The sequence below is a fragment of the Neolamprologus multifasciatus genome, chromosome 17, assembly GCF_963576455.1.
Source record: "Neolamprologus multifasciatus chromosome 17, fNeoMul1.2, whole genome shotgun sequence".
Taxonomy (NCBI): Eukaryota; Metazoa; Chordata; class Actinopteri; order Cichliformes; family Cichlidae; genus Neolamprologus; species Neolamprologus multifasciatus.
The window spans coordinates 6,277,617-6,565,974 of record NC_140455.1 but is presented as its reverse complement, the minus strand read 5'-3'; the positions used below and the strand labels follow the sequence as shown (position 1 = coordinate 6,565,974).

The following is a 288,358-nucleotide window of genomic DNA, read 5'->3' as shown; positions in this document are numbered from 1 at the left end:
CGGTAAAAGAAGTGAGAGAACTCGAGGGGGAGAGATGAGTCGGTGCAGGGACATGGCTGACTGACTGAAAAGAAATGGAGATGTTATAGAAGTATAGAAGCAGGATAAATCCAGAGAAGGAATTGTTGTTTGCTTGCTGACGAGTGTAGAGTCACAATAGAGTGCATCAATCAATAAAACTAATCTGGGTGTATTTATTGAGGTGGGAGTGAATCGGTACGTTAGGGCCCATCAAGCATAGATGATGGTGTGGAAGGTGGAAAACAACTGGAGGAGGGAGGAGAGAGCAAGGATGAAGGTGGGGAAAGTGGTTGGTGAAAATGTGATCAGTAAGTAGTGTTTGCTCCATTCCCCTCTTTGCTGCACACACTGTGTGTGATGATGGGAAAGCAAAGGGAAGAAGGGACATCCATCATGCCCAGCTGAGAGCGCGTGAGTGTGTGCGCGTCTGTGTGTTTGCGTGCAAAAGAGAGAAAGAAAACCGATGTTTCGAGCAGCAGTGAAAGTTCACCCCAGGAGATTAATAGCTCTCGGCTCTTCTGGTCTTTCTTCTGCTCTGGTTATGATATAGACCAAATTAAAAACTTTTAGCAGCACAGGAGGATGTCACGGTGCCTACAGACCGATAATGGAAAGTTTGTTACTTTTAGAATTGCCTCGTTCAAATTTTGAACTAAAACACTGAACGTTTTTGATCATTCTGGCTTTAAGGAAATGCTCTAACAAGTAAGGCACTTACTTAAGGTGATACTTCATAAAGATAGGATAAAAGAGCTACTGTTCTAGGCTACTGAACAGAAACAGAAACACGCTTGCAGCATCAGTAAGGAGGGACAGGATGGGGCATACTACCAATAACAGAAGGCACAGTGCCCGTCCTGCAGATGTGATACAAGGTAAGCCTGCAGCATAGACCTGAACAGGACAAGCACACTTACTGCACAGTGCAGAAAATATGGAGTGCAGTGTACTGATATGCACTGATTTAATGGAGAGAGACAGAATAAAGTCCTATAGAAAAGTTCCCAAGAAGCCTAAAGACTTTAGAGAGTTTCTGGCCAAAATCCCTCCTGAGATGTGTGCAAACCAACTCCATGAAACAACAAGACAGGAACTAAGTCATGTTTTGCTTGGGGATCAAATACTCAATTACATACTAATCAGTTTAGAACTTTTATGTGATGTGTTTTTTCTGTATTTTTGGTTGATGTTACGTCGCTCTCTTTAAAATGAATCTACCATTTGTAGACAATTGTAGATGGATAGCAAAGGCAAGTCTATACCCAAGTTTACACAGACTCCTAGATGCTTTGCAGGGACAACATTTTCTCCAGCCAAAACATAGCAATTTCAAACACAAGTTTTTGTAGAATGAAAAAAGTGAAAGCTGTGGCCTGTGTGTCCTGCCTCAAATTCAGCAGAACAGATGGAGTATTTTAAGGTGGACTGTGGAGCAAGAAAAACAACACCTCCAGCAAAGAGCACCTGCAAAGAATCATCTGCGTCGAGAATGGCAGAACACATTTCCACAGAGTCACTCATGCAAAATATTTAAAACTGGTGTCATCCATGCCCAGGAAGTTTGAGTTTTATTAAAGGTAAAACCAGAGAGAGTAAAAAATATTACAGCATGCACGAGTTGCACGGTGTTGCTGTGGTAGGACTGTCGCCTCGCTTTAGTTGGTCTTGGGTTTAAATCTAGGCTGAGGCCTTTCTGTGTGGAGTTTGCACGATCTACCTGTGGCTGTTCTCTGCCCATAGAGTCTGAGTGCCACTTTCTTCCACAGTGCCTGAGTGGAAGAAAGTGGACTGGTGAATCAAATATTGGAGCCACGCTAACAAGAGTGCACTTACTTGTGTTGCAGTCGATTCTTAAATAGTATAAATTAAGTTAATTTAACTGCTCCTATTCTTTAGTTGAAAACAAAGTAACTGTAAAATGTTCACATTTAGCTCATACACTGTTCGGTTAGTTTCAGTTAAGACAAATCCACAATAATAAGACCTGAGGGATCACATGTAAAACTTTGTGAAAACTGTAGAAACTTATTGTGAACGGGAATTGTTGTGGGGACTGTGTAACCCCAAATCAGTCATCCTCACATGTTTTCTCGCATGCAGAGAAAATGTTTCTGACATTTAGCCACATTTGATTATGCACAAGCATAAAAAAACCACAAGCCAACAGCTTTTAAGCATCCATTTCTTTCACATGCACATCCATATAGCTGCTCTTCTGAGCATGTGAGATATGAGTTGTCAACTCATGTGCGGCGTACGGTTTATTCCAGCTCCTCATATTCCTGAGCGATACAGTGAACGCTACAAGTCATTACACTCGAGCGTGTCATCTGCAGACTTCGTTTTGATGCTGATGCGCGAACGGGTTTTCAGCACTGCAGAGAAAGATGCAGGGCCTCGGTATCAAACCCTGAACAGACACACGCATGTAAACTCTACCAGTTAGTGCCGACCTTCCTATATGCCAAGCCCCGAGGAGATGTAGATCGCAGAAGCTTGCAGAGAGTAATGTTGTCTCTTTTCAAGCTCTTGACAGGAAGGGGATAGAAGAGAAGGTGGGATGGGTTTGAGAAGAGAAGTGGTGGTTGAAAGAAATAAAAACTGGAGTAATATGTAAAGATTAAAATTTTAAAGGCTCTATGTGAAAACAGGGCCAGTCAAATGACATGTGATCAAAGCTTTATTTTCAAAAACCTGACAAAGACGTCCGTCGGGCCCTCTCTGTCCACATCTACAGCCCAAATAAGAAAACTAGTCAGCTCACATAACTAGAGACACATTGTAACGTGCACATGAGAGAGATTAAAATTCTCTTTTGCAGCTTATTGGAGATTAAATGATTTACCGAAAAAGCCCCACATTATTATTTCAGAACTTGGCTAATTATGCCAAAGAATACAGATCAAACCCATAAAAAAAAAATCAAATCAAATCCTCAACAGGCGAGTGGGTTGGCTTTGTTTGAGCTTTCATTTGTAGTTTTCATGCATAACATCCAGGTATCCAGTAGGCACCTGAAGCACATCAGACAGATGTGTCAGACAGCCCCGACGCATATTCCTCTGGGATAGAATCGCAGCAAAATCATAAAGGGCTGCTTTCCCTCGACTCAAAAATGGCTCCACATCAATTTAGACGTGCTCTCGCTCCCACCGAGTTGCAGCTCCATCTGATGTGACGTGGCGCCATGTGTTCATGGGAGCAAGTCTGCGTGCGCTTTGTGTATAACTTCTGGCCTATCCTTCAAACATAAAAGATGTACCTTGATCCTACAATTGAAGAGCACTGCCCTTCTCAGCTTTTGTGCTGCTGTTTGAAGCTTCAAGGTCACAAGCGGCGCGCGGAAAGATTGACAGTGGAGAAAGTAGAAAGGGGAAAACAATGTCAGAGACTGACTGCTGAGGTGGAAATCAAGACAGAGAGCGAGAGAAGCAAAAAAAAGAGATGGAATAATAGATTTGAGCAGTGTTTTATCAGCGTGGCTGATATTTGTCTTTCATTGTTTCAGAACTTCTGTCATATGAGTAAAGGTTATCAGAACCTAAGTGAGGGAGAGATTGAGTGATAGAGAGCTCACTGAAAGATGGGGGGAAAAGGGGGAAGGTGAGAGAGAGGTCAAGTCCACTGATAATACGGCACAAAAAGCATGGATGGCTGCTGTGACTAAGCCCCACACACGGACATACACATACCGGCACACCATACAAGTCTTGCAGGTCTTTGCCTTTAAAAAGATGATAAAAATACATCCTCCCTGTAACGACGAAAAAACCTGCAGACACTCTCCCTGATTGGTCTCTCCGTCTCACACTCACCTCCTAAATCGTCTCTTCGTTGTTTTATCGAGCTTTCCATGATATCAGCCTGTCTGTGTTTTCTCGTGCTGTCATTTGCTGCATTTTTCTGTTCTTTCTTAATTGATGTGTGCTCGCAAAGACAAAGCCGTCTGGGTTGCTGTGGAAACCAAGTGCCGTGAGCACTTGTGCGATTATATCGTGTAGTATCATTAAAGAGAATAATGAGCAGGTGTGAAAGAGCGGAAGGGAAATTGAGAAGGAAGCTGAGCTAGGACTACAAAGACACCGTACGCTCCGCCAAAGCAGTCACTACCTTCTGCTTTGGCACAAAGCTTAAACAGAGAGTCAAAGGTACAGACGTTTTTCCAATAAAACACCGGGGCTTTTTTTTTTCTTATCAAGCATGCAACTTCCTTACAGACTTAAAACTGTGTTTTTACTGTTTTCTTGGGTTTTTTAAAGTAAACACTGCTCCCCTTTTCACCCACCGAGCACAGAGTAGGTGGCTTATTTTAACTAAACCGTCTCCACAAGATGCCACGCCTCCTCTGTGTCCTTGCATTTGTTAAGTAGCTGTTATAATTAGGGTGGTTAAAAATAGAAATTAGCAAAGAGTGCCACCTGGGCTTTCTTCTCTGGCAAATTGGAGTAATGTGACTCTGTTTTTAAGTTTATTTGGGGCTGATTATTTTTTACCAGAGAAGAGAGAGACTGGCTATAATCTTAAATACCTGGAGTGCTGGAGGGTAAAGATGGTAGAATGGGGGCTGAATGGCATGTTTTGGGGGGTTTTTTATTGCATTTTTGAAAAATTAACCAGTTACCTTGGATATAAAACACCTCTCTATTCAAGTAAACCACAACACATCCTCAGATGTAATCGTAAATTTAATCAAATAGCCATTGTTGGGATGAGGACATTTCTTTGCTGCAGACTCTTTTTTTCTTCCTTTTTTCTTAAATTAACGGTAACTACAATGAATATCAGTGCACAGCTTCTAAGCAGAGACAAATGGTGTTTATGAAAAGCCATTTATTCTAAAGTTGTATGCAGATTATGCTCATTTGCAGCATGGTTGCTCCATAGTTGAGGTCTCACGGTTCTGAATTACAGAATCACTGGACTGTGTTCTGTTACTAAAATATGAAATATATATCGTCATCACTGCCATTTGATTAGGAAAGTGTCCGATCTCAAGTGGCACAGAGCAAGCAGTTCTGGATCTGCAACATGCATGTGGCTTCATAATAGTATCTGTGGCATTAGCTGAGTTATCTTTCATTTATTCTTTTTTTTAAATAGGTTGATCGTTAATCATCAAGGCTGGTTTAGGGCTTTTTATTTATTTGTGTATTTAAGCTGACTTTCCTTTATTTTAACCCAGGATCGCGTGTATTGGACAGACTTGGAAGATGAAGCGATATACAGCGCCAACCGACTGACGGGACACGATGTGGCCAAGGTCGCAGAGGACCTTAACAACCCCCTGGACCTGGTGGTGTTTCATGAACAGAGGCAGCCCAAGGGTAAGAAAAAGAAACGCATAGAAGCTTAGCACAGGTGATCTAAGTGGGGCTGTCCCAGATTACCTTCTCAAATAAGTCAAAATGTCCGTTTAGTTTTCAGTCTGTCATACTGTCCAGTCTCTGTCTAGGTGCTGTTTGCCACTCGTTAGCGTGCATGATCTTGTTCGGTATAATGAGCAGGATTTTGGGGCGTATGTGCACACAGGATACACAAAATCTAACCTCCTACCTGAGTATAAAGCCTTGCATTATCAGCACGTAGACACGAGGATCCACTTAGTGAAACGGTCTGAAACAATAAACAGATAATCTGATGAGTGTGATTAGACCGGTGGATGTGACAGGCACGTCAAAACGATGTGTTTGTCTTTTTTTTTTTTTTTGCACTCTCGATGTGTGTGACTGCACGCACGCGTGTGTGCCTGTCAACACCTCTGCTTGTGAATACCTGGGTGTGTTTGACACTGCGTGCCAGAAATGTGTTTGTGCGAGTGTTTTCATGCTTTGTTTTCTCTCCTCACTCACTGAGCGCTCAGAAGCAATCTTGTCTGTGTGCCAGTAGGCAGCTAATTGCATTCCCTCATTAATAAATCAAGAGTCCTGGTTAAAAAAAGAAATCACAGAATTGGAAAATGTTTTCTCCCAAATGCCAACAAAAGCAAGACAAAACACTGCAAGGCTAAGTGAAGGTGTACCGAGTAGCATTGATAAGCAAAGTATTTGATAAAATGTGACCTCGACTGCAACGCTTGGTGAGTTCAGACTCCTCTCTGCCCTGTCGTTTACCAATTTCTCTTTGTTCCTCTTGCATTTTGTATCATTTCTTATTTGTTAGTGTACTGCGCCGAAGGAAAACCCCAGTGAGGAATATTATCTGTAAGTGTGGTTTGGTACAGTACTGCGCGTCTCCACATATTTCGAGACGCTCAGATGTCTTTCATGTTTACCGACACACTTCCTTAAAAGAGGCTTTCGTCCGATCCCTCCCAAGTTGTGTGTGTTTTATTATTAATTTTGTGTGCGCTCAGTGGGTCTTTGAAGCCTAAGTTCACTCTTCTTAGTTGGAGACCAAAGAGAGGCAGCGCAGGAGGAGAAAGTGACGCTTTTATGGCTTAAAAACAACATAATTTTGTCGGCCCTTCTTTTTTTCCTTCTTCATCCTCATCATTTTCGTTCACTTTTCTGTTGCCTCCCTCTCTCTCCTCCTCTGTTTTCTTCTTTCCTTCCTACACTCTTCCTTAACCTTTTTTTCCCATCCTCCCCAGTTTGATGACTCCTTCCAAACCTTTTACCACATTTGGAGCTTTGAGAACTTAGACAGCTGTTCTCATTACATAGTCATTATGCTGAGATACTGTACATCAAGTATAAATGTATTCCCAGCTTATTAAAATCTCACTCTGTGTAGCAAGTGATATTGCTGCTTTTCCTGACAGCTGATGGCGTGCTGCTCTCTAAAGCTACATAAGAAATCAGGAAAGATTGCGACCTGACCTAATTCTCGCGCTTCCCCACATGACACAAAACTGCAGTGTTTTTCCATGAGTCTGCAACTATGCTTAAGAAACTACATGTAAATTTTTTATTTGGGTTACAGAGATTAAAAGCAGTTGAGACTCTCCTGCATTCACCTACGCATCTCTAAAGTCAGCAAGAGGAAGTGTGTGGAATAAAGATTAGATTTTCTAAATCTAGCATCAAACTAGTTAATAGTTTGATGGCAGCAGAAACTTTTTACTGGTGAGATACCGGCGCCTACAAATTTGATGCTGGTTTTTCTTTTTCTTAGGTTCATCCAGTTTTTCATGTGTTTTTTTCTGCAGATTGATGAACCTCAGCATCTGCGAGATGATATAATATAAGATGATTATTCCCAGTCGTGTTACTGACATGTTTCCAGTTAACATAATTAGTTGCAAAATGTTTCTCCAGCTGGTTCTTTTTCATTAGCACTTACTTTTGCAACCTTTTCTTACCCGTGTCCCAACTTTTTTTAAGACTAGTTATTGCCATCAAATTCAAAGTGGCCTTATTTTTATGTTACAATTGTACATTCTGTAATTTTAAACCTTTGATATATTTTCTTTGTTCTAATTTGAATTAAATTTGGGCTGCTGAGATTTGGGCTTTGTGCAAGTTTTTTTTTTTTTCCTTTTCCAGTACAGATCGTTAATAAAACATTTGGGGTTTTATTGTTTACCAAGAGATAAATGTGTTGCCAAAAGTCTTTTTTAATATTTTTACATTTCTGCCTGTGTTCCCAAAGGTCCTGATACCTGTAATATGGGCACACTGCCTAATGGTGGCTGCGAGTACCTCTGCCTGAAGGCGCCTCAGATCACAGACCACTCCCCCAAGTACACCTGCGCCTGTCCTGACGGCATGGAGCTAGGACCAGACATGAGACGCTGCGCGATCAGTAAGTCTACATTCCACAGGCACACCTGAATGAGTGATTCGTGTGGATAAATGTCACATGAGATTCACGCTGCTAGGATCACAGTGAAATTCAGGAGCATTGTTGCCATTCTCAGGTTAGTCGTTGGCTAACAGTGATCAATCCAATAGTAAGGCCTGAATTTTCTCCGGTTCTTCTCAGCTACTCCATCAGTACAACATAGAACAGCAGTGGTGCACAGCAAGGCTGCAAGAACGAAGCACACAACTCATTCTATGTATAAGTAAAATTATTTGGAACGAGCTTGTTTCCAAGTCAAACTTAATCTGACAGAAATATTTTGGAAAGACCTGAAGTTCATTTGAATAAACTGACAAACATGCAAGCCGTGGAATACTGGATTAAATTACCAAAAATATTTTTGTCTCATTTATTTATTTGAGTTATGTTCGTCTGTGTGACTAGTGTTAAAGTCTGATCATCTTTTAGGTCATATTTAAGCACAAATATTTAAAATTCTAAATATAAAGCGTTTCTATTTATACTGTTTCTATTTGTTTTAAGTCATATTACTTTGGATACTCCAAACACAGTATTTTTCAATGTCTGCAATTTAACAGTACAATGTTTACAAAGCTAAAAGTGCCCTGGATCCTTCAGAGAATCTGAACCTTAAGTGTTGTGTAAAACTATTATGGGAACTAGTTCAGGGACTCTTCCCTGCACTTCTAACCTACCTCGCTTATTTTGCTGACCTTATTTCATCAGTTAGCTTGTCCCTCTGCCCTTATAGAGTCACTACATTTGTAAAGTTGCTATTTTTACTAGACCTACACCTAATGTCTATATAGGTGAGCTAGGAGGAGCTGACACAGAGAAACGGGGGGAAAGAGATGATGAAGATGTATTGAGGCAATATTTCACAGAATCCCTGTGGGAGCGGCTGGGAGTAGGTGCAGGGGCAGTGAGTGCATTTGTACCAAAGCTTTTTGGATTCTTACTGTAACACAAACATTTCTGGTGGAAAAACTCACTGGTTTAATTGTGACTGTATTGGATCAAAATTTCAGTTTTACAACCACAAAGAAACGCATATCACTTATATTAAAAATAATGTTTAGAAAACACAAAACCGAATGTTATATCAGCAGCAGTGTGTGCACTGGGATTTGTGTAAATCTGATACACCAAAAAAAAAAAACAGTGATCAGAGGAAGAGCCCGGGGTGACATGTGATGTAATTTAGCTTCAGCTAAAATCCCTGACTTGAATACTTCTTTTAGTACATGTAGTACACTATGAACCAAACATACTGGTGTAGTACATCTGCTTTAACAACGTAGTGTTCTCTCAGATCATTTCTTGTGATGTGATATGATGTTTGCAACAACTGACTGCAACGCTTGCACTAAATACTGCTTATTATGCGCTTGTGCAACTTATCCATCTGGCAACTTGTTACTTGTGAATGTGTGAATGCACTTTAGCACAGTGTGTACATAGAAATATCACAGTACCTGTCACGGTACCTATGTGGTGCTGTACAGGACTTTAAAGTGTCACACTTCTGATTAGCAGTAACACAGGTGTTATACCTGCTGTGGTGCACGGGGAAAGCTGAAAGGTGAAGCTTTTCATTTACTGATCCATCTATGTGTCAATCCAAACCTGTGGTGTGATGTAAGATCTACAGACTTCAGTTCAAAGCCTATAAATAAATAATTATGAAATTATGGTCATAAAATCTGAGTAAGATCATGAATACAAGCAGCTAAAATGAGTTTCCTCTATAAGGTGGTTGGGCTCAGCTTTAGAGATGAGACACTGAGGAGCTTGGACATCTGGAGGGACCTTAGAGTAGAGCCGCTGCTCCTGCGTATCAAACACACCAGCTGAGCATCTATTTAGGATGCCTCATGGATGCCTCCTTTTGGAGGATTTGCAGGTGCGCTCCAACTGGTAGGAGACCCCATGGTAGACCCAGAACCCTCAGAAGAGATTATAGATCTCATCTTATAAGACAATGGAGGCATTGCTGTTGACTGCAGTCGTATGCTGAATATTGATGCAACAGCCGAGCAGTCTGCAGTGAAATCTCAAATCCTACTGGTTGTTTTTCTGTTGCGCAGTTCGACCCCGAACAACCACGACAGCTGCCCCCACCACAACCACAACTTCCACGACGACCACCACAACAAGCACAACAACAACAACTCCCACAACCGTTGCCACGACCACAGCGCCCACTACCACCACCACCAGCACCACCTCTGCTACTACCACATTACCACCCACAGCCAGGACTACAACACCAGCCCCTCCTCAGACCACCAGGAGCGGCAGAATCACAGAGCACCCTCGGACTCCCGCCGCTACCAGTACAGAGACGACCAGTTTGAGCAGCACTAGTCAGAAGTCCACGTCCACGCACACACCCTTATTGGCTGCCGTGGCTCCCAACAGCATTCAGAAAGAGAGCAATGCCAACCTCTCCCACAGAGGTAAGTGACATGATGACAGGAATGTGGATGTGTGTAAAGCGAGTGTACTGCGTGTTTTCTTCTGCTCTGCTACCATCACTGCTGTTACCACCCAACATTAAATCAGCAGGAAGCTAAAAACCAATACTTTTATCCCTCCTTTCTCTAGCTTCTCCTCCCCTCCACTTTTTCCTCTGATCATTTGCTTTACTGGCCCTACGACCTCCTCCTCTATTCCTTTTCTCATCTGCTCACACACCCGTCCGAACGCTCCACAGGCCTGCACAATGTCTCGGTCTGCTTACTGTTGATCCCTCGCGACCAGCGTCTTAACAGAGGTGTCAGAGCTAAGAAATGACAGTCCCCTCCATTCTCGCATAAAACTACTCATCACTCATCCTCACTTTCTGACAGCCTCTCTCTTACTCTCTTTGTCTTTATCTCTGTCTTGGTCTCTCCCTCTGTACCTCTCTCCCCTTCTCGCTTTAGCTCTCGCTCGCTCTCTTTCTATAACTGGCAGTGTTCTTCCCTCTCGCGCCAATCACGCTTCACTGGCTCGCAAGAAAAATACCACTTTGCAGCCCAGACAAACAGTGACAGCAGACTAACAGCCGTAACAATGGTTTACAAAGCCACGGTAAGACTTAAATTGTACTTGGAAGCGGACGAGAATCCTTGATAGCACCACGCAGCAAAATTGATGAAGCCACCAAATTGTGTGTGTGCTTGTTTTCAGAGATCAGTATTTTCCAGCAGTTGTTTTGAAAGTCTTCTTAGCTTTTTTACTGCATGGCGATATTAAATTGAGACAGTCAACCTGCCGAGGCAGCTTTTTATTATGTCTTTTGTTTCTAAGAAAATGAAAAAGGTTGCCTTTTTAATACTGACTCTTTAGATGACTATATATTTATGTCAGATAATGGGTCTGTGCACTATTTAAATGCCCTAAAAGGAAGATTAACACTAAAACACTTATTGTAATACTTGTATATCTTTATGTCATTCTAACAAATAATTTAGAGGAGAGAAAAAAAGAATTAAAAGAGCAGGTGTTGAGGATGAAAAAAAGATGTACAGATGGAGAGAAGCAGGGAAAGATGATGAAAGTTTTAAGTGGGAGTTGGAGGACAGGGAAATGAATGAGAAACGGAGCAAGGAGTAAAAGGAAGGAATGTTAAATGAAAAAGACAAAACGTGCAGTGTGAGACAGTAAAGGGGCCACAGAGAACGAAGAGTGAACAGAGAGCGAAAAAGAACATGACAGTCCAGCACTTTAACGGGGAGGATGGGAGTTGTAGATGACACACTGTTGGGAGGAAAGGCGGCATTTACATGGATATGAAACGACGGGATGGAAAAAGAGGCAGGAGAGAAAGTGATTTTCTGGGAATTAAAGAGGTTGCCTGCTGTATTACTTTAGGGGTCGCGGTACTTCAGAGTTACTAAGAGGCAAGAGGCACGTTTCTTCCGGTCTCTGAAGTTGTCAGCCCTCCTCAGCACACCACAAGTGCTCCAGATGAGAGGTGGAGCAGACACGGATGAGAAAAATGGGGCATGAACAAGACGAGTCTCCAAACCCACGGGCCATGTGTTATAATTTTCAACTCGGTGCACACTGTCAAGTTTGCCGGCATCAGCTGTTACACATGTGCGCTGCTGTGGGGAGGGAGGGAGGGAGGGCATGGTGGGGCGAGGGAGAACCAGGAGTCTGATTGGGGAGGGCAACGATTAAACACAGCTGGTAACCAATGTTTTCTTTTGATATCGGTAGTAATTTTGCACATCTTTCAGCGACATTAAAGAAAATTAATTTCAAGATTTTGGAAAAAAGAAAAGAAAAAACAGACGTGTGACAGATACGAAAGAGTCTGTAGAAGCCATGATGCTGCCCGTAACATCGTCCAGCATGACAGGTTTGGTGGCGGGTCAGTGGTCTGGGGGGCACAGACCTCTACAGGCTAGGCAATGGCACCCTGACTGCTATTAGCTCCCAGGATGAAATCCTTGGACCCAATGTCAGACCCTACACTGGTGCACTTGTTCCTGGGTTCCTTCTGGTGTGCAACAATGCCTGACCTCATGTGATAAAAGTGTGCAGGCAGTTCCAAATCCACTAAAAGACCTCTGGGATGTTATGTTTCGGTTCATCCGATCCTGTATGGTCACACCTCAGACTGTCCAGGAGTTCAGTGAAGCCCTGGTTCAGATCTCCCAGGACACCATCCGTCGTCCTGTTACGAGTGTGCCCCATCTTGGTCAGGGATATGTACATGCACATACCATTTTGAGATGCTGCAATGAAATTTCCACAAAACAGACTAGCATGCTGCATCATTTTTCACTTTGATTTTCAGGGTCTCTTCGAATTCAGCCGTCTGTGGGTTGATCGTTTTCATTTCGATGTGGCATCTTCTCATTCCTAACACATTACCCAGTCCATATCAGTACAGATATTCAGCTCCCCCCCCCCCCCCCCCCCCCATTGAGATCTGATGTGTTTTTAAAGCATATTTTTGAGCAGTATATTTAAGATATACTGGGCAGGGCACTTTGTCACGCTTGCAATTAGTGCAAAATGCTGCGGCACGATTTTTAACTGGCAGAAGAAAATTTGATCACATCACTCCGATTTTGGCCTCTTTACACTGGCTTCCAATTGAATTCAGGATCCGTTTTAAAGTCCTTTTATTGGTTTTTAAATCTCTAAATGGTCTGGCACCTGTTTATTTGTCTGATTTGTTGAAGCCCCACGTCCCCACTCGTTCCCTTCGGTCAGCTGAGCAGTTGCTGCTTTCGGTCCCAAAGTCACGGCTGAAACTTAGAGGAGACCGAGCGTTCTCTGTTGCTGCGCCGATGCTTTGGAATAACCTTCCTCTCCATATTAGACAGGCTACATCAGTGCCAGTTTTTAAGTCTTTATTAAAAACCTATTTTTATTCCCTGGCTTTTAACTCTGTGGGTAACTGATATTTTTATTTTATTTTTTTTGGTTGCCTGGTTTTATTACTATGTACATATTAGTATTGTACAGCACTTTGGTCTACCAGGTGTGTTTTTAAAGTGCTATATAAATAAATAAATGATGATGATGAAGATATACTGTTTTATTAATCATTGTGAATTGTACTGGATATAGCATTCTAACCCTGACAGTTATAATTAAATAATAAGTTGCAGTAAACGTTTTGATATTAAAATCTCTCCAGTAAGAATGACCCTCATGAAATTGAGACTTTTGTCCCCTTTTCTTCTTCTTCTCCCTTTCTCAGTGCCCTCCCTTTCCAGAACAGCCTTCTTCCAGAGCAGTTTCTTTAATGAGATTCAGTTAATCTGCCTTTTTGAGTCTTACTGTAGGACCCATTGGACGTCACTCACACTTAAGAAAAGCCAAAATTCGCTTCTGCTGACTCAGAACTCGCTGTCTGAAGTCGCTTCACCTTTTGTGGCTCTCGCGTGTGCGCACGTGTGTGCATTTCTCTGCATTTCATTCACTATATGATTTCATTTATGAAGAATAATGTGCGTCTGCATTGTCTGTCACATCCATCACATGCCATCTGTCTCTTTTTGCCAGCCATAGAACTGGAACAGTCACTTTGTCGAATGAGCCAATCAGTATGCAGGGCCAGCACTGTGCTCTCTTGTGTTAATCTTCCTTACCAGACTTCATTATAGCCATCTGATCACACTTTTGGCTAACAGCTAGCCTGCTGCTAATACTAGGGTTGGGGGCGAGATTAATGTCAAAAGCTCCCCCGCCGACCTGTTGGGGTGAGAGCTGAAGGGGAGTAAGGATGCAAAGCATGTCCAGAATAAATGTCTTCTGCATTGCATTGTGACACAGTTTTGAAACGTCTCGTAGAAAAAGAATGGAGTAATGCGAGATCATGTGCTCGTTGCTTATATTCATACAAATTCTGATGCATTGGTTTCTGGAAAGGCATTTGTTCCTTCGTGTATTAAAAGGCATCTCACTGCATTTTTATGCCATCCCTGTGTGATTCATTGGCTTTTTCATTTACACATGCTGCTGGGGAAGACAAAGTCAGCAGTCCAAACTGAAATCAGATGGATTCTCTGCCCTTATATTATGCAAATATCCTTTTCCAGCCTTTCTTTTGATGCTCCCATGTTGAAATCTCTCTTTCTCTCTAGGAGGGCACTTGGTGGGGGTTGAAGCAAAACTTTTTCTTGGTTTGATTCTCTTTTTTTTCTCTCTCTGTCTTCCTTCTTTCTGTTCGTCTCAGCTGCGAGTGATCACTACCTCATAGGTAACAACATCACAGTAGCTGTTCTGGGGATAGTCATTCCTATCGGTGAGTACTGTTGACTTCCCTCACTGTGTTGTCTTTGCTTTCTGCTTGCCTGCCTCTCCCTCCTCGCTCCTTCAAGTCTGCTTAACTGCATGTTGCGTGCGTTTTGTTTTTAATGTGTGTGCGTGTGAGTATGAGGTTATGTGTTTGTGTGCGTGTGCTGGGAGGGATGTTTGCGTTTCCACCTGGCAGATTAAATCTAAAACATTCTCATTAAAATAATAACAATTCAACACATTATATCTGGTTCAATGGTGAGATTCGGGCATAAAATTGTATCGCATCTATTGAGAAAATGTACTGAGGTATGGTATTATCCAGCAATATCCTCGTGGCCTATGGCTAGAAAAAGCCATTACATGGAAGTGAGCCCCTCTGTCAGTAAACGGCCAGCCCGCTGTAATATGCACATTATGTCATTATTAATGACATTTGAGCGAATGTGAAATTCAATTCAGGTTTTGTCATCACACGACCAGCTGTTAGTACATTTTGCTCATGTTCACCGCTCTGATCAGATCGTATCAATCAGGCCAACGTTCTGACCTATTTCTGTGACCGAGCGGACTAAGAGTGGGTTATACGGCTTTACGGGAGACGAGGGGAGAGAAAAGTGGATTAATGCCATGAAATTGTGTTTTTGGCCTGGAGCAGGAAGCTAATGACCTCAGACATAATGCTGTTGTCTGTTTAGGCAATGAAACATAAAGAGAAAACCATCTACAAAGGCAGAAAAAGGCAATTGTAGTTCTTTCAATCAAACCGGCTTAGAAAAGTTAATCTACTCTATTAGCTCCGATTAAAATGAAAGTCTAATTTTATGGAAATATTTCATACTTTCATGCCCAACTTGACTGGGAAATCAGCTGAATGTGCAAATGGCCTTATAGTGGCAGCATATGCCACTAATTGAGATCTCTTTCATCCCTAATATTAACAAGTTTGATAATTCAGGGGAGCGCTAAAAGATTGTAAAGCTATTTTTTTTTTCTCTTTTCAGTCTCTATAGTTGAAATATCAGCTCATTAAAATAACCCCGGAGACTATTAACCCTTTCCGCTTTATCCTTTTTTTGTCCTTCTCCCATTTATTGCGGCCACAAATCTTTTTTTTTTAGCAGCTTTGAAACGTTAATGTTGGAGGTCCACACGGGCTGGATTTCTGCACCCCAGCTCTCCGCTCATACCCAGTAATGCATGGCACCCACCCACAGCTCCGTAAGGGGAAGCAGCCCAGCAATGATTATCAGTTTTAGCCAAAGACAGGCTGTTTTGCCACTCGCTCATTGGAGATAAATTTTCTAAATGAGAGGAAAGCTGATGGGTTTTTTTGGTTTTTTTCCCTTTAAACCATTGAGCATTTAGAGAAGAACAAAGGAGGAGCTGGGGTTTCCAACCCAGCCACGAAGGAATCTCAAATGTCTATCTAATAAAGTCGCAATTAGACAGGCGTACTGTAGCGTAGGAAAACACATCTATGAATGCAGGCACACATATCCAAACCTCCTTGACTTACCTCTGGTTTGGGTGTTTGCGCTTTCATTATACAAAAACTCTAAAGCATGCACTGTATACACACACACACACACACAGGTCCTTGCAGGGCAGTTATGCTGATATGGTAATGAAAGAGGAGAGACGGCACTTATCTCAAATCCTCCAAATCCCAACCCTTTCCCCGTCTTCTCTCCTCCTCTTACCCTCTTCTTATTCTCCTCCCATAACCCCATCCGGACACTCCAGATATTAATTTTTTGGTGCAATAAAATACAAAATTATAAATCATTGCCCAAAAATCTGTTTTTTGAGCAATGCGCACCAGGATTATATGCTGATGACAATTAAGCGACCTTGTGGGGCTTTTATTCAAAAACAAGGTCGTAATCAGTGTCTTCAGGGCTTGAATGGTTACAGATTTAATATAAAATGCCAGTTTGGTTCAGTGTGCCCACGTGTGTGTGTTGGAATGATGTTTATGTGCATGTGTACCATGCAGACATTTATGTTGCATATTGTGTGTGCATGTTTTTGATGGTTTCGTGACACTGAGGGGGGGATATAATGCAATGAATGATTAGTTCCTCTTTGAAGGCTCATTGTTTCTCTAATAAATGCTTAGATTTTTTTAAATGCAGATACAGAAGACATATGGGGGATGAAACATAAAAAGCTCAGCCCACTAAATTTATAGAAACAGATGCATAAAGTGCCACCAGTTTTTCTAACAGTTTCAGAAAAGTAGACTGCTTCCCCTTCGGGTTCATCTCCTTGTGCACCTCTGGACGTTTTCCAGGAGGCGAATATTTCCATGTTTTTTTTGTTGTTGTTTGTTTTGTTTTGTTTTTAAAATTTTTGAGAAGCTGTTATGCAAACAACATTTTACATCTTTCAAAAACCAAAACTGAAAAATAATGAGCCTTCAGGTGAACAGTGCAACGTGTGTTTTGTGCGTGAGTGCTTAAAGCGCCGCTCTGTGTCCCCCGGGCTGTGTTAACGCTCCCGCCGTGTGTTGTTGTTGTGTGTGTGTTAAACACATGCAGTCCCTATCCTTGCCACAGTGGTCATCGGATTGCTCTGCACCGGCGGATACCTGGTCTGGCGCAACTGGCGGCGCAAGAACACCAAGAGCATGAACTTCGACAACCCGGTGTACCGCAAAACCACAGAGGATGACGATGACGAGATCCACATCGGGCGTCAGAGCGAGTCCATCGGTCACGTCTACCCAGCAGTGAGTGGCAGCCACAGTCAGCCATTCATAGCGCTTCCTCTAGGGGGCGGCGTCACAGACAACAACTCTCACTGGTATTCGGGGGCGCCGATGCTCTCGAACGCTAAGTGAGAGGTACAGCGGAGGAAAGGAAGAGGTGTGAAATATTTGGAAAATGGGAGTTGGCACGAGGGTTTGGAAAAGCCCGTTTTCTTGTACATGTCAGCCTGGTGGAAAGAAAGAACAGGCTCGCACACGTTCACATATCATTTTGTTTCTTTATGTTTTTGAAGTAATTACCGAACACACCTGTCACGCGTACATGTAAACCCTCGACACACATTTCGTTCACCTTCAGCGACCATATTCATGCGATACATCCCTGCTGCCGACCCGCCATCCCATTTATTTGTGCATCGTGTTAGTGTTTTTGGTTGTTGAAGTGAGTGATCCCCATTTCCTGACAAAACCGTTGTGCACAGGCAAAGCATTATTCCTTTGCTTCAGAAACATTCAGCAGCCAAGAAATCATGATTAGTGCAGATGAGATGCAAAAAAGAGGTGAAAGAGGAGTCGCACTGCTCACGAATAAATTGGACATGTAGAGTAGATAGTTGCATCATAGCATTGAACTAATGCGATTTTGTTTTGAGGTCACCCAAAATTTGAAAAAGGGAGCACAAATCAGGATGAAGGACTCTCTCGAAATACAATTTATCTTGCAGAAACCATAAATCTCAGCAACGCAATCTCAGGATTACCCTGATGACTTCCCACTGATGTATATGCAGTTTTAAAAGTCACTGGAAGCGGCATTTTCTACAAACCCTGGACACAGCGGCAGCTGCAACACGTAGCAGTAAAGTAAAATGCCCTTATATCCAGTCATTAGGAGTTTATGACATTTACCGAATGTGCTTCTTGTTTTGGGTGTCAGAGAGCAAGTGGCGAAGGGCAGCCAAAAAGGATAAAGGAGGGAGGGCGAGACGGGAGTCTAGCGCTTTGATCTGTTGGCATGGTAACACAGATTTCTTTGTGTCACCCCGGAGAGAAAGAAGGCAAAGAATTCTGGGTATCACTGGCATGATGACAGGCGGGAAGCACGCTCAGACAGACACTGAAACAGGTGCACGACTGAGTCATATTAAGATTCAAGGTCGAAGTAACAACCTACCCTCGCCGAACGAGAGAGGGGACTTTACTCCTTCTCTCTCGTTTTCCCAGTTTTATTACAAACATTTGTACAAATCTTATGTATTGCCTTTTATCTCTTTAGTGGTTTTCTTCCTCTTCTTTTCTCTTCCTAACTTTTTCTTGCCCTTTGTCTCAGTGTGGCTGCTCAGGCAGCCAGAGGAATCAGGCTTGCATTATGTGGGCCAGACTTTCCCAACCGTAGGCAGGCAGCCTGCATTCCTCGCCACAAGCAGCCAGGGAAGGAGGGGACAAACAAGGCGTTGGGGGGGCTGAATTGGAAAGAAACGAAGACGAAGGTCGGGGAGAGGAGGCAGAATAGTGAGAGGGCATCACATAACAAAGCTGCCATTTTTCTTCTGGGTTCCACCTAGACTGGAATCTTGTCTCCCTTTCTCCTCTTTTTCCACTGAGCCTCTCTGTTTTCATTCCCCGCTGTTCTATCTCACTTCTTTCTCCTTAACCAGCCTGCTGTGGTAACGGTCTTTTTATCTGCTGTTTGCAGCGCGTGGCACTCAGTCTGGAGGATGATGGCTATCCCTGAGGGAGGAGGGGGATGCAGCCTGCACCCCTGCGCTCCCATCCTGGCCCCCTCCTCTCACCACAGCCTCTAGACCACTACAATGAGGCCAGTACAACGCAGAGGAGAAAAGAAAAGGAGACCTCATTTTGCCTCCCCGTTTTTAAAGAGCAGGGATGACATGTACACCTGTTAAATCCCACCTCCATCTCCTACCGTCTCCACTGGAGTAACACTACTACCATTATTAGCTACTACTACTACTAGTTTAGTAGCCTCTGCTCCACTCCTCTCTTCTCTCTGCCTCTTGTTAGCACCAGTGCTGCTCAAAATGCTGCTTGATGATGATATTGTCCATACTAACCTCATTCAGCTGTCTCAGTGCACTTTGTAAATAAACGGATTTCTGGCTGCCGTGCAAGCAGGAGAAGGCGGCATGCATCATTTAAAATTCCTCGTGCTTTCACTGTATTTATTTCTGTTGCGTTTGCTGTTGTAAATATGTGACCAGCACCTCTCAGTGCACAGCACGAAAGACAAGTTTGGAAGGATGGTGCAGTACAGTGGCAAGCAAGGACGCTGTATTTCTTCATTGTCATGTAAGGAGACCTTTTTTAAGGGGTTTGTTGCAGGGAGGGTGTCATCATTTTTCACACCTAGTCCCTCAGATTTGCCCTTTCACTTACTGTAAAGCTAAATATAGCCAAGGAGAGGAAAACTGATGGGGTCGTCTGTACATTTAGAGGTGATTTTGGGGATAAAGGAGACTTTCTTTCTTTTTTTTTCCTTTGCAATTGGAGGGTTTGTGCTACCAGAGGGTAGTGCCTCAAGGCTTAAAGCAGCAGGGTAGAAAGGCAAAGGATTATGGGTAATCCCCTCTCCTCTGCCATCAGAGGTATGCATACAGTCAATAATGAACTTGGGATTGTTTTCCTGTTTGCACTGAGTAGCAAGAATCCCACATGTGTTTCTGAGTCTTCATTTGCGTCTGCCAGCGTCAATATTCTAGCAGCGAGAACATATTCTTTTGAATTGATGCAGGGAATTGGATGTTAAATAGTTGCTTAGTGATCGGATTTAAAAACATGTAAGTGCATGCTGCCCTTGCTGTATAGGAATCCTGGAGGAAATGAAGAGCGAGATGACAAGCAAGAAAACACAGAGGTGTTTGACTTTGAGTGACCCCATAAACATCAGTCCCAGCTGGGTTTTTTTTGTTTGTTTGTTTTTTGGGATGAGGTGGGGTGGGGGGGGGTGGGGGGGGCGCTACCTTTACTCCCCCTTTTTAACAATGCAGCTGTGTGTTTTCTGGATGTGATGCTGTATTTCTTATGTCTGTCACTGTCTCTGTGCGGTGCACAGATGAGTAACACACCGAGGCCAACTGAGCTGAGCGGCGATTTGAAAAATGGGACCTGATCTTCCTTGGCTTGCTTCGAACCAGCTTCCAGCCTATTGAATCAGTTGCGATTCATGCCAATGAATATTGTAATAATTGCTCATCTTGTGCTGGAATAGGGAATCACTAGAGGCCGCGATGACAGAATAGTAGAACTGTTACAAGTAGTCGAGGCAAATTGCCAGCGTTCTTATTCAGGACATCATTTAGTGTCCTAATTGAAAATTTGACAGTTTTAAGCACAGTTAAAACACATTATATACTCTGTAAGGCAGTTTTGGATGGTCTAAACTATAAGTACATGAAACACTCGTCTTCTTGCCTAATGAATCTGATCAATGCTGCATTTAAGATCCTACATATTGGACTAGTAAATCCAATATGACTAAATAACACACACACACACACACAAAGGTTCCCAATGCAAATGTTAAAGTCTTCCATCCTAGACTCAGTACGGTCTCAGATTATGTATTCATGCAACAGTTGATTAATGACGGTTATTATTCATGGATTTCACTATTTCTTGGAAGGCTTAGCTTCAGCGTAAGAAGCTCAGATAACCACGAGGGAGGAACAGAAAGGCAAGGAAAACAAAGATGAAAGGTGGTGTAGGGCTTGACTGCCAGAATTTATACACCGCCATATGTGAGCAGGTTTGTACTTGGAAGATGAACGGTGGGTCGTTTGTTTTCCCGGATTTCTGCCAGTGTTGGCATCGCCGTATTCTGACAGTCAGCTCCTCTCGCCTCCCTCGAAAGGATGGCACTCTCTCCTCTCAGTTTATGAAGCACAGTGGGTGATTTGTATGAACTGTGTGTGACAAGTAGCAAGCCAGACAGGTAAATTGTAGTCCTCTCCAGCAGCGCGCTCCCCCTACACCCATCTAACGGAGGAGGATTGAGCGCTAGGGGGAGGCCATCTCCCTTCATCTTCACCTTGTACAGATGAAGCAAAATGTAATGCACTGCACAGTGGGGAAGATTGGGACTCCACTCAGCATGACGTTAGACTGGTTTGTTAGTTTCCACCAGTGACTGCTTTTTAGGCCTTTAAGAATTGACATATATTGAACAGATTTGATGAAACACTGAAAACGATGTAGATTAGCCACTGGAGTTTTTATGCGTATAGGATCCAGTTCCCAAAGGAGAGATTAGGTAGTGATGGAAAAAATCTGGATGTAAGATATCTTTGTGAATTTAAAATTAAATAAATCACAGCTCCCTGAGCTGAGTCAGCTCTGCGTGCCAACACTTTCCTTCATGTCCATGTTTGCTTCAGGTCTAATCGAGTTCCATGCTGGAGGTGGGGGGTGGGGGGGTGGGGGGGGGGTGCAGGTAGGAGAATAAATTGCTTATTTATTGAGGTGTAGGAAACTTATTATGGCTACAGTGTGAAGACAGATTGGCTGGTCCACTGTGTGGTCACCTCAAGAGCATTCGTCTATTCTGAAGGACATTGAAAGAAGCCCAGAACGGTTCTTTGTCTGTAACTATTCAAGGTAGTAATTGTAGTGGCAATGGAGGGCTTACTGTGACCATAGGCTCTCTAGACATCTGCTTCACTGTTGTTCAATATTTACAAGACTATTAAGGGACTAACCACTGGTGTGATGTCAGCTATATCAGCTTTTTTCCTCTAGGTCAGATAAGCTTAGAGTGCACTGGGTCACTATTTGTTTTTTAGTTCAGTGTTGATCTAGTAATCACTGCTTTAGAGAACAAAGTGCAACATTATAAACAATACTGTGAGTTCTTTAACACTTAATGGGGAAATATACTGCACTAAAATGAACTTTTTCCTTGTAGACTGTGTTTACTCAATTGAAAATGTTGATGTACGTCTAAAAATGTCTCGCTAGTAAACTTGAAATCTTTGAGAAAAATGAGTTAATTAAATGAGTTGGTCTTGGCATTGTTGTGTTGTATGGATTTCTGAGTTACTGGAACTCACTACCTTTTGTTGAAGGAAGAAAACAGGGTACATTTGTTCTGGTGAAGTGAACGCTTTGCTATTTTACTTTTAACACAGAATCAATGCTGTCACCTAGAAATGACATTTATATGGTACTTAATTGACCCTGTGCACGAGAAAATGCTAACTTCCTGGTTTGAGACCGGATGTGGGGTTGTACATTTCCGGTAGCTTTACTTTGCGGTCAATCGCTACTGCGAAGATATACTCCAAAATTGATGTCCAAAACTCGAAAACGGAACGATCGCGTTAAGTTACAAAGAGGAGAAGGTGGGAACACTCACCACTGTTGTGTCATAAAAATCTAATGATCAATTTTGACGTTTAAAGAGTTTAGATCGATCAGTTGTTTACATCATTAAACACAAGCAGAACTGCATCACCCCATGCAGAAGACACATCGTCCACATTCAGAAGCACATCTCTGTATAGTGACTGGTCTTATGATTTAAACAGGCAAATGTTCAGCATTCAAACTACAGGTGAACAATAGTCAAACCAGATGTTTCCCCGTTATGTCGATATCAGCTAGTCAAGTACACACCTACACAGCATGTTAACAAACCGTGAAAAAAAGCCACACAAAAAATTAATGATTGCTGGTAACGGTTTCTATACATTAGTATTTACGAAGGGTATGTTGTGACTTACCCTCAAAATTACAGCGGTCCCTCGCTATAACGCGGTTCACCTTTCACCTCGCTGTTTCGCAGATTTTTTAGTGCAAGTTTGCATGCTTTTTTACGTCCTGCGTCCTGATCGCTGCAGACGATCTCCTCCGTCTCTCCTGTACAGTACAGAATCGCTGCATCTATCGCTAGCAGTGTGACTCTGAAGTGCAGTGCTGTATGTCCACGATGTACACGAAACGTTTTGCACCGTCAAAAAATAAAATTGGCTACTTGATTTCACCTATCGCTGGTTATTTTTAGAACATAACACCCGCATAAACGAGGGACAGCTGAGAAATATAACATTTGAATCCATTTTCTCTTTTCCCCTGAGGCGTGGGGGAAAAATATCGACAAGTCGATGAACATCATTTACAGATATATTGGGTAAATGCCCGAGACATCTATAGAAATGTAAATCGCCGCTTTATTTATTTATTTGCTTAACTTGTTTTGGACCGTAAACAGGGCGCGAATAGGACACCGGAAACAAAGCTCCCCACAGGAGTTTCCGCACCGGAAGTAGCATATGCTAACGTGCACATAGTCAATACTAAAATGTTATCTGAAAGGCCGATTTTATTGGTTGATGTTGCATAGTTTGTCCACTAGAGGGCGCGTCGCAACTTCTCTGTTGGCGGTAACAACCAGCAGATCCAAACAACATCAGGCAGTGTGTAAATGAGTAAACAACTACATATCAGCTGATATGAGTTTATCAAATTTAAATCAGCAATTTTGACTATTGGTTTTAAGAATTCTATATCGTTCAGACGCTTGTAGATGCTAGCTTGTTTTGTCTTTTTGTTTTGTTTGTCTTTGAAGGAGAATACATTATGCTTATATACCACGCCCAACCAGAATTGGCAATCAGATGTTGAAGGTGAACAGATGGCATACAAAACAACAGAAGAGCTATTTTCCTTTCTGTTTTAGAGCTTGACTGCTGCTCAAACAGCTCTCACCTACAGTCCAAATAGAAACCAGAGCTAATATTTACATATATCATATCAGAACTATATAAAAGGACTAATATGGTCCCTTTATATGTATAGACGCCTACAGCTGTTACATATAAAATGTGTTGCTAGAGACTGTGTTTTGCTTCAGTGTAGTTTCTAGGTGACAGGATTGAAATGAATATAAGTTGTTATTTTAACTATGTAGAATGCATACTGTTTACACCAGCAAAAGCATATCTATAGGCATATTTATAATATTTAACTCCTTGATATTTAACTCTATTTAACTCGTTCACTGATTGAGAAAACAAATATTCAGAACAATCCTAATGGACACCTTAAGTGCATAAACTGTGCAAATTGTTACTAAATCGAGGGAGGAAGTTGTTGCTTGTTATCAGCGTAAATAGTAAATACTAACAGTCCTGATAACCCCGATACAGTCTTCCTGATCTGTGCTCTCCATTTTGCTTGTCTTTTCCTTTTCTGAGCAGAGACCTTACGTTGCTTTAACCACAATGCTCTTCTCACATCGCTCCACCACTTCATCTCCTCGAGCACTGTATCAAATGTAATTCCAACTGTGAGTTTTAAAGTGTTTCTTTGGCTGTCGCACTGTTGAATTTTAGCTTCGAGGGCAAAGTCCACGCTGTTGTTTCTGTGCACTCTCATTCGCTTGCAACCCTCTCATCTTCATCTCGCCCATGAACATCTTTCCTTTGGCAAGGGCTCTCAGTCTTTGGGTAGACAGGCACACAGCGGAGGAATTAAAGAAAAAGAAAACACTGGAGGAAATAACCTGAAACAACAACAAAAATAATAAGGAAATCCCCAGAGATAGAAAGAAAAATGTGAACCAGCAAACCGGTGAACAATCACACTCAGCTTGGAGAAGCGGCCTCCCCCTTGAGCTACAGTTTTGGACTGTGGAAGGAACCCTCAGTGACTCTACTTGGATGGCACTTAGCTTTTGTTGACCCAGTGACTTTCCTCGATACACTGACTCCTCTTTTTGTTATGTGGGGAGGTTTTTTTTGGACTGTGTAAGTGAGTTGTAGTTGTTGCTCTCCTCCTTTCTCTGTCTCTCCCTCTCTATCTCCTCACCAGACTATTTCTAGTTTCATGTGTAATCTACTTGATGTTTGATTACTTGAAGGGGCAGCGTTCAGTTGCCTAGATTTTTTGAGCACTCTGTGTAAAATGAAGGCTTTCGGGAAAGAAGGTGATCTTTGTGTAAATCTTTTCATGGCTCGGGATGATGATGATGATGATGATATGTACAGGGGGAACGTTTTGATACGTTTTTATGGTCCTTCCACAGTCAAACATGATGAAGAAATTGAAAGAAAATCTAAGGCTCCAGATTTTTTTTTTTTTTTTGCAAAACTGTCCACCTACATTTTCTCAGAAATCTTGCTAATATGTCTTTGTCTGCAAGGAAAGATAAAAAAAAGAAAAGGAAAAATACCATTCGGGCCTCTAACCATTCCTCAGCCATTTTTTTCTTTATGCTGTTTGTTGCACAAAACTTTTCAAAAAGCCTTCTGCACTGTGTAAAGAAATAACGTTCTTTGTAAGGGAGGAAATAAAAGTGTGGTGGGGTTGGGGCTCGAGGGGGGTGTCCAGTGGTACAGTCCAGTGGTTTTGAATCCTGACTTGTAAATAATACGTTTTCATACTGCAGAAATCTTTTGATAATGTTTTAAATGTATCTGTAAAAACAACAACAGCGGCAAAAAAAAAACGGAGAAAAAAGATGTACATAAACTTCTGGGGTAAAAGGAGTGTAGACGATATATGAATTTATTTGTACACACGAGCACTGGATTTCTTTACTACTTGATTGTAACTAAAATTTAATAATCTGCCAAAGTGTTCCTATTTTACTTTCGCTTCCATTTGTTCGTTTCTGTTTTACTTTCCTGCTTTTTAACAGCAATGCGGATTTTTAGAGTTTCTACTGTATTTAATTCTGTTTAAATTTAATTCGTCTTCTGTTAGGTTTTTTTTTGGGGGGGGTGTAGTTGTTGGGTTTTTTTGTTGTTGTTTTTTTTAAGTGGGGCTGGGGAAAAAAAGGAGGAGGAATCATTTTAATTTATTGGTGCCTTGTTTTGTGCTCCTGTACACTTCTACTCTGTTTTTCTGTCTTCTGTGTCTGTTTGAGGGAGGGAGGGGGGGGGGTGCAGGGTGGTTAACTGGGGCGGGTTGTTGAGGGGGGGAGTGTTGACAACTTAGCAACTTCTGTACTTACATTGAATATCTGTACTGTATGCCAAAATGGTCTCACTCACGTTTCTATGAAATCAAGCTGTTGATAAATATCTCTATATATTGATATATTAAATTTATAAAAACTGTCCAACCCTTTAGTGTGAATACTGTTTTCATTTGTATTTGTTTCTTTGTTTGTTTGTCCTTCTGTATGGGCTGACAACTTGTCCAGGCTGTGACAGCTACTGTAGGTTGCAGCACAATGTATTAATCAAATGTAATACTCTCGCTCTTCTTTGCAACTTTTCCTAACACTAGTTTCATCCATCCATCCATTCGCGTCCGCTTATCCTTTTCAGGATCGCGGGGGGCGCTGGAGCCTATCCCAGCTGTCATAGGGCGAGAGGCGGAGTACTCCCTGGACAGGTCACCGGTCTGTCGCAGGACTAACACACAGAAACAGGCAACCATTCGCACTCACATTCACTCATTCAAAAGTAAATGTCTTAAAGCATCTTGACTCTAGGATTAGAAAACTTTACTGAGGATTAATGTGCATCTCCAAAAAGTAAACAAAACATCAGATCATACTGGATGTCTATACTGACGTGAACTGCGTAATGCGTTAGGAATCGAAGGATGCCACGTGGTTTAATGGCATCCCAGGTGATTCTTTTTTGGTTTTTGGGGTTTTTTTTGGCTTTCACATGCAATGCTGGTGTCCTGGAGGATCTCCTCCCAGATCGTGACCAGGGTATCGCCAACCTCTTGGACAGTCTGCAGTGCAACCTGGAAATGTCGGATGGATCAAAACATCCCAGTTAGTGGTATTAATACCCATCTTGCAGTAACTGCATGCATGCTCTCGCCACACGCGGATGGGTATTGTTGTACAGGAGGAATCACCTGGAACAGAGTAGTGTTTGAATAGTACAGGGCGTCAGTGGTAGACCTGACAATTCTGCACGGGGCCTCCTAAAACTTTTTTTTTCACACCAGTGACCTGCTGGAGGTCATTTTGTCACACTGGTAGTGCTCATTTTGTTCCTCCGTGAACAAAGGACCAGATAGCACTCCTGCTAAGGGGTTAAGGATCTTCTGAAGCCTGTTCCACCTCTCCTAGAGTAACCATCTGTCTCCTGGAATCTCCTCCATGCTCTTGAGACTATGTTGGGAGACACAGCAAACCTTTTGGCCATATGCCACCCTGGAGTCAAACTACGTGTGCAACCTCAGCAGGGTTCAGATATTGCCTCATCCTACCAACAGAGACAGTGACCCTAGCCAAATGCAAATCTTGTGAAAAAACAGCCAGAAACAATGATTAGGGACAAAATCTCAGTGACCTCCACCTGTAAAACAATTCCTGTTTTGGGGGTTGTCTCATTGTTGCTCCTCTAGTGCACCTGTTTTTAATTTCAATAACACCAAAGCAACTGAAACTAATTTTAAAACGACCCTGTGGTTTTAGGACAATAAATCATCTTTCCGCAAAAACAGCACTTGCCAGAAAATTTAAGTGCTTATAATCAAAGATGTTTTTCTAACCACCAGGTATAGTAGGACTGTGACTGCGAGAGTATATAGACAGACATTACAGTAAATTCACATACACAGGTCATTTGGATGTACTCTGTTGATTATACAGTACGGGTGTAGTAAAGAAGTTACAGCTTTGAGTCATGGCAGAACTCCCCAACCCGCCCACCCAAAATGTGTTTCTGGCTCCTGCCAGCTTGTTCGGGAAAATGGAGTATTTCTAGTGAGGTTTTTTAACTGTGCTAAGTAACATTTATTCTTCATTCACATAAAGAGTGTACAGTGTACACCAGGAGTTGTATAAGTCAAAGACAGAAATTTGGTCGACTGAATTGAATAAAATTGAATGCAATTCTGAGCTAAATAAGCAGATTCTTTAGAAAGGGTTTACATCAGTGTCCTCAGGGTGTGCTTTTATGGCTTCTATTAAGTTTTATTGTCCAGAACAGAAAATAATGCACTGTGATTAACAGTTATGTGCAGACCTTTATTGTCAAAACATGTCCTCTCAAACTGAGCCAAAAGCAATGAGACGTTTTGTGTTTTTGGCGTTTTCTTTTAGGGCATTGAGTTCACTCAGTGCAGATGTTTTGCATTTGATATGATTACTTTGAAAACTCATTTGAGAAATGAACTCCATGCTCTTTCACTTCACTTCTTTTGTTGTCTAACCAGCACTCTCATCATCCGAAGCACACTTTCTGTGTACTCACTACCTAATTTATAGTATTCACTCACTGTCTCTGTACTGTTTCGCTAGCTTAGCTCGTAGCCGACCCGTTAGCACCATGGCTACTTCACCTGTCCCTTCTGCACTTTCTTGCTCATTGTGTCAGATGTTTAGTTACTCCTCGGCCTCCTTTAGCAGTAATGATATCTGTAACAAATGTAGCATATTTGCAGCTCTGGAGGCCAGGATTACTGAATTGGAGACTCGGCTTTGCACCCTGCTCTCACCCTTAGCTAGCCAGGCCCCTGTAGCTGGTGCAGCCGAAGATAGCGTAGGCCCCGCTAGCTGTTCCCCGGCAGACCCCAAGCAGCTGGGGAAAGGCTGGGTAACGGTGAGGAGGAAGCGTAGTCCTAAACAGAAGCCCCAGGTACACCACCAACCCGTTCATGTGTCTAACCGTTTTTCCCCACTCGGTGACACACCCGCCGGGGGTCAAACTCTGGTAATTGGTGATTCTGTTCTCAGACATGTGAAGCTAGAGACACCGGCAACCATAGTCAATTGTCTTCCAGGGGCCAGAGCAGGCGACATTGAAGGAAATTTAAAACTGCTGGCTAAGGGTAAACGTAAATTCAATAAAATCATAATTCACGTCGGCAGTAATGACACCCGGTTACGCCAATCGGAGGTCACTAAAATCAATATTGAATCGGTGTGTAACTTTGCCAAAACAATGTCGGACTCTGTAGTTTTCTCTGGTCCCCTCCCCAATCAGACCAGGAGTGACATGTTTAGCCGCATGTTCTCCTTAAATTGCTGGCTGTCTGAGTGGTGTCCCAGAAACGATGTGGGCTTCATAGATAATTGGCAAACCTTCTGGAGGAAACCTGGTCTTGTTAGGAGAGATGGCATCCATCCCACTTTGGATGGAGCAGCTCTCATTTCTAGAAATATCGACAAATTTATTAAACCCCTCAAAACATGACTATCCAGAGTTGGGACCAGGAAGCAGAGTTGCAGTCTTACACGCCTCTCTGCAGCTTCTCTCCTCCTGCTACCCCCCCAAAAACCCATCTCCATAGAGACTGTGTCAGCTTCCAAAAAGACAAAAAACAAACTAAAAACCAGCAACAAACAACTTAAACAATCACAAAGAAAGAACAATACAGTATCCACATCTGAACCAAAGAGTAAAACAGTGAAATGTGGATTATTAAATATTAGGTCTCTCTCCTCCAAGTCTCTGTTAGTACATGACTTAATAATTGATCAACAAATTGATTTACTCTGCCTTACAGAAACCTGGTTGCAGCAGGATGATTATGTTAGTTTAAATGAATCAACACCCCCGAGTCATTCTAACTACCAGAAATCTCGAAGCACAGGTCGAGGGGGCGGTGTGGCAGCAATTTTTCACACCAGTCTATTAATTAATGAAAGACCAAGACAGACTTTTAATTCATTTGAAAGCCTGATGCTTAACATTGTCCACCCCAGCTGTGAAACTCAGAAACCAGTCTTACTTGTTATCATCTATCGTCCACCTGGGCCTTACACAGAGTTTCTGTCTGATTTCTCAGACTTTATATCTAATTTAGTTCTGAGCTCAGATAAAATAATTATTGTGGGTGATTTTAACATCCATGTAGATGCTAAAAATGACAGCCTCAACATGGCATTTAATCTGTTGTTAGACTCAATTGGTTTCTCTCAAAATGTAAAAGAACCCACCCACCACTTTAATCACACTCTAGATCTTGTTTTAACATATGGCATAGAAACTGAACATTTAACAGTGTTTCCTGAAAACCCTCTCCTGTCTGATCATTTCTTGATAACATTTACATTTACAATAATTGATTACGCAGCAGTGGAGAGTGGACTTTATCAAAGTAGATGTCTTTCTGAAAGCGCTGTAACTAAGTTTAAGAATATAATCCAGCCACTGTTATCATCGTCAATGCTCTGTACCAACACAGAGCAGAGCAGCTATCTGAACGCTACCCCAACAGAGGTCGATTATCTTGTTAATAATTTCACCTCCTCACTACGTACGACTCTGGATACTGTAGCTCCAGTGAAAACTAAGGTCTCTAATCAGAAGTACCTGACCCCGTGGTATAATTCTCAAACACGTACCCTAAAGCAGATGACTCGTAATCTGGAGAGGAAATGGCGTGTCACAAATTTAGAGGATCATCATTTAGCCTGGAGAAATAGTTTGTTGCTTTATAAGAAAGCCCTCCGCAAAGCCAGAACAGCTTACTACTCATCACTGATTGAAGAAAATAAGAACAACCCCAGGTTTCTCTTCAGCACTGTAGCCAGGCTGACAAAAAGTCAGAGCTCTGTTGAGCCAACCATCCCTTTAACGTTAACTAGTGATGACTTCATGAACTTCTTCACAAATAAAATTTTTATCATTAGAGAAAAAATTACCAATAATCATCCCACAGATCTAATATTATCTACAGCTACTCTTAGTTCCATTGATGTTAAGTTAGACTCTTTTTTTCCAATCGATCTTTCTGAGTTAACTTCAATAATTACTTCCTTCAAACCATCAACGTGTCTTTTAGACCCCATTCCTACAAAACTGCTCAAAGAAGTCCTGCCATTGATTAATTCTTCGATCTTATATATGATCAACCTATCTCTAATAATCGGCTATGTACCACAGGCCTTCAAGGTGGCTGCAGTTAAACCTTTACTCAAAAAGCCATCTCTAGACCCAGCAGTCTTAGCTAATTATAGGCCAATCTCCAACCTTCCTTTCATATCAAAAATCCTTGAAAGAGTAGTTGTCAAACAGCTAACAGATCATCTGCAGAGGAATGGTTTATTTGAAGAGTTTCAGTCAGGTTTCAGAGTTCATCACAGCACAGAAACAGCTTTATTGAAGGTTACAAATGATCTTCTTATGGCCTCTGACAGTGGACTCATCTCTGTGCTTGTCCTTCTTGACCTTAGTGCAGCATTCGATACTGTTGACCATAATATTCTATTAGAGCGATTAGAACATGCTGTAGGTATTACAGGTATTGCACTGCAGTGGTTTGTATCATATCTATCTAATAGACTCCAATTTGTGCATGTAAATGGAGAGTCCTCTTCACACACTGAGGTTAATTATGGAGTTCCACAGGGTTCGGTGCTAGGACCAATTCTGTTTACATTATACATGCTTCCCCTAGGCAGCATCATTAGAAGACATAGCATACATTTTCACTGCTATGCAGATGACACCCAGCTCTATCTGTCCATGAAGCCAGATAACACACACCAATTAGTTAAACTGCAGGAATGTCTTAAAGACATAAAGACTTGGATGGCCACTAACTTTCTGCTTCTTAACTCAGATAAAACTGAGGTCATTGTACTCGGCGCTGAAAAGCTTAGAAATATGGTATCTAACCAGATTCTTACTCTGGATGGCATTACCTTGGCCTCCAGTAACACTGTGAGGAACCTTGGAGTCATTTTTGACCAGGATATGTCCTTCAACGCACATATTAAACAAATATGTAAGACTGCGTTCTTCCATTTGCGCAACATCTCTAAAATTAGAAATATCCTGTCTCAGAGTGACGCTGAAAAACTAGTTCATGCATTTATTACTTCCAGGCTAGACTACTGCAATTCATTATTATCAGGATGTCCAAAAAACTCACTGAAAAGCCTTCAGTTAATCCAAAATGCTGCAGCAAGAGTACTGACAGGGACTAGAAGGAGAGAGCATATTTCTCCTGTTTTGGCTTCCCTTCATTGGCTTCCTGTTAAATCCAGAATTGAATTCAAAATCCTGCTCCTCACATACAAGGTCTTAAATAATCAGGCCCCATCTTATCTTAATGACCTTGTAGTACCATATTACCCTATTAGAGCACTTCGCTCTCGCTCTGCAGGCCTACTTGTTGTTCCTAGAGTATTTAAAAGTAGAATGGGAGGGAGAGCCTTCAGTTTTCAGGCCCCTCTTCTGTGGAACCAGCTTCCAGTTTGGATTCAGGAGACAGACACTATCTCTACTTTTAAGATTAGGCTTAAAACCTTCCTTTTTGCTAAAGCATATAGTTAGGGCTGGACCAGGTGACCCTGAATCCTCCCTTAGTTATGCTGCAATAGATGTAGGCTGCCGGGGGATTCCCATGATGCATTGAGTTTTTCCTTTCCAGTCACCTTTCTCACTCACTATGTATTAACAGACCTCTCTGTATTGAATCGTATCTGTTATTAATCTCTGTCTCTCTTCCACAGCATGTCTTTATCCTGTCTTCCTTCTCTCACCCCAACCGGTCGCAGCAGATGGCCGCCCCTCCCTGAGCCTGGTTCTGCCGGAGGTTTCTTCCTGTTAAAAGGGAGTTTTTCCTTCCCACTGTCGCCAAAGTGCTTGCTCATAGGGGGTCATATGATTGTTGGGCTTTTCTCTGTATCTATGAAGCGCCTTGAGGCGACATTTGTTGTGATTTGGCGCTATATAAATAAAATTGAATTGAATTGAATTGAATCATCAGAAAAACCCAACAATCATATGACCGCCTATGAGCAAGCACTTTGGCGACAGTGGGAAGGAAAAACTCCCTTTTAATAGGAAGAAACCTCCAGCAGAACCAGGCTCAGGGAGGGGCGGGGCCATCTGCTGTGACCTGATGGGGTGAGAAAAGGAAGACAGGATAAAGACATGCTGTGGAAGAGAGACAGAGATTCATAACAAGTATGATTCAATGCAGAGTGGTCTATTAACACATAGTGAGTGAGAAAGGTGAATGAAGAAGAAACACTCAGTGCATCATGGGAATCCCCCCGGCAGTCTACACCTATTGCAGCATAACTAAGAGAGGATTCAGAGTCTCCTGATCCAGCACTAACTATATGCTTTAGCAAAAAGGAAAGTTTAGAGATAAATAGTATTGCATATTCCCACCTAAAATAAAATAAAATGAAATAAGCTTGAAAGAAGGGGTTTTGTGTGTCCTAAAGGGTGATAAAACCTGCAAAGATCTTTTTTCTCCTTTCTTTTCTATGTGCTAAAATATATATGATACATGGACACTGGAGATACTTGCTCTTTGTCCATGTTATCGGGCTCACAGAGAAAAGAAAAAGACAAGTTTTTCTAAAGGTTAGCAGGAATGATCGGGTAAAATGGACTTGACTGTGTAATGGGGGGAAGGAAAGGAGAAAGGGGACTTTTCTACTCTATGGAGACATTTCTACTCAAAAAGCCATCTCTAGACCCAGCAGTCTTAGCTAATTATAGGCCAATCTCCAACCTTCCTTTCATATCAAAAATCCTTGAAAGAGTAGTTGTCAAACAGCTAACAGATCATCTGCAGAGGAATGGTTTATTTGAAGAGTTTCAGTCAGGTTTCAGAGTTCATCACAGCACAGAAACAGCTTTATTGAAGGTTACAAATGATCTTCTTATGGCCTCTGACAGTGGACTCATCTCTGTGCTTGTCCTTCTTGACCTTAGTGCAGCATTCGATACTGTTGACCATAATATCCTGTTAGAGCGATTAGAACATGCTGTAGGTATTACAGGTATTGCACTGCAGTGGTTTGTATCATATCTATCTAATAGACTCCAATTTGTGCATGTAAATGGAGAGTCCTCTTCACACACTGAGGTTAATTATGGAGTTCCACAGGGTTCAGTGCTAGGACCAATTCTGTTTACATTATACATGCTTCCCCTAGGCAGCATCATTAGAAGACATAGCATACATTTTCACTGCTATGCAGATGACACCCAGCTCTATCTGTCCATGAAGCCAGATAACACACACCAATTAGTTAAACTGCAGGAATGTCTTAAAGACATAAAGACTTGGATGGCCACTAACTTTCTGCTTCTTAACTCAGATAAAACTGAGGTCATTGTACTCGGCGCTGAAAAGCTTAGAAATATGGTATCTAACCAGATTCTTACTCTGGATGGCATTACCTTGGCCTCCAGTAACACTGTGAGGAACCTTGGAGTCATTTTTGACCAGGATATGTCCTTCAACGCACATATTAAACAAATATGTAAGACTGCGTTCTTCCATTTGCGCAACATCTCTAAAATTAGAAATATCCTGTCTCAGAGTGACGCTGAAAAACTAGTTCATGCATTTATTACTTCCAGGCTGGACTACTGCAATTCATTATTATCAGGATGTCCAAAAAAACTCACTGAAAAGCCTTCAGTTAATCCAAAATGCTGCAGCAAGAGTACTGACAGGGACTAGAAAGAAAGAGCATATTTCTCCTGTTTTGGCTTCCCTTCATTGGCTTCCTGTTAAATCCAGAATTGAATTCAAAATCCTGCTCCTCACATACAAGGTCTTAAATAATCAGGCCCCATCTTATCTTAATGACCTTGTAGTACCATATCACCCTATTAGAGCACTTCGCTCCCGCTCTGCAGGCCTACTTGTTGTTCCTAGAGTATTTAAAAGTAGAATGGGAGGGAGAGCCTTCAGTTTTCAGGCCCCTCTTCTGTGGAACCAGCTTCCAGTTTGGATTCGGGAGACAGACACTATCTCTACTTTTAAGATTAGGCTTAAAACTTTCCTTTTTGCTAAAGCATATAGTTAGGGCTGGACCAGGTGACCCTGAATCCTCCCTTAGTTATGCTGCAATAGATGTAGGCTGCCGGGGGATTCCCATGATGCATTGAGTTTTTCCTTTCCAGTCACCTTTCTCACTCACTATGTGTTAATAGACTTCTCTGTGTTGAATCATATCTGTTATTAATCTCTGTCTCTCTTCCACAGCATGTCTTTTATCCTGTCTTCCTTCTCTCACCCCAACCGGTCGCAGCAGATGGCCGCCCCTCCCTGAGCCTGGTTCTGCCGGAGGTTTCTTCCTGTTAAAAGGGAGTTTTTCCTTCCCACTGTCGCCAAAGTGCTTGCTCATAGGGGGTCATATGATTGTTGGGCTTTTCTCTGTATCTATGAAGCGCCTTGAGGCGACATTTGTTGTGATTTGGCGCTATATAAATAAAATTGAATTGAATTGAATTGAATTGAATTTGTGGAGTGACATTTCACTCGGAGTTTGATGGATGAGCCAGCAAAAAGAGTTGGCACTATTTGGCCTGAGAGTTGTTCCGGCGTTGCTGTTGCTCTTCATTGAGGATTCAACCTGTGTTTGAAATGTGTGTTTTAAATCAGCTCTTGGCCTCGAGAAGACTTTGATTCAAAAGCAAGTGTCCTTGGCATAATGTTAGTCAGGATTGTTGACCGCCACCTTGAAAACCACAACATGCTGAGACCTTTCATGGCTAGATATCAATTTGGCAGAAAACAGTAACATTATGACTTTCCTGCTTTCCCTTCTTTGGGTTTTGTGATTACTCCCCTTGCTGGAGTGGGCGCTGTCTTAGCTTCTCATTAGTTTTTCTCAAAATTCTCACACTCTTAAATAAAGAGAGAAGAGGCCACGCAAAACCGATCCAGGAACACAAACTGGATTTTTCCATTGATTTTTTTGTTACTAATGCAACTGGTGTCTCTAAGGCCTTTATTTTATTATATAAAATTCCAGAGGCGCATTGCTAAGATAAAACAATCATTACACAGCTAAAGCTTTCTGTGGTCGCCTGGGGATTGGCGCTGATTCCAGTAAGGGGCAGAAAGTGGGAAGAAGCGTCAAACAATTAGCCAGTCTGTCACAAATTGAGCACTGACTGACACATTAATGCATGCGGGAAATTTAAACCTTTTATATTCATCCACCTAAAAGCAGTTCATCTACTTTCATGGTGGAAAGAGGTAGAAAATCCAGATTTTTCAACACTATCCACACTACTATAGAACATATTAATTGTCTCTGTTTGACCTGCTAGAATCCCTCGAGCAGTCGACTTTCACAGTGCTGTGGTGGCAATCCAGCCTCACTCCACACCTGCAAGCTACCGCTCTCATTTTCCCTCTCTCTCTTCAACTATTTCCCTCTCGTCTGCTAAATGGAGCTCATGTCGGACTCTATTAGCTACCATTCGGAGTTAGTAGGGCATCCAGGTGTCTGAGTGCAAAAATCTCCTCTCTCCACCTGTCACTTAAAATGAATAAAATATTTGGGGTGCCTGGAGTGACACCTGTACTTATGAAAATGAAGTAGCACAGCTGACCTCAGCGTCTACCCTCCCTCGCTCTCTCTGGAAAACTGTTTTGTCTGAAATTTTGGCAAAATTTTAGGTACAGATTTCCTGAAGTATCTTTTCAAAATATATTTTGGGGCTTTGCATCATTTTAAAACTGAATTCTTCAACATTAAATCATTATGTAGTTGTGCTAGTACTCTGTGTGCCTGCACAGTACATTTAAAATGAAACAATGATGATATTTTTTAAATGTTCCACCTTAATTTCATTGCTAACTGGTGAGGAATTACAGCCATGTTTCCACACTGAGGACAGTTCAGTCAAAAGATGCTTTTATGAACGGGAGTGCCCCACTTAGTGACTGTTTATGAATTATTGCTGATAAATACACTGAATCTGATTGTGGAGTCAATTCCAGATTTGAAACTGCAGCTGTTAAACCATATGAGGCAGTCAAAGGACCTGTTAATGTAAATGACAAAGATATACTGCGAAAACAACACATCAGAGAGACAGTGGAAACATTTGGAGTGTCTGAATCAGCACATACGCAACAAAATGAAACGCACACCTTGGCATAAAGACCTAGACATCCATGGAAGATGCAAAGGAAATCCTTTTTCTCTCCAGCAGTTAGTCATAGCATTATCTATATCAGCAATGAAGAGAAGACTCAGTGAAGAAGTGCAAATAAAGAGGGTTCACAACTAGGGATGGGTACCGGTGTCCGGTGCCATGATGGCACCGGTTCTGACATAAACGGTAGTAACCAGACCGAAAAGCAGCGCACATTTCGGTGCTTTTTTTTCCTGAGCTGTGATACACTTTAGATTCTAGCCAATCATTTTACGTTTCCGAGGATAGTAGGCGGGCCCAGGTACGTATGTTCTTTTAGAGCAGAGCTACAGATTAAAAATGCCCAAGGCAATGCGGTCAAAAGTCTGGCTGTACTTCACAGCAAAATATGCAAACTCAGCAGCCTGCAACAAGTGCTGTAAAGGTGACTGTTACTGTGATACTGTCAAAGGAGGTAACACCTCAAATCCGATGACACACCTGGCGACGCATAGCGTTTTTTTAAAAAGCCGAGAAATGCGCTGGATTTGATAGCTTGCTGCGAGACCTCACACCGAGCGCATCTACTGCGGGTGTGGTGCCTGTTATCGGACCCGGAGCCCTGCCAGTGTAGCAGAAATGATGAGGATGATGATGGCAGCAGCAGCCGTTCTTCTCTGCGTGAGTAGCTTAATGTTGTTCGTGTGTAATTTACGTTGAGTAGGCTAACCACGTTATTACATTAATGCATGTAAGGTGAAGTAGCAAACACCGTCATAGTTACATGCGGCTGTCTTCTTGTTTGATGGCAGATACTCCCTTCACCTTGGCCAAAAAGGCTAAAATGACCAAAGAAAAAGTGGAAAACAGCTAAACATGAGAGGTTTTTGGACAAAGTTTGTGTTTTTTCCCATTGTTTAAGCACTGCTTCCAGCCAAGAGTGATACCATATATGCCCTATAGCTGCAGAAAAGGCTAACATTGTTATGTTTTTACAAAAAACCAGCTGAACATGAGAGGTTTTTGGACCAATTTTGTGTTCTCCATTCTTTAAGCACCGGTTAGAGCACCGTTTAAGCACCGGCACCGTTTCAAAAGTACCGGTTTGGCACCGGTATCGGATAAAACCTAAACGATACCCATCCCTATTCACAACAGACTACCAAGTCTTCAAAGGCTTCACGAATCAAAATCCCAGAAACATCTTTAAAACCCAGGACCTGCTTTCTTTGGATAGACAAAACAACCTGTATAAGTATGACAGCAAGAAAAAGCATGTTTATGAGCTTAAGTTAGGCAGGCTGTATGCTTTGCTGCCCCTACTGGCAGCAGGTCCCCACTCTGCTAATGTCTGACCCCAAAAGGTACCCTGTGCATACTTTGGCTAAGGTTTTGACTCAACAGCAGCATCTGGCACAGATGGCAGGAACACAACAAGACCCAGGCTGCTAATCTGATTGCCTCTTTCCAACCAAAGACCAACTAATCTGCCCTTTTATTTTCAGATCACACACTTGGAAACATAGTGACACACTGCTGGATCTGTGTGCTTACATTTCACTATAGTAACTCTCTTTTGATTATTCTACGTTACTGCCTGCTCTTGCTCAGCTCCCTTATTTCTTCTCCTCTCATTATCATCCTGTCTTCCATTGTTTCTGCCACTGAGAAGCAGGTTTATGGTGCTCCTGCGTGAGAATAATTTCACAGGATTAACAATTGAAGTGTTTCACAGCCGTCGCATTAAAACTTAATTGTAAAGAATCATGCTTTTCAGCCCTTTCAATTTGCTTCAGTTTATCCCCTCATATCCTTCCCCGTGCTTTCCCTCTTGTGCCGTCTTTCACCCCGGTCTCTCTTGGTCCATTTCATTTTACCTCCATCAGCGTTTTTGCTGCTTCCTACTTTCCCGCCGTGGCATCATTTGTTGCAGTGGTAAGGTGTTTCTGCTTTGGGAAGCTTGCTTTTAATATGCCACATCTGGCCTCATAAAGTTATTGCGATGAAGTCTGTCTCTGTTTAAAAATGCAGTGAACACACAGCCGCCCCTCTGCCACTGTCTCCCTCCTCCCTCTGCCTCATGGATGACAGTTTCTATTATCTCCCGGATAATAAGTTGCACAGATTAGCCATGCGGGCAGACAGGGGAGCGGGGATATGGCATGGCACGTGTGTGCATTTGTGTGTGTGTTTTTTGTGATTGTATTTGTGGATTTCTGATTAACCGCTTGTGCAGCTCTCAGTATTTGTCTTTTCCATCTCTGTGTTCATGGATGTCTTCCCAGCTGGATGTGTACATGTGTCTCTCTGTCTAACTACGTGCAAGTATGTGTGTTTCTGTCTCAGTGTGAATGTGAGTGTGCATGTGTGTGTGTGTGAGAGAGAGAGAGACAAGAGAGAGCTACCGTGCCTGCAGTGGGACACGCGAGAGGAGGAGTTGATGGGCTAAGTGCCATTACCAGATAATTACAGCTAAAAGTCTCTAACGAGGACGGCTCATCATTATGGTGCTGGCAGACAGAGAGGCCACAAAAAACATCTGCAATTCAGATTAGGATCACTTGCATGTTTGCTTTATGTGTGTGCATTCACTATGTGCCTCCCCTGTTGTTCCTCTCTTCCTCTTGTCCTGTCCATGCGACAGATTCACATTTGAAATTTAAAAAAGAAAGGAAAAAAAAAACAGCCTCTTAGAGAGCATTTGCATGTGTGAGGGTGCACACACACACAAATATGAACATTGTACATCAGTTTAATTGGCTGGTAAGGGGCCTCTGTGTGAGTTGAGTTTGAGGGCATCCTTACTCTACACAGCGATGTCTGTAATGGGCTCACTCTTCTCTCTCTGTGAGGGGCTTATCCTCCTCCTAAATGTGATCTGTGGTGCACACCCGCAGTCAGCAGCAGGAACAAGCGCATGTGTAAGATGGGGGGTACATAAAAAGAACAAAGCAAATATTTTACCCTTTTGTCCTACAGATATTATATTTTGCATAATTGTGAAAAATTAATCTGATTATTATAATTTGCCCGCTGGGAAAGGCGAGAAGGTTCAGATCCTGATAACAAAGGTTTTTCTCTTAAGCCTTATCTTTGCAATCCACAGACCTCCAAATAGTTGCTGATGATCGTTTTTATTCATTATCCTTTATTATCCTTTATTACTAATCCAGTGGTTCACAAACTGTGGTACGCGTACCACTGGTGGTACTTGGGCTCCTTCTAGTGGTACGCAGGAAGTCTCCAGATTAAATAATATACCACGTTCTGACTGAGGGATTTATGAAAAATGCTCTGCTATCACTTCCAACATAAATGAAGACAGAAAACTAAACAGCAGTGACGTTTGTAGGGTTACTGAAGTTGGGCTAGCTAGTATATAATGATGTGCTACGTGGTGGCTAGCTACACAGCTATGTTAGCATAACATAAACACAGTGAAGCTGGAGGATGAACACTAACTTTTCCACTCAGTAAACATTAACGTGAGGGTTCCCAAGGCTTAGGGACAAATGCAATCGCAGGATGCTCTAAACAGACCAAACTTCAGTCAGGAGAACAACTGAGATAATCCATCCACAATATGAGGTTAGTCATTAATTTACTGCTGCATGGGCTGGGCTGTAGTTACATCATTATGTTTGAAAAACTGAGTTTTAAAATGAAAAGTGGTAATAAAAACCGAGAGAGGGCGACAGTGATCAATGCCTTTTTTATTTGCTTGTTTAGATTAACTAGAACAAGATACAAAGCATTAAAACATGTTAAAAACACAACAGCCTTAATAAACACAGAGTAGTTTGTTCATACGTCACCACTTAAAGACCAGATTTCCCACCTGCTGTGAATGTTTTAGTGCAGTACAATTGTTATTATTATAACTTGTCACATCCTGTTTATGACAGTTAAAATAGATAACATTCATATAAGAAATACAATTGCCTCATATAAACTGTATATGTTGTTAAACAGGCCTATACTAATGTACTTTAATGTCGGTCATAAGGGTGGTACATTAAGAGCCATATATTTTATGAGGTGGTACTCGTCGTGAAAAGTTTGAGAACCACTGATCTAATCTTTAGCAGGTGTCAAAATATGGACATATGGCACAATGCAGTATGTCCCCTAGAGATAGGGTGATGAGTTCAGTCATTCAACGGTGGCTTAGATTAGAGCCACTGCTCCTCCACATCAAAAGAAGCCACTTGAGGTAGTTTGGGCATCTGACTAGGATGCCTCCTAGGCACCTCCTGGGTGAGATGTTCTGGGCATGTCCCACCAGGAGGAGGCTCCAGGGCAGACCTAGGACATGCTGGAGAGATTACGTCGCTCCGTTGGCCTGGGGAAAGGAAGGTCTGGGCTTCTCTGCTTAGGCTGCTAGTCTAAGACCAGGTCCCAGACAACCAGAAGAGGATGGATGGACGGATTGATGTATGGGAACAGGATTAAGGGTGATGTTATGGTTATGCTAGGGTTAGGGTTAGAATAAGTCACCAGGAAATGAAACTAAATTAATATAATGTTCTTTAAAATCGTGGACTACTGTGCGTATATTTGTGCACACGGGCAAAAGATGTTTGTGTAAAATGATTGCAAGGGGAACAATAAACACAACAGTACAACATCATCCACTACAGCTAAAAGCTTCATCACTCCCCGCCTCTCTGTTTGTAAAACAGCCATTTGTCTCCTGTAAAAACCAATCATCAGCCTGATGTAATCAAATCAACCCAACTAAGTATTTTTATTGATGTGATTTTTTTTCATGTGTCAATTGTTGGTATGATAAGAAAACTAACAGCAATAGATTTGATGTAATTTTTACACTAGCATATAATAGTCGGTCCAGCTCAGCTTTATTCACTTGCTGTCTCATTGTTTGTTTACTGCAGCTGTATCTGGGTGAATGTGAAAGGTAAAGAAGATGAAATAAAGAGCTTTTAGGGTTTGAAAGTCAGAGTCTTTAATTTATTATGTAGCTGCCTTGTTTTAATGTCAACATTAAGCCATCGAAGGGAAATGCACTTTAAATGAGTTTATCACTTGTTTGATTTTCATTTCTTTTAATATCCATGAAACCGACACTTTAAAAGAGCACACTGCTTCCTCCATTAGTACAAATTAGATCATTTTCTGTACTGTGCCCTCACTTGTGATATAGAGTGATTATAATAGCTGTATTTTTCATAAAAATGTTTTGCCTAGAGTGACTTGATAATCTAACGAATCAATAAGGGAGAACATTTACAGCATTAATGGAATCAAAGACGAGGGAAAACAGAGTCCACAGTAATCTCAGGCAACAGCTCGAACAAAGGAATTTTTTTTTAAAAAAAGAAAGAAGGATAAAATGCTGATTGATAGCAGGTGTTTTCACACAGGCGTTGCCCCTGAGGAAATCAAGCGGTTAACATGGCTTATCATCAAGGTTATCCGATGATTGGCACTCCTAATTGTTCATTATGTTTGCTTCCACAAGTGGAAGAAAAGAATTCGGCTCTTCAGAGGAGACTGATTGCTGTGGAATATCTTGAAGCATTTGACATTTTGTCCCATCAAAATCATCAGCTGATCTTACTCTGCCGGATGCACAGGATTAATATCGGAAATTTGTGTTGCCTGTTATAAACAGTGCATCTAGTGCACTGTTGCTGTGCTGTAATAATGCTGGAGCTGAAGTTCTGATGTGAATATTAGTTTTAACAGTCATGGCTATTCCTTTATTTATTTCTAGACTCTATTAAAGTAGCTTTGCATCATTCACAGTTAAAACATATTCGTTATTTAGCTTCTTCCAATCCTTTGTGAAGCCCCTGATGTTGTCCACTGTCTAAAACCACCCAACATTTTCCTCTGATTGGCTGCACCTCACAAACATAAGGTTTGGGCAGCAGGTAGTAATAATACTATGCTAACACTAAAACTGCAAGGGAAATATGAAGTCATTTTCAATCATGAAGGTCATAAGAAAGCTAAAGTCAAAGACAGCTCACCTGATTAACTAATTCAGACATCGAACAACAAACAAATATTCTCAAAACAAATCTAAATAAACACATTAAAAAAGCCAATCATATTTTTGAAAAATGAGATGCAAATTATCTTTAAGAGATCAATAAGAAAAACTGTTTGATGAAACACTGGGAAATGAATGCCTCAGCTTGCTCTTCTTCATCCTGTGTGAGTGTACCGTGGGGTTATACCGCCATCTGCGGGCCGCTGCTTTTATTTCACCCTCCACCGCTGTTGGTGCTGAGCCCCTACATCGAAAAACAAACGGGAATATGAGCAGATTGTGTTTCGGGGAAAAGGGGAAAAAATAATGGGTGTACCACTAAAATATGCATATCTTAAAAATCTTATCTTAAAGTTTTTATGCACTGTTCAATTATTATTATTATTAAATCACGAGCAGATACATATTTTAGTTAAATAGCAACCAAAGTGTTGGAGCTGTTTTCTCAGTTGATTGAAAATATTTTTTCTGCCCATAAAAAGTTAAATGGGCTGAAAAACCAAATCATGGGATGAGTAAATAGTTTACCCAGTAATACTACTCATCAATCTTATTCAATTTATTCAATTAGAATGATGACACACAGATCATCAGATTAATCCTGAATGGCTGACTGTAATTATAATAATTTCAAGACACCTCCACAGGTAAGTCATCTAGACCAGATAATTAGATTATCTTCATAGTTGCCCTGTGTCTCTTTCAGGTGACTGGGAGTAGCTGCAGCACACCTGAGCAGGCCAGGCTCAGGTGCAATATATAGCATTCAGTCATGGCTGAATACTGATATGCTGACAACAGTTTATACTATTTGGGTTTCTTTATTTTATTTTATTTAAATGCAGCCTTCTACGCCTGTGTGTAGTGATGGCCAAATGAAGCTTTCTGAAGCACTGAAGCTTGTATTGAAAAACGGTTCATTACTTGGAGCTTTTCAACACAATCCTCTCTGGTGACATCTGGTGGCCAAAAATATAAAGAGCAGCTTGAATCCACAAAAGAAAACCAACTGCTTCGTAATGATTGCCCACTCTACAGAGTGGAATTCTGTCTGATATTGGGCCACCGTTGTGTTGTTTTAAACGTGTATTTGTATGCTTCTGCTGTGAGGTCCCGCCTCCATGTACTTATGCAGTTAATCGCTAGACGGATGTATTTATAAATAATATTACATTAGGGAAATTTTCCTATACATATTTTTGACCTGGGGGTAGATTGTGAAAATGCTTATAAACTTGCAAATTAAAAACATGATGCATTTATACACCCTTTACATTTGTATTTAAGAAGAAAATTTGTTCCACTGTGCGATGGCCGAACCTGTTCCTTTTCGTGGAGATAATTTCTCCTGCCTTAAGGAAAATCCCTTCACATGGAACAGAGGAGGCTGGAGTGCAGAGAAACTGGTAGAGATGCAGTTATACATTCTAACTGGGCCCCACCAACTATCACCTAAAGAGAATAAATAAATTAAATTGCTGCACATTTTGCAGACTAACAGTTTAAAATTATTTAAAACTAGGGATGGGTACCGGTGACATAAACGGTAGTAACCAGACCGAAAAGCAGCGCACATTTCAGTGCTTTATTTCGGTGCTTTTTTTTCCTGAGCTGTGATACACTTTAGATTCTAGCCAATCATTTTACGTTTCCGAGGATAGTAGGCGGGCCCAGGTACGTATGTTCTTTTAGAGCAGAGCTACAGATTAAAAATGCCCAAGGCAATGCGGTCAAAAGTCTGGCTGTACTTCACAGCAAAATATGCAAACTCAGCAGCCTGCAACAAGTGCTTTAAGGTGACTGTTACTGTAATACTGTCAAAGGAGGTAACACCTCAAATCCGATGACACACCTGGCGACGCATAGCGTTTTTTTTAAAAGCCGAGAAATGCGCCGGATTTGATAGCTTGCTGCGAGACCTCGCACCGAGCACATCTACTGCGGGTGTGGTGCCTGTTATCGTACCCGGAGTTAGCAACATGAACCCGAAGAGGAGAGTCCTGGCCCCTAGCCCTGCCAGTGTAGCAGAAATGATGAGGATGATGATGGCAGCAGCAGCCGTTCTTCTCTGCGTGAGTAGCTTAATGTTGTTCGTGTGTAATTTACGTTGAGTAGGCTAACCACGTTATTACATTAATGCATGTAAGGTGAACTAGCAAACACCGTCATAGTTACATGCGGCTGTCTTCTTGTTTGATGGCAGATACTCCCTTCACCCTGGCCAAAAAGGCTAAAATGACCAAAGAAAGAGTGGAAAACAGCTAAACATGAGAGGTTTTTGGACAAAGTTTGTGTTTTTTCCCATTGCTTAAGCCAGTGGTTCCCAAACTTTTTTTGCTGGGCCCCCCTTGTTTTACAAGAAAAATGTTCGCCCCCCCCCCCCTCGCGCGCGCACGCACGCACGCACGCAAGAACACGTCCTCCAAAGGCAGAGGCGTCACGGTGTAATTATTTTACATGTAGTTGTTTTTTTTTTTCCTGTGTAATAATATTTAACATTGCTATCAATACATTTTTCAAAAAGTCCCTCTGCAAAATGGGTTCAAAAACATAAACAACTGTTGGATGCTGTTTGTCCGTGATTTGAACCGGGGGAACAAATTGTGGCAGGATCAGCCTGATATTATTTGTATCCCACTGTAACTTTACTGTATAAAGAGCTAGCATCTCCAAAATGTCAGGAGTAGTTAGTCATTACAACAAGTGTTTGTGAACTACAAATCAAGAATGTGGGATACTGTTTGTCCGTGATTTAAACAGCCCAGCGCTGCTCCGGACGAAGGGAAAACCAATCCTGTAGGGAGACCTACCTCGGCACTTGTGCAGGTAAAACCAAAGGGAAGATGTGCTTCACCATATTTTCTAGTCTTTGGCTTAGAATGAAGTTGGTTTGGAAACATATTCAGCTATGCTTCATCTCCTGCTTTGCGTTTGTGTGGGCGCCCCGTGCTAGCAGTGTCCAAGCGTTGTTTTTTTTTTTTGTTTTTTTTTTCCCTTTTCATGCCGCGCCCCCCCTGCAATGGCTCTGCGCCCCCCCTAGGGGGCGGGCCCCACACTTTGGGAACGTCTGGCTTAAGCACTGCTTCCAGCCAAGAGTGATACCATATATGCCCTATAGCTGCAGAAAAGGCTAACATTGTTATCTTTTTACAAAAAACCAACTGAACATGAGAGGTTTTTGGACCAATTTTGTGTTCTTCATTCTTTAAGCACCGGTTAGAGCACCGTTTAAGCACCGGCACCGTTTCAAAAGTACAGGTTTGGCACCGGTATAGGATAAAACCTAAACGATACCCATCCCTATTTAAAACATAAAATATATATTTTTTATAACATTAAATGTAAAGAGTAAAATAGAAGTCTTTCTAAAGTTATTTAATGATATTTATATTATGAAAAGCAGATTTTTGACATTTGAAGTTTTTCCCGTTGTCAGATAAAATAAACACACACAAAACAAAAGCAAACAACAAGAACACAAAGCTGGCAAACCCAGCCGATTGACCAAAATCAACTAAAAATACTCCCACACAACAGAAACTCCTCTATTCCTCGCTGGCTCCAAATCTCTCAATAGAAATATCAGTGGTTTGCTATCTGTAACCATCAAAACACTCCACAAATCCCGCGAATGGTTCACTTCCTTATAAACCATTGAATCAGATACCGAAGCAGTTAGGCTCTAAACGAAGCTTCGGACGTCACTGCTCACGTGACTCTGGCCAAACGAATCAAGCTTCGACACAGAGCTTCTGAAGCAGTGTGTTGATTTTTTTTGACACACGCACCGGAGCTTCAGCTTCAAGCGGGCCATCACTACCTGTGTGTCATCTCCCTCTTTATATCACATACAGCAGTGTTGTGATGATACAAAACACAATATTATATAATATACAATATTAAAAGCAAATACTTGTCACGGTTTGGCAGGGCAAACCGTGGGGGTGTAGGGAAGGAGGACCCAAGCGCAGAGCTCTGTGTGCTTAGCAGTGCGTTTATTTACAGTGATGGAAAAACGTAACAATAAATCCCCGTGCTCTCCCGACTCCCGTGACGTGTCCTCTTCCAAGTGCTAGTGATTCTGTCTCCACTTCTCCGTGAGGAGCACCCCGTGCTCGCTGTCCTCTCGTCTCCCCGCTACTCCTGGGAACATAAGAGAGAGGCAGCCGTCAAACACACCATAATGCAGCAGACTTTAAACTAGGAACTGGTCGACGTGAAGCCACGCAATGATCCCGCGTCGGAGAAAGCTCTACCACACTCTCAAGTAGCTCCTCCGACGAGGCCTGATCAGCTGCAGGTGTGTCACGGTCTTCAGGTGTGGCCACACCCACCAGGCCTGAAAATGCCTGTAAACGAGTGCTTACAGAAACACCTGCATCCACACACATATATCTACAAGCAGGGAGAACGAGGGACAGCCATTCCAAAATACATATATTATAATACTAGTCCATAACTGCTAGTATGGACTAACAGTATTGTCAGACAGCTCACTGTCTGACAATACTGCACAGACAGTGAGCTGCATTGGTGGAGGTTTTCAATCTGTGAGGGGTTTTTCTGTGTTGAGACTTTTCTGTTTGATTCTCAGTTTGCTTTGTGTTTACTTTTTCAGTTTTTGTAGACTTGTCTCTAATGTCTTGATTTTACTTGATTTCACTTTGATCTTTTTTCCTGTTTCATTGCCTTTGATTCCTATCATCTGCCTCTTGTTACGCAAATGCATTCACTGTCCTCTAATTGCCTTCTTGTGTATGAATAGTGCTTTGTTCCCTGTTGTCTTTGTCTCAGTATCTGTTAAATGGGTGTTTCCTTGCTGATGTTTGGATTTAGTTAGCTACTTTATCTAACGGATTTTGCATCTTAGACTTAGCTCATCTGGTCATAGACTTGTTTTGGGGTTTTGGATTCAGGACTACAGTCTAAATAAGGGTTCCTTTTCCTAAATCACCTACCAATACTTGACACTTGCTGCTTCCATAGAAATTGATTATCACCCAGATGCTGCTATATACGTTTTGATCAGTTAGCTGGCTTGAAGCATTCAGGTGTGCCTTAACAGAATGCCATAATCTTTCCAGGAGTGGATGTCCCAGCAAATTCACTCCAAGCTCAGACCATTAAATGCTCAGATAAAATTGCAAAACTCCCAAGAGTTACATCTCAGCCTCTACGGGCACGTTAGAGTTCATAAGAGTATAATCAGAGAAAGGCTGAACAAATATAGCTTGTTTGGAAGGGTTGACAAGAGAAAGTGTGTTAAAAATAACATAACAAGACAGCTTTGTTAGGGAAAATAAATATCTGAATATATTGCAAGACTTCTTGAACAATGTCCTTTGGAAAGACCGGACCGAAGTGGAGATTTGTTTGGTGAAAATTACAGCACCCCTCATATCAACTTTCAAGCATGGTGGTGGAATGGTGATGATTTGAGCTTGTCTGTCAGAACCAGGATGTGGGTACTTTGCAGTCATTAAGTTGACCATAAACTCCTGTAAACCAAAGTATTCTGGAATCAAATGTGAGGCCATCTGTCTGACAGCTGAAGCTTGGCACAAACTGGGTCATGCAACAGGACCCAAACACAGTGGCATGAAAAGAATCAAGGTGCTGCAATGGCTCAGTCAAAGTTCAAATCTCAACTCGATTGAAAGGCTGTGGTGGAAACTTAAGAGAGCTGAGCATGAATGAATACCCTCAATCTTCAATGAACTGAAGCAAGAGAGCAAAAGAAGAATGGTTGCTCTACAGTGATGTGAGAGACTGTTAAAGCCATACAGAAAACAATTACTTCAAGTTATTGCTGCTGAAAGTAATTCTGCAAGCTCATGTATCACAGGGTGCACACAGGGCTGCATGGCTATAACATTTTATGTGATTTGTTTGAGTATATCACATTTTATCAGTGGGATGTTTCCAGAGTTATAAATGTATTTTATGTTATTTATATGGAACTAATTCACAAAAACAGTGACCTCAGGGTTTATATTGTGAGGTAAAGACTAAACAAGATTAGAAAGTTGAGCCTGCTCAACCCACTGAGCCATTCCAGCACCTGAAGTTGGGCATTTTATCATTTTATCCATAAGGTATACTTAATTTTGGACTCAAGCCACTGCAGTTTTCAGCACTTCTCACTGGCTTGGTTAAAATACATGAGACAAAAAACAGTTTTCATTGGGATGTACTAGGGCTGGGCGATATGACCCAAAATTCATATCTCGATATTTTTTAGCTGGATGGCGATATAAGATATATATCTCGATATTTTTTTTAAAGCCACAAGGTAAGAACAAAAAGAGAGTTCTTAGTCAAAGCATGACACGAAAATAGGGCTGGGTATCGTCACTGATTTCTAGAATCGATTCAATTCCGATTCACAGGGTCCCGAATCGATTCGATCCACGATTCGATTTAATTCGATTCGATTTAATTCGATTCGATTCACTTTGATTTGAATCTGGGAAATTTTGACAGTCAGAAATATTATAATTCAGATCAGTACATTTACATATTTTTGTATCTATAAAAAGGAAGCTGACACACCAAGACTTTATCAAAGGTGTGAGCATCACAGCAGAGGCCTTTGTGTCAAAGTAGCTGAGGATAAAACACAGAAAAACATGAAGGTGATTTTCCTGTTCTGGGATTTTATAAAAATTTTCTGCAGTAGATCAAAAACGAAAGAAAACCATTAATCAACACATGAACATTACCTCTGAAGTTACAGCGGTTTTATTAGAGACAAGGCTGAGCGTTTTGCATTTTGCATAATTTTAAAAAGTTTAAATTTGTTCAGCATTGAACGGCACAAATTAGGTTTTATTTTCGGAAGTATATAAAACGAAAAAAAAAAACCGTCGGCCGACAGCGCTGTAAACAACGGTAGACTTGTGCGTAACAAGCAAGCGAATAATGCAGAAAACAGTACAGAGAGAGAGAGGGAGAGAGGGAGAGAGAGGGAGAGAGAGCGCGCGAGAGAGCGAGCATGCGAGAGAGAGCTGTGCATCGTGGTCAAAGCAAAACAATAAAAGTCAGAGTGAATTCATGACTTTGTTTATGTGAAGCCTAGTTTGGATCTTCTTTTGCTGCTGGTTCGGTCAATATTGTTTGGAGAGAGATAAAACTAACAGCTTTAGAATCAGCGCATAAAGGGCGTGAACACAAAGCGCGGACCCGCCAACAGATCAGAATCAGCGCGCTGTCGGCTTTCAGCCCCGACTGTGAGAAAGGCGACATCTCACTGATTCTGATCCGCGGTTGGGCTGTGTGTTTAAGTCTTTGTGCAGAATCCGTGTTCCTGCTCTCATTTACTGTCTTAGCTGTTTGGTGGTTGTTGAAATTTTGTGAGATTTCACCAGAGATTCTGGCATTTCGGGCAAAATAAATTTATATTAAAAAATCGATTCAGGATTTTAATGAATCGATTTTACGTTATCCAAGCCAGAATCGATTTTAATCGATAAATCGATTATAAAAACCCACCCCTACACGAAAAGCATGAAAAAAACTACTCAAAAATAAATTATGAGCATTTATTAAATAATAATGCTCCATAAATAAAAGAAAACTATGTTGTTTTTGTGCATAACAAAGAGCTCACAATTGTGCAGTCAAAATGTAAACTAAAAGATGCTGAGCATAATAACAAGGGCAGATTTCACAGCTGCTCTGTTCCCAACTTCTACTGTGTGACTGACAGCCTGGAGTTTGAAATCCTCTTTGTAACCATGTCTCTTAACAGGTGCCATTTATTGTCCTTATACACACACAATAAGGTAATATTACGTTGAAGCACAGTACGTATCACTCCGCGAGGCTCCTCGGTAGCCGTAATGCTCCGACAATCCATCAAGCCGGTGCAGCTCCGTAACTTACCAAAGTCGTACTAAAACATTTTTTGACAGATTGCTGAGCGCCGTGTACCACATAAAATCGGTTCGCGGCCATCAAGCACAACCAGAATTCATACATAAGGCGCGCTGTCAATTTTTGAGAGAATGAAAGGATTTTAGGCCGTACATGGCGTTAGCGTGGTTAGCTCGTTAGCGTGGTTAGCTCGTTAACACGTTGACGCCGTCCAGCCCCACGGCACGCACGGGGCGATGCGCAGTACCTCGTTAACGGAGATTTGCCGTGTCCATCTTGTCGCTGCCTGCAGGTGAAGCAATGGGGGAGGGAGGGGGAGTTGTGTTCAGTGAAGGAGAGGCGAGGCCGAGTACCGTTGCGTAAAGACAAAAGTGGACAAAAGAGAGGCAAACTTGTGGCTCCACAACTATAATTATAACGTAACATAGACTATATCGATATAAAAGATATTGTCACATCTTATATCTCATATAAAAATATATCGATATTTTTAAAAAAACTCGATATATCGCCCAGCCCTAGGATGTACTTACGTTTTCACATCTTCCGACAGAAACTGTTTTGGTATACTTTCACCTGAATGGCCCGAATGTGTAATTAATCATGTCTGTCATAGCTTTGTGGTTGATTTAAAAAAAAAAAAAAAAATCATATGCGACAACATGAGTTTATCATTTATTTATTTAGAATTAATTCTCTGGTTTGTAACATACAAGCCTGTTGTACAAGGAATATTACAGAGAGGTACAACTTTTTACATTTGACTCTGTCATGTACGTCGGCTCGGATTTCCACTTTGATATTCAAACAAGGGAGACGTTGCTCTCATAGCTTAAGTCAGTGTCAGATCTGAAATGTCAAGAGTAGCATTAAAGGACACATGACAGTCCACAACCTCGTCAAATCACACTATGTACTATAACCACCCAACCGATGAAAGATAAGTTAAACGATCACATCATCAGGGTATACTCAGTACAGTTTTCAGTCATTCAAAATTCCCATTGAGTTGTATCACTTGAATATTTGTCCATGCATACATAGGTATATTATACGATAAAAAATATAGCATTTGGAATAAATACTGTAATCTTAGAGCAAACTGTCAGACAATACTTGTTATATACTTTTCACAATACTGTATGTACATATACATATATTTGGCTGGATTTACAGGAACAGATAAAATACATATTTAGTCCCGAGTGAAACAGATTTGGTTTCAATTCTTTGGTGCTCATGTGAAACCTTATAATATCTGGGTCACAAGGGATTAAACATATAGATTTTCATAGAGACTTATACGCAGGCACGGAAGACCAGATTCACCAGATAATTCTCGCAGCGCCCTCCCGATTAACCTTTGGCTGTCTGCAATGCAGAAAGCTACGGCTGTACAGAGACTCTTATTTTTGTTCCTTCATACACAGACAGTCAGTGATGATCAGATGCGCTGCACAGAGTTAACATTGAGATTTACTGATGTCGTGTGAATGCAGCGTCGTTGTGGAGAGAACCTGTGCTACTTTGTGAGCCCTCACAAATACTTATCTGATTACTAAGTCAGTGTGAAAAAAGGTATTTTCTTGTGTAAATGTACTATATAAGTCAAAGTATATAGATCTATATAGTATACTTCATTTAAAATGAGTCCTGGGTCATGGTCGGTCTACATATTTTTATATTTGTGTCCGAAAACATTTACTAGAATGACAAACCCCACTGCAAAAAACCCCCAAATTAATACCAATTAAGACAAAATGGTAATGTATTCCAATGACATGATGTATCACTATGGCCACAAATATTCAACTGCTAATCCAGTTTTATTAATAAATGATAATAACAGCTGATAGGTTTGATTTGTCTGTATGCTAGAAAAATGTTCAGCGTTTCGTTTCGTTAGCTGTCTGGAGTGTAGCTGTTTTTCTTTTGTAAATTCAGACTGGATCATGGTCATAGGTCACATATATGGCAGTTGTTAAAGTAGTAAGTGGTATTCCCCTTTAAATCCCACCTCCAACTCTTTAAAAAAAGAGAACAAAGATCAGAGTAGTCATAAATATGATCATAATCAGGTGAAAAGAGAGGCTTACAATGAACTTGATCGATTTGCCTATCAATTTTCTTTTCTTATTTAGGCTTACTCCCCCTATTTCCTTTGCAGTCCATGAACTACATGAATTATCTAAAATTAATAATAATAATAATAATAATGTTATATTACAGATCATTTTATGCCATTCTGTTGTATCATTTCAGCATTTCATTTAACTGTAAACATACGGGACTGTTTGACATCAGCAGCGGTCACTGAGTGGGATACTGTAAACTTTATTTTAAAGACCGCTACTCCTGCTTTATATTAGCTCAGGAATACGAACGTAGGTTTGCGGTACAAAAACATCAACACTGTGGAAAACATTTTATGTCTTATGTTTTCTGATTAAGGCTCGACCAAGGTCACTCACTCGACCTACTTTATGACTGACAGTAAGGTAGTATTCAATTGCTATTGCTTCTTAAAACGCAAACCCAAGACCCAGCCCTGCCTTCAACCCAAACCTCGGGTCAGATTTACCATGTTGTCTTACCGTTTATGAAATGAGACCTCACGAAAGCAAGGACGAGACGATGTGTCTCGCCACGCGGAATATATATAACCAGACTCATTCCAATGTCTGCCACATCCACTGATAGTCTGTGTCTGTTAGTCGTAAAGCCCATGCCAGTGTATTTAAACTTGCTACATTAATTTCCTGGAATGTGTCACAGCCAGCCTGACATTCATTGTGCATTTTGTAGCAGTTGCATACATGGTTTGATTTTAAAACGAGTAGGCGAACAAGGCATACAATATATTTGAACTGAAGGCGGGAGATGCAGAGAAAGAGAGAGACGCTATGAGAACAGACAGTACTACAACATACTGCTGTTTAGTACTATAAGACAGCCAGTAGGGGGAGTAAACGTATTGGCATGCAGTACAATCTTCATAAGAGAAGAGCGTTGTCTTTCTTCAGCCTGGTCATGTTGTGGTTATAAAAAATAGTTTAATGTCCCACAGAAAGGATTTGTTTGTCATTAACACACAGCTGATGAGCACCCATGTCCCACATGTGAAAAGTGATGGGTACTACGGCAAAAACGATACACTGAATGTCAAATATATTCTGTTATAAGTTATATTCTGTTATTTAAATTCCTAATGAATGCTTTTTGGAGATATATAATTTTATCTGGACATCAATATTATAGAGGACTATTTACGAAACACATCAACAATTTAAAAAAAAGTGCAGTAGAAAATACAGTTTTGTGATTTTTGTGATTATAATCTATTCTACATAAAGTATGTCCTCAATAATGGCTTATGTCCAAATATGTATTTGTATTTACTGATTTCAATGTCATGAAAGGGGAAAAAAATAGAAATAATGTATTATTTCATATTCTATATTTGCAAAGGTAGGTCATGTGCTTAGTATTTTGCTTTAAGAGTTAGCTGATGATAGGAAGCAGCAGTTCAGAGGCTTTCTCTGTCCACTTGCTAGGCCGCCCAATGTGTTGTCCTGCTTTATAGTCTCACCCCGTGTCCTACTTAACATCCCGTCAGTCACACATGACACTGTGGAAACGTCTTCTCGTCAGGCTGTCGGGACCCTCAGCTGTGGACCTGAGCGGTTGATGCAGCATATCCATCAACACCCACCAGCATTACTGGCATAGACGTGGAAGAAAAGCTCCTGCCACGTCTTATGATGTGTGCGGTACCACCGTGTGTTTATTTCAGTGTTTTCTCCCCAAGTTGGCGGCCACGGTTAACAGAAACAGAGCAGTTGAGCGGTTGAATGGCGAGCTGGGATGGTTTGGAGAACTCTGACTCAGAGGAGGTCTGCGGTGCTTGTGGGCTCAGAGGTTTGGACCTCAGCGTTGGCCTTCAGAAGGTCAATTATGTCTTGTTGAGAGGCTCCTTCTGCCACCAACAGAGCCGTCTGACCGTTCTGGGGGGGAAAAAAAACAGACATTTCAAAACACTGCAGTGACTTTTTTGAACCACACAGTGGCAGTGTTGTTTTGGGCTAAACACATTCTCTAGTAACTGAACATCAGGAGTATGGTGCATGCTGAACCTGCCCTAACTCTGTATACTAATAAACCCTTTTTACATCCTACAGCAATTGTCTCTGAAATAATAAAGGTTTTAAGCCTGGGATGTTTTGCTTTGATGTTAAGCTTAATACAAGTAAACCTTGTATTTTGCTTATCAAACATGTGTAAGAAAATTTGGAGTATTTTTTGTGTATTTTCATCTTGTGTTGTTACTTATTGCACAGGCAATATGATAAAGTAGCGACAGGGATGACACACTGTGACCAGTATGTGATTGATTTCTTGAAAATGCACTCAAATATCTAATCACTGCCACTGTGACCTACTTACTTATTTGATCATCTTTATTTTTAAAAAATTAATATGCACAGATTACAATAATGTTTTTTTTTTTTTTTTAATGCAGCAAGGTAAAATAAATAAACGCTGTCGGGCTTGTGCTGTAATTATGTACCGTGGGAGGATTTATGGCAAGCACTCAAGTCGCGCTCTACCAGCAATTATCAGAAATAAGAACGCTTATCGGTGCTTGCGTCCTTACGGATAACAATCTCCCCAACCCGCTGCTACAAACGCTCTTCAGAATGCAATCACTTGCAAGCACATCTCCTTACAGTTTAAGAAATGCGCTTGATGCCAAGACGTCAGTCAAATGATACAGCTGACAGATCTGCAATGTCAGGATTCTGCAAGAATATTTTTGCAGATTACCTTTGTGTTTTTTCCTCCTTCTTTTAATTCTATTAATATCCACATCCTGAGCATAAATGTTCTGTATCACATATGGTGTCAATTTTGTCCACTTGTTAAACAAACTGTTTGACTTGCATGAATAGACAATAAACAATGAGTCAGAGCTGTTTATTTCCCCACTTTGAATATTATTTATGTGCCCACAACTAAAATATGGTGTGTATTCATGTGTTTTCATAGAGTCACAGTGCAGAAACGATATCAGAGCGATGCAGAATCTGGAAGACTTTTAATGTTGTTTTGGGGTAAGACGCAGCACGGTGTTTGTTGCAACACTGTTACTACTCTTCCTGTGGCATTTACAAAGACTCACCTCCACACCTGCATCCATCCTTTTTTTGCCACAGGACACTAAGTGTCTTTGCTCTCCATTTAACACAGCCAGTCCATTTGCCTCTGTGTTTCTAGGATTGCTTTCATTACAGAAGTGCTTCGGCAGCATAAAGCACCGGCCATGATGTGATCACTCTCTGACTGGGGAATCTACAAACTGGAGAAATCAATGCACCAGGCTGAACAATCAATCTACTTTGTGTGGGCCAGCCATCAGTACCCATATCCCTATAACCTTACTGAGAGCCCACAGTCTACATTTTTGAGCGAACCAGGTGGTAAAAGCCATGTGACCATTAGTCGAATGCGAACGGCGAAGAATTACGTGCTGAAATTAATTGCTGAAAGTCTCATAAACGAGAGGTAAAACATCTACAAGTTTACAACAAGCCGCTAAATGGCCTGATTTTAACTGCGCAACCTAAAGCTATACCTTATCTTTGAGGCTGGTATCACAGCGACCTGTCTCCAGCAGCAGGCGAGCGATGTGCGTGTGCCCGTGTTCGCTGGCACACATCAGGGCCGTCGAGCCCTCGCGGTCCTGGGCATTTACATCCGCGCCGCAACTCAGGAGCAGCTTCACCATGGCAACGCGGCCATGGCTCACCGCAAGCATGAGTGCTGTCTGGCCCGCCTAGAAAAAGAGTGAGAAAAACAGAGATTAGAATTAAACAGTGAGAGGGCAGGAATGATGGGGAGATATGTATATCTTACATGCAGACAGAGAGAGAAAGTGACGAGTTAAATAGTACATTAACTTGTTATACAAACATGCATAAATATTCGTTCTGGTGAATGCAGAAGCAAATCAAGAGATTTGGAAGTCTTGCAGTTGAGGAAAAAAAAAACACGTCCTCCTGTAAAGCGACCTACATTTTATAACAACCCCTCACTGCCTTAGGGCATGTATTTACTTCCTTTTTCTATTTTATTTTATTTGTACAACACACCAAACTGTTTGATATCCGTTTTATTTTTAGTTCATCCAGCGTCTAAGTGCAACTGCCATCTGTATACACACCTGTCTGGAGCGTGCGTTGACATCTCCCACTTTCAACAGTTGCTGTGCCACTTCAAGATCATCGGGGCTCTCAGCAGCCGTCAGTGCAGCCAGCATCACTGGAGTATAGCCTGCCTTATTGAGATTGTCTGTTTCGCACAGGCCTGAATGTACACAGAAAGTGATGGAGTGAGTAAAAGAGATGAGAAACAAAACGTATGCACAGTTATAATCTTTTAGTTTTTTAGTTAGATTTGTCGTTCTGTGTGCCTTTCCGTCTCACCGGTATCCAGCAGCAGTTTGACCACAGGGAAGTTGGAGTGTGACACGCTGTAGTGAAGAGCCATATTCCCATTGCCGTCTGTCAAGTTAACAACATATGGCAGGAGAGTGGGTGTGGTCATCCCCACTTGTCGCAGGTATAATCTGACAGTATCTGCCTGCGAGTCTTTTTGACTGGAGACTCTGAACCACTCCTGGTAGAGCACCACTAAAACCTGGCGCTGAGGAGAGAGACAGAAAACAATGGAAAAACAAAAACTTACCATAGTAAAGTCGGGTTAGATTTTATTAAGTCCAATCAAAGAAATCCTTACCATTTCTTTATCTGGGGATGAAACCTCCTCCATGCGGTCCTTTACATAAAGGCATGCATCTATAAACCCCTTGTCGACTTTTCCCCTGAAAACCAAAACCACACAACACAGCAGGGATTAAGTATGGCCGAGCCAGCTTCTGTGGTTCATGTCTAAATTCTGTCAGAAATGATAACAAGAAAATACAAGAAAAAATGCCTTGCACGCCTCCGTGGCTTACTCACATCACTCAACAGTCTGACACATTGATAGCACACGCAAACCTCAACAGTTACAGTTTGCTCTGATTCACTACCCATTAATATCCAGAGAGCGCTCAAACTGGCCATCCATCACGCAAACTGAACATCAAGCCTGAGTGGGTCACAATGTGACCTGTACTAGCTTTCCCGCTATAACACCTATAGACATATAGAAGCACATCCTGCACGTACCCATAGGAATGATCAGACAGGTGCTGAATGATGAGTTAATATAAGTCCTGCTTTCTCCTCACTGCCTGGGCCCATGGCCATCAGCCCTGTCTGCATACCTGAGACTGATAAGTGATCAGTCAGTGACAAGGAAGACAACACTGCTAGTTATTTGCTTTGTCCTAGAACAAAGTATGTCTGTGTGACTATTGAGCACCCTTAATCAAAGAGTTTAATTGCAAGTTGGAATATGTGTGTGCTTGTGTAAAGCTTACAGTGTACTTGTGGCGACAAATGTTGCCATTTTATTATATAAGTACGATCTACTTTGCAAAATAAAGTGCCTTGATGTGACTGTTGTTGTGATTTGGCGCTATATAAATAAAACTGAATTGAATTGAATTGAAATGTCAGTTTAGTGTGTATATATATTACAGACACATTTATGGCAATGAATGTGCACAAGATTTAAAAAAGCATGAGTGTGTATTAACTGAATTCCCATGCATGTAAGTCAAAGTCCCAATGTAATGCCTCCGGTGCATGCATGAAGCATTATTCAGCACCTGTCCTATACGAAGTATATCAGATAAGCCTGCATACGAATGACTGTTCCAATATTTGTACCTGTGAGCAGAAAATGCAGTCTCTATTTAGAGAATTTACACACATAAATATTTAGTAATATTTAACACTAAAAACCATCTTGTGTTTAAAAATTCATGTAATTAAGTATTTACCAGCGATATAAATTCAGGAGTTTAACAGTTTGAATCTGAGTCTTCAGTAGTTTGATCAAGGTGTTGATAAGTTTTTTAAAAGGTTATGTATCCCTGTCGGTGTCGAAATAAATGTTTAATACAGCGTTATCAATTTAAAGATTAATCATTTAAAGATAAAGATACCATTTAATATAGCACGACTCTTTTTATAATGGCCAACAAACCTCTGTATAGCTTGATTTACTGGCAACTGCTTTGTTAATTGATAAGTTGTGAATTTGTTTTTTCTTTCAGGGTGTAAAGGTAATATTGCACCGTTCACAGTGTCTGTGAAAACTAAGTAGCATAAACCAGAAAAAATCTAAGCTTGATCCATCGATATATTTATGCTGGCTGTAGTCATAAAATGAGGGAAATAAAGTGAAAAACTTGCACTAAAATCAGCTAATTTAAGTTTGCGTGCAGGGGGAGAAAACTTGTGGAGCGGTCTAGAGCTATACAGGAGTGGGTATAATAAGGACAACAAAACCTTGGCTCTTTGCAACTATCTGCACAGATATGTCAGCAAAAAGGTAACGAAAAACCCAAAGTGATATTTATATGATATAAGCTGAATGCATGCTGACCCCAGTCCTGTAACAATGGTAAATGGCCTGTATTTATATAGCGCTTTACTAGTCCCTAAGGACCCCAAAGCGCTTTACACATCCAGTCATCCACACACACATTCACACACTGGTGATGGCAAGCTACATTGTAGCCACAGCCACCCTGGAGCGCACTGACAGAGGCGAGGCTGCCAGACACTGGCGCCACCGGGCCCTCTGACCACCACCAGTAGGCAACGGGTGAAGTGTCTTGCCCAAGGACACAACGACCGAGACTGTCCAAGCCGGGGCTCGAACCGGCAACCTTCTGATTATAAGGCGAACTCCCAACTCTTGAGCCACGATCAACCCAATCAACAAGTAACAAAATCAGCTTTAAGCCTCAGTTTTTCACTGTATGTGTTTGTACAGTAGAATTACTCTGGTGATTGCTTTAAAGTCTTTTTGGCTGGTTTTCATTTTTGCTTTGTGTTGATGGTTTTGTGCTCATAAATAGTAAAAGAATGATCCTATGTATTGTGTCCTTAACATAGGTATATTTGCTGGTTTGTGGAACTGTAGACTGAGGTTTCTATAACGGGTAATTAAGTGCCAATTTGTTTCTGGTCACTGCAAAAAAGTAATGAATAGTGTAACAAGTAACAAGTGCAACAACTTTTTTGAGTAACAACCCAACACTGCTTCTAGCAAATTCTGCAAATGTGGTTATTTTTGTTCTATATTTGTAAAATAATACCAAATAGCAGTTCAAGGAGAAACCATTTGGTATCATAGCAGACCCAATCCTCAGTTACATTTATGAGAAATACATCACATAAAGTGCAACACGGTAACCCAAGATTATAATTTAAGCTCTGCTGTCGGCCTCACCCTCCAGCCTGCTCTTCCAGGAGCTCCTGGCTACTTTTTGGATCCAGCAGACCTCTTTCAGTCTCCTTCTCTTGAGCCACAGCACCTCCTCCCTCAGTTGGGACCTCTGCATCTTTTCTCTGGGCTTCTGCTCCCTCCTCTGGCTGCTTCTCAGGCTCCTTCTCAGGTTCCTTCTCAGGCTCCTTCTCAGGCTCCTTCTCTACTTCTGGTTCTGAGCTATCTTCCTCTTCTACCTCCACCTTTGACTTCTCATCTCCACTGGACTCTTCACTGGATGTCGTCTCATATCTTAAAGAGAACATAATAAAGAAGACGGCAGATTCTATAACAGCTCCACAGAAATCATTCAAATCATTCTACAAGCTAAAGCTTTCCCAAACTCTCCAAATATAGAAATCCATCCAAGCCATTTTGTCTGTTATATATTCAGAAATATTTACAGAGTCCACTGTAAATCTAAGTTTGTGCAGCACTAGCAGCATCACTAAGGAAATGTCTAAGCAGGTAACCTAATATTAAGTCAATGTTAAGTCAGCACCAGGCAAGACAGGGTAAATACTAACAGGTTATTCCCCTCTAGACTTCACAAGTGAGATGAAAAAGATGTTTGCCTTGTGCAGCTTTGCCCTCATATCCTAACATAAACATAATTTAAACATACATAAAAAGCCACAGACATGTTTGAGCACAAACATAAGCAGCCTTGAACAACGTACAACCTTGTTCGTTGAGAAAAGGCTAACAATATGCTGCGGAGGCTGCTGGAGTAGCATGTATATAAGTGTGGTTACTGGGGCGCATCATCAAGTCACCTCTGTAAGGCCAGTGATCAGATAAGGTTATTCTGAATACCACTGATTCAGACTTCTTGTAGACACACAGAGACAAACTGAGACACCACAAGAGACGTTCAGGGGCCACAGCATTCTCGAGATTCCAGAGGAGCTCAAGGGAGAGCAGAGATAGGTTAGACTATACAAAGAGAAGAAGTATGAACAGCAGACCACTTCCTGCTGTGGGCAGAAGCCTAAAGATAGTCAGAGAAAATATTGTTGCCCGACATGTTTGCCTCATTATAAATAACATCTGCATATTTCGGAATTGGGTGGGCGGAAGATGGAAATGGTCAAATATTTATAGAGGTTGAAACGAAACCAAAAGAGATGTACACTAGATGTCAAAAAGTTTTATATAATCTCATTTATTAAACATATTAGTCCAAGTTTATAAGGAATAGATTCTTGCAATACCATAAGAAATCTGTTACGTGTTCTTCTGAATGTGGGTATGTTTGCAGATCATTGTGTTGAAGGGAGGAAGGAATGGACTACACCACAACAGTCTGCAAAAACACTGCAAAGGTGAGCAGGTCATAAAACAGTGAAGCCCAGGAATGTAAGAGCAGGAACACGGGAATAAAACAAATGCTATGCATGGCAGCCATTTCCGTCATATGCAGGAGATTAAAATAGCCAGGAATTTAAAACAGAAACTTTTTACGTAAGTGATGAGAAATACTGTAAACGACCACAACAGGATATGAAATAATGCTGTAAGCATGACCTAAGAACAAATGCAACTTTATAGCAAGTCTTTGTGCCCAAATTTTACTTTGAAGGTTAGTTTTCTCATATCTTGTAGTTTTCCTGCTTTTCCTGCTTTGTGATTGTCTACCTCATTAGTAGGTAAATCACCAGAACCAATACTTATCTTCTCAATAACAAAACACAGTGGTACTTTTTTCCCTTCTCCAGTAGTTTAGATAAAGTTAATTTAGTTGTTTAAAGAACAGGATACGCGGATGCTAATCAATGCTAAAAAAATTGCTAACACAATAAATACCCCTTTGCAATATTACTGAAACCAGCACAGCAGTTTAGACAAGAAGCCCCTCCCACTAGCAGCTAACCACTTGAGCAGCAGCACAACAAAGTCGGCAAAGCATCTTAAAGACGACACCGTAAAGATATTCTTTATGAAGAATTTTTCAGGTCAATAAAGCCTGAAAAACATTTAAGCATAGTGAAGTTATATAATTGAGACAGAAGAACCACTTTACTGAATTACTGAACTGCTCCTGAGTTTTATTTCACTAAAATACAATTCCTTTCTTAGATTTAATAACAGAAAATTGCACTGTGCGAGCCATGCCAGAAAAAAATTGAGAACCACTGCCATCCCCATACTTTAAATTCATAAACACACACAAACACACACACACACACACACACACACACACTGCAACCAGCGTCAGCAAATGCTGACATAAGCACGCTAGCACAATCACCTAGGTGCCATCAACAGAAACTATGCATGCATATCACATAATCTAAACACACATTAATGCAGGCATATTAGCACACCAGCAGAAGCAGCAGCAAGGTCAGATTCAGGACAACGAGTCTTTAGTGAGCCTGACAAACAGCAAGAAGCAAATGTCTGAAGTACAGCTTAATATCCAAGTTTAAAACAGTAACAAAGCTGACGCATACATGGCTAAATGACAAAAGATTAAGATTAACACTGCTGCACAGACAGTAGCCTGAAATACAGCTGCATGAAAATCCAAACTGTCGCCTGTGGATTTCTACACACAAAGATGAAGAAATCAAATAACATCAAATCAAATTTCTCAGACAATCCTGCATCTTTTGCTCTTTCTGAATTCTTTCACATAATGTGTGGTTATGTGGATTACCCACAACACTGAAAAATAAATTTGTGGGTAATCCATCAAACTTGAAGCCCCTTTGCATACAGTAACACATCAAACCTAATAACAAATACTTTTAATGAACTAAATCAAGATAAAAGGGGATTTGTTTTTTACATTAATCAGAAGTGGCAACACATTATTTTTCCTATAAGGATGAAGACTGACAAAAGCATGAAAATATAAGTGCACAAAACACATTTCAGCCCACACAAAGATATAAATCACAAAGAGATTGGACGATAACTAAAAAGAAGATTTTACCCTCCATTCACCCCCACAAACTTCAGGTTTTTCTTGGCTCCCTTGTTCCCCTGCTTTCCTGCTGCACCATTTTTCTTCATGATGGATTTGAGACCTAGTGAAGAGGAGGACAGAGCGAGAGGCAGAGGGGAAGATGAAAAATAAAAATGAGGAAAGTAAAAATTAATAGGGTTTCTGTGGAATTTGGGTGTGTGCATGTGTATTTTGTGTGTGTGTTCAAGTTCAAGTGATTTGAAACATCCTCACAACTAAACAGTGTGATATGAGTCAGAGGACTTCACAGTGTCTCAGCGTTTTAAGATCTGTCACCTTTACAGGCTTATGGTTAGAATAAATACAGCCCCACAACATCAGTGATGCAGGTTTTTGAGCTAAGTACTGATAATGAGCCCAAAGGTCCATTTCTTCTTTAGTATGGAGGAGGCGGTATCCTTTTTTTCACATTTTAAATCATCTGACTACAGAACAGTTTTCCACTTTTCCTCATTACATTTTAAATGACCTTTGGCCCAGAGAAGATGATTTCTGATTCACGTTCACAGCTTTCTTAAGTTTTAACCTACATTTGCGTATGGCTTCATGAACTGTGTTCACAAAGATTTCTAGAAGTGTCCCTGAGCCCATGCACTGATTTCCATGACAGAATCATGCCTGTTTTTAAAGGTCTGCCACCTCAATCACAAGCATCAAGCAAACAATATTTTGAGCTTGAGATTTCTCAAGCTCAAAATATTGAGAGAGATTTCTCCAAATTTGCAGAATCTTTTGATAATATTATGCACCGTAGATGATGTCTTTGCAATTTAGCATTGAGGAACATTATTCTGAAATCATTCTCCAGTTTATAGATACAATTTTTTTGCAAACTGGTAAAATGTTGCCTCTCTGCAATGCTCTTTTTATACCCAATCATGTTGCACACAAGCTTATTATAAACTTTAGTCCCAAAATGCTCCTCTAGCTCTTTTTTTAGTACCACTTACTTTTCCAGCCATTTGTTGCACCTACCTGAACTTTTTTGACACGTTACTGCTATCAAATTCAAAATGAGCTAATAATGTTTCATTTGATATGATTTCTACATCCCATTATGAATAAAACATGGGTTGATGAGATTTGTAAATCATTGTATTTTGTTTATATTTACATTTGCACGTAGTACACTTACATTTACATTGTTATTGACTTTTATCTCATTAGGTAACAGACAACAACAATTTGCAAACGGCGACTGTATTTCTTTGGGCTAGTGTTATAAGTATGTCTGTCTGCTTGTTTCTGTGTGCTCTTGTGTCTCTATGTGAATGTCAGTGATTTTGAGCCTGGAAGATATTGGGTTAAAACCAACGAGTAAGTACAGCCAATCAAATGATGTGGAAAGCTTGTGTTAACACAGAACAGAAAAGCTAGAGCCCCATTTGCTATACTCTATACAAAGACAACAATTAAGACTGCTGAACTGAAATCTAAAGCACATACTTCAGTTTTTAATTAGATTTAACTTTCCAAGTACACACTAAGGCCTCGAAGTATTCTCCATGGAAATATATACAGGTCAAGACTGTACACCTTATTGACAACATCCAACCTTGACTCTGCCAGGCCCATTTATGTATGTAACTGCCCAGGAATTGATTCTGTGTTGGCTCTTATGCTGACTCCCTTTGGCTGTGAGCCCAGTATAGCTGTCTCAGTTGTGCGTGACAGCAGACATGGTGCAGAGTATCTGTAATGTTTTATGCAAGGACACAAGACCGTAGCTTTGAGCCAAAAAATACCAGTTTAAAAAAAATTCCCAGGGACCACCATCTAAGAAGAATGATGCTTTTAGATCTAGTACCTCCCAGGAGACAGCAACATGGAGTGGAGGGTTAGAAACATACTTGAAAATATCCTTTTCCTAATTCCTAATAAATAAATTAGTTGTGTGATTTAACCCTCCTTCGCTTTGTCAGAAATATTTCTCCAAAGTTTCACTCAAGGCACAGATTAACTAGAATGAGTGAATTTCTCAATGCAGCAGTAGGCGTTTCTTTTTAACACACACAGAAGATGATAAGACGTTTAAAAGGCCACACTGGGAAACTTCACATCAGCCATAGGCACCTCAGAAATGGGTCTGAAATACGCACATCTCAAACCTGACTTAAAAACACTCCTGTACCACACTGTGCTCCCGGCACTGAACTGTAGATGAACTTAGAAAATAAAATATGTGTGTGATAGTTGAGCGAGTGAGTACCATGACCAGAAACAGGAGAGACATATCAGGGGAGGGAAGAGAGAGGCGTCATCTGTTTGATATATGTGTGAGGACCGGTGCTTAAGGATCCATTCGACTGTGTACTGTAAACAGATGCTTAACCACACATGTGAACTTTGCCGTGTGATTCTGTCTTTGCATATATTGTGGGGAACAAGAAATGTGTACGTGTGCTCTTGAAGGTCACTGAACCATGTCATTTTGACAGTTTTTAGTAATGTGTGTTTTTTCCCACTCTTGTATATAACAGAAAAAAATGCCTATTCCCAGCTCCCCATCCCTCACCCCTCCTCCACTCTGCACTTCAGAGTAAAACTGACATTTACTGTAGCAACAGTGCTCCGTGTATTTTGTGCTCTGTGTAATATGTCTCATATTAACAATGCCTGCGCTCTCCAGAAAGAAAAGGCACATCAATTTCAAGATATTACCCTTAAAATAAGTTAAGCAATGTCATTTATTTCTATCGCGATCCTATTACGGCATCTAATCTAAAACTTTTGTAGTACTTTTGTAGTACAGTACTATTCATAGAAGCAGGAGAAGTGATAATTTGACAGCATATCAACTTGAGTATAATGTTCCCAGTAATTGAATGGGAGCAGTGTGGTTTCAAGTTGCAATGAAAACAATCTGTGCTGTGAACGCACCATTTGTAAGAGTTTGCTGGTATGCAGGGCTAAGATGCGCCTATACAAGTGAAACCATGGATGTTTGTCTAACCACACTGAAAATGTTTGGCTGTTTCTGCAGGAGTTCTTTTTAGGGAGAGAAGTCAATGTTTCAGGCGAATGAGCTGTACACATTTATAATGCTTCATGACGATTATAGATCATAAGGGACATGTTGTAATGAAGCGGCATGGCTAATGCGTCATTATGCTCCTTGAAGGGATCTATTCAGTGACTATAAGAGAGAAGTGGCTTTAGCTAATACAAATAGGTGAACCACGGGCCTACCTTGTTCTTGCTGTTTGCTGGCAGCAGCCGCTTTCTGGCTTGGGGAGTAGAAGGCAGAGAGGACACTGAGGGAGCTGACCAGTTGGCTCTGAATGGAGCTCATTTTGGAAGTACCAGGTTTCCCCGCTGGTTTCCCCGTCGCTGCTGCTGCTGGGGCTGCTTTCCCCGCTGGGGCTGCTTTCCCCGCTGGCTTGGCTGACGTTGCCTTTCCAGCCTCTGCTCTTTTCCCTGTCGTCTTTTTCTGTGTGCTCGCGCTCTCCTGCTGGCTGGCTGTTTGCTGAGTGCCAGAGCTGCTTCCAAGATGTGCCCACTGCTCTCCTAGCAGCCCCGTTATCCGAGTTACAACTTGACCCAAAGCTGCAGGCGATGTAGGTGATTCGCTGGAGCCTCTTCGAGGAGGCTGGGCCTCCCCGGTGTCGCGACGTGAACCCTGGGCTTCGCTTGAGCCACGGCGCTGAGCTGCTTCACTGGAGCCTCTGCGCAGTGACTGTGTCTCACTGGCATCTTTCGGAGGGGCCTGAGCCTCACTGGAGCTTCTACGTGAACCCTGAGGTTGAGTTTGAGCATCGCTTGACGCTTGGCGAGGTGGTTGGGTCTGGGCTTCTCCCGATCCCCGTCTAGGAGTGTGTGATGCACCAGACACCCTCTGCGGTGCTTTCAGCTCTTTTGAGTCCCGCCGAGGTGCAGAAGTATGAGATTGGGGTTGTATTGATTTAGGCCTGACTTGGACTTCACTAGAGCCCGGAGACACGGCCTGAGTCTCAGACTGAAGCCGAGATTCAGACTGCTTCTCTCCAGACCCTCCAGGAAGTTTCTTTGCTATAGTGTGGTCCTCAACCTGAGGCACAGACGGTGTTTGATGTTTTACCTGTGTTTCAGAGAGCTGTTCTGGGGACCGAGCTTCAAGCTGAGCTGCACTCTGTTCCTGCACCTGGGGCTGGGTTTTCGTCTGCGGCTGGGTCTGAGTTTCACTGGATCCCCTACGAGGACGCACAGGCACCACCTGAAGTTGAGGAGGTGACGGCTGAGTTTGCTCCACTGAGGGTTTCCTGCCTCTTTGTGGTCTTACAGGAGCTGCTGTCTTCACAGCTGAATTCCCCCCAGTTACTGCAACAGTGTCAGCGGCTACAGTTTCTTTGACTGCTGCAGACATAACCTCCCCGGCTCCTGTTTCTTTCTTCTCTGCAGTCTCAGGGGCAGCTGGTCTTGTTTCAACCACTTCTGTAAGTTCTTTTGTTTCTGAGTCACCTTGTTCAGAACTCACTTTAATCTCATTTTCTCCTGCTTTAGCAGCCGAACTGGCGCACTCTTCATTCTTCCTAACAACATCTAAAGTTTTCATGCTTTCTACAGCTGCTGCTGAGCTTTCTGATAAAACCTCAGCAACTAAACGTTCACTCTCTCTTTGAATTCTTTCGTATGTTTCCCTGTCTACTGTTCTTTCGCTCACCACGACTTCGTCTCTTTGGCTGCCTGTGCTCTCACTCACTTGACTCTCTGCTTCTACACGTCTGGCTGGGTTGTTGTCATGACGTCTCTCCATCTCTGTCTCAGTCTGCTGGTCTGCTCTCTGGGCTACCTCTGTCTCTGTCACTCTGTCCACAGTGCCCACCCTTTCTGTCTCTGTCCCTCTGTCAACACTGCTGGCCCTCGGTCTGTGAGGATGGTCCGTCACCATCTCGCCTTCTGTTTCTGTGACTTGGTTTACCCTTTCGGCCACGGGGGTCTCGGTCATCTGATCCAGAGTGATGATGCTCTCGGTTAGTGTGCCTCGTTCCATGCTGTTGGCTCTGGGCCTCGGTGGACTTGTCGCTGTTATCGCCGCCTCCATCTCTGTCTCCTGGTCATGCGTGTCCGCTTTTTCCGTCACTGGTCCTTGATCCGTACTTTTAGTCTCTTGTTTTGGTATGCACACTTCAATGCAGATTTTATCAGTGTCTGTCCCCTGATCTACAGTACCAGCAGATTCTGTCTCTGTTTCTTGGTGGCTAAAATCTATCCTTTCTGTCACTGTCCCTGTGTCAATGCTCTCTCTTCTTGGACGTTCATGTGCGGTGCAAACCTCCACTCTCGTTCCCTCACTCAGTTGTAGTATTCTCTCCTCTTTTAGCTTGTTCTCCTCTATTTGCTGTTTCAAAAGAGCATTAGTGCTCTCTAGCTCCTGGCTAGCCTGAATAAGTTTAGCCTCTAGTACTGTTAGCTTCTCCTGCAACTTCTGCATATCATCTGGATCCTTTGGTTTTCCTTCTTTTGCTGCAGTCTCTGTTTCTTTTAAAGCCACAGTGATAGATAGTAATTCCTCCCCTGAAATGTCTCGTGGCAGTTTTTGCACTGTCTGTCCCAGTGGACTCTCTGTTTCTTTTTGTTTGTCAGGTATGTCCAGCTGCAGTGATTGTCTCTCCACTTCTTGTGCTGACGACATGCTACTTTCTCCTTGTGCCGAGCTCTCCACTTCAGATAGTAACACGTTAGTTTTCTCTGTCTCACCTTGTTTCTCCTTCCCTGCAGCTTGGTTTGATGGCCCAAGACTTGTGTCTTCTAAACGTCCAGTGGGTTGAGTCTTTAGGACTAACTTCATCTCCTGTGAAGGTCTCTGTCCTTGCGATTGATTATTTGTCCTAGGATCGTAACCTGTTGGTACTGTAGCAGATAATTTGGAAGCCTGGGCCTTGGCTTGTGCTTGTAGCTGAAGAAGCAGCTGCTCCCGCTCCTCCCTCAAAGAGCAGATCTGAGCTTTCAGTTCTGGGATGGTTTTGACCTGTTCCTCTAGCTCTCTGACCCGCTTCAGTGCAACAGTAATCTGCTGGTGAAGACCTGCTCGATCTTGGGGAACACAGCGTCTTTCTGTTACGTCTGGTGAAGCCCGGAACATGTTCTCCGTTGAGCCGTTTTCTGGTGTTCCCACAGTACGGTCAGGACTGCTTGAATCTGAACTCTTACGCTGCTGTAGCGTGATGGGCATGCTCGATGCTCTGAGCAGATTTGGACGGCTCTGAATCTGAATCCCGCCAGTTTTGTCTTCAGCACCGCGGGCCCCCGCACCTACTTCATCTTTGGGTTTAGTTGAAACATAGCCAGTTCCTTGACTCGTGGTCCCCCTGCTGCTCTGGCTGGAAATCACGCCTTCATTTGCTCGAAAGTCAAAGATCTGTTGAACCTCTGTCACTCGTGATTTAGGCTTGGGACCCAGGGTAGACGTCCCAGACCAAGTACTGTCCTTTTCCTTTGGGGGAGGCCTTACTCCATGCCCAGGAAGACTAAAATTTCTAGGCAGAGTGCTGAATTTAGGTGGGCCCTTTACCCTGCGCTGAATGTGGACCCTTTTGATTGTGTTGCCTTTTTCAATATCATCAACATACTTGAGGAAATCAAGATCCAGGTGGAAGCCATAGGGAGTCTCCACTGAGTAGGGCAGCTGCTTCCTTTGAACACCACCCTCACTGGCCTTGGACTGAAAGCCATTGGCTGTAAGAATTAACATCAAATGATTCATTAATGAAATAAGTCATTAGTTGGTGCTTATTTTCATACTTCAGTGACTAGTCATAGTAATACTGTAGTATCCAATATGAAAGAACTAAACATGTGCAATTAGTTTACAATAAGTTTACATGAACCAAATCACACATCATCAGCATTATTAATTCTTTTCACCCCCTCGTGCAAGCAGGCTGTACTGTGCCGAACACACAGTGCTTCATTATGTAAAACCCGATCACTTACTGGGAAGTAATTATCATGCAGCGATTGCGCCAAAACAAACTAATCAGCATGTAAAATGCTGCTCATGCTGTGTCAACTTATGAATGCGGTGTGAGACGGGGTGGTTATCACCTAAAGGAAATAAGCCCATAGCTGTTTTTGGCCACATGAAAGGAACAGCGAGATAAAAATGTCACCTTTTATGTCATGAACTAGATTATATATTGGAATAAAAGCAAAAAATAGAGTCTGACTTATTAAGCTTCTGACAGTTGTTAAAAAAGGTTGCTGCACATGTTAGAAGCAAAGAGGATTGCTTGTTTAACTACAGGCTTGGCGACACTCACCACTTTTCTTGTCCATCATGGGAGGCCGAGTTCTCAGTCATCTACTTGTGTTTGCTAGAGTAGGAGCTAACAGCCTGGGAGGAAAAAAAGCAGAAATGAGAGAGAAACATGAGAAACTGAAATATCGCCCACTGTTATTATGCAAATAGAACCAAATTCTGCAAGAGTAAATTTATGGCATTTACATCATGCCTTTGGACTTTTTTCAATATCAAGAAAATGGGAGTTCTGTTAAATTAAATAAAACAAACCAAGACAAAAGCATGTGATCTCTGCAGATAAAGGACCAGAAAATGTTTCACAGTGAAGTTATTGCTTTCCAAGATTCTCGTAATATGATTTCACTGATTTAGTGAAGCCACCAAAATAAGACAAAACAATTTCTTAGAGATATGATATGTGGTTGGTTTTACATGAACGTAACTTTAACTTGGCTTCCGGGAAAAACAGGCAGACTTAATACACACAACTGTTATATTTCAACTCATGCTCTCCACAGTGTATCTGTTATCTTGTCCTCACTCTAAGGTTGGATGGCTGCGCCTCCCTGAGCCTGGTTATGCTGAAGATTTCTTATTGTCAAAAGGGTTTTTTTTGCTTTCCACAGTCGCCAGGTGATTGCTCATGGGGATCCCCTAATTTTTTGGGTTTCTCTCTATTACTGCAGGATCTTCACCTTAAAATAGAAAACACCTTGAAGCAACTGATTTGGTGCTATCTAAATAAAACTGAATTGAACTACTGTGCCTCATTAGTTTATTTTATTAGGAAAATGATAAATGGATGCACATTGTATGTTTAAAAATAAATATGCAGTCACATAATGTACAGTCTTGGGTACCCCACTGAAGACGAAAAACATTTAGGTCTGCCAAGAAAAAGCAAAAATTAGTAGCACATTGCAGTTAATTGCAGTGCCGCTGTACCCATTAGCTAAAATTCGCCTTTCGTCAACCTTTAGGATCCACTTAGGTCAGCACAACCGAGGACAAGCTCACAAATGTTTGCATAATTTGTTCCACATGGAGAAGCCAATAAACCACAGCTGCTATGACATTTTTTTTACAATTGCACAGTAGACCTATGTGAGAGGGAAAACAATTCAGAATGTGGAGTCAAAACTTTTAAGGACTAAAAGCTTCTAATAAAATATCCAATACTCAAAGTAAAAATAACGGCAATTTGCCCAACTTTGAGTGAGTTGCACAGTTCAAATCCATATTAAATGAACACTTAAACGCTTGCAGCCAAATATCAGCTCTAAGGCTATTTAGAAAATAGGCACACATTATTCACGCAATTTCCATGCAAATTTATGGCACTGTAGAGGATACCTGCTATGTATGAGACATATAACACATAAGTGCCCGAGGCTGTGCTTTAATAAGCACTGGAGTTCAAACGTCGACACCTGAGGTAGCTAAGAGGCTTAAATTAGCATTTTCATTATTTTTAGGAGTTCCACAACCATATATGTAGTATATGAATACTACAGATGAGTGTTTTACACTCCTCACTGATGCTCTGTATTCTATAATACCTCTAGCACTCAGTTTCAAGTCACTGCAGACAGCTGATTCGATGAATACAACGGTGCAACAGTGAAAGCCATTTTTCTTGTTTTGATGCTGTATTTAGATTCAAAGAAGATAAAAGTCTAGTGGGAATATGGAAACGCTGTCTTCTAAGAGGTAGTTTCCCCATTTGTGATGACTTCTTTGATGTGTGGATGAGAACATTGAAAAAAAAAAAGTCACCCGGATGAAGAATCTCACTACTGATTAACCACTTGTCATTTTTGATCACATTTTCAAGCAACCATGCACCAAATTAAATCAAATGTTTGTACCACAAAGTGCTGAGATTATTTTGAAGTAAGTTCGTGGTCTAGTTTGTGGGAAAAATGTGTCAGGCAGTGCTGAGCGAGGACATACTGCAAGGCAAGCATTACATGAGATGGCAATATAATCAATCAAAATGACAGCCAGTCCACCCAGGGACCTAAACAGGAGCTGTGACAAGCTCTGTTTGGCCTCCTGTCCCCTCCTGTGCAGACTGAGCCTTAATAATGAAAAGAAGAGGTGACCTAGAGCAAAGTTGTTGTCTCAGTTACAGATGAACAGATAAACACAGACACACAAAGAGAAACACCGATCATCTGACTGACAGTCGCTGCACACGATCTGACAGGGCGATGGCTACCATGGCAACCACTGCAAATCCACTATTTCTGTGTGTCCCAGGAGTGAGACAAGAGAATGGGCATTCCTGACTCCTCGTGACGCTCAATGCGGCTACAATCACCTCGCTGTCCATAAGGCTTAATTAGCTGATTCGGGAGCAAAAGAATGATGCTGGTAATTGCAGAGCGAAGTACAGGCACACCCCAGTGGCAATTACACACAGTGGGCAGGCAACAAAACCCGCCTTAATTAGATCATTACCGAAGACAGAGGTAGAATGGGAGAAAATGGAGCAGGGACAAGAGAGAGAAGAAAAACAAAAGCTTCAAAATGACAGCTAGGTTTGACAAGATGGGATGAGCAGGGTAAATGTGGGGGGGAAAAAAGAACTGCTATGGTTTTCCCAAATGAGACATTCTTCCTGACCTTCCCTAATGTGGAAGTTACAGGACTTTTGTTTAAAGTTTCCTCTTTTAATTAAAGTCATTCCTAATGTGTGTGTGTTTAATGAAGGTCTCAGAGCAACAGAAGGATCGTGTTACATTAAGCAGTGTACTGTGGATGATTAGCATAAATGATAAGACATAACAATCAGTCTATAGTGTTAAATGCATATGTTTCTAAATTGCATGCACTGTTATTTCAGCATAACTAGAAGATTACCCAGGTTAGACTAGTAATTAAATACTGAAAGCCCACGGTGACACTGATGATGCACAATACACACTGGATTACAGTCATAATGAGTATGAGCTGAAAGCTCCAAAAGGCTATGCTAATCCAAATTGAAAGTATCTGCTAGAGGCCACGCGAAGCTAAAAGGAGGCCACGGGTGTGAGTGTTCAAAACTGTTTGTGTGTATCAGCACCAATTTAGCCACTCTCTTTGTCAGTGTTTATTTATGTGTGTGCGTGTGTGTGTGTGTTTGCTAGCTCTGCCTTCACCATGTCGGTTCAGGTGTGTGTCAGGTTGAGTCATTGTGTTTTAATACTCCGTGTCTCTCAGACGCACATAACCCCCTTAAAGGACGTGCCACAGTCTCTTGACACCAATCCTATAATTGTGACAGCTGGTCGAGAGGCAGCGATGGTGATAATGCGGAGAGTAATGACAGTACAGTAAATAAGCCCGTACTGACAGCTGTGGGCTTTCATATGTCATCAGTATAGAAACCCCAACCACACTAAGATAACTGTTCTTTTTTTTTTCTTTTGCACAGACCACGAGATCAACACCAACATTTATTTATTCATTGAGTTTTTTTAAAATGTGTTTTTTACTTTATGCGAGGGCATCAAATGTGTGTACCCTGGCTGTCACCCTTGCCAGATTATACACACAGCACCGACTCAGGGATTCACACATGCACATCAGGCAAACACACATACAATTACTGGTGACTTAACCTACCAAGAAGCATTAATTGAATGTCATGGGTCATTACACCAGAGTGCCTGTGTACTGGAGATTGAATTAGTCGGATACACTGACACACAGCAGGACTGGATAGAAGACAGAAAAGCAGGAAATGAGATTGGAGAGAGCGAGAGGGAGGCAAGAGGTGGGCGGATGGAAGAGGGAGAAAAGTGGGCGGGAAAGTGAAAAAGAGGCAGAGACGGGAGTGGCAGATGTACTCGTATCTCGTGCAAGCAGAGCGGTTTCGCTCACATTTTTCCCGCTCTCCCGGCTGTCCCAGCATCCCTTCTCTCATTTTCTGTCTCAAACTTTATCTCATAAAAAAGAAATTACCCATGAATTCACTACAATCTCTCATATACTCTGAAGCATTGTGCACTGACTGCAGCTGGCGCTTCAAACACAAGTGTTCATCAGCTGTGTGAAAGTGACATTAAAGAAACTGCATGCAGCAGCAGATTAAAGAATAACAGGCAGGCTGAGCAACAGTAACACAGGTCCCAAGGTCTTATCACAGGACCGACATGCATGGAAACAGCTATCTCTGTTTACCCTTGTACTGCCCTGAGAATCCGAGCAGGAGCGTCCAGCTTAATGTGCCAACTCTCAGCCCGAGATAAAAACAAATTTGAGGAGGAGCACATGTGCAGAGAAACACAGGGATACGCATAAAGATGTGAATATGCAAACTACAGCTGGTAAAAGCTTATGACAGCACAAGACTGCCAGAGTGTAGTTTCAAAAAGTATAAAGTCAGAGGTAGAAACCCATGGTGGGGACAGCCAGAGCTGAATTTGCAGCCATATTTGGATGCTTAAAAGTGCCATATTATCATTCAAGGTTACTTTCTGCTATTTGCACTTTTTTTTTTTTTTTTTTTTACTGTAAATGAATCTGTAAATTTTGTATAACCTGTAAATTGTAAATACTGTAAAACCTGTCATTTAATGGTCGGGCATTGCATTGCACAGCTACAAGCATTTCACCTCATGTCATACTGTGTATGGTTGTGTGTGTGACAAATAAAATTTGAATTTGAAACTGATTTATTCATTTAAAGTGGAGTGGATTTTGAAAAACTCTCAAATATACTTGGGTTGGTTTTCCTAAGAACATGAACAAACTGAAGCAGATGCAATTTAAAATGATTCGACATTGGAACATTTCTTTAAACTTCACTAAAATACTGAAGCATTCCTTGTGTTTGTCTGTTCTTCACCTGTATTGTTATATTATTGTGTTTCACTAATATCAGAAGTGGACTGAACCAACATGGACTGAACCACTAGCACTTTATATAGCCTCTGTAGAAATTATCCACATATCTCACTTATCCTAACTGCACTACTGTATAGCTCTGTGTAAATAATCATTCTGTACATACGATAATTTTTAATCCTACAACTGTTTATAACTTGCATAGTTCACATTTCTGTATAACTGTATATCTCAGATTTCTGTATAGTTTTTTATTTCATATTTATATCCTGTTCATAGCTTGTACTCACTACAGCCTGTACATACTTATAGTTATAGCATATTCATAACATACTTCATACCGTGTACATTATAACATACCATAATAGACCCATTTCTGTAATATACTTAAATATCTATATTATTGCTAATATATATTGTAATATATCTATGTCATGGCTAAAGCACTTCTGGGTGAATGCAAACTGCATTTCGTTGCCCTGTACCTGTGCATGTGCAATGACAATAAAGTTGAATTCTATTCTATTCTATTCTAAGTGGGCTCTGATGATGATTTATAGTGCGTTATACACTAAAGCACAATTTGTGCTTTAGTGTATTAAAATTTCTCAAATAAATTTTATAAAAGCCACAATTCATGGCATGGATACATATCAGCATGCGTGCTATTATTCTTCCTTTGTCACTCAGGGAGTCATACTGCAGTATTACTCATCAAATGTCAAATGTGTGTGAGCTGTGTTACTAAGCGTGGAAAGATTGGTGCTCCTGTATATGACCAGTTAGCTTTTCTAATTAAAATATGAGTTTCAAGAAGCGGTATTCTTCGGAAAATAAAACATAAGTATTATTTTGTGTCCGTAGTCCTGCTTCATGTAACATAGTGATATCAAGAAATCTACACATGTCACTTTAATTACTCTGGTATAATCACAGCTCATTTCACTTTAGCTTGATAACTGGCATCGTTGTCTCACTCCTCTCTGCTGGATGTTTTAACCTCTGCAGTCAGCCAGCGTTCACCTCGCTGCTATGAGAGCTGTCATCAGGTTTGTGACTTTTTCAGTCGGTCCCAAAAGGTTGATTCTGTTCATCTGGACGAAGCGTTTTCAATGGGAGAAACACTTCGTCACTCATCCAAGTGACATCTTCAGTCTCAGCTGACTGCAGGTTTCCCCAATCTGATGTGCTCATCTGTGTCACATTACAGATGCATCCCCTTTGATACAAGTGTGAGTGAAGGACGCAGCTGACGGTACAATTAGTTCAATCTCGTGAATTGCAGGTGCAGATAACAGTTTTTGCATAATGACTTTGTTGCTACTGTGCAACAAAGTGTGAAAACTGGTAAAATTTACCGACAAGTCAACTGGGAACTGGAAAGTTTAGGCTCACGCAGAACAAAGAATGCTGTTAGCATCCAGAATACAAGGAGTGAATTGGGGGGACATTTATCTGATATTGCAGAGCTTAGTCTGTCTGTGTTCTGCAGGAACAGATCAATCTCTCTCTGCTCTACAAGAGCTATTTGAGTAGAGTCTGGGCCATCCCACCCCAGTCTAAGATTATCTCTGTCTATGTATAGTGCATTACAAGAATAAGGTCCTCCTGTATTACATCTTCTGGTCCAATTAATCATTAATTTACTTCACCCCAGACCTTTGGGTCTATTCTAGTTCATCTTCAGTCCTAATCCTGTATGATCCAGTCAAGTTTAGTCTAACAGCGTCTGCATTCATCGGGGGCCAGATTGTTCCCCTTGTGCTAAACAACATCTGGCTTTCAACTCCAGAGAGAAAATGAGAGAGGGAACTTCTGTCTATGGGCTTCATTAAACAGTGGGAAAATTTTCCCACAGGGTTGCAGTGAGCAAGCTATTATAGGTCAGTTAAAAGTGACGTTTATTTCTGTGGAAGAACTGCAAATTCAGGATATGGCCTTTATTGGACGGTTTAATAGGAATCCGTCTTTGAAAGGAGCATGAATTTTAATGTAGCTGTAATAATCAGATGTCTGTACAATAGTGAGTTCACTAGTTACCTCCAGTTGTTGGCTGGTTATCAGCAAAGTCCTTACAACGTCTCTCTTATCAGTTATTCACAGAATGAAGGGGAAAAAACAAACATCTTTCCTAAGCTCAAGGCCAACAATAGAAATTGGTCCTTATACAAAAAGACCAAAAGGCACAAAGCAATGTTTTTTTTTTATCCACTTGCCAGTTTTAGGACGGCACACAAAGAACTTTGTTTAAAAGGGAATACTGCAGACCCCAAGTATTGTACTGATGATTCACAAAGACCATTCAGGAGAACTCCGAGCTTTCTGCCTAACTTGCCAAATATTTCTGCCTTGCTGTTTTCTAACATGTAAGTAAAGTAAAAATAAATTCCAAGGAGTCTTAGTCTTAATACATCTGATCATGAGGTTTCCTGAAAACCACACAAATTGCTTAACTTACACTCTAATAAAGTTATTTTAGAAAAAAATAGAAACTGTGGGGAAGTGGCACTGCATGGATATTCACTTAGCAAAAGCCGTGGTTGTCATTTTCACACTGAGATTTGAGTGGGCCACTGTGCAGTGGTTTAAACAATTTATAGCAATGAAATAAATACACACTGCACGTCAACAAGACAAAGCTTTAAGATTTAGTTTACCATTCAGCAATAAATGCGTCTACTCTACAATGCAACACAATAAATCTTGTCTTTAGCTCCACCAAGGGTGTTATGTTTTTGTGTGTGCATACCTGCATGTCATTGTGTCTGTAAACACAATAGCTCAAAACGTTTTGTATGAATTCTTTTTTGCCTGTCCCATTCAGCACTGGAGCAGACAGAGTTATTGTCTGAAGGCCAAGAAAAATGCTGAGCAGATTTATTTTCCCAAGTGGATCCATCAGATCCAGGCCCCAGATATAGATGCTCCCCAGATCATGAGAGCCCATGGAGGACCAGTGGAGGGGCAGCAGCACCACCCTCCTAGAAAAGAGCTGAGGAGAGCCCCAAACGGTGGGGTCACCCAGCAGCCACGTTGCAGAAGCCACAGAGGGCAACATGCCCGTAGGCTCCGCCAGCAACCTGCTACGCTGGAGCAGACCGAGGGCCCTCCACCCTCCGGAAGGGGCCCGACTGAACCATGGGCGCCAGGCACCGCCCCCAGACTCAGGACATATTTCCTGGGATGCTGGGCCTCCCTGCATCCCAGACCCCGACCAGACAGCCAACTCACTCTCCCGGCCCAGGGGTGAACAGAGGTGTGAAGACCCCATACAGCTCTCCGCCCGTTCATATGTGGTGTTTTGTATGAATTCTGATAAAAAAAAAACTTTGTAGAGGGGTGGCATGGGGTCATGGTTAAATAAAAATCCATTAGAATTTCCCTTTCATTTCCGTTTAATGATTTATTGATCAAAAATGGACAAAAAGCCTTATGACTTAGAAACTATGATTCTGATAAGTGTGGTGTGTATTGTCAACATATAGAAAGTACCATATAAAGATTTTAAATATTGTGTAACATTTGACCTCTGACCTCTCCTTCAAAGTCAGTAAATAGATCTGAAGTGATAATATTGCTATACAGACCTGTTTAAAACTATGTTTCTTACTTCCAGTGTTTGTACTGACTACAAATGGGCATATAAGGAATAATATATGGAGATTCTTCTTCAGGGTCAAATAAAGTCAAACCTTTCTGAAATATCTGTTATCTTTAAAACTATGCTTAAAATTTACTGCCTTTGTTTGTATTAGAAGCATTTAGGACATGAGATTAGTATATCAGGATTGTAAATATCAACGTTTCCATGCCAGATTTGACCTCTGGCCTAATTTTTACATTTCACATGTGCCTATTACATCACGTATTTTAAAATGGGTTTCAACAGAGAAAATAACAAAAGCCTGCACATTGAAAGAAAGGACAAAGGACATTCAGTAGAACTGCCATGGACACAGCTCCACTCATATGTAACCCTTTCTAAATGTAATGAATGTTTTCCAGATACTGTAGCCCATCTGTCCACTGAGGCAATATGTCCTGCTTAAGTAATTACATCTGCCCTTTAATAGTTGGTAATAAATGTTATTAAGGCCCTCAAACAAATTTTCCATTTTTACTCAGTCTTATGACACCAGTCTACAACATAATTAGCTGTTTTCAAATACAGAACGGGTGAGGGGCTGACAGAGTAAGTGCAGTGTTTTATCAGTAACAGCGTGGACACGACCTCGTGCAACCACCCCTGTCCTGCTTCTGCGCTGTCTGTCAAAGGACAGATAACGCTTACGCCACGCCTTCGCTGCAACTGCCTTTTATCTCTTCTATCTCTGCATCTCTTCTGTCTCTTATTGCATGAGCTCTGTATGCCTCCATAGACATAGTGAAAGGAGCTTCTCTTTTCCTCACGTTCTGTAGTGGCATTCCAAAAATGAGGAACAGCTGCAGGCTTTCATTAGCGATAAAGGAGGTGCTGTACCATCTATTATTCATTCTAGTTTGAGATACGTTAGCGTTATGGTTACTTCCCCTCATGGATGTTAATAACAGTGGTGAAGCTAATTAGCATTTGGGCCATCTGACTATTGATGTGTCAACAGTCGGTGAAACGATGCTGACAAAAAAGGGTAGAAACTAGAGAGACATGCAGAAAACGGAATAAATCTGTGACATCTGTCAGAAAGACAGATGGGATTAGGAATATCTAAGGTTATGCAGTCTGGATTTGAAAGGCTTAGATGGTCAAAGATAAAAAGGAGAGAAACATGACAAACAGCAGAGAGTCAGTTACACAGCCGTGACGTTACGTCCTCTTTGACAGGTAAAAACAAGTCTTTCTCAAACACGCACACATACAGAATGTATGCGTAACATGCATAAACTACGGAAGTGACAGCGTAAGCGGTCTGAGATGTGTTTCTGTGAGTGTTAACATGAGTTAAAAAAAACTTGCTCATTAATTATGGCTTTCTACTTACACAGAAACACAGAAGGCACGCGCAAACACACACAAGTAAACACACATACAGATTTGCATAAAAACAGGAAACTCTAACACAGTAAAGCAATCATGAAGTAAGTGATCTGTGCACAGAAGCACATGGAAACGTGCATGCAAGCACATAATTCTGCCAGAGAGGACGGCTTGAAGCCAGCAGAATATAAGTGCAGGAAAGCAATTCAGCTTGGTACAGCAGCACATTCTGCAGAACAAGCAGGAGGTCTGTGCAAAGAAATCAACACTTAGAAATTCACACTCTATCGCTCTTAGCATAGCATGAGGCAAAACTTCCAGCTTTGCTTCCCTTTGCATGTACGGAAAAAAACACACACATAAGTTTAGTATGTCATCTCTTATTTTACTGTGTTTGTTTTAATGCATTATTGTGTGCTGCCTCTTACATCCCCAGCAAATATATCGCTGCCAAAGCTGTGTGGGGGAGCGCTAACATTGTCCGACCAGAACAATACTACCCTCTCTCCATTACACTCGTGCACATCCTGTACATACACCCCTTTCCCTTTTCCACACTTTCTTTCTCACACATCCGAGGCTCCTGCACATGACCCGTGTTCTAGACTGTAAAAATAGAGCGGGGAGGAAGGAGGAAGGTAAGGCGAACAGAAAAAAGCAGAGCAAACAACGGTGAATGATGGCAAATTGTTCATGAGACATGAAAGCTGAGGGGAAAAAAATGAAGAGTGGCAAGAAAAACAGAGTTAATTTACATGGGGAATTTTTTCTCTCACCTGCCATGTAGCACTTCTCACCTCCAGTCCTTCCTGTTTCTGTGAATGCTACTGACCCTGTCTCTCTTAATATCAGCAGAGAAAAAACGAGAAAAAAAAAACTGAAAAAGAGGAGGGGAGGATGGGTGGGAAAGAGGGGATGTGTTGGCATATGGTGCCAGAGGTAGAGAAGAGAAGAGAAGAGAAGAGAAGAGAAGAGAAGAGAAGAGAAGAGAAGAGAAGAGAAGAGAAGAGAAGATCGGTTGTCTCAGTGTGATAGATTCACCAGCCTCCTTGGTGCAACCAACTGGCCCAGAAAAAAAACAAAAATAACACCCTAATAGACAAATGGGCTCAACAGAAAACACACGAACAAAAACACATACAGACACACAAGTGCATGGTAATGAACCACCACAGCCTGTGTTAACAGCAACTTCCAAGCATGCATAGAAATGGAAGCTTATAAGGCTCATGATTTGAACAGAAAACAACAGAACAACAGAGGAGTCTTGTCTGGTTTTTAATTTATGCACCTCTTTTTAAGTACAAGTGTGTGTTCATTCATGCACCTACTGTTGCGTGTACATGCTTAGTTCTGGGCTGTGTGCATGTGCAGTAGTGTCTGTGTGTACTGCCTCTGGGCTAAAAGGTCTAACCCTGCAACAATCACACGCTGTGTAACACTGTAATATTTACTGGAGGACTCAAAATTACCCACCCCCTCCACAGTGCTGCCACATGAGACTGGATCACACTACTTTCAAGGTGCTCCAGACTATCATATCTGTGAAATTTATCAAGTAAACCCCCAAGTTATCTCAGTCTGGCTCAATAACAGAAAGCAGTCTAATGAGTAAACCCAGCCTAGCCTCTATAGTGTAAATGAGGTAAATAATTAACTGCCTTTAAATAGGCTAACTGCCCAGGCTAATGGGTCCTATCTCTTATCTCACTCCTGCACTGATTCCTCAGTCCAACAATGCTAATTCCTCTCTCCACGAGTGTGTGCAAACTTCTACTCGAGAGCTGCTCGACATCACATCATGCAAAGAAAGAAAAAAATATCCAGCATGTCACATGAGCAGTGTTGGGCATAATGTGTGCAAAGTAATCAGATTACACTGTTTTTGTAACTCAGTAAAATAAGGTGACCTTTTACTCTGCACTTCTGTAACAATCAGCTGACTTCAGCTAGTATGGAGTGAGGAGGCTAAAGTGTGCACCTTCTCAGGAGTGGAGAAATCAATATTACTTTCCAGCTGAGCAGCCAAAGCTTGATTTTCAGCAGGTGACAAAAGCAGTGATGAGCAGTCAGGCTTGTAGCGGTGCGTTAAGTCTACCTGTACCTGTTTCTAAAATAGAGTCACAGTGGTCAAAACATTTTTCTGTGATCCACCTCAACTCTGCCGTTAGCTTGGTGATAAAACGTCAAAGCTAAAATGAAGCTCTTCTAGGTATCCTCATTAATTAAGCATAATCCATCATATTTATCATCAATTATATAAACTATTCATCATATATTACTTTCTTATTGCTTATTTTCTTATTATTAAGCACTTGGTGACAGTGGGAAGGAAAAAAGCCTGTTTAACAGGAAGAAACCCCTGGTTGTTGGTGTACTTTGTAACTGTATTATTGTGTAATACATTACATTTTTTTAAAGTAATGACTCTAACATTGCACAAGAGCAAACAAATATATCGATAGGCCCAGAATCTTTATGGGGATATATATTGCAAAGTGGTAGCAAATCAATCTTTATGCGATGGTCTATCCTTTTCTCTGGCCAAAAGGGTACATTTTAAATTCTGCACACTAGCACTGATTATACTTTAAACCACTTTGCTTGTTTTGATGATGCTGTTTCAAATGACTAAGTGAATTTAAGAGAGGCACAACATGGGAGTGTGTTGTATTTAAATATTAATGATTTTTTTTAAATAATCCTAATAAGGGTGTTGACTTGCACAAGGAACCTTTGTCAAACATGAACTCAGACAATATTCACAGTTTCTGTGGCTAAATCCCTCTCGATATATGTCTAACACACTGCACCCTATCAGCTCACATCCTTTCATCTAAAGCAGCGGACTGAAAGAGGGTGTGATGCAGCCTAGGGGGTTAAACTTCTCCCTTCCCAATCACATGAACCGCTCCTGTCAGGAGGTATCAGATCCCACCTCAGACCCTGAGGACTTCTCGAGGAATCACTCCTTCCCTGTCTTTTCATTATATGTTGCAGTGATGTTGTCTGTCCATCTTGGTTCCTCTTGTGTTAAAACAAAAGAAAAAAGTAACTTTTAAGTGCAGGCAAAGTTTGTGGAGTGAGCTGTTGCCTCAAGAGAGGTTCAAATAACTTAATATTGCATTCATGCACAACTTAAGAGCAGCAGGAAATCAACACGTGGCTTTGTGCAGCACCCTCAGTAATGACTTTCACATGGTTCATGCCCTTCTCTTCATGTACAAGGTCTTAAATAATCAGACCCCATCTTATATTAAAAACCTTATAGTACATACTTGGGCTCCCTAAGGGGGGGCTTTCCATGATCAGCTGAGCATATTAATCTCTGGCTCACTTCCACAGTGTGTTTTTTGTTCTGTCTTCTTCCTCTCACCTGCAACTTGGCTGCTCCTCCCTGAGCCTGGAGCTTCCTGTTAAAATTGAGTTTTTTCTCCCCACTGTCCCCAAGTGGTTGCTCATAGCATTTGATTGTTGTGGTTTTCTCTGTATTATATTAATGTCTTAACCTTAGAAAATAAAGGTAACTGTTGTTATAATTAGAGATGAACCGATCCGATATTACGTATCGGTATCGGTCCGATACTGACCTAAATTACTGGATCAGATATCGGAGACAAATAAAAAATGTAATCCGATCCATTAAATATCAAAAAAGCACCTCAAAAAACTTGCGACACGGCGTAACTCGGCTCATAACCGTAGCACGTCAGAGCAGTGTGGTCACGTGATAGAGCGGCTGTGTGTATTTGTAGCCTGCTAGCAAACATTTTATCTCCGAGGAAGTTATCTCAGATAGAAGTAAAGCAAGTGTGTAAGTTCATCTCTGAATGTTTGTAAAGCATTCCCGCGTTAAGCTTAACAACCAATATATAGAGCAACTGCCTCTTCTCTCTTCCTCCCTCTGCTACTTCAATCGTGAAACTGCTTAATGATCAGCTGATCGGCTTTTCTTTGTTTTTGGCCCACTTCTCACCAGAAAGAGGAAACCAGCGGCTGAACAACAGCAGCACTATTAAGCTTGATAAGCTGTTGTTAGAATTTATTTAATATTACTTTCTAGACCAGGATCTTTTTCTACGCAGCTGACGGCTGGTAACTGTGCAGGGGCGGATCTAGCAAAGTTTAGCCAGGGGGGCCGATAGGGCATTAACAGGGAAAAGGGGGCACAAAGACATAATTTTCTTTCTTATTCTCATTTAAAATATCTAGCTTTTAATTATTTAATAATTATCTGAATCTTACACCCAAAGTTTTAATCTGATGTAAAATGTATAGAAGTCCATTACTGTATATAATAACTGTTAAGTCTAATATACCCTAGTAAGCTGTAGTACTTTTTCCTTTGGGAAAGTACCATCTGTGAATTCTGCAATTCTGTTGAAGAAAGATGTTGAATCTATTTAATTATTCTTGAAAAATAATTTATTTCTGTGAATTTTTTTCACCCTGCATCAAATTAAAGTTGATTACATTGATTAAGCATCATGAGGAAGAGGGTGGGGGGTTCCCTATTTTCTTTTGCTGGGAGTTTGCAACCCTATTAGTTAGGTTGCTTAATATTTCTGCTAAGTACTCTTTAAAATACCAGAATAGGAAGGATGGTGCAGGTTTAACTTTATTAGATTGATCAGTGTTGCTGATCTATGAAATATTTTGGGTGCAGTGTGTTTTTTTTTACATACAGGTATAACAGAATAGCTTTAGTGTTGTTGTTGTTTTTTAACTTGAGTATGAACTTATACAAAAAGCAGCAAGATATTAAAAAAACATTTTTGTTGATTAAAAAACACACTATATCGGATTCATATCGGTATCGGCAGATATCCAAATTTATGATATCGGTATCGGACACAAAAAAGTGGTATCGTGCCATCTCTAGTTATAATTTGCTACTGAAGTGATCTGAATTGAGTTGAACTGTATGAACCATAATAACCATCATAAGTCTTTTGTATATCAACAGTCTCGGTGTTCCAGCTGAGGTAAAAACACGCAGTTAAAATTTTAAAACAACACAAGGCAGCATTATGTAAAGTCTGACACCCCAGGATTCTGTAAATGTATGTTTTTAAATACGTGTGGCTGTGTGTAAGTGTGAGAACATAAAAATGCTTTAACTGCTGCACTCCACTGTTCAGAATAACAGCTTCGAGTCATATAGCTGACTCGAAGCTGTTGAATGTTTTCACAACAGTGGGAGTTACAAAGATAAAAAGTCTGCAAAGAAAAGTATTTGTTACATGCAGCCTGTAGTTACAACTAATGTTTAGTAGTCACCACCAGGCACTGAATTCATAACTCACTATTACCTAAGACTCATGCAAGCCTTCAGCTCACCTCTGATTGGATCACAAAGTCAAATATTTTGACTTAGCACACATTTTTTTTTCATCATCGCAGTTCTGGGAACAGCAATTAAAATATTTAGATTATACTGTTAGGAACATTCCTGCTAATCAGTTTAAATGTCTGCTATGTCTCGCAAAATAATTTTGTATAATATTGTTACAGTTTTAGCAAACTGGCAGCCTGGGCTTTATGCCAAGTCTTGCAACACACAATTATCCACGCAAGTGTCGTCTGCGGTATGTGTATGCGTGTGTCTGAGTGGGTTCAAGTGTGAAAAACCAAAAACTGTTTTTGCTGGCAAAGCTCACAGTTCTCAAACCACTTCCAGCAGCTTTGAGCCTTCTGGAAATAAAAGTTTTCTTCTCAAAATAAACTAAAACGTCATCTACTCACAAAGTTTTCAGTTTTTATTCGTATACTGTGCTTTCGCACCAGGGTCTGGAAATATGAGTCAGTTTTATACATTAAACTGGGAAGATGACATGTAGGAAAATGGTTCATAGTCAAATTTCACAATTATAAAATGTAACTTGGCAGCAAAGTACAATTTATTAAAAACAAATTTCAGACTCATTTGTTTTGTTGGGGGAGTTTTCATCCAGTTAATCTACCTTTTCACAAGGGCTTGCTTTCCTAATATATAATAAATATTATTTTGCATCTGTGAGTCATGGGTAGACTTGCAGTTCTTTTCACAATACTGCACTATTCCACATTATTCAAGCAAGAACGATTTACAGTATTTAGCAAATATGTTGGCTCACCAGAACTTTCAAACTGATTTTAATTTATAGTCGCATTGCTTTTCCAGTGTTTGAAATGCATGTTGTGTGTGTGCATAATTGAAGCCATACATCACTGCTTCAGTGTGCACACAGTCTGAAGGTCCAGTCCATATATAGTCTAGACTAACCTTGCAGCACCAGCTGATGATATTAAAGGCCGTGACCCCCACCAAAAAGAATGTGTGCTTTGTTTTCATTGTTCTTGTTTTCTCATTCTTTCATGGAAATCACACATGTAGACACAGACAAGAATAACACCCAAGATAAACACTTTGAGAAGTGCTGCTGGAAGATTCTACTAGCCCCCTTTTTAGCCCCTTACTTGTCATACACTCCTCAAATAAACTAAAGAAACAGATAAAACACTAAAAATCAGACCTCTTATGCTGAAAACCTCTTATTTGAAAAAAAAGGTCATGCTCCATGATTTTTTAGGAATTAAAGGATGACACAACTCTTGGTAGAAATGAACATTTTTAACCAACAGATGGCTGAATTCACCCTGAAAATCAAAATGAACAAAATTATGTGTCAGGCTAGTCCATTTTGTGGAAATTTAATTGCCGCAACTCAGTAGTTTGTTTGGCCCCCATGTGCTTGTATGCATGGCCACAATGTTGGGGCATGCTCCTCATAAGATTACTGATGATGTCCCGGGGGATCTCCTCCCAGATCTGGACCAGGGCATCACTGAGCTACCGGACAGTCCTACGTGTAACCGGGCGGCACTGAATGGATTGAAACATCATGTTTCAAAATAAATAAATATATAGGTTCTATTGGATTTCAGTCAGGCGAGCCGGGGGGCAATCAATGGTATCAATTCCTTCATCCTGCAGGAACTGCCTGCATACTCTCGTCACAAGAGGCGAGTTCCAGGAGGAATCCAGCATCCACTTCACCAGCGTAGTGTCTGACAATGGGTCCAAGGATTTCCTTCCGATATTTAATGGCAGTGAGGGTGCAGATGCCTATCCTGTAGACGTCTGTGTGTTCCTGTATGGATATGTCTCCCCGAACACAACACCAAACAAGTCACGCTCAATGATGTTACAGGCAGCATAATGGAAAATGCCATTCAGGCTCCATGGTGTCGGGCAAAGGGCCCACTAGATGACATTAGTCCCGAGTCCACACTCATGAAGTTTGTTTCTGATTGTTTGGTCATAAATGTTAACATATTAACACCAGTGGCCTGCTGTGGTCATTTTTTATAGCTCATCCTGTTCCTCCTTGCACAAAGGAGGAGATACTGGTCCTGCTGATGAGTTACTATGGCCAGCTCTCCAAGTAACTGCCTGTTTCCCAAAATCTCCTCCATGCTCTTGAGACTGTGCTGAGAGACACAGCAAACCTTCTGGCAACGGCCATCCTGGAGGAATTTAACTACCTGAGCAACCTCTGCAGGGTCCAGGTATTGCATCATGCTACAAGTAGTGACATTGGCCCTAGCCAAATGCAAAACTAGTGAAAAACAGAAAAGATAAGCAGGGAAAACTTGTTAGTGGCCTCCTTGTTGCACCTGTTGTTAATTTCATTAACACCAAATTAGCTAAAACTGATTAACAACCCCCTCTGCTACTTTACTGACCAGATCTATATCCCAGAAGTTTAACTGACTCAATGCTCTACTTTAATGTTTCTGAACAGTATATTTTTGGCGAGCCTCTGTTACTTTGTGTATTCCAAGGAGGAGTGTAGAGAGGCAGCAAATGCTGAATTCATTAACGCTAAAAATGTCAAAATCTTGACAAAAATCATTCAAGAGTGAAATAAAGCACCACTCTTGACATTATGCCCACCGACTGAGCATTAAATCAGAATTTCTCCATCTAGCTCACATCAAAAGACACAGACAAGAACACCAAGAGTGAGTGTAGCGTTGTACCTACAGGTAGGGATGCAACCACTGCAAATTAAGCAGCTGCAATAATGTAATCAGTTCCAGGCTGAATCCCCTTAATGCAGCTTGTTTTTAACTCTTATTAAAAAGTTGAAGCAATGCCTGGGCAAATTCTGTCTGTTCAAGAGTAGCAGCAAATACTCACGACTAAGATGGTTTTAAAATAGGAAAAACAGTGAAACGAGCATCAAAATCGGAATCAGAATACGTTAATAATGACCAGGACTTTCCACTCTAAACAAGTGTGTGTTTGTATTGCTGGGCTATGGTTAGCAGACAGACATCCTGAGGAAGGCCAGTTTCTGATAAGGCCATTAGGCAGGGAAAAGACTGTTTATATGTTGTAACAGAACTGACCACAGAGCGGACGTCACTGCTCAAGTGGAAACAATCTGAGCTATCTTGAACATTGTGTGTATGAGAGAGACAGAGTGCTACAAAATGAAGACTGCAGATTAAAATCAATAACTATCACTCTTTTCTTGACTTTCCAATTAAATATGGTGAGATTGCCGAGAGAATACAAAAACTACCGACAGCCGCCAGTGCTACCCCTCAGCCTGCTGGTACACACACCCGCGGTATCCCTTTCAAAAACCTACATTGCCTTGTTCTCACGTTATCGCATTCATAAGATTTTCAGAAAACTTACTTTGACTTTTAGGTCGAGGTCACTGCGATTCAAACTCATCCAAGATTTTTAGTAGATGTATCAACTTGAAAATCATAGATGACTTCCTTCTTGAGTTATTGCATTCACAAGATTTTCAGAAAGCTTGACCTCTGTTCTTGACCTTGAGGTCAAGCTCAGTGAGATTCGAACTCGCCTGAAATTTTCAGCAGATACGCCTGTGGTATTAATTTGAAGCCAGTCGCTGCCTGCCCGGCGGGGTGACAACAATACCCCATCAGCCTTTTATGGCTGAGGAGTAAAACTGAAAAATACTGCATGCATTTCATGTAGATATGGTTGCTATGTTACTATGTCAGCAAACAGTGACAACAACAGGTTGAGTACTGAAAGCTGTCATATGTAAAATAGTCCAGCTCTACATTTCTGTTATTTCAGATTCATTTAGATTTGCCAGATGCTTTTCTTTGTATGCTATGAGAGCACATTTCCATGGTTTGCCCATTTATTTTACGCTCTCACCAGAGCCTCAAAAGAGTTACTACAATACACAATTTCTGCTAAATCAATAATCCTTTCTAGCTGTTCCGGAGAGACTTCATTAGAACAAATAAATTGGGGAAGCGTATGCACATGTACTGAGGTCGGACCAGTGCATATCAACTACTTTTAACTGTTTCTCACTGTGAAATTTAAACAACTAAAATGAGCTGGGAAAAAGTGCAATACAGGCCGGCACCGAAACTTTATTTTTGGATTAAATTCACTGTAAAAGGCTTCCAATCCTTTTACTGTGTTACTTTAAGTGTAAGTGAGCATGAAAGCCTCATTTAAATTCATTTTATTATGCTTTCATTTGAATCAATGAAGCACAAATCACCTAAATCACTTCTTTTTTTATTTGTTTGCCATTCAATCCAATACACGATGTTTGCCAGTTTATGAGCTCGCATGTTTCCATCAGCTCGCTCGCTACATGTCCAGTGTTCATTAATTTCTGAGGAGGCACTCTCCGGTGATTGCTGGCAACAGTGTAACTTCAGCATTAGTTTCTTGTCGAATACCTCCCTGCCTTGAAAAAAAAAAACTCGTGTCACTCTCTGACTTTTTGAGATGGTTTTCCGATTTGAAAGGATGGAGAAAATCTGCATAAAAGTGTGAAAAAGGCAAAAAGAAAAAGCACAAACCGACAAAAAAAAGAGAAAGAAACACAGATTTATCATCGAGTGTGGGTGAAGTATGGCCGAGCAATAAGCTGATTGCTTCCCACAGACAGTCTCTTCTAAAGGCCTGAACTCTGCTGACCTGTGTGGGCGAAGGAATACACAAACTAAATGCTGCTTTCTAATATCACTAATTAGCATAACATAGAAGAAACCATATCTAAAGGGCACAAAGGGAGCATGGAGGAAGAACATTCATACAGTAGTTTATGTGTTTATTTATCTGTATTTCACTGTAGAAGCACAGTGTGTGTTGTTTTTCTCCTTCTTGGTATCTAGCCATAGGTATTCCTGCCCATGAATCAGCATCAAAGCCACAAAAACTTAAACAATAACCAGAACTGACAGCCGGTGTATCTGAACCTCCCGCCTATCACGGGAAAGGTGTAGGTTATGTATGCAAACACATGCAATGATATGAAAGCAGTTAAGACTGAACCTGCAGATGAAAACAGTCTGTGCTGTAGACAATATTACACATGGTGATTGTATAACAGCAAATCAGTCTCAGTCTACATTTAGATTTATTTTCAGAAATAAATCAAAGCCTGTTTCAAGTCTTTCCATGTTGATTTTCACCACACTGTGAGATGGACAGAAACCAACAGATGCTGGGAAAGTAGGAAATCAATCGAGGAACATATGCTTTGGAAAATGCTTTGCAGTGATGTTATCAGCCTAAAAATACAGAATAATGACTCTGGAGTCTCAATTGCAAAACAAAAATGCACACTTCCTAATGCCAAAAGAGCTCTGACCCATCCGGGGCACGGACGGCGGATCTCTGGGTTGTCTTGGTTTCAGCATTTCCAGCGGTGTGCTCAATTCAACTGGGATCAGGGGAGTTAAGAAGCCAGGTCAGGTCATGGTGCCACTAATTTATGGCGTGACAGGATGCACTCTCCGATTACGGCACTCATCATCATGCTGAAGCGGCACTCCTTGAATGCATGCCATTGCAATGGGGAATGTGTTAGGTCTGCATCAATATAAGTGGGTGGTGTATGAAAAAAGTAACAACAATATGAACGCCAGCAGCATGTTACATTGAAACAAGATGATTCACTTCACCTGTTAGTGCTTTAAATGTTGCAGAGATCTGGGAAATGATCTGGCAGGCTGATCTGCAGCAAGTCCTCCAAAGCAAATAGCAAAATATGTTGTTTGCCCATGCTGTCTAGAGCAGCACATTAAACCTAATTAGGCTTTTTTTTTTTGTCTTAGTCTGACACCCCTAATAATGGGACACAATTTCCCTGTGCCTTCCAAAACTGTTCTAAATCTATTTTTTGACACTACAGTAAGGTTTGTGCACAATGAGCTACACAGACTTGCTAAGCTGTTGCTCAGGTGAAAATCCTCCATCCACTTCACCCTCTAGGGATGGGTACCGGTGTCCGGTGCCATGATGGCACCGGTTCTGACATAAACGGTAGTAACCAGACCGAAAAGCAGCGCACATGTCGGTGCTTTTTTTCGGTGCTTTTTTTTTTTCCTAAGCTGTGATACACTTTAGATTCTAGCCAATCATTTTACGTTTCCGAGGATAGTAGGCAGGTCCAGGTACGTACGTTCTTTTAGAGCATAGCTACAGATTAAAATGCCCAAGGCGAAGCGGTCAAAAGTCTGGCTGTACTTCACAGCAAAATATGCAAACTCAGCAGCCTGCAACAAGTGCTTTAAGCTGATACTGTGATACTGTCAAAGGAGGTAACACCTCAAAGCCGATGAAACACCTGGCGACGCATAGCGTTTTTTTTTAAAGCCGAGAAATGCGCCGTATTTGATAGCTTGCTGCGAGACCTCACACCGAGCGCATCTACTGCGGGTGTGGTGCCTGTTATCGGACCCGGAGCCCTGCTAGTGTAGCAGAAATGATGACGCATGATGATGGCAGCAGCAGCCGTTCTTCTCTGCGTGAGTAGCTTCATGTTGTTCGTGTGTAATTTACGTTGAGTAGGCTAACCACGTTATTACATTAATGCATGTAAGGTGAACTAGCAAACACCATCGTAGTTACATGCGGCTGTCTTCTTGTTTGATGGCAGATACTCCCTTCACCCTGGCCAAAAAGGCTAAAATGACCAAAGAAAAAGTGGAAAACAGTTAAACATGAGAGGTTTTTGGATAAAGTTTGTGTTTTTTCCATTGTTTAAGCACTGCTTCCAGCCAAGAGTGATACCATATATGCCCCATAGCTGCAGAAAAGGCTAACATCGTTATCTTTTTACAAAAAAACAGCTGAACATGAGAGGTTTTTGGACCAATTTTGTGTTCTCCATTCTTTAAGCACCGGTTCGATCACCGTTTACGCACCGGCACCGTTTCAAAAGTACCGGTTTGGCACCGGTATCGGATAAAACCTAAACGATACCCATCCCTACCCTCCTCCCAGTATGGCTATTGTTGCTGGATAAACAAATGCCCCTCTGCTTCCATTATAACAACTACTGCTGTAAGACTATTTTGTGACAACAAGATTTTTCTATTACATAAAAATTTCTAATAAAGCTTAAAAAAGCTTGCAAACTTGCCCCGTATAATGTTGCTCTCGCTGAAATCCACAGAGATTAAAAGTAGGGTAAGTAATATGGCGATATGTATAAGTGATAAGTATGTTACATGAACCATGCCGCACACCACAGCACCTACATTGTCCATCTGCAGCCGAGCACATCTGAGCTTGCTCTGTGCCACACTGCACACGTAGAAAACAGCGGTGTTAGCCAGGAGGCTGCGTCAGCTCTCTCACCACATGCAATTTGTTGTTGAGTCTGATGGGAAGCTACACGGGGTCGCGAACTTGTCTGAACAGTTCCCAGGAATCTCCCCTTACATAAGTGAAAATGGGGTAGGGGGTATGTGGCTTATGTGTGGGTCAGAGGTGTGTTGATGCTAAAAGGGTTAAATCCATTCGTTTGGTCTTCTTTCTGTAAGAGTATCTATGACGTCCTAAGATTTTACAGATAGGACAACTAAACATTATGATCGCCATCAAAAGGCTTCAAGGTGTTGCACTTAATTGCACAGTAATGAGGCCAAATGATTATAAAGACAAACATAATTTTGTACAACATATCTCACAGACTGCATCTCCTGCTTCAGACCACTGAATAGTGCTCACACAAAGCAGAGCCATTTTTATCCGCCCTGAGGGAGTCCTTTGTGTGAATGTAATGTTTTCCTTTGAGTTAAAAAGGGAAAAACCATGAGATAGCGTGTACATAAATCTCTATAATTCAAACAAAATGTTCTATTAAAAAAAAAAAACTGAGGCCACATGTTGGGATGACTTTTGGGATTTGCATAATTGCTGATAACAATGGGAGTAATTTCTTTGGGTAAATAAAATGTCTTTTGTGGGATTTTATTTCTGGTATGGTTCCAGTTACACACAAATGAAAACGTGAACTCGGGCATTTTACTCCCACTCGCTGTTTTTTTTTTAAATCGCTGAGAGGAGAGGAGAAAAAATACAAGAGCGTCAAAGGGGGGCAGTGCTGGTGACTAACCTCGTTTTGAGCTTTCTACCATGTACTTCAAGGGTTCACGCCTGGCTCATAGCCCTTTTTCGCGTGTCATACCCACTCTCTTATCTTTCCTGACACTCTCCATGGTTCCCCATCAAATGTCAGACTAATCTGGAAGATGAAGTGCAACCAAGAGGAGAGGTTTTTGTTTATTGGCATTGTTGAGAAACAGCTGCCAACAGCTATGAAACAGTGAGTCAGCGCTGAACACTTCTATTTCTTTGACCTCATTCTTTCTCCACCTGTATTTCTTTCTATGCTTTTCTTCTCTTTTATTACATGTATTGCCACATAGGGAAGCACACTACGTACAGCTGAACGCTGCAGGCAGAAGGACTGCACAAAGAGCAACAGCAAGCTATTCTACACGAGTTGGGAACAAGGGCCACCACACAGCTGAGAAGACAGAAGTCATAATAGGCAAAGAACTTCTTAGGGGTGGAGTGAAAATGATTCATTGAAGTCATCCACTGCAGCCATTGTCAGGCTTCTTACTCCACGGTATGACCCATTATGGTTCCCTTTCTTGTTCGAGACAACTTCCAAGCAGCATTTTGCCCAAAGCGTTACCACCAATCAGCAATACACTCACTTTTTTGGAGGAGTTTATGCAAGTGTCTTTATAGCCTTCAAAGTTTTCATATGCCATAATCCTTCTCTATAGACAAAGGGCTGTGTAGATGCACACAAACAGCAGTTGATGAATCCTTAAGTTAGCAGCAGAGCTAACATTAGCTAACCAGAAGTACCTTTCCTCCCAGACATTTACAGACATTTGGGGTCAATCTGTCTCTGCTAGATTTTAGTTTCAGATACATTAACACCTTTTGGAAGGCTTTAGTAGCATTTACAGTAGAGTATAGTAGTAGAGCGTAGGGTTGGGCGATATGTAAAAATTTTCCAACCGACAATTGTCAGTCCAATAATCGACGATGTGCGCATGCACAGACTTTTTGATGGGTGGAGCAATGTAATCATGCACGGACTGATTTGGGCGTTTACAACACAGAAGTCCAAACATGGATGAACTAATTTCCCCCCAAAATTTGGGCTGTCAGCGTTAACGCGGTCATCACGATTACAATTTTTAACGCGCTCAACCCATCTGGAGCGCAGAATGAACAAACTTTGGACAAACTGCCCGAAATGTGTTGACAGAGACATTTCAGGGATTTTGACTCAGTCTGCGCTCCAGACGGGTTAACTGTTAATCGCGTTAGTCATGATGATGGCGCGTTAACGCTGACAGCACTAAAAATATATATAAAGTTGCCCATTTGGAATGAAAGAGGTAAACCTAAGGATGTAACCAAAGCGGTGTGCCGCTTGTGCAGATGTATAGTGCGAGCAAAGTACTCAAACACGACTAACTTGCATGAGCATGTACGTGCCCACCATCCGGCTGAGTATGCTGGGCTATCGCCAGCTCTGCAGCTCCATCAACAAGCATTTGGGCTCACTCTGAGGAGGGGGCATTTGCTCACAGATGAAAGAGGGTGCTGTTAAAACAGTGCTATTATTTTTTTCTGTTGACTGCTTTTATTAGTTCTATCATTATTAGCAAACTTACTCATGGGCAAATAAATAAATAAGTCGTAAAAACGATTGCCGATGGGCTCAGCCTATCGTCGATATATTGGTCCAATCGTCCAACCCTAGTAGAGAGTAGATTTTCTCTACCTGTTTTCTATGGGGCTGAAGTGGCAGAGGAATCAGCTTCCACAGTTACTCACCCTCCACTAGTGTATCAACTACTCTACACCAGAAGTACACATTTATGGGACATGAGTTAATGGTGCAAGTGCTTCTTCGCTGAACTTATTCTCGAGATCAAACTGAAACAGAGAGTGCAAACACAGTTCAAAGAGAACAGACATTCATCACAGCGCAGAGGGGAAATGAAACCACATACTAAACAGGGAAAGGAAGAAATAAAATGACAGACTGACAGGATGGAGATGAGGGGATGCTGATTATTGGCCGTGCCTGTAATGCACAGATTGGACTCATTTTGACAGCAGAGCTTTTAATTTTCTTCCCCCTCTCACTGCCAACTGAGATAATGGCAGGGTGACAGCATGGTATATTTGGTATTTTCCAGAGCATCTCAAAGGGACTTTTGAACACACTTTTTTTTATTAAATTATTAATTTCTGTGAGCGATGTGCTGCTTCTTTCTCAACTTTTGTCTTTCTAATCACGTCCGTGCAATCGCTTTAATTAACTAAAGTTTCTAAGTGCTCTTGATCTTGCGCTGTAAGCGCTTTCAGTGGGTTCTGACCAACCCTCATTCAGCCCTGCAGCAAAATGTAGCTACTCAATTTTAAAATGCTGCACCATCCATCTGTCTGTCTCTGTGTTGGCTGCGTAAGACTGGCTGGATACTGGTTTTCAAAAAAGAAGAAGAAATTGCACACCACCATAAACCAAAACAAACAGCAGCTTGAGAACACACAGTAAGTACACAAATAAGAGGAATACACTCACAGATGTGGAGGATCTGAGACACAGTCGAACAATGGGGACATCATTTCACCTCACAGTCCCCTGCAGCTGAATCCCAAAATATCATCAACCCCAAATCTATCAAAACAATGTGTCCTACAGGGATACCTGCTTCTCTGTAGCTAAACCCCCGCTCAACCCACCTCATTCTGTCTCTCCCTGTCTGATAGAAGCCGTCTATCTCTGCAGTACCATGGGGGCGAACTGGGATTCCTCTTAGTGACAAAAAAAAGATGCTTTATCCCTTCTTAAATACATGCAGAAGGGTGGAGTGGAAGTGAGGCACAATGCTGTAGTAAAGACATCTTATGTTTATTTGGAAAACTGCCAACACTCCCAGTTTTCCGATGCCAAAGCAAATATTTCACAGCAGATACGAGGGTCTGAGACAATGGCTCGCCATCTCTCCGGTCACGAACGGGCCAGCCTATCCTGTTAGATAAAGTTCACTACATGAAATGTGATCGGATAAAAGCAGATTTGTGAACTGTTAGGAACATGACAGACTCCAACAGATCCAGATGAAAATCCTGGGTGAAAATTTTTTAAATTCCTGCCAGAGTGTCCCGCTGAAAAATAACAAATGCAATATCAGAGCTATAACACATTCAGAGCACTACAGTGACTGACACCGCACCCAACATGGCAGCTGTAAAATTTATTGGGAAATAATAACACCAATTAAACTGGGCTGAAAACAAACATGCTTTACTTGCTGTAACCATTCTGGTTCAGAAGAGCAATTCTAAAATCATTTTCAGTGTAAAAAACTAAATGTCACTTCTTTGCCTTTAGCAAAAAGGCATCCCACAGTTTATCTGATGCGGATGTCAGGCTTTAGCATTTTGTGCTGGATCACAATGGTTTCTTTCAAGGTTACAACTTTTTTACAATTTAATTTTTTTTTACTATCCCTCCACTGTTGTAAATCATGAATAAAAGGACCCGATTTAAAGCAAAAGGGCTTGTGTCAAGGCTGACTTGTGACAGAAGGATAGCAGCAAGAGTAAAAGAGAAGGTTTACTTTATGATAGTGAGACCTGCTACGATGTATGGTTTGGAGATGTTGATACTAACAAAAGGAGGCAGAGCTGGTGGTAGCGTAGTTGTAGATAAAATGTTTCATTAGGAGTGACCAGGAGAGACAAGATTAGTAATGAGTATATCAGAGGGACAGCTCAGGCTGAGCAGGTTTGGAAACAACATTAGAGAGGGAAGGCCGAGATGGTTTTGACGTGTGCAGAGGAGGGATAAGTACTGGACAAAAGATGTTGCGTATGGAGCTGCCAGGAACAAGGAAAAGAGGAAAACCACACAAATGGTTCATGGATGTACTGAAGGAGGACACGAGGAGGGTTGGGGTGACAGAGGAAGTATGAAAGGAGAGGGTGAAATGGAGGCAGACGATCTGCTGTGGCCACTAGAAATCTATTTGAAAGAGTCCCTTTTTAGCAAGTGTATTGACTAAACAAGTGTAAGGTCCCTTGTCTATGCCCTGATATTATGGAGGTGGGTTTAATGTTGTGTAGGAGATATACAATGGGGGAAATAACGATTTGATCTCCTGCTGAATTTATAGGTTTGATCACTTACAAAGAAATGAACACATACATTGAAACAAGTTGATTAAAGTTATGATTTAGTTTGCATGTCACTGGGTGAAATAAGTATTTGATTCTGTACAACCAGATTTCTGGCTCCCACAGACAGTTTTTGTGCTCATGTGGCAGACAGATTATAGTCACTCAGTCAAGCAAGCAAGCAGTTACAGATATTCCCGATCTCAATCCGTTATGTGTATAAAGCACACCTGTCCATAGAATCATTTTCTTCCATTCCAACCTCTTCACCAACTTGGGTAAAACCAAAGAACTGTCAAAGGACGTCAGGGACAGGATTGCAGACCTGCACAAGGCCATAATGGGCTACAAGGCTATCATCAACAAACTTGGTGAGAAGCTGACAGCTGCTGGTGCAATCAATCAAAAACAGGCCAAACAGAATTGTTGAGTATGACCCAAAGTACACAAACTCCACAATCAAGAACAGAGATGGAAAAGTTATGCTTTGGGGCTGTTTTTCTGCTACAGGTGAATGGTTGGGTCTGTGTACTGTAAAATCTTGGATGAAAAACTTCCTTTCCTCAACCACAACACTGAAAATGGGTCATGGATTGGTCTTTCAGGATGACAACGACCTGAAACATACCACCAAGGCAACAAAGGAGTGGCTAAAGAAGAAGAACATTAAGGCAAACCAACTCAAGTTTTACTCCTCTCTTCTTCTTACTTTATCCTAATGAGCAGAAAAAAACTACTTTGGAGCTCTGGAGCACCCAACTCTGGCTTTGAAGTATTATTTTTTCTCACCTCATTAACTCCAGCTATTTTAATCATCAGACCATTTTTGCTTTGCCACGAGCAAAATCAAAAATCTCAAAATACAACATTTCAGTCACATTATGTCATAAAGCGTGAAATATGATAATGCAAATAAGAAAATGTTTTCTCAGGGGAAAATGGATTTTCCATGGAGTTCCGACTTTGGCATGATCCATCATTTTGCATCTTGCCAAACTGAGATAAAGAAAGTGCTGGTCACTGGGGTCTAACTGCATCAGAGCTTTCTCGTATCTTGTATTTGTTGATATGGTATAAATTTCTGGTTTAAAGTGTTAATATTTAGGCATGTTAGAAGATTAAAATATTTAAAAAAAGAAAAGGTGAAGGCAACAGCCTGCCATCTGTCATCTTAGTTTGGGACAAAAAGTGATGATGGATGGACAGCAGATGTGTAACTTTACTCCTTCATTGCTTAAGAATATTAGTTACAGCCTGGAAAAACACAAACAAATACCAGCCCAGTGGCAAAAAGATTTACATAATACAAGAAAGAAACAACATTAAGATCAGGATGATTGATGAGGTTATCAAAAAGCACAGAGTGAAATGATAAAGCTGGAATAAGAAGCCATACACCAGCTATACATTTTGCATTTAAGTATAAAAGTGAGAAAAACACCATCAATTCTATAAAAAAAAAAAAATACAGAAATGAGCTTTTAGTGCCTCATTAGCCATCAGTCTTTATCAGGTCTGACTTCAGTAATGCTGCAGTCATTTATAAACCCGTCAAAAACAATGAGCTATATAATGTACTATTGAGTATGTGCAATTGCAAAAACATGTAGTTTGAACAGTTAAAGGAAGATTTTTTTTTTTACATGTCTATTTCAACAGCTTTAATCTTTGCTAACACCAGATGTGGCAAACATGTGAGGTCTTCAGAGATGTGGATGCCTAGTAACCTGAAAGTGGTGGTAAGCAACTGCCAACCGATTGATGTGAACGGGCATGTATGTACCACCTTCCTTTTTCCTGTAGTCCACTACAAGCTCTTTGGTCTTAAAAGTGTTAAGGAGCAGGTCCATGTCAGTGTACAACACAACCAGGTGCCCCACATCCCCCTATAAGCTGTTTCATCATTGCACATGATACCAGCACACTATGGTATCATCTGCAAACTTGAGAGAGCAGGAATAGAGGAAGGTGTTCAACAGACAGCCTTGGGGCAGAATGATGACCGAGGAAATGTTGTTGCCCAGTCTGACCTGCTGACTGTCTATTTGTCAGAAAGTCCAATATCTCTGGGTAGTCCCAAGGTTTTGAGTTTGCATTTGGTTTTTAGTTCTGTTAGGGTTTAAGTTTCAATTTTCACTTACTCTTGAGCATCGCAAGCCTTAAGTTCTGTCTATACTTTATTTCTACTTTGTATTTGTTATTTAATTAATCCTCTTACCTTTTCCCTGTGTCTTCTTCCCAGTTTTCAGTTATTGTTACTCACTTCCTGTTTCATTTTTGTAGTCAGTTTCCTGTCATATCTTACATTTAGGTTTACTTCCTCTTTTTTTCTCATTGTCATTGAATGTCTTCACCTGTGGGATTAACCTCGCCTGTGTCTTGTTCCTCCAGGTGTTTCCACTTCTTTGATTACCATGAGTGTATAAATAGTCCCATCCTTCCCCTCATCATGGTCCCGGTGTTTCTCCCTGCATTTTCTTTAAGTTTTGAATTTAGAGATGACTGCCCTCTTGCACTTTTGTTCAACCTAAATAGTTTTTCCAATTCCTGTCTGCTTTTGTGTCCTTATTCCACATCTCATGAAACAAAGAAAAAACTATGAAATTGGATTAATGCTGAAGCACCTGAAAATGAGTTTTTGTTTATGCATGTTGGATAATAACTGAGTAGTAAGTGTTTAGATGTAAATGGACTTATATAATCAGTTCACAAAGCTTCTTTTTTATTTTCCAAAACTTTTTTGCCATTTAAAACACCGGGTTAATTAGCGTTTGTCTTTTTTGTTATAACTGAGTTTGTTTCTGGATAGAAAACAAGAAGAAATAGCTTTGGATCTAGTGAAATGTGTTTTGGAAAGATTTTTGCACATTTCACTTTAACTGTTGCCAAATGATTTATTCTTTCTGTGCTGCCAAACACAGAAGTTTGTTATTTCAAATGGTTTGCTTTCATCAGGTGTTTACTTTTATTTTTGCTCACAGTTTGTATAGATTTTTGCACAATACGCTCCACGGGGTTGGGAAAATGGTCAAAGTTAGAGTTCAAATTTCATTTCAATCACAAATTTTTCAATCACATTTTTTGGTAAAATTTAACCCGTCTACTGAGATGTATTCAGTAATACAGACCTAGTGAACACTACATACTGTATTAGCATTGGTCTTTCCAATCTCAACCTATATGAATGTCTAATCAGCCTGAATGATATGAAAATACCTGTGTTTATGGTCATAAAAGTGGATCTGCTGGTGGTTGTACATGAAATTGTTCCTTGCTTTTAAAGATAAGAAGCAAAAAAAAGGGTCCAAGATATCATGTTAAATAAAACCTCCAGCAGACACAAAAATTGAAAACAAGAAACATTCTGACCCACAGCTTGCAGGCTCTGTCAGCTCACACCGTCAGGCCAATCTTATTGTCTTCGGTCTGTCTGTCTTTGCCTGCTGCTTTCCCCTCTCTCTGATCTTTTTTTTTTTCATTTTTCCCTTCTCATATGTCTTTTGTACTTTAAAGCCCAGCTCGTTTCCTCTTCTACCACATACAAGCAGTTAAATCATTCACATCTATTTAATTCTATAAGTAGTGCTTTGAGCCGAATATTTTGTTAAAAGTTGAAATTATTGAATTTTTAGTTGGTTTCAGAAAGATGTTTTTTCATGAAATGGTCAGATGAACAATTGCAACATGTAAGTTATTGAATAGTTTGCTGCCTGTGTTATTACTGTGCATGTCTTCTGTATTGATGTAAATACATGGACATGTTTGCTTCTTAATCACTCATCTACTGGGTTGGAGCCCATTCCCGCTGTTCTTTTTGTGCGAAAGGAAGGGTAGACTCCAGACAGGTCACCTGTCTACTACAAGGCAGACACCAGACCATGTTATTAAAATAAATCCACCGTTTCATTCATACTATTATGACTTTAGAACTACTGAAAGCCTAACATGTATGTCTTTGTTCGGTGAGGAAAAAGCTGGAATAATCAGAACCTATACAAACACATGGGGAACATACAAAGCAAGCAAAGGCCCCAGGTGGTGGCTGACAGATTCAAAGCCTCCTGATGTGAGGTGACAGTGCAAACTGCTGCACCACCGTGCAGCCATGTATACTTCTCCTCTTTCTAAAAATAGCGGCTTTCAAGTTAAACTTTTCTTAAGCTGCTGGATTGTTCATAATGATTTCGGTTGGAATTAAAAAAATTGGGCATACAATCAGCGCTATTGTTTAGGTATGTCACTGTGTAGCAATAAGCACACGGTCCAAATGTCCGTGTGCAAATGAATTGTGTTCAGGCTGGCTTAGCTTCTAGCCAATTGATCTTCCTGTCACAGGTACATGATGAGAATGGGAACATGGATCAGTGCCTTCTCAACATCAGTGTGTGGGACGACTGGCAGAAGTCCAAACATAACTCTGACTTATTAAACATTTTGGAAAGTTCTAAAGTCTCCTTTAAATATTTAACTAATTGGTGTAAACAGCAATAATACACATGTGGGGAGGAGCTCGTAACAGGCTAGACAAGGTGCCCTAGTCTCAGCTTAATCCTTGCTTGAGGTTTCGCAGAGGTCAGACACTCTGATAGTCAATAACATAAAATTCTTCCATGGTCCCTAAGCAGATCCTGTGTGAATTCCATGTAATGGATATGAAGAGCCAAGGCATTGATTCCAAGGGCAGCTTTTATTCTGCTATAAAACCAAAGAATGAAACACAGATAGCCGGCGTGAGAGAAGAAGGAGGGAGTATTCCCTGAGCAAAGCAATGATATCAAATGAAATCTGCCTCCCACTCCTCTCCTTAAACCCCCATCCACCCACCCCTCCACTTTTTCCTACAAGAAGAGGATTCCCAAGGTCACTTTCATTCTCTTTTACTCTCGCTCTCACACACACACACGCAATCAAGTACATACACATAAAGAGACGGATTGATACCATTTCCGCTCTGGGATTCCTGCTTAATTATTCACTGGCGCGGTCATGTGACTGCAACATTCACATACGAGCATTTAAAGATGCCGTAAGGATGCATTTCATGCATCAGTCATGTTGGGTGGCATGGATGAAATCATTATAATATATTATTAAAAGGGCATTAGGATATATTTCTAAATCAATATACACTGTGATGAGCAGGGTGAAACAAGCACTGCTGTCAGTTTACCGACCCCTTCGCTACAGGCTCATTGAGCCTTTTGTTGGGTATTCTTCTAAATCTGTAGGTATCCAACAGATTTGTTTTTACATTTTAAAAACCCATTCATGCTCCTGGTTAGGACTGGGCGATATATCGAGTTTTTAAATATATTGATATATTTTTATACGAGATATGAGATGTGACAATATCGTTTATATTGATATAGTCTGTGTTACGTTATAATTATACTTGTGGAGCCGCAAGTTTGCCTTTCCTTTGTCCACTTTTGTCTCTATGCAACGTTACTCTGCCTCGCCTCGCTCCTTCACTGAACACAACTCCCCCTCCACCATCGCTTCACCTGCAGGCAACAACAAGATGGACACGGCAGCTATCAAAGAGGAGCTGGTCGGTAAAAAGAAAACATTTGGAGATTACTATTGTAGTGCTGCAGCGTGACGTTAATGCCATAACTGCATTAACGGCAAATCTCTGTTAACAAGTTACCGCGCATTGCCCCGTGCGTGGGGCTGGACGGCGTCAACGCGTTAACGAGCTAACCGGGCTAACAGTGCGCCTTATGTATGAATTCTGGTTGTGCTTACTGACCGCGAACCGATTTTATGTGGTACACAGCGCTCAGAAACCTTTCAAAAAATGTTTTGGTACGACTTTGGTAAGCTACGAAGTTGCACTGCTTGATTGTTGGAGCATTACGGCTACCGAGGAGCCTCGTGGAGTGATACGTACTGTGCTTCAACGTAATATTACCGTACTGTGTGCATATAAGGACCACAAATGGCACCTGTTAAGAGACACGGTTACAAAGAGGATTTCAAACTCCAGGCTGTCAGTCACGCAGTAGAACTTGGGAACAGAGCAGCGAAATCTGTATGTCTTTGTTTTTATGCTCAGCGTCTTTTTAGTTTACATTTTGACTGCACAATTGTGAGCTTTTTGTTATGCACAAAAACAACAATATTTTATTTTATTTGTGGAGCATTATTACTTAATAAATGCTGATAACTTATTTCTGAGTAATTTTTTCTTGTACATCTACGCTGTATGATAATAAAAGTGCCTATGTGAGATTTGGGACACAGCTTTGACTAAGAGCTCTGTTTTTGTTCTTACTTTATGGCTTTAAAAAATATCGAGATATATATCGTATCTCGCCATCCAGCTAAAGAATATCGAGGTCATATCGCCCAGTCCTACTCCTGGTGATCTGGTAACCTACTCTAGTGCCACTCTGACGTTAAGATTTTTGGCTTTTAGTAAAATGTTTTGAAGTCTAAATTTACTGGCTCAGTACCAGATGAGACCAAACACTTAGTTTTACTTCATGAAAAGGACAAATCTGGTAAAGTTGCACACACATAACCAGATAGACAGAAGTAGGAAACAGACAGTAAAAGCAAAAAAAAAAAAGAAAAGAGGAAAGTTGACTGTTTGCAGTGTTTGATTACTGTCAGGATAAATATAGATCTGTTCTGCTGGAAAATAAACACACGAGTACATACAGCATACACACATATTAATCACCCGAGAATACACACAGCAGAAAGTGCAGTCACAAAGCACGGGAAGTTCAAGCTCAAAGTGCAGAGGTTAAAGGTTAATGGAAACAAAAGTTGCACATGATGGACCCAGAATGTGAATGCAAAGATACATATTTTGAAGGCTGCGGAAAACACTTTGTGCTCCATCTTTTGAAGTTTAATAAATCCCACACTGCTCCACATACCGTATTTTTCTCCATTTGAAGTAAAAGACAGCAGCCTCCTCCAGTCTCTGCTCTCACATTAGTCAGCCAAAAGAGAGAGACAGCAGACAGAGTAAAAAGACTACTCTTCCAGCATTGTTTTGTTTCCAGAGCTTCCCAAATTACCATCTTCTTGAAATAGACTCAAAGTGCACTCTGGTGAGATGAAATGTGTGTGTTCGTAGGTTCACTGCAGGACGAAGGGAGGAGATTTCAAAGTGATACACATACAGACACACGCTGTTACAGATGGCAAAATAACAGCACATTTACACCAGATGATGAACTCCATTTCTCTCTGGATGGAACTTGAAACTCTTTACAAAATTGTGGGCTGGGATTCAACCACTTTTTATGTCTATAAAACAGATACCTGCATGGGGATCTGTAGGAAGGGACAAGAACTGTTGATATCGAAAAGGTGAAGCTGACTTTTATGAGTCACTTAAAGTGCAGTCAGGTTTTCATTGGACCCATAATCTAGTAGCTGCTAATCGAACCACAGTTTAAGACAGTAACAGGCTATGAAAGTAGTGCCACAGTCAGATAAGGACAGATGGGCACTGGGTCATTCAACTGCGCACTCACACACAGCCGTGGCCAGAACACCCAAATAGAGAAAACACAAAATAGTTTGGCCTGAAGGGAGCTCATTTAGAAACACAGACTTTGTTCGGGTAGCGCGGAGGACCCGAAAACAAGAGGCTAGCTGGTTGGCTGACTGACTCACACACACACACACACACACACACACACACACACACACACACACACAGTGCTCAGAGGCAGTTCTGATGTTTATAAAAGATCCACATTAAAGAAGAGGGAAATGGATGTGAGGAAGCACACAAATATAAAAAATTGTACACCGAGGTAAAATAAAGAGCAAATAAAAATCAGCATAGGGGGGTGAATAAAAAAAATAAGCGATGAAGTCTTACTTGAATCCTGTTTTCCAATATGGGGAGTAGCAGAAGGCAGAAGGCACTCAAATGGGAAAAGAACTGGCCATGCATGTTCTGTGAAATCCTGGCTGTGTTTAGGCAACCCTCTGTGCTGGCTAGGAGCACAGTTTTGCCCCACATTACATTGGACTGCCAAAGATCAAGATAATTCAAATGGGCAAAAATCTCTTGATCTCCCACTAATGATTTCATTTTATTTGGAATATATTTAAAGTCATTCCCGGGATCCACGAGTGCAGAAGAAAAGTCTAAATAGGTGAAAAAAATAAAGCAGGATATGAAATCAATTTTAAATCCATAATCCAGGGGAGGGTCTTATTGAACATGTGATTTTTTTTTTTTATCTCCATAGTTTCCAGAAATATGTCTGTGGGCTCTCCAGTAAAACCACAGCTCATTACGCTGTGATACAGGGACAAATGTGCTGGTGCTGCCGGGGCTTCAGTTCTTAGTTGAAAAGCAGTTGTCAATTAAGGTCATTGCTTTATAATACAGTACCTGCTGTATTATAACCATAGGCGTATATTATAGATCAGACTCAAGGGCTTGCGGCCCACGTCACCCCTATTTGCGGCCCGTATATTAACATGAAAAAAAACCCCACACAAAATTGTCGAAAATATTTGTGGATGTTTTCCTGTTTGTTTTTTGTACTGCTTGAACCCTCCAATGAGATGACAGTGCCAGCAGTGACCCACAGTTCATTTACGTTTGACAACTATGTCGCCTTGAGGCGACTTTTGTTGTGATTTGGCGCTATATCAATAAAATTGAATTGAATTGAATTGAATTATGTTCTCCATGGTTTCTGTTTGTCAGAGGGCAGCTGAAAGCTTCTGATCATATGAAACTACTTACAGGAAACAGGCAGGACAAAGGATTCTGGGAGCTGGTCACCTCAGTGGGATTCCCTAGCACTTCAAAGGGCCATAGCTGCATACACACACACACACACACACGCACACGCACACACACACACCACCTTTATCTCTTTCTTCAGTAAATGGAATAAAGCCATGTTTGTTCCTGCCTCTCCTCTCTTAGCTTCAGAGTGATGAGTGCAAGCATGGCTATAATTCCTATGACTTGTTTCTGCTTTCTGCCTCAGCTGCTTTTTTTTCTCCTATCACATGTGTGGCAACAAAAACGTGACCCCCAGTTGCTTTGGACAACTGACCTGGGAAATACATGCGCTGGGTGTTGCCCTGTCTGTTAAGGTTGAAAAAGTAACTACAAAATAACAGCACTGCAAACTAATAAAAACGTATTAGACTTTGGAGGGACGGGCACAGTGTTCGGCAGCTTTACCGGATCTTCACACTTGCTAAGAAGCGAAGAAGCGAGGGGAACATAAGAATCAAAAAAAAGCTGAATTTCAAATCGCAAGGGGCAGAAATCAAACACACTTGAATGAGAGTCAAAAATAGCTGCAGTGTCACATTAACCACATTTTAATCGGGCTGAACAGCAAGAAGCTAATTGATAGATCAGTCAGCTTATAAAATGCCAAACAAAGATAAATGCCCACTGCCTCCTAAACGCCCCGAGCAATATCTTCCAATTATTTTTCTGAACCATTATTTAATTTACAATGACATGAAATATTAGACCCAAGCTAATCTATTAATATGTTTGAGAGCCTGCAGCATGCAAATGACAGGGTGTTTTTACTATAGCAGACATCATTAATAAATGGTAAACTGATAGCTAAGTAGATGTTAAATGAGCGATAATGCTACCATCTAAGAACCTATTTTGATGGTTACTGTACAGTTGCAGTTGATGTTTATAAAACATAAGAAGAGGTGAATAAGTCCCATGTCGCGTACATATAAACATTGCTGGATGGTGATTTTAAAGCTAAAGCTAAAGTTAAAGTAACACAGGTGAGGCCAAGCAGACAGCATTAAGATGCATCCACGTTCCTAATTTTTACTCTTTACACAATCCAAAAGGGTGAGTTACAAACAAAATCACCTCTTATATGGTTTTACTTTGAACTAGGCTGGAAGAATGCTTGTTTTCCATTGGGGTCGTGGGCTCAGGAGGTGGAGCGGGTCATCTGCTTATTGGAAGGTTGATTGTTCAGTCCCTGGCTGCTCCAGTCTGTGTGCCAAAGTATCCTTCGGCAAGATACTAAACTCAGAGCTGTTCCTAATGCCTTCACTGCGTGAGTGCTTGGGTGAACATTAGATAGAAAGCACTTAGAAATAGGAAAAAAAGTGCTTGGGTGAATGAGTCTTGATGTATAAAGTGTTTTGACTTCTCGGGTAGAGTGGAAAAGCACTATACAAGAACCCGTCCACTGACCATGCTGATTATTTGGAAATTTTAACATGTCTAAAAGGACTGACTTGCTTCAGATGACCAGTTTTAAGCAGTTCATCCATTGTTGTGTTTTGTTTTTGCTAGCTTTTTGGTTGGGAGCAAATGCCAAAATGAGTTGCTAAGGTCAACATACAACATGTTATCCCTCTTAAAAAATGCAGAACCATAAAAAGATGATTAAGCATAACTGATGGAGAAATGGGAGCAACATTAATCTGCTATACAGCTGTTCTATTTGGCACACGGGTAATAGGATGTATGGCAATATAACACATCGATCCATCCACTCATCCATCATCCACACCCTTTCATGCTGTTTAAGGTCACTGGGCTTGGGCTTTCCCCAATGGGAGGCGGGGGCACTGTGGACAAGTCACCAGTCTATCACGCTGTCACTATTTCCCAGAATCAATCAAAGTCAAGTCAGCAGTTTCCTATATTTCAAATATAGAACAAGATGTAATGGATTGGCAAACCAATAACATATCTACCGCTGTTACTTAGTGTCAGTTACTTAGTAACCATCTGTTACTTGGTGACTAATTTGTACACGTCACGCACTAAGCAATGTGGGAGAAGTCAAAATGTTTAATCTGGTCACCTTGCCATCAAAAGCATTGACATTTCGACCACTGTAGAGAGAGCAGATGGCCAGAAACATACAGTACAGATGGCTTAAGCCATTTTCACACATGCACTGTAGCCCCCATCCACTAAACGTCAGTGGATATGAGAAGTCCAGTGCAGTTGAATCAGCCATTAGACTGTATTTAATCTATCAGCTTCCTAGTAATAATACTGTGTAATTTCTGATTGTGAGAACGGCTTCAGCTGGCGGTCTACCAATCATGAGGTTAGTGGTTTGATCCCTGGTTCTTCCGATGACCGCATGTTGAAGTGTCATTTGGCAAAACACTTAACTGGAAGAAATCAAAGGCGTAGGGAGAATGTACTATGAATGTGTGCGAATACGCCCTATAGCAAAAAGGGTTTTGGGTGCTCAGTTAGAGATTAGATATGCAGTTAGCTTACCAAGAGTAACCCTGATTACAACTAACATGTTAAAAAGCAAATGATTAGCTTTAGCTCTTTTGGCTTCACATGCTTTTCTTACATTGAAACATATGGGTCAATAATTCTGTCAGTTACATACATTTTTTTTAAAAACCCTGCAAGGTTTTATTATGACTAGCTGCAGGATTCGTGTCAACCACATCTCTGTTCTCTCATCTCACCACATAACAGTGGGGATCTTATCTCTCTATTCTCTCAAAATTGATTTCCTTCCCTGTTCCCTTCTTTGTCTGCCAGGATAAGATGTCACTACTTGAGTTGCATTGATATAATGAAATCACTGAGCAAAAAAGAAAGGAGAAAAAATGTACAGCTTGCGCAAGTGAGAAAAATGAACCAGGGGGAGGAATTAACATGACCAAGTCTGCAAAATCGCCCAGTATGTTTGTGTGATTGCTGTGTGAAGCTGAAACAAATAGCCTGACTGTTGTAACGCGGTTGCCTTAGAGTCATTATTTTTCAGGCTTTCTTTTCCCCTCATAATTGCTAATGTGCTACCGTTCTTTGTTCTCATTATTCCCCCACTATCCAATTTGTTACAAATGCCTGTGTTGCCTCTTTTTTCTCACAATACCCCAAAATGGCACAATAAATAGTTGAGAGTATGAATAAACAAGGTCGTTTTTATAGACGACAAACATGCCAAATACACCCCCCCACTAGCTCAAAAAAAACCCAATAAACAAAATGTAATAACATTTTAATCTCATAACAAATTAACAAATATCACATACAAATAAGACAAATTCATCCAGACTGGGGATTTGTTAAATATATATAGCATTCCTCCTTTTCTGGGCTGCAGACAACTTCCAATTCCCTGCTATCACACAGAGACTCTGCAGAGCTTACAGCTTTTCTTTCCCATCACGATAATGCCTGCGTAACCACTCTCTTACATACTGTCAGTGCCCTCTATGCACAGTGTTCCCATTAATCACATACTGGGAATGATGCCTGGAAAAAAATGGACAGAATATTCTGTGACTGTAGATAATAGAAATTCCCAGCTTGCTCTGGCAGTGCTAACAGAAGGCACATGAAAGGCACATTTTGAGCTGTATAGTAAAATGGTCATTTATTGTTTCTTGGGGCTTTTTTAAGTATATTATTAATTCACATGTGGCTATACTTTTTTCCAGAATGTCATTCATAATTAGGGCTTTCATAATTCAGCATTCAATGGTCATTCTTATTACAACTGTAAAGACACCAGTGTGCTCATTGTAATGTTATAGAATAACAACAGCAGGACTTCTGTTCCTGAGTTCTCGGGCACATTTCCTCACATTTGAGAAACCAGACACAGCTGGAAAGTTAATAAAATACCCAATCTTCTTTTTTAAAAACTGAATAAAGGTTCCAACATCTATGCTGTTAAGCTGGATTTAACAGCTACAATCTTAGAACCTGCTTAACTCTTTAATAAATTTCAAAAATCAGTCTAATCTGATAATCTGGCGATATGAGATAAGTGCAAGCAGTTTAGAGGTCTGTGGCAAGACAACTAAATCTCTAGATTAACAGCAAACAAATGAAATTCATCTAGCATTTCTATGCGAATCGGTTAGATGGGTCAAACGTGGACCAAAAAGCTGAACTCTGAGCTAAAGCTAAAATTTGTAGATGTCCGAGTCTGAATTTGTAGAAATCTGAGAGAGCCAAACACACAAAGAGTAAAGACAGACACAAAAGTTCTGATTCAAGAACCAAGTTTAAAGCGTGGAACCATGCTGGGCTCCACTTTGCAAACCAGTTCAATAATATGAAGCAGATTTTTATTTTTCAGCTCGAATAGGTTAAGAAAAAATTATACATATACATTTACGTTAAAGTTTTTAGCATTTCATTTATTTATTATATATATTTTTGTTCATGTTGTTTACAGTGATCGACATGTGTGTGGAGTGGTATGTGACATTTTTTCCTCTTTATTTCATTTTATTTCACTTGTCCCTTGCACAGCTCATTACAATTGACATGGTTCCGATATGTGAAGCTTTATTTTCCTAGTAGAAGCGCATTTATCCCAGTGAGGGAGTCACTAACTCTTCTGCGTTGACGCAAAAGCAGAAGACTGAAGTAGAGTAAAGATAGATACTGTACTTTAAATCCTCTAAGCTGAGTGATGGAGGACATTACAGCCAGTGTTCACTTCCTATCTTTGCCATCTCATCTCCCTTCCCGCTGACCTTTATCAAGAACCAAAATTCAAGAAACACCATAATAAGGAATGTAAAAAATGAATAAGACAGACAGAGTGACAGCTCAGAGAGTGCAAATGAGATTTAGATATTGTTTGTGAATATAGATGGGGGCTGCAGAAGGATGCTGGCCACACATGCCACATTAGGAGGCATGATTATCCATCGGGATTACACTTTAATCAATCTAAAGTACTAGTCCCTGTCTGCCACTGTACTAATCCCATCAAAGGGGGGCTCTTTCTGCCTGTCAGCTTATCCCCTTCCCATTCACCACCATGTTAAACACCCCATAAAGCTGTATGTCAAGCATCAGCTGGGCTTCGGCATGGAAACGTCAGGACCCAGCTGAGCAACACTGGATGCAATCCACCAACAATTCATACAAGATGACAAAAGACAGGATTTCCACATTGTGGGGCAAATTAAATGCTGCAATGTAGTTTAATGTAAAAAAACAAAACAAAACAAAATGTAAAAACAACATTTGCCTTCATTATGTTCAAAATGTTTCATTAAAGTCATGAGATGGCAATTTAATTGTAGACAAGGTGACGTAGCAATGTAATGCACTTAATCAATTAATCACCTATTAAAAATAATTGATTGTGAACAAAAAGTCATTCATAAAAAGGTCAAACATTTCCTGACTTGAAATATTCAGATAATAGAGTTTCCTGCTTGTTTTTCTTTGTTTTGTATCAGTATAAGTTAATTGTTTTTGGATTTTGGACTTAACCACATTACCACAACTGAAAATATTTGTAATATGAAGCTCTAATAATATCGGCATTGTGTATTTGTGCGTGACAGAACGAAATGCAGAGCCTTTATTTCCAACAAGCTAAATGCATGTAACTGCATACTCACCCACAGGGAGATCAGAGGGAGGCACACATACTCTTTTAAAAAAAATAAATCGAAAATTCACTGTCACGGTTTTCTGGTAACTGACTTATCCTGGTTATTTTTGAGGTGCACACCAACAGACAGAATTGATTCGGAATCTGACGAATGACCCAGCTAAAATGTACCTCTGAACACACAGGCGGCTCAGCGGCACCAGGGCGATATGTTTGAATTTAAAAAAATAAAAACACTGGCAGAATGCCGGAGAAACGAACCTAAACGCGTGCACGCTGCACTAGTAGGACAGCCTATGTGTTTATGTGTATCTGTGATAAAAACCCCACTCTGGAGTCTTTCATCTCCTCACTGGCAGCTTCACTCTCACACAGCCCTAATGAATGGATGGAGAGAAAGAGCAAAGAAGCAGAGGGAGAAAGAGAGCACGCGATGTGAAAGGAAGATAGAAGCCACTGAGGGGTGTGTAAAAAGAAAGACTTAGGAGCTTACGAGCATTCAAGATAAAAATAACCCAAGAGCCAGGAAGAGAGAGAAAAATATTGTGCTTTCATCAGACCTTTCTCCATCCATTTGTGTATGCATGTGTGTTTATCTGTGTGTGTCTGCATGGTATTAAAGCTCAGAGAGAGGATGAGGGAGGGAGGATCATGTTTTCAATGTCGATAAAGAAGGCAGATGAGTGCAAGCCCATACGTAGTGTACACCGACGCCATATACAGAAGATACAGGTTAACCATAAATCTACTGGCAGATAAACAGAGATGTGCAGGTTATCTAGACAGCCTCTATCTTTACACAGTAAACAAACACATGGCAAGACGCTCAGATAAAGACACATCAGGACCGGACTGAAGAGACAGGCTAAATATTACCCATCTGCTTGTTCCTGGTGGCAAATTGGGTTCATTATTCAGGCTAGTTACTTCTCTCCATACTAAACCACAGTTGGCACGCGTGTCCCAGTTGAAATGGTTAGGGCTAAATCTGGGGCTCTGGGTTGTGGCCAAAGTGCTGCACTGCAATGAGAGATTTGAAGAGGCTTAGTCAGCTGCAGACAATGCACAGTGCTCGCATCATGACACAGAAAAACAAAGCGTCAGTGGGTCACTCTTGGTTTCCTTTTGTGCCGTGATGCAGGCTGGAAAAGCATGTGTCGACTATAGCAGTCTACTGGGAAACTGCATGGCCACACAAACTGCGATGATAGTAGTAGCTTCTGTTCTGTAACTGTAATGTTTTTTCCAGTTTTGATGCTAATATGTCAAATGTATAATGCAAGTCTATCTAGAGATATGTTGTTTTGTAAAATAATTGTTGATTTCCAGCCTTAATTATGTATGAGGGAAGGTTATTGTTAAATTAATTTTTCAAACTCTAAAAGCATTTTGCCTTTTTAACCTCACAGTGATTTTTGGAGTAGGTGCCAACGCAACGTCGTGTCCGTCACATCCAAAAATCTCTATATGGCACTGCAAAACCAGCCTAATGAGTAAAACCATGCTTAACTCTCTGAAGATGTACTCAGAAATGTTGTTGTATTTAATCATAAATGTAAGTCACAGTGATACTTTGACAAGAATCTGCACAGACAACATGCTAACACAAAGCGAGCCAAGAACCCCAAATTACGTAAAAGCTGAGTGTAAGCACACCCCAGCCCAACAGCCAGAGCCTGAACTTCAGTGATGAGCAGTCAGGCTCACAGCCTCCATCTCTACCTGTTCACGGTTTTTATAGAGAATCACTATGGCATTCACCTCTATAGCATTTGGGCTTTACTCATTTTACTGAGAAAAGAGAAAGTAATGTAACAAGTAGAGTAACAAACTGCTTTCTCCAGAGAGAAATTAAGTAAGGTACTGCATTAATTTTGAGAAAAGTAACAAGTAACATGTAATACATTACTATTCTAACAACCCCAATACTGGTGTTGAGTAAATGGTGCTTAGAGAAACATACATTTGGCTAACTGTGGCAAGTAGTAGACACAAAGTCTAATAGTAGTAATGCAACATAACTGTAGCAACTTGAAATGCTAATATAAAAAAATATTAAATATCAGATTCTCACTGCATATATTTGTGAAGCGCATAACGATGTGCAGGACAACTGCAAATTCTCCATGCCTCTCTCTGGACAAGTACACTACAGGTTGTCAGTCTGCACCCTGCTCATGAAAGTCTGAAACATTTATTCCATTTTATGGTTACACTAATTTACACTGACAGCTGGCCAAGCTGCTTAATTTGAACAGGAAGGTCTTCTCCATCCATTCCAAATATGCAGTGCAACCAGTGATCATAGTGGCGAGGAAACCAATTTACTCTGAGGCTTGGTCCCGGGCTCGGATGAGAGTTTCATTAATGTCACAGAGGAAATACGACAGTGGAGTGATGAAAGGCACATCATCGGGTAGTATGCTGGTGAGACCCGAACCCTCATTAAAGAAGCCAAATATATCAAAGATGCAGATTCTCCTCTCCCTCTCCCTCCTTTTTTCAACCGCCACTGGCGCCTTCTCATCTGCTTCCTCTGTCTATCCCCAGTCTGTCTTTTGGCCTGCTTCCCTTCCTTTATCTCTCTGATCTGATTTGCTGGATAAAAATGAGAAAAAAATGAGCTACCTCAGTGTTTCAGGAACCCATGGCTGACTGATGGAAATATCTGATTTAGAGGCATACATACAGGCAGTCAGAGATACGGGGAAACATGGCCTCTGGAATGCAGTAATGACAATCTCTCTCACTCTTTTTTTTTTACCCATTCATTCCTTTAACATCTCTCCACCCAGCTTCTTCCAGCTGACATGGGAGGAGAGCTGAAAGACGGATTTTGTCTCCCACCTCTCATCACCTCTTCCTCATCCTATTCACTCTATGCTTTCTATTTTTCTCCACCATTCCTCCGTATTCTTGCTCTTTCCTCCCCTCCCCTCATTGTTTCTGCATCTTTAACAGGAGCACCATATCATACATCATACTTGTGCCCCCCCCCATCTGTCTCCTTTCTCATTATGTCCGTTTTTCACATGCTGCTTACAGTAAACACTCGGCGGGAACCTATCTGTCAAGCAAAATGCTTTCTAGCAGCAGGATGAAAGGCGTGCGGCGCTGATTTGAAATCAGCGGCTATCTGTTATCTGATTGGCTATGCTGTCTGTGTGGATTTTAGTTACCGGGGAGAACAGGGAGATAATGGCACCGTGTCAGCAACTTCTGGCATTCCGGAGGCCGGAAGAAAATGGAAAACGACAGCTAGTCAAACTTTTGAATGTTTATAGAGAGTTTTGGGGGATTAGGTGAAGTGAAACTGGAATTTCAGTTTCTATTTCTTTGTTTTTTACCAAGACACTGGAAAATGAATGCTTACAGTTTCAGTGAGCATCACATTGTGAGATGTCAGGAAAATTTGAATTTATACTGTACAGATCTATGGAGATTATGTGATCCATGCAAACTTTTTGGTGTGACTAAATCTTTGTTGTTCCTGTACCAGTACTACAGTTAAACCACAGTGACGGCCATCATTTGTTCATAATCATAGCTAATGTTCACACACAGCTCATCAGAGAGCTGTGTGTGAACATTAGATCTTCATATCTTTCTAACTGCAGTTGCAGGCTTGTGCCTGAGCATCCACGGCTACGAGTGCGCCAAAGCGCTCTTGCAGATCACTATTTTTGTCTTGCAGCTTAATAAAATAATTTGCCTCTCGAATAGTGAACTAAAGCTGTAATTATTTGTTGCTGGCAACCTATTTGCTTTCATGAAGAGCTGTTTAACTAACCCCTAATTTTAGCCTGTCTTTAATCCCTTTATCCTTTGATTTTGTTTGCTGCCAAAACATTTTTTAAAGGATGTCATTTGGATTCAATCTCTACTGCTAAGTATATTTGGAGGAGCTGGCTTTAAAAATGAAAAGTGGCTTCAAACACTTGGCCCTGAGTGACAGTCAGAAAAGGCCCTCGCGGATGCAGTCCTGCTGATTAGAGTTATTCATGGCGGGTGTGCCTGTTCAAGTGCTGCAATCTTGCCTGATTGTGTCACAGTGACACCTGTGCCTTCCCCGCTCCCCCTCGCCACACGCTGCTGGCTTGCTTTTTGAAGTCTGTGCTGAGGTTCCACATATCAGGGGCATTAGTTGAATTGGGGGATACTGAGGGCAGTAAATGATACTCCAGCCGCGTCCTTTAAATTTCCCCTCTTTTTCCACAGTGCTTGGAAAGGGAGTGCTTCATCAGAAGCAGATCTATACATTTGTGAAAGGCAACCATCGAGCGGCAGCTTAAGAATTCCCAGCACAGTTTTCTACATATATCTGATAAGCCTAATGTTACTACAGCGGCAGGTTTCCTTTGATCCAAAGCTTCGGTTTCCCTGCCTCTTACCTGTTGCCTGCCAGCTGTTGATGTTCTGCCTGCCAAGTCTGCTGTGTTTGTTAGCCTGATCCTGCCGCCTGTCACCGAATCAAAGTGTTACTCACTATGAACTGCCACTATTTCTGAGCTAATGTGACAGGCTATTCGACCTGTGTATACATGAAGCCATGTTTGCCTCTAACACACATTTTTTTCCATTGATTAATTGTGTATATGGAAATTTTAAATGGTCTTTTTTTGCCATTTTTTATTATTATCATTTTTTAAGTATTTTTTGTCGCCCCTGAGAGTTAAATTAAATTTTATAAGTTGTATGCAATCTTGATTTTCTCAAAATTCAGTGGGAATACAGGGGGAGCTCTTGTATTGTGGCTAAAATGATGCTATCCATAACTAGCAGGCACATTTTGCCCTAATATGACGTACTTTTGGCATGTACGCGTGAGCCAGATGTGTCCCAAAAACCACGAGCCAGACTTGACCTGGGTCATGGAAAGTGTGCCTAAATGTGACAAAACACCTGACAGCTGGTCTATAACAGGTGAACCTGTGGTCAAGCCCCAGAAGCTGGATTACTTTGAGTCAACACAGTCAATCAAAGTCAAATGTGGCCAGTAGAAAAACTGCTGATGTGGGGACACATTTGGCCCAAACATTCAATGCTATGTGAGATGAGAACGCTGAGTAAACACTTTTTAAACAAAAGTATCCGCTTGTTTTGTGACCGAGGGAAGTACGTGTTTTAGCAGCTCCGGCAAGATGCTGATAGGAGCTGAAACGCACAAACGCACACTCAAAGGTAGGGGAGATGGCCAAGGTTGAGGCTCATTAAATCCCACTCATGCAGCAGCTCCAATGAGGACAAACACGCTGCAAAACCGACAAACTCACACGAGAAATTTTCTGACCGCTATGAATGCACACAAACACACCTCTAACATCTCATGGCTTATGCATGCGTGTGTGTGTGTAAATTAACACTGCATACATCAGCAGTGTGATTTCACATGTTCAGACACAACCAAAAACTCGCATACAGTGCATGCAGCACCAAAGCATTCATCTGTTGATCTGCATTCCTAAGCTTCATGTAACTTATTATGGGATGGGAAGGTGGGAAGAACATCAAACAACTGTTCTGAACACACACACACACACACATTGGATTCTTTTACACAGAAAAACTCTTCAATCTCACCTGCTACCCATCATCTCACTTCTTCTTTATCCCATCTTTGTTTCATCTATGCCTTTCATCTTTACTCCTATAACCTCGAATGTGTCAGTTTTTAACGCCAGGGGAAAGCGATATGTACATTAGACACAACATGAGGTGAGCCTGCGTCTGTAATCTGTACGTGTGTGCCAGTGTGTGTGTGGGATAGCTAGAACAAGAAGATGGAGAACAGAGAGGGTGGAAACGGCATAAGGACAATTTTCTCTTTGGCTTGCAGACAAGAGGCATAAAATTTTCATTAGAAAAATGAGTCGTTAGATAGAGAAAGCATGTGTTGTGGTTGTCCTGAGAGTAGCGTTGGGGATTTCGAGCACAAGACAGACATAAAAACCATCGCTCGGTTCTCAAAGGTTCACAAAAGCGTACTCTCAAACACTTGGAGGCGTTGCACGTTCACATTCAGAAACTTCTGTGACAAAACAAAGAAAAACTGACTTAAAAGCCCACACACCTGCAGGCATGGTGGAAGACACAAGCAGCAGGAGAACACAAATGCAGATTACCTTTAAATGAATGGAATCTATATATAATGTGTAACAAAGAGGGAGATATCTTAGATGTGGATCTATTCATCAAACGCATACTCTGAGGAAATAACAAGAAGACTGACATGTCTCTGACATCTGCAGTGCCACACCGCTGCTGCTGCTGTTTCTTTTCTTGCCAACAGGAAGCATGGGTCTGCTGCCACTGCAGTTATGCAAATGGAAGATACCAGTGCCTGGTTTAAAGTGCCTGCAACAGTGGTGTGTGTTTGAAAATTAGTTTTTTCTCCAGGATCTCATTCACCTGTGAAAAGCATAATGTGACATTTTTAGTTGTTCTTTTTAAAATTCTTGCCATTGGTAACTTGTCGAACACTTTTCTGTCACCTGTAGATACTATAAAGCTTTACAAAGCAACAAACTGGCCATCACTGGCACAAATATTCTCTTCACATCTTTTTTCTCCCCGACTAACTGTCCATAATCCAAAGATACTGAGCTTGAAAAGTAGCTAACCATGAACACAGTGACTGTAGCTCAGGAGGTAGAACAGGTCATCTACTAATTGGGAAGCTGGTGGTTGAATCCCTGGCTGCTCCAGTCTGAATGCCAAATATCCCTGGGCAAGATGCTAACCCCAAGTTGCTCTCTGATGAATCCATTGGAGTGTGGCTGGGTGTGAATGTTACACAGAAAGCACTTAAGCATAGAAAAAATAGCTTGTATAAATGGGTGAATGAGGCATGTTGTATAAAGCACTTTGAGCGATTGGGTAGAACGTGCAATATGTAAGACCCAGCCAACAGTTAACTTTGCAATTTTCTAAGGAAAAATTAAACTCTGATACTCTTAAACATATTCAAATTATGTGCAGTTGTGGTTAGAAGTTTCCGTACACTCATCAGGGTTTAATCGGCTATTTATAAAAAAGATGCAGAGTCCAGGATCATCGGTTTAAACAACTGTATGTGTGCCAAGGTCTGGAAGAAGATCCAAACTGTCACTGTCAGATGAGAGGAAACTGGTTAGGATGTTTAGAAACAGAAACATTGAGCTACTTAGCCACAATGGCATGTTGAGGTGGAAGGTTAGCCATTCAAACCTAAGAACCAGTTGGTACCAGTTGGTACCAGTTGGTACCAACTGTACCAACGGTCAAGCAGTTTTGCTGTTAGGTGTGCTGGTACATTGTACAAAGTGGATGGAATAATGAAGGATGGGGACTACCTACAAAATCTTCAACTTCACCTGAACACAACAGCTAGATGGTTGAAACTAGGCGTTTCTGGTGTGTGACAATGATCCCAAACACAACTCAAAATTGGTTTTGGACAAAGTTTTTGGAATGGCCTTACCGAGGCCCCATTCTCAACCTTTCTTGAAAATTTGTGGACTATGCATAAAAGCTAGGAAGATGTCAGAAAACCAACTAATTTAAATGCAACCTACCAATTCAAATATTTGCCAAATATCAAGACAGAATTATAACTTGCTAAGGTAACCAAATATTAGTCAGGCTGTATATATATATACTTTTGATCCCGTATGGATGTATGCTGTACAGTTATTCCACCTTGTAAAAAGAATGGTTCAAAGAAATCATTAAAAGCCAAGAATTACCATCAAATTTATACCCATGACGAGTGCGTGTAAACTTTTGACCACAACCGTATCCTTCCATAAACTCTTCTACTGCATAGCTGTGGTTTGCCCATAATCCCTCCTCATCATTCATGCTGTCAGCAAGAGCAGTAGGAGTCAATGTAATTCAGTTAGCAAGCTCACATGGAACAAACTTGTGGATGCAGAGTATACAGACAGCTGATAATTGAAGTCTAAACACTGGTCGCATCACTCAATGTAAGCATACATTAAGTGCAGCACGGTGAAGGCTGTGAAGTGACGGCAATGAACTTCTATTTGAGGAAAACATATAATCACAGCCTTCAGGTGGCTGATTGGGTGAGACTGAGATCCATGACATGCTCGAAAGGTTCAGAGCAGGCTTTAAATATACGGTACTCGCTTGTAAGCGTTGCCCATACACACGTAAATGCAACCGCTTTTATACAAATCAAAGGAAAAGGTTTGTATAAAAGGCCTTTATATAAAACGTGCAAATGCCAGAAATGACACACACTTTCACGCCCCTTTTACACATCTGGCCAATTACAGGTTAATGTGGTGGCATCAGTAATTGCAAACTGAGTGGTAAAGCAGTGCATGTGCTGCACAGACAGCTTCACTAGAGCATGTACTGCAAATTATGCAATGCAATCAAAGGCCAATTTATGTTTCAGAGAGTAGAGTGTGTCACGTGATAATAGCAGCTGAACTTCAGTGGATGGAAAGCTTTGCTCTATTTTAGTGTCTGCTGTGCACACCAAAAACACAATCCTCCCAAGAACTTCACAGTGCATCCACAGCGAAGATTTCTATGCACACACATCTTATAAGTAAATATTCTGAACAACAAAACATTATTCCTGGATTAGAACACACATGAGCATAAAGTCATGCATACACAAAACCTTGGCCTTTCACAGGGAGTGGTTACTTCTAACAACAGTCCAACAGGAAGTTCCTGCCTCCTGCATCCAGCCAATTAAAACACAGTATTTGGCAATGAAATTTCCATTAAGGAAGTCCCACGTTCCCTTCAGCAGTCTTGACTCCACTCACGACAGACTCTGTTTTTTCCTGCCTGTCAATGCCAGGAATCCATTAAGAATCAGTGGTGGGGATACTTAAGGGAGGGAACAATGTAAGGATGGACAAAGCCATTGTTGGTCCTTGAGAAATGTCCTGCTGGTTTGAACCTTGAATCTTTACCTGAAAATCCATCTGTATGTTTTTTCACTTTTTATCACAAGGTAAGTACATCATCAACGTCTGAGGGGGTGAATCTAAAATGCAAGTGCCTAAGTTTGATAATCACTTTAAGCATTTACTTATAATATGATCACATTATAAGGTATTTTGTTTAGAAAGCTCTTATTGCTGCCAGCAGTGTTGTAATGACTTGAAAACTTCTGTTTCCTTTCTGATAACATTAGAAACCTTATCCCTGGGCTTGTCCGCAGTCCGTGCTAGCAAATACAGTACAATTAAAAATATGGGTAAGTATTTGGTGAGGTGGGTGGAGGACAGCGGTGCTGTGAAACGCTTTGAATGTGTCGTCTTGCTGAAAAATGAAAACCAGGGCCAGTGTCCCCCACTCACCCCGAAAACCAAAGAACAAGAACAAGCCTTGCTGTATTGTTCCTCTGATCTCCACAGTCCCACTCAGCAAAGAACTGCAGCCCACCTCAGTGACCCCTGTCCAGCTAAACTCACCCACTCAGGCATCCACCATGGAAACTCCACAAAAACACACGCACCATTGTGAAGCTCAGTAACAATGCTCGCATAACCCATTGTTTTTCCAGGACTGGACTAATTCCTGTTGCCATATATCTATGAAAAGATTATATTACAAAAAAAAAAGATCATCTTAGGAATAATGTTATTTAAATTTTAACAACAGCTTGAAACCCTTTCAGATCTCAGTTTGAAACTGACATCACCATGGCACAGATATAAAAGAAGAAACAGACAAAGGAATCAAACAAGGAAAGTTAAAAGCAGGCTCTTTAACACAGCTACTGTCACAACATGCATAGGAAGGGGTGGTCAGGTATGACTGTCAGCACAAAAGAAAGCAAAGCATAAACGTTAGATGTCTGATGAATCATCAGCTTTCTGCAAAGCACTGAATCTGTTGCAGATTGCCTTGATCACCAAAAAGAGGCTCTTCAATGTGTGGAGGGAGTTGCACTGGAAATACAAATACCAGACTTTAATCGCTAATAATCTGCATCTGCACAATATCCCAGCAAAGCATAAAACAGCTAATGGTGGATTTATCCAGGGATGTGATACTCTGTGATGGAGTGATGGTGACCAATGAGTCGCGCCTGTAAACAGACGTTGATACGAATAACACTGATCTGAACGGCTTCAATTAGTTTACCAAAAGACCCACACTGATAGAGCAAATTGTTTCAGTCTGTAGTTAGACTGCTCACAGATCTACACCAGCAAACATTCCTTTAAGCACAAAATGTGCTTTCAGGGCAAAGAAAGAAATCTGCCTACCTTGGCGCTGACTTCATGGCTGGCTTGTGTCCAAAAATGGTTTGGATCCACCTCAGCCAATTCGTGAACGTCTGCGGCCAAAGTGCTGACTTCTACAAAAGTCTCCATTTTCAAAGTTGATAAAGTTGCACATTTTTCATTTTATTTGTACTTTCAAATCCTTTTTTTTTTTCCTTTATCTTTTTTTTATGGGCACGTCTGAATTTTTAATGCATTTGTTCTTAATCTGTTCACAGCAGCGCTCCAGATGAACTCTGCTACTAAAGGCAGCTGAAGTGCTAACTCATCTAAACTTTTGCAAAGAGTTATTGTTTTGTAAAATAGTGCAGTCTGTGCACAGCTGTGGTTTGCAGATCAGAAATGCTGAGGGCACAGAGTATACACACACCTCTGGCCCTCTGTGAACTTTACCTTCTGCTGACTCTGATAGCAGGGAATACACCTCCAGCGTCAGGATATCAACACGCTGCGAGAGAGCGCTCAGAAAGCGTGGCACAGCTGAGGAATAGTATGTCAACAGAGAATGAGATTAGTAGTGCTGTCCCTGGGCGTTCATTCAGCTGGTGCATGTGTGTGCGTTCTAACTCTTAGTGCTTGTGTACTGTATCAGTGTGTATTCACAGCAAGGGGTTTTTGGCTTCTTTGACTGCTTAGGAGTCCCTCTCCCTCCCACAGCAGTGCTAAGAAGCCCTAAAGCTCCTTACCCACAACTCTGCCACTTGTTTGATGAAAGCACATCTTTTTTAAACACTTTGAATACTGTGGAGATAAAAAAAATCAACTTTGTGCCCCCCTGCATTGGCTCAACCTCAAACACGCATAAAAGGAAGTGTTTTTGACAGCTCACACAAACTCAACTGATTCTTTTTGTTTTTGTTCCTGGCTCTGTTTTGTCTTTGCATTGCATTGTTTGCTACAGTATGAAATTAGACACCCTTATCCTTTTAAGCAATCAATTTGATGCACACATTTGTACACAAACACACACACGCTGTGTGGGCCAACAAAGACATTTGTGGGTTCGGTGAAGTCTTCGGAAAAGTCACTGGAACACGAGGCAGGTCTGGGCCCGCGCTGGAGAGTCGGTGCAGTGGCAGGATGGCTGCTGTGTTGCCTGGGATTACTCCTTATCCCCTACCCAACCCTGTTGCTGGTCACTGGTCAGTTTTTTTGTTTCCTGTTCTCATGCTGTCCTCCTATAGCCCAGCATGAGTAGAGGTCTCTTTTTTTTCCTTTTGTACTTTCCCATTGTAGTGTACATTTCAGTGTTTTTTCTGTAATGCAACCGTTCTCTGACTTGTATCCCCATGTGATGTCTGTGTTGTGTGTGTATGGTCGGGGGGCGGGTTCATTCCACTGCAGGGCAACCTGCCACTGCATATGGCGAATAAAATTTGAACTTGAACTTGGATGTGAAATTCTGGAGAACATAAACCACATGGGAGCACCGGGCACTCAGCCAGGGCACAGACTGGTATCTACTGGCACCCGCTAACTTCACGCACACTCCCACCATGCACATTACTGCCCATTCAGCTCTACAGGCGCTGCTCTACACACACCAGACCCGCACACACATCACTGCGATGACGCTGTGAGGGATTCGTGTCGTGTGCCGTGTGAAGTATTTTGAGCTGCTTCTTTGTTTGGAAGCTATCTTCAGAATAATAAACTGAAATAATTATCATCACGACCCAGACAACACGACAGGGTTGCTGAGGAAAGAAAAGCATAGCATGATTTTGTTCACGGTTCCATGTGTTTGCTCTGCATAAGAGCAGCCATGCTAAATGTTCACTGAACTGGCTACACATTCTGGGTGGGCCCAGGGTCTGTGTGTGTGTGTGTGTGTGTGTCTGCTTTAGTGCTTCAATAGACTTTCCATCAGATTAAGCTGCTGAGGCCTTCCTTTACAGTTCTACCTACGGCTTGGTCTCTAAAGTGTCTGGTTTCCACTGTAAGACCAAACTTGGCCAGTTTACCCTTCAAGCTGTTTTTAGTTCACCCCAGAAAATGTAAATGTACGATCCCAATTCCAAAAAGTCTGAGATGCTGTGCAATGTGTAAATAAAAACAGAGTGTACAGATTTTGAGATCTCCTGAAACCATATTTTGTCCACAGTAGAACACAGAAAACATATCAAATGTTTAAATGGATACATTTTGCTTTTACGTGAAAAATATTATCTTGTTTGGTATTTGATGGCAGTGACACGTCTCAAAAAAGTTGAAAAGGTGGTGAGAAAAGGCCGGCAAAGGAAGTAGACCTAAGCTAGAGGAACATTTTGCAGCTAATTAAGTTAATACCCTTCATATTCATGAAGCAGATACGAGGAAGCAGTTAAGAGTCTGAATGCTCGAAAAGCTCCTGGCCCAGACGGTGTGTCTCCTGCCACCCTCAGACACTGTGCAAACGAGCTGGCCCCAGTGTTTTCTGGCATTTTCAACTCCTCACTGCAGGCATGTCATGTGCCTGCCTGCTTCACGTCCTCTACCATAATCCCTGTCCCCAAGAAACCAAGGATCACTGGACTAAATGACTACAGACCTGTGGCTCTGACATCTGTGGTCATGAAGTCATTTGAGCGCCTGGTTCTCTCCTACCTCAAGACCCTCATGGCCCCCCTCCTGGACCCCCTGCAGTTTGCATACAGAGCCAACAGGTCTGTAGACGATGCTATCAACATGGCTCTACACTTCATCCTGCAGCATCTGGACTCCCCAGGAACGTACGCCAGGATCCTGTTTGTGGACTTCAGCTCCGCCTTCAACACCATCCTTCTAGACCATCTCCAAGGCAAGCTTTCCCAGATGAATGTGCCTGATCCCATCTGCCGGTGGATCACTGACTTCCTGGCGGACAGGAAGCAGCATGTGAGGCTGGGAAAGAATGTCTCGGACTCCCGGCCCATCAGCACCGGCTCCCCTCAGGGCTGTGTTCTTTCTCCTCTGCTCTTCTCCCTGTACACTAACTGCTGCACCTCCACCCACCAGTCTGTCAAGCTAATCAAGTTTGCAGATGACACCACTGTTATTGGACTCATCTCGGACGGGGATGAGTCTGCCTACAGCAGGGAGGTTGAACGTCTGGTGTCCTGGTGCAGCCACAACAACCTGGTGCTGAATGTCCAGAAGACAGTGGAGATTGTTGTGGACTTCAGGAAGCAAACAGCCCCACTCCCCCCCATCATCCTGACTGACACCCTCATCACCTCTGTGGACTCATTCTGCTTCCTGGGTACCACCATCACCCAGGACCTGAAGTGGGAGCCCACCATCACCTGTCATAAAGAAAGCCCAGCAGAGGATGTACTTCCTGAGGCAGCTGAAGAAATTCAACCTGCCAACACGGATGATGATGCAATTCTACACTGCAATCATCGAGTCCATCCTCATGTCCTCCATCACCGTGTGGTACGCTGGAGCCACTATCAGGGACAAACAGAGACTGCAGCGTGTTGTGCGCTCTGCTGAGAAGGTGATTGGCTGCAGACTCCCATCTCTGCAGGACCTGTACACCTCCAGGACACTGGGGTGTGCAGCTCAGATCACAGCTGACCCTTCTCACCCTGGACACAATCTGTATTTTTATGTTTATTTAAGCGTTATCTGACAGTATGTTTTGCACTAAGTACCGCAGCAATTTCCTAATGTTGTAAACCTGCTCAACAATAAAACCCTTTCTGATTCTGATTCTGATTCTAAACTGGCAACAGGTCAGTAATATGATTGGATATAAAATGAGGCAGCGTGTATCAGAAGCAAAGATGGACAGAGACTCATCAATCTTCACATTACGAAACAATTTCAGAATCATTTTTATCAATGTAAGCATGATTCTCATCATCTACGGTACATAATATGAATATATGCATAAAGGCCAAGGCTGAAAATCAATACTGGATGCCTGTGATCTTCGGGCCTTCGGGTGACACAGCATTAAACACGGGCATGATTCTGTGATCATGCAAACACAGTTTATGGTGCCATTCACAAATGCAGGCTAAACCTCTGCAATGCAAAGAAGTAGAAGCCACAAGTGGCCAGAAAGGTCACAGTCTCCTCTGGACAGGTCATTTAACATGGACTGTGAAAAAGTGGAAAACTGTTCTGTGGCCAGATGAATCAAAATGTGAAATTCTTTTTGGAAAACATGATCACCAAGTCCTCCATAACACTCAGTTCAAAGGTCTTCATCTCTGATGGTATGGGGGTTCTTCAGTGCCTATGAAACTGATACCTTGCACACCTGAAAATGCACCATCAGTGCCGAAAGTTACATGAAAATGTGAGGTTTAAGATCAACACATGCTCCCATCCTGATGAAGCCAGTTTCAGGGAAGGTTTTGTATATTTATATTAAACAGCAGCACAGACATTTACAAACTGCTGTTAAAATAATAGATGCTATAGAGGTAAAAATGGCTCAGAGTTTATGAGTTTTGCAGATTATTGCATTCTGTTTATATTTACATTTTACACAGCTTCACAACAGCCTCATAGGGAAACTCTGGATTCTTCCTCGGGGTACCATAGATGTCTGTCCGAGTTTTCATGGGAATCCAACAAATAGCTGTTGAAGAATTTCAGCAGACACTCCCAATCAAAGAACCACGCTGCTATGATTCGGCTGCGGGTTATAGATATCAACAAAAACATGTTCTGTGTGCTGTTAGTATTTGTTTTATTTATGTTAAATATGCATGCTTTTATTTTACGTCTTAAATATTCAACATTTGGATTTTTTTTAATGTTATTTAACAGTCTCTCGGCTAGCTTGAAAACACTACAAACCCCTCTGTGTGGAGAAAGTTCTGTTAGACTTGAGATGACAAAACCGCTTCCAGCTGTACTAGAAAGCCTTAAAAATGAATGACGACTGAGCTTAAAAAGGCAGTTCTGCTTGCTTTCATTTCCTGAAAAGTTGGCATTTCACAGATACACGGTTCCATCAGACAGTGTCAATTTGCAAATCGCACATCAAGGCATCGTTACACCGAATGACTCTTACAGCCACCAGCCTCTGAGCTGGTATGACTCACCTCTCTGAACCTCCAAGGAAATCACACTGACACACACAAACATAAACACACAACACACACACACATACACGCGCCAGGACTAAATGCAGGTCAGCTGTATCTCTGAGGACAATGTGTGTTATGCGCTAACAACCGCGTGCCCTTTCACCTGAGCGACGGAGTAGAAATCCAAAAGTCAGTAAATGCAGCATATAGCACACACATACACACACAAAGTGGTACCCTGCAAACATGCCCCACGAAATAGGAACTTTTTGCCTTTTTAATGTTGTGTAGCTGCGGTTAGCCATCCAACCATGGCCAATGGTCTGTGGCAGGCAAGCAGAGCAGTGACCAAGACTGTGAATACAAGCAGACCATAAGAGAGCAGAGAGAGGGAGGGAGAGGGCAGGGAAGGGAAAAGCAAAGAGAGGCACACTGAATGCAGAGGCAACCAAGCAGAAGTTGCATATATGATCACTCCGAACAACAACCATCCTTCGCTTTTACTCCTTCTGTTACAGACTAGTTGCAGCACTTCACCACAGCGTGCTTATATTGTAATCCCACACATATGTGCACATGTCAGGCTCCAGCTGAAAGAGGGTAGCTGGAGCAGCAGTGAGTTTTACTGATGCTTGCCCTTGCTAAGAAAACACTTCAGAGGAAGAATCAGCAGGTAGGGGGAGTAATGATAAACAAAGAGATATCATTTGTTAGCACAGATATATGTGCATGCCCGGACTGCTTCATCTGATTACAACACAAACACTAAGAGATCCATGAGCTCAGAGAGAAGCCCAGAATAAATATAATCAGTTGATCAAACACAACATGCTAAAAAAAAAGGTGTTCTCAAGTTGCCAAGCTCCGAACCTGGAAGACCAGGATGCACCAGGGGACAAAAACAGTCAGACGGAGAGAAATCTATCTTTCCCTTACCTCAGCAGCTGCTTGTGAAATCCTTTGTGATGGAAAAAATGTAGTAGCGGGGAACAACAAATGTCAGTTTAAGAAGAACTGCTATCAAGCCCAACTTTTATGTCTTTGCAGGGTGGTGTATATTTTATATCTCTATCAGCCAAATGCAAAGTCTCGGGTCCGTTAGGAAGGTGCTCCGTCTGCCTCTGTGGGTTTGTGTAAATATATATATATATATCCTTAGATGGCGATGAATAATGGTGAGTGAAAGCAGAGTACTACGCTAGGAGGCAGACAGACTGGCTGAAACAGGAGAGCAGTGAGAGTAGAGAGCAGACTGAGTAGGATGGAAGTTATTGCCTCCCAACATCAGAGCGGCTGGGCTGGATACACCCACCTCCTCGGCATACATCAAACAGGATCAGATGTGGAGAGAGAGAGAGAGAGAGAGAGAGAGAGAGGAGAGAGAGAGAGAGAGAGAGAGAAGGGGGGGGGGGGGGAATAATGTGCAGCCAGAGATCTGATCAGATCTGATATATGCAAATATCCATCCATGCAGGGTTATGCACACATGCGTACTTATAAAGGGTCGCTTTAACTTACTTTCACTGACACGCTTACACATTAAACTACTTTCTGTGTGAGAAAGGAATAAAGTGTTGATGTTAACAGTTATAGTTATAGTTATATCATACTGTGTTGTGTTGTTTGTGTTGCGTTGTGATGTGTCATATCATGTCGTGTTGTGTTATATGTAGTGCCGACGTAGGACAGTTTTCCAATTTCATTGTACTACTGTACTATGTATGACTGTGCAATGACAATAAAGAGTTATCTTATCTTGTCTTATCTTATAGTCATAGTGTAGCAGATATACACATCCATCCATTCTCTTCTGCTTATCCTTATAAAACCCTCTCAGACAGGATGCAAAACATGTGAAAAGTGAGAAGCGTAGCTGTTCACTTATGCTTGTGTCTTTGCTTTTTTTTTCAGATCGCGCTCCACTTTTTCTTTGTTCCAGCTGCTCTAAGCTGAAAGAAAAGTCTCTGTTTTTCATCGCATTTCTGAGTACATGTGTGCACACAAGTGTAGCAGACTTGGACATGCTTCTCATTCTTGGAGTTCACCACTGCCTGTCGTTCAGCATGCTTTCATTTTCCTACCAGTGCTCAGTTCTTGAGAGAGAACCAGGCTGGAGGCTGGAGGAGGGGGGCTGTTTTGTCTCATGGGCTTTAAGCCCGCCACACCACCCACCTCTACCGCTCCAGCCACTAGAGCTTTGGGCCTCGTGGGACAAGGCCAACCTTGATAAAGGCCACTTGCATAATTCAAGCACCTCATTGCTCAAGTTCTTGTAAACTTGGCCCATAAACAGTACCTGAATGTGTCACATCCAGGTAAAAGAGAAGCTTTTTTTTCCTTATCATTGTTCCTCGAGTCATTTTTATGCCTTCCAAAAATGGAAAGTCTCTCCGGTGAGAGAGAGTATTGCCACCAACATTTCACTGCACAGATCTCTCCAGCTATCGCATTCAGCGTCTGAAATACCGGAAAATAAAGCCCTGCGTACATTTGACCCTTCAGCATACAGCAGCTTGACACGTGGGTGACCTGGCAATGCCCTCTTTATAAAATTCTGTTATAAGGAGGTGATGAGAGAAGCGAAACACAGTAATCCTCCTGAATGTGAGTCTCCTGGTTAGGATTTAAATGGTGAGTGAGAGAGAAAGCATATCCAACACCTCCCCTCCCCGGCCCTCCTTCTGTAATCTAAAGAGAGATCACTAGCTGCTTGTTTGATCTGTAATGAAGTCACACCACAAGAGTGATATAGGATAAACTGAACCCACTTTAAGTGAAGTGTGGGACTCTGGTAGGCTACAGTAAGTTAATTAAGAGGTTTGCTATTAAAGCTACCTCAGAGCTGGAGACTCAAGAGTATTCTGAGCCATCAGACTGAAGGATGGCGATGGCATCATCATCTACAGTCCCACAGGAAGTCTTAGCACCCCTAAAGTACTCCCTGCATCAGCATCCTCACTGCAACATCCCTCCACCATCAGCCTGAAAGCCACTGAGGTTTTCTGGAAGCTGAGGCACAGCAGCACAGTGTCCATCGGTACGTTGCTGCTGACCAAGCAACCACTCTTCAGCAGCAGTAGCAGCAGCTGTAGCAACAGCAGCAGCGGATCGTCCAGCCTTCATAGCGTCGTATTGACAAATGCCTGCACTGACTACGTGCATGGATGAAACGAAACACCATGTCTGTGCCGCTTTCAGGTGATGCGATCCTTTCTATATCGTAAAAAAAAAAAACAACCCAAAAAAAAAACACGCCAGCCAAAGCACTCCGTAATACTGTAAAAGCAAAACAGTGCAACTGATACAAAGCTGTAAAGAAGATTAAACTAGACGCACTCGCGGCCCGGCTATTCGGGCAGATTTAGGTTTATCAATTAACGCTGCAAGCAGGGGAAACGTAAACAGTGTCTTACCGTCACAGTCGCGGAGGAATAGCCTCGGAGACTGTCAAACGATGAGATGCTCCGGTGAAGGAGGGAATGATACTGCTGGACAGATCGACCTCCGTTCGGCTGGATAATGTCGCCCCCTGTTGGTGCAAAGCGGGCAGTGCCTGTACAATAAGCGTTTTGGTTTCTCTCCCTGTTTATGTATTTTGTATACATGTAAACGGATTCCTTAAATATAATTATGAACAGCTGGTGTGGGACAAGCTTCGTTATTCAACAAAAGTCCACAAATATACGTTGGTTCCACACAAAAAATAGTTTCATTTTAACAGCTGCAAATTATGAACTTCCGTTTACTTTTTTCAAAATAAAAGAAGAACTGGCTAATGAAAGTCGGTGGTTGCCATGTTCTTGCTTAGGATTTTAGTAGGACACTTGCTTGGTTTGTTATCTACGACTTTAAATGGTACGTTCAAAAATCTCATCCCCACTCAAGCTGAACTAACTCACTTAATCCCAGAAAATCAATCCCGGTTATCTGGTGGCAGTGATTTCCTAACTTGGAGGACTACAGATTTCCCCTGTTGTGCCAAAAAGTGATCAACTGTCAAAAAAGGTCAGATCTAGTTCAATTCTATATGTTTTTTATGCGTAATAGCTTTGCTTATATTGTTAATAGACTGTAGTCACTGTATAACATTAAAAAAATGCCTGTCTGCAAGTATCTTTGACTCGATTATTCTAATTACATTATAATCAATCCATTTCTTTTTAGCCACTTAGAATATCTTTATAGAACTGGGATGTTAAACTTGCTGCAATTTCTGCTTTCCAGATCTGTCTTGGAAAAGGGCATTTTTAATGTCAGACACTTTTTACCTATTTGAAAGTGACTCTTATATATATGAAAGTCACTTTTTTATTGCAGCTTCTACCTTGTGACAGGATTTTGGTTCTGTCTCACAATGACTTGATATCATTAATGAGAGCACAGCACAACAGCCGACAGGTCCAGAGTTCAGTTTTATGAGCATTAATATGCAAACTGTCATGACCATTCATCAGTGGCATGAGTACCATTCACAGAGAATTGGAGAATAGCCACAAACAGCGCTGTAAAATGGTGAAGTAAAGCCCTGTCCTTGCTTCAGAGATGGTCGTTCCCTTTTCATGTTAATGACCTCCTTGCCTCCATGTCCAGAATGGTCTGGGATAACCAGGAATCCTTCAGCTTCCCTGCCCTGTATTAGCCTAAGAATACATCATTCACTATCTTAAAGGGTTGTGATAGCAGCCATTGGGCATCAGTGGTTCAGTGATCATTGATCAACGGCCTATTGTTAGTCATTAGTGGGTGTTTTCAGTCATCATGCAAATGAACTGCTTATAATGCTGGGGAAACGTGCAGTCAGCTGAAAACGTCACTTTGATGGGAAATGAAACGTACCTCCAGATCAACAGATTCAACTTTGTGGGATTTTCATACCTGGATGACTGAGCATAATTCACAATTTACTATTATATAACTATACTATTATAGTCTCGTGGGTTTTTTTTTCTTCAGGCAATTAATAATCTTTTTTTCTTTTTCTTTTTTTTTTGCTGTTGGACCCACTTTTGTTCATACTCATTGGTTTTTACTTAATAATTTTATATTGTCTATATAAACATCTGATTCTATGTTAACCATTGTTCAGTAAATCGCATTTTTTTTGTTGGGTCAGATATATAAAGTGTGAAAAGGATTCAAGAAATATAGAGCGCAGCCTCCCAAATTATACCTCTTATACAACAGACCAGCTTCAGCTTGTCTCAACTTGAAATTTGAAAGCCTCTGTGGCCCTTGGCTTCCATGGAAGCCTTGATGAGTTGTATACTTTTTACATTCATGTAATGAAAACAAATATATTTTTTTTAATGTCCTGTATTTAAAATCTTAGTACTTCAAAAGGGAAAAAAAGTGAGACATGAGAAATGACTGTTCAAGTTTAGCTCGACTTTATGTCTGTGAAGGTTCTCAGTCATCCAGGTCATCGTAGTCAAAGGAGTTTGCAAAGAAAAGCGTCTGGACTTCTTTAAGTTACTTGAAGACGTTTCACCTCTCATCCGAGAGGCTTCTTCAGTTCTAAGGTCAAATGGTGGAGAGTCCCAGATATAACCCTAGTGGGAGTGTCCCCCCACAGAGGGACAAAAGGACCCCCTGATGATCCTCTAATCGCCTGAGCCAGGCGATTAGAGGATCATCAGGGGGTCGACTTTTAGCTCGACTTTTAATTTGAAGGAGCTGGAGAAAGGACTACAAGAATGGCGCTTGGAGCTGGCCGGTTGGGCCTAGCCGAAATAGTTGTCTTAACATTCGCCTGAAATCTGGCATGTAAATCTTTTCAGGTATAGAATTTTCCAGAGTTTTGCGCGCATTTCCAAATGTTTGGCAACACCTGATGATTTTCAAGCTTAGTCGTGACTGGTTTTTTAAAACATTCTGGCCGGATGTTTTGACGCGATATCCGAGCGTTGCCGGCGATGTAGCGGCCAGCGAATCTTCAAGCAGGAAAAAGCGCCAACTTCTGTTGCACCGTCTGAATTGTTAAACACTCCGTAAAGCATTTCGAGACGGGATGTTTAATGGAAAATATCAAACTTAAACTGGAATTAAGCATTCGGGTAAGTTTTGTTTCTCGATTCAGCTGGGATTTCAAAGAAGTCCTTTTTGGCCGTGAACAGTTTCAAACGGCGTGCTTTCTGTTTTCTCCTCCCACTTCTTCACCGCACCTTCTCGAGCCAGTTTGTCGCTGTGATGTGCGCAACGTGCTCAAAAAGCAGCAAGTTATTTGTCGCTACCCTGTAATTTAAAGCGAAAACAGTTGCTAACGTAAGCCGTGCTAGAGCGGTTGTTTGTGGGTGGGACTGAAACAAAGTACCACCTTTAAGTTAGCGTTAGCCAGCTAACATGTTACATAATGCGTGGTGCGGTCAATAACCGGTTCGACTGTATTATTGAGAAGTGTGTGCTTGATTGGACTGAACCTGTCCGTGTGTAGCTACACAATAGCGGACCGTGAACTTAAGTGCGCAGCTACGTTCGTTCTCGTTGAACTCTGATGGCGCCCGCTGAAATTACATTGTGTGTTTCTATTTTTCACCAGTGAGGTGCGCTGTTGCGTCTCAGTAGGAATTTAAAAGAAAAATCGCCCTCAAGGTACCGGGAGGAAAGATGCCAGGTCTGCAGGGTGAAAGTGTGGTGTCAGCGGCTCCGGGGAGCCCAGTGAAGAAGAGTAAACTCTCTCTGAAGTTCTTCCAGAAGAAGGAAACCAAGCGGGCTCTGGATTTCTCGGAACCTCAGACAGAAGAACCCAAAACATGTGAGCCAGAGGAGCCTGAGGCAAGGTAGGTCTCTGCTACCAGTGTGCGTCAAACACAAATAGTTTTCCAGACTGATGTGTTTTGGGCAGCCCGAAGCACTCGTTTTCCCACAGTTACATTCAGATAATTATGGGAATTCCACTGTTGTTGTGAGGGCAGGATAATGCACGTGTGGATGAGTGATACCTTAGATTTTAATAGTAGGCTTCATCTCAATCAAGTTGGGGTTACACTTCAACATTAATCTCAGTGTAATCATTTTAAAACAGTGTGTGTGCGATGGTGGGTGTCATTTGTGAAATTCAACTTATTAGCTGCTGACTTTCTGTTTGCTTCCTTCTTAACTGATCAGCAGCTGCGATCAGGTGGTCCCCGGGCCTTCTCAGTGTCCTTCCTCGCCAAGCCTCCTCCTGTCCTGCGAGAAGAGAGAGAACTTTGTGCCGTTCGTGGGGCTCAACAATCTGGGCAATACCTGCTATTTGAACAGCATCTTACAGGTGAGCCATTACCACAGATGGAGTTAATTTCCAGCATTAATAGATGTCATTTGTTCCAGTGTTTTAGTACAAATGGTAGGATGGGTTTAAATATACTGAAGGAAAAGTTGAAAACTGCACAGAAACTTCACAGTGTGTGTGGTTTGTTCTTGTGCGATTTAAGTTGCATTGAATCCTCAAACCTGTTCACCTGTGTTATCCCACTCAGAAGTGGATGTTGTTGTGATGCCGGGAATGTTACATTTTCTGATGGGGAAATTGTGGTTCAGCGGTTGTAGTGTGATGGCAGTCTGTGGGGAGCTTTGGACTGTCCTACCTGCAGAGAGCGTCTGTAGTCAAATGGAGGCAGTGCTAAAAAAAAAAAAGTGGTTCAACCGGTCTGTAGGCTACTACTGAGTGTTGTAAACAATGTACAGTATTCACTGCAACCTCTGACTGTACTGCTCATACATTTATTTTTTTAAATTTTTTTTTTAACTCCTTTCCCTGTTCTGGCCCACTTGGCAACCAATCAGCACATTTCTGGTGGTTCTGTAGGTAAATATCTCTGGAAACAGACAAAATCTCAGGAGCATAAATTAAGCACAACGTTTTCACTTAAATACTAGTTGCTAATGGAATAAAGTGATGGCACATCACTTTTCTGAAGTATGGAGTTAGTTTAGTGAGCAGGATTTCATGTACTCACTGCTTTAATAGAAGATATGTAATTACAGTAGCACTTATTTGCTTTAATAGACTATGTGCACGTTAGCATATGCAACTTCTGGTGCGGAAACTCCTGTGGGGAGCTTTGTTTCCGGTGTCCTATTCGCGCCTTGTTTACGGTCCAAAACAAGTTAAGCAAATGAATGAATCAAGCGGCGATTTACATTTCTATAGATGTCTTGGGCATTTACCCAATATATCTGTAAATGATGTTCATCGACTTGTCTATATTTTTTTCCCCCGCGCCTCAGAGCAAAAGAGAAAAGGGATTCAAATTTTATATTTCTCAGTATCTGTAAACAGCTGTCCCTCGTTTATCGCGGGTGTTATGTTCTAAAAATGACCAGCGATAGGTGAAATCAAGTAGCCAATTTTATTTTTTGACGGTGCAAAACGTTTCGTCGACATACAGCACTGCACTTCAGAGTCACACTGCTAGCGATCGATGCAGCGATTCTGTACTGTACAGGAGAGACGGCACGGAGGAGATCGTCTGCAGCAATCAGGACGCAGGACACAATGTGACGTTAAAAAAAAAAAAAGCATGCAAACTTGCACTAAAAAATCTGCGAAACAGCGAGGTGAAAGGTGAACGGCGTTATAGCGAGGGACCAATGTAAATACTAATGTATAGAAACCCTTACCAGCAATCATTCATTTTTTGTGTGGCTTTTTTTCACGGTTCGTTAACATGCTGTGTAGGTGTGTACTAGCTGATCTCGACATAACGGGAAACATCTGGTTTGACTATTCTTCACCTGTAGTTTGAATGCTGAACATTTGCCTGTTTAAATCATAAGACCAGTCACTATACAGAGATGTGCTTCTGAATGTGGACGTTTGTCTTCTGCTGCAGTGATGCAGTTCTGCTTGTGTTGAGTGATGTAAACTACTGATCGATCTAAACTCTTTAAACGTCAAAATTGATCATTAGATTTTTTTATGACACAACAGTGGTGAGTGTTCCCACTTCTGCTCTTTGTAACGTAACGCGATCTTTCCATTTTCGAGTTTTGGACATGATTTTGGAGAAAATCTTCGCAGTAGCAATTGACCGCAAAGTAAAGCTACCGGAAATGTACAACCCCACATCCAGTCTCAAACCAGGAAGTTAGCATTTTCTCGTGCACAGGGTCTATTGTAATCACAGTTAGGAATAGTATAGAACCAGATTCTTTTTCTCTCCATCCTTTTTTTAAGGTTTCTAAACAGGACTTTTTTTTAACCTTACTTTGGATGACTAAAGAGCTTAAAGCAAGAAGCTGTGTGACTGATGACTAAAACAGAACGGTTTAGCTTCATATTTGAACTTTCATTTTTAACAGATTTGTGCCACTATGTTGAGCCGGTAAAGGAAATTATATTTCACTGTGACCATTAGTGGGTTAATGGGAATTACTGTTGGACTTTAAGTACTGAAGCACAAATGACTGTGAAGGTCATGGACACGTTTTTCGCACTTATTTGTGTCATCATAATATCACCAGCATTTAACAACCTGATTACTTGAAGATGCTTTGAGTTTTCCACTCGTGTGGATTACTTGTTAACACATCCAGTTTAAAATCACAATAATGACGTGTTGATGTCTGATTGCATCTGCAGGTTCTTTATTACTGCCCAGGCTTCAGAGAAGGCATAAAAAAGCTTCACGATCTCTCCATCCAGACAGAGAAACCCAAGGAAGAAACTGAGAAAAGCGAAGAGGTACGTGCATAATAAATCACAGCCACAGTGTGGGTCCAAAGTTTAGCACTTATTAACTCCTCTGATGGGAGATGTTGCATGCTTCATTTTAAAGTTGTTGAACAATATAGTGCACTCTAGTCTTCAGAACTTAAAGTTAATCATGTGGGACTCCCCATAAGTTTTTAGAACTGAAGAAGCCTTTTGGACAAGAGGTGAAAACCTTCATGAACCAAAAACAAGTCCAGTAGCCTTCATCTCAAAGAGTTATGACTCAGTGCACTGTATTCTTATTGTAAAATATACAGTTTTGAAAAAAGCAGCAGCATTAAAGGAGGCTGTCTGTCTTCTGAGCTACGAAAGCATATTTCAGTAACCTTTTTACTCTGTGTCATTTTCCTACAGCCACACTGTCAGCAGTCAGACGGTGTGTCGGAGGCTCTGCCAGCTCACATCGAGCTTCTTGGGAGCTTCAACACTTTGATAACTGCAGTGGAGCAGCTGCAGTCTAGCTTCCTGCTTAATCCTGACAGCTTCACCGATGGAGAGCTAGCCACACCACCGCGCAAAATTCTGCACACGCTCAGGTAAAGATTTGGCAGTTTCAATAAATATTTGTAACCCAGTTGCTTATTAGATCATACGCTTGTGTTGCTAGGTAACCAGTTTGTACCCATGCTGTCTTTTTTCTAACACGATGACTTAATGGCTTTCGAATATTAAATGTTACTAAACACCCAAATATTGTCACATTGTATACATGCATATAACATTGAATAAACACTCAGTTGCAGTTAGATGCACGTGTAAGATCATGAATGTGGAGCTTTGATCATTATTGTGCTGTTTAAAAGGTAAAAACTTGTCATCATTAATGCTCATTCATAGCTCAAGCTGATGAGTTGGTTACGAATCATTTTTAAAGTAAGCATGCTGACATGTTTAAACTCCAGATTGGCACTTTTTTTTTACTTTTGTGTTTTTGAACACTTTCATTAAAATTGCCATTTTCTGTCAGTTTGACACAAGTTTGTGGTTTTGTGTCGCAGGCAGCTGAACCCCATGTACGAAGGTTATCTGCAGCATGATGCTCAGGAAGTTCTGCAGTGCATCCTGGGATATATCCAGGAAGCCTGTGATACTATCAGGAAAGAGCTGAAAGTAGAAGGCGAGGAGGAGGATGTGTCGGAAGTTAAACTCGAGAATGGTCTTGATTTGGGGTCCGGCGGCTCTGGTGCCGAATCCAAAGCTTCCACGGAAGAGGATGGTCAAGTTGCCGGGAAAAGAAAGAGCGACACAGAAGTGGGGAATGCCAAGAAAAAATCTAAATCCCTAAAGTCTAAGAAATCAGATTCTGCGGAGGAAAACCTGAGTAGAAATAGACCCCTCACTCGCTCCAAAAGGAAGTCCTCCAGTGAAATCACCATGGACAGCAGCCAGAATAAAGGTGGAGAGGAGGCGGCAGGTGAGGAAGAGACGAAGAAACCAAATGGGCAAGGAGGAAGCGACGATGAGGGGAAAGGTGAGAAGACATGTAAAGAGGCAGATGGGAAGAGGAAGAAGAGAGCTAAGCTGAGCTGGCTGAGGCCGTCTGGAAAGCAGCCAAGTATTTTCTCCAAGTTCCGCAGCGTGGGAAAGATCAGCTGCACAACTGTGAAGAACCAAAACAAAACAGAGCAGGAAAATGGAGTGACGCACGACCAAAGCGAGAAAAACCTTCAAGAGCCGTCCAGCCAAAAGGCATCCGAACACAGCGAGGCTCCTAAACATCAAGGTACGTGTGACCTGTGATCATCGTAAGAGGCAGCGATTATGAAGAAAACGTTTAGTCGAGAAAGAAATGACTCACTTTATTTAACCTCTTAAGACCCAAGCCTAACTGATCTCCTGCCTTTTTGCCCTTTTATCACAATTGATGAATTTAAATGAATAAGCATCCCAAAAAAAGCAGAAAAGTTGGGACAGACTAAATGTTTGGTCTTTCACTTTAACTTTTAATTTGTACTTTGACGTGCATTAGGAGCCTACATTTATTTATGGAGTTATAGATGTTACTAACTGTGGATTTTATGTTCGTTCAGCAGGCCTGAGCCTCATGGAGCGTTTGTTCCAAGGTCGGCTGGTTCTGAGGACTCGATGTCTGGAGTGTGAGAGCTTCACAGAGAGGAGAGAGGACTTCCAGGACATCAGTGTCCCTGTGCTTGATGACCAGCCCAGCAGCCCCGATGACCTCTCTGAGGGTGGGAATTTTTACAACTATTAGTTGTAAAAAAATAGTAGTTATGGAGGTTTTTTTTGTGGGTTTTATTTTCCCCCTTTTTATCTCAAACGGTCAGAAAGTAAAACTGAAAGACAGTCTTGTCAGTGAAAGCCAGAAAAAGTTGCTTAGATTTTTTTCCTCTTCTTTTCTCCATCCTACAAAGCAACTCATAAACATTAAAACAAGCAAAGCAAACATGTGCTATCATCTTGTTTTTTTTCAGTCTCACCAGACCCTAAACCAGAGCTGAAGACTCTGAAATGGGCCATATCTCAGTTCGCTTCGGTGGAGCGCATTTTTGGGGAGGATAAATACTTCTGTGAGACCTGCCATCACTACACAGAGGCTGAGAGGAGTCTGCTGTTTGATAAGACTCCTGAAGTCATCACTATTCACCTAAAGCGCTTCTCCGCCAACGGTTTAGAGTGAGTCCACTGAAGTCTCAGTTATCACACTGCCGCACTACACGAACTCTACTGGAATGAATTTGAGCTAGTGTTTGAGAAAGTGATTACTGTACCACATACTTAGACTAAAAAGATTCTCATCATGGAGAAACAGAATCAGTCGTTTGCTGTAGATGAGTTTTTACTGCTTTGATCTCTAGTTTCTAAATGTACTCTTATATCTGTATTGTTCTCTCTTCCCAGACTGGACCCATATGCTGGTCTTTCTAAAGTGAACACTCCCTTACAGACTCCTTTGACCTTATCCCTTGAGGAGTGGTGTACCCAGTCCTCATCCACTAAAGGTCAAAACTATCAGCTGTTTGCTGTCGTCATGCATAGTGGTGTGACCATCAGCAGTGGCCACTACACTGCCTACATCCGAATGTCTGATTTAACAGATGTGAAGATCTGGCTGCAGAACACAAAAACTGAAGAGAAGAAGAAGGAGGAGGACGAGGTGAAGGAAGACAAAGAAGGTGCTCTGGTGAAGGAGAAGGTGCTGGACTACGATGATGGAGAGGTGTCTTTCAGCCTGAATACGAGAGGACAGCGGCGCGAGAGTTTGGCAAGCAGCAAATCGGGGAGCAAAAAGCTGTCAGAGGGGGGTGTCGGACTCTTGGGAGGCCAGAGGAGTGTGTCCAGTTATGACCTTGGGAACAGCAGCAGTAAACACACAGAGAAAGCAGCTAGCAGTGGTTCGACGGAGGGTTGTAATAGGAGAAAAACCATCAACATTTTGAGCCAAAACACTGAAGCTGGACTTAAAAAAGAGCCCGAGGCAGTAGAGGAGACATCGCAGGCTTCCTGTGGCAGCACAGAGACCAAAGAGCAGAAGGCTTTAAATAGCCTCTTGGAATATGAAGGGAAATGGCTGCTGTTTGATGACTCTGAGGTGCGTTTGTTTGAGGAGGAGGACTTCCTGCGAGCCTGTTCTCCTGAGACGTGCTGCTCATCAACCCCTTACCTGCTGTTCTACAGAAGGATGCCTGAACCTGGACACTGAAATAGACAGACCTTACAGGACACTGAGCTCCCAGGCAAAAGACAGATGGAGTTTTTGCAATACTTCAAACAGTGCCAGACATACTGTGGCTGCCACATTTACACTGAAACTGAAGTGACTTTTCAGCCAAGGAAAACTAAACCTGCAACAGCCCCACGGTGGGATCAAGGCGCTTCCGCCTTCTCATCCACTCATGTGCAGGTACTCTAAACAGATATGCCCAGTTGGGGTCAAAGTTTGTTTTGTTTTTTGTGAATGACAATTGGATTTTCTGTACGTTAGAGATGATTGGTTGTGTATTTTTGTTTTTTGCTCTTTCTCTAATGTTGACTTTGTATTGTTTGTTTTTTACAAAATGGCAAAGCTCTCTGAACTAAAATTTAATCAAGTAAAAATGTTGAAAACTGACTTTTCCCCCCCTGGGTGCAGCAGTCTGTATTCTGTACGAATTTGATAATGTTCTCACGTTATTTTTTCAGTTTATCAGAAAAGCTTTTACCCTGAAGCTTCTCCCATCAACTGATCCCTTGTTTTGTGAGGGTTTTTATATTAACCCCTGTACAATTTAGCTGTATATCTGAAGCCTCAAACTGATGCATTTATACAGTGAAACCGACAGATTCTCAGAAACTCATTTAGTTACAACAGATATTTACAGCAAACACTCAGCTGTCTAATAATAATTAAAAGGTTTCTACATGCTTCGTTGACACTAGTGGTTTATGCAGTCAACAGTTTCAGGCTCAGATGTCAGATTTGTCAGAGTGAAGGACACAATTTGATTTTATCAGTGAACTATCAGGTTTTTATAATATACATTTTACAATGTTATGGAAAACTGCTTGTTTGATATTTTACTATAGAGCCCAACCAATTTAATGTGAGCACGATTGATATCTGTATAGCCTGACCACCAGAGGGCACACTGCAGATTCTCTGTGGCAGCTCGTGATTGGGATGCCACAAATGTAAAAGGCTCATTGAACAGAATCGGGTGGAGCATAAACAATAATTAACTACATATAACAAATGTTAGAGAATTCTGTTTGTTTTGTGTATCTGAAATAAATATTAGAATATGAGACTTTTAAATGACCAAATATCGGTCTGAAAACAGTCAGTCTCTAATGTAGTGTACAACTGTCAAGTGAGATGTTTGCACTAGTCAGGATTTTAAGATCTGAATCTCTAATTTAAAACTCCTTAAGCTGTAGTTCAGTTTTATGCTGCAAGGAGGGTCAAAAAGCACAGTATAAATATCATTATATACAGTTCATGGTTATTATGGGGAGGAAAAACTGCCCACTGAGACCATGATTTAGCTTATGACCTACCTCCATTCTTATTTTAAAAGAGAGAACAGTTTTTAAAGTTCATTAGAGATAAAACAACAAAGGTAAGACTAAAACCGGACTGATGGAAGTTCTCAAGCAGTGAATATTCAGTTTTGTACTTGCATATTGCTGGTTTTGAAATCTATATGTATGTCTATATCTATATTTAGAGATGTATATACATATCTATATTTTGATCTATTAAAACAAATCACCATCCCTCTGATTAAACCTATGTAATATCAAGTTTTGTCTCATGACAGATTTAAGATACTATAGTTGAAGAAAAAAATTGATTTTCCTCTTTTGCATTAATGTGCTCCATATCTGATCTAACAGCCTAGACACAAAACATTTTAACTTGATGTGGTAAGGTAAGGTAACTTTCCTGCTTATGATGGACTGAGTCTTGTGACAATTTATTGATTAGTCATGCATAGCAGGTGATAGATTTTTTTTTTTGGGGGGGGGGGGGGGGGGGGAGTTGCATCAATTGAGCTTTAAAAACTCAGTAAAGGTAACTTTGTTCATCTCAGGTCTAGTGATGGTTTCAGAGATTTACTTGGGTCTGATGAGCTGTCTTTCTAAGTATTACAAACCCTTTTCACCTGTCTTTCAAAGATGAGTTTATTATTTAAAGTGAAATGCTTGGTTAAAAGCACCCTTACTGTGTTTTTGTGTCCTTTTTAACTGTACCATTCCAGTTCTCATTATGCGGAAGTGGCATAGCGGGGTTTCAGAGTGAAAGCAATAAAGTTTTTACCTTCACACCAATTTCATGCTGTTTGTTGTCTTGGTTTCTGGCCGACTTACCTCAAAGTCCATAATAACACAGAAACATCACATCAGACCACCTGAACATTAAAATATTTATTTAGTAAAATATTTAAAATAAAACAAAACTACATAAAATTATACAATGAGGTTTAAAGTACCTAAGTTTAAAACATTGGCGCCTCAACTAAAAACAATAATAAAGCATCATGATAAATACTGGTACAATTTTTTTGCATGTTTTAAGGTTTCTCTCCCACTTTGCATTACATAAACTTTCAAGTTGTAAAATGCAATGCTACACCATTAAAAAAAAAAGTGCACACATGAAAATTGAGTACAGATTTTTTTGACACATCGTACATAATTAAAAAGACACCTTGACTTTTAAAATTGTAAGAATTTGGCAGAAAAAAAGGGTGGGTTTTTTTTGGCACTTTACTGAAATACAGAACTCTGGAGCATTCTTCATAGCTTGCAGCCATTTCTACTGGTTCCAAGAGTGAGTGCTGACATGAGCTTTGTTTTTTGTTATTTTAAGGTAGCATGGGGACAGTATAAGCACTTGTTCCCTACTGAAATGACTAGCAAAAAGAAATTCTAAATGCCAAGGTATCTCTTTAATTTAAAGTTCCACTTGTTTGCTGCGCTGATTGTGTAACAGTTTGTCTGTAAACAAATTAAGACACTGGAATGACGTACCAAGCTGCAAGTCTTTTCAACCTTTTGTTTAAACACGCTTTTTTCCAAACACTGACCAACTTTCAAGAGACACTCCTATTTACACTGGAGAATAAATTAATATTGCAGTTTCGGTTAAGTGTTTGTGTAGGTGTACAGGTGCGCTTGTGTGTAGTTCTCTTCATCTTCAAATGTCAAGCTTGCGAAGACTCATTCTGCTGAAGGAATCTCTGCAAATTAAAAACAAAAAGATGTTAACGAGGACCAAAAAAAAGAAATAAAATACTAAGAATTTTGAGCTGTCACAAGAAGCTGACCTGAAATGTTAAAGCTGCAGTAGGAAGAAATCTAGAAAAGCCTAGTATGTGAAAATAGCTGACTTCCTGTAGCTCTACCTTCTCACAAGACGAGCACAAGCATATAACACATGCTTCATACATGCTACAAATCAATGCTGACCCCAGTCTCACAGGCCTAGAGTAACCACCAGGCAACATATTGTGAGGGAAAACTATGTATTCTCGGGTTGCTGTAGTTGCTAGACTTTGCTGTCAGTCACTGTGGACTTAATTTTGAATGTCCCATTAACGGAGGCCTTGGGGCGTGGTCAGTGACTGCCAGGCAACCACTGGTTGTATATTCTGCGACTGTTTGGCAAGTGATTGGTGGCAGTTGCTAGCCATTTTCCATTTTCCAGTTTGCGCTGCACTACTTCAAGATTTACTACAGCTCTGAGAGTAAATAGCATCTGCATCTTAAAAGAAAAACCGCAGACGGCTTGCAACAACCTGCAGATGTTTTTAGTGCAACCAATTTCACTCAGCAACAGCTAGACCCCCTTACCAATGAATCAGGGAATACACGTTTTTTTTCGACTGGAGATGATTGAGTTATGTAATGTAGTATTTGATCTGTAGCCCACTGCCTGTGATTGTTCAAAGTATTTGTAGTAGATTTGAAAATGCTACATGTTTAATTTTGTCAGAACAAACTGCCTCTCGTTTTTGTTTATTATTGTTAACTATTCTAACACTGTTATGTTTACGTACCGAGGTTATACGTCATTACGTCAACAGATGATGCTCTTGTACTGCTGTGGAATCACTAGAGAGACACTTCGGTGTCCTCTCGATAAATCCACCGTTTTTTATAATTAGCTACGCTGTGCTCTCGAGCCTTTTTTGTGTCCAATGGCAACATTAAGAAGTTGCCCAGCCAAATTGCAGCTAATTTTGGCTGCTGCAATTTTAAAGCCTTGCAAAGCATATACATATATGTATATTTCCATCAGTACACTTTATCTGTAAATCTGTAAACAAAATCACAAATGCTCGACATCCTCGATAAAAAATATAATTTATAAAATGAATGGACACACTGAAAAAATGATGTTCTGTGGGGTCTCTTCCTTACAATATAAAGTGCCTTTAGGCAACTTGTTGTGAATTGGTGCTTTATAAATAAAAGGTAATTGCATTCATTCAGATTTTACTAAGTCTGTGTGTGGCTTGGTTGTTCTCTTCATACAACAGGTAAATTCTTAACTGATAAATAAAGTTGCACGAAAAAAAGTATGATGTATCCTAAAACATTTACAAATCCAATTCATTTTTAATTTCAGAATTAAAACTGAAAGCATTTCCCTCTAACCTGAACAGTGAGAAACATGCAAACGAAAAAAACAAAAACACAACACAAAACGTACTCCGAGAAGTCCAAACTACCTTGTCAAGCTGTCCGTTTGCTGCATCGTTTTTACAGAAGCAAAAAAAACAAAACAAAAGCAAAACAATTTTTTTTTTTTAAAAAGACTGATTTAACTTAACAACCAAGAAATTAATCTCTACTCTCACTCACATCATACATACACACGGAGAGAAAGCCAGCTTGGTCCTACCTGTGCGAGTTGACCTGCAGTACAGGCTTATAAAGCTGGGGGATCTTCCTGTTGATGAGAGGCTGCAGTGCCTCCTTCAGCCGGTGATAATTCCTCTCCAGCTCCCTCTGGTACTCCTTCTGGTCTGGACCAATCAGGCTCTTGTTTTTGCGTAGGGCATCCTCACACCTTAGACAGGGAAATATAGTGCGATACTGTTATGTAAATACACAGCACGTGTTCTCTGTTTCAAATATAATGATCGACTGAAAGTCAAAACAAATTTGGTGAGTGAAGTGAAAACTTATAGCACTTGGGTGCTATAGTCTGGTTATATAGCAACACACCAACCATCAGTGGTATTGTATCATTTTTACAGCTTGTACAGGGTGAGAGGAGAAGGTTTCAACTCCTGCCTAGAGGAAGGACAATCCATACCTTTTGGTGAAGTCTTTAAAGCAGAGCCGAAGCTTATTGTGGTGTCTGTACAATTTTGGGTCACTGGGGATCTCCGACAGGAACACCTGAGCTACCTCCAAAGGACCCTTGGAAAAACAGAACAATCTCATAAACATCAGCTTTCAGTTTTATGAATCAGTAGTGCTGTAACTAACAGTTGTTGCATGCTAAAAATTCAAAACCTTACCTGGTTTACAGTTGTGCCTACTGATCCCTGAAGGACCATCTGCAGCATCTTGGCATCGGCAGGGTCCTGGTGGGTGGCAAATGCCAACTCCTGAGTCTTTTTCTGCATGTCCTCTATTGCCACTTCTATCGGTGTGGATATAATCTGGAAGAGTGACAGAGTGGTTGCATGAAAAGGCTGAACATTTGTGGAATTTGCCTGTGAAGAGCAGGCAGACTGTAGACCTACTTCCTCTTTGTGGATGATGTTGATCCGTGTCTTGATGTACGGGAAGGCGTGGGAGGTGGTGAGGATGGTCTTGCGTTTGAACTGTTCGTGCAGGTCCCCGTGTGCTCGCCCATCCAGGGTGAAAGGAGTGCAGTAGACGAAACGTCTCAAGTTGTAGTTCTTGTCAAAGTATGTGATGCGGTCTTTCATTTCGTAAGTGTCAAAGTACGGCTCCACGTATGTGATCTGGATGAATGCCTACAGTAAGAAATGTTTTTGGGTTGGTTTTTTTTTTTAACTAAGACCATTTCCATCCATTTAACATATGTTCATCTCATTTATCAACACTAAACCTTATTTGGGTCCAGCTTGCACTTGTCCACAGGGTTGGAGTCCTTAATGACTTCTACCTGGTCCTCTCCAAATCGCTCCCCATAGAAACCCTACCAGAAAAGACGAAGAACAGAACATTTTACTCTTTCACAGAAAACGATTAGACTCATAGAGAGAGAACGCGAGCACAGCATAGTTTACCTCTAGCCTGTGAGAGATTTCAGCCAGCTTTGTGATGGCAGGCTCTTTGTACACAAACTCTTGCTCATCCAAGTCGCCAAACTTCGTACCATAAAATCCAACTCTGAAGTAAGTACCAAACATTCTCTTTCCATCCTGAACAAGCAGAGGGAAACATTGATAAATGGGTTAAAAACGAGGCAGAACACCATCACCCTGCTACAGCATAGTGTGATATACTGTGGAACAGTAAGCATTTGTGTATTTTTACTTTATTAGATTTTACAGCTCTCTTCACAGAGGCAAAGATGACAGAAAAAGGTTATAGTTCACTGAAAGGAATGGTATGCCTACAATTTGATATATATGTAGCTATATAGCTACATATATAACAAGAACTATTAGAAGTTTCATGCAGTATGTGATTAAATCTGTTGGTTCTGTTCTAAAAGTTGCAACAAGCTGTATGTGAGTGTACTGAAGGTTCAGACAGAAAGTATGTGATTTTAACAACCTGTTTTTTGTTTTTTGTATTTTAAAAAAAGGTTGTTCAGCAGCTTTTCCACCGCAGTTAAGGACCTGACAGAACTCAGGCAGGTAGCAAGCATTTTTAAAGCCGAAACAAATATTGATATTTTGTCATTTAAACGTCTGACCTTCTGATATATCGACTGAAAGAAAAATAACTACACAATTTGTTATATGTAGTTGCTTATTTACTTGTTTGCTCTCTACCCGACTCTGGGAAGTTGCACAGTGCCCTCTGGTGGACAAACTATGCAATAACAAATAGAAGAGTGTTTCTTCCATCTCTCCTTTACATTTTTCTTTTTCACCAAGCAGTTATTTAAAATACAAATACAGACTGTCAAATAGCTAATATCAGGCGATGATACTGGCCTGCTAATAGATTAGTCAGGCTCAAGTACCAAGCTAACTAGGTCAAACATCAGCAAGAAAAAAGTGCCAGGTTTAGCTCTTTTCCTTTCAAGCCCTCTCTTTTTAAGCAAACTTTCTTCTGACTGACTGCATTCTTGTAATCAGAAGGTTTGAAAAGTATGTGGGTGGGGCTTCTGTGCTGCAGCTGTTATAGCTATTATAACAGTATATAAGCCAAAAATAAAGAAACACACAAGGTCCACTGTAAGTAAACACAGTAGACATTTGGGTTTATAAAATGGTCAGAAATCACTAGAAAGTCTATATAATTATAACAAATACGAGGAATGCAGATGAATTGCCTTTATTATGCAAGCACAAATGTGCTTTTGTGAAAAATCCCAATCTAAGCCAAGAAATACCCCGCAGTGTCTGAAATGTATCTATTGTTGTCAACATGAACTCGACATCTCCTTTGCACCCAGCTTGTAAGTGCTTGTGTTCTTCATGTGTGCAATTTTTGCCCATGTTAAGAATAAAAACAGCTCAAGCTCACAGATCAAAGCAGCACCAAAGTTTTCTAAATAGAAGCCTTAAAGTCACAAACAGACAGATAACAAAAAAAAGAAAGAAAGACGGAGCGGGAGGGGAAAAAGTTTGTGAAACAAAACAAGGCAAAAACTACTTCAACCTCAACCACCCCGTTACATCTTTTGTTGTTGACAGGAAAAACATCCATCAACTCCAATTTTTTTTTTTTGCTTAGACCTCTACTTGGAAAGAAACATCCAAAGGGAAGCCCCACAATCAATCAGCAGGTACACCGTGAGTGCCCAGTGTGTAAGTGCGTGTATGGCAGGAAAAAGGAAAATGATGTGAAAATCTGAGGCAAATGCTACACAACTTGATGCACAAGATGTTTAGATAAAGCATCAGGGTAACTTAAGGGAATATCGGAAAAGATACAAGTCATGTATTGCTAGTTAAACCACTGATTTGAAAATGTTTTTAAACAGTAATTAAGGAAACCCTGTAAACTAAGAAACTTACCACAAGACACAATTAAGTAAAGAAGGAAGGAAGGGTCGGCAACCAGGGAAATCAAAAAGGAAAAAAAAACAGAACAAATTTTAATCAGGATTGGGTTCCTCCAGAGAATTTTAAAAACAACACAAACTAACACACAACAGTAAAAATATCTCCACTGATTGTGAGAACGAACAGAAACTCATTGTGGAGGATCCAGATCATGCAAAGGCAGACAGCGAAGAATTTAAAAAAACAAAAGTGAGGGGGAAAAAACAAATAATCCACAACCCTCGGAAACACACCATGCACGCTCAGTGCGCTTCCTGTGCTCTGTCCAATTCATGCAACAGACCATGAGAACTCAGAGGTTAATACTGTTAACAAAGGGACAGAATGCATGAAACAAAAGTCAGGGGTCGATTTAGTTTAAACTATTAAAAGAAAGGGCAAGAATAACAACCAATCAAAATCAAAAGGGATAAATCAAGTAATCCTGAGATTACTGTGAGTTGAACCCTCTTAGAAAACAAACTGCCTTTGGAGAATTTGGTTCCAGCCTCGACCCAAAGTCTGCAGCACCTTGCGTGTTAAAAGGCTCATTTAATTGTGTGTGGCAAGAATGACCCCACGGCTACAGCGGGATGGCTAACAGACACCTTTCATGTCAAAACAGTGCACTGAAATCGAGCCCTGTGGTTGAAGATGAGATGAAGTGTGACAGCTGATGCGCGTGTGTGCCCACCGACACACCCAGCAGACACATAGAAGATGAGGAATGGAGGGGGTAAAACGGTGGATTGTGCAGGTGATGCATTCGCTGAGACTTTTGTCATTAGTGTCACACACCGTGGCTCCCATGCACAGCCTGTCAACACTGTCACATGTAAAGAATAAAAAAAAAAAAGACACAAACACAAGCTCCTCTTGCAGTGTAAGAAGAGTGAGGAGAGAGGAAAACGGTGAAGGGTGTTGTTGCTTAGACAGCGAGCGTCCCCAGTGGGTAAAGGGGCAGACAGTTGATGTTGTCTGCAGATGTTAATGGATTTGGATGTATGTAACAAAGAAGAAGAATGCCAACAGCTAGCAAATAAAAAGATGAGAGTAAATAAAAAGAAAATACAAAAAGATAAACCACATGAGCAGGGCCAAGCAGGAGCTGTTTAGTCACCTACCTCCCAGCCAGTACTCTGCGTAACAAAGAGAATACAGGACATGTGAACGACAAGACGCATACGCCCTCCGACACGCGCACACGCACACACACACATACAAAGGATGTTACAATAAGGAGAATGAACGCTTTGAAACGAATCCAGGTTACTAAGTTGTCGAGCTGGAGAACAGAGCGTGTGACAGAAATATTCTTTAAAAAACAAACAAACAGAAAAACAGGGATGCTTTCTTTACACATGAATGTTTTTGTCACTATGAAAAAGTCTGCTTTGCAAGAGCAGTTGCTCTGCACACCAGATGACTGTAACCCGTCTGTGTCACACAATCCACACAACTGGCCTTTAACAAAAAATACAAAGAAAAAAAACACAGCTGGAATCCAAAATGTCATGCATGCTTAAGTTCATACTTCACAGAAAAGTAAAGCATGGTGGGTATCAGGCATAAATAAATATACTAGGATTTAACTGCCAACTGATAAGATCATGCAAAGCTGTGTCTGTGACAGCTGGTGTGTACGCAACATTAACTGGAATCCATTGTTTTTCTGTGTAGTGACTCATATCGAGACTGATGTATGTACATTTTGAAAGTCCTGCACATAAGAAGCTTTGCTCCTAACATCCTTTTTTGTTAATTGGCCTTGATACCATCTACACTGGCTGTTTAACATGACAGTTAATCTGTGTGAGAAAAGTGTACTTGTGCATATATTCATATGACAGTGACAAAAAAAATTCTCCTTTTCATTGTAAGTGCTGATCTTGATACTATACCGTAATTACTTAACTCTAATTCAACCGCACACGTCTTAAATTGTGTTCACTCAAGCAATTTTTTGGATGAGCCGCATGTGACAACGCAAAGCATGCATTATAAATATGAAACGATTTTTGCCCTGCTAGCTCCATAGAACAAAGTCTATGAATGTCCAATTAAAACTATGTTTGAAGAGAGCCCATGACTTTCTGGAGAATTCCTTTAAGCCATGCCTCCTGCACCCTCTACCCAGGCATTGTGCCACATAAAAACCCCCAAAAACAAATGGAGTATTTCCAGCAGCGATAATGTATCTGACATGGACTGCTCCAGACAATTTCCTGACCCGATTCTCCTGACACTGTCTGGAATTTATTTCTAAAAACAGCTTTGGTGGATTTACATAAGAAAAAAGAAAACAGAAGTAACCTTGTGTATCCCAAATTTAATCTTCTCAAGGCAGAAGTTAGACAATAAAAACAATAAATCTGGGTCACACTGAATTAATCTTAGAATTTAATTGCATAAATTCAGTGTCAGCTTGGCACCACAAACTGCTGGGAGTTGTGATTTGAAGAAGTAGTCTACTTTGTGTGTGTGTGTGTTTACCTGATGAACAATTTTGCCAAAGGCTTCCTGTAGTTTACCATGTATGGTGGCTAGCTTCTTTGCGTCCCTGTTGGCTTCGTGAATCGGGATCAGTACCTTATAAACCTCATTCACAGCCTCATACATGCCGGCCTGGAAGGATGAACAATTATTTTAAATAATAGCAGGTAAAAAACACAAAACAAAGAAATAAGCATCGGTTCATGTTTCCATCTCTCACCATGGAAAAAGAGGCAGCAGCCTGCTCTAGGAGACCCACGAGACCGATCTCAGTGAAATATTTCCCTGAACAGATTCCCTCCTCGTCTGGTGACACTACATCATCAGAGACTGCAGATTCCTCCAGCACATTTGAAGAAATATTCTAGAACACATAACCACACATATTAAAAACAAATGAAGGTTAGGGTGCATGCACAGTCATTGTAAAAAATGTGTTTCTGTAGAGGAGAGACATGCACAAACAATCCCACAGGAATGCTCCTACCTGGAAGGTGACACAGCCTACAGGAAGATATTTGCGGTCCTCCAGCATGCTTAGGTATTCTGCCACTAAGGCAGCACTGTGCACCAGACACTGAGCAGCCTCAGCATGGTTGTTTCTCTCAGAGTGCTTTCCAGCCATGTTCTGGAGCCACGTCAGCCGCAGGTCTGGAGATGTCTGGTAACCTTTCGCAATCCTTTAAGTGGACAAAAATGCAAATGCACACACAGACCACACAGGAAATCACACCCACTACCAGATATTGACTAACTAACCAACTACAATGAATAAATGCTCTTATAAGTAATCAAAAGAAATCGCTCCATTGCACATGGGTTTTGCACCTGTACATGAGATCTATCAACATCTCAGGATCTTCCTGGTGTTCCTTCATCTTCACTGTGTCAGACAGGATCATGTGCAGATTAAAAACAAGGTCCTGAACCTGAAAGCAAGAAAATACGGCTCAGGATAAAGAAGCTCCTTCTCCGGGATGATGACATGTTTGCAAAGTAAAAGGTCCACAGAATCACATCAGCAGCAATCTGGATATTTTCCCTTTTTGAGCAGTGATGGAAAACAACTAAATAGCAAACCCAGTACCTGATCTGGGAACGTGGTCTCCCTCAGCTCCAGATCCTCCTCTGCATAGGTAAGGATGGTCTTTAGAGAGCGACGGAGGAACTCTTCATTGAAATTCTGAGATGTTCCAACCAGCGAGGAAAGAGACATTGTCACCTGCATCTTTACTCTTGCAAAGTTCTAAAAGTTCAAGCAAAAAGAAAAAACACATGTTGTCAAAGCTGTTGGCTTTCTACCGACATATGAAGAGAGAAGGAAACACTATACATATAATTTCTAAAAAGATATTAGCACAAAGTCTGCTTTCAATAATGCATACATCAGTAACTGATCTAAAGTTTGCTATAACTGCACAGTTTGGTATTCAGATAAACCAGGTGAATTAAAGTTAACAAATATGTTATTTGTAATAGTACAGCCACATTCCACAGCTCTAACTTGTTCAACCCAACACCTCTGTACTTACATTGCCAATCTCAAAGTTTTGCCTCATGAGGAGGTAGAGGGAAGCACTGGCATGGGATCTGATCGTGCTTATGCTGCTGCTGCAGCTCCTCAGCAGTCGCAGACACAGATCAGCACACTGCTCTGTTTCTTCCTCAAAGAGTAGTTCGGGAAACTACACAGGCAGAGAGAGAAGTATTTATTACTATGTAAGCCTGGATGATGAAATAAGCATGCTTCACACATAAAGAAAGCCCAGTAGTCTAACCTTAGATACCAGGGCCCTCTGTGTGGCAAAACAATGCTGAAGGTAGAGGGCGCTCTGGTTGCAGGCCATGCTGTGGAGCAGCACCTTCAACACTCCACCCAGGATACTCTCCTTGGATTCCGTCACTGATGCCGTCTGGAGGGAAAAGGACTTATAAGCAGCTGCAATAGGCCTCTGAACACAGCCTGACTGGGAATATATGCCTGTTTCCATTTAGTGTGGATACGTCTTCTTCGCTTACATACCTGTACAATAATCTCCAGAGTATCAAGTATTATTAAATTGGCCTCTGTTGCGAGATTACCATCAATAAGAGCTTCATGTTCCAGCTCTGCTCTCGTCCTGCAAAGACACAAGACGACGCCGTCACAAACTGAACTCATACATTGCGGTGTTGATGATGTGCCACTGAGTGCTGCATGAGCTTCCAGTCACCACATTAATCCACTGCACAGAATCATGAACAATGAAGAAAATTTAGAGGAAAAACATGTTATGTGTGGTGTGGATGCTCAGCCAGCTGTGTCTAAAACACAAAACAGTATGTTTACGCTATTTGGTTTTTTTCTGGCAAAATCCAAGAAAGCCCTACACTGAGAGACAGTTAGCCTAAACCTATCTGCTCTTTTCTTAGAGGAAATATGAAAGGCATTAAAAGACTGGCATCATTTAAAGTTAGAAAAAAGCAACCCATTATTCCTGCTCTACAAGAAGAACGCAGTGACTTTTATTTTGTTAGTCTACATGTTCTAAAATGACTGTGATTGAGCATCTGAAACAATACAGAACTGTATAGGTGACCGATAAGAAAAAAGCTTTTGCCACATTTGACTTTTCCCCCCGGCAACATCAACCAGGGAGCAACATCAGTCGGGACCCCAGAAAAACAAGCACACTGGTTAAAAAGCAGAACAGGCCCACTGCAACCACTACCAACCCCAATGCAGAGTTTGTTGTTACCAGGACAGAGGGACTGATGGGACAAGGGATTTGAGGGTCAGGGCCAGGATTAGGGGGACTCTCTTGGTGCTCTGATGTGCATGTGTGAACTTAAGTTAAAATGGAAAGGGAATGAATGTGAACAAATCACTGATTGCATTAGTTGCTAAAGTGTTAAAGTATCTCACTCAAAATTATGTTAATTCGAAAAATTGTTCATGACTTGGTGAAAGCTAAGAATCAAATACAAGCTAATCAGTTCAGTCTGCATCCACTTCACCTGTCGGACTTCCCACATGCATGGCAGTACACCTTAAAAGAGGCACTAAAGCAGGGAGGAATTTAAAGGAGCACACAGCAAATGTGGACCATACAATACCTGACTGATCTGTGACTCCTACATTAACACACAGTGACATGAGAGAACAAAAGGAAATTAACAGAAGACAAATGCTGGAGCAGAAATGATAAAAGAACAGGAATTAAAGTTAAAACAGTAAAACAAAAAGACATAATGCTATATTTTTTGTCATCATCGGACAAAAAATATTGGCAAAAAGATGCAAAACCTTCAAGCTTTAAGCTCCCGTGTAATAGAGATACTTTTAGTTGTTGCTTGAACATGGCGACGTTAGCATAGTCATACACAGTACACAAGTACATCACAAAATAACAATGTGTTTGCAATGGGCATGTATTCTTAAGTTAACAGTTAGGATCATAACTGTTTTTTGCATAACTGCATCTGTACACCACTACAGTGGATTTTAAATAAAAAATCAAAACCTGACTGAAGTGCAGACCTTCAGATTTCATTCAAAGGGTTTAACAAAAGTTAGAAATTATTTTATATGTAGTCCCCATTGCATATATATGCAATGTAAAAACACTGCCTCATCAACATGTGCTTTGGATCAGGAGCTCATTCTCTCCTTCTCCATGTGCTTCTGTTCTGGCTTCCAACACTTGGAACCAGTTTCGAATCTTTTGTCACTGCAAAATGTGGGATCAGACCTCGTGAAGAAAAACTCCTTGTCAGTCAATTCCTTTTTTGTCTTTAAAAATGTGAAACTACATACAACAAAGTTGTTTAACACCCCGAATTAAAGCTAAAAGTCTGCACTTCAATCACATATTGATTGCTTCATTTAAAATCCACTGTGTACATTGTCCAAACCTTGGCAGTGGCATCCTGTAAAGGGTATAAGTAAACAATTTACTGTTAAATCAAAATAAAGATGCAATAATGGAGTGGTGCCACAAAAAAATGAATATGACCATGAAGCCAAACTTCACATCTGGACTGATGAGAAATCTTTGAGATTCTTTTCATACATGAAAGAAAAACCATTTCCATCTCATGGTTTTCCACTATCTGAGGTTCATTTTGAACTTTAAGTCCTTTACCTTGTTAGAGTGTCTTTCTCTTGAGTGCTTTATTTGCAGCATTACTGAGAAATGGGACCAGCTTTTTAGTTCAACTTTTGCCTATTTTGTGTAAATTTAAAATGCAATTGGAAACAGACCTGACTCGTGCATGTGCTCCTAAGAGAATAAAGTTCCACAATGCCATTAAAAACACGTATGTGTAGTTCCTCAGTCATTCAGGTCATGGTAATCTAAGAAGCTTGGAAAGAAAAGCGACTGGACTTCTTGTGTCCTTTGATGTGGTCTCACTCTTCAATTGCATACCTACAACCGAGGCAGTGGAGACTATGGAGACTCCCACTAGGGCTTAAATACCTTGGACTCGCCACTATTTGGTCTTAGAACTGAAGAAACTTCTGAGAGGTGAATGTCTTCAAGAAACTTAAAGAAGTCCAGTCGCTTTTCTTTGCAAGCTCCTTAGATTATTAAAAAACTGTTGTGTTTTTTTGTGCATGAAACAGTAATCAGAAAAATGCCCTTCAACAGTTCAAAAGACCATACTTGTCCATCTTTTCGCTGTTTTGTCTCCAGTGGGTCATGTCTTTTCTCCATCGAAGGTTTTCCTGGCTGCCAAAAGCACTGCCAGATGGACTCCGCTCTAGATGATGGGGAAACATTATTTACCGTGTCTTTTTTAAACTGTGATGAAAGAGGCTCCCTGCACACAAAAAACGTGACAAACTGGCTGTAGCTATATTTACAGTACTTTCAAAAGGTACAGCTAAATACACGTATGTATGCATGCACCTGTGTCCAGGAGAAAAAGCAGAATACACTGATTATTGTAAGTGTTGGTGTAATCCTTAAATTCTGCTTCTCAGCATTTCTTATTTCTTCCTACCTGCAACTGTGTGAGTGTGCCTGAAGTTTAAATCTCACCTAGCTGCCCTCGGCTGCGTCGCACCATTTCCTGTCTGGCCCCAATGCTGCCCAGTATGGCTTCCTCCAGCTTGGCCTTCATATCTTTGGATTTCTTAAAGGTTAGGCTGTTCATGCGTTCAAACGCCTTCTTCCCCTGCATGGTGAACACAACATGGGCCTTGTATCCATGAGGTAGAGGGTGAATGGACGGACAGAGAACACACACAGCAGGGAAGTTACTTGCAGCGAAGCACCAAGCAAGCAAAGCGGGTTAGTAGCATGAAAGGCAAATATGCAAGCGCAGCACAGAAAACATCAAACACACAGCATAGCATAAAGAGCTTGAAACACACAGAAGGAAATAGATAATTAAGATAATTAAAATAGAACCTTTTGAAAAGAAATGTAAAGTTAGATGGTAAATGTGAAAATATTTTTAGTTAAGTTAGTACTAGAGCACATGCAAAAGTTTAGTTTTGTAGTTTCACCAAGTTTCAATCAGAAATATTATCCAGGCTTATGAGCGCCCCCAATTTTAATATAGAAAATAAACAGAAGAGGTGGACGTAACCCACAATGTAGATTCTCCCAGTATGCAGTGCGCTCTCAGGTGGGTAATTAATGCTTAAATAGCTCAAACTGTTAGGCAGTGATTGTTGATGTTACCTTGTATTCAAAGCAGGAGACGCAGAGGTAGAGGAGATCCAGAAGGCGGTTGAGCTGGGACACTGACAGGTCTGTGAACCATTTCTGTAACACTAGCTCATCAGCATTCTTTAGCACCCACAGCAGACAGATCAGCAGGCTCCGACTGGACTCGGCTGAGAAGCTCCCGTGCTGACGACTCGCCTGGAATGCGAGAACACAAAAGGAGGAAGCAGCACACGGCACTGAGATATTTCCATTAACTGCAGATAAATTGATACAGTCACTGTGTCTTGCAGGAAATTACCTGCGAGTTGAGCAAGAAGCTGCTCGGTCGGGACATCGGAGATGCGGTTGAGGTGCCTGCTATTGCCATGGCGACAGTCTGACTGATCATGCTGTTACCTTCTCCCTCTGTCTCTTCTCCGCTGGTGCCTACAGCTGCCCCCTGAGGGCCGCCCGGTCGACCCCACTGATTATGTGACTCTAATAAAACAAAAAGGAAAGAACATAAGTTGCCAAATAATCAGACATGAGACAGCAGACAAAGATAAAAACTGAGGAAGATAATACATTTGCGTTTTGATAAGGAAATTATCTTGACAAAATTGAAAGAAGACCTGAGAAAATATTTAAACTAATGTAAAAAAAAAAAAAAAAAATCAAAAAGTAATCAAATGATTCGTACATTGCTAACTCTTAAGCTGCTTCATACTAAAACTTGTCACCTGTACCTGTAAAATCGTGGAGTTGAGGCAGTGCCTCCATGACAATGCTGATGAGAGGCAGGTAAAGCATAGCAACACGGGCCTTGACTTCAGGGTCAGCATAGCGAGGATCAGAGTCGTGGCTGGAAAGGAGGTTGTGAACGACGCTCACTACTTTCTTATGCAAACCGAACATCCTACAGCACACAATACGAAAGAGAAGAAGCAAAACAAATTTAAAAGGAAGCGAAATGGAATGTTTCAGCTGAATCACGGGAAGATTCAGACAATAAAACACATTCACATTTAGAATCTTTCTTAATTAAAACATCTTCTCACCCCTCATTGTCTGGGTCCAGTATTACTGACAGTTCAGACAGTACCAGTCCAGCCAGATAATGCTGTTCTCTGAAGGGGACAGACAGCTCAAACATGTTGGCTATCTTTTGGTCCTGGACGTGTGTGGAGAAGCCAGAGCTCTGTGAGAGACAAGAGACACTATTAATAGTGTTTGACTGTACATAAATCTAACATCTGTACGCTGAAATTTTCAGAGTGTCAGCCTTTTAAGAGTAAAAATTGACCTGCGATGTTGCTGAGGATACAGAGGGAGAAGGAGAAGCAGGTGGTGTGAGCAGGCTGCAGGGCAGGTTGAGGGTGACGTAGTGTTCATGACTGCAAACAATCCTTAAGAAATCAAGCCGCAAAGACTCCAGGGTTGGGTTCTGTAAAGCATAAAGCTTTGTGGACACCTAGAAAAAGGTAACAGAAAATACTCATTTACATATCAAAAACAAAAATGGAGCATGTGCAGTAAAAGAAAGTGTTGAAATGTCATCACATATTAGGCTGTTATAGTGCTGTAAATAAAGCTGAAATGCACAAAAAGGAGATCCATGCTTTAAATAGTTTAATGAAGGCCTAATCAGAAGTTTCGGCACTCACCTGGCTTTTTTTCAGTCATACTGATCCTGGCAGCCATGGCAATTTAAAAATGAAAAACCAAAAGACAGAGAAAAACAAACTCCTTTACCTGTTTCCAGTATGCCCTAATCAGGCTGAAGACAAAACCTCGGTCCATAACTGACAGCAAGTCATTGAGAAAGAAGGCCAGGCTCATGTTCAGCCTCTCCACCAGCTCCAGATCCTGAACGGATGAGAAAACATGCTTTATACATGTCAAGGGCATGCCTTGGAAATTACACCTCCAAACTTAATATGCCACAAAATAATATCCAGAAATGACAAAAATATATGAACATACAACTTCTTTTACAATTTTAACAACTCATAAGATTCCTTTTTCCAACTTTCCCATATATAACAATTCTGCAAATTCCTTTCCAATCCAAACTGACAAGCCTCTTACAAACACCTCAAGACAGAGAACTGGGTCATTATTTACCTTTTGGAAGCGAGACACAATGTCACCAGCGATGGTGCTGACCAGAGCTGTGATGTCGTCCATGAAGCGTTCTGGGAAACGGTTCTTCCTGGGTGACTCTAAGCGGTCAGTGAAGTAAAGGTGGTGGATAATACTCTTGACCTGAGGTAAAGGTGTTCATTGGGTTAAAACATAAGCTGTTGGCAAGTTTTATTATCATTATTAGTATTATTTTTTATTTTTACACAAATAGAACAATGTCAGACAGACCCACATGTGTTACACTTTATCCAGATTTTGTTTTCTTACCATGAGTTCAAAGAAAAACCAGGCCTGTTGCAGAGCACCCTCACGTACACTTCCACTGCTCACCACCCACTGGAGAGCCAACTCTTCATGGAAGAGCTGAGTCAGAAAATCAAAACAGAGACAAAGAAAGAGGGATGGACAGAGAGGGAAAGGGAAAGCAGTACAGCCAGACAGAGATAATGTGAGGCACCAGAAAAAGTAACCAAGCATAATCTATACTTAGTTTGCCTGGTCACATAGATCTCAAAATGTTTTTATTTTCATGGGTTATGACATAAAAGAAGTTTTAGATTGGCCACAGACATAACCTGCTAGCAGGTATCAACTGTTGTGACCAGGAATATAGAACAAATAAGAACGCGTACTAGATTCTCTATATGAAAGAACAAGACAGCCCAGTAAAGCTTCTGCTCCTCCAAAGCTGAAAATGAACTTCATTGCAGACAAAGTTAGATATTAATAAAAAAAAAACCTGTTATAGACGTGTGCAACATTTTTGCTTTTAACAAATGATGCACTTCTTTCACCATGGAAACTGCAGTATTTTGTAGTGCGACCTAATGTATATGACTAAAATACATTTCTCTCTTTTAAAGACAGAAAAATAATTCTAGTTTTACAAAGAACAACATTTGTATTTATTTTTTTTACATTTGGTCATCTTATTATGCAAAAATAACATTTTTCAAGTTGTGTGTATTTTATGCAACACTAAAATCCACCACAAGTCTGGCTAACATACTGACTTTTCATCAGACTGGTAAGTCTTAAATACATCATTTTAAACCTGTATTGTACTGCCTACTGGAAAGAAATATTTTATTAAAGAGTTTAAGACACACAGCTTGGTATAAAACACCAAGTAAACTAGACCTGCTTAAAAATTCTATTATAAATTGAATTTTTTCAGCCTAAGTGAAAATTATGAACTTTGCCCCGATAGACACTGAACATACCCACCCACCTGTCTGTATGTTTACTGGTAGTATGTCCTATGGTAACATAGCACCTGACTGAAAGTCAAACAGTATCAGATTTTTTTAAATAAAAACCAAATACAATTTGCACTCCCTGACTGAGCGGTGGACAATAAAAAAGACTTTCCAATAGTCAGTGTTAGCCAGATTACAACCAACATTCACATCACATCAAAATATCCTCATATTGAGAACAAGAGGCAGATCGGTGACATACAGCATTCAACAAGACTCCACAACAACCAAATACGACATCAATCAATCCAGAGGCACACATCCACAGACAAGACAGGTGAGGAGGAGGAGGACAAGAGGTGGCTGGGGGTCGGCTCCTCCCCCAGTGCAAGTGGCTCTACCTTTTTTGTGGGCAACCGTCCTGTTAAAGTTTGCAAGAAACTGGCGCTCTCAGTGTGCGAAGACATGCGATTGCCACAGCGCTCCATGGCCTATGAGTGGGATGAATGGAACGGTGACAGCAAGGTTAGTGGAGGAGCAACGAGAGAGTGGGGTTGCACCTTCTTCCTCAGCACACAGGCAAAACGTGCGTGCTGAGTAACACAGCCCCCTCACACATACACACACGTACACTTTTGTGATCTGTTGGACATTTTCATACATGAAGACACAAAACAACAGACACAGGACAGCGCCACAGCACTTGAAAAGCATTGCACCCAAAATCTAAAACAGCTGATACATCAATAGTTTGAGCATCTTATGGTAGAGATGCAAAATGGCTACACAAAAGTGCAATCAAATGTAGTCTCAACATTAATAATGCTTTTGTGCAACACTCTAGCTATTGCTTAATAATGAGCCATTCTGCATCCCTCCAGGTAAATACAATACAAGACCTTAGAGATGGTTTTATTGCAGGTAGCTGGACAACATCCCATGCTAAATGCTTATTATGAATGTGCTCTGCCAGTCTATGCACATTTACTGTGGTAAGCTAGGTGTGATTCTATGGCTACAATATGCCCATTTATTTTTATATTTGTGTAAATTAATATGTTATGATAAATTAAAATGACAGAGGACTTAAGATCACATTAAGATGGAAATTGAGGCAGACAAAGACAACACACGTAGATGCACAGTCACACTCACAGATATACCATGCTCCAGAAATAAATGAACTGTGGTTGAAATGAGGGGTGTTAGGAGAGGGTCATGCAGGTTAACTAGCTGAGAGCAGAGGAAATCCAGAGGGAAAAAGGGAAAATTATTTTTTAAAAAGGGGGGTTAAAGATAAATAAAAAAAAAAAATTAAAACATAAAAACATAAAAAAGAACAACTAGTCTGCTGATGGAATTCTAACACAACTCTCGTTTTCTCTACCAACCCAATTATTCTCTGAAAGATTGTGTTGGATTTAGGCTAGCAATGACTAATCACAGTAAACCTAGAAGAGAGGTCAACAATATCTAAGAAACTGTTACCATGGATTGCTCTGGCCTATATTTGGATACATCTTAATTTTGGCTACTTTTAATGCAGATACAGAGAAAAAAAGAGATGTGTTAGATGTGATTCGCAAAGAGGGCTGACACCTAAGACTAACATGACTGGAGGGTCATGGAGGCGGCTGTGACTCCCACGTATGGGATTAATGGGAGGGTTGTGACTTGAGGTATAACAGAATACTGTAATATTCTGAAGTTTTGGTCTTTTATGTCTTTGTCTTTAGAGTCTTTGATACTAGCCACTTTGTGTGTGGTTTAGAAATATGTGTACTTTGAATTGTTAAAAAAGCAAAATGTGGTCCGCATCACAGCCAGGTCACTTAAAACCACTGCAAAGAGCTTGAAGGATAGGCTGAAAATATTAATGAAAGGTGTGAGCATGACAAAATAAAAAGACACAAAAATGCAAAACCTTAGAATGGATAAGTACTGATATACCCGATATGCCTCGCTATTAATGATTCCAGCAAAGCACACAAATAAGCCAAAACTCCAAATATGTCAGTATCCCTTAAGTGTAGGTTGTTTTGGTCGTGAGGCAAAGTGGAGGACGGGGCATTCATAAAACCACCTGCATGGTTTCTGGAGCAGACCCAGGGCTGGATCCCCAGGGGGCACTCTTAGAGCCCATGGTGTTCACCCACGAGTTGGATCGGTCTAAGCCCTAGGGGTGCCAGGGTCAAAGGACACAAGGCAGGCAGGAAGCAAGGGAACAAGCGAGCAGCACGGGGGGGAGAAGGAGGAGGGAAGGAATAATGACAAGTTAAAGAGGTTCAGAGGTCAGGACAGCTGGACGATGCCAAGGGCCTCAAAACGGTTAGCTGTCAGTAAATTAAAAATCATCACCACATAGGAGCAAAGCACAAAGGTTCTCTCTCTCTCTTTCTTTCTCTGCATTAACCCCCCCCCCCCCCCCAACAACAACTACCCCTCCCTAAGAGACAAGAGAAGAATGGTTTAGTTAAGTATTAGCAGCAAAAGGAAACATTCATCAAAAAAAAGGGGCTGCATCCATCATGTCATGGTTACAAATATAGCAAGACCATTAGAAAGGCACATTACATCATTCAGTCACTGTTCACATATTTGTTGGGTTTTTTGAGGGGGTTATATGAAAAAAAAAGTTTGAAGTGGGAACTCCCAAATTATATGAGACAAAATACATGACCTCAATTAAAAGAATAAAATGAAATAAAAAGGAACAAAGAAATCAAAAAAAGACTGAAGAGACTATGCTACTGTTAGAGTCCTCTGAAAAGACATGGCTATTGAAACAATATTTAATCTTGACTGATTTGACTTTAAACTAAATACAACGTACATTTTTCACAATGCATAATAAGCATTATTTGTGCATAGCATGTGAGTGAGTGAGTATATGTGTGTGACAGGTTGCTCGTACAACGGTTGGAGAGATAAGATGTTCAAGCTTGTGTTTGCACAGCGCTCATGCAGTTTACATGTTGATAAAACTGCGGGTCACTGTGCAGAGGGAGGCCTCTACCTTGTGTGGTTTAAGATACGCATATTCAGTACAAATACCTTACACGAGTCTGTCTAAAAATACATCACAGAGCAAGAGCTCCTACATTACAACAGTGTTAAATAATTAACTAAAGTATCTGACATCCACATGGAGTATGTATGAGCCAAATTTAGAGCAAAGTGCTCCCAAAAATATAAGTGTGGGTTCAGGCCACATTTGGACCACATGTATGAATTTTAGTGCTTCGTTAAAGATTTAACAGAAAACTGAATGACCACTCAGAGAAAGGGTCGTGTATGACTTGAAGACCTTACCTTGCTGCCAATGATGGAGCGGACCTCATCGTCAGGAGAGGTGGGCGTACCGGAGATGTCGGGGTTACTGTTGCTAAGACTACGGGAGCGGTTGAGGTTAAGGCTGGCTGGTCGAACAGCTGAGCGAGCCATGGTGGCATAGTGAACCGAACCTCCCAACCCTCCTGGGCCTTTGGCGACACACAACAGAAAGGAAATGAGGAAAATAGGACTTCGATGAGCCACTGCACCTAACCATCCAGTAATGAACCCATTATTTCAGAGTAGTTTATTAACACTTCTGGCAGTGGATGGTTTAACAACAAAAGCCACTGCAAAAAAACCCAAAAACCTGTATATACCAAATACAAGCCAATACTAGGGATGGGTACCGGTATGTACCGGCCATAATGGCACCGGTTCTGACATAAACGGTAGTAACCAGACCGAAAAGCAGCGCACATTTCGGTGCTTTATTTCAGTGCTTTTTTTTTCCTGAAATGTCATACACTTTGGATTCTAGCCAATCATTTTACCTTTGCAAGCGTAGTAGGCGGGCCCAGGTATGTACGTTCTTTTAGAGCAGAGCTTTAGATTAAAAATGCCCAAGGCGAAGCGGTCAAAGTCTGGCTGTACTTCACAGCAAAAGATGCAAACTTAGCAGCCTGCAACAAGTGCTTTAAGGTGATACTGTGCAAAGGAGGTAACACCTCGAATCTGATGAAACACCTGGCGACGTATAGCATTTTGTTAAAGCCGAGAAATGTGCCGTATTTGATAGCTTGCTGCGAGACCTCACACCGGGCACATCTACTGCGGGTGGGTTGCCTGTTATCGGACCCGGAGTTAGCAACATCCCCCAAAAACCCGTAGAGGAGAGTCCTGGCCCCTAGCCCTGCCAGTGTAGCAGAAATGATGACGGGTGATGATGGTAGCAGCAGCCGTTCTTCTCTGCGTGAGTAGCTTAATGTTGTTCGTGTGTAATTTACATTGAGTAGGCTAACCACGTTATTACATTAACGCACGTAAGGTGAACTAGCAAACACAATCGTAGTTACATGAGGCTGTCTTCTTGTTTGATGGCAGATACTCCCTTCACCCTGGCCAAAAAGGCTAAAATGACCAAAGAAAAAGTGGAAAACAGCTAAACATGAGAGGTTTTTGGACAAAGTTTGTGTTTTTTCCCATTGTTTAAGCACTGCTTCCAGCCAAGAGTGATACCATATATGCCCCATAGTTGCAGAAAAGGCTAACATTGTTATCTTTTTTACAAAAAAACAGCTGAACATGAGAGGTTTTTGGACCAATTTTGTGTTCTCCATTCTTTAAGCACCGGTTCGATCACCGTTTACGCACCGGCACCGTTTCAAAAGTACCGGTTTGGTACCGGTATCGGATAAAACCTAAACGATACCCATCCCTAGCCAATACACCAAAAAAACAACTGTAACTTTTATCCAAAGGCTAAATCTGTTGTGATGTACAGACGCTGGCCATATCTACCTGTTAAGGATGAGTTGGTGTCTGTGTTGAGCAGGTAGAAGACAAAATGGATGTGGGAGGAAAAAAATAGTAAAAGATGAAAAGAAATAGAAAAAGAAAATTATGGCAGGAAGATTTGATGAGTTAAGGGTTGAAAGGGGTTAACTTAAAAGGAGAAAATAGAAGATTCAGGATAAAGAAAAATGGGAGGACAATGTAGTCATTGTACCTGGCGAGGGTGAGTTGGGGTCGGTGCTGGGCAAGCGGAAGACATAGTGGATGTATGAAGACAGCAGGCTGTTGCGGCCATGCATGTCCTGGTTGGTGTCCAGGTACTTATGAAGACGGTTCACTATGGAGGCCATCACCTCAAAACATGCTTGCCCAAGATTCACTAAAGACAAAAAGAAGAGCTTTCTGCTAGTTAACATAATTACAAGTGTAGCCTTTCGTTTTTATCTGGTGCAGGCCTTTATCATACCTATCTGTCCAGCAATGACGGGCGGGCGCACTACCAGCAACACCAACTTGTCAAGTAGAAGGTGAAGAAATCGAACTATTGGTTCAAGTTGGGACGAGTTTAGTGCTGCAATGCTGGACTTGAGCTCAGTTTCCAGGTTGTTCTCCATGATTCGCATGTCTCCTATCCTTACTGGGAACATGTGCTCATCCAGGGCATGCACCAACGCAAAGAACTTATCCAGGTACTGGTCCTAATGATGGACAGTTGGAGGAATGGGGGTAGAGATGAGGTTAATAAGAGAGAGAAAGTTTTTTGGCAAAAACAAATGTCGGTACCATAATGTGGAAGTGGCAAACAGAGAAAATCACGTAAAAAGGAGATAAAGGAAGAAAGAAATGTGACAAAGATTAATGGATAGAAAAAAAATACCAAGAGAAGAAGAGGGCAAGAATTAGAAAACACAATTGCGTACAAGGATGAAAAAAGCTAAAGGGGAAGAAAGTCAACAAAAGTAAGCTTGGATCTATTCTTCTGTATTCTTTGCTAAACCAGCAAGTTGGCTCCCCGAGTAAAAACCGCAAGCCGAACATTGCTACAAGTACACAGGAGAATCCAACAAGTCTAATCTGTGCCAAGAACAGTGATTTATGAGCACATTAGTCCCAGCTGGGTTCCTAGAAGCCATGGTCAAGCCCCTCCCAACACCACAGTCAAATCAGAGATGGAGTAGGCCTCAGTAAATTACTGGCAAGGTAAGAGTCACTACCTAATAAAATGGCACTGGGAAGGAATTACAGTTTAGGTGTGAAAATAATGTTTTTTCTATTAACGTTAAGTGAAATATTTTGAGTCACATTACAATAATAAATCTGTCCATCTTTGTTTCAAAATAACAGGTTATGTTGCTATTCTAAGGTTTTACATTCTAGGACATCATTTAACTAATGAATCTGAAAAATGCACAAAACTACTGTAGCTACTGTGAAGCCATTGTGCTTAGTACTATTACCTGTGTGTGGATGGTTGAAACAGCAACCACTTCTACATTGAATACTCCTCGGTGGTTGTCTACCCACTTCATGCCCGGGAGAGGGACCTGAAGGTAAAATGAAGGGAGAGTAAATCCGAGTGGTACTTACATAACAGAGAGAAACAATGAAAGGGAAGGGCCAGGTTATCTGATTTGCTTGTGATAATGCAGTATTATATAATAATGATTTCTGAAGTGCATCCTGGGAATCCCATATATAGCACGCTAGTTATATTTAATATAGAAACATTAGAAGTTCTCCTTTAGCTCATCTCTCTGCATTATGCTTGTTTCATTCAATATAAGCTTAAAAAATGCATCTTACATCTGGGGAGAGAACAGAGTAGGACTGTGGTGGTTTTTCCAGAGACACGGGCAAACAGAAGTGTCCCGTTCTCAGACGCCCGTTCTGCAACATGGGAATCCACTGCACACAAAAAAGAGAGATAAATGATAAACAATACACATACATCTTCTAAATTCACTAGAAGAATGTGAGTGACTGTTTTGAAAAAGATTTGTAGGCTGTGTAAACATCTCGCTAAATAAATGAATCTTTTTCACCCTTTCATATGTTGTACTTGTGCTATTTTCAGTTAAATTTCTTTCATTTGTGTCTTTTTGCAAATGGGGTTTTGAAGTGGGTGTGTCTAGATTCACAGCTATGAAAGAACAGAGCACAAATGTGAAATTATACACACGTGCATTATCACATGATTTTACCGTGTATCCCACAGGGGTCTCCAGTGGTGTGTTCTGCTTCTGCTGGCAGCTGACATGGTAAAAGGTGAAAAGAATGTGGTGGTGGTCTGACAGAGAGGCGGGCAGTTTGATCTTAATCTCGTCATGAAAGTCAGGAGATCTACATCAATTAGTAAAAAAACAAAAAAAACAAAAAGAATTTCATGAGTATCACAAACTGATCATTTTAGAGTCAGATAATTGAGAACTATCTCGATGTTGCTTCACTTGGCTGTTGGTTCCAGCTACAGCCACTATAACTAGATCTTCCACAGTCTGAACACACTGTATAAGCACAACTTAGGCATAGAGAACAGTAGAAGAGTTTCTTAGCTGTATCAAATGTGCCAGTGCGCTGTTCTACCAACTGCCTGCTCACTGGTTAACACCTCTTCAATACTGGTGATCAGTATATGTTACTGAAGGGAGCACACGTCAGTCAGAAATATGCAAAGGCTTCTCTCAATGCTTTCCCAGAAGGCTTTTAGAGAGTTAATTGCAAAGAATATTGAATATATTAGGCCTGTTGTTTTATAAACTGGCTTAACAGGCTTATGTGCTCCAATTTCACCCCCACAATTACAAATATTTATATCAATTGACCTAAACATATTCCATTTCCACCCCCAATTCTTAACTTGGGAATATTTGTCTCAAGTAAAGCAGGGGTTCAAGTGATCTAAAAACAAAGAAATTATATAAACACATTATTATTCACTTCAGCTGAATTCTTACAAGTCCCTCAGGAGGAAACTTTCAGAAACAAACAACCACAGCTATGGTAAGCCCATCAACAGATCTACTAAGATAGCTTCAAGGATGGAAACAACCCAAACTGCTTAAAGGGGTCATAGAAGGCAACTGATTTCTCATAGGAAGAAACAGTTTGGTTCTGGACCAGAACAGGAAAAATCCTGGAGCAAAAACAGCATCAGGAGAAACTTTTATTGGAAATGATTGTAGGTTATTGGCAGGGCAACCTCCATTAAAACCAACAGCAAATTCAAGATGGAGAAAGCAGTTCTTTCTTATGGCATTTCTTATTTTTAGAGATATACATGGTAAAATATTTTGTGCTAGTTCTAAGCGAAATGCAAACTGTATTGACATTTCTTCTTTTGCAGCAAATTCCTAGTCAAAGTGCTACTGTCACTCAGATATAAATAACAACAAAGGCACTGTCAACAATTTACACTAGTTATTAAAATGAACACCACTTGAAACCATCTAAAAATGAACTTAACCCAATTCTAAAAAAAATAGCACTGAATATAGGACAAGCACAGACTTTACAGTGATGTTGAAGTAGTGGTGATTTTTCCCCACCTTTTAAATTTCTGGCCTTTGTAAGCTGGCATTCTGGTGCAGTGATCAGCACCGTCACCTCACAGCAAGAAGGCTCTGTGTCCACACCTGAAAGCAACCTGGTGCCTTTCTGTGAGGAACTTGCATGTTCCCCCTGTTCCTGAGTGGGCTCTCTCCAGACTGGCTGCCTTCTGCGTGGTAGATTAAGTGGTGATTCTAAATTGCCTATAGATGTGAATGTGAACCGTTTTTGTCTTTATCTGCCAGATATTTTCCCCAGTGTCCGCTAGGATAGGCTCCTCCCACCCTTCGTGTCATTGATTTGGTTTAGTGGTTTAAAAAAATGGATGAATGCATTTCTGTTATTAATCTGAACAGCGTAAAGTATATAAAAGAATAAAAAACATGCAAATTAAGAAAATATCTTTACAACTTTGGTAAATATATGCTATTCTATATATTCCTTGGATTGCAGTGGGGGTTTTTCTCCCAAATGGTTGATTTTTGTCCTCAAAACAATGAGGATGTTTTACCTGATCTGCTTGTGTTTTGTCTTTTAGGATATGTTTTTCTCTCATTTTGATACAGATCAAAGTTAACATTCTTTTTCCTGATTTTTCTGAGTAGAGTTGATTTTTGAAGACACATTTAGAACAGCACACTATGTAGCTTATTTCAACCAAAACACACCTGTTGTGGTACACCACTGCAGTGTAGGCCTCTTTGTAGAAATCAGCACAACTTGACTTCCCAAATATTACCTGAGGAATAAACAACAGTTTTACAATAAATCAGATAATGAAAAATGTATCTTTTAATTATTACCAACTGCATAATAAAAGTTGCCAAGACACTAAAATGCCTGACAGATATTACATTCATAGCTTGATTAAGATTCAAAAACAACAATCTTCATGTTCTGGAAAATCATTGTGTACCGGCATTGCATTGCTTGGATCTTCTCCGTTCATAAATTGCACTTTCACAGTGATGTTGCGGGCGGAGCCTTGGCGGTTGGCAAAGTTCAGACTCTGAGGGTTCACATATAGCAGATTTCTGAAAAATATATGTTCAAGAGCACAGACACAAAGAGGAAAAAATGCACATCAGAGATTCAACCACACTGGAATTAAAAGACAGGAATAAAACAGTAAAGAAGCATAACATAAACCTTAGAGCAATTTATCAAAATCTTTTTGCAACTGAGAGGTTTAACATACAGATTCATATTGTTTACATTTTCCAGGCCTTAAAATACATCTAGGAAGCAGCAGTGTTACTCATCATCACAAGGTAAACTATTATAAAGTGGTAACTTTAATACACCTCAGCAAATTTTATAATACTGCGTAGCACATTTTCAAATACAGATTTGAAAAATAATCCAAAAGGAGGGCCATATCATTTGACTACGTAAAGAGGATTAATGACCTTTAACTCTAATAACCAAGTGTCTCTGAAAGTGCTCGACCTACTTGCCTAACACTGTTACATCAGTTTCCACGAACTGATCAATTAAAAGGGGCAAGGCTCCCACAGCAGCTAAACCTATTCTGACTGGTACTTAAGGGAGGCTTGGCCTGTCAGTAACCATGAAAGGTAACCATTGCAAATAGACTTTACTTTTCAGAATGGGTTAGATAAGAGGGGAATGGGAACTGTATAAATCACTACAAAAGGATATTAACTATCTGCAATGATTTCTAATATTTTAAGATGGGTACTGAGAGCGTGGCATTATCATCTGTAATTTCATGCAAAGAAGGAAACCAGAATAATGTGTGGAGAATAAACGGCTGAGGGCCCTGGGGAAAATTTTCCAAATTTGAGATGCTATTTTTCCAATTTTATCAACTGCCTCTTCACAAGAATTGCTTCCATGTGAAGTAAGTCTCCCTATAAGCCAGACTACTTTGGTTTACACTGGACGTGGACATTTTTTGCAATTAATTCATATACATGAGATAAAAGGCACCTGGTCAATCTCTTGTTTTACTTCACAATCCCATTCATTGTTGCCAAAATGTGTGTGGTATACTCGTTACTGAACTGTTGGGAAGGAGGAGGAAGCCCCAGAATAGGAAGTGTAAAGCAACCTGGGATCAGCTGACAAACCGCAATGACGTAGTCGATTCTGTGGGGGATAACCCCACAGAGACCGCAGCTGGAACCACAAGTGACAAGGAATCGTGGGAATCTTTGTCTAATGATTAAAAATCTAATCCATCTTTTCCTCTGTTAACATCCATCTAGCATGTCCTAGTGATCGTCATGGCTGTTCTGAAGCAGGCTGTTGAACTGAAATAGACCCCAAGATGACATTACTGTGGCAGAGCTGAAATACCCATAAAAGCACAAATGGAAGCATTCCTGATTGGTCACTTCACCTCATCCGATTCAACTTCAGTTAATAAGTACACATGTGAAAGCAAACTTTACATTGTAGATGGCACTTAGGCACAGTTACTATTTTGAGATGAGGGGCTCCATAAGGGAAAACTGGCACCGTTTATCAGCTCTAAATAAAACATTAACTTTCTAATAAACAGATTAGATGTCGTTGGAAAAATTTCCCAGTACGAGTAATTATAGAGTATTAAAAACTGAATTATTAATTTAGTAGGATTCTTAAGTGCTTCTTGATCTATGTGACCTGGTAGAGGTAGATCACACTCCACAAGTCCAAAACATTACCTTTGTCACACAATGTTCTGAAGGATTTTTCATATATTCTTCAAGACTGATAATGTAGTAAAATAATGCAGTGAAATAATTGTTCTAGACTTGTTAAGGTAAGATTTCAGAGTTACTTTTTAGACCCATTTTAAATTTCTTTTTAAGCTAACAAAAATCTATGTTTAAACATTGAAAAGTGAATTTCTATAAATGCATTACATGGAGACAATTTCCACTTAGTCACAAATGTCCCAACCTGCTAATTAACCAGTACAGAAGAGTGGTGTCCTACATATAGTGAGATATTCAAGGACATGAAAATATGTTTCTACATGCCTTGAGTGAGAATTTGAAATCAGATGTCTCTGACATCAAAACATTAAGCTAGCATGTTTGAGATCTGCCTGAGTCACAGTAATAGGCGTCTTTGGACTTTCCAACAAGTTATCAAATAGATGCAGTACGAGAAAGAAGTGAAACAACTTTATGGATGCCTGTCTGGGTATAAGTCTGCTGACTATCAACGCAAAAATTCGAGGATGTGCCATCTGCAGTTAAATGATGAACTCCAGCATGAGATGTTACATGTTAACTCTCAAGTATCTTCAAGTTAGTCAAAACAATAATCACTGTACTGGAATGGAGGCTAGAGAGCTAAATATTGTTAGGAACTTTATGGCAATAAAGTAAATTTCTGGCCCATTTACTCAGTCCTTCTTTTCCTTACCAAGTTTGGTTTCTCCCCTTTTCATATAAAAGACCAGTAATCACTCCAACCTGAGGTACTAAATCCTTAAAACCACAAATTACTAGCAAGCTCATTATAACGACTGGGTGGTATTTTAATGCATAGTAACTGTAAATTTAACAGTTTAAGCTAACGCTAATTAAGAAAATAAAGAAACAAAACTAAAAACTTGTGTTTTTATGGACAATTTCAAGTGTTAAACTATTTGCTTTATTTTTTAAATGCAGCAATGTGTTACTATGACAAAATTACAACATTTATATTCCAGTTAAATATTACACAAAAGATTTTTACTGATTAGTTCCACCATCCACCACAGTTGAAGGTCAGCATATTTCACTTCCACTGCAAGCCTATAAAACTGTTTTTTGTTTTTTACGAGTGATCCTAGTGCACAGGAATGATTCCTTAAAAGCTGCAAACTAATCAGAAAACTCAGTAAATCCCACACACAAAAACAGGCCATGACATATCTGAAGGGACAAAATGAGTGAGCAATAAAACTGTGATGATGAGTACATAATATCCAAACTCTCTGAAATCATTCATACCCAGGAGCTCAAACCTGGCACAAATGACAGACTCAATCCCATCTCCAGACAAAAAGAGAAAGAAGAGCAAGAGAGCGAGAGAGAGAGAGTGTGTGTGTCTGGTGTGAGGCTGATTCAGCAGGATGCTAAATCAAACCCAGGAGCATTAATTACACACAGCATTATCAATCAGAGCCCAGTGAGTGCAGGGTTATAAGGTTTGAGATTGATCAGGCTGACGATCCATCAAAACAGCAGTGGTCATTGTTGGCTTTCTGCTGATCAGCTAAAGTGCTGGAGAGCAGGGTAGGGTGTGGTATGGAGAGGGGATTGGGGTTAAATGGGTAGTGTGAGTGTATGTGCGTGTGTGAGTGCGTGTATGTGTGTGTGTGTGTGTGGGGGGGGGGGGGGGGGGTAGACACATGTCCTTTGCACACTGCTGTGATTTGTTTGTTCAGAAGAGGGAGGGGTCAAGGGGGATTTGGGAGGAGGTGGGGTACATGGCTAAAAACATAGTAGGGATTAATGAGCAGCTAATCCCCCCTCCTTTACTGAGAGGGCAGTATATAACACGAGGCAGCTCGACGTTCTCGTATTGCTTTAGCAGCAAAGAAGTCTAGCTTAGCAGCAGAGGCAGCAGAGAGAAGAGTGTAGAGGAGAACACGAGTAAAGCTGAAGCAGGGTTCTAGGACTGGAATAGAAAAATCATCATGAAGGTATTTTTTCTGTTGCTGGTGCTAACCAGTTCAACCGTTGCTGCCCCCCTGGAAGCCTCGGGTAGACAAGAACACCCGACCCTGCCTTCCCAGGCTTCCACCATAGCACCGATCCAACCCGAGCCCAGGTCTCGCTTTGCCATGCTGGACGATGTTCGCCTACTAGCAAACGGCCTCCTCCAGTTAGGCCAGAGTTTACGAGAGTTCGTCCACAAGACCAAGGCACAGATCAACGACATCTTCCAAAAGCTCAATATTTTTGACCGCTCTTTTTACCAGCTCTCAGTCGTCACATCGGAGATTAAAGAGGAAGAGGAAGAGCTCAAGAAGACCACTAGCTTTTTGAAGGCCAACAATGAGGAGATCAAGAATTTGTCACTGGAAATCAACTCGAAGATCAACAACATTCTGCAGGAGCGCACACAACTGCAGAGCAAGGTGGGGAACCTTGAAGAAAGACTGAAGGGCTTGTCGCAGAGCATGGTCCCTGCCGATCAGCTTAGTGAAATCACATCTCTCAAGGTAAGATGCTTCAGCAGCTAAAACTTTACAACACAAGTCAGTCAAGATATGCTCACTGAATGAGGAGATAAGCTGTGTTTGTGCAGTGTTTGTCCACTAAACAGATTTAACTGCATTTTACAAACTGAGTTAACTGTTTTACATTTTTCCTGAAAAACTTTCACATCAACACATGAGACTCAAAGTATTATATATATATATATTTTTTTAGGAAGTGATTGAAGCTCAAGATAAAACAATTGGCAATCTTCTGAAAGCTGTGAAGGAGCAACATGATCAGCTGGACTACCAGAAAATAAAGATTAAAAACCTGGAGGAAAAGGTACTTGTACAAGAAATCATTATATTTTGCCTTTCAAGGGAAAATATCTGAAATCTCTGAGAATCTAATTTGTTACATTACCAATGCACATTCTGTTTAAACTATATATAAAACTATTTAAAATGAGTGACTCACTTGCATCTCCTGCAGCTCAGCTATGAGAGTTTTCAAGATACAGCTGATAAACTAATGGACTCTGACTACGAAACTCTTGATATGTTTGAATATCTGAAAGGAAACTCAACTGGCCTGGAAACAAGTGGTAATTACTTAATATACTCAAATATCTTTCTAAATGCCAAACTTACTTAAATAAAAGTAGAGTTAAGGAATTCATTTGGCTTTTCTACACTGTTTTTTTCCCCCCAGATTTTCCCATGGACTGCACTGACGTGTTTAACAAAGGAGAAACAAATAGCGGTGTCTACGTTATCAAACCAAACCAATCAGAGCCGTTCAACGTTTTCTGTGAAATGAGTTCAGGTGGGTAAGCAATCTCGAGTTCTCATCAAAGACGTCCAAATACCATTTCTGCATTCACAAGCTCTGACATTTTTTAGATAACACACTGGCATTTATGATTTATACAATGATTGAGGAAAGAGCAAAAGAAAAGAAAAGAAAAGAAAAAAGAAAAAAAGTTGATAACCTACTCACATTATTTATGACAAAACTTTTACATTCCCTGAAATATTTCTTTGTTCTTTTACAGAAGGGGGTTCAACAGTCATCCAGCGCAGGGTTGATGGTTCGGTGGATTTTGATCAGACATGGGAAAAGTACGAAAAAGGTTTTGGAGATTTGGAAAGTGAGTACACTTTATGGTTTAAATTTTTAAATAAAATATTCTATTTTTAGAATTAACAAAAAAAAATGACAGTCTTTACTCATAATAAACATTCAATTTTCACAAATGTCATGGCATATTCAGGAAAAAAATATATACTGAAAGTAGCAGAAAACAATAGGGGCTGACACAATATAAAGAAAAAGCCATAATCAATTGATCAGAACAGTTCCTAAATATTTTCTATTAAAGTAGAAAATCTATTGTGTCAGCAGTGTCTTGGTTGCAGGAGCATTTGTAAGTGCTCCCTATAGCCTTGGTCACAGGAAACAATAATTGTCAAATATCGGCCCTGAACGACTTCCTGTATTATCCGAGCACACAGCCAGTTTGGCAGCCTTCCCTACAGCACTTGGTATGCTCATACAAGCACTCATAACCCATTTACAACAAAAAGGCTCTTCATCTGCAAAAGATGAGTTTCAACCTTCTTTCACAGCTACCTGCCTAATGATTACAACCCACATGCTACTAACAGCATGCTTTTAATACCTGGTTGACCCAAAGTCTGCTGGAAGTTAATTACAATTTTCAATCCATTATAAGATGAACTGAGACTTCAGAGTTTCTGAGATTTGTTTTTCCTACAAATAAACAAAATAAATTTGATTTGTCACACAGAGGACTTCTGGCTGGGCCTAAAAAAGATTCACAGCATTACACAGGAAGGTGTTTACATCCTTCGTGTTGATTTGGAGGACTGGAAGGAGGAAAAACACTGGGCTGAATACCGCTTCTCACTGGAAGGTCCCTCCAAGGACTATAGTCTTCGTGTCAGCCATTTCTCAGGTGACCTGCCTGATACCATGGCCAACTCCACTGGCATGAGATTTGCCACAAAAGACAGAAACACAGACAGCAACCAAAACTCCAACTGTGCACGCAGCTCCACAGGTACAATCCCAAGTCACAGTATCTTGGAATGTTTCTCCACCATAGTAATAAAATTAATAATTATCTCTGATGAAGACATTTTTTTCTAAACAAGACAAAATCACATAGCTAAGACTGATATATGCTGATATAATTTCCTATCTTGACTCCCTGGCAGGTGGCTGGTGGCTCAATGCTTGCGGTGAAACCAACCTTAATGCTAGGCATATGTGGCTGAGACCAAAGGGGCGCATGATGAGGAGGAAGGGCATTCACTGGAGGCCAACCACAGGCTCCTCATACTCACTCAAGATGACCAAAATCTCCATTCGACAAGCTTCAACTGCTGATATCTCCAACTGAGCCCCCTGTCCACACACTATATAATATACTATTGGCTTTTTCTTCCCCAATACACGGACATCCAAAAAGTTCAACAGGAGGGGGAAGTGACATAACACAGGCCTTCCATATGTTCAGTCTTAATTCACCCACATCATTGAGCAGATTCCTCCCTAACATTATTCGGCCATTGGCTAGTGCTCACCACCAGATAGCAGAACAAAAAAATTTCAGACGTCAGCAAATGCCGACCTGTTGCACCGTGGCACACAGGTTGTTAACCTACTGTGTCTGATCCGACAAGGACAGTAAGTAGAACTGTCATTATGCAACATCTGTCATCGCTTGCAAAACAGACATATTGATCCACATCAGCAACCTAATTCAGAATTGATTGCAAAGCAATACATTGCAGTTGTATAACAGCAAATGAGGTTTTTGAGAATAGACTACAATTTTGAAACCCACACTGCTTAACAACCATTAAGGTGAACTTGGATACATTTATGACGACAACAAAACAAGGTATTTTAAAGTATCTTTGGAATAACTACATGTTCAAAGTGGCTAAAGGGACAAATACCAACAGATTACTACATAAAGCATGCAAGTTATGCAAGTCAAGGTAAAAAGATCATCTCCTGCTTCTGAAAAAAGTCCACTACAAACTAGAAAGCTTTAGACAGCGCACTGATTTTTCTTTTTCTTATTCTTTTATATTTTTTTTATTCTGTATTTAAACTATGATATGATATGATTTATGCAGGTACCGCTAGAAAATTATAATTTCTGTGTGTTTCCTACATTATTGAGTCATATTGACTTTTGCTCATTATTACAAAATACCCAACTGTACTGTAAAGGTTCTCATACTAACACATCACTGTGAGAAGCAGCTTTGTGCGCTAAAATCATATTTATGAGGCCAAAAATAAATCTACCTGTATAAAAAAACAAAACTATGGTACTATTTCTTTGTTTAATTTTGTCTTGAACCAAATGGAGTTAAATAAGTAAAGAGGACATGTTGAAAGGTTGACACACTAATGAAAATGAGATCTAAGGAATAAAACCACTGTAACTCCACTTAACTCAGTTCGGCTAACTATCAGTCACAGGCCAATTGCATCTGCAGACAGTCAGGCCCTGTCAGCACCTGTCTGGTAACGTCTGGATGTAATCACCTAATATTGGTCTATCAAAAATATACTGCTCAAAGAAAAAAAAAAAAGAACAAACTGAAAATCTTTACTGATATAGACTCATGTAACAATAGTAAATTCATACTTCATGTAATCCCTTGAAGTTTTCAGCAGTACAACATTTTATGCTAACATAAAATGTTCTGGATGGAACACAACAGAAAAAATGGCAGGTGTAATTTTTAAAATACTCCTCACATAGTTTATACTGCACAGTAATATAAATCCTGTCAACACTGTTTCATATTTTCTAATTATTATTAATTATTATTATTAATTTATTTTAACCCTTAAATAACCCCTTTTTGTTTTTAATTCACTTTAGCTTCAATTTGTTTCCAGATTGGAATTTCTTGTTTCACTTCAGTTTTATTGTTTGAAAATGTTAAGTTTTACTTCATTTTTGATTAATTTCAGCGTTAGTTTTGGTCTTTAAAATTATTACTGAATAAAAGGCAAATGTCAGAGGCCAAGATTGAGGACAATCAGAAAAGATATTAAAATAAAAACACACTTTTTGACTGCGAGTTGACTCACAGCCTTGTAGACACTGCAGGTCTCAATAAACACATCCATCAATAAAATACATTTTTAACCAGTGAGCTAAAGAGTGAAGTAGTATTTAGATGTTAAGTTAAGTACAAACTGGTTTGTAATTCATTTTTTGTGTAATCTCGATGTCAAACAGACAAATAAACAACCATTAAGACGTTATTCATTCACTACAGATGTTTTTTTCTGTACCTGTATATGGTGTTCGGCACATAGACGTCCCTGGCAGGAAACTCAAGGATCTCCCTGGTGGGACGCACCCTGCTGTCTGGGTAAGGCTTAACCTGCAGGAGGTCAGGGGTCAAGCAGTAGTGGGGGTTCTCTGGAGCTGGAGAAATGTCCAGCTTCAACTGGGCTGTGGTGAGTGTGTGAGTAGTCAGAGGAAGGGGAAAGGAGTGTTAAAGAAAGAGCAAAGAATCATTTACAGATTTCAAATCAGGACGATCAAAGGAAAGCATAAATTCCACTTTTAAGTACCTGTGATAGGTCTGAGTCTCCTCAGCACTGAAGACGGTCTTCTCATATCAGCTAAGAACTTATACAAATCCTCATCACTAAGTCTGTCTCCCTCCTAGAATAACACATAGCATAAACAAACCATGAGAAAATGACAAAGGGGAGGAAAAGTAATCTAATACTAATAATCTACTATCATGTGAGCAAGCACATTCACATGGACCTGTTTAAAGAAGTTGGTGATGGTAAGTGTTGCAGGTCTAAAACCTGTCAGGCTACATGATTCATCTCCACTTGTAGTTCTCTCCAGAGAACGCCTTCCCATAATGCTCGAGTTCCTCCGTTCAGACCATGAGCCTTTCCTCTCTAAAAAGATACAACAAATACAAACTCAACATTTTAAAGCCCACATGTATTTTTCACTCTGAACATGCAGACATTGTTCTAATCTGCCATAGCAACAGAAGGCTGCTGCCGCCACCAGTCAGCATCAAAGATTACCTCTAAGGTCAAAGGGTAGTCAAACACCAAGGGTCACAGTAAAAATAACACAGCAGGGATCAATATCATGTTGCCCTGTTTGCTTCTAAAGCACGCCAATTTACTGAAATGTCCATGCACCTAATGCATGACTGCCATGTCTGTTATGGTCTCTTCAACTAGACCATGTGTGACATGGAAAGTGGGCATAAAAAACACTGCCATGTTTTTTTTCCTACTCACTGGAACTTTTGATATCATTCTGAGATACATGGTCAACGTCTACAATTACAGTTAGAAAGCTTGCATTAAAAGAAGATGGTTAGACCTGAGAGGCTCATCTCTAGCTCTGTATCTCTCTCCAGGCTGCCGGCACTGTTAACAATGTTCATTAGATGGATGGCGGTCCACGCAAAGGGCATTCGGTAGCGCCCCAGACGTTGGCAGAACTGCTCTGACTGGCCTCGAAGCTTCTCGAGCTTCTCCTTGTTCTATAAAAAAATAGAAATGTTAACGTAAATACAGGGTTTGTGGTACATTAACAATGAATTTTTATTCACTGCAACATATTGGTAGTAAAATTAGGAGATGACCATGAAAAGGAATGTACTTTTAAATGAGTACTTGCAGTTGCAGAAACATTAATGAATAAATACATTTATTCACATATATCACATATAACTGAAATACATCTGAGACTGAGCTTTTGTGGTATTCATCATCTAATTCACTCTCATTGTACCTTGGCAGCGTCTGACTCTTTGAAGACCATATAGGGCTCTGCGCACTCTCCAATATCACCCTGCTGCAGTACTTTTTCCAGCTGTTGACAAAGCAAACACAGCCTTCAGTAACTACACTCATGTGCAGTGAAACAGGTCAGAAGATGGGTGTCAAATTGTGAAAGGACAGCAGGTTTCTTCAATTAAGCTTTATCTTTCATATTAAGTCAAACACTGCAATGAAAAACTGTCCATTGTTTGTTTTGGTTGATGTAACGTATTCTGGTGCTATCAAAGAGGGACAATAAGTCAAGGTTTTACTTGTAATTTATTCAAAGACATTTCTGTAAGAGAAACATGAAGCCTCAAGTACCCTTATACTGATGGCATTGCATAATCATGGATATCTAACATTCAGGGAAACCCGCTATTAGTATTCTTTTACGTATTACAAAACAAAAGTTGACAAGAGAGATGAAATTCTAGCATGACTATTTCACCTTGATAACTAGGAAGACATCCTGGGAGGGGTAGGTGATGGAGAATATGGCAGAGCGAGCCAGCGTGGAGATGGCTGCTGTCTGAATGTGAGGACGCAGCATCGCTTTTGTCTGCTCAGAGTTTAGGTCAAAGAAAAAGTTTTCTGATATCTGAAGGACACATGAAACAGACACACGAATAATTATTATTTGACCAAAACACCTGTTAAATGTAATCATAGCACTACGGCATCACAACTATTATTATTTAATTGAAATTTCTGATGACTCTATTACTAAAGCATGGCTTCTTGCTCGTGGAGGCTGGCAAACATGTTAACATCTCAGTGATGAATAAGCCACCAGAAGTTTATGGAGCCGTGAAGCGGCATTATATATGAGAGATCTACTTATCAAGGCATCTGCTACCCTCTAGTGTTTGTTAGCTAAAAGGGAACAGAAAGAAGCGGCACTAGATAAGGTTGTTCAGATATATACATAGTTCCAGAGTATGATTTAACGGCATTCCCAAAAACATAACAGGCCCACAACATAAAATTTAATAGCCCACTCATCAAATTCGTTTGGCCTCCCAATGATTTTAACGGTTTGCAGAAGTGACCCAACAACTCAGAGCTGAGGAGGCACTGAGTAAAGCATAACAGCTTACCTTTTTCTTTTCCTTGACATCATATAAGGCCAAACTAGCAAATATGGGTTCAATTTCGATCTCAAACCTTCAAGGTGGAGAGAAAAAGGAGTGGATCAGCAGAAAGCAGCAGTTAAATAAAAGAGCTACATGGCGGTTTTTTTCTTTTCTGAAAAAGGCCGTCTACCACTTACTTCAAGGACAAGCACTTGACGAGTAGCCTCTGTCCAAAGTGTTCTTTAGGTACTTCAGGCACACAGTGGCGCTCAACGGGCTCCTCCTACACATTCACACAAAAGTGTGGGGTGAAAAAAAAAAAAAAAGACTGAATTGCACAATACTTTTATCAGTTATGTAAAACTGTTTAAACTATAATTTTAATGGAGACTAGCAGAAAAGGTTTTAAGGATATGGAAAGGTGCTTACTGTACCTCATCGAGGGCGGGGTGCAGAGCAAAGAGTTCACGGTGGCGGTTGGCCTTGCGCTGGTCTTCGTTATGCCGGTCAATCTCTTCATTGGGGGCACGGTCAAGGAGGTGAGGAAGCAGGGCATCGGGGAGGGAGTTCTTCAAGTCAAAAATGCTACAGGCCCAGCTACCCCTCGGAGTGTCATCGATAGACATTGACCGTCGCTTCAAGTCATCCTGCAATACAACCAATGCAAAAAAGACAGACTAGCATATACACTGTGGGACTGTTTTAAACCTGTATCTTGATATTGTCAATCGGAAATTAAGACACATCATTCAGGTTAATTATTTTCCTAATGAAAAAAAAGGATACCTGGTCATCCTGGTAACTGCTGCTGTCTGGCATCTCATCAGCTTCAAAAACCTGTTTGGGGAGGCCTTTCTGGCGCTCCTTCTGCTTGTCCAGAGTGTTGGGATTAAAGCCAGTACCAAGCTTATGATATCTGAAGGAACAAGCCATTACTTAGAACACTTTAATTAATTTACTAATATCATTTCAGGATTATAATGTGTATTTTAAGAATATTTTCACATGGTGAAGCCTTACTTTCTATTGACGACTGCCCAGTCTTCTGTGTAGGATCTGACGCAGTCTCTAACATGAGGATCAGTGTCCCTGCAGCCAGACAAACATAATCAACCAAACAAACATTTTTTTAACAGCACAGTCAGATTCTAAATGCAGGCTTACTGATATGGATGGCAGACCATTAAATGTGTTGAAATAAATACATCTTTCTGGTATATCACACGCTGAAGCACACTTGTAATGCTTCTGCCATCTCTTCTGAAATACTAAGAGCCAGCAGTACATTAAGTAAAGACATTAAGCCCACATAGCTTGAAGGATTCCAAGGCGCTCATTAACTTAGTAACCAAACAGTTTACATACACATCTAATATACAGGCATTTGACTTCCATTCTTAATTTTTGCACCTCTACAGTTCTTAAACTGTAGGTAAGCTTATCTTACTATATTTAATAAGATATAGTAAGATAACGCAGCCTCATACAAATGTAGCAAATGGTTTAAAGACAGTGCCTTGACATATAAATATATTGCCGTTGAGTAAATGATAATTGTTTTTGGAAAATGAAATATGGAACCAAGATCACTATTCCTCATTAAAACCTGCGATTTCACATTAATTTGAAATATGTGCTCTCAACTTTATCTAAATTATTCAATCTCCACTATATATTACAGTCTTTTATAGCTCATTTGTTTGTACATTTAACACAAATTATTTGCATTACAAACAATTACTAGTCTCTCTAGATCAACACATTAAATTCCAGATGCTATTAAATGAAGAAAAGAAAAGAAAAAAACAACAAAGAACACTCCACATCTTTCTTCCACGGCAGCCTTACCCATCTTCAGGGACAGCTTGTACCACTGTGCGACACTCCCTGGGTGTGTAAATGACCTCAATGTCATCTGGGGGAAACTCAATCAGATCTCTCAGGGGACCTGACTCAACGATGGGAGGGTGAGTGATAAGGTACTCCTCAAAATCCACCGGCTCCACCGCCTCCGTGAGCGGAACCTGGTGGGCGATGAGAAAGTGTGACAGGGAGAAAATCAGAGGGATGGGAGAAGTTAAGTAGCTGTTAAGGGCATACACGCCAGTACAGCTCGCCTACTTTTTTTTTCTTTGTCTACAAATGTCTTAATAAAGTCATCTCTACTTTTAAGCAAATGCTTCACAAATGCAGTTATTGAGAAGAAAGGGAGAGCTGGTGTTATTTGTCACTCTATTATAGAGCACCATCTAAAATATGAGGTGATTTATGTCAATTCTGTTAGGGGAACTGTTTTAGATTTCAGATCATTGTTAATTTCATAATAAAAAAAAAATCAGTTGTAAGAAAGATCCGTGTGGGATTTGAGAATATCCTCAAAGCTGATACAAGCAGCCAGATTATCACAGGATAAGGACATCATGGGTCTTACTGCGCTGACACAGGGGAGGATACTAGCAGTAATGTGGTAACCACACACCGTGTATGTCAATGAAATTCCTTTTGTAACTTGTGGCGATGAAAAGCAACGACCTGTAGAAGCAAAGAATACTGGTGATGGACATACGAAGGAGTGATAAAAATATACACAACCGGAGATAACACAGACCTACAGTTAACTGCAAAGCAACGCAAAACAAGCCAATCACTATATACGTGGATAAAACTTATGGCTGCATCCTCTACTTGGGTTTCTTTCTAATGCCCGCATCTCTACACCATTCAGGGCCTCTAAAACAGATATCTTGCCTGAAAGGGCTTCCAACTCCATTTCAGTTTCAAATGTCTGATAATATAATCAACTCTAGAATTACTTTATATGCTAATTATAAGTCACTTTGTCTGCTTCTCTGATTTGCACATGTGTTGCTAACATTGTTGTTGATTTTCCACCTTGCCATTCGTCCTAGCAAAAACAAACAAACAAACAAACAACTCGCTGGTCTTTCTGTTAGTGCTGTTCTTATTGTATCCTTCCACCATAATATTTTCTATAGCTGAGCAACCAGTCCTCTGTTTCTATGTTAACATTTTATGTGAAAAGTGGTGTCATATGCTTTTTAGCATTTTAATGTGGATGAAGATCCTTCTGAAACATTCTGAAATGAAAATGTGCTACTGTGGACGCGGCCTTTGCCTGCTTCTACAAGTGGAACCCAGGGAGAATCTGTTTTAGCAGCTTCATTTTAAGGGTCTGTCTGTGTGTGTCTGTGTTTGTCTGTGTGTGGGTGTCTGCATGCATGTTTGTTTTTCTTCCTCTTGAGGAATTTGAACACGAATATCTTTCACAGTTTTAATTAGAGACCAAATGTAGCCTAATTAAGTAGGGAAGGTGGGACCACGTGTTGGTGTTTCGGCTCAGGAGTACTCAGGGTCAATTGACACTACTCCTTTAACAAACATGAGCCATTTTTACACAGATGCTAAGCCAAATAAAGGTAGCATGATACTGCCTACAGCATGTGATTTTAGATACCATGACCTTGTTGTGGAATTGAAGGCACAACATTTTATACATCAGTACTACCATTGTAATATTATCATGCCTTACCTGCTAATCTTTTCTACAATCAACGATTGTCATGCTCAAAGCTCAAAGTCAGAACAATAACGATACAAAACAGAAAGGGATAATAATGATGGTGCTGCACCAACACCTTCAAATGTCTGTGTAAAAAGGCTTAATGTGGTGAACAGGACAATCAATAATTATCCCGCATGGCACTCTGCTAGACAGTTGTGCAGCTTTTCACATGTACCAAAAACCCAACACAAAACACCCCTGACCCCAATTAGAGAAAACATTGACCTCATTTGAAGAAAACCAACTACTACAACTGTTTACATGTAAACACAATGAATGATCAGCGGCCCTTCAGACTACTCACTGTGTTACTTGTTGTTGTTCCGACGTTGAGGTTTTTGAAGAGCTGTGGGGAGCCTCCATACTGTCCAGCTATCTGTTTCCTAACCTCTGCTGCCACAGTCCTGCAAACAGAGGAGTAACAGGTAGAGAGGACAAGAAATAATTCAGCTTATGCAAAAAGTCTCTCTAGATATCCATTAAGTGGATATTGCAGGTTTATTAGTATTTAGAATCATATTAAGACCATCCCAGTATATTTCTCACAGTAAGGACGAGATTCAGTTTGTAAGGCTAATCTGAAATACCTCATGATTGTTGATGATTGTTAAGCAGCCATGAATGACGGATCCCAGTACTGGTGTGATTAAAACAGAACAACAGAACAAACCAGTGATGGAAATGTGTCTGTGTAAAGCTTCATACACACTGCAAGCAATTCACAGTAACGTGACAGCCAGAGATTACAGAAAGCGAATGATATTTGGTAACTTCAAGCAACTATGGGCAAAATAACTGCTAGCAGCATGAAGTGGGCAAGACCTGTGATAAACTTTCAGGCAAGCAACTGAAGAGACTCCTAATGAGAGTGAAAAATGCCGCTGATTGACATATGACCTGCTACTAAAAACATTAGAAGGTCAGCTGGGCAACGGAACCCTGCAATGTCCACAAGCAACCAGACGGCAATTTCAAAGTGATGTGCCACAAGCAAATAGCTTCAACTATGTATACAGCTTAAGAATAAAAAAAACATCCAAGGACAGTGATGTAACTACAAGTGATATAGCAAAGCATGAATATTTTCATATTCTCCAACATATGAAATGGATTCTTGTATACAAATAGTGTTCTACAATAGTTGTAGATTTAGTGGAATAACCCATAAATTTAACCCACCAATTTAACCCATCTTGGCAAAATAATGCCAAGATGAACGACAGAAGCTACATTTGAACTCGTGTGATTTCACAGTGCAAGCTCTGATTCATCCAAAACTGTGAACAACAGTGGTTGCACTGGGAAAATACAGCGCTACAACCACAGAAGTATTATAAGCAGTAATCTCAAATATGACACTATGTGGTGAATGTATTTATATCCTTTCAGAGGTTTTTGCTGAGACTGTCCCAGAAACACCAACAAATGTTTATTGTACAGTGAGACCTTTCCAGTAATGTATGGTATGTGACTGTCCCTGGTAAAGTCAGTGTTCTACATTAAAAAAGTGCAAGAAAGAGGGTTGGATCAAAATATTATTTCCCCTATACAACATTAGGTAATAAGATTGCATTATCTTTTTCTCAATTTCATAATGCAATTCTAGCACCAATCGTATTTATGTGGAAAACATACTTCGCTCTGCCTCCAGTATAGGGCTGGGCGATATGACCCAAAATTCATATCTCGATATTTTTTAGCTGGATGGCGATATAAGATATATATCTCGATATTTTTTTAAAGCCACAAGGTAAGAACAAAAAGAGAGTTCTTAGTCAAAGCATGACACGAAAAGCATGAAAAAAACTACTCAAAAATAAATTATGAGCATTTATTAAATAATAATGCTCCATAAATAAAAGAAAACTATGTTGTTTTTGTGCATAACAAAGAGCTCACAATTGTGCAGTCAAAATGTAAACTAAAAGACGCTGAGCATAATAACAAGGGCAGATTTCACAGCTGCACTGTTCCCAACTTCTACTGTGTGACTGACAGCCTGGAGTTTGAAATCCTCTTTGTAACCATGTCTCTTAACAGGTGCCATTTATTGTCCTTATACACACACAATAAGGTAATATTACGTTGAAGCACAGTACGTATCACTCCGCGAGGCTCCTCGGTAGCCGTAATGCTCCGACAATCCATCAAGCCGGTGCAGCTCCGTAACTTACCAAAGTCGTACTAAAACATTTTTTGACAGATTGCTGAGCGCCGTGTACCACATAAAATCGGTTCGCGGCCATCAAGCACAACCAGAATTCATACATAAGGCGCGCTGTCAATTTTTGAGAGAATGAAAGGATTTTAGGCCGTACATGGCGTTAGCGTGGTTAGCTCGTTAGCGTGGTTAGCTCGTTAACACGTTGACGCCGTCCAGCCCCACGGCACGCACGGGGCGATGCGCAGTACCTCGTTAACGGAGATTTGCCGTGTCCATCTTGTCGCTGCCTGCAGGTGAAGCAATGGGGGAGGGAGGGGGAGTTGTGTTCAGTGAAGGAGGGGCGAGGCCGAGTACCGTTGCGTAAAGACAAAAGTGGACAAAAGAGAGGCAAACTTGTGGCTCCACAACTATAATTATAACGTAACATAGACTATATCGATATAAAAGATATTGTCACATCTTATATCTCATATAAAAATATATCGATATTTTTAAAAAAAAAAACTCGATATATCGCCCAGCCCTACTCCAGTATATCAAAATTTACACTAACAACAGGTACCACTATATCAGCTATGTAGCACAAGATTAACTACAGTATCCAGTATGATATTTGTCTCAGTCAATGATATGGAGTACTGACAAAATCAAAGTTTGGTGAATTAAAAACAAAAACAAAAAAAAACTGCATGATTGCAATAATGGCATATTTATTTACTTTAAATTCCTTGAGCTAAAAATGTAGGCTTTTTTATTGAATCGTTTGGGTTATCTCATAAGATACGATTTTTTTTAAAGGCATGCTGAAGGATTTTGGCTATGTCCAACTAACTACCTAAATGCAGTTGCTACTTCAAGCAACTCACTGGGATATGTAAAACTAACAAACACAGAGGATCACTTTTTTTGTATTTTAACTCTCCTTCTGTCTCTGCTGAGCTTCACTGTGTTAGCTCAGACAGCATCGTGTATTACACCAATACACAGCAGAAAAAAAATAATAAAAAAAAAATCCCTGGACCCCAGTGGTCAGCACAAAGCTCTCAGTCTTCAATTGTGGCTGTAGCCACGCACATTCGAAGGTCCTTTAAATCACAGCAACCACCAAAACCACTTAAAGATTTTTGCCTTGAACAGAAAAACAATGCAGCAAGAGGCCCAAAGCGACACAAACAAATTAAAGCCAAGGAAAAAAGCTACAAACTAAAGGGCCAAGGTTATGTTACACTGCTAATGCAGAGTGTCCATGGTTATGATGTTTTTTTGTAATATTTTTCCTCATAAGCAACAAACTCTCTAATGTGTCGGTTTCTCTCCACTCTCATTCTAAAAGTTGTATCATAACGACTAGCTTGAAGGTGACTTTAGACTCTGGCCCATAATTACAGCAATTGTGAGTACAGATCACTTGTGATTGAGTCTGTGAGATCATTACAAAAGTCACATCCCTTTCCGATTTTCTAAATCGGCTAAGATCGGCTAAGAACCATTTCAACTTTTATTGAGGCCTGCCATGCCCATACTGCATTTCGTTGCCCTGTACCTGTGCATGTGCAATGACAATAAAGTTGAATTCTATTCTATTCTATCATCTCCACTCCTGTAATGCACGAGCATCAGACAAGACTACAAACAAAATGTCACAGTGATCATTTTAAGCAGGAAAACAAAACAAAAGCAGCATGACCCAACTTTCCAGCTTAAGATGAACAAGATTATGTTCTGTGGGAGAGATCAGGAGGTCTCTGCAGAGCCGTGCTGTCACAGCTGGAGAAAAAGCACAAGGCTGCACTGACAAACACATTCCACACTGCTCCCCGAGCCCTCTTGCCAGACCTTTACTTAGCACTGGTCACTGCACAGAGGAATAACTTGATTAAGCAAACAGGATATCTGACAAAGACAGTAAAAACAACAACTTCTCTTCCCAGGCGCAAAATAGAAAGTGGAAGCAAAAGAAGAATCATAGCTTAACAATCCTGAGGCAGGACTGTGCCTTCTGAGTAGGAGGAAATTTGACGTTTAGGTCGCTGGGATGAGCAGGCGACCATATGCCGGTGGCTGAGAGTGGCAAGCCTCGATTCGAATCCGACCTACAGCTCTTTGCCGCCTGTCTTCCCCTCTCTCTCTCTACCTCTGCTTTCCTGTCACTCTTCACTGTACCCTTTCAAAAGGCCAAAAAATATGTGATAATAGCTTTCATTAAAAAGAAAGAGTGTAGCTAAACAAGTTCAGCAGAGAACTCTTATCCTTTGTTACGTGAATAATTTTAGCATGGTAAAAAGCATTCCAACAGGCTGTGAGAAGATTAACAGGGAACCATTTCAACTTTTATTGAGGCCTGTCATGCCCATAATACAGATATAATATCACAACTGCAATATAAAGCAGCCAAATTCAATAACAAATCTACTTTGTCTACTTAAACTGAGCCAGAAAAATGTCATTAAATGCCACAGGTTTCTTAATGAGGGCCGCGACTTATATTACTCTGTATGCCATCCAAAAGGCATCTCAGAATCATCTTGTCAGTAATTTGATAATAATGTAAAGTCCCAATAATACGATGGAAATTTAATATATGGTAGATTCATATTCTTTCAGTCGGGACATAAACAACTTCTACAGGAAAATGTCAAGATGATAGTGAACTTACTACAGTTCAATAATGAAAACACTTGCTTCAAATAGATTATCGATTTTAAAATAGACAACACTCAGGAGCATGTCTGTGGTCTTATGTAATCATCTTTCCCTTCACTGTGGATCACAGTGAAACGCTCTCCAGAGAGATGTAAATTCTTATCTCATCTAACAGCACCACACAGAGAACAGGTCAACCAGTAGGCACGCATGCATATACTTGCTCAACAATTTGTAAAACGCCTTCATTGTTCGGACATTAATTGATCAGGAATAACAGTGATTAAATACGTCTATGTTGATCTGTACTGTACAGCTATCTGAACACTGACTGGGAAGATGGCATTTGACAGCTTGCACAAAGCCCTTTGTTAAAGAGATTACTTTGATCTGTCTGAGGGGCGGGGAAGAGATTATAATATCAGTATTGATATCAGCGGAGGGAGGCTTTTGTTCCAAGTAATAAATGTGCAATCTTGTTTCAGTTAGGTAAATCTTTAAACATAACAAAGTTCAGGCACATCTCTCCCAGTGCCAGTAGTACCTAGCTGCCCATCGTTAGCTACTGTAAGCGAGATAGCTACTTGTCCAAAATTAACGGTTATCAATTTACAGTAGCTACGTTCATTTCGGTAATTAGAATTATTGAAAGTCTGTTTCCTCTCCACCCCGGACACATACATAAATATGATATCACCCCTTTGTTAGTATTCACTGGTAAAGGACAGCAGCAGCTAGCAGTGTCGCTGTCTGTCTGGGTGGGTCTGAGCATCTTTGCAGTCACAGCTAACAAGCGGCTAGCTCAGAGCAGCAAGGCTGCGCTGGCGGCTGGGCCTCCTTCATAGGGTTCCCTCAACATTGGTCTGAGGGCGACCTACATGGAAGTCCTCGGTGGGCATTTTGCGAGCACGTTGCGGTATGTTAAGTCTTTACCTGCTAATTTTTTGGGCGAAGGCGCGGCGTTCAGCCATGGCAGTGGCCGCTGATGTGCTTAAGCAAATTCCCAGGCAGGCAGGCAGCAGGCAGACTCCGTTTTCCACTCAATACGGCCACAGGGAAAAACGGGAAAACAGGAGAATGGATCATTACCGTAATGAACGTAACGCTGTGCCACAGAACACACCCAAAGAAAAGTACTTGCGCATTCTCATTTCAAAAAGAACTCGGATGGGTTAAGGAAGAAGGATTACGGACAAAATACTATTAATGAATAGCGCAGTTTTGAACATCTTTCAAAACTAAAGACACTTGAGATAAAAGCAGTTATCACGAAATGATAGTAAAACCAGGTGCAGGACCTATAAGAAGCTGAAATATGTAAATAATACTGATAATTTTGCATGATTATACATGTCAAATATTTTTACTTGCATTTTTTTGTATTCACGGGCAAAGCAGCAATATTTTAATGGATAATAATAATTTATAAATTAAGTTGTAAGTTAAAATATTTGTTTCTCAATATATATTGGAGTAGAAATAAGAAGTAAAATATTGATGTATAGTGCTTCACATTTGTACTAAACTTCAACATTTGATACTTGAGTAAAAGTTACTTTGTATGCCAATTTTTTATGCATGAGTTAAACAAAGGAGTATTTTTTTAAAAAAGGACTGGAAGTTTGTGCGACATAACTGAGAAAAATATATATATGAAAAAAGAACTACTTCATTGTCGTCCTTAAAAACCTTAAACAATAATCATAATACCGTGTTCGAGAAGAAATGAAAACAAATAGCATAAAGACTCTGTCAATTGTAGATAATGCAAATGAAACACATTCAAAAGGAAAGAGACTACATTTTATCATCTTCTTCTTTTATACGGATTACTTTAGAAGCCACTGAGTAATGTTGTCTTCAGGTTTTGTGAAATAATAGAATAAAGTTGTTGTTGTTTTTTAAACGACAATTTCAATAAAGTTTTTATTAAATAGACTGCAGTACGCTGTAGTAAAAGCAAACACGTAAATCTAGAAAACCATTTGTCAACATTATTAAAATAATAAGTCGCAACCGTCTTAACACTGTTAAGACTTAACAAATCTTAACAGTAATATGAGTTAAACTAAATAGTCGAATTTCTGTAAAAGAAAGAGAAAAAATGAATATTATCAGGATAACTGTATAACATTGATAGGTTAAATCTCTACTGTATATTACTGTAACGGTACACTAAATCCATAAAAATAAAGGACTGAATAAATAAATAAGATGAAAATGAACATCAGCCATTGTAGCGATGTAATTAAAATATTTTTTATACCACGCCCTGCCCATTTGTACGACAGAGAGCGCTTGTTCTTATTAAAAGAACTACCCAAACAAAGCAGAGTGGAGTTAAAGGCAGTTAATAATGGGAAACCGCTTTTAACGCCGCCCTGTCGGGTTGTCTGGATCTATTTTTCAGGCTAACCCTCGCCGGTTTTACTACTTCTTCCCAGCGGAAACACCGCGAGATCACCTGACTTCACTGTTTCTACTTCCTCAAAATGTAAATATTGGCGTTCGTGTTTGGGGTGTGAGTTCAACTACTGGACGAGAAATTGTGTTTTAAATTATCTGTATTGTCTTTTTGACGTGTTTCAACGCGGAGCTTCAACGCGTCTGTGAGGGAAACACGAACGGATGGAGGAAACTAAAATGAAGCGATGTTCTCACTGCAAGCTTTAATGCCATGTCATTTTTGTACCTCGAAGTCATAGTTAGTTAACACTGTGTGTGCGTCACGTAAAACGGCTGTAGGCTGAATGGGAATGGGTTTCCTCCCTCACTGTTTCAAATGGAGAATAAAGGGAGCGACGAGGTGGAAAAATTGAAGACAAAGTTCTTGTCCGTGTGGCACAATGTGAAGTACAGTAAGTAATTGGCTGCAGGCTTACACACACACACACACACACACACACACACACACACACACACACACACACACACACACACCGATGTTTAACCCTGAATGCCTGCTTTGTTTTCAATGCACGCGTCACTGATGTGTTGCTTTGACTTGTCCATGTTCTCTACAACAGAACACACACTCACACAGTCTTATGCTGCTTAGTCACTCCTTAAAATAGTTCTTCATCAAACTTTTCCACATTGTATTGTATGTTTTCCCTCTACTGGCCTACTTTTGTCCAATGGCAAACGCTCTCCGTCTTACTAACAAGAAGTCAGGAGTCACGGAACTGACCCAGTACACTTACTGATTAGTTTCCTAGGATAGGTGTGTCAGTTAAACCACGCCATCGATGAAGCTGTGACATATTGTCCGTTTACTCTGTGTCTTAGGTTGGGCTCTCAAACCAAAGACGTCATTCAGTAGAAATTCTCCTGTGCTGCTTCTGGGGAAATGTTACCATTTTAAGGCTGAAGGTATGCATGAACACATGCAGGTACATAAATAAATTGACACTTTTATGCTGATTGAATTCCCTGTAATGACAAAGTCACAGACAATACTGGTTCCCCAAAAGATGGGAAACTGTGTGAAACAAAAACAAAAAACAGAATCACACATCATTATACCCCACACAATTATAGGCTCACTTTTAATTATTTTATGTACACTTTACCCAGCACCCAACTTTATTGAAAAAAATTGTATACAGTATATATGTACGTACAGTATGTAACAAATAACTTAAGCACCAGTATTAACTTGTGTAATTTTTATGAATCAACATCTAACTAGATATTGTTTAGATCATTCTCATATTTGTGGTTAGTGACATAGCAGGATTGTGTCTTTGATCCATCCATTGAATTTGTAGATAAATTATGCTAAGCAGTTACGCCAATTAGTGTGAGCCACAAGTAAGAAATGGCAATAAGAAAGTTAAAATTATCATTTTATTATAATTGACACAATTAAAAAGTAACTGCAAATCCCTTTTTATCTTTTTTTAGCCACAGATGAAGAGAGTCCTACTGAAGCCTCTGTTGAGGACCTTGTTATGGGGGATGTGGATGCTTTCCGGAGGGATTTTGCATCCCGTGTCTGGCTCACCTACAGGGAAGAGTTTTCCCCTCTGCCAGGCAGCACGCTGACCTCTGACTGTGGCTGGGGCTGCATGCTGAGGGCTGGTCAGATGATGCTGGCTCAAGGACTTATGTTGCACTTCTTGGGAAGAGGTGAGGAAAATGATGGTACTGCAGCTGTGCTACAGTATAACCTCTTACAACAAGATCTATGAAAAATAAAAATCATATATCATGATCAAGTTTAAATATTCAAATTAGTTCATTGTCCAAATGTCTTTGGTCCCAAGCGGCACAGTGTTGCAGTGGTTAGCGCACCTGCCTTTGAATCCATTGGCTACGTGGGGCTTTTCTGTTTGGAGTTTGCGTGTTCTCCCTGTCCATGTGTGGGTTCCTCCCACAGTACAAAGACAGGCATGTTAGGATAATTGGTGATTCTAAATTGACTGTAGGTGTGAATGTGTTATCCGTGAGATAGGCTTGTGACCTTGTGCACCATGTACCTGATGTCTCACCCGATGACAGCCCTGGCAGTTTAGGTGTACTAGTCTGGTGTTTTCACCTGTTTGTTTCAGACCAACTCTATTGTCCTAAGATCTCTGCAGTGTAAATTGCTGAGTTTTTCTCTTTGTTTTCCAAAGATATCAACTGTGAGATAACATCTTTTGTCACTTTAATTAAGCTTAAATTTAAACTTTTCATGTACAGCTCTAGTCTACATAATGAATGACTCCCGGTTTAAAGCAGTCATTTAGAAAACAATATTTAAAACTTGTTCTTCTGTCAAATCTAAAATATGTCACTAATGAAATATTTCTCTATAAAATGACTAATGGCCACTTTAGGATATTTATTGATCAATTTTCGCTTTGATTCACTTTGAATCAAGGTCATTTAGTTAATGCCTTAGACTCTATTCTGGTCCATTTTATGGACTGGGCCACTCCCATTCTCCCCGCCTTCAGCTCCCTCCCTGTTTGTAAGGCTGAGGCACAGTTAAAATGAAATACTGGGACACTCAAACTTGTAATTGAACAGAATGACACCTATTCTTTTACAGAAGCACACATGGTTCAGAGTCTTTAGGGCAAAAACCTTTAATTTCAAGGTCTGAATGACTTTTTGTTCTTAATGTTCTAAATGGAAGTTTGATATGTTGAATGATCAGGTTCAAAGATCCTCATAAAGAGTTGGTCAAAGGAGTTGACTCTATTATTTTTTACTTCTCATATCAGGCTTTAAAAACCTATAGCCTGTCCTTGCACTGCAAGTACTGTGTCGTGTATGAATTCTCTAACTATTTTCTGTCCCGCTAGAATGGTGCAGATTACTTATGTAACACCTTGGAAGTAACATTTTGTAGTTTATTTTATCCTGCTTTTGAGAGGATTGCAGAGAAACCCCAGTAGGGGTCGGAAAAGTAAGCAATCTCTTGGATTTAGTAGCTTTTAGAGCTTCTCTTATCAGCAACTGGCACCATTAGATGTTTCCTGTAGCTGCTTGCGAAAAAATTGTTTCAGTTAAACTCTTGGTGTGGTTTGGGTCATTGCCATGTAGCATTGTCTAACGATTCCTGATGATAGTCTCCTGGAAAATCCTTGATACAGTTTTGCTGTCATTGTTCTCTCAATGGCTGCAAGGCGTCAAGGTTCTGAGGCAGCAATAAAGCCCCAAGCCACAAAGGTCCCTCCACTGTGCTTCGCAGCTGGAATGAGATTTTGGTGAATGCTGAAAAATTTATATCAGTCTACAGAACTTGGAATTTAAATATTCTGAGATTTTTTTCCCAAACAAACTTAAGTAGCATTTGTGTTCACAGAGGAAATGTTAATTGTTGCTCACATGTTATATTTGTCCAAAGACTGGACTTGGTCAGAAGCGCTGACACTCCAGCCTTTAGACACAGAGACGTGGACTACAACTGCAGCCAAACGTCTGGTGGCCTCTCTGGAGGCTTCCCTGCAAGGTGCTCCTGGACCCTCTGTACATAGCTCATCACCACAGGCCCAAGCACTTTCCCTTGGATCTGCAGAGGAGGCAGATGCACATTTAAAGGAGATGTACCACCGCACTCTGGTGTCTTGGTTTGGAGATAGCCCTTCGACTCCACTGGGCCTCCACAGACTCGTCCGCTTGGGCCTGACAATGGGAAAACAGGCCGGGGACTGGTACGGACCAGCTGTGGTGGCACACATCCTCAAGTAGGTTTAACGTTTTGGCCTGAACTTACAATTGTTTCCATTTGATTTGATTGATTTAATCATGACTATGCATCAGTGATGGTTTAGTTTAGTTTAGGACAAAAATAACAGGGTTTTGTTACTGATTGAAGTCTATATTAGTTGCCATGTTAGTCATGTTAGCCATTTTTTTATATCTACGATTTAAAACATGTAACAGGAAAGAAAATGTACAAATGCATCTTTGTCTTGACATTAAAAAAATATCATAAAATAAAAGTAATTCAACAAAATAAACATTTTCTTGAGGTCAGTAAATCATTTTAGCACGAGGAGGGAGACTACACCAAAACATTTGTACTGCTGAAAAATTAAAAAACAAAAATAATAACCTGCTTAATGTATGTTTAATTGTGCATATGTAAATTGCCTGTATTAAAATCATTATACCCATTATAAAGCCTCCGCATAGCTGTTCCACAAAATTCATTTGTGCCAATGAATCATCATCTAATGCAACCATGTTTACATTAAATGATGGAGACTTAATTTTTATTAATCATCATGAAATAATTATAATGTATACAATCTAGTGACCATGTGTGTCTATCAACAACTGTGTAATTATCTGGAAATATCTTCATATATTTTAACCTGTTTAAAACACCGATCTCTTGCTGTTTAACTTTGCAATGTGATGATGAACAAAGCCTCGATGTCGGGTTAGCATAACCTCCAGATACAAACTTCCATTTCTCATCCATTTCCTCTCTGCTTCTTCTTCTTCTTGTCTTCCTTCCCTTTCTCTTAGGAAAGCTGTCGAGGAAGCGATGGACCCTGGTTTGGCGTGTATAACTGCCTATGTCTCCCAAGACTGCACAGGTATGAAAGATGAGCCTGCTGTTGATAAAACAGGAGACTGGGCACAGCGCCCAGGCGGACCTTGCGTTTTCCGCCATCTTTTTGCTGCCGTGAGATCGGAGCTGCATAAAGCAGTGACAGTAGTCTCGCTGTGTCTATTACCCAACAAACACATCCATTCCAAATCTATAACCTCCTACTCTTCTTAACCTCAGTAACTTGAGAGCTGATTCTAAAGTCAAAGACAGACAGTTATTGGTGATGTATTTATCTAAATGCAAACTTTGACTCTTTCCTGCTTTTCATACTATGAGAATTTGTGTATCCTCTTGTTTCATATGGACAGAAAGTGAAATCCAGGAACATTACCTTGAGCATTTTTAACTGTGCCATTTTTTAAAAAAATATTTTCTTGAGATGAGATGAGAATGAGACAATCAGTTTATTGCACAGATAAAACAGCTCTTTAAATTCACAATCTCGTTAATACAGTAGATTTTTTTTTTCTGGTTCATAGTTTGAGTAATTAAAAAAATAATTATTGCTACTATTTTTAGTTATTATTAAGTAAAAAGGGGATTTTAAAAAATTACCATAGCACACACTAGCATGCACCAGACTTAATAAGTGTCACATGCTAACTAGCACAAGCAGTATTAGCAGATTAGCATTATATATACAAGTGAAAGTCATGTGATAAAGAAAGCACAACCATTTTTACTTCTAAGATTGTATGTGCCATGACATAAAAATGACCTGATCCTTTGAAGATCTTAAAATTCCTTAAGCATAGTCTCAAATGAACACATGACAAATGAAACCATACCGTGAGACCATAGTATAGAAGTCATCTGTGGAAAAAGTGGAGTTGGGCATGATGGTCAGAAACCTTCTGTTTGGTCTCGTCTGTCAAATGGACAGAAGTCTTGTAGTTTGTTCAGATACGACTGCAAACCGGAGCCATGCTGCCTCTTGGAAGGGTTGTCTACCTGACAACCCTTCCAAACCAGTCATACTTGTTCAGTCTTTAACTATACTGTCATGAATTTTAACATTTGACATGCTGGACTGAGGCCTGTAGAGTACATTTTAAAAAGGCTAAAGAGGTGCTCGGTGTTCTTAACCACAAAATCTGACCAGCCCCTGATAGATAGTAGCTTAGCTACAGTATGAACATGATCTTTGAGTATCTCTCCCATCATGTAGTTCCCCTGGTTACATGAATGTAAATAAAGTATCTACAACACGTGGACGCTACTTTGAAAGTAATGAGCTCTACTGCGGCAGCAGCAGGGGGCGATGTCATAACAAGAGAAGATGGTACACGGTTTACCCTTTAAAAAAAAAAAAGTTTGTTTAGTTGTATAGTCAAAGTCATAATCAAATAACAAAATGATCTTTCTAAGGCAGAGACTTTACCATAAGAGAAAAAGCAAAAGCCACCCTCCTTTTTAAATTCAGTATAGTGGCATAACTGTATAAGGTCACCATTCTGTGGCAGCTCTTATCTAAAACTGTTTTTGTTTTGGGGTTTGTTTGTTTTTTATTTAAAAAAAAACATTTTTTTAATTAAAAAAAGGTAACAGGAATGTGACAAAAAACAATGTTTACCAACTACTTACTGCTGACTGTTCATCCAAATGGAGTTTGGTGAAAAACAGCAGACTGAATGACCTCGATCTGACCTTATGTTTTATTGATCCTTTGTAGTATACAGCGCTGATGTCGTCGATTGCCACAGGGCACCGAGAGCAGAGCGGACCTCTGATGAGACACCAGACGCCCCTACTCTGCCACAGAACGACCATCCAGTGCATGCTTCCACCTCACCAGAGAGCCGAGCTGTAATCATCCTCGTCCCTGTTAGGCTCGGAGGGGAGAAGACAAACCCAGAGTATTTTGACTTTGCAAAGGTGAAAAATGCATCTAGATTTGAGTGGTTAAAAAACAAAAACCCTACAAAACAAATATTATATTCATAATTATAAGAACGAAGATGTTTGGAGATTAAAGAAAGTCGAGATAACTGGATTTTGCCACTGGGATGGTGGGAAACTTAAGACCGCGCATCTCCGTTCTGTCCTTCTGTGTCCATTCAGAGCATTTTGAGTCTGGAGTACTGCATAGGCATCATCGGAGGGAAGCCCAAACAGGCCTGCTACTTCGTGGGATTTCAAGGTTAGTAATGGAAACGAGGGAAAGAAGACGCACAGAGAGGTTGGTGCGAATAGCAAATTACTTTGCATAATATACCCTTCTTATGTGAAGAGACAAAGTGAGTTAATGTATTCCTGTTTGTGCGAGGAAAACGGAGAGGAGTGGAGATGGAAGCAAGTGAAGCAGGGCTTACTTTATTCTCTCTGACCCATCAAAGCCTTGCCCATTTATCACAAGTAAACCTCCCAAGTTGTGAGCCGTAATTGATTTCCATAGGAGGCATGCATTAAATTTCATCTGAGCCCCAAAGTGAGCCACTCTTCATCACCTTCAGGAGCCAGGAGGAACCTTCAGTTGTACATCTTGGCAGTCAATATTTACGCATTTACATTTTACCAATTTGAAATACAGTGGTGGAAGATGTCTAAATGACAAGCAATACATTCTCCCTGCCAAGGCGCACCTCGGCGCGGCATTTATCATATGCAAATGGTCGAATATAATTGTGTGTTTGTAAAAGTAATTCCCCCACACAAAAATTAAATGACAACCTCTTTTTGTGGGTGTAAAGGATGGGCTTGTACAAACGCATCTGATTATGTAGAATTTAATCCACCCCGGTGGATATTAAAAAGCAACAACCTTCTGGGAGGCATATTTGACGCACCACAAGCCTAACAGTAGGCTAAGCGTGGTGACTTTGAGCTGCTCTGCATAGAAATTGGGGGAGAAACGCATTTTTGTAATAATCGGATGTTTTTGAATAACTTGTCTTTTGTTTTGTCCTTGCAGATGACAGCTTGATTTACATGGACCCTCATTACTGTCAGTCTTTTGTGGATGTCAGCACCAGCGATTTCCCTCTTCAGGTAATGTGAAATTACACAGACGAGCTGACTTGGGGGGGCCCGGTAATGTGAATTTAATAGTTGCTGTTAGTACTTAAGGGTATGAATCTTAAAGCAGCACTCGGTCCAATTACAGAGTCCCCATCTGCTGATTTATTTGCTGCTCGGATAACTGAAGCTGCCACTTAAGAGAAATACGGCAAATACGGGCTCGGGCGCCGTGAGCCTTAATATTTCAGGGCCCGTACGTACAAATCGGCACACAGCACTGTGCCGAAACTTTGTTTTATGCTTTTTGCACGCCGTGGTATACAGTGTGACAAGGTGTTAAATTTCGGATGCCGTGACAGCAGATAAATAGGATTGCATTCATCATGTGACGCAGAATACATCTTATTTGGTGTCGATGCTGTCATGGTGTGTATGTATGCCCCGCAGTCACCTGGCCCTTCAGCTTGATGAATATTTTCATGTATTTTGTCTCTCTTTGTCTAGTCGTATCATTGCCCCTCGCCAAAGAAGATGCCTTTCAGCAAGATGGACCCGAGCTGTACTGTTGGTTTCTACTCCAGAAGTGTTCAAGACTACGAGAGGATCAGTCAAGAGCTGTCTAAGGTGAGACCACAGCAAAGGATACCTTGATAGTTACTGTGACTCTACACAATTCCTCACAATTTCTTTCCTTATTTTACATGCTGTTATTGTTGTTGTAATACTGCTGTATATTCATTGTTTCCTGTCCTGGCAAATATAACCGTCAGTTAACCTGAGTTGGACAGCAGGTGGCACCATTTAGCCATAAATCTGTCTCAATTCTTACTTCTCACACCAGTCGTTTTGTTGATGTAAACCAAAATCCGTCCTCCTTAAATTTAGAAAAAAAAAACTTTCTCTTTAAGTGAAATGAATGTGATTTGCATCTTCAAAAAAAAGATCCTAAGCCTTGTTATCTTAAGCTTTTAAAAGCAAAGCCATGAAACACTGCTGTATTGTTCCAGCTGCTGCAGCCATCAGCGAAGGAGAAATACCCCGCATTCACTTTCGTGCAAGGTCACGGCAGAGATTACAACCTGTCGGCAGGCCTGACCCCTGAAAAGAGAGAGTGGCCCTTCATCCGTGACCCGCGGAGGACGGTCACCACCGTCGGAGACTTTGTGCTGCTTTGACAGCCCTTTTTTAAAGTACAGAGAACAAGTCCTCTTCTGATTAATCAAATTTGTTAAAGTCCAAAGCCTCATGTAAGTGATATAGAGCTTTATGGAACTACACGAATACAGTTTATGCATCCTGGACACTTTACTGATGAATTTGTAATTAACTGGTGAGACTTCTGTTTGTAGGCAATGTGAACATGTTGAAGCCTTGGAACATCTTTAGGTGCTCTACTGAATTCAGTGACCTAACATTTTTTTTGGTGTTGTTTTGAAATGGTATTTTAGCAAAGGGGAGCATTTGGGAGAGCACTGTTCATTTTACACCATTATCATATTTTTGATAGAGATTTTGTGAACTCATCAGATTTCAGAGCACTTGAGATTTTGCACCTTAAATCAGAAGCTTATAATGATCGCCAGGTCAAGTTCACACCTCAGTTTTGTGAATTTAGGACTGAGAATGCCATGTCGAAGTAGTAATTATAAACTAATATCAGTGTTAGATTATTTTTTTAAAATCATAGGGTTGCAACTAGAGAACTCTTAAGCGTAGGTAGCAGTAGCCTAACAGGTATGGTAAACGTCTTCATTAGTATAAGCTAGGCAGTCTATGAAGATGGGAAGAGCAAGTAAAATTTTTTCAAACATCTCTGCCAAAAAACAAGAATGAAGAGAATCTCAGCAGCAGAAGCATATGCTTTGAAGGAGTGTTTTAAAAATACTGTTAATATCTTTTTTATAATTAACTTCTTTGTCTTTGCAACATGGTGTGGTGTATTTGCTTGCCTTTGTGCATTTTTTGCCTGCTTGCATCACAGTGAAAGGGACGAGGATTTGCTAAGGGGTTAACTGTGCCATGTTCTGTAAAGCACAAAGCACTATCTGTTATAAATGTAATGTTAACAATAAGATTCTCTGTAGGATATCACCTCTTTGTAGCTAACACGTTTATAACAGCAAATGAATCAAAGAGTTAAAAAAAGACTTTTAAATCTGATTCAGGGAATTGTAATCTAGAGGCTGCTAAAAGTTTTTTTGGGATTGACAATAGAGATTCAAGTCAACACTATAAGCACTGTTATACTACTTTACTCCATTATTTCCACATTTTTGAGAGATATTTTTCATACAAAGGGGGTTTTGTAACATTTCATGCCATGCACCTTGCCATATTTCACTTTTCTTCATTCTGTTCTCCAGCACTGAGTGAGTAAGAACCAGGTGTGACACAGTTTCATAGTAACTATACATGATGAAGAAAGTATTCCGTCTGTTAAACACATGCTTTGTCTGCTTGCATAAATTAACTTATAAAATTACAATGTTTAACCACTGCCAAGCAAAAAAAGTTAAATAAACTTGAAATCATTCTTTCTTTCTTTTGCTTAGTTTGTTTTTTGTTCACTTTAAGAATCCTGAGCCATCCTAGGACAAAAAAAAAAAAAAAATCATTGCTACATACAAACCTCAGTGGTGTGTTGAAATGTATTCAGTTCCTTTCTCTCCCAGTCAAATGTAGTAGATTAAAACTAATCGTACGTGCTAACCATCTCTACAGCCCATTAACCAGGAACCGGAAAAAATGTGACCCAGTGACACTGGCAGCAATTGTGTTCCTCTGCGGAGGAAAAGAAAATATCCTTGTGTGCAAAGCTCTGTTACCATGGATAATCTGTCTGTTGCCCCTTTAGTTTGAGCTATGCCGGACTGTTTTCCTGTACAATACAAATTCTTGTATCATGATGAGGCATGCTTTTTAAGGAGGAAACTGTCCCTTCTGTGTTGGAGACAGGGCAAGGGTTAGGATGGAGGGACAGAAAGAAGAATCCATCTGTTCTCTGCCATGCTGAAGCAATGGCAAAGTGCATAAAGGCATCATTTAGATCCACTGTCTGATCTGTGTGGCAAGTTTGGGCAACTGACTGTTTGGACAGAGCAGGAACATCAAATATGCAAGAGCAAAAGATCTTTGTACGATGAAGAGGAAGGGTTGAATGGGCAGGAGGGATGATGGGACATTTGGGATTTTTTTTTTTTTTCACAGACATGAAAGAGCATTTGTGTCGCAGAGCACAGCGGTCTGAGGGCTGACTGTGTTCTCCAAGTATTTACGGGATGTATGAATATTTGATTAATATTCCCCTGAGGCTCAGGGGAAATGCAATAAGCAAGCGGTGGCTTTACAAAGCAAGCTGATCACATACACTGTGCCTTACTGTTTAACACAGCTGTCTAAAGTGTCACTCATATTGCAGATTCCTGAAAATCTAATCTGCAGCCGAGCAAATTCCTCACAAACAGGAGTCCATGAGAGTCATTCCTCTGTTACGCAGATGGATGGATGTGTGTGTGAGGGGGATTGGGGGGTCAACACAAAGACATGGAGACTCCCCATGAAGATTTTATTTTGGTGTAATCGGCAGGAGGAAATGACCTGTGGTGTGAAACTCTTAAGAGGGATTGGTAACATATCTTAAGATCGTGCTTGACTTTAGAGTAAACCCCTGATTAGGCCTCGTCCTACAGTGACCCAAAGGACGAGGAAACCTTTCAGATTTGGCACTCACTCCAACATTAGGATGTGAGAACAGAAAGCTGGATCATGATTGCAAGATGAGCTGTTAAAACAATTTTCATTAAATTTTTGAGCCATTTCCTCAAAAGAAAATTTAAGTGAGACTAAATAAACTAGAAGATTGTCTCATGTTCATTGGATGTGATCTAGTTTGGCAATACCGTAAAAGTTAGTAAAATTCTCAACCTGTCCAATTACAAGACGGCCATGTGATCACAGTACTGGGTGGGTGTCGTAAGCAATCTTAAGTCTCTCGCTCGCAGGGTCAAAATGTATAACCATTCTTTTTTTTCCTTCTAACTTCACTTTTCCCAGGATGTCCTCCAACCAAAATCAGGCCATGACGAATGACACTGGGAGCGTTCATGGGAATTACATTTAGCAAAGAGGGAAAGACACAGGTGAACCTCTAATATCCACAGTCTGTGTAGCTGTCCGGACATTAATAATGAAAAGTGATGTGTCTGGTGCTTTTCATTCGTAAGTGTGTAAATTTATATGGATGAATCTGTAGTTTACACATGTATGGCTTGTGTGTTAGACATTCTAAATCTTAGGTGTCATACTCCCTCCCTGTCTTAACGCCAGGTGCAGGGGTGCTAGATTTATACCCAGTAGCCCTTGCCCACCCTTGTGGAATGCCATGCATCTTCAAACAGGTACTTCACTTTGAAATCTCATCTCAGCGCGATATCTCAAGGCGGCTAAATATACCCGGCTCCCGCAGCCGTCAGAGCGTAAATACCGCCTGCGCTGCATCAGACCGTATTCAGAGTCGCAAGTCTGTCCATTGCAACTGTCCGCTTGTCCACGCCCTTCTCCTCCTTAAACCCTCAACCCCTAATCTATCCTGTTCACAGGAGCTCCTGGAGAAGTGCTGAAGCACTGCATGTCTAACACATCTCTTCTGGGCTGAAGCCAAAGAGATGTCAGGGTGCTGTGATTAATCAGCACCACACAGGGCAGAGGTTTTAAGAGCACTCCACCCCGTGAACATGACCTAACTATATACTAGGTCAAATGTTTGTCACCTTTTTTTTTAATTCTCTCAGTTTGGAATGTTTTTCTTTCATACATAAGAAACATATTCCAAACTATCTTCCGCTATAATCCATATTCCAGTATAATACTGTTCAAATTACAGAAACTGGTTACCGTGTAGGGTAGAGAGCTTTAGTAATTATGAATACTGATATTTTTTTGTACTGGTGAGGCTCTAAAGTGGTTTTAAAAAATGTTCATTCTCTATTTTAGTTAGATGTTGCAAATTCAGCAGAAATAGATCGGAATCATATTATCGATTTAAATGGTCAGTGATCAATTATTAAAAACAACATAAACAGCCAGCTTTCACTCAGTGCAAAGAGTGAAAGCATACCTACCAACAGTGCTATTTTCTATATAATTTAAAACTGACTTACAGTAATGAATTAAAGAGAACATCTTTTATGCACGCAAAACAAAAGGAAAAAGTGGCGATATTATTAATATGTAATTTTGCATACATTTTGAGTTATTTCAGTGCCAGAAAGTTAATCTTATAAACACTGGGTTATCGATTATTACATGGAGCTAAGTAATTATTTGTCAGTCTATTATAAATCCCACTTCCACTTTAAACATGATGGATGGATGGATGGATCTAACAAAAGGACAATAGAAATCACAGTAAATGCAAATATTGCAAATCTTAGGTATGGGTCTTTTAGCAACTATGACATCAGACGATACTGTAGAGAGGCAAATTTAGCACTCTCTGTCAGCTGGAGTCCTCTGCTTTGAATCAATCAAATGTAAATCCTTTTGATATAATTCCTTGAAGTGTCACCTTTTTAGCACCATAAATTTTCTTTGCGACAAAGTCAGTAGGAAACTTTTGGGGGAAAAAAATCTGCTTGCATAAATCTACTACATAAATTCAAACATTTGAAAATGACAAAGCTTGGTGAGGAGCTCACACATTACCTCTTTTCAAATCTTTAAACTATTAACAAATAAAGTAGAACTTGAGTGAGTGGCACAAAAGATCTACGTAGAAATACCCTCTGTGCTTCTCTGCACCTCCATGATGTTCATGATGGAGGCAAAGTAACACTATGTACACATGATATCGCAGCAAGCTGCAGTGGCTTTGTATCGGCCTGTGCCTGTCTTCCAACAGGGAAGGGTTTCTGTGGCAGAGGCCCAAAGCAAAGCTTCTCACCTAGTGTTGGCTAACCTTGCCCGCCTGTGACAACAAGAAGGGCACTGGAGTTAACATTTAGATAACGGATGTGTGTGCCGCTTTCCATTTCCATTCCTGGTGACAGGGCATCTTAGGAGTACACCAGTTGTGTTTGTGTGTGAGCGGCTGCTCGGGGTGGGAGGAGCGGGGGCGCTCCTGTGTTTCCTGCATCTCAGGGGTGATGTGGGGGAACGCCGAAATTCCTCATTCTGCTCTCCTTTGAGGCATGGCCAGCCCTCTGTCAGCTTTTACTAACCAGATGCATCCGAAACAGGCACCGAGGCTGAAGGGAGGGGATATTGCCTGCTGTGTAGCTGTCGACTTGTTTCTTATTGCATGCTTGTGTCGAGCAGGGTGGCAAGTGTGTTGTGTGTACGAGTGGAATGGGGTGGAGTGGAGTTTAGGAGGTTGTCAGGCTGTCTGTGCATGTGAAATGTGTGTGGCAGGACATGCTATGAATTTAGGGGAGTTCATAACACACACGCGCACACACACACTCCATCTGTCTTAGCTCTACCAGATTTTTGGATTGTAGCTAGCATCTGTCTCTGCTACGGTGTAGCCTTAAAGTTTTGTTCTGTTAGTATTCTCCAACTCTGCTTGATGACATACAGTAGAGTGAATGTGTATGACTAAGAGTGATGAATCCTGAGAAAAATGGAAAGAAAGCAAAATGAGGTTTTTTTTTTTAACCTTTTGGGCTTTTTTTTCTTCATGTTTTGTGGGCGAATAGGTCAGTCCACCGCCCACCCCTGTTGCGTGTATGTGTGCGACTCTCCATCCTCCATCCTGTAGATTTGTGTCTTTGTGTGATACTTTGCAATCTCATCTCCATCTAAAACTCCTGCAGGCCCCGTGCACCATTATCACGCAGTTGCAATAAAACCCACAGTAATTAAAGGGGATCTGGCTGTAATTGCCTCAGTGAATCAACTTAATCAGCACCTGTGCTCACAGTCAACCTAATGGTGCAATCTAACCTTTTAATACCCCAGAAATTAGAATTGTAAAAAATTATACACATGATAATCATTCTGTATTTTGAAACTCTTGAGTGGACAATGAGTGGACCATTGTCCAAGGCAAATATTAAAGCTGGAGTCTGCTGAGTGGGCATTTGTGGGTGTGAGTGAGAGTGAGAGAAAGAGAGGAAAGAGTCAGATGCAATAAGTTCAGGGTGGTGACATCACTCAGTCAGTTTCCTAATGTCTTTAGCCTTTAATACACCTCGGTGAAATTCATTGTGTTTTGCTGCATCTGACTTACAGGCTGATAAAAGGACAAATAAAGTAAAACAGCTGACAACAATGTACACAAGAAGAAAAAGGTAAGACTATATAATACGGCCACTTAGGGTGTAATTTCCCTCTAATTAAATTGAATTTTAGTGTATTTTATTTGAAATTACCATGGAATTATATTTACATACAAATACCTCAAAGTAGTTTCATTTGAAGAAGGAGGTAAAAAGTTTATACAGGAAACAAACAAACAAAAAAATTACTGTTAGTAAATTTAAGTAGTGCTTTTTTTAATTTCAAAAGTTGCATTGCTAATTTTAAATCGTGTGTAATTACCTAGTAATTTGTTATTTTCCTGTCCAACCTTGTATGTACGCTGTAATTTTCGCAGCCATATTATGAAGTGTCTTTACCTTGCCTCTTTTACATTTTTTATTTTCTTTCACATTGTTATTTAATATTCATTACGTTGATGTGCACGATAGATTTTCTATTATTCAAGCCAACTTTTTTTTTTAGTATAATGTGTGTCTCATTTCTAGTAAAATACCCAGAAGTCTGGCAACTTTAAACTACTCCATAACAGCCTGTGCCCCAGGAAGTATACTGGACTAAAGATGCAAGATGGGAAAATATTGTTAGCTTTTCCACTACATTACTTTCACTACATGAAATTATGAAGTATTTAAAATGACTTATGTACTACTTAAAGGTACTTGCATTTACTTACTTACAATTATTTCTTTGTTTCCTTTAAAAATTTGACTTGTTATCAACTTATTCTAGTGCACCGACCTTTACGTATTTGTATGTAAATATTATTACATTCTAATGTCATACAAAATACATTGCAAATCCATTTAATTACTGGGGAAGTATGCCCTTAGTCGCAGGGTGTGTAATAAAGTGTTAACAAAACGAACGAGCAGGTGATGCAACCTGATATTACTGCAAAGTATACGTGCAGAAATTGCATTACCAGCAGGGGGAGACAATATGTTTAAAGCCACAAAGTAGTAAGCAAAAAAAAAAAGCGTTTGAAGTACATCCACGGTCCTTAATCGTCAAAACGATTAAGCTAGGCAGCTAATATGTATATACATGCAAACGAGTTAATAATGTCTGTTTAAACGCTTTCCCGTGATTACTTTTATGTTGGTTTGAAATAAAATTCCTCCCTCTGGTGTTACTGCAGATTACTGCAACTTACTGCCACTTCTGCATGCGCGTGAAATTGACACGGTGAACCAGCACCTGTTGCTCTCTCACCCACATTTGTTTCTGACTGTTTAAATGAAATTAAAGTTTGGTTTATTCATAATTGTCTTCAACTTACTGGTAATAAAATTAAGCTCATTCTTACTGGTATCAAATCTATAGTTTCTCATTATCTACTGATAACTCTGCTAAACCTTTCTCTCAGGTTAAGATTCTGGGCAATATCCTCAGCAGTACTCTGTCCTGTATGGAACATACATCCAATCGGCCTACCTTCGTCTTTGCAATATTAAGCACCTTTGTTCTTAACTTACCTTCATATTACCACCATACTTGTCAATGTTCTTGTCACAATTCACCTGATTAATCTAATTCTCTTCACAAATTTCTCCATGAACTTCAGTTGGTTCAGAAGCTGCCCTTCATCATATCATATCCAGAACCAGATGAACAAATAACACCTGTTCTTAAAAAGCTCCATTGGCTTCCAGTTCACCCAAGCGTCGCCTTCAAGATCCTCCTTCTCACCTTCAAAGGCCTTGGCAACCTTGTTCCGCCAATATGAATCTGATCTCGCAGCCTTTACCTGCTCTGTCCCAAGACTCTGGATGCACTTCCAGCAGATCTCTCATCTCAAGATGAGAGATCTTGAGATGCTTGCATATCCTTCATGTAACAAGGTTTTAGTCTGTTGTTACCTTGATCAGTTTTTATAGTTCTGTGATTTGTCTATGTTTATATATTGCTGTGCTGATGTAAGGTAACCCTGAGGGTTTTGAAAGGTGGCTATAAATAAAAATAATTATTATTTTAATTTCACTTTTAGTGTTGTGCATGTTAGCTCACTGAAAAGGCTTAGCAGGACAAAGAACTGAGCTAATATCAATTAAACCTGTGCTTTACTCACTGCGATGTGTCTAATTATTTCATTACAAAGGTCTACAGTCAAACCCTCCAGTGTCTTACAAAGCAGCTCAAAAAAGTGAATGTGTTCACAGCAGCCACTGAATCATTTTCAGTGGCTGCTGTGGCTGGCAATCAGCAGCAAAGCAAAATTTCACAGGGCAAATTTTACAGTGTACTATCAATAAAAGTGACACGATGATGTAGAGAAAGAACAAATAGATGGTGACCAGAATTTTTTTTTCCAAGTTGCATAAACGGGCTTCTCTTGGACATTTTCTGGTAAACCTCACTAATAAAAATACAGTAAAATTTTGACTTTTGTCACAGCTGGAGAAGTATTATTGAAAACTGTAAAAAATTATGAATTGCCATCCACAACGTCATGGTCCAGAAAGCACAGTACAGCCACCATGCATCTGTAATTAATAAAATTGCAGATGCATTGTGGAACTTTTTGGAATATGACTGAGCAGATGAAAGCAGATAAATGTAAAAGTTATTCTATGCACCACAGTCTTAAAAATAAAAAAAAATCCTGACCTAAATATAGTCTCGAGCATACGATGTGTGCAGAGCAGGTGTGCATAAAGCCACGAGAGAGTCAGCAGTTTAAAAAGAATACACACACACACACACACACACACACACACACACACACACAGATTGTCTCTTTTTAAGTGTTTAGAAGTTTATGTGAGCTTTTGTTCCACAACCTCATAGACTCGAAAACACACAACACATACTATTAAACAATAAAACCACAAGGAACAACACAGATAATGATACGGCTAAAATCATGAATAAATTAGCACACTCATTACTCTCACACCGCTGGCCCCACAGCCTCATTGAAATATAGGTCTTTTCAACACATATACCTAATATACTAAAAAAGAACATTTAAAATGATTCAGTGGCTGGTGTGAACACATTAATTTTCAGTACTAAAAATATAGTTTTAAGCAGGTCTTGGGCCCTACTTCTTTCTTGTGTGGAATGCATAATGGATTCCTATGTAATCCATTATAGCTGCTGAGGGAGCGGGAGATAAAGAGTCTTCAGCAGCAGCCACCCGGGGTTGTTCTTCTTTAAATGAAGTTTTAATAAAGAACGACTGAGAGACTGTACAAGGTCAATTATCAGACTTTGCCGATTCTCTGATGCTGTCCTCCGATCCCTGCGCTTGCTTAGCCATAAGAGCTGTCAGTCATAACTTGCTGATCTACACGTAAAAACGTCAGACACCCAGACGAAGGCTGAACCTATCTATCCAACACCTCTGTCAGCGCGCGCTTATTGTTGACTATTTTTCGTCCTGACTGGCACATAAGGTCGCCACTGTCACAGACAGGCAAATCAGGAGAGCTGACTATGGTCGCCGTTCATTTGTCAGTGCCCTCGTTGAGAAGGATATCTCTTTATGCATCAAGAATATGTTAAAAGTCACTGGGGGGGAAGGTGGAGATATTAATTTCATCTGTCCGGGTGCTCGTTTAGCATTGAAAGTTGAAAAGCCCCCCACACGAGCACACACACACACACACGCGCACACACACGCGCACACACACACACCCTACCGCCACGAACTCATCTCAAAGACTGAGGTGGATTTAATGTACAGGGTGCTTATGAATACACTTATGTATTCATTTGAGCAATAAACGCCGGGCTGGGTCCCACACAGAAAAACAAACTGCCTAGCTTCCGGCAGCCGTTTTAATTAAATGCCATGGATTGTCAAATTTATCGATCCCCCCTGCCCTGACACGAGCCTGAAGGATGTCCTGTGCCATTTCCATATCTTTAGCGTCTTCTCCTGCTAATGTGAGGTGAGGGATGGAAGGAGATGGAGGTCTGCTTGGCTAAATTGGGCCTGGCTTTAACAGCTTGGAGCAGAGGGAGCGATGCAAGGTGTAAATGGATGTAGATAGGCTAAAGAGGAGGGGGTTGCACATGCCCTGAAGCAATAGCCTGAGAGTTGTAGCAAGGCCTCACTCTCTCTTGCTCTCTCAGAGCAGATCTGTGTGCAGATGGGTGTCTGACAGGCCTACAGCTGTTCTCCTAATTGTTCATTAAGTGTTCTATTGATTCCCTTATTTCAAGTACATGTGTCTTTCAGGCGCTGCTCTCCATGTGAAGTGGCAGACACGCATGCCTCGCACACACACACACACACTAATGCACGCTCACACCTACACTCGCATCCTTGCTTGGGCCGAGGTGACAGAGCCGGCTGATGGTGAAAATGTGAACTGCCACTTCTAATCCAGAGCTCGTCTCTCTGTGGGGTCCGGCAGGAACCTGGAAAGCGGGGCCGCTCACAACGTACCAGGCTTTTATTTTCCAAACTTTTAGCATCAATCAATTAAAGTGCTGGCAGCAGCATGGAAAAATGTTTAATTCCTTGTTAAGCGGCAGCAGCCTCAGATTGCACCTGGCTGATAAGGGAGCTTGTGTGAGTCAATTAGATCCTGATACTCTTGCCTTGATTACTCAGGGAGAGTGCAAGCTTTATTTAGGTGGAAGATGATCGAGAGGAGAGGAGAGGAGAGGAGAGGAGAGGAGAGGAGAAGAAGCAGCATCATCTTAGAGCAGTTATATTCTAAGTAGTTTAGTACAGCGGTCCCCAACCTTTTTTGCACCACGGACCGGTTTATGCCCGACAATATTTTCATGGACCGGCCTTTAAGGTGTTGTGGATAAATACAACAAAATAAAACTAGTACTGGTACCGAAAAAAATAAAATTTATTCATAACATACGTGAAAATACCAAGGAAAACCGAGTAAATGATAAAAACGATAACAAAATAACACTGAAAACCTATAAAAACCCTGAAAACTATGCATTTCACACCTGAGCCTCAACTCTCGCGGCCCGGCACCAAACGACTCATGGACCGGTACCTGTCCGAGGCCCGGGGGTTGGGGACCGCTGGTTTAGCAGTATTCTTCTGCTGTGTAGTAGGCCTATGACTTTTCTTTTGAGCGGCTCCTAACCTGCGCCACACTTAATCTGCAAACAGAGTTATTTAAATCCTGTTTGTAAAAACAAATTTTTGTAAAAGCTCCTTTTAGCCTATGCTTGAGAAAGTCCAGGTCTAAATGAGCAAGCTTTAAGCACTTAACACAAGTAAAAAAAAAAAGATTTGTACAAATTGGACAAACACTGGTTCCACAGTCCTCTTTGTGGACTAAGAGTATGCAGAGCACGTAGGGAATGCAATTTTTTTTAATGCTTTTATGATTTTATAGAATGGGTACCATTGTATGGACTGGTCAATGCTAAAGGGAGAAAAATCACCACGCGCACTGTGACCATTTCTCTTTTTTCCCTCCTTTGTTCTAAGCCTCACAATTTGGCTTTCAAATTGGACTTAGCGCTTCACTGAGTCAAGTCATATACTCCCAGGCTGGGTGGTCGTCTCCATTTCTTGGGCGAGGAAATTCTGTCGGCCCTCCTGCGTTGAGCGGAGTGATAATGTTCTCTGTAAAACACAATCAGTCACCTCCTTCCCTGCCTTTGTCTAAGGCTCGAGGACCCCCAATCAATACTGGCTGGCTGGGTGACTTATCATTGCGGCTTGGTCGCGAAGCTGAACTGAACGGGGCTGCGGACAGCGGGCTGCATCCTGATGCAGACGTGAGCCTTGGCCTGGTGGCTGCATCAGTGACCCGCATGCCAGGCAATGATCAATTTGTTATGAGGTAGTTTTGAGAAAGATCACGCAGGCAGTGCATACAGATCTACTGTTTATGGAACTAGAGAGAATCTGCTGCATGAATGTAATCAAAACAGTGGCATTTATGAGTGAAATTGATTTTCCAGCACGTCATGATCTTACATTTTTATGTTTCTGGAGAACCTCACCCCCCCCGCCCCGCCCAAAACTTTTCTACTTCTCAAAGTACAGCGTGCACTTCTGTTCATAGGCTAACGTTTTTCACTGTAGTCCACAAATTAAAGTGTAATTATGTGGTCATTTTGGAAGACTCAACACTATCATCCAGTCGTTAGAGTGGAACAAAATAAAAAATAGAGAATCAATTCCAAGAATTATTATAAGCTTGTAGAAGGAGAAAAAAAAATACTGAGTAAAAATAGCAGATTCTTTATTTTATAGGCTTTTATAGACTTAATTTTCCACTGAAAATTAATTAAAACTTAATTTTCCACTCTTCCTGTTCAAGTTACTTTGAAGATAAATACATTCTATCTATCTATCTATCTATCTATCTATCTATCTATCTATCTATCTATCTATCTATCTATCTATCTATCTATCTATCTATCTATCTATCTATCTACTTTTTTGGAGTTTGAGACTATACTTTGAAGGCGTTTACGTAATACTGGGAATATTTGTCTGTGCATTGGAAAACAACAAACCTTTCATTATTTAGATTAGTTTAATTGGTCTTGCAAGATTTACCAGTTGTCTCAAGACTCTGTGCAAATAGGTAATTGACTGTAAAAATAAAAAATAAATTCTAAAAAATGGTTGGAAGGATGGAGTTTAGCGTAGTTCAATGATGTTTGCGGCCAAGCAGGCCTCTTATTGGCCTCTAATTGGGTTAGTAAGGACAAGATGTTGACATTTGCTATGTGCTCACAGTCCAGAGCCTAGCTTTAGCCATTATGCTAATTCAACCATTATATATCTGGGGGTATTAATGGGACTGACACAAGTGATGTTACAGGTAAAGGACTGTGAAATGGTCTGTAAACAGAGGGAATTGATTCCAAGGCTAAAGCGATTGTCACCGACCTGCACTGAGCTGACCCTCCACCTTCCTTTTTTTGCCTCACTCCATTCCTCCTTCTCCTCCTTCTTGTCCTTCTCCCTGTATTCCCCCTCCTCCCAACCTGGTCCAGCCTGTCAAATAGTCTCCGACAGCATTCTGCAGAAGCTGTCAGGGCCATCAAAAAGGTACCCAAACACAGCGTGAAAAGCCGTCTGCTTACAAAAATGAGACTGGATAAGGATCAATACAGTTTACCCCTGTTGCCCAACACCAGAGCCCATCCATCCACCAGAAGCGTCACAGACAAGCCTCAGAATCAGTTGCACTTCAAGTACAGACTCTATGGCTAGCCAGCTCGCTGTCATATAGAGTGCGGGCTTATTTAACAGGAGCATTGCTTTTGAAAGCCCGGGATGGGACACAAAGCTGATTCACAAATTTTTTTTGGTGAGTTCGATTTATTGTGAGCGCTGTCCCCCTTAGATGATCAATTATGTTCTTTTCTGGAACTGTTTGAAGTGGATACACAGGCTGTCTGTGTATATGACGAAGGGGTAAACTGTAAACTTGCAGAGACGTTATAAATACATTTACATGCATTTATCAGGCTGAGAGTATTTACTGTGTAGTCCTGACTTGAAAAACTCTTTAAAAGTACATTTTTATAAGACCGTTAATTATAGGAGATGAAGTTTTCATGAGCTCATACGTGCTCAGACATTAAAAAAAAAATCGAATCCTTTGACCAAATTAAAATATTGTTTTATGCCTCATAAATATTGCAGGAATCCAAGGCCTGGTTTATATTATTACTGAGGCAGCCTAACAGCTATCTTGTAACAACAGGGGGAGATGACCATTGCCTGCCATGTTCATTTACCTGTGGATGTGTTCACAGTGCAGAGAGCAAGCTATAAAACTAGGTCTGCACTGCCACACAGTAATTGAATTACTCTACCATCCAGCCTCGCATTCATTTACTACTCTGATGTCTGCTAGTAATAGTAAAAACGTACATTTTCAATCTCATCCTTCTGAGAGGCAGAGAGGACACTAAAGAAGTTTCTTCACTGTATATTTCTTTTAAAATAATCATTTGCAAAGTGGTATTGTGACGTGTAGTTATGTCAGTCAGTCTAGGTGCTGCAGTTAACGTGGATATCAAATAACAGCCTGCTAACCAGATCTGTCAAAAACATGAGGCTAATAATTATCTGCCTCCATGTGGGGGGGCTGGGAGGAGGCGCTGCATAATAAATCTGCTGTATTCATCCAGAGAAAATTCAACTTCTTCCCTTTTTTTTTCTTGATAGGGTTTGAATGCGAAGGCCAGGCTAATAAAAGATTGGCCTGTCATAATGAATCAAGAGGGCCAGTGTCAGGTAGGTAGTGTGAGTCTATCCTCTCACATATCCATCTCTGGAACAAGCCCCGGTGTGCCTATATGGCTGGAGAAAAGAGACCAGTTGACACCCTATTTGGCTCTCTCCACTGAAATTAACTTTAGGCCTAGGAGAGAAAGAGAGACAGTGTTTGGAGCAGCATGGCTTCATTTTCTCCCGCAGTGAGCACCGAGGCCCCAGAGGGACACCAAGACAGATTTGCATGCCACTCGCTATTCTCTGCTACCTGCTGCAAATTTATTATTGTGGCAAGTCAGCTTCCCCAACAGCAACTTGGAGGACTTTTCAAACCTAAATGGTATCTGCAGGCGGTCAGGAGACAAAGAAATCACATACACACACTGTCTGTCTCTCTCTCTCTCTCTCTGTGACACACACAGACGCAGGGGAATGGAAAAGCTACATCAGAAAGTAATCATGGAAATCAGAATACAGCTGTCAACGGGGGCAAACTCAAAGTGATGCCTCTGATGAAGTGTTGGGCTGTTTTAGAAGCAGCTATCAACTTTTAGGACCAAGTTTGTTGCCTCTCATACGTCTGTACAGAAGGGTCATCACCTTGGCTCAGCAGGACAAAACATGTTGCATACAGTATGTGTAATTTTGTGTTTTAACTCACCCTTAGACATGTTTCGTGTTGTCTGCATTTTTTTGTCCCTTTACTCATACTCTGTGATTACGTCAACACAGGAGGGATAGGAGCATTCAGATAAAATTCACAGTCATGTAAAACTAAGATGGTAAAAAAGAGCAAATCCTCACAGTGGAAAATGTTTTGGGCATCTTTTAACTGAAATTACTTGAGAAAATTATTGGGCTAGCAAAATAGCTGTAACAAGAGATTTTACAATGAACTGATTAAAGGTAATTTTTTAAATTTTATTTAATATTTTGCTCAAGAATACATAGATAAAAACATAAACACATAAATCGTGTGTAATCATGTCTTCCAGCAAAACAGAAAGAAAGTTTCACTAATAAACAGCAGCTAACAGAGGCTAACAGGGCAAAACACCAGCATTCACCCCCAGAAAAGTTCAGCATATCTTTAAAAACTCGCCTCCGTATCACTTACATCGAACAGACTCATCAATTTGTCACTAAATTTTAAAGTTTCCTCAAGAGTACACAGACGAGCACACTTCTCACCCGGCATTGACAGCTGAAGTAAACAGTAAAAAGAAAACTCTGGGGCAGATATAGAGTCACTCTGCTCTCAGGGTTAAAAATGTAGAATACTGCAAAATATTTATACACATATTCATTTTTTATTTCCTAATTTATTGCTAAGTGTTAATATTATTAAAATATGTTAAAATGTAATGTTTACAAAAATGTTCTTTCTCATACAAACAGTTGTAGAAACGTGCTTACCGGCCCGGCTGTTAGAGGCTACGGTCTAGATTTAATGTTACTGTTTTTTTCTTGGCTGACTCAAATATGTTCTGACATCTAGCAGTAAACTTATACACACTATAAGTTCAAGCATTCGAGGTCAAAAATAAAATTGTTAAAATTTAACATTCAATTCAGGTGAAATGGTTGTGTTCAACAAACGTAGAGAAGAGCAACATTATTTATCTACATGGTTTTGCATATGTTTTGCTTTTTTTATTTGTTTTTCTCTATACGTTTAGAGAAGCGGACGCTTTTACTATCAGAATTTTGGTTAAAAGTCAAAAGCATCCTGTGAAACTTTGGCCAAAAGCACAAGTTTTTTATCTGAAATTGAACTCCCCTGCTGACTGTCAATCATTTACCGTAGGCCTGTGCTGAGACAAGCTCAAGGTCAAACACCTTTTGCAAGATCATGAAAGAACAAAATAAAGAAATATGGTAGAGTCAGGGTCACCAGTACCCATCACCCTTCCTCTGTCCCCTAAATGAGTATCGCTCACCTGATTATCTATTATCATGTTATTGGACGTAAATTTAACAAGCTGTTGAGAGCACTGGAAAATCAATACCTTTTAAATGCTGTTTATGTGTGATTAACGGTTAATATCCTCACAAATTATTTAATATAATAAGGTCATTTGTCTTTCACATGAGCCCGGTACCCTGCAAAGAATAATAGAATAATAAATGAGGACACTAGTGAAGAGGAGATTTCTGATGCTTTCCCCAGCTCCGTTTTATTACCCATATCCTCTTTACAGCTACAAAGCTGCACTATGGTTATTTTATGCAAGTCATAAAATTAGGCTGAGATGGAATTAGCAGACTCGGGGCTCTTTATAGGTCAAGCCGGTAGTTTATGAGCCCACGACTCCCTGGCACTATTGTCAGGAGGCTAGTTAGAGGGGTCTTTAAGCATGATTTAATATGTCCATGCCTTGGAAAATAGTTAAATAGCTAATTAAATGGAGGAGTTAATTTACATATTAATTGACCTTCCAGTAATATTTATATTGATACCTACATGAGGATCCCTTGTCTTCATTGCCTTTCATCATAGTTAGTCTGAGCAAATATGGTGTAACTTTTTTTGTTTAAACTCAAGTTTCTTTTTATTGTCGCCAGAGAGCGGCTGTGTATTCCCCACCATGTCAGGCACACAGCTGGCTGGGGTTTTTGTGTGCTGAGGGCTCCTTTTGTTGTCGGATAATGGACGAAGCACCATAAACAGCGATGGGAAGTGGCCCGGGGGGCTTTGCGGGTTGGGTGGCTGGGGCTAGTCAGAGTGTGTATGTGTGTGTTCGGGGCGGGGGGGTGACAAAGGAGCTTGAGGAGGTGGAGGACTGTGTCTGTGTCAAAGCTGCTCTTAATTATATCTCTAATCACCAATCAGCTTGCCAACAGAACAGGACCCGGGGGCTCGACATTAGCCCAACCTGTACACAATTCGCACAACAATTCACCTGCGATGCCATCTAACACACGAACACACACGCGTGCACATGCATGCAAAGGCACACGTGCACACACAGTCTCTGCTTAGCCAAGTTGCCTCCTTAGAGGGAGCACAACATCAATCTGTTTGTTTGCTACTCTCCACACCAGCTATAATGCTTCATAAGAGATTTGTGCCACATTCTCTGTGATAATAATCTATCGTGCTAATGCCGCCCCTGCATGTTGCATTGTCATGTTGATGCCCGCATGGCCATAGAGGGATAGTGATGACACGGATCAACGATGATAGATTGGAAGCACATTGTTTGTTTTCGACAGGGGGCGCGTCCGTTCTGTGCACCGTGTTGCTAGCATGGTAAGCGTGTCTTACAGCCTATTATCAGGTTGATCATTTGTCACTAACCTGTCTTCACTTTGTCTCCCACATTCTCTTTGGATAATGGCCCTTCAAGCAGATCTGCATATGAGGCCTGCGTTCAACAATAGCTGGCACAAATGGGTCTTTTCAGGCCATGTAAACTAAAAATGTGACAACATATCGCACACAGGAGGGGTTTTCAGAGGGCAAACGGAGAGAGATAGCCTCTGAGGGAGTTCAGGTAAAAGTTCATTAAAAAGACTTTTGAGAGCTTGCTATCCATTCCAATACTTGGATTAAATTTATCATAGACATGTTTTCTAGCAACCAGCCATATTACTTAAAGTATGCGAAGCAGTGTCCATGCATGGCCTCTCCTGCTGGTTTTGACAATATTGCAGCCAGCCTGGACCCCTGATCCAGCCACAGGCCAGCAGCTGCCCCGCAGACCCATGCTGCAACACCTCGGGGCCATCAGTGCTCATCACTCACTGGGGCTAAGTAGCCTGTCAAAGGTTGCTGTGACTGCAAATTAAATATTGTTATCATCCATAGAATTTTCTCATCATTGCACCCATGCATACACTTGTTGTTAACAAGCTGATAGAAGACAGAACAGCTTGCAAAGCAAAAATTTGAAAACCCATTAACGGTAGAAAACGGCTCATGTCTAGTTAATTTGTTACTACCTCAAGTAACTCAATTCTAAAAGTAAAAGAGTTGGCTTATTAACAGATGAAACAATTAGCAAATTGTTTTCATAATCGCATCACGACATTTCAATAACTTAGCCTAGTTTCTGCACGTAGCAAATACTTTCTGTTTATGTGTTTCCAAAATCAGAATATTTTGTTGTCTTAGGACCGTTGGCTGGATACAACAGGCCACATAAACCTTTCAGATTTTGTAATCTGGATTTTAACTAGTACCTAGTAGTACATTTTATAGACTAAACAATTAATCAGGAAATCAAGAAAACAACTTTCAGCTGCAAATCCATTTAATGTGAAACATGAATTGAACTCATATAATTCTAATGGCTGACAGTTACAGACGAATAAACTGACCAACAGCTGGTCACCTGTAATTTCCTCTTTTGCTCTGTGTCGTTTCTGTGCAGCGATTAGTGTCTAAGTGGCCCTGTCGCTCCAAGCTCTGCAGAAATAGCCTTGATATCACCTCTGGCTGTGGGATGCTCTGAGGCTAACAGCTATGTAGGGTCCCAGGGCCAGGTAGCAGCACAGAGAGGATACTGGGAGATGTCAGCTGTGCTGTAACAATAATCTAGCCAGGCCTCTCCGCCCCATCCTACGCCTCAGCCAGAGTCCAACATTTCCAACTGAATAACTTTATAAAATGGACACCTGCCACGAGACCCCGCATGCATCACTAGTGCCAGAGTGGCGAGCACAATCGCCCAGCAGTCACGGCCAGTTGCTTGCTGATATATCAGATGCGATCCTAGAGAAGGAGTTCAGCGCCCCAGCCAAATGTTAAAGTTATTTGTTCTTGTCATTAAACTAAACTTTATTGTGACCCTCTCTTGCTGTTATTGCACTAGTAGCGATTTTCCTGAACTGGACTTTATCATTGAGACTGTCTATGAATCTCTCGGGCTTTGCCACTGCACTCCACTGAATCATAATTCCTTGTTGCCCTTAAAAGTCTAGAGGGCCAGAGAGAGGAGAGGAAGAGAAGAAAAAGAAAAGGAAAAACAGATATGACAGCCACACTGCAAATTTCTTGTAGCTTAACAAGATTTATTGTCTTAAATTTAGCCAGATTATCTTGTCCATCTTGTTTTGAACATTACAAACTAGTTTCCAGTCTCATGTGTTAGATGATTAGACTTGTTTTAAGTATATATTCCTTTTTTTTCTTATTTAGTCTGTAAATCTAAAAATGAACCATTTCACCTTTATTTCAAGCAAAAATAGCTTTTAGATAGAGTGTAAAACAAAAAATTATCTTAAAATAAGAAACATTCACCTTTTTCCTTGAAATAAGAAAGTCAATCATTGGAAGGTATATTTAGACCTGAGACGTGTCACAGATGTATTTGTTACCATGTAAAATAAGCCACTTTACTCTAACGGCATAATGTATAGCATCTTCAATCACCAAAAACTCCATATTAGCAACCTCTGATACAGGACCTAGTCCTTTCTCATTTACAAATATTGGATGCTCAGTTCCTGCTTCACTTTGACAACACTCCAGCAGCTGATTGTGGTTTACAAGAGACTTGCACACATTCTTAAAGTTTAATTTGGCTGACCATTGTTTTTTTTAAAAAAACTGCGTTTAGACTCTATTTCATACACGTATGACAAATTACAGGTCCCAGGGCAATAATCTGAGAGGGAAGATGCAGCATGTAATCTTCTATCATTTTTTTTAGTTTGGACACAGTTTGTAAAGACACAACTGGGGCAAAAAGTATTTTAACAATTTCAATTAAATCCAAAATAAATTTGATAAAAGAATGGCAAAATCTTGATCAATATAAGCATTTGTCCAGGGGATTGTTTTAATCTGTTGTCACTTGAAGCTAAAGTAGCATTAAATTTTTTTTTATGAATTATAGAACATTTTTTGAGACATTTTATTAAATTCGATGAATTTATATTCCAAAATCTCTTTTTCCCAAAGTCTGTTTTTGTTTCATAATGGGGTTTTTCATAATGGTGTATTTATTTGAGGTCATTTAACAACTGAATTTCTTATTCAGGCAATCAGGGTGGGACCTGAACGCTCATTGGCTGCTGCTTAAACAGGTGCTTAAAATTAAAGTGTCTCAAAATGTTTCTATTATTACAAAAAAGAATCGTAGTGAAATAAATATTTAATAAAATATTATAAAAATACACAATGTAAAATAAAAATTAAATGACACGTTTTAACACTTTGGTGTTCCATAGTCTAGTTCATATTAAAAAGTTAAATAATGTATTAGCACTAGATTAGGTTCCTGTATTCCTCGGTACAACCATCCCACATATCACACAAAAGTCTGGACTACTGCTATGAATTGTATTAATATGGCTCAAAAGAGACTTTACTGTTAAGGCAACAAAAACAAAACAAATCCCACACCTCCAACACGCCATCTTGTTTGGGGAAAAGACCTGAAAGAAGTTCTTGGCGGGCAGAGTAGTAGAGGTCAATACCAAGTTTGAAGGGGTGGTTTATACCAAGTCTGCATTTAACTTGTGTAGTAATGTAATTGTAAAGACGACTACAACAGTCATAGTAATTGATGGGTTATTTGTTAAAATTAGTTTTTCGAATGCAGGTTCATTATGCATGTTATGTTCACGTTTTACAAGCTTTACACAGACGAAAATGTGTAACCCTACCTCCCCCCTGGCTGCCCTCAAGTGGCTCTGTCCATTATCTCACTGTTTGAATCGGAGGACACGAGGGAGCAGGTTCGGACTGGATTCTGTTGAGGTAATTAACTTTTGCTTACAAACATTTCGGGTTCTTTTAGCTTTGACTAACTGTAGTAACATCAGTCGTGGTCAAATATTAAGTTTTACTGAGGCAGTATTATCAGTTCACTACCAATGGGTAGTAGCCAAAACTGCTTGCCAGCTAGCTAGCTTAGTTCTATTCAGTATGCTGAAATTGTTAGCATGCAGTGATAGTTTAAAATTATTAATGGTGCTAGTTAGGTAAATTTAGCTTCGTGTTCAATATACTTAACATAGCTATATGACAAAAGAACTACAGTTGATATCCGCCTTTGCAAAAGTCCGTTTTGTGTTTCCCACCCACGGAAAATAAAAAGCTGCGGTGTTTTTTTTCCTTCTTAAGCCGCGTGCTCTCTGTCTGCACTGTGCTTGGTGTGTTTGTGTGTGCGACTTGGGAGGACCGATACTGGTTTGAGACAAATCTCGCAATCGGGCTCATAACTTTACAATGCTGTTTTTTGTTATGGAAAAAGACAGGGGTGTTGGACAGATCTATATTTAACTTAAATGAGGATTTACTTAAGTTATCAAGAGTTAACTGTTTTATGACCAAAATTACATTTAACCAACATGAGTTTATTCAAATTTTATTATTTTACTATTTTTTGCAAGTCCAGTTTGGGTAAGGAAATTAAAGATAACACAAGGGAATAAAAATAATGCACATTTATGAAAGACATCTTTACCTATAGATTTACTTTAAGCCTCATTTCTGACAGATTATGATTAATCATATAAACTTGTAAGTTGGAGAAGATGTGAACTTGCTTCCAATTATTTATGTTGTAAACTATTAATATCAATCAGGTCACTTTAACCTTGCTGAACCGAGGTAACATTTTTTCTTATGGATGAAGTGGCCTAATCTGAGCTGTGGTCATTTGTTGAATGATTTGACAAGCAGTTGGGCACTATTAGTTTTAGTTTGAAAACTAGTTTGGAATAGCCTTGTCATAAATTTTAAGTGAGCAATTTTATAAGACTTAACCATTGAATTAACACAGGCTCTACTTGGTCTGTCTTTTGCACCTTATCCATGTGTCTGATTGCATAGACTTTGGATCCATGGCAGGTGGTGTCTTGACTCAGTTTTTCTTTTTGACCCAAACATATGTTTTTCTTTCCTCAGGGAAAAGTTCTGACAAAAGCTACACCAGTAAATCATGGAGGGTTTGGATGATTGCAGCCTTTCGGTTCTAAATGGTAGGCCAAGCATATGCATATTTATGCAAATTAATGTCTAAATGAATTTTGTGTTGCACACACTGACAGTGATCGTACATAGAATCAGTTTTATGTTGTCAGATCAATAAAATATTTAAATTACATTTAAATGTATTTGACAAAATGACAATTTGGAATTGTTGTACAACTTTTACATTTCTGAAAGTTACTGACTTTTATATACAGCTGCAGACATAGATGAGGTCTTGCTCCACACCCTCAGTAGGGACGATTTAAGGGACCTGCTTCCAGGGCCTGAAAATTTTATGAGGAGGAAACAGTTGTGGGCTCAAGTTCACAAAGAGGCAAGTTTTGCCGCTTTTGATTTAAAAACACTTAGCACGACACATTTTGTTTAGGACTCCTGTAATATAACTATTTTCGTTTTCTTATTTAGGATGAGACTAAAGAAAAGGCGTCTCATGGACATCTCACCATGTGACCAGGGAGAAGATTATGATGCAGATTCAAGTGGTGGATCAAACATGCTTTTGCCACCAAGGAGCAGTTCTGGTGACAACAGTTGTAAGTGAAAGATTACAATTATGGCAATAATATTGAATATTGAAGTGAAATTTGATTTAGTTCTTTCTTTCCTGTTCTGTTCATAGCCCTGTTCAGGACACTACCAACTTTCTTCCCATCACAAGTTGCACCACCCAAGAAGATGGGACATGCCAGTGAAGCACTGATTGATGTCCTTCAGGTCTGTGTTTCTTCATATTTGTTATCAAATAATGCCCATAAAGCCTTCACTTTAACAGTTTATTTGGCATATGGCCTTTTTATCCATGCCAAGTCCTCCAACAATGTAGTTTATATTTGGAAAAGGTGTGCAGAAATCTGAAATGGCACAAACACTGAGATAAAGAAAATTTCAATAAAAATAAAGAAAATCATAAAGAAATTAAAAACAAAATGGAAATAATTACATATTTAACTATCACAGGTGCAGTATCTTTGTCATTTCCTAAAGTGTGTAAAGACATAATCCTAACGGTGATGAGGCAGAATTTATTACATTTTTCAATGGCATGAATATATATATATATATATATATATATATATATATATATATATATATATATATATATATATAATTTTATTTTTTTTCTATACAGTATTTGTCAATCTAAAGAAAAATAACATTAATATGGTCTGTAGCGCATCTGATCTATGGTTGTCATCATTCATGTATCACCCGAAGGGTGCACCCCAAAGGAATCAATAAAGTGAAGTCTAAGTCTAATACATACTTGAACTACCCTGATAGCTTTGGAGTTTCTCCGTACATTGTACAATTTTTGTCTTTGTTTTTCTTTTGCCAATAGAAGATCCAGCGTCAGCCCCGTTCTGCTCTTTGAAGGGTCCCGTTGTCTTATTGCAGTTGGAACCACTCTCATCACCACATTTGACCACAGATGACCTTGGAGAAGGTTTGCTGTATCTTATGGCATACTACTACACCCTGCATCTCACCTATCCTAAATGTGTGGCAACGCTTCTGTCTGTCATTTAGACTGAAGTGTTAAAGGACAAAATCCATGAGCAAGACACCACAGGCTCATACAAAAAAGTCATGGCAGGCTGTAGGAATGTTTATTGAAACGTAGAGCTGTTTGAGCAAGATGTAACTTAGGTCTGTGTTGGAAGGTTTGGGCCTGATAGCTTTGAAGTTGCAATTTACACTTGAATTCTTTTTTTTATTCTTATTAATGTAATACAAAGTACTTTTTTCTTTAAACACATCTGTTCTGCAAATTGTGTTTAAAATTGCAAATGCTCTTTTTATTACATTTTATATGTTGAGTAGCTAACTGGTTTAGCACTTCTAAAAGGAACACAAAATAACAATGTTACACTTACAATGTGTCTTTAAATTTTTGTGTACTATGATTCACTGAAATATTTGTTACTGTTTGGAGAGTTTGTTTCCAATAAAGGTCATGTACACAGTATACTTTGCCTGCTTTAATTTGGCTTTATTTTTCTTATTTTGAGAATTCTTATCAAGTGTAATTATCTTACTGCACTGGCAGATTATTTCACTGAATTTAAGAAGATTTAGACTACAATCTATTATTTTTTAACTTATTTTAAGATCTTTAAAATGATTTAATGTACTAGTTTTTAGATTATTTGCCTTGATTTGTTCCTTAGAATAAGTGTTTTATGCCTATTTTCAGATTTAATTTCTTCAACATTTTGCTTAGAACAAGTGGTTAAATCTTATTTTAGGTTTCAATTGCCATGATTGGTTGCTTGGAATAAGTGTGTAAGGCTTATTTTAAGATTTAACTATCTAATTGTTCCTTAGAATAAGTGGTTAAAGCTTATTTTAAGTTTCAATGTTCTGATTTGTTGCCTGGAATAAGTGTAAAATACTTATTTTTAGCTTTATTTAAATCTGGATATTGTTCTTATTTCAAGAAATCTTAATAAGAAAAAAACACTTACCCCACTGGCAGATAATTTCACTTGTTTTAAGCAAAACTTCACCAAAAATAAGTGTATTTATCCTAGTATTAAGGAGGTGGGTTTTGCAGTGCAGCCCTTGTTCACTTTGTGAGAATAAGCGGCGTGTACCATTTTAGCATTTTAAATGTGGCTACCAATTCTGCAATGTTTAGTTAACACTGTGCACTTTAACAAAAAAACAAAACAAAAACCATTTGCACATTAAGAGGCACAAACTTGGACATGAGAACTCTTTGGTATTGCTGGTTATTTGTTGAACATTTTGTTTGTGATTCTGTCAAACAGATGCTTGAGCAGGTGGACAATGTCTGTAAGACAAAGACAAAAAAATGTGGGTAAATCTTTTGCAAATACGAGTACTAATCACAGTGCGGTACTCACACACCCATTTTTCATCCTTTCCAAAGCATCGAGGCAAATGTGTCCCTGCGATTTTGAACACAAATTCAAAGTTCCAGCAAAGACGGAAGATGAAATAGTGTGGAGGAGCTTCTTGGTGTTTTAAGGTGTTTTTAGCTCTTTTTTAAGGGCTATATTGTGTTAATGTCCATGCAGGACATGTAGGTGGTGTTGATGGCAGTTTTTATTATGATTTATAATATGGAAAATTGTTGCGTGGCTTTATTTCCTTTTATGAAACACCTTACAAACACAGTGTGGCTCGTCAGGATCAGCATATAAGGGCCTTCTGCCCAGTTAGGGGTTGCTGTTGGCGGAGTGCTCCATAGACATTCAGTGCTGAGCTCCAGAAATCAAACGTATTAAATAGAAATAGCAAAAGTTGGCCTACACTAATTTCTGCCTCTGGCTTCAATGATTGTCACCCATCACAGTCCCTGTTTCTTGCTACTTAAAGAAGCATCTTTTGCACTCATGACAAGCTCTATATTTTTAATTCTCGGATTCTAATAGATTCACTTTGCATGATTCACTTCTCATAATTTCATTTATCTCATGTCAGACCTTGAATTAGCACCTCAGTTCTTCCCCTTATGAAACAAGCATTTATAGCACCTTTCCCTCTCCAATATTCTTCCCATTGGCTGCCCTTCACACATAGGACTTGAACAATAGGTGGGCTGTTCTCACAAGGAAATCTGTGCCTGTAATGACCATATTAGGATATCCTCTTACATCTCTGACATCATAAACATCCAAGCTATATGTTAATACTGTCACTGTTATTCTATTTTACTTGCACACGTAGGGAAACCATTATTTTCTATATCATATTCACATATATATAAGTATTAGGTCAATTTTAAAATATATTTAGTAAGCTCTAGAGAACTTCAGATGATGTGTGTTAGATTAAATTATAATCAAATGATTAAAAAATGTGCAATTGGAAGATTTCGGCCTCTAGCGTTTATCTACCAAAAAACTAGGCTCAGGAAATGTGTTTCTCTTTCAGTTTAATTCTACCTGAAAGAATTCTGAAAATATATTCTCTTGTCTGTCTGCACTCTGCTAAGATCCAACCCATTAATCAGTAAGTACACAGAGAACCATTATTATTCTTTTTATTATAGAACTTTACATCAAAGTTTTGGTTTTAACGTTTAAAGCCGATGGTGAGAAATGGAAAGTATGGATCCTCTTACTGTTGTAATGAAAAGGGTTGTGATCCATGGGTGTTTGCCGCGGTTCAGTATGCTTTATCGCTGATGATGAGGGCATCCCTCACTAGCTTTATGCCATTTTCAGAATGTTTCATTACTCTCCTATTTTCCTCTTTTTTCCACCTTCACTGACCCAACATCTGCTGCTCAGGAAAAAGCATTTAAACCAATATTGGAGAGAAATATCTTGCACAAAAGTGCGTGTGGATCATTAGGAGGCTGCAACTGTTACAAAAACATTAGCATTTGTGAGGTACAATGCAGACAAAAAAGGTGGCCGTTTTTACAGCTTGTGTATTTTCCAAAGGTTCTTGAAAGAGACAATGCGGTCATAGAAAATATAAACTGCAGATAAACGATGTGACATAAAACTGCAGCCCATGTCCTGTCAAGCTCGGGTGGCTTCCAAGCTCAAACTGCCTTAATTTTCACCTCCTGTGAATAGCGCTAACATCCTCTTTCTCCTCTAGCATGAAAAAGGGGATATTTTGCTCTGCTTTAATGAGATGGTGTTATGCCTGGTTTATGCCATTTTACAGCTTTAGACATAAATGTGTTGAACCTATGACACTATGTTGGGTAGAAAAAGGGGGTCTCTATTCAGGTTCACGGTTGTCTTTCATTTAAATTTGCTGGGAAAAAAAGACAACACGGTTAGGTGGCACACAACAAGAAGCATTTTAGTCGGCTCCTTAAGACAAATCTGGCCTTATAACCTTGAAAACTACCAGCTTGTCTCCAAAATTCCCTTTTCCCTCAATGAAGTAAAAAGGGCAAGTTTTTGCTCTTTAAGATGGCGGTACATAACCTGTCCATGGAACATAAACGTGTCTGCTGGTTGGGGAAGATGGATGGAGGCCCACATGCCTGCCTTAATAAAAAGGTCTTTAAACCCTTGTCCAGATCTTCTTCCCAAGGAAGCATGATATTAAAGAGGGGCAGGGAACTGGGTTCGGTAAACGTAATGGATCGGCAGGAAAGTTTAAAAGCACCAAGGGGGTAGGACATTATGTAAAACAGGGCTCGCTCAAGTAATCTGCGCCCTGTCTCTAAGCTGCCAAAGACAAAGAACACATGCAGAGGCTCTGATTGCTTCTTAAGAAGCTCTCCCCATGCCGTGATGGATTCTGGTATTTTGACTGTTAATATGTTTGAATGAAAATTATTTATACATTTCGGTGAGGTTGAGTGCCTCTCCCTGTGATTACTGCATCTGAAAATGAGATCAGAGGAGCAGGAAATTTCCATGTCACAGAGGCCTGATGTATACTCAGATTATGGGCTGATTGCCGCTCAGACGAGCACCGCGCGCCATTTTCCCTGCGCCTGTGACAACTCCCCATCCCTGACAAGGCCTCTTAGTTTCCCCAGTTATTGATGCATTCTGCATAAATACAATCCATTGATAGCGTCTCCTGCAGAATATAGGTAAGAAACTGTAACATTTAGTTGTGTGTGTATGTGTGTGTGAGTGGAGTGAAAGCGGGATATTTATTAGAGTCAGAGGCAAGGAGGCGAGCAGCGAGGAAAGCATCCTAAATGTTCTTTATCCAGCAGCGTAGAGAGGAGCTGATCAAAAGTGAATCACGTCGGAGGGGAATCTGCATGTACGATGATGATACCTGGGCAGGCATTTATCAGAGCCCCTGTGCTAGTTCAATAGGAACAAGAAGGATAGCATGATGTGGAGGAGAGAAACCGAGACAAGAGTGATTGGTAATGAAAAGACGCGCGGGAGGTCGTCGAAATAAAAGGTTCACGTATACAGAAAAGTGGTTCTGTAAAAAACACTGCGTTGACTTATATAAATTCCCAGAAGCTTTAATGTCAATGTTTAATCTAACTAAGCACATTCAGTCAGGCAACTGCAGTCTTGTTCCAAATGAAAAATTCTAGTTTTTACTACATAACTACAGCTGTAATTTTACATAATTGAGTTCCTTTCATTCAACTCAGTTTTATTTACACAGCACCAATTCACAGCAACACTCACCTCAAGCAAGCACTTGGCAGCTGTGGGAAGGAAGAACCCCTTTTTGATAGAAAATACCTCCAGCAGAACCAGGCCCAGAGAGAAGCACCCATGTGAGAGATCATTATCTATAAGAGCAGAAATCAAATGACATAAACTGGGTAAAGATATCTGGTATGTGACCACTCAAAACAAGCTAATGTCAGCTGACAACCCTTCATATCAGGACGTTTATATCTGGAAGTGAGAAGCCTGGAAAATGGTTCTTTTCAGTGCATTGGGAATAATGGTCTTACACCTTACATATTACATTTTAAATGTATGTTATTTAACATCGCTAAATAAAACTTTCAATATGTGTCCCTAAGTTCTAAGTAGTGTACCATATTTTAAGTGTTCAAAGTCAGTGACTTTTTCATTCATTTTTTTATGTGTTATTATTTCTTTTTTAGACATAAGCTTACAAAACACATTAAGTAAGCTAATGTGTTTTGTGAGCACAACAGTATGCACTTTTATACCTAACTTTAAAAGATTAGAAAACAGAGGTAGGCTAAATTACTGGGAAACCTCTTCTTTTTGCTGGAAGATGAAAATAAGCTCACAGGCTTTTGTGTGCCTCTTTCTTTCTTCTTTCATCAGTAACAGCATGTCTGTACAGAGAACTACGGATATACCTGCTCGGTCCCACTCTTCCATCTATATTACATGTGTTACTGTGGGTGCTATATAAAATTCCTGAGCCACCACCATTCCTGAAAGCTTTTCTGATAGAAAGCGAGTTACTGAACACTTCATAAAGCCTAAGCATAACCCTACAAGAACACACCAATTAAAATGCACATCTTTGTTTTTGTCATTTCATTTTTAAAAATACCTACAGTATATCATTCACATAGAGGATACAGAGAAAACAAATTGGATTTTGTTGCTAATCTCACAGCTCTAATCATAAGAAAAAATCTACTAGTTATAACTTCTGTTTCCATTTGAGCCTAAATTTGGTAAACTTGAAAACAACTCAAAAGTCACTCGTGTTTTTTTCACTTATTCCAAAAAGGCTGACTTTTGATGATGAAAAATAATTATCTAACAGCATCAAGGACTTAAACAGGGCCAACATCCACCAAGCTCCAAGATAAAATGATTGATAGATCCACTTCCAGCGCAACAACCCCCTGAGAACAATTACCACCTCTTTAATAATTCTGCAATCATGGCACTTGATCATAACTCATTCATTCTGGTTTGGGCAATATTCAGGAGAAACTTTTGTCTTTTCCTTCTGTTGAAGAAAAACTAATGAAAATATTTCAGTAGCCAACTTTTTAAACCCATAAAAACCCAGCCAGAATAAAAGAGCCATTAAAGGGGATCGTGAGCAGTGTCATTCTGTAGTTAAATGGAATTAGCATTACACAGTGAAACAAATTGGGCCCCCTCCACGCAGACGCACACGCATACACACACCCTTATAAATGCACACATTCAGTCAGCACCCCCAGGCACGGGTTCAGTTATCCTCGTCCCTGTCTCTCTTCGGGGGCCTGATTTGAATATGTGCCTTATTTTATGGAGGAAGGTAATTGGAAGTCGGTGATTTACTGCAGTGTATACAGGGACTGCATCCAACAAAATATCTGGAAGCAGGGAATAATCGCTTTGTAGCCTGCTGCCGCATTTATCTGGACACAGGTATATTTTAACCACCGGGTGTTGACAGTGTTGACTATTAGCCAGCAAATAAATTATTCAGCACTTACAAGAGGGGGAAAAATGGGAAAAATCTCCTTTCCACAGCTGCAACAGGACAAAGCAGTGTGCAGCGGTGTAAAAAAAAAAAAAAAAGGCAGTCATTTTTTCTTCAATTACAAAAGGCAAATATTTATTATTTATAAGTACTTGCCTTGTATGGGCTTAAATGTTATTTATGAACCTGTTGCACAGTGATTTTCAATGTAACTCATTATTTTTAGCTGGAGGGTGTTGTAAAGGAGCAAGGATATATTTAATGACACTCTGCTAGTCGGTGCAATTACACTGTAATCATTATGTAAAATGTCCTATTAATTAAACCAATTTCTGCTGGGGGAACATTCTTTTCTGCAGGGCCTGTGCCTCATCCTTCAGCTGCATTGCTGCCTCCTGTTTTTCACCAGGGCCCCTATTATGTTGTGACTTCACTGCATACATATTTATAAAAGAGATTTAATAAATAGAAAGTGCCACGGTGGTTTGAAAGGCAATTAGATTACTTTCCAATCACACACTGTTTTGGCCTTTTGATTGGTCTAGAACTTGGTGCATTTATAAGTTGAGAATTTGACTATTTTTTTAAGAGAAGAGAAGCGCATACTAAGCTACTTGGTCCTATTTGAATAACATCTCGTGCTCACAGGGTGGGAAGCTCAGTAGTTGTATTAAAAGAAGAGTTATTAATGCATTTAAACTTCAGTCAGAGGATGTCAGACTGCTTTAATGAATTCAAATCCTTTGATAAATAAGATTATATCAAAACACTGGGCTCTTTCTTTATCTAGATTAATGGTTCTTATTCTTTAAAAGCCAAGAAACAAAACAGAATTTGTCTCCTTTAAGAAAATGTTGGTGCTAGCAGTCATGGAAGGACAGAGCAGCTGACCCATCTGGCTCTTTATCTGCTGTTCTGGCAGTCCTAGTGTTGCTGTCGTGACCGGGGGTCATTGGCACTTCCAATGCTCTTCAAACACAATCTGTTTTCTTTACTTCTTGGCACAAAGGAAACGATTAAGAAAACAATTCAATAGAGAGTGAGAACACACACGCGCATCTACATTGCAAATGGAGAAACTGGGATGTTTGCTATTCAGAAAGCATCGGTTGGGATAGGCCCTCTTTGCAAGAGTGCTTATACAAGAGGTTCACTCCTGAATACAACAGTCTGACACAATACTGCTGAGAGGATGACTGATTTTAGGTCACCATGCATAACCAATACCATAGATCTGGTGAAGGACTCCATTCAATAAGTCCAATAAACAGTAATTCATTAATGATGAGAGAAGAATTGAATATTACGAGATAATAAGGCAAACTACACTGCAATAAAAAATTTGAAAGAGCAATGTCGCACATTTGAATTATTTTACAATTGCTTCCAAGTTGAAATTTGAAAAAATAAAAAAGGTAGTCTAAATATCCGAGGGTCTCTAGGAATCTGAACAGATGGCGACAACATCTCCAACCACAACTGCCAGCCTGATCTTTTTCCCATGCAGCTCGCCACGTGTCATGTCCATTCATGAAGTTGTTACAGATGACTATCTCAGTGCGTCACCCATGTTTGGCTGCAGACAAAGCTGGGGAGCACAATGGCTCGGCTCTTATCAGGAGCGAGGACTAAAGCTCCTTGCAAGAGCGTGACTAAAGTGCTGACAGGCTGAGAGGCTTATAAAGATGAGTTGTTAAAGTCAAGGCACCTGCTGTTAAAGAGAAAGGGTGGATGGTGATGATGATGATGATGAACATGAAGATGATGAAAAGAAAAGAAAAGACTTGCCTAAGTAAACAGGCGTGGAAAAAGCTCCCAGTTAAATGAGTGACTCAAAAGATGAACAACTGTGGTACAAAGCATCATATTCTTTGGTTAATAAATGTAACCCCATGTACATAAAGTACATTGTTCCATGTGGACAAATCAATTCACTCTAAACACTCTGGGTTCATTTTAGATTTATATGTTGCTTTCCTCTTCCGTTCAACAACGAGTGTGATTTCATTGCATGTGCTTGCGCCTATTTTAGTGTTTAGAACAGGACTCTGTGCCAAACTAATCATCAAAATCTTGTCTCCTACACAAAAAGGTGAAATAATTAAAATTGTGCATCAACATACACAATCTCACACAACACTGAGACTGTGAGAGCCCTATTTCAAGTAATACTGAGAATATTGTTTAAAAAATGTTGATAAAGAATTCTATAATCATGTAAATAAAATATTAATGACAATTATTTGTAAATAATAATTCCAAATAAACACTCTGCTGCACGTGTTTATTAAATGACTCAATATAAATGATATGCAGAAGAAGATTAGAAAACAAAAAAGTTCCATATTTCCATAAGAGGTGGATGTTCATTCACTTATGGACATTATTTGCAGAACAAGCATAAATTCTAACGCACACATAAACATGCACATAGTCAGAGTTTTCTAATCTGCAATACATCAGCAAGTTAAGATTATTATCGCATAGGCGAGAGGTGGCACCATGATTCCTATCATAGGTACGAATTACAATATTTATACTGCATGCTTTATTTGTGGCTGGCAGACGGATGGCACTGTTGCATTTTAATCCATTACACTGCGGCAGGGTGTCAAATTAGGCCGCTTCATTAATACACCATCCACAAGCCAGAGAGAAAGAGGAGAGAATGAAAGTCGATGGAAAAAAAAGAAAGGAGGAGGAGGAAAAGGGGGCAACTGTACATCAGGGAGAGATTATTATTATTCTGTCTCTCTCTGAGATGAGAGCAAATTATAAGAACATACACCTTCTTCATCTGTTTGGATAAGTGGGGGGCCGGCGCCTGATGGATGACTGTGTTTACAAATGAGGGTGATAATGTTAAGCAGAACTGCACTACATACATTTCCCACCAATGAAGCTCTGGATGGTCACACACATACAAACTCACATAAATACACACACACACACACATACAATGAAGAGGCAGACTGATGATGAGAGTCCCTTGGCTACCGGATTAGGCAATCTTCCCAGCCGCCAGCAGATTGATAGAGTCACTGCTCACAGACACAATTGCAATAGGGAGGACTAAAGTTTGGCCTGCTGGTATCATTTGTGCTTACCACCAACTTGGTATGAATCTCTGAGGAAGGATGACCTGTGAGGGGTGAGGCATGGGACATATTCCTCAGTTTCCTTTGTGTCTGTGCAGCTGTGTGGCTCACCACAGTGAAAAGATTACTGTGTCTGCCAAAGAACAAATCACATTGTTCTTATCCACTTGGTTATTAGACTATTCAATATAAATATTAAAGGGGATAGCTTTAGGTTGGATTAAAACAAACTATTTGCGCTCTAGAATTTATTTTACATTTTTTCATACATTTTTGTGGATTTATCAAGAAAAAAACTGACAGCGTGGCAGATAAGGAAAACTGATTAGGTTATTTGTAGCTCCTGTCTGTCCTTGTTCTTGTTCATTCTATTCTATCATTTGTGTAAAGCAACTCAAAAGTGTAAATGATAAGGTGGTGGAAATCAGAGGTTTAAACATCTGCAAATATGGATATTAAAATGATATCCTTGCTTTTCATAATATAGGGCTGACAAATAATTTCAGCCAGCTATGTATTTTTGGAGGGAATATAAAGTCAATAAAAACGTGTGTGTCCCATCTTATTTATTAAATTTGACTTTTCAAAAAAATTATTGGTCAGTATTACCATGGAATTACTTTGAATTCATACCCTATAATTTTCTATAATTACCCTGTAATTACAGTATTACTTTGCATGTGCCTTACTTTTGCTTGAACTGCACAAAAACAGTTCCATTTAGTAGTAGCTCTGATCATAATGACTATTATTGCAATAATGATACTACTACTACTACTACAACTATTAATAATAATAATATTAATAATAATAATGATGATGATGACGATAACTCCATAGGAGGAGGATTTTTTAAGGCCGATATTTGGTGATTTAACAATCTCTAATAACACCTGCCGGTATTTTTTGAAACATATGAAACAAATCTGTTTGTGAAACGTAAATTTTGCTCACATTTTTAATGTGTAGTTATTTATGAGTCATCACTAAGATAATATGACAATGTAGTTAAAAAAACCCCAATAATAATAATTTAACTGTCACAAGCTGTGGAATACTCGTTCATGAGCCGCCTGCTCAATTTGGCTTTTTGTTTTTGTAATGTTTCAACATGTTTGCCCACAGGGAAGTCGTTGAAGTTGTTCCCTCAGTTGAATAAACTATGCTGCGTTAACACTCATAAAATGATTTAAGGGTGTTTCTCCTGTCTTCATTTCATTCATTTCCATTTATTATAGATTCCGATGCAGATACGTCGTCCAATATCTCATTCCGGCCGATATATCGACCCACCCAATATATCAGTCTGGCTCTAATACTAATATATGAAATGTAAAGAACTGAGTTTTCAGTGTCACTGATTCAGTCTGTTGTCAACTTTCTGACATGCTGGCGAACAAATAATACTCATAGTTTCATCTGCAGCCAGTCTCTTTGGCTAAAATGAATGAATGGTCCGAGTCATTTAAGAGCAATTGCAGCTGAAGAGAGGTTAAATGTCTGCATTAGAATGTGTTTGCCCCTCAAGCATGTTAAAGAGCCCTTCTTTCAGGATGCCCCATAATTTCACAGACCCTAGCATGTCATCTTTCTCCGAATGTCACAGAAAATAGACTGATGAATCACTTCCTGATGTCACTGCGGTGGACTGGTGACAATCAGTGAAATGATAGTGTCTGCCTGCCTACACATATCTGTAATTGATAGCCCAAACCCCAAACACTCGCCTCTCTCCACTAGCAATGATGGAACATTGGATTGAAATCACCCCGGATGAGGTGGGGTCCGGGCCATTTGTTATTTACTTCTCGCTCGCTTCGAAACAGCCCCCCATCCCCCCCAAAACCCCTCACCAACATCACCACCTCATCAGCCCCCACCCTCACTCCCCGCCGCCGCTGCCAGAATTTTTACCACAAGAACACATTATGGTAATCAGACGGTATGTGTGTATAGGAATCAATCAACAGAAAAGCCCATCGTGAGAGTTATGACACAGAGAAGTCTGTTTGTAACTTTTGATTAATGGGGAACACGTCGTTGTTTGACTGGATGAATGGGGAAGTGGGACGACCTGCAGGACCAGTAAAAGGTTATGCTGGTGTCTTTAGAATCACTGTTCAGGTGGTGAAAATCCCATGTTCTGGGGAAGGGTGTTGCCTTCAGTTCAGCAAAGCAGGGTTTAACCCATTTTCTTGACAGTGTTATGTCAAGCGCCACAGAGGTGATGAATGCCATCTCAGATTCCTCTCATCAGCATTACTGCCACCTTGGCACTGCCTCTCCCCCTCTCTCTCCTGCACCTGCCATCCCTCTGCCTGCCTGATTTATAAAGTTGTTATGGCAATTCACTCTAATGTTATTTCCTGCCACATAAATACATATATCTCAGGCAGGTATTATAAGGCCTGTAATGGAGGTGCATCAGGGGTGCTCTGGGGATCCTTTTTTAGGGTATTTGGCAGGATGTTATTGGTTGCGCCGAGAGAGAAACTTACATTAGCATTAATCCTCAAGGTGCAAGATAAAAGACCACAGAGGCTGTTTTATTATCATCAGACAGGCTTTGTGCTTCAGCCTCTGCGTGTTCCATTTGTTTTCGGTGGAGTTTCAAAGCAAAAATTGTTCTTCGGGTGTATTTTTGACCCCGTTTCACAGTTCCAGCTTTTTTTTCATTGCAGCAGTTAAGGTGCTTTTAAAAAAAAATGTTTTCCGTGTTTTCTCTGATTGTAAACAGCAGACACAGCATGACAAAAGACAGTCCAGATTCCTGGGACCTTGATGCCTAAATAAATCACAATGTCCAGTAATTACATCACAATAGTATTTGTTTGTCTTTGCTGACCACCAAATACTCAGGTTGTAATACACATTCATGTCCTCTTTTGTTCCTGAGTTTTAAAATCTAATAATGGTCAGGAAATTAGAATTTTTGACTTTTTAGATATAAAATGCTATCACTTTGTTCTTTATCCTGTTAAGCAGTTGTTATAATAAGTCTATGTGTTCTTAAGTTGAGGCCAAAATGTGTTTTGTGAGGTCAGAGTGAACTTGATGTTTGACTTGTAAATCCTTGTTGTGTAATACTCAACCCAAGTGAACCTTTAGGCCAAATTTATCAGGGGATTCCTGAGATTAATGGAAGGATAGATGGACAGCTCCAAAACAAAATACAGACAAAATCAGATGCTCCAAGCTTTAACGTCTACAGAATCCCATAGTCCTCGAGCAACTGATACTTTCTTGCCCTTGTTTTAACATTACTGTATGTGGATAGACAAACAAATCAATCATTCATCGCCCTTTTGTAACTTCTGCAGACAGTTGGGGTTTGCAAATCCAAGGAGCAAATTGTTTTTGGAATCTCCATTATGCCCCTTTCTAATGTTGCCATTAGCAATCAGCTCACTGGGAAAACAGGACAGCTAAAGCTATAGGAAAATCATTTGAACCTACGTCCCCATCATAGATCCCCTGTCGCTGAGTGGGGTCAGGGGTGCTGGACAGGGTGACAGCTTGGGTCAATACTCGGGAACCGGTGGAGGATTGTGCAGTTGGGTTTTAGTGTAGGTAGTCCTCCTAGATACGCCAGCTTTAAGGTGGAGTCTGCAGAATGTTGAAAAGACAAGGCGTATACGCATGTATTCATTCTGGTGTGTGTATGTGGTAAATATTAGGGGGAGGGAGGTACAAGTGATAGTTGCTGACGATGCCAGCTCAAATCAGAAGTTCACACACACTCACAGAGAAGCTAATGACAGGCCGAGTGGAGGTATTGAAAGGCGTGACGGCCTTATCAGGGAGTGTCCCTCCCTGTCCTCTGCTGCCAACCTCCTTTCTCCTCCCGCCACTCAGGGGGCATGGCACGCCACACAAGACTGACACCTGAAATATTGAGTTATCGATACAGTGTCTCTGCGTGACAGCGTGAGTGTGCGACAGCGTGTGCACCTCCTCGTACAACCGAGTGAGCTATTGATACAATGCCTGCTTAACGTAAGAGCGTTGTGTGCATTTATGTGTGCGTCTATGACTTTTTTTTTCTAAGCGGTGAAGTGTCACCATACGTGCGATGGAGTTATTGATATTGCACACTTGGAGTCAAACCACCTATCGATTCCTAGAAACACGACACCTGCATGCAAGTCAGGTAAAGCCGGCATGCTTCAGGTTTACCGGCAGAGACGAAAGTTTTCAGCAAAGACATCCAAGGACTTCAAAGATACATGTTCCTGAAACTAGCCAATCTGTAGATGTGTTAACATTATGGGGCTGGTTTTATATGTACACAATTGATGACATTTGGGTGATAACATTTGCGTGTGGGCAAAGAAAAATGGAGGAAAAAAAAGAATAAAAAAGATGCCAGTGGGTAATAGAAAAATCCAGAGTATGATGTCAGGTATGGATGTGAGATATTAAGACATTTTTTCTGCCAGGCCTATTTCAGCCAGACAGTAGGGGGCTATTTGGAATGGAGGAGGAAAGTAATAACCTCCATTTGTTCCCCCTTGTCCCACGGCTTATGAAAAACGCCTTTACAACTTGCTTTGCCTTAACTGGGTTTTCTGGGGGATTTTGAAGTTTGGCAACTTGTCACTAGGATTGGAGCAGGTGGAAATATGATGTTCAGGTCATGCCTTTCTGTGCTAGTTCAATATGTTGCTGTGCGATGGAGGTAGGCTTGGCAAAAGGGGGATTTGGTATATTAATAAAGCACAAGGTGGTTCGGGGGCCTCTACATACTCCTCTGCTGTTGTCAAGAAAAAAAAAACACCCCATCATGATTTCTCAGTGAATAAATTACAAATATATTTGGTGTAAGGTGTAATATTTCATTATATGTGAAGAAGGAAAATAATAAACAGCAGCGTCTATGCTATGTGTTATTCCACATTCTGTTCTAGCTCTCCCCGAGCCCCCTGAGAGCCCGGGCAGCCGGCTCAGCTCCCCCGCTCCCACTGGCTCCATCACTATCAATTGTCTTTGAACAGCTCCGATCATCACCTCAATTATCCGTTGTCCTGCCCACCTGATGGGTTTTTTGCCAACTATAACTTCTCTGTGGATGGACAGGGAATAATGACAGCTGAGGCCTGTGCTTTGGCAGCAGGGTGGAATACAAAGAGGGCGAATGGATGTAGATGTGGCTGCGAAATTCAGCTTCTCTCTGGCACACACACACATTGATACATGAGAAAATACACATACAGTCTTGCAGTCACACCAAAAGACTCAAAGAGTCCACAGATGTTGATGCAAAAAAACACACACACGCACACACATATGCAAACCCAAACCCCTATCCCACCTCCTCCTGTAGAAAAGCCATTTACTGACCGAGCGCCGAAGTGTCAAGCTCTAAAGTGAATCTAAGAACGTGCTTGATGTGTTCTCTCTCTCCCGCTCCCGCTCTTTCTGTCTCTCTCACTCTTTGAGGCTGAGAGAAACTCATTTATCCTGCAAATCCAAATACACCAGCAGAGTAGGGGAAATGTATTCATACCACAGGTGATCTTATTATGGGCGCGGTAAACTGAGCAATGAGAACATCATCGGGCGCAAATGACACCTAAACACATATCAACAAAGGAAAAAAAGAAAAAGAAAAAAGAAAGTAATATCATCTGCATAATCAGAGAAAAAGCAGTCAGCTACCATCGTCTGGGAAATGGAATGAATCAAAAAGTTCAGCGCCGGAGCGTCGTGCTATTTATGCACGACGGTGATTCGATTTAAAGTCCGCCAGGAATCTCCATGTTGTTACTGCGTGGGAAATAAGCATGCTGTGGGCGCTTTAGCTATTAGCCAAGCAAAATTCACAAAACCTATTGAGTGCTGGATGCATATATAGTTCAAGGGGAATTGGAAGTGACACATAGCACATAACCATAATCCGCTAAAGCAAGAAACACTGCAATTACTTCAAGATTACATACTTTATTTAGTCGAGTGCAGATACTCTAGCCATCCCTCAGGTAGCAAGAAGTTGATGCTTAATAAAGTGTCACTTTGACATAGAATGCAGTGATGGTGTAATCCTAATTTTTCCCAAATTGAACTCCATCTGACGCTATGTTTAATCTTCAAACCAATGCAAAGAGGCTATTTTATCACAAAATTACAGATACTGCACATTTTCACTCATGCTACTACAAGAAATATAAAAAAACCCAGACCTTTTTTTTTTTTTTTTTTTTTTACCAAAATGTGTTCAAAAGACATGCATGCTTTGAGAAAATTGTTGGCTTGTGTGATGAGTCACATTAATGAATGAGTTTTAAAGCTTTAAACTAATTAATGTGTCCAAAATAACCAAGAAAAAAATCTCTGGTATTATTTGAGAAAAAAAATCCAGAAACAAAGTAGTAAGTTTAGTGATACAAAATATAATAATTAGAGCCTGGCCAGTTTATTGGCTCAACAATACGATTCTGTAATTAAAAATCTGATTCATATTCTCCATAGGAATTTTGATTATGAGTCATGATGTTGTATCTAAAGCAGACTTGCTTTGGGCTGACATTGTGGAATGATGGTATGTGCTTTGGCAGAAACAACTATTCTGCAGGACATGTTTGAACAAAAACATGTTTTATGTGCATTGTTGAGGGAAAATAACTACTCTACCCACAAAATCAGTGACAACTCTAATTGGTGGAGGTCATTGGAAATACCTGCAAACTTCAGGTCACTTAGTGAACACGAAACCTCAGAAACACCCTGAATGGTGCTTGCAGTTACAAGCCAAGAGCTGTACTATATGGATAAGCTATACAATACACAGAGACACAACACAACATATATTTTTTTCTTCAAAACTTTTATTATAGAATACTAACATAATGAAAGAGTTAAATTCAAGAAGGAATAAAGTCAATGGGTATGGGTTTTGAGTAGTAATCATGTGTGCAGTCTTGTACCTTTGCATATTTTTCCACTTCCCTTTATTAAAAAGAAAAAGAAATCCAAATAAAACCCCGTTATGGTCACATTGCAGCTTATTTCCAGAACCAAAGCCTTTAAAAAAAAAGTGGGCAGACACAGTTGAGCTCTAGTATAGGCTGATATTAGTTATTTGCTGATCCATTGCTACTGTCATTTAAAACTGTCGATTAATGAAAATTAAATGTGTAAATACGAAACAGGAAAAGGTCTCTTCAATCCCGTTATGAGTGTTGTCGTTACATCTTTTGTCCACCAGCAGGCACTCTGCAATTTCCCTGTTGGCAACATACCTGTTTGGAATGCCTCAAAGAGCAATCAGCTGATCCAACTAGTAAATGACTAAATAAATAACTCCACATAAAAAAAAAGTTAAGGAAATCTGTTAAAGTTTTGCGTCTCTGAAAGAAAAAAATCCCAGGCGATATATCAGAATATCACATTTTAAAATCCTATATCGGTTGTTCTCTATTAGGAATAATATGCTATTACAACAGATATATTATCATCTGTTTCAGGTGTATAATGCCGTGCTTCCATCCTACAGCAACAATGGCTGCTGACATATAAATAGAAATTCTCGTGTAGAAATCTCAAAGGTTATAGTTGGCCTGTGATAGGAAATTATTATTCTGCATTGTCTCAGGGCCATCCAGCCAGATAGCTGCGCCATTAGCATTTTCCTCTTTGTTCCCATCTATAAACATTTTTGTTGTCCTGAAGGGTCATCTCTGTATTCTTCCATCTCCCCCTTCCTTTGTAATGAATGAGTGTAATTACCAGGCCTGATTGGTTGGAAGGTCATTGGGAATCCTGTAATTTTTCACTTATGTTAAGCTTGTGTTTGTGATGAATGTACCCAACCTTTCTGCATCCCTCCTTAGATTACTTTAGGCATAGAAATGCATCCACAAATTAAGCTGTTCATTGAACACTGTTCCTGGCCGGCCATGAGTACGTTTATACAGATAAACAAATGGAAAGAGGTGGTGTGGTGTTTTTTTAATGCCTGGCCTATTGCAGAAGAAGCATGCTGTGTTTTTATGTCACTCATAGTTTCTTTATACATCGGGAAATCCGTGAAAATAAAGTTCATGTCCTTGTGTACATATCAGCTAAAATCATTGGCAGTTTTACCTAAAGGGTTATTTTAAGGAGAAGCGCTGATGTGGATGAGATACATTTTTGAGTGTCATAGTATATACTAAAATGCTTTTTAAAGAGATATCTAATCATTATTAGATTCCTCTTTAAAGAAGCTTGTTCACTAACTTTGTAATTTAATCGAGCTTCTTCCTGTATTGAATTTAACTGAACAGCAGATTTCCCAGGTATCCATCTTCTCATCTGTACTCTTTCAGACTTTCATTAAAAGTCCATCATTGGAGTAACAGTAAGATCTCCAGGTCTTAAACCCACCACCATGCCTGTCTTTCCTAGTTCATTTTCACATTTTCTAAACTTTTCTTCCCCTCTCTTTGGACCTATAATCTTAGTGTTTGGTTGTGGTTTCTCTTCTGTTGGTTGAATTAGTGGCCTGTCAGAGATAGTTCTGCTGCAGGGCGCTGGCAGCTGCCCCACTCACTCCACAGCCTATCAGCCTCACATTCAGCTGTCCATGAAGGAGGGATGGAAGGACAGAAGCATCATTGAATGGAAAGAGCGAGGTAAGGCTTCAGAGGGCCAAAGGATGGAAAGATGGGAAGATGTGGTGATGGAGAAGGGAGAGAGGGGCACACTTGATGGAAAGAAAGAGCAGAAAGTGGTGTGGCTAAAGAATGGAGGGATGAAGCAAAGGAGTGAATCGGCTCGGGGGCTCTGTGGCCGAAAGCCAGGCAAGTGAGTCAGTGGTTGCAGAGGCTATAGTCTCCTTGTCTTCCTCTTTTTTTTTCACTTTCTTGCTCTCCTCCTGTTTCCCTTACAATTGCCTTCTTGGTGGACTCCTGGGCTTCTATCTCTCTTCTCTCTCTTTCACCTTCTCTTTTCTTCCATACTCAGGCAGCTGACAGGCGGACCGGGGCCATGATGGACGATGCCCTCTCCGAGTCCGACAACATTTTCTCTCAGTCCCTGAAGCAAGATCAGGCAGTATGAGACGCAGGCCAACGCTGGCCTCTTTCAGTGTTTGTGAGGTCCAATTGCTGTGTTCAGTCACCCCTCTCACGACCCCCATATCAGCTGCACGGGGCTTGTGCAAACTGGAGCTGACCACACGGCCCTGCTTCTCAAAATCTGCACAGTGGCTATGCCACAGCGAGCGGGCAACATTTAACCACATTTCAGCCCCTGTGACTTTTCTCTCTTTCTCTTTGTCACAGGGCGCAAAACAGTTTTACGAGATCATAAACAACAACAAAGCTTACATATGAAGTCATCAAGCCCTGTCAGAAAGTTTTCCCTCTCAGTATGCAAACGAATCAACAAAGATTTTTATAAGCCTCTTAACAATTCGTATAACAATGCATGGTAAATATTTGGTCGAATTAGAAAACAACTTGAAATGTATGATAAAATTCAAATGTCTTCAGACAATAAGGTTTCCCTGCAGCCCCGAACAAGAAAACAGCCACAACTTAATTCAGTCTCATTAATTTGATAACACTTAATCAATGAGCCCGCTGTGTTAAAAAGGTCTAGTTCAAACATTGATTACTGCCTTTCAATTCTACCTCAACAATAAGCTGGGGGAGGCAACGTACCGTCAATGGCCTTAAGATGCTTTAATCTGCGTTTTCTGGGGCATATTCATGGCGTAAACACAGGAATGTGCTTATGCACGCACGTGGGGTGGGTTCTCGGTCTTATTATTGCTGTAATATCAAGTTTACCCCACCTCAACACACACACTCACAGTGTTGGTACACCAGCGGCCACCCACCCACCAAGCTGCCAGAACCCCAAACTCACCCCATCCCCAGCCTTAATCCAATTTGTTCAGTCCCCCTGTCTTCTGCTGGCACAAAATTAAAGGCCTGCTCCCACAAAAACACCTCACATTTCCAAGGTATTGGCTGCCCTGCAAGACTAGAAACTTCATTTATTCTGGCTAACTTCTCAATTATCTTCCCAGTAGTGGAGACGTGTAAAAAGTACAAAAATCAATAGGATTCCATTCCCCTTGTATTGGAAAGGGGAAAATTAATGAGATAGGACACTCTCTTAATCAGAAATAAATGTTTTAATTCAGACAATGACATAGTTTTCCCTTGCAGAAGGATGACAAATGCCGAAGTGCTAGGAGCCCCACCAAGAAGCCGTTTCAATTTTATTGTAAATATAAAAGGTATTGATCTGTGAGATGTACAAACCCTATTGCTTACAAAAGCCATTCAGGGGGACTGGGAAAACTATTAAGCGGCGGGTCAGAAATCAATAAACAACACTAAGAGGTGGCTGTGCCTGCCCTCTCTGGCAAATCTCTGGAAAGCCAAATGGTGGAGTTAGTGACAGACGGCTGAGCGGTGGAGCAATGTTAAGGATGATAGGGTCAGCTGGTTAATGTGGTGAGGGCCCTGACAGGTCGGCGGCCCACCTCAGAGCTGAAGGCCTGACAAGCTGCCATTTAAAGAGACACTGACTCATCAGCCTGTCGCTACAGTTAGTGTTTCACTGCAGCGGGCCTCAGCTGACAGGAGCCATTCTGCTCTTTCTTTCTTTTACTTCATGTTTCTCTCATTTGCTTGCACTCTCTCATCTCCTTCTCTTCTTCTGTGGTTTTATCTTCTTTTAGCTCGTTAATCTAGCTTTCATTTTTGTGTCTTTTTTTCACTCTGAGGCAGCCATGTTTCGCCTTATCCCAGCTTCTTTGCATGCACCTTAGATCAGGCGGACAGCAGTAGTTACCTATGCGTTTGTCTTTATGCTTGAATAAACAACTCAGTGAGAACAAGCTGCTTGGCTCTGAATTGCTCTGGCTTGAATATATAAGGCCAATATAGAGGTCACGAGTTATTTTCAATAAAGCTTTTACAAAACAAGACCAAACAGGTCTGTGCGACACATCAAACAGCTCTTCTTGAAGACCATTTTTCACAGGCTTTTGATTTCTGTCTATATTTATTGTGGCTTAACGTTATTGAATGATGTAGGCATGTCTGTATATGTCTAAATATGTGTGTATATATATGCATTTGTACATAGGTGTGTATATATTGACATATACTGTATTATGTTGTTTAAATGTGCTATACAAATAAAGTTGACTTGACTTTTCTGATGCTTTCAAGCAGCTGTCATATATCAAGACATCCAAACGGGATTTGGACGTTTTCTAAAAGCGCATAGTGTTTTTTAAAAAAAACAAAAAAAACAAAACAAACTCAGACCTTGTGCTAAAGTGTCTCATTTGATGACTCAAAGAGAATCTGACAGATGGACTCTGCAAGACCAATAGGTAGAGGTTATGTCAGAGCCTGAAAGCCAAGAGGTTATGGCAGGTCTGAGGGATGGATTGGTGTTTATTGGAAAAAGTTTGGTTGTCTGTGCAGTAATTATGAGGAAAAGCATGCAACTGACCAGCCAGCCGGGTCAGATGACTTAACCCCAGATCTATGCACTCCATTGGACTGTAAGAGGGTCAGGCGCCCCCTGGAAACTATAAGATCCCCACCCTTCATTGATGTGAAAGCAAATTAACCATCTTAATAATACATTTATGACTGCTTTAGACAATATGACAGACGAGATAATGCGCAGAACAAGATCGGCTGTGTTAGACTTCCGAGCGATTCCGGTACACGTGGTCATTTTTGCCTGTTGAGCCGCTGGGACACTGCAGTAAAGCTATCTTAGCAAACATTATAAATTGATAAATCATTGAAATACGCTGAGGGACTGTATCTGCAGGGAGATGCTAAGCAGGCTTTAGAGGGGATCAGTCTGTGAGTATTGCCATCTTCAGCAGGGGACATCCGCTACATCCGCCAGACAGATAAATAAATCGAGGGCTATGCGTCTGTATACAAATGAGTGAGCCTGTAAAAGAGAGACAGGGACAGCAGCTGATAGTGTGAATGGGAAAGGGGGGAAAGGGGGCATAGGAGTGGATGTCAGAGAAAATCCCACGCCATCTCCCCCTACGCTGGGCGCAACGATGATGAGATTTAGGAAGGGTCAATGGCACCTATCAGTAGGTGAAGTGTTTAGTGAGAGTGTTTCTCCACCCCCTCCTCTTGGAGTGTCATCCCATGTCACTCTCATCTCCCCAGCCTGATGATGAGGGGGCTGGGGGGCCCAAGGTGCTAGCTGCCTCCTCGGGTGTGGGTCATTTGACCCCACTGTGTAATTCCTCCCTAATGCCCCTCGTACGAACAAAGCCAGCATCCGTGGCACACTCAGACCCCACTTGACCCCCGCAGCCCAACACAATGCAATTGGCCGTGTCATTATATCGGGCCTGCTCTGTTCCATCTCTCCCTACATGCAACGCAAGACTGTATAAATTGATTTCCAGCTGCCGGTAAAGCACCTTTGCATCTCTCCCAGTGGCGTGGGGAAAATGAGAAAAAAAATGACAAGGCAGGAAAGGTCATCTGATATCTTAGATGATATCCAGGGAAAAATGGGTCTAAGCAGTGACGGAAAAAATATTTATCTACAGCTCCATCTGAATTTCCATTTAAAACCAGCAGCAGTGCCTCCGTCTGAAGCAAAATGCTCCATGTCTGTAGCGGATTTTTTAGCAAACTGGTATCACAAATAAATGCAAACAAACCCGTAACATACTGGAAATAAATTTGAATGTTAAAATTGCTTGCGTCAATTTCAAAACCAGAGCCAACAGTCGCACTGCTAAGATCAGAACTGCGCTCACAAACAAAAGTAACTGTTATCCTTCCATGCACACTTCCTACTTTAATAAAAACTACTTCCACTTCTAGCAGGTACAAACTTTTAACAGCAGGGTGCCTGCTTTTCTTTTTGTTTTATAGCAGAACAAACTCCTCATTTTTCACGGCTCTGATGTATATGGTGACCGTGACTAGTCCATAACTCAGGCTAAAGAACACAGGCACTTTCCCCACTTTGTTGTCTCACCAAAGAGAAGACCTTGCACGGCATGGCACGGCGCAGCACGCGGCTAGGGGAGAGACAATTTATGATCCGGTGACACCGGCAGAGGGGGTGATTTATAGTTTAATTTGCTGTGGTAATGGACAGAGGATAATAACATGTAAAATATTAATCAATGTGTAGCAACAGCAGACATCATTTGCTAAGCTTGTTATCCGCTGCTCTGCCCCTGACAGTGAACAATTAAATTGACATGAGGAAAACAAGGCGTCGAACAGGCATACAAGGACCGGGCCCATAGGGCAAGAGGAGGGTTCAAAGCCTGGGTCGGGACTAATAACAGGAAACAGTTGCCTTTTTTTTTTTAAACAAAACTATGTTTGGATTAGTAGTTGCACCGAACAACTGTTTGGCCTTATTAAATTATAAGGAAACATAAAAAATGACAGATAAAAAATAATGTGGTTTATGGACAAAATTTGATTTTACCTCCCAACCAAAAAATACCCTGACATTCAGATTTAGCATATTTATAATATTTGGTTAAAGGAATAAATAAATTGAATCTATTTGTGATATAGTGTAAGTGAGTAATGTTAGTGTCAAACAGACGAGGAGATTTTATGGGCTTATTATTATGCTGTGCTATCTAAAACATTGTTTTCTTCAGACGCGAGAGCCAAAACAAAATGCCTTATGGACCACTAAGTGAACAAGCACGCTATCTAAAATCATGTCCACCTGACTGACCTTTTGTTTTCCGTTTCCACGAGACACACACACACATGCACGCACACGGAGCTGATGAATGAGCTCTCCGAGGTGCAGGGCCCAGTGTAGCGGTGTATTTTGAGTGATGTCTACATAATTAACGTGCAGTGGTTTAGCCTCGGTGATGAAGTGTGTGTATGATTAGGGCTGTTACAGGGATTCATCTCACCTTGTTGGAGCAGTGGCGAGATAGTAATATCCCCTCTCCGCTATGCTCGGATGGGACTGAATGATGGATCATAATCTCGCTTTATGCTGCAACCCTATGAGAAGCACAGGCTCGCTAAAACATGTTTGCACAAATGTTTTTGAAAACAACGCCTGAAATTTATGAAAGAATGTGATAATATGGGGAAAATGCTTGCTGGGTTATACACGCATGCATGCAGGTAAGGTAGATTATTGATAGATAAACAATAATGGTGCTAATCTAATCTAATCTAATCTAATCTAATCTAATCTATATTGATTTAATCCAATCAGAAGTAGTCAATAATATGGTTATTCATATGCCAGAAATAATATAAGTTAAGGTGCCTAACTTGTCACTCGGGGTTAATAAATACAGTTTAATAAATATTTTTTTCTATTTTAAATTTATAATAAGATTTAAGATATGATTTAGCATTATCTAAATGCTCAACCTCTTTAACAGGCATTCCCTTTGTATTTAAGGCACATGTAGGAATAAGCTTTTCCACTACAGTTCTCTTTTTCCTTGTTTTCTTTCTTTATTCTTCTTCTTCTGCTCCCCGCCCTCATATGTGGGGCTATCTGTGCGTGCACGTGCGGATGGGGGGTGGGCAGACAGTCTTTGGCGTTAGATGTATGTAAGGTCACAGTGGGAGATGAGCCCTTGGACCACAGGAGAGACTTAACAAGAAACCCCTCTCAAAAATTCAATTACAGGCGCAAAGAAATTAATAAATCCCTCCTTTTTTTTCTGTTTGGTAGGAACAAAAATTTGTCAACCTGTCCATTTTTCCCGCATCTCCCCCTGACCCCGGTCAATTACATTGCTTGTAAATAGTTTTTATACATGTTCAAATAATTGCTCATCCTAATGTGCAGTGATCTGTATTCGTCATGCTCCGTGGCACCGAGCCCATCACTCGACTCCGCCACCCGGAGCCATTTTGCTGCCGTGGCTGTAAGTGAAATTGAAATTGAAGTTATAATTGATATCGGGGCCCATCACCATAATGGGTTCATCATAGCGCCATCTAAAATATTAATTTTCTAATTATGGATAAATGATCAGACAAGCTGAGCTGGCGCTGGCTGCGGAGCCCCTGGGAGCTGGAGCGATGCGGATGGGAGGACAGGGCCTTGCAAAGCCCACAAATCTTCTCTAATCCTCTCCCGCACGGTGCCTCAGCTCCATTCCCCCCATAATGGATAAATAATAGTTAAGAATCAGGCTGTTAAGCTCAATTTTGTCTCTCGCGCTCTCTCTTTCTTCCTCTCCCTTTTTATGTTTGTATGGGCTGCCAGTGCATTGTTGAGCGCACTGAGTGATCCTTTTTTCCCTCTCTGCCTTCTGTCTTTGCAAAGCCTCCATCCTTTAACCAAATTCTAGCACACACAGGGTGGCTGAGTCAGAGGGGGGCCCCTGCAACACAATTTACTTGCAATCACTTACCAAACCAACGAGGCTACTTAACAGTACATCTATTTACACAGAAACCTGTAATTGTCATGCAGGCGGGCACACACGCACACACACACACACACACATGCAGAATTTCAAGATATTTAACACAGCGATTAAATGCATTTAGCAGAAGATTCCACAGTCCTTTTCAAAATTCAATTCAATCATATACCCACAAAATTTCCATATTTATTCACAAATGCCGACTGGCTCATTAAAATTAACCTTTTCACTTGGCAGGTAGGAGGCGAGGGAAATGTCCTTTTTTATGTGGTTATTTAGGAAGGACGACACACACGCACACACACATCCAGGAATTAAACATGCTTTGGCAGAACGTAAATTTCCGTTTTATGTGGCAATACTTTCTGCTAATTGTTTCCCTGCACCTTGATCCCATAATTAGGCCTTTACTGATTACCTAATTACCCAGCAGCAGAAGGGCAGGTTGACGGCAACATTTCAGCCATCGTTCAAAGGCTCATTATCCCTCTGAAAGTCACTCTCTCTATCTCTGCCCCCCTCCCTCCCCCTACACATCTCTCTTCACCCTGGCTCCTCTTCTCTCCTCTCATCTCCTTCCGCCCTTCCTTTCCTAGCATCACCTGCTCTCCTACTCCTCAGTGCACCGGGGGTAACAGGGAGGAGGTATAGTATGTGGACCACGACGCTCTACCACCCCCCTGCATTTGTCAAGCTGTCCGTTACAATGGCAAGTTTGCCACATCGCAACTGCCCCTCTGACAGCCAAGTTTATATTGCAATGGGAAGCTGCATGTTGAGTGGAGTCGGGCAGGGAGGAAGGAAGGGAGGAAGACGCGGGGGTAACAGGCACAAAGGAGGACATTGGTGGGAGGAGGTGGGGAGAGAGCTAAAGGGAGAATGAAAGAGGTAATTTATTGGTAGTGGGTTTGATTTGCACTAGCGCTCTTGTCTTGTGGCAAGATATATGTCAGGAGCGGCTTGGTGGAGGAGGATGGAAGAGGGGAGAAGGGAGGGGAGGATCCTGCTCAGGCTCTCCCATTGCCTCGGGCCCCTCCTGGGTTTCTCAGGTGCATGGAGCCTTTCTCATTTCACTGCACAGTGGGGCCTCCAGACATGGCACTACTATGTGCCCCGGGGATACCCCCCTCCCACCTTACTGCACTTCTCTCCTTTCCCTCCTTCAGCCCTTTCCCTGTTTGTCTCCTATCCCTCTCTCTCTCTCTCTCTCTCTCTCTTTGGCTCAACCTTTTTCTCCACTCATCCCTCCTCCTCCCCTCCTCTCTTTTCCTGGGGCATCCCTTCCCAGCAGGGTGGGCCAGAAGAGTAGGCGCCGAGCACTTTTGAGTCGCCACAGCCATTTGACTCAATGCGGGACAACATGGTTAATCACTAATCCAATTTCGGGGGCCCTGTGCGCCAGCAAGGGATGTTCTGTGCTCTTGTCACACTTCATTAGGGCCATTACAGGCCATTTTATTTTTTGTCTACGGCCTAATGTTCTCAGTGACACATTAAACACCTCAGGGGCAGTTAGAGGGGACAGTAGAGGGAGCTAGAGAGATGTAAGGGGCAAGAATTAAAACTAAACATCATCAACCTTTCAGTCACACTGGCAGTATTCGAAAGAGGATGCGAGAAGCGCTCACTTAAAATCTAGCTCAGTGATGGAGTTTAGACTGACAGCAGCGATAACTGGTTTGTCTTTTTTATGCTGAAATTTAGGACTGTGACTCTGCTCTTATTGCATGATGTGATAGGTGATATGAGCGCTGTTTTAGCAAAATAAAGACAATGAGAATTTCGCTTAAACCCACCTCACATTTCAATTTTTCTTGGCAATTTTTTCAACCAAAAAAAAAAATTGTGCCTAAATGCCTCCTCTCTGTCTGTTCAGCTCCACGTTGTGCGATCAGAGCCGGTGATCAGATGGGCATCCCGGTGCTAGCCGTGCATTTGCTGTGACTATATCACAGAGTCTAATTGGCATGAAAAGAGCCACACAGAGCTCGCACGCAAGCTGTTCTATTATCCCCACGGACATCTCATTTAAGGGAACTCATGTAGAGAACCCGAGCGCCGACTTGCATGGTTTAGCATCTTTGACAGGAACATGTCCTCCTGAATGCTGCTTTAGTGACGCTTATTCAGAAAGCATTGGAGCGTGCAGAAGAGGGGTGGGGGTGGGCATACAGTATATTTACAGGGACGCATTCACAAACAGGTATGCTCATGAGGAGGAGCTTAGTCCTCAGTGATGTCTGAATGTTTCAATAAAGTAAGGCCTGATGATGATGAGCTTTATTTTAATTGAGAAAATATTTTTGCTTAAATGTGTGCTTTCATTCAGTTTTGCTCATTTGTGGGGTGGAGTGGGTTCATTATTGCAGACTATAGAGATGCTCTGTGTTATATACCAGCACACTGATTGCCTCAAAATATGATTATATACATCTAAAAACTCTTACTCAGATTGATGGAGGCCAAAAAATGCTTTTAGATAACCCTCAAAGAGATGAAGGTCGTGAAGCCTGATGAGTGCACAACAGGCTAAAAAAAAAAGCTCCATTTGAGTTTGTTAAGGGTAACTGTAGCTGAACACTTAAAAACACATTTCAAAAGTATATCATAAAAGTAAAGAAACAAATCCACAGGAAGCAGGCGGGCGCTCTGGAGAACACATCCATCTCATGCTGCGAGATCGATAATAGGCAGTGTGGCTGCTGAGCAATTGATTCATTTTAGACTATTCTATCAGCTCAATGTACAATTCAATATAATTCCCTGGAAATGTAGAATTTCTGGCTTTAATTCAAATAAATAGTTTAGAATAAAAAAAAAAAAAATAGAGCTTTGTTAGAGAGGCTTTCTGGGGTTTTGCATATTTGACTAGCTCTCTCCTCATCTGGGTTGCAGTGGTGTCCACACCTGCTGTCTCCCCTGTCTATAGTCCACTGTGTCCTATTTGTTTTCCCTCATTTCCACATATCCTGACCCCACATCTTGCTGCTCTTTCTCTTCCCCTGATGGCCAAGTCTCCCACCAGAACAGTCTCAGAACACTTTAACACACTGGCTCATTACCACGTGTAAATAAAGACGAATGGCGGGCAATATTCCCACAAATTTGTTTCCCATTACACCAGGGTCAGCGGTAATTGTGGCTGGCGCCCAAGTCCCTGGAGTGCGCGTACAGTTACATTCATATTACAGTAATGAACAAGCGGCTAACAAATTGTCCCGTAACACCTCTGCTCCCCCCGGCCCCATTGGAAATTTGTTCTCGGTGGTCAGATACAGTAGCAAGCAGTGAAAGGAAAAAGAAAGTCTACTGGGGAGGTGGCAGGCAATACCCCCCTTTTCTTCTCTTTCTATCGCTCTATTACTCCTGAGAGGGCCACAGAGTCTATTTAGCCTATCCAGGCCTCGGGCGTTGGACCTTTTGTCTGCTGAATGTGACGTGATAAATGTGAGAACTTGCATGTGTGCAATATCCACTGTGAATGCAGAATAATCCAGTAAATCATAGAGGCTTACAGTGCAGCGATTATTTGTATGCATTTATCCAAGCGTTCGGTGAGTATGTTGGTCTCTCACCATTGTCTCACGAATGAATGAGACTAATAGAAGCTAATACAAGACAAGTGTAAATGAGTCTTCCCCTCATCTGTACTGACAGGCAGTCACTCTTAAGGACTTTTAAGTGCCTCCTTATTGCCGTCATTACACGAGACCTCAAAGTCGTGAAATACTGTATCTCACACTCTTGGATGTGGCAGGTTGCCCAAAAGTGACATGTCGACATTTGTACTGCAGTTGTGAGTCTGTCACATTTTACAGATTTCTACAAATAAAAGGGCTAAAATATTGAAATTCAGAAAAACAAGGGGGATTTTGAGAACATCAATTTCTCTCGCTTCTCCTATAATCTTATTCAGCTCTGCATAGATATAATTAACTGATTACGACCGAACTTTCCATCTTTAAGCTAGATCATCTGCCAGGGGCTTCCCAAAGTATTTTAACCACGGCATGCCACAGGACAGGAGGCTGCATCAACCTGAAATAAACTTGGTTAATAATTTGCACTCACTTTAAGCCACAGTAGTGTTAAAAGTTTTCTTCTGAAACTTCAGCTATACGCAGTAGTGGGATAAATTTAAAATAATCAGCGAATGATCTAGTTGAATTCTTAAATGAGTAATGAAAATAATCAAAAAAACATGTTTTTCTGCTTTGAAACTTGCTTTTCTGTGTTGTTGAAGAAGAAGGCAGGGATAAGAGAGCTCTGTCGGTTTTTGTATGGCCCTGCGAGCTCCCATGATCCATTAGAGAGGCTGAGGATGAATGAATGATCAGTGCTCCCAGAGAGAGCACAGCAATAGTTTCTTCAGTTCCCACCTTATTGATTTCTGCTGAAAATATAGAACCCTGGGCACGGAGCGAGAAGAGGGGAGGGCCGCAACGATATTAAGTCGTTTTCCCATCTTTTCCAAAAATCTTTAATCAAAGTTTAAGTGAAATACTAACATGCCACTTGACGTGACCTTTTAGCCCCGTTATGAATCACCTGTTTTTGAGCCGAGCTGAGTGGCTGAGCGAGGTTGGAGATATTTCCTAATCACAAATCGCTGCGAGAAAAAGAACAAGTTCGGTGGCAGAGTTAAATGGCCACCGAAGGGCTTGTTTGCTGTTGACCTTTGACAAATGCTAGACAACAAATCTATGTTTAAAGCACTCGCCTGACTAGATTCCTTTATAGCGCTAAGTGACTCCTGGGAAGGACGAAGCCTCGAAAAGTGACAACAGCCCAAGCTGGGAAAGCTCTGCTACACCAAAACAAAGGGAGATACGATGCACTTCTTGTACAAATATGGCTCTATGAAGATGATATACTGCAGGACAAGGGGGATACATGTCTACAGGGACAAGGCAAACAGGACGATTTGTGAGCACACGAGTGCCTGGTGTATAATGACAAATATGAAATCAATATAGCGACCTTAATTTGCCCAAAGCATAACTGCGATGTAGGACACAGTGTTTCGATTAAAGGAGGTATAAAAAGACGGTGTCTGCGTGTTGCGAGGGCAGAGAGGCCATGCCCTTTTGAACCCCTGCGCTTACCGAGAGCGTGGTGGCCATAAAAAGAACAACCGACCCTGTTTGGGCATTGAAAAGGCTCCTTATTGCTCATGGGTAATAATGTCACGCCTCAAGACGTATTTTTAAAAAAGAGCTTTCGAATGATAGCTACCAATATGTTCCGCAACACTGACAACATTATGGCAGCAGAGAAGAGAATATAATAGCTTGAATATGCTATGAATAACAAAGCCTGTCAATACTCACCTCTAGTAGAATTGCTGATCAGACACAGTTCATGTAAAGTGTACGTGTGAGGGAGAATTTATGGTATGTGTCCCAGTATATGAGCTTGTGTGTGAAAAGCTAACGTGTCCCTGTGTGTGTGTGTGTCTGCGTGTATAAACAGATTGAAATTTGTACCAAAGATAATGTTGCAGAGGTTGGAACTCAAACAAGCGCTTCGCTTTGGGAAAGGAGTCGCCTCCGTACCGCAGTTTTAAAAGCCAAAGGTTTTCCCATTCTTGTTTTATAGAGGAAACTAGCTATGAAGACTACAAAAGAGTGCAGATTTGTAGTCCTTCTCTTTTTAAAGTGTGATTGAAAAAGCTAATTTAAATAAGCTCACAAAATACAACGAAAATGTTTTTTAAGGGAGACAATAATGTGATGGATCCGCTACGGGAGGGACAAGCTAACAGTAGGTAGCTGATAGCAAACATGTATCTACAGTATATATGAGTCATGTGATTAAAACACACATTACCTGCATGTTTTTCTCCCATCACAACACTGCTTGTTTTTAGCCCGTCTCATTGCAATATGTCTCATGTTTCGGTTTCTGTCACTTCCACAGCTGTCCTGTCACGTTAAGCCTCTGTTAACTCTTCAGTTGTGTTTGTGAGTTTTTGATTTTTCTACTTACATTGAGTTTTATTCTTCTGTCGTGCATTTTTCTGTTTGCTGATGTTTGTTGCAGTCTGTTAGCACCTAGGCTTTTTTTCTCTCCCTATGGAGCCATGCTGTTGTGATACGAACAGCATGTGGTTCATCATTGTCTTGCTGAATAAGCAAGGTCATACCTGAAAATTTATTTGTGCACATGGCAAAGGTAAATTTGCATATACGGCTTAGAATCAATGACCAGATGCTAGTTGTATGAGTGTACCCACAATTTTCCACTCTTCCTCAGTCCATCTTAAAGGACCATGGGCCCCGAGTGAGCGGCTACATTACAGGACCTTGTATATGTGTGTCTTTTTCTTTGCACTGGTAAAGTTTTAACTTGCATTTCAGGCTGTACCAACAAACTGTGTTATAATAGTTTTCACAAGTGTCACTGAATGTTTGCCCCCTGAAGGCCTGGAGAGTGGCCTTTGTGTGCAGAGAGCATTCTGGATTCTTTCAGTACACATATGGTTTACCTTCAGTTCTTTCCCCAATTTCACATAATCTTGTTACTTGCCTATTGCAATTTTATATCGTTGAATAGGATTTGAATTATCATTTGAATTCTGCTTTTCATTTTGTACAGTATCATTCATTGGAAACCCTTTTAAGAGCTGGTTGCAGGTATTGAAATAGACTGAACTGTGTTGTCGCAGTATTATATTCTATATTGGTGAGGGTCAAAAATGCTATTACAGGAAACTGTGGTGTACCATCACTAAAACAACTAACATTCCTATTTTAAAATGAACATCATCACTCAAATAAGTGAAAAAGTTAGAGGAATCTTAGAATGAGAACCGTTTGTAATTGAGTAACTCATGGCATCGTTAAAGCTGGACACCACTGAGCTTGTCATAAAGCCTGAAAATGGGTCCATCTTGTTTGGCTCTGCCTCTGGGCTGTTAGCAGCCAAAGGCAGAATGGCTCATACAATGGAGCCATTCGGTTAGAGCTTAGCCCTTAAAACAACACGCAACTCAATGATCCTCCTGGAAAACAATGCCAGGTCACATCAGTCAGACCCTTGGAAGAGAAGGATGGCTGGGAGGGGGGCATTGATCCCCCCATGGTGCTCTCCCATTGGGAATGCCTTCCAATTGGAATGGCTCTTTTCACAGCCCAAAAGTGGAAGAAGACAGCTTCACAAGGTGCTGGAGGTTAAGTCGTTCTATATATAACTGATTATAAATAACAGGGGCTTTACAATAAGGCAGACACAAGCACCTCTTATAAGTAATTTGTTTGCAGCCACTTTTACGTGTAGTTGGTGACATTAAATTCCTCACACTTCAACAGAAGCACAAAACAAAAGTGCTTTGAATATTTATATATATATATATATATGTATATATATCTTTTCTTTTACCATTTATAGAGTTTGTATCTTGAAGGCATTAAAACAAACATGCATCGGGTACATCTTTATACAGAATATTCATGACTCCTGTATGTAAGGACAAAGTGTAAGGATTAAGGGAAGATGGTAAAATCTAATTATTTTATATTTATCTAGAAAGGTAAAGAGCTGGTTAGCCCGAGAGGTCAAAAAGGATCTAATAAAGCAGAGTAATGTTTTGGGGCTGAAAGGAATCGAGGAGACCAGGGATGCACCGAAAGCCCCCTGGGTCATAAATACCATAAGGCCTCCAGCATATTACCCAGTGCCGGGCCAGTCTCTGTTCATTACCACTCCACGCTACTCAGCACTTCATTTAAAACTCACATTCCTCTAATTAACACACACTGCTGGGTACAGATGAGCCAGTACAGAGCCCTGTCTCCCCCTTGCTTTTACCGCTTACTCAATTATGCGTCTCTGTCATCACATTTCTTTGACTCTTCATTCTTTTTTGCTCTCTCCTGTAATTTAATTTCCTGCTTTGTGGCAATTTCCTTCCGACAACAGCTTTTTGAAATAAAAGCATCTGTGTTTACAACAATATAAAGAGAGCATACTTTCGTACTATTTTCCCAACACAATTAGAGTTCAGACTCGCTTTGTTTTTGGTCTTGTGATAGCTAATAAAGAGTAGGAGGAAACATGGCTGCATCAGAATCTGAAGAAACAGTTTGTCCAACAAATTGGATGTGGTAAATGTTTATTCATTTATCATATCAACCAATTACACTGGGACAGAATTAGCTCCATTAGAGTGCAAGAGGCAAGTATTAAAAAAAAAATAGAAAGAAATCACACTTTGATTTTTCTTCTTCGCTTAAAGCCTAAGAAGTTTTTACATTAACTCACTCTGGGGTGTTGAATGATACCCGTGCAATCATACACAGCAATCTACATGATAGATGCACAAGACAGAAATGAAATTTAGTTTTTACGATGTCTTCTGTATTCGTAAGACACAAGAAAAACCAGCCATTCATCTGTCCTTATATTGCTTTCAAAATACTTCGCCCGCTGTTATTAAAGGAGTCTTCTGTGCAGCTTAAAGTAAATGATTCTGCTTGTAACACTGCCGCTTATGTGGATCAGATGATGCGTCTACTGATAGGTCTGTAATGGACTTTTCCTGTTCATTAACTGAGTTATAGCACCAGGACTTTATGCTTTGCGGTTCTAAATTGAATAATACATCTCCCATGTTTAAAGTAATATTAATATTTTCAAAATCAATGTTAGTAAAATTTTATGTACACAGTTGTATTTGTTGATGGCCAGCCACTGCAAATAAAGACAAGATTTATGAAGGCTGCCATATTTTTTTTTCTCTCTCCTCTGTAATATTATCGCAAGTGAAATGCTGACCATAAAAAAAATTTAATTAAAATTTTAATTAGCACCGGTAATCAATAGGGTGTAACATAACATCTCACATATTCTCGGTGACGTGGAGGAAAATGTAATCAAACAAACACAGAGGGACCAAATATGATGACTTTATGGGCTAATAAGTCTGAGGTAAGTGCGGCATCACTACAGGGAAATGCCACTGCCTTTCTCTTTTTTTTAGTGTGTTGTTTGGTGAAGTGTTGAAAGCTTAAATGCAGATAAATAGTCTTTATCCTTCTGGAATTTTCTACTAAATCTACTGTAGGTAGAGTTAAAGGTAAGACTTAGTATCACATGATGCACTGTGTTAGTAACTGAAGGGTCTCAAAGCCATGGTGACCAGATTTATCTAAAACTAACTGGCTATTTACTTTGACAACTTAAAAACCTTAAGAATTCATAAATATATATATTATTTTTATTAGGGGTGATAACAGCCATCCTTTATATTACCATTATAGAGATCTGCTGCTTTGCCAGTCTCACTAGTTGCCTTTACAGGGAGGCAAATATTCCAGCTCTATTCAGTTTAAAAAGCCCAAACAAAACAAAAATACAAAGACCTCAAATGGAATCAACGGGCCTAAACCAAATTTCAGAGGTGCTGATCTCTCTACTTACAGATAAGAGATAAGCCAAAATAACCGCTGAGGAAGACACATTTATTTTGAATATGTCACACTGTTCCAATTCAGCCGACCACATTTAAAATCAATCAATCAGTTGACCCGAAAAATAAATAAATAAACAAATAAATGAAAAGTCATGTGATCAAGCTCAGTGCACCCAAAGAGCAAAAAGGGAGCAAAGTTCATTATATCATTCAGGAAATCACTCAATCTGTGCACAGCTCTCTCAAACAGAACGTGGTAAAAGAACCAAAGTGTACATTTGCATAACTAAACAAACAAACAAACTAGGGATGCAACGATACCAATTTTTTCAAACCGATACGATACCGATACTTGGATCTGAGTACAAAAACCGATACTTCTACCACACACACACACACAAACACACACACACACACACACACACACACACACACACACACACACACAAATGCAATGAATTGGAAGACAGGTTTTATTTTATCCTCTGCCGATAATAAATAATATCTTAATAAAAATGACCACAAAAAAATTTCAAGTGAAAAATAAGCACTTCTGTTAAATTATTGCAGAGTCTCCACATTGTAATTTAACAGAATATCACTGAACTATTGGCACTGTCTCTAGGGGATGTCCCCCTAGTGGCCAATCTAAAAAACTACAACAAAAATGACAAGCCACCCTCTGATTTATGAAATAAGCTAGTATCGGTTCATGGTATCGGTTAACTTTTACGAGTATGAGTACACGCACATTTTACAGTATCGGCCCCGATACCCGATACCAGTATCGGTATCTGTGCATCCCTAAAACAAACAATCAAAAAGACAATAATTCTCATGAAATGTGAGTAAATGGAGCATGTAAAATATTATTGTTAGAGACTTTGTTAACATGGATTTTTCCTCCAGTGTAATAATAAAGGCAGGGACAGGTCACGGGGACAGGTACGATTAGCAAAGGAAAAGCAGACAGACTGTGGGCTACATGGTCTGTTGGTGCTTGAATGAAGCTCGTACAAAAGAGAGAAAAAAACAAACAGCAAAGAACAAAGGAAGTAAAAGTGCAAAAACAGAGCAAGAGACAGAGGGAGAAGGAGGGTATTAGGGTAATAGTCCCTGAAGATTGTCTGCCACTCTCATCCTTCGCCTCTACTATTTCTATTTCTTCCCGTTTTTTGCAGAGGTAATCTCCTCCGGAGCTTGACGGGGGCATACCACTGCTCAGCCAAACAATAAATAAACCGGATTGGCCACAAAATGGGGATTGCATACAAGGTAATAAAGCAAATTTCAATCACACTTCATGGACCTTTTTACAGAACCGTGGAGAGTACGTACGCTTGTCCATTCGGAGGTTACTGAAACAGAGAGCGAGTGGTCTGCTTAGAAGTAATTTACTCCGTTTATGAAGAGAGTGTTAGGGAAGTAAATTCCATTTTACCTCATAAACGTTCCTTCGGTTGTTTGATTTTTCTTAATTTTTGAGGAGCTGCTGTATTATCGTAAACATATGTGTTTAGTAGGATGAAAAAAAAAATTGTGATAAGACCACAAAACCACAGATTTTTGAAGTTGAAAATAAAAGTAAAAACTACAATATTGACTAAATTTACTTTTAAACCATCACATCTCTTTAAGAAAGAGCATTACACAATAGTAAATAATGTAATTATTGGTCTCCAAACAAGCACTTGTCCTCACCTTTCATTGAGGTCAGAGGTCAGCTACAGCCATGTGTGTGTCTTGCTCAAGGGCTCCTTGGCAAAACAACTAATTTAACATCTTTGGTCGTATAATTAGTTATGCAACATTGTTGCAAAGCAATCATGTGTCCTAGACATTCCGTTAAACTGTTAAACAGCTGTCTGGACGTGCAGTACTATATACCACTAGTTCCCAAAGCAGGGACAGGGGACTTGGCCAAAGGGGTTCATTACAATGTGGTGTGTTAGCAGTGATGTTCTTAAAGGCTGTGGTCTCAACTGTCTTCAGATCATTAACAAGCTCCTCCCGTGTAGTTTTGGGTTGATCCAAAACTGCACAGCTTCCTTGTGGACACCCTTGATCCTCGAGGGAAGATCTTGCATGGAACTCCACACTGAGGGTGACCGATGGTCATATTTCTTCCATTTCTTAATAATCATACCATCAGCTGCCACTCCCTCACCAAGCTTTTTGTTGATGGTCTTGTAGCCCATTCCAGCCTTGTGCGGGTCTACAGTCTTGTCCCTGATGTCCTTTGACAGCTCTTTGGTCTTGCTTATGGTGTTGGAGTAACTGGAATAGAAGCAACTGATTTTGTGAACACATAAGGAGTATCTGTATTTGACTGACTGATTGTAGTCTGTGTGTCACATGGGCACACAGTCAGGTGCTTTGACATTGACATGCAAATCATTTTGTAACTTTGATTTAATGTATTTTAACATGAACAGCATTACTGTTCATTCTCCACAATTAAGGTTTTTGCCATGCTGCAGAATGAAGCTGATGCCATATGAATGTAAACCACCTACTATAACGTCCGTGTAGTGCTGTATAATTATGTTCAGCACACGTTTTCCCTCTTTGAACCTCTGAATGAAAGTACTTGTCTAGTCTTAGAGTTTCAGTTTACTTGTATTCTGGTACTTCTGTAACCTCTGGCCTTTCCTCCAGCTGTGTTGTCTCAGTGCATGTAGGTATGTGACGGTACGCTTGAGAACGAGACCATCAGAAATGACCTGAGACATCACAGTTATGTGCGTCTGTGCGCTTATACCTATGTGTTTCTACGCTTGCATCTCGGGTACCGATAAAAAGCTGAGCCCTCTGTAACCCAGTGATGACAAATAGTTTGCCCCTCTCTTCCTCTCGTCACTGCCCTCGGCCCTAACTGTGGATTCCATCTGCAAACAGTTCGATTCAACGAGCACATGTTTGTCCAGCTTTGAAAGGCTGTTTAGGTGGAATATTTTTAAGTAAATGTTTACACAGTTGTTTCTTCTGTCTGTTTTCTTTCGTTATGACAAACTTTCTGGAAGGGGCAGGGACTAAAAACTACAAAGTATTTCCTCTCAGGCCATTTTACTGTAATAATAAAATGTGAGAAGCTCTATTTGTTTTAAGAGTTTTGTGTTTTCTGGGGAGCTCGAATCATTCTTGGGCAAGTGAAGAGCACAGATGGTGTAACGCTCTGTGGAGAAACAGGCTTTCTCCTTTTTGTCCCCAGTGTCAAAGTCACTGGCCAACTTTCCAGTGAAAAGATTTTTTACTGCCCACATCTAATAAATATTTTACTCATCTGAAATGATGCAAACACAAATGAAATGTACTTAACGGGCATCCTGTCCATTGGAAGAGTTTCAATAGGGCACCGCTGAGGTGTGAAATGGCTACAACAGGCACACACGTGCTGTCTCTCTCTTGCTGTCTGTGTCCTATGCTCACACACTCTGAAACACACACAAGGGGAAAAAAGAGCACCTAATATTTTCTGTTAGCAAGACTGTGCATACCCCCCAACCTTCAGATAATTTACTGCTGTGTGTCTACAGAGTGTTTGGCGCAAAAGTGTCACTAAATCTCAGCCCTCAAAGTCAAACGTCAGGTAAACCACAGAGAAATAATGTTTATTTTCTCTCAGCCCTGGCCCCGTTCTTAACCATGCTGTCAGTACACCGGTACCTCATATATCTCACAAATTCCCTCATGATCTGTTCAAGTTGCCTTTGAATGAGAGCGGAAACAACGTTGCCTCTGATTCTTTATTACTTTCAAATCCCGACATTGACACATAACTTTTCACCTTGAGGCCAAGGAATTTGTGCAAATCCTAGTTTTTGTCGCTTATCTCAACACATGTTGTGGTTAACTGAATGACCCATTGGAGCAAACTGCATAATTCTAATATAATTGTACAGGCTCTCCATTGTTACTACCACAGTAACGACTATTCTTCCATTCATCGGGTCCATTGCAAAAAAACACGACTAGATGTTCAAGAAAAAATGTTAGAAAAAAAAGGCGTTTTTATGCCTTTAAAAAAGACTTAAATAATAATCGGTGAGAAACTGTACTTGTCTTGTCAAAATAAAATGCTAAAATGCCCCATAGAGTTGGTAACAAAGTGCGTGCCTGGTAATGGTCTCAGACACATACCAAACCATTTTCCTGCTTTCTAAACGATTATGCCTGCTTGTGCTTAACCTCCTAAACCCATCCTCGCCACTGTAATAGAATTTCTCAACCCATTCACCCCTCACTACCCACCCCCATGACACAAATATCCTCCCGCTTTTTCTCAAAATCCCTCTATCCAAGACACATTTGCAGACAAGAACACTGTACACGCAGAGAAAGCGGAAAAACACGGGAAGGAAGCGAAAAGGGGACACACGAAAGCGCCTCCAGTGGACCCACAGCTCACCCTCCATGTTTCCCCTGTTAAAGATTCACAATAGGGCATTCTTTAATAACAAATCATTTCTTTCACTGTATGCTTTTTAATCTGCCTCTGCTTGACAGGGCCCATCCTTTCCGCTGAAGGGGAAGACCACTTAAAGGCCAGGCCAATAAGGCCCAGGAGCCCTGTGGCCTGACTTGGGTGATTTGTCAGGATCCTCCTGCGCGCTTGCGTTGGTCACACCAATGGATTTATCCCAAGGTAAATGGAGATAGCCCTCGTCGGCCAACGGCTCGGCATTCTGATTACAGACCCCTCTCTTCGAGTTCTATTGATAGATGTTGCTTGTGTTTGTCTATTTACAATGCCACTAAATCTGTGAATACAATGTGATGCGGGGAGAAGGGGTGCGACTCTGGAAGCTGGAAGAGAGAACGGATCTCACATAGTTTGATTTATGCTATGCTATGCAGAGCAATAGAGAGGCAGCATAGATGAAGGGTGTGGGATGAAACAGCTCAGAGGGGCAGAGGTTGTTGTTTTGCATTGGGGTCGGAAAGGCTAAGATGAATCTCATGCAATTCTCACACTGGGTGCTGTCCACTATGCCATAAGAATTACAAACATGCTGCAAAAGGAACAACAGGAGCTTTTCAGGAACACTGGGGAGAAAACGGGACACGCTTTTGCCACAACACACAGAATTCCACAGAATTGGGAAGTCTATCCAAGATGCACGGTCAACTATTGCACATGCTAAAATTACTTTTAAGCATAGATGTGGCTAGAAACAAATACTGGGACAGGTATAGCTAAGACTGCTGCTTCCATGTCATTGCAACCCTAAATAGCTTCTTTCTACATCTATGTGGAGAAAATCTTAGATATAAAAACATTTTGGTTTAGTTAAAGAGTCCAGTTTTAACTAGCGTGAGCAATAGTTGGAGATAAAGTGTCTGAATTTCAGGACCGGGACCACACCTTCCAAACACGCTCCTTCCAGTTGATCCAGTATGATCCCCCAGTTCTACAAGCTGTCCGTTCTTGTTTTCGTGCCCCACCCTACCTCCCCTTTTCAATTCTTTCACTTCTTCCCTTCTGTTTAGTACACGAAGTTCTAACAGGCCCAGGAGCTGCTGCCAGTCCCCTTCCAGGCTTTCCCCAAACTGCAGCTCAATTCATGTTTAAGCTATTCAACTTTGTCTACTAAAACGCTGTCAAACCTAAAATGAAGACGTGGGCCCAGCGAGTGAATGAAAAAATAAAGGACATCGGTCTAAGAGGTACACGTGTTACACATGTGTATGCTTTGACCTATTTCCTCTGTTAAGAAACAGCTGTGGTTAGCACGGTTACCTAACAGCAAGAAGGTCTTGGGTTTAAATCCACAATCTTGCTTTTCTGTTTGGAGTTTGTATTTTCTCCAGCTTCTTCATAGCAAGTGGGTTTAGGTTATTTACTGGTAAATCTAAATTGCCCTTAGGTATGAATGTGAGTGCAAATGGTTGTGTGTCTCTCTGTGTTAGACATGCAACAGTGCTGGCAACCTGTTCAGGGTGTACTAAAAGCTGGAATAGGCTCCAGACCCCAGGACCCTGAATTGGATAAACAGAAGACAATGGATAGATGGATAGGTAGTTGGAGAAACATCATCCATCAATAAAAAAAAAAAATTTAAATTTTCAATTTGGCAAAAACAGAAATGCCTCTGTCTCCACAGCCAACCAAATATCATCCAAATATCTTTTAACCCGATACTGATGAAGACAGTAAAGAAAGTAAATCAGCAAAGCGCAACTTTTTTCATTTCAATTCAATTCAGTTCAATGCAATTTTATTTATATAGCGCCAAATCACAACAACAGTTGGCTCAAGGTGCTTTATATTGTAAGGTAGACCCTACAATAATAGATACAGAGAAACACCCAGCAATCATATGACCCCCTATGAGCAAGCACTTTGGCGACAGTGGGAAGGAAAAACTCCCTTTTAACCGGAAGAAACCTCCGGCAGAACCAGGCTCAGTGAGGGGCGGGGCCATCTGCTGCGACCGGTTGGGGTGAAAGAAGGAAGACAGGATAAAGACATGCTGTGGAAGAGAGACAGAGATTAATAACAAGTACGATTTAATGCAGAGAGGTCTATTAACACATAGTCAATGCCAGTAATGTAAATTACCACAAAGCACAAAAACAGAGGTGCAATACTCAAAAGGTCAAGTTACCAACAAGTTACCAACACCATCGACATGTGAAAACGGAATATTTCAGTGCAGTAAAAATCCCATTGAAAGGAGTGGAGGAGTAGAACTACATCTGTCTTCTTTTCTGTTTTCTTCAATGATGACATCAAAGCAGTAACGGTGCAGCAGAGACACCTGTGGTGAATTATGTCACTTCAGAAGTCGACTTTATGATGTGTGTGTGTGTGTGATTTTTTTACAAGCTATTTTTTAAAAAGTACATAATGTGGACAAAGTCAATCAGTTATAGTGTTGTGATAAAAGAAACTATAGGACTATAATTTTGGCTGCTTAAAAGTGGCTCTATCACTTTGTGTACAACTGGCTAGTTTGTTTTAAGCCAGCTTCGCTTTTCTGCAGTAACCCCTACTGTATGCACCCACACACCACAACAAATCCCCTTTTGCCCCAGCCTCTGGGAAAGCTTATGTATGGCGCTCTCATTGTTTCTTCAGCCTATTGAGGTAAAGATAACTGTGGGATGTGAAAGAGCTGAGTGATTATACATCAGTAAAATCACAGGGGGTATATATCACTGCCAGTGAGACACACCCACTGGAATGAATTGGGTCAAATGAGAGCAGTGCATCGGGCAGGGCGCGCTGACAGTTACTAATGCACCTTCCCTGGCCACTAATAGGAGTGTACAAATTGCTGGAGGTTTGTAAACTTTGTCTGTTTGGGGCAGGTGCAGCCAGGGTTTGCAGGCAGATTTTCTGTAGTAGCGTAGGTAAGGAAACTAAATCAACACTTCAGCGGTGCGCTGGGATGACAGACGGGACTGAATCAAGGAGGAGGAGAGTTCCACCTACAACACAGGTAATAGATAGCTAGAAGCTGGGAGATGTCCTTTATAGAGACTTCTATGGGAGTTTGAGGAAAAATGGGCTCCAAACACACTGACAATATTACTCTCGCCACTATCTTTTTGTAAAAGTTGGAGTTTTAAAATGCCACACCATACTTGAACGCATTCAAATGCCTTGTTTGACAAAGTCGCGTAACCTTAGCCAAACCACATTTAGGTTGGGATCTATAAATACTGAGACAGTAGCATAACCACACGCAGACATGCTCAATATTAACTTTCAACGGAGTAGCTGACTCCTTTTAATCTTTTAGAGGTCTCGAGATCTTGCAAGACGGGCAAGTGCAGGCTGAGGAAGGAATGTTGCACCCTGTTCTCTGATCCTGCCCTATCACTCACTTTGTCCTCTCTCCTGGACAAGTTATTTTATCACACTACAACATCAAAGGACACACATGTGCCCAGCTTGGAAAAGCACCACAGTGACAGAGGTCACTAAAGCCACAAAGTTATTCTATATCTTTGAACACTGAAGTTACAGTACGTGATAATGGGCACGCCAATAATTTTAATTACGATGCTAAAAAAAGTGCGTATTCATGTTTATTAGGAGTACACAATTATATAATTGCTTATTTAGCTACATGCCTCAAGTGGCACAAAGCATGTGTGCCATTAAGAAACAGATGCAGATATCTATCTGTATGATTGAGTATGTATGGGCTAAAGAAGGGTATTCAGAGTCACACCTGTTTGCTGCAGTTTGCACCGAGGCGTGGGGAAGCACAACAGGCATTCAGTGTCTATGCACGCCTGTGCACCTGGACTTGATGGCCGCACATACATAGAACAACAAGATATAGAAGTTTAAATACTGCTCCATGTTTTACCTGCAAACTATGATATTGTATCCATCCACCCATTTTCTTTCACTTTTTTCTATAAATTTTGACTATTTCAGGACAATCCTACACTAGTAACACTGACAGACTGGTGGTAGTGTAATGTATTTTTAGTTGTTTGAATCTTGAATCTTCTGTTTAGACTTGGATTGCACACAGTGCCTTGAAAAAGAGACATCAGAGCAGTCTGTGATGCTCTAAACCGGTGCAACAGCTTTATATTAATCCCAGTAAATCAATATCTTCTGTGCCCTGAATAAACAGCTGCTCATGAAGTAGCATTATCTTTATAATTGTATGAAACTGCATCTCAGATATAAGGACCCTTTAACTGGATAAAACAGTAACCACTATCATACAGATGTTTGGCAAATTTGAATAATCCAGCATTTTTTGTTTGTTTGTTTTTTACAAACTGCTTTCTTGAATCACTTTTTGTACGTTGATGCTCGATCAGCAAATTCTGCAGACTCTGAATGTCAAAGGGAAAAGCCAAAACCATCCTTTCTATTCAGTCCAGCTCTATGCTCAGCTATGTACCAGTATGGTGCGACTTGGCCCGTGGCTTGGCAGTGAGCTCTGAAGCCTTTATGTGTGTGTGTGTGTCTGCGCGTACGGAACTGGGTTGACCTCAGATGTGTACAACACCTGTGTCCACTAAGCATTAGATGTGCTAAAGACCTGCAGCTGTGAAACTCATCCCTTTTCCTGTCTCACTGTGTCACACAACATGCACACACACACACACACACACACACACACACACACACACACACACACACACACACACAAACACATTCATGCGTCTTATCCAATAAATCAAAGCATATACAGGAAACATGTTAATGTTGTATGTGTTATACATGTCTCCAAAGCATCTCACTAGCTCTTAGACATCCAGTCACAAAATACAAGTGGATGTTCTCCCTGAAACACACACTCCCACTGGTGTTGGCTTGTCACACACATGCTCAGTCTCCCTCTCTCGCTCTCTCTCTCTCTGCAGGATTATGACATGTTATTAATTGCGGCCATTATCAGCGACAGCTTGCCCAAGAACCGGGCCCTTCTCTGGGGGCGTGAGGCCCAGCGTTGCAGCATACAAAAAAGTGCAGGGAGAGAAATAAGGAAGCGAAGACGCCGGGAGAAAAAGGGCACATTGAAAGAGTGACTGAGTGATGGAGGAGGGCAACACAGAGAAAGAGAGAGAGACAGAGACAGAGACTTAAAGGTGTAGTGCGTCACACAGTGCAATGCAACACTCTGCCAAAAAGGGATTGTGGGACGGTGAATAATTTATCAGAAAACATTTTTCTTGGTCCTTTCCACAGACCGACAAATCCTCCCTGAGCTCTCTTAGAGGGGGGAGTCAGATATAATGTACTCTCTCTGTATATGTGTGGAGGTGTGAAAGTGAACATGCTGGCGGAGGCTTACAACATCCGCACAACATTCAGTACCAACATACACTCATTAATGCACAAGTAGGAGTAAACTCCCACACAAAGGGACACACACATGCAAGTATTCCTCCCAACAGGCACATGCCAAAATAATGTTGGCTAGTAGATCGTACGTGATTACAGAGCCATCTTCTGTTCAAGCGACAGCGATGGTAATTCATAAACAGAGATATCGTCAAACTGCAAATCTCACAGTTAAATCACTGCTACAGAAATCTTTGAACCTCGTCACAGGTTCAAGGGCCCATCTGTGTCTCTCCCCTGCTTGAATGTAGTGGCGAGGGGGGCATTGATTGGGAGGAGTATGAAGGAGAATTCGATTGTCAACAGCATTCTGGCATCAACTCCCCTAGCCCATTCATCTGTAGCAGCAGAAAAAACAGTTACATGAACTGTCACACCCAACTCTACTGTTAATTTAAGGTAATTAGTAAGCGAGTGATTCCCAATACATCATGGTGCAACTGGCAGACTCCACAATATTTCACAGCCAATCTGTTACCTTCGCAGCCCCGCCTCTGCCCCCCCTCAAAAACACACACACCACCACACACACACATATACCTCCCCACCTCCCTCCCAGTCTCTGTTTCTCTCACTAAGTGTAACTACACCTGCAAACACACATCTGTGCAGACAAACACACACACACACACTGAGATACTGCTATTTTCCTGGAAGTTAGTGCGAGTGCATGTTGTACAATATCTGCTTGTGCTCGCTGACCTGTACCATCCTGGAAAAGTAATGGCACAACAATTTAATCTTATGCAGTTACAGATTATTTTGCTATTATACTAATATATCTATACTCTATCTATCTATCTATCTATCTATACACACACACACACAGCTACTACTAACCAAAATTGTCTTCTCCCCAGTTTTTATGGTATTCTAAATGTACATGTGTAGTCATAGCCGAGACAAACCATGTGATGGGTTTTATTTGCTCAGATTTCACTTTACTTTTCAGTGTGCTCCTCACGGTAGGCATATTTTTTTTTATCTGGTTTGTTTAGTAAAGTATTTGTGTCAAGACAGGAAAGAATATAGGGAGAGGGAAGTCTGTGTTGAAAGATGCTTGTCAGCCTGGGAAAAACAGGTCAAAAACAACAGCGTGATCATATGAATCCATTTAATTAAAAAAACAACAACAACAACAAAAAATGTTACATGTGGACTAAATTTATCTCTAGTCAGCGTTGATGATGCTCTAATGCTTAGGTACATGTGGTTTAGTTTTCATGTCTGTGATTGCTTTTAGAGTCCATCAGTGTAAATTTACACACAACTGCAAATACAGTGCAAAAAGTGTGTTAACACCAGAGAACATGTGGCTTTTATTTACCCATATGCCTCAAATGTTGGAAAGAGAGTGAGACATGGGGAAACAGATTCAGTTCAAAATGCCATCAAAGACTTCTTCAGCAAATTTTAAACACATTGAAAAAGAGGCTCAGTTAACTCTGATGTTTCGCACAGGATTTTCCACCCACCGCGCCGCAGTGATGCATGTGTGCATGCAAAAAATTGTCCCTTAAAACTTTACCGTTAATGATTTAGATACAGGTTTGAGTCATTTACAGTGCTTAAGATATTTATTAGGCCACCACCAAGTGTAAGGATTAGGGTTTCATCCAGCTGCACTAAATTAACAGTAATGGTGATTACCCAAATTATTTTTTATGTTATGGTTAATCCACCAGCATGTGAAAGCACTTCAATCAAAACACTAATTTTAATGCTAAAAATTTATTATTGTTGTTATACATGAATTTACAATTAATAATAAAAACAACAACAATAATAATATTAATAATGATGATGCTCATTGTTGTTGTTTTTACTAAGATGGAAGATAACAGTCCTTTTAGTAGTTACAGTTTCAGTGGTTGAATGTTATGCTTTATTAATTTCTGATTTGGCACAAATTTGAGTAAAAATGGGAATTCTGTAGTCATTTGTTTTGTGGTCTGATAAATGTGTTAAGCACAAGTGAATCTAAGGATCATTACAGGGAGTGATCTTTTATTTGCTTTATGTTTGAGGCTGATGTTTGAGGCAGTGGTTAGACTAAATAAGATATGCAAATTACCTGAGGGGGCAGTATGATAGTGGCACTGTTCCAGAGTCATCAGCTAATCATAGTGCGTTTGTCATGTTGAAAAAAGGTGGCACATTAATTCAGCTATTTTGAATAGTTTATAGGGGGAAAAAGCAATGAGGGATGTATATAGACTTGAATATTTTTAAAATCCAAACCTTATCCGTGTTTCCAGCTTGATTTCAGACTGAGCATCGTTCTGTCTCAGAGACAGCAGCTGGGGAGGTGTGAGACTACTTTAGCTCGCTGCACCACATCAATCCCTTCTTCAGGCTCCAAACATCCACAAACACAAACACTGAAACATGCATTCAGCAGATAATGAAATAAACATCAACAATGTCCTAAAAATCTGCACTAAAATGTAACAGATGAGTTTCAATTTGTCATTTTAAACAGGACATTCTGCCCCTGCGCAAATTAACAAAACTGGGCAAAAAAAAAAAATGGTATTGTGAATGTTGTAACAGGTATTAGCCACTGTGCAGGTGGCATATAACATATTTAAGGTACCTTAAATAAAGGGATTTAGACTCATTCCATATAAGTAAGTAAACTAACCTCATTATCATAATCACAGTAGCATCACGGTTGCCAGCAAGCGGAGGATAAAGATTTAACAAAACACTGGAGTGTACATAAAAACATAAAAGTAACATTTTGTTAGCATTTTGGTAAATGCCATCTGAACACAAACCACCTCAGTCCAATAATAGATAGAAAGGCCAGCGTAAACATAAGCAACAAAGTGGTTAGAGGGAAAAAGGAGAGTTTGAGCAGCAAAGAAAGAAAGAAAGACAGGGGCAGGAAGATAAAGATATTTGTATTTTTTCCCGCTGGTCTGCCTTCCATCAACTGTTTGTATGCAATGTTCAGATCCTCTTGGTTGCTTCGCTGTCATCGTGGTATGAGGCCTTGAAAGGACCCTCCTGATTGTGTTGAGGGTGAATGGTAGTGTGTGTGTTTCTGTCTGCGTGTAATCAACTCTACCTTATTTTGTGGTTGACAAAGGCAAACAGAGCGAACACCATAAACACTCCCCCCGCCTTGCATCTCAGCGGTTTATGTTTCCAGTGGGAATGGCACTGTCTTTCATAATGAACCTCGAACAATCGTAGCCTGACTGTAACGTGGCATCCCCTCAGGCTTGATTCCTCATTAAAGAAAAGGAACAAAAAACAAAGGGGAAAAATATGTTATCTTCCTTTTTCTTTTTCAATATATACAATGCATTGTCAAACGTCTGGCTGTCAACTAAATCTTCAGAACCTTAATCCAGGGCATACACGAGGTATCGCAAGGTGAGAATCCTGATAATATGGGAACGAGACGGGTGTTTTTGTGCTGGCGCAGCAGTGGAACAGTCAATATGTGACTAGCAAGCTTTTTGGTTTGTCTTTATTTTTTCCTAATGAGACTGTTAAAGTTAAGCTTGCGTGAGTAAGCAAGGCCCGTTCGACTTCAAACACAGTGACCGCAGTCCTTTCCACTGCTTTTCAACTTTCCCTTCCGGGCAGACTTAGAGACTCTTTAGCTTTAAGAGATGTAGACAGCGACTGGCTTTCACACACACCTAAACTGCCTCAGATTACAATGAGAGTGAACAGTGCTCAGCCTGTGATGTGCTAATGATTTGGTGAACTCTGTGACGTCTTTCTTATCAGAAAGGCTTCATTCTTCAGGGGGATATTTTAAAATACTTTATTGTTAGACTGCACCTGTGTTATGGTTTTGAACCAACTGCTACTGTCACGCTGGCAAGAAAAGTTTTTAAAGAGATGAAGCCGTGCTGTGAATATGGCACACTGGCCGTGAAGATCAGCAGAGCAAATCTGTCTGGTGCCCTGAGCTGTCAAACTATGGCACACTGGAGCATTTAGTATATTAGAGGGAATGTAAAATGATTACATTCAGAGGTTTCTTTTATCAACACTCGGGCAGAACAAGAAAGAGAGAAAAAAGAGAGAGAGGGAGAGAGATAGCCGCTGTCACTAGGGTCTGTAACAATCTTCATCTGATTTGTTTTTTTTCTCCACTACCCCCACTGCCTCTTTTCTTTCCTGCTATACCTTTTCTGGCTGAGTGAAAATGGGAGCAGACTCAGATCATCCCGTTGCTAGGCAACACTGGACACGTGGAGGCTCCTAACACTGGGATTCAGGTCCTGTTTGGGTTTGGCTACTGTCTTCGTCTCCATATCCACTTCCTGATGGTTCACTTCCCCTTCTGATCCTTTTCTTTTCCTCTCCTCCTCAGCCCTTTCTGCTACCCTATTTCTTTCCCCTCCTTTCTGCCTTTATGGCTGCACAGTAGAGATTTCTGCGCCTGGCAGATGAACAGCGACTCTAGCCAGCGGGAGCTGCAGCAGCCGTGAGCATTTATCAAAGCCGTGCTCCGTAATGACCACTCAGCAGTGGGGAAATTGAGCTGACCCTGAGGCCAAAGCTGTTAGAGGGGACTGGTGGGAAGGCCAGTAGGGTCAGGCCATCCTTGTCCCACCCACTTAGTGGGCAGTTAGCGCTGAACCATTAGTTTACTGTTTGGAGGCCTTACAGCTCTCCCCTGCACAGTATACAAGCACACATACAGACTCTGACACACACAATGTGGACACCAGCCCTACTGCCTAATCTTCAGCACTTCAGTGTTTACCTGACACAAGTTGAAAAAGGAAAAGAGTCAAAGAAACCGAGGAGGTAAACTTTGTTGGCTGCCTGTAAACGCTTAGATTTGATCTGAAACCATTTCTCTATTGTTGTAATAGAAGCAGGTCAAGACACTATAGGCACAGTAAACTTAGCTTCTTTTGCATTTTTTCCCAAAAGATCTGGTATTGTGTAAAGGGAGGGTCACCGGAGCTCAAGGTGGCGGTTTGATGTCTATCGCATGCTTGGATTTTGTGATTCAGCATGGGATGAGACAGAATGTTTGAATTGTTTTCTACGTGTTCATTGTGTTTGTGTGTCTGTGTTGTCAGTAAGGATCCTTTTATAGTATCTGAATCACACAGATATGCAGCTTCCCAGCTTCCCCTTTTATTCAAGCGCACACTTTGACTCACGCACAGGTTAAAACCCGAACTCTGTCTGTGTTGAGCTTTCTAGCTTTCTCACTGGAAGAATATAATCAGACTAATTCCATCACAGCATGTATTGTCGCAGATTAACTGAACTTTTGATTAAAAGAATAAAAAATCAGTGACATCAACATTTACAGTGGGAGAAATAGAATGCAGAGAGTGTCTATTTTTAAAAGAATGCAATTAATCCGTATATTTAACTTTATTCAACAAAGATAATCTCTAGTGCCACATCTGACCTTTGTTGGTCTCTTCCTTAACACTGTGCAGACATGAATGACAGAGCTTGTTAATGCTGGGAAGTAGTTCTGTGACAGATTACCGGCTCTAGTTAACATTATTTAACTCAGCAATGTCTTCAGGCAACTGCTTACAACAGTCCAGGGGCTGCCACGGGGCTAAAAGCCGCAGGGGAACTGCACACACAGACAATCAATATGGACTCAGATGGAAAGAGAGGTGAGGGCAGAAAAAAAGAAGAGCTGGAATAGTCATTTTCGCTTGAGAGGCGCTCCCTTGAAAGCCATGAAATAAAAATCTGAACTTTAAAATTGATAAGGATTGATTTCGCTGACACGGGATCATAACATACACCCCTTTGGAGACTGGCAGCGTAAGGGCTTACAGATGCTGCGTGCATAAATGAGAATGGGGAGGACGTAAATCTGACTGCAGCCCAGCAATTAGCCTTTTACTGTGGAAAAGATATGGAGAATCTTTACTGTTTCATCAAATGGCATTAGGCATGCTCTGGGCCTGGAGGTTTCTTTGGGAAGACAAATGCTAGAATAAACTTGTTTAGACAGATGGATTGGATAGAATTCCTCACAAAGTTCACTATTTTCCCTCACAGATCCATATAGATCACTAGTGAATGGTTAGTTCATTATGTGGATTCTATTAAATGTCACACAGTGTTTGAGCTACAAGTACAGAGCTCACTGAAGTATTTGCCCTACAAATGACATTTTCAACAGTGTTTTCAGAGACAAAGTTTGGTGTCAAATACATTTTGCGTAGGTTTATGGTAGTGAATAGCAAAACTGATTAAAAGTAGCTAAAGTTAAGGAGAAGCTTGGAGCAAACCCCCTAATAAAAGCCTGAACTTAAAAACAACACTATTTTTGCACATATGCTTAAAAAAAACAACCCTAAAACAAATATACATCCCACGGCATGCAGATTGATTACGACTCGGAAGAGGAGCATAAGTCTGAGAACATGATTAGTTGAGGAGAGAAAGAACTTGGGTGTAATTCCTGCTCAGATGAATGATTAGGACGAATGAACAGGGTGGTCTTGATCAAAGCTAACATCTAAAGCTAACATTGTACTGTATGCTGGTGAGCAGATGGTGAGCCATAAATCCTCACCCTGGCTCTGACACATATTAGCATTTAGTTAGCAGCCCACAGCTTGCCAGCCATTTAGGTAATATCTCCATCAGATCACTTTGGAAATGGTGATGGAGTGAGTTAGGGGGATTTTAATGTTTTCCGTGACTGTATTGTGCTTAATTAGACGGCGCTCTGGCTGTGCCACGAAGTGTTGCTGCAGGAGACGGTGTGTGTTGACAAATACGCTCATCACTGCCCATTTAACTGCACAAGGCTTTCACTCATGCCGGAAAAGCTGTGAAACATCAGTTACCTCAAGCGAATACACAAATTTCCAGTAAATTCCTCTTTTAGTTTCACGGAGTTTCAAAACACCAAGTTTCTTCTCAAGTTCTGACCACGACACCATTGCCACCTTAACCACTGAAACAAGGGAGGATAGACCCATGCTTTCATGTTTTGACCCCACAATCCAATTGTAGCAACAGAAATAAAAAAAAACTGATCAGACCAGCTTATCAGCTTGAAGCAGTGTGATCATTCTCCTCTGACCTCTGGCGTATTCCCTCATAGAGGTGAATGGATATTTTCACTTTTTTGGACTGTTTTCTGTAAACCCTATAGCTTGTTGTGTGGGAAAATCACAGTTTCTGAAATGCTCAGACCACCCCACCCAGCAACCGTGCCACATTGAAAGTCACTTAAACCGCAAGTCTTCCTCATTCCGTTTGAACTTCATCTTTACCGTGTCTATGTGCCTGATGCATTGAGTTGCTGTCATGTGATTGGGTGACTAGATATTTAAGTTAATGAGTAGTTAACAAGCTTCCTAATAAAGAGGTTGGCAAATGTAAAGGCAACATATGGTAGGTGCAAAATATCGGGCCTAGGCCGAGCAACTTACACCTCTATTCTCCACCCCCACATTTGTAGTGCCCTGAACACTAAAAATCATTCCACTATGAAAAACTGCTGAATACATATATTGGATCAAAGTCCAAGAAAACAAGAAGAACAAAAAAAAAACCAACCCCAAATACTCTGATGTGGTTAAGAATAATTTACTTACACAACATTAAGAGGATGAATAACAACATTTGAACAAATTCTATAAAAGTGATTAGACATGCTCATAAGGTTTGTATTAACACTAATAACATTAATTCTAAATTAATTTCCAAATACTAACCCTTATGCAATGAAGTCAGAGTGTTTAAACCAGCCTGTCACTGCACTGCAAAAACCCATCTCCTTAATACTAGATAAATACACTTATTTTTGGTGAAGTTTTGCTTAAAACAAGTAAAATTATCTGCCAGTGGGGTAAGTGTTTTTTTCTTATTAAGATTTCTTGAAATAAGAACAATATCCAGATTTAAATAAAGCTAAAAATAAGTATTTTACACTTATTCCAGGCAACAAATCAGAACATTGAAACTTAAAATAAGCTTTAACCACTTATTCTAGGGAACAATTAGATAGTTAAATCTTAAAATAAGCCTTACACAATTATTCCAAGCAACCAATCATGGCAATTGAAACCTAAAATAAGATTTAACCACTTGTTCTAAGCAAAATGTTGAAGAAATTAAATCTGAAAATAGCCATAAAACACTTATTCTAAGGAACAAATCAAGGCAAATAATCTAAAAACTAGTACATTAAATCATTTTAAATATCTTAAAATAAGTTAAAAAATAATAGATTGTAGTCTAAATCTTCTTAAATTCAGTGAAATAATCTGCCAGTGCAGTAAAATAATTACACTTGATAAGAATTCTCAAAATAAGAAAGATAAAGCCAAATTAAAGCAGGCAAAGTATACTGTGTACATGACCTTTATTGGAAACAAACTCTCCAAACAGTAACAAATATTTCAGTGAATCATAGTACACAAAAATTTAAAGACACATTGTAAGTAACATTGTTATTTTGTGTTCCTTTTAGAAGTGCTAAACCAGTTAGCTACTCAACATATAAAATGTAATAAAAAGAGCATTTGCAATTTTAAACACAATTTGCAGGACAGATGTGTTTAAAGAAAAAAGTACTTTGTATTACATTAATAAGAATAAAAAAAAGAATTCAAATGTAAATTGCAACTTCAAAGCTATCAGGCCCAAACCTTCCAACACAGACCTAAGTTACATCTTGCTCAAACAGCTCTACGTTTCAATAAACATTCCTACAGCCTGCCATGACTTTTTTGTATGAGCCTGTGGTGTCTTGCTCATGGATTTTGTCCTTTAACACTTCAGTCTAAATGACAGACAGAAGCGTTGCCACACATTTAGGATAGGTGAGATGCAGGGTGTAGTAGTATGCCATAAGATACAGCAAACCTTCTCCAAGGTCATCTGTGGTCAAATGTGGTGATGAGAGTGGTTCCAACTGCAATAAGACAATGGGACCCTTCAAAGAGCAGAACGGGGCTGACGCTGGATCTTCTGTTGGCAAAAGAAAAACAAAGACAAAAATTGTACAATGTACGGAGAAACTCCAAAGCTATCAGGGTAGTTCAAATACTTAACCACAAGTATGTATTAGACTTAGACTTCACTTTATTGATTCCTTTGGGGTGCACCCTTCGGGTGATACATGAATGATGACAACCATAGATCAGATGCGCTACAGACCATATTAATGTTATTTTTCTTTAGATTGACAAATACTGTATAGAAAAAAATAAAAATAAAAAAATAAATAATAATATATATATATATATATATATATATATATATATATATATATTCATGCCATTGAAAAATGTAATAAATTCTGCCTCATCACCGTTAGGATTATGTCTTTACACACTTTAGGAAATGACAAAGATACTGCACCTGTGATAGTTAAATATGTAATTATTTCCATTTTGTTTTTAATTTCTTTATGATTTTCTTTATTATTTTTATTGAAATTTTTTTTTTATCTCAGTGTTTGTGCCATTTCAGATTTCTGCACACCTTTTCCAAATATAAACTACATTGTTGGAGGACTTGGCATGGATAAAAAGGCCATATGCCAAATAAACTGTTAAAGTGAAGGCTTTACGGGCATTATTTGATAACAAATATGAAGAAACACAGACCTGAAGGACATCAATCAGTGCTTCACTGGCATGTCCCATCTTCTTGGGTGGTGCAACTTGTGATGGGAAGAAAGTTGGTAGTGTCCTGAACAGGGCTATGAACAGAACAGGAAAGAAAGAACTAAATCAAATTTCAGTTCAATATTCAATATTATTGCCATAATTGTAATCTTTCACTTACAACTGTTGTCACCAGAACTGCTCCTTGGTGGCAAAAGCATGTTTGATCCACCACTTGAATCTGCATCATAATCTTCTCCCTGGTCACATGGTGAGATGTCCATGAGACGCCTTTTCTTTAGTCTCATCCTAAATAAGAAAACGAAAATAGTTATATTACAGGAGTCCTAAACAAAATGTGTCGTGCTAAGTGTTTTTAAATCAAAAGCGGCAAAACTTGCCTCTTTGTGAACTTGAGCCCACAACTGTTTCCTCCTCATAAAATTTTCAGGCCCTGGAAGCAGGTCCCTTAAATCGTCCCTACTGAGGGTGTGGAGCAAGACCTCATCTTTGTCTGCAGCTGTATATAAAAGTCAGTAACTTTCAGAAATGTAAAAGTTGTACAACAATTCCAAATTGTCATTTTGTCAAATACAATTAAATGTAATTTAAATACTTTATTGATCTGACAACATAAAACTGATTCTATGTACGATCACTGTCAGTGTGTGCAACACAAAATTCATTTAGACATTAATTTGCATAAATATGCATATGCTTGGCCTACCATTTAGAACCGAAAGGCTGCAATCATCCAAACCCTCCATGATTTACTGGTGTAGCTTTTGTCAGAACTTTTCCCTGAGGAAAGAAAAACATATGTTTGGGTCAAAAAGAAAAACTGAGTCAAGACACCACCTGCCATGGATCCAAAGTCTATGCAATCAGACACATGGATAAGGTGCAAAAGACAGACCAAGTAGAGCCTGTGTTAATTCAATGGTTAAGTCTTATAAAATTGCTCACTTAAAATTTATGACAAGGCTATTCCAAACTAGTTTTCAAACTAAAACTAATAGTGCCCAACTGCTTGTCAAATCATTCAACAAATGACCACAGCTCAGATTAGGCCACTTCATCCATAAGAAAAAATGTTACCTCGGTTCAGCAAGGTTAAAGTGACCTGATTGATATTAATAGTTTACAACATAAATAATTGGAAGCAAGTTCACATCTTCTCCAACTTGCAAGTTTATATGATTAATCATAATCTGTCGGAAATGAGGCTTAAAGTAAATCTATAGGTAAAGATGTCTTTCATAAATGTGCATTATTTTATTCCCTTGTGTTATCTTTAATTTCATTACCCAAACTGGACTTGCAAAAAATAGTAAAATAATAAAATTTGAATAAACTCATGTTGGTTAAATGTAATTTTGGTCATAAAACAGTTAACTCTTGATGACTTAAGTAAATCCTCATTTAAGTTAAATATAGATCTGTCCAACACCCCTGTCTTTTTCCATAACAAAAAACAGCATTGTAAAGTTATGAGCCCGATTGCGAGATTTGTCTCAAACCAGTATCGGTCCTCCCAAGTTGCACACACAAACACACCAAGCACAGTGCAGACAGAGAGCACGCGGCTTAAGAAAGAAAAAAAAACACCGCAGCTTTTTATTTTCCGTGGGTGGGAAACACAAAACGGACTTTTGCAAAGGCGGATATCAACTGTAGTTCTTTTGTCATATAGCTATGTTAAGTATATTGAACACGAAACTAAATTTACCTAACTAGCACCATTAATAATTTTAAACTATCACTGCATGCTAACAATTCAGCATACTGAATGAACTAAGCTAGCTAGTTGGCTGGCAGTTTTGGCTAACTACCCATTGGTAGTGAACTGATAATACTGCCTCGGTAAAACTTAATATTTGACCACGACTGATGTTACTACAGTAAGTCAAAGCTAAAAGAACCCGAAATGTTTGTAAGCAAAAGTTAATTACCTCAACAGAATCCAGTCCGAACCTGCTCCCTCGTGTCCTCCGATTCAAACAGTGAGATAATGGAGAGAGCCACTTGAGGGCAGCCAGGGGGGAGGTAGTGTTACACATTTTCGTCTGTGTAAAGCTTGTAAAACGTGAACATAACATGCATAATGAACCTGCATTCGAAAAACTAATTTTAACAAATAACCCATCAATTACTATGACTGTTGTAGTCGTCTTTACAATTACATTACTACACAAGTTAAATGCAGACTTGGTATAAACCACCCCTACAAACTTGGTATTGACCTCTACTACTCTGCCCGCCAAGAACTTCTTTCAGGTCTTTTCCCCAAACAAGATGGCGTGTTGGAGGTGTGGGATTTGTTTTGTTTTTGTTGCCTTAACAGTAAAGTCTCTTTTGAGCCATATTAATACAATTCATAGCAGTAGTCCAGACTTTTGTGTGATATGTGGGATGGTTGTACCGAGGAATACAGGAACCTAATCTAGTGCTAATACATTATTTAACTTTTTAATATGAACTAGACTATGGAACACCAAAGTGTTAAAACGTGTCATTTAATTTTTATTTTACATTGTGTATTTTTATAATATTTTATTAAATATTTATTTCACTACGATTCTTTTTTGTAATAATAGAAACATTTTAAGACACTTTAATTTTAAGCACCTGTTTAAGCAGCAGCCAATGAGCGTTCAGGTCCCACCCTGATTGCCTGAATAAGAAATTCAGTTGTTAAATGACCTCAAATAAATACACCATTATGAAAAACCCCATTATGAAACAAAAACAGACTTTGGGAAAAAGAGATTTTGGAATATAAATTCATCGAATTTAATAAAATGTCTCAAAAAATGTTCTATAATTCATAAAAAAAAATTTAATGCTACTTTAGCTTCAAGTGACAACAGATTAAAACAATCCCCTGGACAAATGCTTATATTGATCAAGATTTTGCCATTCTTTTATCAAATTTATTTTGGATTTAATTGAAATTGTTAAAATACTTTTTGCCCCAGTTGTGTCTTTACAAACTGTGTCCAAACTAAAAAAATGATAGAAGATTACATGCTGCATCTTCCCTCTCAGATTATTGCCCTGGGACCTGTAATTTGTCATACGTGTATGAAATAGAGTCTAAACGCAGTTTTTTAAAAAAAACAATGGTCAGCCAAATTAAACTTTAAGAATGTGTGCAAGTCTCTTGTAAACCACAATCAGCTGCTGGAGTGTTGTCAAAGTGAAGCAGGAACTGAGCATCCAATATTTGTAAATGAGAAAGGACTAGGTCCTGTATCAGAGGTTGCTAATATGGAGTTTTTGGTGATTGAAGATGCTATACATTATGCCGTTAGAGTAAAGTGGCTTATTTTACATGGTAACAAATACATCTGTGACACGTCTCAGGTCTAAATATACCTTCCAATGATTGACTTTCTTATTTCAAGGAAAAAGGTGAATGTTTCTTATTTTAAGATAATTTTTTGTTTTACACTCTATCTAAAAGCTATTTTTGCTTGAAATAAAGGTGAAATGGTTCATTTTTAGATTTACAGACTAAATAAGAAAAAAAAGGAATATATACTTAAAACAAGTCTAATCATCTAACACATGAGACTGGAAACTAGTTTGTAATGTTCAAAACAAGATGGACAAGATAATCTGGCTAAATTTAAGACAATAAATCTTGTTAAGCTACAAGAAATTTGCAGTGTGTGTAACAGTTCATCCAAGGATTCAATCCTAGGATTTTATTTGCATCGTACTTAATAATTAATTAGAAAGAATCTTTGCTTGTTTGTCGTCCCAAACAAGTTGTGCATTCACATTGCTAACAAAGCTAGCTAGCATTAGCTCACATTTCCAGTCAGTATCCCAAATACTGTTTTAAAGCCGTAACAAGTTATGGCTTTAAAACAGGGAGTCTCAAAAGGCAATGATAAGGTCATGGTAGGTACTGTACATCCATCTTTTTATATACAGTCTACAATTTTTAGACCGTATATAATACTCTGGTTTAGGTGAGGGGTAAGATCTGGAAAGGTTCTGGGCTGTGGTGCATGTGTGAAAACAGCTTTACACAATGACTGACAGAGAGAATGACCCTCTGGCACGGATTGGCTTGTAGCCTGAGAGCTGAGAGTGAAAGGGCAGCCGCAGTGAGAAAGAGCAAAAGAGAGTGCAAACTATGTGTAGATGTCTGCAAGTGTGTGTGTGTGTATTTGCATGCAAGAGCGTGCACATAGGCATACATATGCCAGGGGTTAATTGTGGTTCAAGTGTGAGGAACAGCTGAGAGAGCTCATATATGGCACAGAGGTACAAGCATGGTGACAGGCAACTTGACAACACAACCTGTTTTATGGTGACAAGTGTCTGTGTGTGCGGTGAGGAGAGAGAGAGCGAGGTAGTGGGGGAAAAGAACGTGTGAGAAAGAAAGAGTGAAGCTAAAGAAAGGCAGGTGAGCAGTAAAGTGCTTGTCTGCCCACCCAACATGTTGACATGACTCCTTTAAGAATAGCAAAGAGTCTTGGTAAGCAATTTCTACACTCCAGGGTGCTGATAGAGAGGATTGTGTAACTATGTATGCATGTGTGCGTATGGGGCCATCAGAGTAACTAAACAGAAGAAAGGCAAAGAAGACAGTTGGCTATCTTTCACCTGTCACCAGAAGTACTAACAGGAAGTTCTCTCAGAGGGATCGCTATTTATTTATTTTTTTGTTGTGAGGGTTTAAAGTGGAGGCAGCAGTCAAGGTGTAGTATACTATACTAGATGCTGAAAAATAACCTGAAGTATATTTGCATGGCTTTGTGTGCGGCTCTGCCTGTGCTGTAGCCGCGCGTGTTTGTATGCGCTCTTGATGCGTAAGCACAGGGTTCAAATCTTCAAAGCAGCTCTCCTCAGCTCAGTTTTCAGTTAGCAGCTAAAGGTTAGACTTATGTGTTGCTGCTTACAGTAACACACAGGGACTTCTTTACACCATATCCTTACCACTACAGAACTTACTTGTCAATCACACCAAAACCACGAAGTAGGTTACTAAATAACACCACTTCAGAAAGGGATTCCTGACGGTCGAGAGTAAATGATATGAAAATGTCACCTGAATACATCTTGACAATGCTCGTTTCTTCTTCTACATATGCTTGAACCAAGCTGGTGAATAATATTTGTTTGCTGTAATATTTTATATCAATTTTTTATATTTCTTTATTATTTATAAAATAAAAATTAAATAATAAGACTACAATTAATTATGCAACATATCTATTTTCTTACAACTTACGCATTTTCTTCCTTTTATGAGATCACTTTTTAATATTTTCTGGTAAAACCTCAGTTAATAAAAAAAAGCTATGTTGATCTTCTTGATTTGGTTATTTCCCAATGAAAATGTCAAACTTTTGCTGGTCTTACAGTGCATCTGACCGCCCCCCCCCGAAAAAAAAAAAAAAAAAAAAAAAAAAAAAAAAAGAAATCTGTTCAAAACTTCAAAACTTCAAAAAGAAAAAGAAAAGAAAAGTGAATTCTGCTTGTTATTTATTAGACCACTAACAAACAGAATTCACATCTTTATATTATATATTATTTATTATTTAAACTGCTTTTCCTGTTTGGGAAAGCAGTTTAAATAACTGTAATTATGAATTAAATTAAATAATATTAATAATAATGTGCTTTATTATCGTTATTATTATTATTATTATTATTATTATTATTATTGTGCTTGTTGTAAAACAGTAGATTTGAAAATTCATGGATAACACCAATTATTAATAATAATGTGTAATAAAATGTGTAGTGTAATAAATGTGTTAAACACTGTACAGTAACTTTAGCCTAAATTCTAAATGCTAAATTTAGCTAATTCATAGATTAACAATGCCTTTCTAATAAAATGACATCAATTTAATCATAATAACAAGATTAAAAAACAATCAACCAGTTAATGGTAAATAAACCTAACTCAAAGAAACAAGTTCTCAACTTGCAGCCTACACTCGTGCAAACAATCTGCACTCTTGCTATGTGTGTTCTGACCAGAATTAGGCGAGGTCACCAGCCAAGGTTTGAGAAATGCTGTCAGTGAGCCTAAGCTCTCATTCATGCAGCAGAAGGCTCCAGAAAGAACACAGCATCCTCTCAGTGAAGTAATGTAAATGAATTACAGGATGATCCTTCTGGCCTAATCTGTCCAACATCTTATTAGGAACTATTGCAACATTATCATACAAGTACCTCGTTGTAGAGCTCAGCCGAAGATAATTTGCTTTTTGTAGTGTAATAACTCTGTGTACGCTTTGTATTGATTTAAGACTAATGCAATACTAATATGGGTGCATTTGGGCATTGCACAAGGTAGTGCGCTGGAATAAAGCAATTGTAAAGAAGAAATTAGTCTTTCAAGTGGTTCAAGTGAAAATCTTAATACACCACACTGAGAAATAAACAACTGTTTCCCACCAGGGATAGTGTGATAGCTCAATTTCTTTAGTCTAGGTTCAATCTTAACTGTCAGTACAGTACAATCATTACTTAAAAATAAAATTCTGTTAAAGTGCCATGTTGAGGATATACCTAGGCCATATAAAGTTAAAAGTGAACCAAAAATAATAATACTTAGAACATGTCTATTTTTAGCATATTCTTGTTCATCAAATAGTTTGCATTGACTGGTCAATGGAAAAATACAGTGAGAGTAAGATGTGCAGCAACTGCAGACTGAATTCAAACCGACATGGTTGTGGTATGCCACTCAGCATGCTGAGGCTCCAGGACGCCAGATCTGGTCTTTGAAGACGCTGCCGGTTCCCTGAGGCCACACCAGCAGTAGCCGGAGGGGTATCAAATGTATTAGAGCTGCCCCACTAATAAGATAAGTGGGCTAATGCTAGCACTAGAGGTTTGCCACTCATCTCAATCTGTCGTGTTTAACAGTCTCACAGGAATAGCTCTCGAATTTAAATGCTGGGCAGCTGTTGATGGAGTGGAGAAGTGTAGTGTGTATTTCAGAGAGCAGTGCAAGTATGTGTGTGTGTGGGTATGTGTTGGTGGGGAGTGAGCATGAGTGGAAGCAATGTAAGACGCTGGCTAAGTCTCATGGAACATCAGTTGACACTAGAAAAATACAGCTGCCGATAAATCTCCGACAACAGCCACGGACTCATGTTTCGCGCTATGATTTATCAGAGTTGTTCCTTTTAGACTTGCCATTTGGAAGCCACAATCTCTGTAGGTCATTTGTACAACTTACTTCTAAACTTTGATCCTGGGTAAGGTATAAATGTAGGTAAAAAGATACTTGGACATAACCAAGATGAAATCAGCTGCATATCATTTTACCTTTTTTTCATCAGGAGGTCCTATTTCCTCCTCTATGCTAAATTTGTCTTGAATAATCAGTGATTCATCATAGAAGAAGTTATTTAACCACTAACAAAATGTCGCGTCTGCTTGAAAACTGCGCTTAATTGAAATATGTGTCTTGTAAGGTGAAAGCTATTACTCTCACTCAGTCTGTATTGATCTGCAGTTTTAGCCCTGATGAGATTCTCCCGGTGTTTATTAGACTGAGGGGAACTTATTAAGACACGATGGCTATTTTCCCTGCTAAACATGATTATTTAATAACAAAAAAATGGTCTCGTTCACTGTGTTGTTATATTGCAGGTTGGAGTGGTTTATAATGTTTATGATAGAAAATGTGTTTAGAGAACTTAAAAACCAAATTGACTAAATTTACTACGTGCCTGCAAACATATCACTGATTTGCATTTATAATAGAAATTTGTTTTACAGGGCGGATCAACTGAACACGGTTTAGCTTCATTGCACAATTTTGGGCATCGGACTACATATCCATGCATCATTACTCTAATTATATTCGTGCTGTTCCATTACATCACTCTACCACCGCACAACTATCCTCATAGGCAAACAACAGGTGTTTGCAATCGAATAACACGCGTGACATGAACACGAAATTTGAATGCAGATTATTCTGGTCCTTTTTTTTAAAAATTCACATTATTTCCAAAATCTCAGAGTTTGTTTTACTTTTTAGTTCAGTCTGCATTTATTTAGCTTATTAAAATGTAAATGTAAGTATTTTTTATTATGGTGATGTTTATCATAACTGGTCCAGCTACCTATTTCAGTGTCCACTTTAAAGAAATAACTCTTTCTTATTATATAAGAAACACACAGCTTCCTTCCATCACACTGTGACATGACAGGGAACATTAAGGTTTCACATCTTCTACATTTTCACATATCTATAATATCGAGAAATGTCGATATTTTCTTTATACGCTACAAGCATTAAGCACTTTAATTTTTTATATAACTTATTTCATTTTAATTTTGAAATCAGTAAAAGCAATTTAGGGAAAACAGTATCTGAAAGCATTCGGAAAATGGCTCGATCTGGAGTCCAGCATCAGCATGGCTTGTGCTGCAATGCACTCATTACTTTGCAAATGCTGACACTAAAGTCAACACATCTAAGGGTACTGTTTACACGCTGATAAACATAATAATTTCATAAGTGGGCTTAATTATGACAGGATCCGTGTTTGTCCAAGTCTCTGTTGTAATCAGCTTTCATCAAACAGTCTTTTTCTCCCTCTCTGCTTCGGTGAGAATGTGGATAATTTCGCCCAAATAAAAAGGGCTGGCATAAATCACAGAACAGGCCTTTAGATGGCACTGAATTTGATCTTAGCTTTCCCCACACGAGTTTGTTTGCTAACAGCCGTGTGGACACCGCACACTCTTAACACATTCAAATTCCTCCCGTCGCCCCCATCGCCTCCTCGTCTCCGCGCTTGAGACAACCTGGAAACTACCGTCCAAGAAGCGAGGAAGCTGGCACTCCATAGCAAGCACCTCAATTACAAATGTTATCAATCCCAGGCAAAGACAGAGCTTAGCACTCGTGTCTGTTTTTCTCATCAGCAGTGGTAAGGGTAGCAGCTAGAGGACAGGAGAGAAGGGCTCAAGAGAGACAGGGACAGCAGTTTGTACATGCGACGGCGCTTGTGTGAGCGAACGTGTCTATCCTCTAAATCTCTACCGACCACTCCCACACCCCTCTGCCTTAAATATCTTGCCGCCTTCGGTGCGTCTTTCTTGATATTCCTTGGGATCTTGACTCCGTGACCTCTGCAAAACCTTACGAACCAAATCGTCTCAAATTCAGCCCTCTGAAATAATTAAGGGGTTGCATGCCGCCAAAAATAAGAGTGTGTGTATTTCTGAAGTGGGGAGGGGACATATGTTTGGAGTCCTGGGATGCCAGGGTGAATCCAGTGAGGTTCAACTTGTTAGGAAAACTGGGTATTGCCTTACACTTCCGTTGACATGACTGCAGTATCGGTGGCGTGGGTGTGTTAGGTGTCAGCCACCGCTTGGCTGACCCCTCCAAGGATGTGCATGTTTACAGAGGTGTTCTCACAAACATTTGCCTAGTGCAGCGCGACAGACAGGCCCCATGGGCATGAAGAGGTGTTTATAGTTATCTTGCCGTTTGTAAGTTGTTGTTGTGCCTCACAAGTGGTTTAGACCAAAAACACTAAGACATGCTATCTCTTGTGATAAAACTTATGGCTTATGACTTCTGGTTATGGCTCCTGTTTAAAGGAGTAACACCTTTGTCAGACATAAGCTGTGTAACATTCTACTATCTGTTAAAGTGAGCACAATCGTTGAAGTGGAGTGGGTTGTCTACTAGATAGAAGACTGCTGATCTGAAGTGTCCTTGGGCAAGAACCCTAACTTGATAATTAGGGTGAGAAACCACGACAACGCACCCAAGCAGCCACACATCCTGATGAAAACCAGAGGAAAGGTTGCAAAGGTTGATGGAGCCCACACGGCCAAAGGGTACAAGCCCCAGAGAACCAGAGGCAACTAGCAGCCGACTGCAACAGTCCTAGCAATCGAGAACCTAGCAGAGCCCCTTCCAGCCCTCCCCCAAAGTGTCCCAAGCCATTCCAAACAACCACACCAAAACATCCAGCTATACACCTTAGAATTATGAGGTGCCCACATAGTCAGGGAGACATCAAAGACCAGTGGTGAGCAGTAAGAAGGGGAACCCCACAATCCATCCAGCTGCACCCCGAACACCCACTCACAATGCTCTTAAAGACCCTGGCCCAATGGTGATCGCAGCAGTGAACACAAACTTGTCATCTATACATGTTTGTCTGTTTTTGACTGGCTGAATAATCCATATGTAGAGCTCTGACTATACTCCATCCATGAATGTGCTTTTTTATACACAGAAAACAACAAGTACTGCACTGTGCTGCTAGTGATGGGTGTATAACTAAGGAGCAAAACAAATCCTGTTTCAAATCCTGAGTTATTTTGCTCCTATTTTGCTCCCAGCTCTGAAATCCAACTTCCGATGTTTACGGGACACAGCACAAGTTCTGTTTCATGTCCACGTGAAGATGATGTTTGCTTTCTAGTCTACAATGGAACCACAGAGTGTAAGATGACCTTAAACATGAGATCAGTGAAATTTAAATTAGATAGCATTTTTTCTCTGCTGGGGACAGGAAGAGACTGAACAATTCAATTTTTATTTATATAGCGCCAAATCACAACAAATGTCGCCTCAAGGCGCTTCATAGATACAGAGAAAAGCCCAACAATCATATGACCCCCTATGAGCAAGCAGAGTTGCTCATAGGGGATCAGCCTGTAGCTGGCCCTACAGGCTGATCCGTAGGG

General features: G+C 40.5%; 6 protein-coding genes, 1 long non-coding RNA gene and 1 pseudogene across 35 annotated transcripts in view; 5 read left to right on the top strand and 3 right to left on the bottom strand.

The window, feature by feature from the left end:
- lrp8 (low density lipoprotein receptor-related protein 8, apolipoprotein e receptor) overlaps nucleotides 1-25,430 on the top strand; it is a 172,162-nt gene extending 146,732 nt beyond the window's left edge. The window contains exons 14-19 of one of the 3 annotated variants that reach the window (XM_085138716.1): nucleotides 5,204-5,345; nucleotides 7,612-7,764; nucleotides 9,873-10,244; nucleotides 14,471-14,539; nucleotides 17,076-17,266; nucleotides 18,942-25,430. In XM_085138716.1, the coding sequence (XP_084994842.1) occupies nucleotides 5,204-5,345; nucleotides 7,612-7,764; nucleotides 9,873-10,244; nucleotides 14,471-14,539; nucleotides 17,076-17,266; nucleotides 18,942-18,980 (966 nt within the window). In that variant the 3' untranslated portion in view covers nucleotides 18,981-25,430. Of the gene's footprint in view, nucleotides 1-5,203; nucleotides 5,346-7,611; nucleotides 7,765-9,872; nucleotides 10,245-14,470; nucleotides 14,540-17,075 lie in introns of all 3 variants that reach the window. The other 2 variants (XM_085138715.1, XM_085138714.1) reach the window with 2 other exon arrangements.
- A 26,158-nt stretch (nucleotides 25,431-51,588) lies between these two features.
- Nucleotides 51,589-131,010, bottom strand: kank4 (KN motif and ankyrin repeat domains 4). Of its 5 annotated transcripts, none has more exons than XM_085137464.1 (10): nucleotides 130,904-131,010; nucleotides 70,580-70,653; nucleotides 66,531-69,995; nucleotides 63,309-63,402; nucleotides 60,332-60,619; nucleotides 57,719-57,803; nucleotides 57,406-57,625; nucleotides 57,144-57,286; nucleotides 56,556-56,756; nucleotides 51,589-54,927 (listed from the first exon to the last, which is right to left on the bottom strand). In XM_085137464.1, exons 2-10 carry the CDS (start codon nucleotides 70,596-70,598, stop codon nucleotides 54,808-54,810), a joined length of 4,635 nt encoding a protein of 1,544 aa, XP_084993590.1. In that variant the 5' UTR covers nucleotides 70,599-70,653; nucleotides 130,904-131,010; the 3' UTR covers nucleotides 51,589-54,807. The 5 variants fall into 5 exon arrangements, with proteins under 5 accessions (XP_084993590.1, XP_084993589.1, XP_084993594.1 ...); XM_085137463.1 differs by lacking the exon at nucleotides 130,904-131,010 and adding an exon at nucleotides 128,427-130,897; XM_085137468.1 differs by lacking the exon at nucleotides 130,904-131,010 and adding an exon at nucleotides 105,730-120,740.
- A 2,212-nt stretch (nucleotides 131,011-133,222) lies between these two features.
- On the top strand, nucleotides 133,223-145,434 carry usp1 (ubiquitin specific peptidase 1). Of its 3 annotated transcripts, none has more exons than XM_085137600.1 (9): nucleotides 133,223-133,543; nucleotides 134,026-134,266; nucleotides 134,598-134,739; nucleotides 137,053-137,154; nucleotides 137,539-137,720; nucleotides 138,183-138,907; nucleotides 139,215-139,373; nucleotides 139,617-139,818; nucleotides 140,044-145,434. In XM_085137600.1, exons 2-9 carry the CDS (start codon nucleotides 134,094-134,096, stop codon nucleotides 140,843-140,845), a joined length of 2,487 nt encoding a protein of 828 aa, XP_084993726.1. In that variant the 5' UTR covers nucleotides 133,223-133,543; nucleotides 134,026-134,093; the 3' UTR covers nucleotides 140,846-145,434. The 3 variants fall into 3 exon arrangements, with proteins under 3 accessions (XP_084993726.1, XP_084993727.1, XP_084993725.1); XM_085137601.1 differs by having other exon boundaries at nucleotides 134,595-134,739; nucleotides 139,218-139,373; XM_085137599.1 differs by having other exon boundaries at nucleotides 133,224-133,543; nucleotides 134,595-134,739.
- On the bottom strand, nucleotides 143,035-190,217 carry dock7 (dedicator of cytokinesis 7). 19 transcript variants are annotated; one of them, XM_085137586.1, is made up of 53 exons: nucleotides 190,057-190,217; nucleotides 184,621-184,720; nucleotides 182,582-182,757; nucleotides 181,754-181,822; nucleotides 181,520-181,649; nucleotides 181,168-181,380; nucleotides 180,931-181,016; nucleotides 180,758-180,824; nucleotides 180,109-180,258; nucleotides 179,629-179,709; nucleotides 179,215-179,377; nucleotides 178,630-178,772; nucleotides 178,428-178,521; nucleotides 178,143-178,305; nucleotides 169,559-169,676; nucleotides 169,311-169,381; nucleotides 167,298-167,436; nucleotides 166,900-167,001; nucleotides 166,554-166,640; nucleotides 165,563-165,794; nucleotides 165,311-165,475; nucleotides 165,103-165,123; nucleotides 163,621-163,790; nucleotides 162,392-162,484; nucleotides 160,710-160,799; nucleotides 159,377-159,472; nucleotides 159,089-159,229; nucleotides 158,717-158,830; nucleotides 158,268-158,435; nucleotides 158,023-158,162; nucleotides 157,711-157,880; nucleotides 157,284-157,462; nucleotides 156,998-157,180; nucleotides 156,350-156,509; nucleotides 155,972-156,068; nucleotides 154,422-154,439; nucleotides 153,349-153,445; nucleotides 153,104-153,238; nucleotides 152,858-153,010; nucleotides 152,413-152,571; nucleotides 152,154-152,254; nucleotides 151,813-152,005; nucleotides 151,546-151,689; nucleotides 151,326-151,457; nucleotides 149,957-149,971; nucleotides 146,898-147,023; nucleotides 146,717-146,806; nucleotides 146,385-146,621; nucleotides 146,157-146,300; nucleotides 145,949-146,055; nucleotides 145,532-145,699; nucleotides 145,359-145,378; nucleotides 143,035-143,864 (listed from the first exon to the last, which is right to left on the bottom strand). In XM_085137586.1, the coding sequence occupies exons 1-52, from the start codon at nucleotides 190,092-190,094 to the stop codon at nucleotides 145,363-145,365; spliced, it is 6,444 nt and encodes a 2,147-aa protein (XP_084993712.1). In that variant the 5' UTR covers nucleotides 190,095-190,217; the 3' UTR covers nucleotides 143,035-143,864; nucleotides 145,359-145,362. The 19 variants fall into 19 exon arrangements, with proteins under 19 accessions (XP_084993712.1, XP_084993705.1, XP_084993711.1 ...); XM_085137579.1 differs by lacking the exon at nucleotides 145,359-145,378; XM_085137585.1 differs by lacking the exon at nucleotides 145,359-145,378 and having other exon boundaries at nucleotides 156,350-156,485.
- angptl3 (angiopoietin-like 3) lies at nucleotides 173,152-177,277 on the top strand. Its single transcript, XM_085137602.1, has 7 exons — nucleotides 173,152-173,812; nucleotides 174,024-174,134; nucleotides 174,285-174,396; nucleotides 174,504-174,617; nucleotides 174,847-174,942; nucleotides 175,603-175,875; nucleotides 176,033-177,277. Exons 1-7 carry the CDS (start codon nucleotides 173,285-173,287, stop codon nucleotides 176,215-176,217), a joined length of 1,419 nt encoding a protein of 472 aa, XP_084993728.1. The 5' UTR covers nucleotides 173,152-173,284; the 3' UTR covers nucleotides 176,218-177,277.
- Nucleotides 190,218-191,862: 1,645 nt separating the features above from the next.
- Nucleotides 191,863-202,222, top strand: atg4c (autophagy related 4C, cysteine peptidase). Its single transcript, XM_085137603.1, has 10 exons — nucleotides 191,863-191,981; nucleotides 192,412-192,495; nucleotides 193,030-193,254; nucleotides 194,963-195,302; nucleotides 196,093-196,163; nucleotides 197,853-198,055; nucleotides 198,242-198,320; nucleotides 199,092-199,168; nucleotides 199,643-199,762; nucleotides 200,146-202,222. Exons 1-10 carry the CDS (start codon nucleotides 191,906-191,908, stop codon nucleotides 200,311-200,313), a joined length of 1,443 nt encoding a protein of 480 aa, XP_084993729.1. The 5' UTR covers nucleotides 191,863-191,905; the 3' UTR covers nucleotides 200,314-202,222.
- A 17,347-nt stretch (nucleotides 202,223-219,569) lies between these two features.
- On the top strand, nucleotides 219,570-224,485 carry LOC146498835 (uncharacterized). Of its 2 annotated transcripts, XR_014870387.1 has the most exons (6): nucleotides 219,570-221,280; nucleotides 222,433-222,506; nucleotides 222,714-222,832; nucleotides 222,925-223,052; nucleotides 223,139-223,233; nucleotides 223,859-224,485. It is a non-coding gene; the product is annotated as an uncharacterized LOC146498835 (long non-coding RNA). The 2 variants fall into 2 exon arrangements; XR_014870386.1 differs by lacking the exon at nucleotides 219,570-221,280 and having other exon boundaries at nucleotides 222,013-222,506.
- Nucleotides 224,486-276,639: 52,154 nt separating this feature from the next.
- LOC146498834 (uncharacterized) lies at nucleotides 276,640-281,334 on the bottom strand (annotated as a pseudogene). Its single transcript, XR_014870268.1, has 6 exons — nucleotides 278,382-281,334; nucleotides 278,056-278,174; nucleotides 277,836-277,963; nucleotides 277,516-277,749; nucleotides 277,127-277,151; nucleotides 276,640-277,013 (listed from the first exon to the last, which is right to left on the bottom strand). The product of XR_014870268.1 is annotated as an uncharacterized LOC146498834 (transcript).
- Between the last annotated feature and the right edge of the window lie 7,024 nt (nucleotides 281,335-288,358).

Bases quoted from the DNA above. Each gene is read 5' to 3' on its own strand.
- kank4 (XM_085137464.1), bottom strand. The intron at 57,804-60,331 runs GTGAGGCCGACA...TTTGGTTTTCAG, and splicing joins CTGGAAGAGCAGGCTGGAGG to GGGAAAAGTCGACAAGGGGT. The intron at 54,928-56,555 runs GTATAGCTTTAG...TTTCCCCCCCAG, and splicing joins ATACCAGCCTCAAAGATAAG to AACGGTCAGACGGCTCTGTT.
- usp1 (XM_085137599.1), top strand. From the start codon at position 134,094: ATGCCAGGTCTGCAGGGTGAAAGTGTGGTGTCAGCGGCTCCGGGGAGC. The intron at 137,155-137,538 runs GTACGTGCATAA...ATTTTCCTACAG, and splicing joins AAACTGAGAAAAGCGAAGAG to CCACACTGTCAGCAGTCAGA. The intron at 138,908-139,214 runs GTACGTGTGACC...ATGTTCGTTCAG, and splicing joins CGAGGCTCCTAAACATCAAG to CAGGCCTGAGCCTCATGGAG.
- angptl3 (XM_085137602.1), top strand. From the start codon at position 173,285: ATGAAGGTATTTTTTCTGTTGCTGGTGCTAACCAGTTCAACCGTTGCT. The intron at 173,813-174,023 runs GTAAGATGCTTC...ATATTTTTTTAG, and splicing joins GTGAAATCACATCTCTCAAG to GAAGTGATTGAAGCTCAAGA. The intron at 174,135-174,284 runs GTACTTGTACAA...CATCTCCTGCAG, and splicing joins TTAAAAACCTGGAGGAAAAG to CTCAGCTATGAGAGTTTTCA.
- dock7 (XM_085137579.1), bottom strand. From the start codon at position 190,094: ATGGCTGAACGCCGCGCCTTCGCCCAAAAAATTAGCAG. The intron at 159,230-159,376 runs GTAAGAAAACAA...CCTTTACCTCAG, and splicing joins GGTTTTTCTTTGAACTCATG to GTCAAGAGTATTATCCACCA. The intron at 157,181-157,283 runs GTAATTTCCTGC...CTCGCATTCCAG, and splicing joins GCTTCTTGCTCAACTCGCAG to GCGAGTCGTCAGCACGGGAG.
- atg4c (XM_085137603.1), top strand. From the start codon at position 191,906: ATGGAGAATAAAGGGAGCGACGAGGTGGAAAAATTGAAGACAAAGTTC. The intron at 195,303-196,092 runs GTAGGTTTAACG...CCTTTCTCTTAG, and splicing joins GTGGTGGCACACATCCTCAA to GAAAGCTGTCGAGGAAGCGA. The intron at 199,763-200,145 runs GTGAGACCACAG...GTATTGTTCCAG, and splicing joins TCAGTCAAGAGCTGTCTAAG to CTGCTGCAGCCATCAGCGAA.